We start from the raw sequence: 288,358 nt of genomic DNA, 5'->3' as shown, positions 1-288,358 counted from the left end.
TTTCCTTGTGCTTCTAGAAAGTGTTACTTTACAAATTGTGTTAGGAGAGACAAGAGTCTAGACAGGAGAGACAGACAATCTAGTAAGAGAGGTAGGAACCCAGAAGCCAGGACTTTAAAGGAATGTGCATTTACCAGCAGCACTTTGGAAGAGACAACATTTTTACAAGAGGCTAAAGAGGTAGAGAAGTCATGGGGGAGAAGTGGAACTAAGGCATGTGTCAGGAAGATTACCCCAGCCCTGATCAGAATTATTATAAAAACAGAAAAAAAAAAAAGCAGCTAGAAACATGGATGTGTTTCTGACAGAAGGGCTAAAGCTAAACCACAGTGGCACTGACACAGAGGACAGTTTCAGAGTGGTAGCCCTTCAGTTAATTTCTGCTTGAATGCATAGACATCCTTAACTGACTTGTCATTTGGATTTTTTAATCCTTAGTTCCCCTGCACCCCTTCATTGGAAAAGCTTAGGTGGGCTGCTGTGTTTCTTCAGCTCTGCTATTCCCTGAGAAGTGGCTGATGCCTAGACCCAGACAGTGGGAATTCCTAACAGAAATATCAGCTGGAAAAAGCACAAGTGGAAATGTGAGTGTGAAAGTGATACACATTTGTTGCTACAGAGCCCAGTCTGCGTGATTTCATTTGAATGACCAGATACAAATAATGAGGCAGCCTAATGGTGAGAGGACAAGAGGATGAAGAAAATATAAGGCAAAAAGAATGAAGAAACACAAAAATTTTGCCCAAGGCTTAAAAGGTCTGAAGCAAAATAAATGAACTGAAAGAAATCCAGATATCATCCACACCTATGGGGCATAAACATTCAAAATATTGTCCCAAACGAAACAAGAGAGATGAGGATGCAATAGTCAGCACTCCTTGTCCAGGCCAAGCCCCGTGGGTATGTCTTGGCAAAGCACGAAATCCAAGTGGAGCGAGACTGGTTTTGTTTAAAGCAGCTATCACATTCTCCTTCCATAGTGTCTCACGTTGAATTTTTTTGTGCCAACTCCCTACAATATTAATCACATCACTATTATACACCGTGGGACCTGCAGAGCAGGGGTCTCACCACAAGTTGTAATGATGCCAAACTGCTTTTTGCTTTTATATCTATTTGCAGCCCTGTAGACTATTATTGTACAGTTACATAGCTCTTAGATAGTCCAGTACTGATAGACAAAAAGAACACATTCCAAGGATCTCAATGCTATCTTGCTTCTTCCTCTGGGAACCCAGAATGAGCTACTCTCCCAAAACACGGTCTCATAAGCAAAGCACAGCTAGTAGCAAGAAAGGAGAGCTGCAGAAGAAGTGGAACCAAATGAGGGGAGAATTGCCTCATTACTTGTGCTTCTAATTGGGAATTCTTGCTAATGATGCTAATTTGTTAAACTTACAAAACTATATTCACCCTCTGTGGGCTGGGCATTTTTCCATACCTGTCTCTGGAGACATTTTCCATACCTTTCCAATTAAAGACCAGATTTTGTATTACTTCCTGTATTAACACTGTCTCCAAAGTGTGTTGTTTTACATCTAGCTCTTGAAGGCATCGGTGTCTGTAGCTCCTTGATGTCTGATGGGGAACTTGGCACCACATATTTAATGCAGAACTAGTTCCTGACAGCATCAGTAATTAGAGCAAAAGAATAGTTTTGCATCAGCTGCCCAATGACATATTTTCATTGTTTTGTTCCTCTCACCACCAATCAATAGTGATTTTGTTAAGAGTAATGGGCTCAGACACTGCTATGCCTTTGAAACTATGAGGAGCCATAAGAAGCAGAGCTATAAAAGCAAAGGCTTCACATTGTTGGAAAAGAGCACAATTAACTGTGAGTGTACAGTGTTTTATAGGACAGTAGAGCCCCCATCTCATGCCACTGCTGCAATTCCAGTTTTATCTACTTTCAGTGGTGATCCAAAAATAGTCTGTGCTATTTCTCAAGTAATAAAGGCAATTGGCAAAGAGTCACATATCTTAATTATCACCCAGGTGCTATTGTAAGGGGATTTTCAAACCTATGTAAATCCCATCACTCCTAACAATACACTAAAGGGAATTTTACAGGCCAGCCTGAAGCTGTGATAGGGAAAGAAATTAAAAGTGGGAAATAAAACCCCTGTGCACAGCAGAGTTATGGAACATTTTTATGCCAGCTGGTGTTCACAGAGAAATAATTGGCTGAAACTCTTGGCTGTAACAGGCCAAGCTCTTAAACTCTGCTTGCATGAGAGGTATTGCTGGTTACTCTTTTTGGTTATTTAAAGTGAAGCAATGCCCCATCTGCACTAAGCATGTGCAAGTACGTATTTCCAGTTTTTCAAAATATTTGAAAATAAAATCTAGATGTTATTTTATATGTTCCTAAGGGAGGTCAAAATAGAGCAAATGCTGCAGATCCAGGTGCCATTTCACATCATCAAGCTGTTTGTTTTCTTTTATGCAGATTCATCAAACTTTGTTCCTTGAAACAAATCCTACTTTATTTTTAAACACTCTTGCTAGAGTTTTGGAATTAAAAACGAAAAGTAATTGTTTTCTATATTTGTCTCAGCTGAACTTCTTTGTGTTAATTTTAATGTGCATGCTCTGTTTTAAAGCCTTTCAGAACACTGAGCAACAGGTCTTAACATAATTAATAATAGTACAACATAACACTGTTTTAGTTACATTTGCTCCTTGATACAAGATTATTGCATGGCAAAATCTGTATTCCTTCACTCTAATGTGTCACAATTGCAAAGTATGGTATCTCTCTAAGCTTGACATTAATTTCACTCAACAGTTTAATTTTTTTGTTATTTCGACCTAAATGGATAGCCCAATTTTGAGGGTCTTGGGTCCCTTAGGAGGAAAAACTGAACAAAGACTTTTTGATGCAATGCTTGTCATTTAAATTGCCATTTTTTTTCCTTACCATATCCAGGACAACAAAAAGCAACAGCAGTTTATTCACCTTTCTAGGCAGGAGCTGCCATAGAGAGGCTTTGAACTTCTTTCTGAGTCCTCCTGAGCTCAATTACTGACCACCCTGAGCTCTCCCCTCCTGTCTGGATATCTCATTAACACTGGTCAGCCTTCACTGGCCAGCAGTGACTTCACCTTTAACTCACTGCACCACTGCTTTGATCAGTTACATGTGCTCTAGACCAGGTTTCAGAAGGGAGAAGGTGACCTTTAAAAATTTGACATTGTGTTCAAGCGAGAAAAATAAAGGAGAATGAGCTCTGGCAGGTTCAAAACACAAGGCAGGCCAAAGAGTTTAAAGAACAAAGTTACAAAAGCTGAAAAGCTTTTGAAAAAGTAATAATAAAACCTTTTACAGAGCCATCAAAAGCCTTCTAGAAAGGCTATACAACAATAAATGGTAAAGGCACAAAAGAGGCATTCAGAAGATAAGACCGGAGCAGATAAATTAAATGAATTTTTATACACAGCGAATGTAGAGGAGTTCAGAAAATTCTCTGATCAGAAATGTGCTTTCTCTCCACCACACAAACACACATTTTTTTAAATAAATGGTATCTCAATGGTCCTTCATTCAACTGAAGTTCAGAAACAGTTTACAAACAGGTTCATCATGACCAGAGGATATTTATACAAGATTTAAGAAGGAACTGAAGCAGGAAATAACCTAAATAACAAGTGCACTGTATGATTTCTTTTTGTTTAAAAATGCATAGGATGGAAAATGGGACAGAATTAAAAATAAAAAAAAACAAACAAGAAACTCCCCTACATGCCCACTGGTTTTTGTACTGTGGTTTGAACTACAAGAACAGCATTTGTGGACATGTTTTTGTTTGTTTAAGAATTCATCCCTTTTGTGTTTTAAAATGTTTGCTATCTCACTATTACTACTTACCAGCAAATAACCCAAAAGCTTTATGCCTGTACTAAAAAATTTTACATTTTTTCCAGCATGTTGTCTCTATAAAGAGATCAACCTATAGTGGCCATAAAAATCTTCTAGAAGTTAGTGGGGGGTTTTTTTCCAACCCTAAAAAAATTTTATTTTAATTCCATTCTCATTTCCCTTTTACCTCACCATGGTCAAATCTCCCTTGCCTGCAGTTTGGCCTCAGATTTGCTTACCTCTGGCTTTATTTTTCCATACTATTTGTGAAACTCTAAAAAATCCTGACAGCACTGCCTCATAGGGGCTCCTAAGGAGGGACAGAATGTTACAGGAGCAGTAGAGGCAGATGCAGACACAGCACAGATGAATGACTTGGTGGTACCAGCAAGGAAAGGAAAAGAATTTCTAGCTTGAATCCACTAAGGTGCCACAAGGACTTCAGCATGACTTTGAGCCTCTGCTTCAGACAAGGTCAGTTTTTGCAGGAGTGATGTACTTAGGGAATTTGGGCATTTCTGGAGTTCAACAGCTGATGTTAGAGGATGCCAAAGTCATCTGAAGGGCAGGGTTTTCACTAGGACCACAAATAGTTTTGAAAATGTGGGACTCTTGGGCTTGGTTTCCTTTTTGGAGGAGCTTTTAGGTGAGATTCTAGCGCTTAGAGCCCAAAGCAGCCCAGCCTGTGCAGCGATTAGCTCTCTAACATGCCACCCTGCTTTGTGATGCAGCATGCATGCACTGTCAGAAAAGCAGCAATATTCCTCATAACAGAGACAGAAGACACTGCAAATCGGCAGCAGACCTTTATCTTGGAAGCTCAAATAAAGAAAAAGCACACAACCAGAGGAAATTTCTTCACAGGTCCAAATGATTCATAACCTCACTGCTTTACTGCGGTGATGTTATCACAGCTGTGCTTTTCTCTATAAAGCAATAGAGAAGAACTATAATTTAAGCAGGAGACCACAAGGTTTATGCTGTATGCACATCCAAGCAGGAGCTCTTAAGAGCATGCCCTTGTGCCTGCTGCAGGAGCCTCCACCTCAGCATCTCCCCTGGGATGCTCTCAGCAAGGGCAGGAGCACATCTGGACAGACACTGGCAGGGCTGTGCATGAGGATGGGCAATGCCCCACCAAGGACTAAAATTACTGCTGACATCTGGCTTAAGGAAAATATCTGAAGCTCATAAATCATTTCACATCACATGAAGGTTTACTTTCATTGGGCCGTAAGAACAACATTTCTAGAGAGGGGGATAACCAACCCAGTTGTATCCTCATATTCCAGAGGCTAAGACTATTTTACATTAAATTTGACAGTATCCAAGTTTTTACTGGCCTAATAACAGACTAAAGAATACTAGAAAGCATTGATTTCTCTTTTGCCCTTGTGCAACCCAAATGCTTCTTCTGGTGAACAGATTTAAATCTTTTATCAAGAAGAGTTACATAGATCAGATTTTAGTTACTGACATTAAATTATTAAAGTGAACTGAATACTGACATGCGACACAAACACGTACAGAGTAATACACAATAGAAATGAGCAGCAGCCTTAGAACTGGCAGTTTTAATGCCCAGTTTTAGAACACTATGGAAATCTTGCATAGTAAAAGGAAGACAGCATCCCTGGGATAGTACATAGAAATACTGCATTGATAAAATATTTTTACAACATGAAAATAATTGCCTAGACTATAAAAATTACCAGTAGAAATAAATTCAGAAGCAGAGCAAGTACCTCTACTGTTTTTTTTTTTTTTAATACTCAGTTATTTATTTGGAGGAATCAAATTAAGTACTTGAAGATAGTTTGACATCTGTTACATGATCACAAAAGTTGTAGAGTGGTTTAAATTACTTCAGTCTTGTAGATATATCATCAAATACAAATATGCAAGTTGACCCCTCAGCAGATCTAGTGAACAAAGTCAGTGTTTTAAATAGCTAATTAAAAACACAGATATAAAACTCAAAATGGGGGACATAATAGAAATCTGCTATGAAAGGCAATTTATTTCCACCTTTTGATAAAAGAAATTGTGAAGATTATAGAAGGGAAAGGAGTATCCTCAAGATTGACAAAACCCCATAACATTCATGAGGCTAAATGAAGACTGGCAAAAACGCACATGACTTTTAGAGAATGATAAATTCAGACTCAGAGAACAGGGGCTGGGAAGGGCATTGTGGTCACCAAACTCCTCTGCCTTCAAATTCCCAAAAACCCACAAGACATTTTTATGCAACATAACAAGATATCTATGAGAATTACCATGTAATCAAAAGTCAATTATCCTGAGATAACTCATCTAAATAGGATCATAGGCTCTAGAAATAGTAAATTCTGTAATAATTAATCATTGGGTTGCCTGGTGCTTTCCATTATAAATTCCAAGGAAATAACTACTTAAAACATGCATGTATCTATTATATGCTAGCTTCTGACTTTATTAAGTAGTGACTAAGGTAATTTTTGGTTGTTTGTAGCAATCAAATAGTGCTGAAGAAATATTTAATAGTTTTGCTATTTTTAAACTGTAACTTTCAAAAAAGGGAAGAGTGACATTGCAGAGGTGTTAAAAGCAGAGTGCCACTGGAAGTATAGCCCCAGGCATTGGGAACAACTGTAGTTCAAGGTTAAAGCATGTTTACAGAATGATAAAAGACCATCAGAACAAATCTTCTAAAAATAATTTGCATAATTAATCTCTGTGTTAATTGTGAGACAGAAAATCTTTAACTCACAGTAACCAAATTTATCAATATAACATTTAGTACTTTAATATTTAAAATCACTGTTTCAGTTTTATTTCTGTTTGCTCTAGGATGCTACCTAATATTTACAAATTTAGAGAGTCATGGATGCAGGATAGAGCTAAGATATTTGTACTGGACTACAACATCTGGAAAAAGTCATAGTATTGCCAACAGTTACAACAAACTTCTTAAAACTTCTCACAGATACAGCAATGTGCATGCACCTCCTGCTTTCAAGATGGATTTTTAAACTAGAATATTCTCCTTGGTGTAGTAGGGATGAGAAAACATTCACCCCAGAGTAAGACAGACTCATTCTTTGATCAGAGCATGCCAATGTGCTACCACAGACAGAATGAGCCCACAACACCTTTCTCTGGAAAATGATTTATGCAGAAATGTGATAACACCAGGAAGTAAACTAAAACGAGTAAACATCTACTCCCACTGAGTATAGCATAGGGAAAGAGTGAGAAGGCCATAACAGCTCATGAACCCCATGGAAAAATATTTTAAAGCCCCAAATAAACTCTTTCACTTTGGCAAAACTAGAAGTCCCAAGTCACAGCATTTCAGGTTATAGTTGTTTTCGAATTAGTTTGAATCTCTCTACCTCAGTAATTTCCATAACACTATTCATAATTCTGTTTGTGCTTCTATACCCTGTGCTACATCATTTATAACAGCACATTATGAACTGTGAACAGCTACAGTTAACTTTTAACTGACTTGGTACTTGCAGTCTACTTTGGATGCAGCAAAAATGACCATTTCCAGGGAAGCAAAACATATTCTGAGAGTAATTAAAACTATTTTATTCCTCATTCAGTGAGCAATCACTTTTCAGGGACAATTCTTGGAACCCCTTCCTTCAGGTGCCTGGATCTGTGCTGGTGCTGTGTTGTTGTACAGGATTACTCACTTTTTGCTGATGTCCAGTGGCTGATTTCAATAGTCTGGTCAGCAGGCAGTAATCCACCATTTCCAAGCACGGGACACACAAGTTACTCCTCAGCATTCCCAGCTTACTAGGTGGGTCCCTCCTATTTATAGCTTTATTCAAGGGAGGAGGAAAACAGCTGAGAGGCTGATAGTGAAGATGATGTCCTCCACCTGCTGTATTTGTGTTTGTCTCTAAAAAGAAGAGGAAACTAATGGAAAAACAGAAATGTGACTCGTGTGGTATATAGTGCCAATTTCACAGTAAGGACTTGAAGATCTTGCATGTTTGTTTCCGATAATTTTTAAGATGACCCTTAAAATGATTGTGAGAGACAAAGCAGCACTGCGGGGATGTTCTTATAAATAGTTCTTATAAAATTTGGCATATTTTTCTTATAAACTACCTAAAAGTCTATATGTCAAACCTTCATTCATCCCCTGTAAGACACAATCAATAGAGGGACCAGAAGAAATCCCAGGCTATCATTGAACCCCCCACCATCCTTAGGCTACAACAGAAACCCTGCTGCTCTTTGTCATTAAAGACAATGGCCAAACTCTCCCATTCCCTGGGCTTTTTGCCCTTCCCCTATCTCTCCACCAGCTGCCCTTCTGCATCCTACTGTAATAATTTTTCTCATACTTTGCAACACTGACTCATAAAAACACCTCCCTGCATCCTTCCAGGGGATTCCAGCACAGTTACTCTGCTGTTTATGCACTCACTGTGAGGGTCTCCCATAACATAGGAGTATGTGTTCATCATACCTAACATTAACTACGTGAAATAGTTAAAAGATGTATTTTCCCACCAGCACTGAGTGAATCCAATGTTTTACTGTGTCACAGCATTATAAGATTCCATGTCTATTCACTTTCCTTACTCCAGTGGGTAAGACACAGTGTTCATCTCATACTGTGCAAACACTTCCTATTTTATAGCAGTATGAGAAGGCAAGATTTATTTTTCTGTGTGTGTGTCTTAAAAGCAAACTACAGAAAAGCTGGGAAATATGCACATAACTTAGAGACATTGAAATAGTATTTGTTATACCAAGCTGAAGCTAAAATTTATGAATTGCCACATGGCAGAGCAGAGGCAGAACTGCAGTCAGTGATAGCTCTCCCCGGCCCACGCCATTCACATCATCTCACCCTTCCATGCAAAAGAAGCTTCCTTTATGCCATGGATCTTTGTTAAGATTTTAATTCTGAATATACTCTACAGCTGTACACACCAATAGCTGTGGAAGCGTGATAGAGACAGCAGCCTTTGGGACAAATGCACTCTATTCAAAATTATGGTTTGTGACTTAAACAAGCATCTCTTCACAAGACCTGTCAAACAATTGCAGGTTATTTGGTTACAGATGAAAGCTTCAATCTTTAGAAACTCTTACATAAAACCAATATTGAGCATTTTGTTCTGTCAGTTGTCTGAATTTATTTTTAGCATTTTTGACTTATATCTAGTCATTGAAACAAGAAAACACATAGGCAGGATAATTACTTTCTAGGAAGTAACAATATCCAAAATTAATGCAAAGGCAATGGTAAAAGGAAGCCAAAAACATTACTGAATCAAGCCAAGCTGGTTTTCATGGTGAAAGTAATCAACAGCTAATGCATCTTGGTTTTAATTCTCTGCTCTTTAATCTAATCCTTTTCTTGTCAACTGCAAACTGACGCAAGTGCTCACAGTGCAGAACTGGAGCTGTCAGCATCATTCAGACACAAAACCAAACCCCAGAGCTCGTGGGAGATTTTGTGGGAGATTTTTTGGGGGGAGGGGGGACTGTTGGTTGGTTTTTGGGGGATTTCTTACTGTTCTATGACTGTAACTTGCCATTCAGTTTGGATGAAAGAGTATAGAATCTTTATGTTTCCCATTAGCAGTGGGAAACTGACTTTCAAATAATGTGAAACTCATTTTGTTAAAATTGTGTTCCACAGTTATTTTCTGTATATTCCCCTCTGTGGCAATAAAACTGTAAAACCAAATGTGTGACTTCTGGGCACTTCTTACTTGCCATAGGCACAACAAAATTTGCAAGGCCCCAGACTTTTCTGAAGGCTTCCCATAGAGGCTTGCCAGGGAGGTCTCAGAGGAGCAGAGGATCTCCTCTGCCCACATCCCAAAGGAAAGGCCCATTTTAGGGTGCCAGCAGGACACTCCAAGTTCCTTAGCCCTGTCACAGCTGGGTGACACTGGGCAACATTCACAGCCATTTATGGATTTTGAATTTCTCTCAGTAGCAGGCAGATGATCAGCTGGAAGAGATGTTCCGTCCATTCTGGACCAGGCATATTATTCTGCTTCTGTCATGTTAAGCAAAATATTCCTTGAAATGAAAGTTTCCTAAATATTTTGTGCACCTCCGATTATTTAAACAGAAAGCTCAGAAGCATTTGTACTAGACAAAGTGATTCAATTCCTTTAGTTTAAATACATTTATTCTGCATAAAGCAATGGAAGGACCATCAGGGTATAAAATTACATGCTGATTGTAATATTAGGCCTGAAAAAAGCCTATGATTTGAACAAGAACAAATCTAAGTTTATGCTGCAATTACAGGAGATTGCTGCATGCTTCATTGTCTCTACAATCAAAATGATTAATTATTACACACTTTGGAGATCTATTTGAATAAGGAACCCAATGGTGTTATAAATTTATCTTCATGGTCAGCAAATAATTTTATACTCACTGTCACACTAAAATTAAATCCTCTATAAGATGCTAACTCTCAAGTGCAGGGGTGTTGCTGTTCCTCATATTCCATACTGACCAATTACCAGGATTGATAGCAGCTGTAAATTAATTTAACTGAAACTATAAACTGATTTTATAGTTCAGATGACAGATCATTGCATGCCTGAGTGCTCTGTGTAACAGCCATCAACTGCAATAGATATTCCCAGGCCATTGTACAATCCTTATTTTCTTGTTTATGCATTTCTGCTACAGGTTGTATTTTAGGGTTCTCAGTCACCTTTTAGCTCTGTTAGAAGCTGCGATGCTGTTTATATGGTGTGCTTTTCTCCCAAAGCACAAAAAATACAAGAAAGACTCCTCCACAGGACTTCAGTTGGCCTTGAATTTAATGAGAGTGGTCAGGAGGGATTACTGTGATGAGAAAGCTTTACTGAAATGGTTTAAATAAGCTTCTTTGGCCCATTAGTTGCAACATGACATTGAATTTGCAGTGTATCAACAGGGTATTATTAGCTGCTGTTTGTATCTCCCGTGCCTTGATGGAGGATATATGGACTTTGACACTTCTGAAAAAAATGTTTAATTTTTTTTTTCAACAAACCAACTCCACTTGTAACAGGAGAAGCTAAACCCAGAAATCTATATCAGATTACCAATCATAACACTCTATGATTTAAAATTCTAGTGGAGCCTAGAGGATTGAGAAATTGCTGAATATGTTGCATTGTTGCTTTACACATATTATAACAACAGTGTCAGCTTCACTCCAGGCTTAGACAGTTAGCAGAAACCTTTTTTTGAACTGAACAGTAAATACTCTTTATTGTGATTGAGTTTCTTTTGTTGTGCAGTTTTCTAGTTTTCTTTTCATGGTATTATTTGCATTGAGAAGCCACAGAGTTTCTGTCAAGGAATAGTGATACACCAAATAATTTATTTTTTTCCTTACAATTCTTGGTAGCTGATACAGGCTCCTAGAATTAATTGCTTGCTCTGAAGGCCCAGTACAAAACCATCTCAACTGGCACAAGCTCTCAAACATTTGCTAACCTTGAGGCATTTTTGCTTATGTATTGCTGTTTACATTCCAGATATTAAAATTAATTTACTAGACTGCCATAAAACATGGAAACACCCATCTGTTTTAATGGTATCTCTACTCAAAACTAAAACCAGAAAAATTGCTTGATAATTCCAGCTTCTGTAAAAAAATAAGCCATGAGGCAATTCCCTTGAGCCTTCTCTCTTTACTGCAATTGTTTAAAAAAAACTATTTGCTTTTCATTTTCAGTAAAAACATCTTGGAAAAGCTCCCTGTGAGCAAGAAGTATTTTCAGCAGGATGCAAAACTGGTCCATACGCTAAGAATAGGAGCTCGGGGTCCCAAGATGGAGGAATTTGGACATACCCTGTCCCTCTTCCTTCTTCCTCCTAGCCTCCATCTTCTGGGTGATGGTGGCACTTTTGGATTGGTTCAAGACAGAAATTCATTGTCTAACATAGGTGATAGGTATTGGGAAGTTGTTGTAAATAATGTACACGTAGTTTTTAGTATAAAAAGATAACATCACGCCAAGGCAGTCAGTGTGCCTCAACCCAACCTGCCGGACAGACCTGCAGTGGGTCAGAGAAAGAATTTTATAGATAAAAAACAATAAACAATCTTGAGAACAAGAAAAGAAGAATCCTGACTCCTTCTTCAACTGCCAGGCTGGGAAAAAGAGATTTGTACGTATCTCAGAGTCACTCTGACCAGCAGAGATTCTGAGATTTACCAAGAGTGATTTTTTAATTGGACTCTGCTGATGGTTGTTCGGACTGACTGGCCAACTGGGTCAAAGCTGTGTCGTGACTGTCTGGAAAGGGTCACGGGTTTTTCTTTAGTATCTCTTTAGTATAGTTATAATATATAGTATTAGTGTAATGTAATGTAATATATAGCAATGTAATGTAGTATTACATTATTATTATTACAAAATTATAGTAGTGTAATGTAATATATAGTATTAGTGTAATGTAATTAGCTTAAGAAAGCAATTGTTCAGCCTTCTGAAATCATGGAGTCAGAGCACATTATTGTCACCATTAGATCAGAGGTGACATACATAGAGATCAGGATCCAAGAAGAAAAAAGTTTTTTATTCTGCATGTTCTCCAGTTTCTATACCCTTAAAGTGTGATCTTAAGTCACTAACTACATCACAATAACTTATTATATTCATTGGTGCAAAGCAATTAGCATCAATATAATCGGTAAAAGTTTTACAGAAATTTAAAAAGGCACATATATGCATCTACATATGCATGTAGTCTAGCTTACAAAAATTTTCATGTATCTTTTCTAACTGGTTTCCATGATGACAGCCTTGTCTTCTTCCTTGCCATGGATACACTCGAAAATCATCAATTGTTATTTCTTATGTTAACTCAGCTTTGCTTGCAGGCCAGCTGTCAAGCCCCTCCATACATTATTCCCCACATTGGATTTGCCTTGCATTGATCCTTACCCACCTGAAGAAGAAACAGCATCTATTAGACACGCCATAAATTGTGTTATGTGTGCCGCAGGTGGTGTGAATAACTCCGTTTATGAGGTGCTGAACTTAGAATTTTAGGATGAAAGATTTGATTAAGAGTTTTTTGCTTATTTAAAATTTTATTAAGTAGGAAAAAAAGTAATTTTCCAGGGACTTTATTTGTCATGTTGTCATATTATTCTTTCATTTAATAATTTAAATGTTTAGTAAAATAATAGCCTGTGTCAAAAGTTTAAGCCTGACAACAATAGATGGCAACCTCAAGTCTGCCTTAGTAATGAATCAGAATGGCTTCTATGCATATAAATAAGAATAATGTCTGCATGTGTTGCAAACATTGATTAAACCCATAATTAAAGCTAGCTGGAAAAGCTGAGAAGGACTAATTTTAATCTTGAGATAGCATGAACACATCAAAATAATTTAACCGGACAAGGAAGAGAGCAGGACAAAGAAAATCACCTTATCCTTCCTCCTTTTGTTAACACAAAGGGAAAGAGAGAATCTCTTAGTCTTTAAAGGCTGCTTCCAAACTTCATAAAGATATATTTAGGAAAAATCCTCACTGTGAGAATGAAGACAGAACAGATTGAAAATACAGATGATTTTTTCTTAGGTGAACACTGCTAGACTTGAAAGCCACCCCTAAGGTGTACTCAGCCTGTCCGTCCTTCTGCAGGGCTTCTCAGCCATCACAGTTGTAGGCAGCAAGGACAAGCTGAGGAGCTGATCTCTGCAGGTCCTCCCAGGAAACAGCAAGGGAGAGTTTTGGCCTCCCCTCTTATAACAGAAGACATTTCAGCAGTCTGACTTCTAACTCATCTGCAAATTCTGGCAGGCATCACTGCCTGTCATGGAGTAAAGGGAATTTTTTCATCTTACCTTCTGCTTTTTCATCTTGACTCCCCTAAGGCCAGATGACCCATTTTTGATAAGTAAAGAGCTGAAAATCTGCAGTACAATGCAAAGGAAATAGAGGAAAAAGTACTAATGCAAAGAACTACAAGTCATTCAGTCAGAACATTCTCTGAATGTGAGCCAAGACCTGTCTTTGCGCCTAAAACCTGTGCCTCCCAACTTCAGGCCCACAAGATTCTAAGGCTGAGCAGAAGTCAGTGCCTACTCACAGCATTTCTTAGAAATCCAGTGACCTTCAAGGTAGTGGATTGAAAGAAACAACCCCACACTCAGCAACTGCTTCTATGAACTTTATATATGTGCTGAAAAAAGAGAAAACTTGCAACTTTCCCAGTGAGCTGGGTGAGACAAAAGCCTCTGTGGAGGAGGCAAGTTCAGCATTGCTCAGGGAGCACAGCAGCTCTGCTTTCAGTCTCTGGTTTCAGTGAGTGTCTGAGGAGAAGTGTCTGATCTGAGCCCAGCAGTGCCTTTCAGGGAGAGCGGAAGTGTGGCTTCTGGCTCTTGCTTAGATTAGATTTCTGTTGTTACAAGGAGGAAATTTGCTGCTAATGATTTGAAAGCAATCCGTGCTGTAATTGAGTCTTTGTGAAAGTAAGGAGCTAATGACGTGCCCAGCTCAGGCAGAGTGTGGCACCACTCCTCACACATCTGTATGCCAACCTGCACAGGGTGAGGGGCAGCTTCATGCCAAGGGCAGCCACTTCATCACTGCCACCCAGCCCCTGTGCCTGGCCAAACACATCTCATGGCAGAGCAGCTCCCACCAAAACCCACCCCACTGTATCCACCTGCCCAGGGAAAGCCAATAGCACTGTCTGTGCTGTGCCAAGGACATTCTCCTTCCAGAAGCTGGTAGAAGAACCCTCAGGGACTAGTTCTCATAGTTTTGATAGTCATTGGTAAAATATTTCCTGGAGATGACTTGGGAGGCCACGAATCTCAGTAAACACAGAGACACTTGAGTGATACCATTGATTTCTAAGCATCTTGGCACACATGGATATATTTTTTTTTCCCCAGAGATGAAAATTTTGCATCATTTGCCTTTGCACAGAACAAGATGAAGCCTGAAGTGACTTTCCACACTGTAGCATGCAGATATTTGTCGTCCCATTTTTACCTCTTCAGGGACACATCCACTTTTATAAGGAAAATAATGCAATCTGAAATATTTGGGCGCTATAATGAGTAGAGTAATAGTAGCTCTTTGCCAATCACAACTACTAGCTTGGAGAAAAAGGATGACTGAATAGGACTCTGAAGGACAATCCATGGTTTAAGCTCAGATGTTTTTTAACCCTATATAAAGCCTCTCATAAAGAATCCTTCCTAGTGTTTTTACTCCAACATTAAGCATATCAAACCAGTTTTTCCTTAATAGTGTTCACCTGTAAAGGCATACAAGAATTTGGTCTAATGACGAGTATCTGTTGCTACATTCTTCTGAATTTGAGCCTAGAGCTTGGAGCACACACCAAAGCTTTATACACTTATGCAAAAATCACAGAATATTCTTACATCTTTTAAAATTGTGAATATTTTGTTAATCCCACCTTCTCATATTTTGGACATCTAGGTCATTTTTTATTATTATTCTAACCTGGATCTAGGTTATTTTATTCACATCTCAGATTCTTTAATACATGATTTAGCTGAGAGTTTTAACCTAATAAGTAGATGGGTTACAAGGCTGGTAGTGGGAATCACTACAGTTGGCTGATCTCAAAAAAGGTGCTATGTTCAGTTGTGTATGTTTAGGGCATTTCATCTTAAAACATCCCTTATTTAAGAACTGCCATTTCTTGTATTCCTTAGTAACTGAGTATGAGATAAATATGTTAATCCCATAAAATGTGGGCCATGCCCTGACGATGGCTCCTGGTCAGTGGAACTGCTGTAAAGTGATGTTGAAGCCAACACTATGCTGGATGAAAGCAGCAGTCTTCACCAGGCTCCAGAGATCAGCTTTTATTACCCATGATTTAAGTAAGTGCTGGTTTTGTCATCATTCACCCCTGAAAACCAAGAGACAATGAAGTAACTTCTGCAACAGATTGGACATTAATGAAGAACAAAAATAGTAATAGAGTCTAATGACTGACAAAGACCCTTCTCCTAGAATGATTGCAGAACTACACTGGCCAATTCCCATGCTGATATCAAAATCAGAGCCAACAGGAATGTGTTAAGCATGCTTCTAAAAGCTATTTTAGGAAGAAATACTGTGTATGCAGAACAGTTACTACTAACTTGGTACTTTTTTTTTGCTTGTTTGCTACTTTTCAGGGGTTTTTGGGAGTTGGGGGTTTGAAGTTTTTTTAGTAGTAGAAATTTTCACACAGATTTTTTTCTTTTTGCCAAGATTCATTTTTTAAAAACAAAATTTGTTTTAAAGACAAACTAATAAAAGCTTCAGTATGAAGTCATCCTGCTCTTTCCTGGGTCAAAAATGTCTGTCTGACATCTTCAGATTATGAGTGTCCAGAGATGTATGGTGCTGCACAATGGTTTAACTATTTGACCTCAAGTTCATAAAAGATTTTCCAAACACATTTTAAACTCTCTTTATAAAGTGATGCTAGGATTAAATAATCCAATAACACTTTGCTAAGGTAGAGAAGAGAAATTACATGTCACATTACTGGTAGAACTTGAACTCCCCAAGGTTGCACAAATTTCTCTGAAATATGGCATAGCAAAATTCATGAGGACATGTCACTTTATCAACACCTACTTAGAATTATTTGCCCAACACAACAATGCCCTTGATATCTATGAATAATGTGAATATTCCTCACCCACAGCAATAAGATCTTTGTCTAATAATGTATAATGAGCTGTCATCAGCCTGTTAATATCGTAAAGCTGTTACGTGAAGTGCAGACTTAAAGACACAAAGGTGATAGCAAAAAAATGTCCAATTACATTTTTTTGGGGCCAAGCTCCAGGGAAACAGAACTTCAAAAGACTAGTATAGCATTAATATTTCTGGGAGACATCTGCCAGCTTCAGCAAAACCCAAGATTTACAAATCTCACAGAGGTCTTATGAAGACATTCAATTCACTTATGAGGAGACAGACGTCTCCTCATAAATGTGCACATGTTGTCCTGGCAAAGCCACATCTATCTGCCCCTTCCAGCCCCTGTACATCCAGCTCCCATATGCTCTGTCCTTTTTCCTATTTTCAGACTAGTTTCCTTGCTAGATTACTCTGTGAAGGTTTTGTTTCAATTGTCATCTAGCCCCTTTCATTTTCCCTGAATTACTTCTTATTTTCCCATATGAATTTTATTGCTCAAGGCTCAAAGGAAGTTCTTGTTGAGGTCTCCTGGATCTCAGCCCTCTTCTTCAAACTGTTCTCTCCTTTTCAATTTCTCTCCTATCCTTTCTCCTTGATTTTCTCCTCTCTTTTCCCTGTCATGCTCTGACCTTGGTTATCTTCACAGATTTCCTAATGGGAAAGAGTTTTAGTACATTACCACATTGGACTTTTGTTGATTTTCCAGGAGACACATTTAACTCCTATGCAGGAAAGGTTAGAAAAAGGAAATATTTTCGTTTCAGAAAGGCTGTTTCTCAAGCTTGTCCTACAGACCTGGGTACTTTTGAGAGGAGCATTGACTCATAAGAACAGGGGCAGAGGATCTGGTCAGCCTGATGGACAAACACACAAATTCCTGTACCATCGTGGCTGAAAGATCACAAATAATTCATTCGTAAGTTCTTTTTCATGTCTACCTGTCTCTATTCAGTTGAGCAGCTGGCATCTTTATCAGGAAGTACACCCAAAATGCCATGGAAAGTAGGTGGTTCTCACCCTTACTTTCCCTTTTCCCTGTGGTGGGACCTGCCAGATTGGTGGGTAACCCCAATGTGACACACAGACACACATCCTTTCCCTCTCTGAACAAGTCTAAGATTTTATAATCTCACTCTCTGTGATAACTCTGTCTTGCAGCTCAGCAAGATCCATCCCAATTATTCACTGCTGGATTTCCATTTACCAGGAGAAAGGTATAAATTAAACTATAGGAGTGTTTTATATGGTTTCCTCCAAAAACAGAAAAATTTAAACAGCCTCTACAGCCTCTTTATGGAGGTGGAGGTTGTCAGCAATTTCAAAATGATATCTGGTATAGATGTAAAGAAACTATAAAAATGCAAACAGAAGAAAAATAATATTTTATCTAGACAGATGTTACAATGACTTTGAATTATTAGATTCCTCTTGGAGGGTGGTTTTGGTATTCAATAAAATTTTCACTGAGTCTTGTTCCACCCACTCAAGTAGTAAACTGTCACCAGAGAAGTAACTTGTTTAATTTCTATGAAAAGAGGACTTTTAAAGATGTCCATCATGGACAATTGCCCCTTGTAGGAGGCCTTGTAACCCCTTGTAACCTCCTTGTAACCCCCTTGTAACCTCCAGTCTCTCATTTTGTCTCATGATTAGTCTATTCTATTAGGAGAACTTTTAGGTTATCCTGTGCTTTTCCATGGGATGGCCATGAAAGGGAGAAGCCCTTCCATGGAAGCATTTGGCATCAGTCATTGCTTTTGAGAACCAGATCTTTCTCCTGAGGAGACTTCCAGGTCTCCATAAAAACTATAACAAAAATATCTGCTTATATGTAGAAAGATTTTAAAACAGATATTGCACTTAAAGCAGCACGTATTCCCTTCAGCAGTTTAGCAGTTTTCCTCCTCTTATCTAAATAAAATACTTATCACTAAAGATTAAAGAATAAGAATCTGACTGTTTTACAAAATTGCCATTGTTCATGCTCACTGTCATGGAAGATGAAAATTCCTGCATAAAACAAATTTTTAAACACCTATAAGTTTTAAACCTCTTATTATATTCTTTACAGTGTTAACAGACTTTAGGAAATATTTGTACTTTCACTCTAGGCAAATAATAATTTAAAAACTATCCATTTCATGCTTTTATTCTACTAACATGGAATAGAATAGCAGGAGAGTTTTAGAAACAAGTTATAGAATTCAAGTGGAAATTCAAACCCAGCAAGAGGTGTCTATGGGTAATTAAATATTAAAAAAATATAACTCCATACTCTGCAGGAATAGGTCTATTTGAGCTTCAGGTAAGCTATTTACACTTCATGTTCACCCAAAAAATGTGTGCATTGGATAGTTTCTGTTCTGGTTTCAATCACCAACTTTCCCTTGCAGCAAAACATTGTTGAAACACTGTCCCTGTCACGCATTGCACAGCACCAAACCAAATGATTTATGAGTATCCAACAGTGATCTGATGCTTCTAATTTGTCAATCAAATATGCAAGCTGTGACAAAAATCAGACATCTCTTGGAAACTGGAAACACACCTGGAGAAGCTCAGTCATATTTAGTTACTTTGCATAACCATTAATGGACCTAAAAAATTGTAAGGAGAGTAGAAAGATCCTTTCCTGACAGCCTGTAAGTTTATCTGAAGTCCTTCTACATGACTTCTGGAAGTCCCTGCTCCAGGGAAACTTCACAGAACTGGGGCTCCTCATTCCCACCTCAGGCTGAGAAGTTTAACACTGGTACCTCTTTACCAAGCAGTCAGGAAATTTATGTGCTAGTTTTCTCTTACACACCCAGAAAATTCTTTTTCCTCTCCATCCTATTTTCAGAAAGAGCAAGGAAGATGGTAAAACTGATTCTTTGCCTTCACCGTCTCTTTTTCAGCTCTTTTCCTGTCCTCCGTGTGACTTTGTGCCAGTATAGTAGCAATATGGCACATGGCTTCAGCCAGACTTTATTGATTTTTGAATAATTTCTTTACCTTAATGAGAGAAATTTAGCCTTTGTTGACCATAAGTCTAGCCTTATTATTATGTGGTAATGTGTCGCAGTCGAGGCGGTCACGACACAAAGCAGAGACCACAAGCAGTCTCAGTTGGTAACACTTGGCAACAGTTTATTAATGAAAATGGCTGATCTTTTATACACTTTCCAGTTGTTTACCCTTCCTCTACCTTAGCTATTGGCCACAATAATTCAATACCATGCCATTGGTGAAAAGTTACTCTGACTCCACCTAACTTTCTAAAAATGCTTCATCCAGCTGCAGAATGCTCTTATCTTCCTTCTCTCGATCTCCTTGGTTACGGCCTTGGAGAAAGCTCCTTATCAGCTTCTTCTTCTTCTTACTTCTCGCTCCTTTAGCTAACAGGCCCGCTGCTAGCCCCTTCCACAGTAATGTTTGCTCAGTGTCCCCTAACAGCTACCAGCAGTAATAACACATATTCTTGGGGGAATCACGAGGCCTTGCCATTAAAGAAAATGCCATTTTTCCAAAATACTCTTATTTACAAGGTAATTTCCTCTCAACATGTTGTCTATACTACTGCAAAAGACCAAGGAAGGCTCAAAATCCACACAACTCCCCTTTCATCCACAACTCCAAAAATTAAGAGAAGAAAAACAGAAGAAAATCCACATAGAAAGCAATGTCTTTAAAGATTCCCCGTGGAGCAGTCATAGTTTAAACTAGAAAATACTTTCTGAAGGAGGACCAGGAATAGGAAAAGAATGACTAGCATGATGGCCTTCCCCACTATCTGAAAAGTGTGGCTCCTTGATAATTCTGACTAGGTCCTCTCCTCACAGCCATCTCTGCACTGGGCATGGAACTCTATTTGTGCCAGTGCAAACTTATTCTGTGGAGAGCTCCATGTATTCAAAATTCCTGTGTCCGAAGATTCCATCTCTGTATCATCAGAAGAGTTTATTTTCCAGAGGTGTTTCAATGGCAGAGGGTACTTTGTCTAAAAGTTAGAAGCTTGAATTTCATAAGCAAATTTGATTTTCTACTTCCAAATAAATGTGGAATTAAGACCTCTGCACTTGATGCCCAGTAGGAAATCATGAAGAACCCATTAGAAAAATGGGTTTCTAATATGCAATCCTAATGACCATTCACGTTTTTCATGGGATTTTTATTTCACACAGGGAGGTAATTTCACAAAACACTTAGTGATACCTCACCACACTGCTGAGATAAACTGTTGCAAGTGGTACTAAAATTATAGTTCTATAATTTGTAGTGGGAAAGGATAAGAGATACTAAAGCTGTTTTACAGTGTCTGAAAGCAAAATTATGGCTTATTTCTGGTATTCTGAGTAGCCAGACTCAGCATATTATAGTCTTGTTTAAACCCCAAAACTAAGTGGATTTTTCCTCGGCACTTCCCAAAGTGTGGGCTCACTAATATGCAGAAATATGTATAAAGCAGTACTCAATCCTTTCAGACCAGCATATTGTAGAGATACAAATACATACAAAGAATTTTCACCGTTCCAGGATCAAGTTGACTTTAAGCCTGTTTGACTAAGGTTTTGTAAGGAAAAATACTTAGGTTCCTAATTCTTTTATGTCATAGACTTTAACTTTTGTACCCTAAGCTTGCATTATTATCATGAGTCTTATGATAGTGCATTCTTTAAAGACCTAATGTATCTAAAATTATCAACTTTTATTTCAGAGAAACAGAAATCCTAGCACTTATATAAATACTATAATAGCTAAGAAAAGAGCCTTTTAAAGAAAAATTATCCCTTTTTTTTTTTTTTTTTTAGTTTTGTGATTTGGAAGGTGACAAGTCAGAATCATGATTTCTGAAGAGTAGCAACTCATCCATTGCAATGGGTTACAAGGAAGACCACTAAAACTTTCAGATAAGAAGTGTTCTTTCAGTACCTGGATTACAAGTCTAATAGCAGTAATTCCACATTTCTTTTGTTCCTTTTAAAAAAGCATGGTGTGTTTCTACCTAGCACTGGCTAGTGCAGGGATTTAAGTTTTTTGGGGAATAACTAGACCAGGAAAAGACAAAGTTGCAAGGACACATTGGTTCAAACACTAAGCAGAAGGCAGGCTCCTCTTGAAAGGTAAGTAGCAGAAGGTTTCTTGACACCTTCTGTGGGCACACACACACATGCTGCTGATAATATCTCAGTAAATCTGTCATCAGATCTTGCACTTTCTGCTCCAAGATCTTGCCTTAAGTTTATGTATGTTCAGAAGGCTGCCACCACCTCCACTATCCTTCCCACTGCTTGGGCCAGAATCCCTAGCCCTGGGGGCTCATCCTGTACTTGCTTCTTTCCCATGCCAAGGAACCTCACACCTGCCCTCTTCTGTTCCCTGGACCTTTTCTATGTTAGTTCAAGAGTCTTTACACATTCTCCTTTATAGCAGCACACCCACAGCAGCTTTCCACGTACTGCTTTTTTGCCCATTGCTGAGCCTCTTACCCTCACCCAGCTTCTTAGAGCTTTTCAACACTTTCTCCCCAAAAAATTTACTAGGGCATGTATATACTCTTTTGGGAGATATAAGCCTGATTTCAGCTTAAAATAACTGTACTATCACTAGCACCCTACTTGCAGCAATATAGAGTCCTCCACATAGAATAATTGCCTATATATTGACAGACTTCCCAGGCATCTGATCATCCTGGGCAGTGTTATCCCTGTGGTACAACATGTCCTGGAGGCAGCTCACTGTGAGCAGGGCCACCAAACCCACACTGGGGCTGGGGTGAGTAAGGGTGGCATAGCAGCAGCCACAGTGCAGGCAGAACTTCGGGACTTGATTATAATTTCACTGCCCAATAATCAGATAATTGTAAAACACTGCAGTCATCACATCCTACATTGGTTCTCATGGCTAATGAGCCAAGGAGTGCAGCTGAGGTCAGCCTGCAAGCCTGAGCCAAACCCAGCCATTGCTCAATCCTTGCCATATGGGAGCCAAAAACTGGAGTCTTTCACCAGTGCAAATTGCAGACACTCTTTTTTACTTTCTGCATATTCCCCCTCTCTCCACACATAACTCCAGACAGCACTGCATGGATTCTGAACTGCTTCTCCTATTTTTAACAGTGTGAAGCACTTGGCTGGGAATTCTCCATGCTCTAATATGTGTTTGATCAAAAATTTAACTACTTCCTATCATTTAATTGTAAAATGAACACTTCCTGCGCCCACAAATGATATTTCCATGGAAACTGCTCAGTACTGTTGCTACAAAATGAAAGGGGGCTTACTAATGGTATTTTTATTTTTTTCTGAATTAAAAAGAATATAACTCAGAAAAACACATTTGGAGAATGACGTGTACAAACCAATCCATAGGACTACAATTTAGCAGCTGAAATTCTTGGTTCCACAAAGATTAATTTGAGAAGAGGTAGCTGAGGTGGATTTTTTTTTTAATTGTTCATAAATTCTGATAAAAGATATCTATTATGGGATGATATATTTGTAATTTCAGAAGATAATTGCAGGTTGTGCCAATTTGGAACATTTTGAATACAGCTGAAGGCTCCTGAAAAATTAAGTACTTCATTTCAGTATCATGAATGTAATCCTTATTGTAGGAAAAGCTACTCTGGACCCACCTCAGAGGCTCTGTCAGCAAGAGGGAAGCATCCAAGATAGCATCTTAGCCTTCTGATTTAGATAGATAGATAGTAAACTGGTGTGCTTGACACTGCCAGTAGCTGGTGGAAATTAGGCAGCAGATAGACCCTTCTCAGCTTTCCCTGAGGCAAGAGAGATGGCATTTGTTCTCCAATTAGGAAAATCCTAAAGCAAAGTCTCTCTCTTCTATCTGGCAGCCTGTAAAGAATTGTTGTGGTGTTGCTCAGGGTAGTTCAGAGTCAAGAAGCCTGACATGTCTCCTCTGTCCACTGATTTCTAGTATGTAAGGGAGACTTTATTCACCACCTGAAAGCACCACTCTCTCTCTGATCCACGCAAGGTGGTTTCAGCTGTGGGTACTGCTTCACACCTGAAGGTCACCTGCAGTGGAAGGTGACAGGTAAGCATATGATTATCCTTAAACTAGTCTAAGGTTTATTTTCTACAGCAAAAGACATGTTTTCTTTAGTTGGAATGCCATGAAAGGCAGAAGTTTTACAATGGCCATGATCACCTTGAAATCTACATAGACATCTAGTCAGTAGGTCCTGGATGATGAGTAAAGAAAAACCAGTTTTGTTGATAGAATTTCATCTCCAAAGGAGAGAGAGCAAGGCCTCACCCAGAAGTTAAACAAGGATTTAAACCAGAACTTTATCTATGTCACTGAATGCAGACATGACAAGTTTACTTACTTTTCTCTCACTGAATACAAGTCTCCCACTTCCTTTGCATTTTTGCTGCTAATTAGCAAGCTTAGAGAAGAGAGAGCATATTCAAAGGAGTCAAAAGTGGGCAACTTTCTGATGATATAAAAAGATGCCATGGCAGTTGTTAAAGAAATCCCAACACAACTCAGCTAATTATATCTAGAGGTCTCAATTTGTTACTTTTGATCTAGGATTATATAGCTTGTTTTCCTCTTGTTAATTGACTAGTTCGGAATTTTCTGAACATTATATCATCTTTGATGTTCCTGCCCTTGTTCCCTTTCATCTATTGGCAGAACTCCACTTAACAATACTAGCAATAGTTGATGACATCTGAAGTTCCAATATTTCTGAGTGAGTGTCAAAGTCTTCTTTGACAATAGCTATCAGTCACAGCAGCTTCTGCTGAGACATAAGGCTTCCTTAGTTGGTCTTTATGTATTGCAGAAAATGCTGGAGATAAGATATGTCATGTTTTCTTGTTCCTGATATCTGAATTTTACCAGGTAGCAAATGGCTCACAGTGAAAAAACTACCCATAGTGTGCTGTCAGGATGAGTCTAAGGTGGTCAGTACAAATTACTGGTGTCACCCAAATTGGATGACATGGAAAGAGCACCTTTAGATGCCTTTGTTCTTCTCTTCCAGTATGTTGTCATGTTTTCCAAGGCCTTTCCTCTTAGTTTCTCTCCTGCATGATGACACGAGTATTTGCCACGCAACCCAGTTTAGGGTTAATTTGTATTCTGAGAATCTTGAGTTTTATAGCACCTGTATAGCTTGCTACATATGAGAAAGTGTTGCTTGGCTACTGGCAAACAGTGTCAAAAAGTATTGCAAAATTTCAGGCAAGAGTTCTTTTTACTTTCTTGCAATGATTTCATTTTATGGGACAGTTATTTCAGCTTACCCTGCTGATTTAGAAATGAGGAGAGTTAGCAGCACTTTGCCAATATCCCAGACTTTATTAATACACTTGCTAGATGAGGAGTTCAAATAGCTTTCCTTTGTGCTCTGACTTTTACAGCTTCCATGCCCGAAGAAAAACCCACACCTGTCTGAAAAAGCTATTTCTGTAAGCCGGTTCAACCCACATAGAAGAACTAGGATTTATAGCCCAGCAAGGAGAGAATGAAAGCTGGCCTCCCCTGCTGCTCAGATATTCACTTCTACTTCAATAAAGCTCTACTCCTCTGGCCATACAATCCCTCCCCTGGCAGGATGTAAAGACAGAACTTGTTTTCACCATCTCTAGGTATTGCCAGTCACTTGTTAAATTAAAAATTGTCAGGCAGTAAGTATGTCCTAAATGCACTCCCTTCGCATTGTCCATTCCCATGCTTCTCCCTCCACGGTGGCAGTGAAGAAAGGATTAAACACTCAGGTAGGTCTGGTGCTGAAAATGAACCTTTATCTCCACCAGACATGGTTTGATAGGCCACCTGCCAGCTATGGCACCGCAGGGGTTCCTTTCTGTGACCACTTATTACAAAGCAAAAAACTAAGTCCACTACTACCAGTGCATAGAAAATAATATTCAGAGACAGATACAAGGATTTGATGGATGTCCTGTTAATTTAAGACCTCCAATTATTTTATATAGGAGTCTTTTAGGGAATCAATCTGCAAGACCCATGCTTTTTTGTGTTGTTTCTCTTGTTATCTAAATGTAAAATGTAATAACTTAGAGACTGACTGAAAGGCATTTCATAATGAACAAAAGAAAGAAAGGTTTATAATTCTATTTTATCTTATCTGGACAACAAAACTCAATTAATTCTTAGTTTCAGAATTTGTGTATACTATTATCACCATCATATTTTCAGAAAAATCCTCTTTGCCCAGGACTCTTCTCCTGGGAAGCTGAGGGGCCTCAGAGAAAGAGGAAAACAATTGTTATCTCATTTGCTTCTCCTCTGTTTTGCTGTTTTGCAATGTGGTTTGGAGATTGTTTCTCCAAGAGAGAAACAATTTGATTGGTTTTGATTGGTTTCATGTGAATTGTTTTAACTTAATGACCAATCACGGTCAGGCTGTGTTGGACTCTGGAGAGAGAGGCACGAGATTCATAATCATTCTTTGTAGCCTTCTGTAAGTATACTTTCTCTATTCTTTAGTAGAATAGAATAGAATAGAATAGAATAGAATAGAATAGAATAGAATAGAATAGAATAGAATAGAATTAGCCTTCTAAAAACATGGAGTTCGATTCATTCCTTCCTGCCACGGGGGACCCCAGAAAATTCCACATACTATCATTGACCCATAACATCTCAGCTTGGTTCCTTTCAGAAATGAAGGACATTAAAAACTGCCCTCCTCACACTCCCTGCATCGATTCCATTACGGACAATAGCAAATACAGACTACAGCAAACATAATATTAAAATAGGCAAAGAATTAATGTTTTCAGAGCATATTAGGGCCTGGATGCTCTGGCTCATTACACAGATTTCAGTGGCAGTCTGTCTCCAAGGCATTGGCCGTGCCAAAGAGGTAATTGTGAGAAGCCAGGGAACAAAGGGTCAACTCCTCCTGAGCCAGCAGAAGCAGCTCCTGTGCTTTTCCTTTAAGATCAGAGCAAAAGCAAACAATTTTTTGTTTGAATCTCTGACTCTGTTAATCCTTTTTACTCCTGCAGAATGACAGTTTTGTTCAGTCTTTTATTGCCCTTCCCTTTAGTAACTATCCTGTTACTTGCCTTGCTCTTTTCAACTTAACATCCTTACCTTCTTTGTTTTGGACTTGGATAAGGCATTAGGCAGATGTCATCCAAACCTGGAGATAAAAATATATTTAGGTATTACCCAGCGTTGCTTACACTTTGTTCACTGTTAGGAATTTCCTTTTTTCTTATGACACACTAATCATAATTAGCAATTCCAGGAATGTTACCTACAGCATCTGACATCTCAAAAGATGGCAAGATTAAGAACAAGGCCTATAATACATGCACAAATATAGTTGTCACATATAGAATAGAACCTGAAAATGAGGATGGAGACACTGCACACACAGGCAGAGCCTCCTGGCTTTGGGAGTCCATTAGGAGGAGTGATTTTGGCAGCAGCAATTGCTATCAGTTGTCTTACCCCTAAGTATCATGTGATATACAGACCGTGTTTGGCTCTTAAAATGGCACCATGGATCTTCTTCAAAAAGCCAATCACTGAGGACATTCCAGTGAGACCTTTTTTACTTAAAGCCTTGCTGTAATGAATTTTAAAGCATACAAATGAGGAGTTACCCTGTTTTGTCGAATGCCAGAATGATGTGAATCAGCTCTGCTGGCAGCTACTTCCTTCTGAAGACTGAGTCAATTTACAGCTTCAAAAAGAGCCACTGATAATGACCAATGTGTATAAATTGTTTCTTATATTTTATTGATCAGTATGTCTGAATAGTGATTTCTCACTGTTTCCCAGGTCCAACAACTAATAGCTTGAGAGTGTTTAAATATTAAACATAGCTGGAAAATCTGTTTTCCACAAGCAGGGGAATCCCATTGTTTTAGCCTTGCATGGTTATTGTATTATGAATTATTGAAGAAGCTGAATTGCAAGGTTAAGGCTCCAACTCTCACATAGATCTGAGATCTGAGCTGGCTAAAAATTAACAGGAAAAAAACCCAAACAACCAAAATTTGACTGTTTGTTTCATTAGCATTCAAAAATTGTTATTATTCTCATAACCAAATTACAGCATATAATAAATCATGAAAGCAGACACCCCATGTACTGATGCCATCAAGATTTCCAATAGTCTGTTTAGTTTTCTTGGCACAAAACCTAGGAACAAAAGTGGTTCTGAATATAAAGGGCAGAGGCATGGGCATGGGTGGATTGCTAAAGCAAGGTTTCATAAGGACACCAAAAGCACTTCAGAGAAAGTCAGCTTTTCTAACACAAACACTGAAATCAACTTAGTTAGAAATAGAGACTTCCAAACATTTCCTGATTAATTTATAGCTGTTGACTAGATGCTTGAGTGTGTTTTCCCCAGTCTCAAATACATGTCTGTGTTCAGAATTGTTCCACTGTAAACAAGGATGTGTTTACAATACCTTTTAGGAAATGGATCCCATGTTTATCTGAAGATAAACATATTTATCTGAAGAAACTTACTTTTTCTTCAAGGAGATGTCTAACTATGAAATACCAAAACACAATGGTAAGGTGCCATCTCTGTTGCATCCTATGTAAATGTTAAGAAGAGGAGACCACTGGTGCTTTGAGCTTGGCAGTTGTTTATTTCCAGCACTAAAGTGGCCAAAAATCCTCTTCTTCCTACACCATAGACCAAGGAGTTTCAAACTTTGAATCAGTGCTAAGAAAGCAAACACTTTTTGTTTAACTACCATGAAGCAAAGCAGACCAGGCTTAATTTCACTGTAAACAAATTTTATTCACCAGAATAGTGTTTCCTTTCTTCCAGCCAAGCTTCATTACTCACTAGAACAAGAAAACAGCATTGGCATACCAGCCATTTCTTTAAAATAGAGACACATTAAAAACATATTAAAGAAACCTAACACTCACAGGGAACTCATCTTCTTTAAGGAACAAAAAGTCAAGTATCTAAGGTATCTTGTTTGTCCTGTTGGAGCTGAATTTTAATAGTAAGATGAGTTGTAAACTACAAAGTACCGTACACACCAAACCTGGTTCCAGGTATAAGACCCCATAGCAATCACAAGGAAATTTTGGAGTTCAGAGCTTGAAAGGTACAGAAAGCTCCTTCCTGGAAGAAACCATGGGGGCTCAGATTACACAAGTGTGCTTTTTCTTTTTGAATTTTTTGTTTTTGTCTTTTGGTGCACAAATGAAGAGTTCACATAAATAATAGTTGCCATTGTCACCTAATGCTAGGTCCTAAAGTCTCAACTTCCTTTTGGATTCAGCATAAGGGTCTCCCAGTTCTCTGAAGAGTGTTGAGACCAAAGATTCATCCACAAAAATTAACTTATATTGCTCTGATCATCTACAAACCAACTTTGCTTCTTTCTACAAATATAAACTTCTATGTAAAAATGCAAAGACTCTTCCCATGATGTTCTCTGCATTGGAAAATTCTTGTATTACTCACTGTAGGATATGGAGATTTCAAATGAATACAACTCTCGCTAAAATTCAGCAACCTATGGAGGAATTAGACTAGACTATGGCACACAAACTGCATGGAAAATTTAAACAGGCAAATAACTAAACTTTTTTTTAAACTAAATAAAGAATAATGTTTCTGTCCCTTTCTGTCCATGAAGGGTTTAAAAGCAGCATTGTGATTGCTGATGACTAAACCAGATTGCCCTTTCTGGTTTTGTGGAATAATCAGAAGGAATACATTGAGAAATTAATAAAATCTCAAACAGAATAATTCATCCACCAGTTCCGCCTGGTGGGCCAGTTTGTGCAGTTACTTTTCTGTTTTGGAACAGGGCCTGTTGGCTTTGCACAATGAGCCTGTATCTTATGGAACATCCCTGTTCTGCCTGGCTTTCCCACTCCCACGGAATCACAGGATGGGTCAGCCTGGAAGGGACCACAGTGGGCCATCTGGTCCAACCTTCCTGCTCAAGCAGGGTCATCCCAGAGCCCATGGCACAGGATTGCATCCAGATGGTGCTTGGGTATATCCAGTGAGGGAGACTCCACCACCTGTCTGGACAACCTGTTCCAGTGTCTTGTCATCTGCACAGTAAAGAAGTTTTTCCTCATGTTCAGGTGGAATTTCCTGTACATCAGTTTCTGCCTGTTGTCTCTTATCCTATTGCTTGTTATTACTCCCCATCTGCAGCACCCCTTCTGGTGACAGACATTGATGAGGGTCCCTCTCAGTCACCTCTTCTCGAGGCTGAACAGGCCCAGCCCCCTCAGCCTTTCCTGCTAAGGGAGATGCTCTAGCTGGACCTGCTCCATGTCTCCCTGTGCTGAGGAGCCCAGAACTGGACACAACTCCCCCATGTGCTCCCCAGGGCTGAGTTCCCTGAATTTGATTGCCCCTATCCATTTGGGGGTGAGGGAAGCAGATGGGCTCTGTGTGCAGAGCACCTCTGTATTAATCCCCAGACTACTTCAGAGACTGAATATACAACATCAGAGGAACAACCTGGGGCCATGAGCATTGGGAATGAGCATTACTGAATGTGAGTCTATCCATTTCAGTTAATATACTGGACTCATACAAATAATTTGCTGTGATGCTGTGAGAAATAGCAAGGAACAGTTCTGTTTGAATAACAAGTGTGTTCTTTTCATCTTAATCTCTGAAAAAAAAATTATGAAGTAGGCCCTGCAGGCAAACCATGGATGATAGGATGCCATTAAGCTAATTCTTTGCATTAATGTTTAAAATGCCAATGAATCTGTTGTTTTGTTTAGCTCTATGAACTGTTTTGCACATCACAGCTGCTGGATACTGAGATTAATTGATATATTATTATGTGTCCTCACAGTTTCAAACTATTAACCTTCAGTAGCATTTTATAGTTAATCTCATCTGAAAAGGAATAATTCTGAGGACTTTTTTTTCCTGTCTTCATTTATCAGATGCTGAATTAGAAAATATCTATGTTTAAAAGAAATTTTACTTTTCTTCATTTAAATGAAATGAAGAAAAGTAATGATGTGACAAACTTTTCTTCATTTAAATTCTTCATATGTTTATAGGTGACCATGTTCTGGCTAGCTTAATTTTTGTCAAGAGAAATATTTTAGGAAATACAGCAACTGTAAAACATAGACTAAGCATCCAGATATGCTGCCTAAATACTGGCGCACCCTGATTTTTTTCCACGTGTTGGTCCCCAGATTGAGAATACAGTAAGGTCATGGAGAGCCTCACATATAAACAGACACAGAAATTCAGCTTCTTTTGCTTTGTGGATCACCACAGCAGAGAAGTAACCTAAGTAGTGTCCCCAACCATCACAGGAAGAGGGAACACCAAAGAAAATAATTTAGTGCTTTGTGGCTTTACTGGTCTCCTCTTGTCCAATGTTTTTACCCAAATAGGTATTATGGGAAGGAAAGGCTTCAGGAACTCTAGCTTGGTGCAATTTACATTTGTTGTGATATATGGATTGAGCTATTTTAATATTTCTAGTGACCATTTTCCTATTGGTTCTGCTAACGGAGTCTTAGAATCTATAAAAATACCCTGGGTATTCTTGCTGTAGGTCTTGGGTGTTCTCCACCTGAGAGCCAGGAGCCAGAGTGCTGCTAGAAACAGGAGCAAATCCCACCAGATTCCCCAGCACTGCACTGTGGGGGCTTCCCTTGTTATATTCTACTGCCAGGCTGGCGTTTTCTTGTGTGTTTTCTTTCTGTGTCCTGCTGTGGATTTACCTTTGTATCAGGCCCTGTAAAATTATCCTTGTCAGGAAAAGTCTTGATTCCTCCCTTTCTGTCACTATGACCATAACTATACCCATTACATTACATGTAATGTGATTTGGACAGCAGAGCTGAAGAATGTTCTTTTAAAGAGCTTGAGGCAGATAGTCTGCTCAGAGCTTGCTCCTGGCCTAATTTCTCAAAGTTAAAAAGAACTGTTCCTTACTATAATCAGACAGAAATTTCACTTACATAGGAAAAAGGATTCTCCGAGACAGCCTGCCTTCCTTTTATAGCCTCCTTCCAGCTGTGCATGGGATGCTTCACAACCCTCCTTTTTCCCCATGTGCTCCCTGCAAGCATAGCCCCTTCCTTCAGTCAGGTATTTCTTTTCTGTATGTGAAAAGAAATACCTCTGAAGGCTTCCTCTGAACTCCACGAAACTCAAATATTTGTAGAGTCACCTCATGCTTTATTGTGTCTTTCTCAAACCAGTAGAATTAGAAGTTCTAAAAAACATTACAGATATCTTCTCCTTTTGAAATGCTGCATTGAAAATGCTAGCACATAATTTCTAAATGTGTGACTCCTGCAATAAATGTAGCATATTTTTGGGTTTTGTTTCCTTTTTGTTTGTTTTTGTAGAAAATACAAAACTTGCTTGACTTTCAGTGCCTTGGAAGGGCAATAGACATAGCTATCAGGACATAGCTATCAAATATGAGCTGGTACAGATCCATTTGTGGCTTTCTTGCTATTCAAGACTGTGCCCTTTTTTCCCTGGAATCTGTTTTCAGCTGAAAAAGCCTTGTGCAGAACAAATAACAGTTGAGGCAAACATTTTTATTGCCTGATAACCTTCCCTAGCACCCTTCAAGAGCTAAAAGAGAAGATCTTTATTAAACCTGGATGTAAGTTATGTGACAAGCAGGGAGGAGAGGGCATAGAGAGGTGATTTAGCTACAGCCTCTTCTCCCATGGGATTGTCAGCCCTTGATGAAGAGACACAAGTACTATCTCTGAGCTGCAGAGCAGAGAAGACAAAGTATGCTGTCCACAATCTCCTAAATCAGTGATGGAAACACAAACAGAGATAAACATTTAGGAATGCTTTCCTTGAGAGAGAGCCAGAGGACTGCATGCTGTTGCCTCTAGGGGCTCTCCTGTGTTTGCCTCCACACCTTAGAACTACATCTTTATCTTTTGCTTGAACCTCAGCGCTTCCTGCAAGTTTATTTTATTAAAATTATTTTCTATTGTTCAGTGTTCAGATGGTGTGAGGGATCTTCAGTGTCTGTCCTTCTTTACCTATGAATGCAATGGCAAATTTCTTGCATATGGACCACTGGGACAGTTTTGAAAAGTAGAAAAAATCATATCTCCTTATTAGGAGCTATATTTTCTTTGATCTATTAGCAAAGAGAAAAATATATCTCTAAACTGATTGTGATAGAGAGACAGCTCCCACACTGTATCCAAACTGGCTTAGAAACTAATTTATAAAAAGCTGGTGACACTTCACCTGAGCACTGACTACCCCATGTGTTAAAAGTCCCACTACATAATGCAAGAGAAATGCATGTAGTGTCAGCACAATTCTGAGGACTCTGTTAAAGATTTAAGAGTTTGTCTCTGCAGGAGCTGAGAGAGCACAAAAGTTACTGACCAAGAAATTACATCAGAATGCACTTAAAGAAAAAGATAGATTGGTCTGCAGTCCCCTTTTTACTGACTTGAGAAAGCTGATGGCACCTTTAACTGCTGTAGTATGAATAATATAAATACAGTAGAGAAATATATTTACCTTGTTTAGTAAGATCCAGAGAGAATTCCAGGGCCTCTTTCTTCACATAGCCAGTTACCATCTCAAAGTTGTCATAACACTTTTTAATGGAGTTCCTTTAATTTATGTGGATAAGGTGACAGAGCAGGATGTACTGAACTCAAGGATGTGGTAATTGGGCACAACTTCTCTTTTGTGATCACTTGGGCCATCAGTATGCTTTGTGCCCAGCCAGAATAGAGAGGAGGAAGCTGTCTGCTCACACAGGCTTTGGTACTTCCATCTGCCACTTAGAATCCCTGGAATAGTTCAGTTTTCACAGCACCATCTGCACTGAAACATTTCTAGGAATGGATGGCATTTTGGGACTACTTGGCATCCCTTTGTCCTCCCCCGTTCAAAAAGCGAGTGCTATTTTAGGAGGAGAAGCACAGTTACTGAAGGCTTTCCCATCCTACTACACAAAAACATCCCTCTCTTCCTGCTTTTGAGCTGTAAATAAGCTAAATCAAGTATTCCTGGGTGCTGGTCAACTGCATGGCTTGAACTCGTAGAAGAGGAGATTTCAGAGACCATGACAGCTCTTTCAGTCTTCCTGGAATGTGAAAGGCTGCTTGAATTCAGAAGGTCAGATGCAGAGGTTTCTGTCCTGCAGTTTTTATTGAAGTATTCTGCTTCTGTAAAGTGTGGAAAATACATCCTAAGGACATGGTCATCAGCAGCACATCAGCACTTTCTTTCTTTTCTGCTATAAAAGCATCCTCAGAAGGTGCATGGATCGTTTTCCAGTTACCAGAGAGCTGGAAGCAACTTGGAGAATCAAATGGAACCAATATGTCCCCATGCCTCTCCTTATTGTATCAGGCAACACCCAGATGGGGAATAACATCCATGACTCCATGACTGCAGAAGGCTGAACAAATGCTTTATTAAGCTATACTATACTATATTATTCACTACACTAAAACTAAACTAAAGAAAAACCCATGACCCTTTCAGGCAGTCACAATGCAGCTTTGACCCCATTGGTCAATCAATTCAAACACCATCACCACTGTCCAATTAAGTAATCCCCCTTTAGTAAACAATCCCCATAACACATTCCACATGTGCCAAACGACAGACACAACAAGTAGAGATAAGAATTGTTTTTCTCTTTCTCTGACTTCTCTCACAGCCTTCCCCAGGATTTTTCCTGGAAAAGTTGTGCCTGCTGCCCTCTGTGAAGAGAACTGCAGCCACAATTCCCAGGCTGGGAGCCCCCTGGGCACTGTCAGCAAGGTGGTGGGCAGCTCTTTGCCCTGGATGGAACCATCTTGGTGGTTTCCTAACCTGGTCTGAGGTGCTGCTGATCACAGCCTGGCCAGAATAACACATGAAATTCTGCTCCTTCTATTTGGCCAGGTGGTTAATTGTTTTCGGTTTTGGTGTACCTGTTCATGTGCCATTTTTAAAATGCAAAATACCTATAACAAGGCACCTGTGTGCCGTTGGTTTATAAACAATTTAAAGCTGTGTAAAGAGAGAAGAAATAAAAGCCTTTCTGCATGACTGTGGATTGTAATGCCCTTAAATTTTGCTTCAAATCAGGAAAACACATGCTGCAGAAGTATGCATTAATTATAGGTGAAATCTACACACCTTGGTTTAATCAGCATCTCTTGTGTTCCTTTGATAGATATCATAATGTTGACACTTCTATCTGCATAATATACTAAGGAGAATGTGAAATATTCCAACACAGGGAAATTAATAAGATTTCTAGATGGGAGTATGAAGTCTATTGAACAGGCTGCTAATGTATTTGGATTTATTTCAGAGATATTCATTATCACTGGGCAGACAATACTAAACTACATTTAAACTGATTTTTATTTCACAAGCAGTAAAATATTATGAAAAGATAATAAAATGCCATCATTTAGACTAATACTTCAGATAAGTCCCACAAAGGCTATGAGTATTTGCAAAACATTTTCTTTTGGAAAGATATTAATTTTAAGTTAAATTAATTTACTTGAGTGCCTGAAAGACAGACAAATGAGGCAGTTGGGAGGAGATCCAAGATGAGCAATTGCTATGCACACAAAGAGCCCACAAATCATGACTGCTAAGGTACAAGTTTGGATGAAGTGGAAGAGGGAAGGAACACCTGTGAAGCACACAGGGACTCACCACAGTCTTAAAGGATTGGACGAGATGAGTGGCAGCTTTTCCTATCTTCTCATCCATTCTTTTACTACATTCCTGTCTGCCACACAATCACAGTTCAGCAGTAACAAAAGGTGGTAACACATGAATTTGCCAAGCACCCACACCCACTGAGGCCTATGGTTTGAATTTCTTTTTTACATTCTGCTCACCCTCCATCATTCTAAATACCCGATGTGTGTTTTGGCATCTCCTGACATAAATATAATTGAAAGTGAACAAGAAGCTACTGTGGCTTAGAGAATTTCTGTATTTGATCTGAAGCTGAACCAATAGTATAACAGGTGGACCAGGGCTGTTTCTGACAGGAAAGAAGAAAACCAGCTGTCAAAGGCACAAGAAAATTTCTCAAAGCTTCAGAAAACAGTGACTGAAATCTATCCTGACTAGCACTAGAATACATTATTAAATGCAGCTTTGACTTTGATTGCACATCCCTTCTTAAAGATGTTTCTTTCAGAATATCAGCTTCAGAATTTAAATAGATCCCATTTTATCACTTCTCCACAGAAGTGGAAAAAACTCCAAACATTTTTTACAGTATCTGAAAAATCATTATGATCGCTATTTGAATAAGCTGGTTGCTTCTGTTTTATCTGTCTGAAATCAGGGAATTTACTTACATTGTCTTAGTGGGTTGTTGATTTCTGTAATGAGCAAACCATCTGGGTTTTGCTATATCTTTCTGAAAGCTCTGCCTTTTGAAGACAACTTGTTTCAAAATGTAATTTCTCTTCTAGGAGATAATCCTGCATTCGCCTTTATATTAACTTCAAGACAGTCTATTCAAAATGTTGAACCTGAAAGGACATAAATCTAACTTTTACTTTTTCAAAATTTGTTGTGACTTTTCTGACGGGCAACAGAGCAATCAAGGGCATGTTTCCTTAGCAAACTCGGTAATAAAGGCTACGGCTGACTTGAGAGCCGCAGGAAATGTAACACAGCAGGACACAGATGTCCTCAGATTTACTAATTTGTTTGTGTATTTGAAGTTCCAAGAATCAATTAGGTGGGCATTTTTTCATTCAGTGCTGACAAATAGGCAGGGAATGCCTGAGATCCTCAAGGCACAATGCTTCACTTTGGATGAAACACTTTGTGAGCAACAGGACTCCATGCCAGGGCAGGCAATCCTGGTGGGTGAGGATTTGGGGGGGTGGGACAGGAGAGCAGGAATGCTGCAGGGAGAGGAATCCCTTCAGCAGCCTGGGGACCTGCCACCCTGAGGGAGCAGGCAGTGAGCGCATTATGGGATGGCAAAGACAAGGCTGAATTGTCCCCAGTTTTGTGCATGCTAATGCAAAATTGCAGGCACTTAACACAATTAATATTAGCAGGTAGGTACAGAACAGGGCAGAACAGTTAAAGGGCACAGCAGAGAATGGATAATTTGACTCTATTAAAGCCAATGGGGCATGCTCAAATGTACCCTAAAGCCAAAGAAATCTCTGAATCATTACCCTTGAGAAGTCACAGAGAGCTGGTGGAAGGCAAGCACTGGGCTTTCCTTAGCATAGAAAGAGCCCAGGGAATCATATATCAGCTTGCTTCATACCCTGGAAGATGCCAGAGCAAATGTTAAATGATCAATTTGTAAGTACATAAAGGGTGGAAAGGTGGTTAGTAGTCACAGCAGTTCCCAAATTTGTTTAAAAGAGGTATAGAGGTTAACTATTCTCCAAGGTTGTAAAGAGTGAAACAAAGAATAGTCGTCTTGTTTCACAGCAGGAAAAGGTTAGAGGCTAGACTGGAGTTTAAGGCAACTTCCAAATTAGTCACAAGGACAGCAAAGTTCTACAGGAATGCCTATGAAGGTTATGAAAATTAAACTTGAGGTTTTCGATAATATGTCCCGTAAATATTTGCTAAACAACACTTCAATGTGACCTCAGAGCAAGAAGGCAAAAGTGCAAAAAAATATATTCCAGCTCTCTGTTTGTTAAACTCCATGTCTCATGTTTTGAGGGCTTTTTCCTCACAGTTTTCAATACATTTATATTTTTCTTATAGATTTTCACATATTGTGTTCAAAGGCAGTCCCAGATATTGATCATAATTCCTGCCAGCTCAGAACTTTATGAGGACCTTCAATGTAGTCCAGGACTTGAAGACCTAAGGTCATCATCCATACAACTTTATGAGAATTCTACTTTTCACTTAAAATAAATAAATAAGGGGTGGGTACAATTCATCTTTTTAACTTTATAATCCTAAAATAGAAAAAACCTTTGTAATGGGACCAAAGTGCAATCTGACCCAGAAAAAAAGAGAGTGAGAATTGCTTTTTTGTAACATTGATATTCAAAAGATTAATGAAGTATCTTTACATTCAGGACTGGTCATAAGACAAAGAATGATGGATATATTCTTCTAGTATAAAAAGCAACTTACATTAAAAATGCTGTTGAAATTTACTTCTCTTTGTTGGGTTTTAGAATATCCTGTTCTTAGTTTGCATTAAGGAATTTTGCATGATTTACATCAGAAAGAATACATGTAACAAACTAGCAGGAATTTCTCAACCATACAATTCAATAGATATTTTTGCTTTACTGAAAGACAAGAATGAATGCAAAAACTTTTAATTCCATGCCTTCCTGGACTACCCTTTGTCACTTTAAAGAGACCTACATAAGAGCATGTAGCTTAACTCCAGCCTATTCCTAAAACAAACAATTATTTCTGTAAAACCATTACACTCATTAATAAACCCAGAATAGCTGTAAATCATGCCAGAATGCATTGTGTTGATTTACAACAGCATGACTGGAAAAAGGCTGTGATCCATGATTATGACAGAGCTTGGGTAAGTTTTGGATGTTTCCTCTCACCTTGGCAGGCTTTGTTTCATATCTCACACATGACAGAAGAATGCTGTCATCACGCTCCTGCCACAGTTATGTTACTGAATGCTAGAATTTAGCAACATATATGTCTGATCTCCATTCAGTAAAGTGAAAAAGCTTTAAAAATCTAAAGCCATTACACTTTTTCTTTCTTTCTTTCTCTTATACTAATTTTTAATTATTTTTTCACCGTAATAAGCGCTCGTGATTTTTTCCCTTTTTTCCCATTTAAATTGTGAACACTTGAGTTACAGTCTGTCAGTACCTAAACCCAGATTTACAAAACAACCTCAGTCTCTCACTCCACTGACCTTGTTTTGCATCTACACCTACACATTAAATTTTTCTCATCTAAATCAAGATTCTCCTAAACATCATTTGGCTAATCTCTTATCTAGGCATGTATCCTTACCACAAATACAAATTATGAAGACTCTGACTGATGTAACAAAACATCTGGATTCACAACCTTCCTCAGCACTGCATACCTAAAATCCAGTGTTTTGCAGGACTATGACCCAGTGAGTTACACAAACTATAAGATTTGTATCTGCAATTACTGTTGCCACAGAGAAATAACCCATGCATGTATTAAAAACATCAAAAGTAGATGGGTACAAACATTTTGTAAGAATAAGGCTCATTTCTGCTTGTATTTGTAAAGTGTACCCTGTCAGAACCCATGGGACTTATAATGTATAAAACTGTTTTAGTCCTAAATCAACTCTTACTCTCCAGAATTTGAACTATGGAGCAGGTTCCAACTTAAAATCCATCTCACAGTGTGTGTTAGCTTCACAGAAGCACAGTAAATACAATTCTTTGTATGCATAGAATCTGTAATTCATGTGGTGCTTTTTACACAGCTTGATTATCACTTGCTGAGGTACTGCTATAAAAATGTTAATCTGAAAATAAACTTAACTGTGCACAGCAGAATGGGAATGGTCATGAACTGCATTTTTTCCCTTTTAATCTCAACAGGCTATGTGACAATGCTGTTTTAAGCCTGGTATTGTAGGAGAGATTGCTCTTATTCTACATGTGGGTGAATTGTAGGGCTGTTCTCTTATAGTTATGCAACATGGGAAAAGATTAATTAAGGCCTTTTATTAAGGTCTTAATTATTAAATTTTTTTTATTAATTAAGACCTATATAACACTACTTCAGAAATAATAACATTGTATTAATTCTGTGAGTATAGTTAAATTCTATTAATTCTTTTTAATTTCAAACATTAGGTTTTCCCTTCAGACAAGGAATACAGACAAGGTATCTTGGCTGCTTGTTCTGCACTCAATTCACTCCATGCTCTCTGCCTCCTAATCCTCTTTTTAAGAGTATTATCTTTGTCAGTTCTTCATCAAATGAAATAGAAAGAGTGTTTGATTTCAGTAAAGGAAGTGATGAAAACAGATCCTTTTAGCTCTTAAAATCAGTATTTTTAGGTGTTCTAACCATTTTGGAAAAGCAGGGCTCCTACAGCAAAATACTAGTACCTGAGAAGTGTCATGCAGAATGAGGGGAAGTGTGCTGCTGAAATCTCATTTAATTCTCCAGCTTTCATAACACCACAGTGCCGTAGCAGGACCGCTGAACTAATCAATTACTGCATGTAACTGTCTCACAGGAACAGCTGCACAAATAGATTGAACACTGCAGAGATCACAGGTGCTGGGGTTTAAAGTCAGTCATCTGTGCTAGCACAAATATTTGAGGCCAGCCTCTCACATAACACCCTCTCAGACAGCATGGAAACAGACTTAACACAGCCACCTTAGACTTTTCTTACACTCACAACCTACACTTTCCAAAAGTCTTATCTGCAAAGCCAAAGTGTAATGCTAACAAATCTCTCTAAAAATCAAATTAGGCTAGAGCCCAATACTGGAAGAATTATTTGTGTAGGAAAGCAACAACTGAAAAAACAGGAAGCAACCTTGTATTGAATACCTTCTCCTTGCTCTTCATTTTTTTAACCATCAAAGTACCCTGTATTTCTGTAATGAATCTGTAAAAAGCCAACATGGCTGGTAAATACTCCATAATATGATATTTCTCCTTCTAATGATATAATGATAAATAATAATAAATAAAATAAGTAATAATAAATAATAATATAATGATAAATCGATTATTTCTACTAAAATGCAAACAAGCTCTTTTACATTTATAATCAATGAACATCTTGTGTTAAATGATGGAACTAATTAAGGAATTATTACTTCTTTTTACTCTAAGTGGAAGAGCAGAAAAACCCCATCTCTCAGAAGAAGGAAGAGCTGCAAAGCTGTCAGAAGCTGTTTGCTCCTCAAACCCTCAGTTCAGAGGAAGAAGTCAGCCTGGGTCTCAAATTCTGCATATTTTATGCTATATTCTACAAAATGTGTAGTCTTTTGCATTGAAAAGCAGCATGATGGGATGTATAAAACAAGAGAGAATAACATTTGAGCAAGCCAGTGCTGATCCTGACAGGACACATCAATTCCTGCAAAGCAATTGCTACCCACCAAGGATCAGACATCATCCACCATCTGCCATAACACAGAGGAGAGGGGAAATTTCTCTGCAAGAAAAGAATAAAATAAAGAAAAGAGCAGCAAATGCCAGCATGCCTGCCTGACCTCACAGCAGACATACAGAGAGGGTGAAGGAACACAGACTAAGCCCTAAGCAACTCGCACTAATATCTAGTGAAATTGATGGGTTTTTTCCCTGTGCCTACAGAAGCAGGCAGTGAAATCTTGAGTGCCAATCCTTCTGAACACACCCCAGTGTATTCCCTGAGAACTTCACAAGTAAATCAAGTTCTACTAATGTTTTGGAATTTGATGAACTCTTCCCAAAGACCTGAACTGTATTTACTCACAATTTACAAAACACATTTGGGATACAGGAGATGTGTTATATAATTTCACAAGACTGCCTAATCTGGGACTAATCTGGAGCCAGGTTTTGACACTGCTGAAGTCCAAGACTGCAATCTTATACCCTTCAGAATAAGCTTCATTTTGTCTGGCTGAGCACAACAGGAGGTTGCTAGAAAAGCCACAGCACATCCTGGGAGGAGGAAACTAAACTGGGATCATTCCTGGTCCTGCTTCAAGGCCAAAGTGCAGCCAACCTCTCCAGAGGTGTGACAGGTATCTGAGGAAAATGTGCTGCAAGACAGTCACCAGGGTTTCTCTGATTGAATCTGAGTTCACATGGGACTGACCTTAGGTTTAGCTTTCTTATGATTAATTAGTTAATAGGTACCATAAATGAAGGCAGTAGGGCAAAGGTTGTAAAAGACAAGTCCTAAAAGCATTGCACTGAGAGAAAATGGAGAGTTTTAGGAAGAAAGTCAAATATTGTGTTCTCATGCAGTCTATTTTCATTAAACCTGTTGTAATTTGTCAGCATCACGATCCCTAATTTAAACTTCATTTTTATTAGGAATAAGGATGACTTGTTCTCTCCCCCACAACCACCAGTGTTTGTTGATTGTTAGAGGAGAAAACAAAACAATTTTGTCATCTTTGTCCTGAGGCTGCACCCAAATGTTCAGCAGCTGTGTCCTCCTCCTCCCTCTTATCTGCTGAGTTGGAGCAAGTGCTTCAGCAGCTACACTGCAAGAGAGATACGTGTGGAAAAAAGGATTCCTTGAGCACATCATGGGGTTTTTAATTACTCCATCTCTTGCCAGCACAAGGTAGGACCTATGACTGGGGACAGGAACAAAGTGGCAGCTGCCTAACCCACTTTGCAGCAAAAGTTATTTGTAATGCTGATGTGAATCACCAAAAGGCAATGAGGTAGAGACTGAGCTAGATTAGGTAAGTGGAATGACATTACTGAAGGCAGATTTAGCTGGTCCATCTGAGAGCACTCAGCTCATCACATATAACCCTGCAGGTTGCCCTAGATTTTATTGTCAATACGCTTGGACACCTTTTTAAATACCCATCAAATAGAGCTCAGGGAAGCTCTTCCTTCCAAAGTTCCCCAGCAACTCCCAACCCCCAAAGTAGAGGAGATGAGATGTTGGTGAAAGGGCTCCTCATATCCTATAGGAAACATTCTTGGGCAAAAATGATTGGGATAGGACAATAAAGCCAAATCTCTTGTAATTTTTCAATTTTACTGCAAGAACAAAATTGCCAAACCACATGAGAGGATGAGGGCTTACATGCTTTCAGGAAGACTGAAGTAAAACCACAGTAAATGCTTTTCTGACAGTAAATTGTTGAAAATATTGAGTCATCATACCAGATGAGGAGCTGTACTTTTCCTTTAGTGCTGCTTGAGTTCACATTCTCCCTGGATTGCTGTGGCAGTCCATTTGTACTGCAAAATGAAAAAACATCCAGTACCTGCAGGATTAGAAGTAACAAGATTAGAAGGGAGGAATTGCTATGCACCTAAATGCAAAGAGCTCTAGTTAATATGGCAGGTAAGCTTTGGCCAGTTTCTCTGTGACCTGCCTGCATAGTTAAAGATTTTAGGAAACTAGAAAACCCCTCCCCTTAAGCCTGAAAATACATAGATTAAGATTTTTCTTACTGATATTCACTAAAATCTGAATTTCTCTTTGCTATGAGCAGTGAAAGGTTACACCAGATGAGTTGGTGTATCTTCCTGCTCAAATTGATGATCCCACATCAACTGAGACGTGGTAGCTCTCCAAACATTGGTGTCACTTAACCTCAGAGAGTAACACCTGAGCTCATCGTGAAGATGCTGTTTAGCCTCAGTGCAGCAGGACTCACACAGAGTTTGGAACAGCTACCCCAAGAGAAATCCAAGAGCACTGCAGGTGCACCTGCTCCTTTCCACTGACTTTAGTGTGAACTTAGATAACCAGATCAGACACAGCTCTCTGACAGAAAGTTCTAAATTTAGAGCAGTGAAACCCTCCTGATGCACACTCCTAACCCACTGCACACTGGGAGTAATTTGATGTAATGAGTTAAATAACATTACTTGGTATTTCACATGGCAAGCACAAAAATGAACAATTGTCACAGCTCAGTTGACACATATTGAGTATTTTACTTGCTGAGTTAACTTAACTGTGAGACTGAGCTGTTAATTAAACAATATCCTCCAGCCAACTCCAGCCCCACAGGAAGACTAAGGGAGACAAAATCCTTGGACCTCAGTTTGTGTTTGTGGGGTTTTTTAGCACCCTAACATTGTCATAGATTTGGCAGGGAGAAAATATAATACATTGGTCCTAACGTAAGCAACATTTCACAACATCATGTTATCTCTTCTGGTTTTTTCCCCCCAAACACATCTGAGCAGCTCAAGCTGTCCAGAGTCTCAGGACTTCTTAATTTCTGTCCTATGGGTGCGTGGGAAGTCAAGACCAGATCAGACTGATGTTGATTATGGCTGAGCAGACAAGGTTTGGATTCCCAGCCAAGAGCAAGGTATCATATGTCTTGTCTGTTTCCATCTCTCTGTTTCTCTGTGGATTTTTCATATGGCATTTTGCAGCTGTCTTCTTGTATCAGCTTTTAAAGTATTCTGTTATTTGTATTGCACCCTTGTACGTACTGTTGTCAACGTATTTTCTTGACATCAAGTTTTTCTGAGCTATACAATGACAAATGGTATCCAGAGCCTTGCTTTACCTGGCATTTTAACAGCTGGACTCACTCAGTGCTGTCTACAACCATCCTTCAGGGCTCAGCAGAGAATGTTGAACTTAAGAGTAAAACTATCATGCAAAAAGCATGCACTTCCCAGTCTTAATACCCATTCCAAAATAATTTAATTGATTTTCCTTATGAATCCTCACTTCTCCTTTCAATCACTTTTTTCCCTTTTGTACTCATCTATTTAATCCAATCCAAAACTTGTGTAACTGAGCAATAAAGCTATAGCATCTTTACACTTAGACACATATATGTACATACACATATTGGTCCTCTATGTGCCCAAGGTGATTTTTAATATATCCTCAAATAAAAGCACATAAATGACCAGTTTGTGTTTATACACCAGTTGTTATAAATGAACAAGGGTACTGATAGAATATTCTTTATTAGTTTTTGCTGGATCAGATCTACAGGTGGTGAAGACTGAAGCAGGCCTGGCATAAAATGATAAAATTGCTCTTATGTCATAGGAGCCATGTGAGTTTTAAGTCTGAAGTCTCCATAACACTTTTTTCATCAGTACCTTAAGAGCCTTCAAGGGTTATTCACGCTGTGAGAGACAGTCATGACTTCTCAGGTGTTATAAACCCAAAATGGGCTTGATCATTCAAGATTCACAGCAAAGTACTATTCCTTTAACTGGAGCTTACCTGCTCCTTGCAGGATTTGCATGGAGATGATGAGTTCACAGACTGGCTAAATGGGCAGAGCCCTGCTGGGGTCATTGGAACTGGGTCTGGAATCACCACTGCTGGTGAATACTGGTGCCATATAAAGCACCTTGGGAAATGTTTGCAGTGAACAAAGACATGAGGTTTTTGCAGGAGCTCACTTTGCCTGTGCAGTCTGGTGGGAACAGCCTAAGCCATTCTCCTTGGAAGGAGGGCACATCCCAGGTATGAATGTGGGCTGGGATGCCAACACCTCTCAGCTGTGGCACTGTGCTCCTCAGCAGGGCCAAGGCAGCTGCAGTTCCCTTCCACAGCAAGGACACTGTGAGTGCCCCTAGCAGGATTGTGAGGGAGGTCATGACCCATTCCTCCTCAGGAAATCCATCCAAGAGATGAGCACAGTGTGTCAGGCATCTTCAGAAAAGCCTGATTTAGGGAAAACTTGCCTCACATGGCAAGGGGAAAAAAAAATCCCTCTCCATTTGCTGGAGTCAGCAGCTGTCTAAAGAGCCCCAGGGTGAATTTCCCAGAGTAGCCATTATGCAAAGTGCTCACTTCTGAGCATCAGAGGAAAACTTCAGCAACTTTCATCCAAAAATCTGCTTCCCTAGGGCACATCCCACCTCTTCTGACATGCAAGCAAAATGGGCTTCTTTTACCAGCTCTCTGTGTGTGTTCATCGCTTTGTGCAGCTCTGCTGTCCTCCCACCACCCCTCATGCTCCCTCTCAGGAAAGCTGTCTGTCACAGTGAAAGCACAAAAGGGATGTGGCAAAACCACAATTTCCCAGGTTCATGAACATCGTCTGCTGCAGGACACAAAAAAAGGAACAAAGTAGTATGACTGCCAAAGCTTTAAGTACTGTAAATGAACAAGAACATGGATATATTTACTTTGTCATTTTCATCAAGATGCCATCAAGATGTCATCTTGATTCAGACTGAAGTAGGAAATTTTAAGGACTGAAACTCCAAGAACAAATAAACCCCATCATTTTGAGATATCAGATCCCAATTTAACCAGTTTTTCTCAAAGCACATTTCTTTTATAACATCCTGGCAGTGAAACATTTAAAGAAATGTACTTTAAAGGTACTCAAGGGCACTACTAGATCATCCTCCTCTTGCTGAAACAGCCAGAAATAAATTTTCAAATGTCATGTATCAGAAAAAGTGTAGTTAATAGGGCAAAAGGCATAACTTGTTTTGAAGATGCTGCTGCTGAATTCAAAAATCCTCTGACCTGTGCTCAAAACCGTGTATGACATTTCAGCTTAGTACTGAGAAGCCCAATAAAAGAAGCAGTGTTTGCAATAATAGGAAGTTTTGAAAATGCTTCACCAGGGGCTTCAAGGAAATGAGCTTTTTTGTCCAGTATTTAGCTGTCAAGACAAATTACAGTGGAACAATCTCAGTACTAATGGTACTCCTACTGCACAAATCTTGGTTAGGAAGTCAGTGACCTGCAATTTGGGGCTATCAGGGACTGCATTTAAATTTCATTTTATTAAACTATTTTAAAGTTCTGTAAGAATGTAAAATTTTTTTGTAGTCATGCATCACATGATTTGAAGCAGTGGGCAGATAATGATTCCTGAATGATAATCTTAGCACTTGAGTTTTCCTGAAACTGGATGGTTAAATATTTTAGTGTTATAACTGAGTAATGCCAGGTAGGGCTTATGTCTCTATTTGAGTCACAAGCAAAACTATGAAGGCATATAGATATATATGTAATACCTTAATATATTGATTAGTGCTACTCACTTTTTGATGTTCTTGGTCCACACATGAACAGTGTTGTGCTGAAACCTCAGGTGAAATTTCTTTTCTCAGCCTTGATGCAGTTGCAGCAGAAGTGTGGCAAAAAAAGGTGCATTTGAGCATGATTGAAATCATAATAATTGGTGACACTTGGTGGAAGATGAGAGATCTTTGCAAGTATAATGGAAGCATTTAAATTCAAATATCGGGTAAATACTCACTGAGAACAAAACATAGCAATCAGCATGGATAATGTCCCACTTAATAGTTTCTAAGAGTTTGGGCAATAAAATTGCTTTCTAAATTGAAAACCCACTACCTGTATGCTGGAGCCAAAAAAGAGCATCTGAGGGCAAGGACCTCATTATTGAGGTCCCTAGACAAGAGAAATCAATAAATAGTGCTATCATATTAAAAATAAGGTAATTCAATATCCAGAAAAAATTGCAACGAATGAATGTGCTGCTTGCAGAAAAGGTAATAAATAAAATCATGATAAAGCAACTTAACAGCCATATCTCTACAATAATCAGCATGGAGAGCACTCCACATTTGGAGGTAGCAAGAAAGGGCAGTAGTAAATGTAGATGGGGCAAACTTTTTTTGAAATGACAAATAGTTTTAACACCAGAGAGCCATGCTGAAGCCATTTGAGGCTTTCAAGGTTTATGTTAAGACAGATTGTTTTTTAAAAAACCCCATGGTTTTACTGCATTTTTAGCTTTGTAAAAGGCTTACAGAGATTTCCAATCAGTTTCTGTAATTTACAAAACACTCCACAATAACACAGTCTTCCTGTCCACACTGTGCTGCAGCTGTGGAAAGGCAATTCTTCATGCCCAATTTCTGTTTGATAGCACTTGTAGAATCATAGGAATCATTCAGGTCAGAAAAGGGATTTAACATCAAGTCCAAGTGTTAACCCAGCACCACCAAGTTCACCACTAAACCATGTCCCTAAGTGCCACACTTACATATCTTTTAAATACCAATGTGGATGGTGAATTTGTCATACACTTGAAAACATTATTCTTGCATAATTTTTTCATATACAGTAATTGTCTTTTTCAGCAGGTTTGCAGAAGTTATATGGGTAAAGCTGTAAATATGCATTTCTACAGCATGAAAATTTACCATCTATTGACTGACCTCTAGTGGAAATAAGGCAAATTTTGGAAATTTTTTTTAATTGTTGTTAGATAGTATGATGATTATGGGATTTTGGGGTGCTAAAATTTTATTTTATTTGTATTATATGTCTGCCTGTATAAAATAATAAACAAGTCTGGATACACATAACTTTTCCTCTCAATGTCTACCCAAATACAGAATAACAGGAGGAAAGCTGCTGCAGATTCAGAAACCAGGTTTTATTTTGATTTAAAGCAGGTAATTCTAAAGTGGCAATGTATGAAATTCGCCAACAACAAAGACCCTGGCAAACAATACTCTGCAACTGGAGACAGACCCTGCTACTTTCTCTGCATTGATCAAAACCACTTGATCATTATAAACAACCACAAATTCTTACAACAGTCTCATACGTTTTCATCTTTATGCATCAGTTTTTTCCAGCCACAGATATCACCTGGTCCACTGCAATTCCATTCTTGGACAGATGATGGTTCCTCCCAAAATCAATGTTGAGGCATCACCCAACTGTAGTGATATGTGTTTTTTCAGATTTTATTTTCTTCCCTAATTTCACCTCTCCTGTAAGAATTCCTGGCTGGTACTTAAAGACATAAGGGCTGAATGCATACATGCACATTAGAAACCAATTTCATTCCCCTATTTGTAGGACCTGGAAGTATTGAAAACTTGATCAATAGAGAGAATGCTGAGCATATTTCTTCATTACTTATTCATCATGCCTGTGTTTCTTTGCCTGATTACTGATGAAATTCCCTTTCCTCTCCCCTGACTCAGTTGAATTCCAGCTTTGCAATTAAGCCTTTGGTTCTGTAGCATATGGTTGTTTATATTTTTGAATGAGAAGAACACAGTAGCATCTGGAGGGCTCTGATTAAAAAATATATTAAATATAAAGTAAGCCAAAACTCAGTCTTGTAAAGACACCTCGATCAATCAAAAATCCCTCTTGGAGAAGACATTAATGCATTATGTGTGGGGCAGCAGCGCCTGAAAATTTTGGGCTTGCTCTCTGCTCAGCTCAGCCAGACTTGTTCCTTTATTTGCCGTCTTTTGGAAACTTGGAGAAGCAGCCTTGCATTGCTGCGTGATGGGATTAGAGGAAATGTGAGCAGTCTGTGTACTGGAATCCTCTAGGAATAACGGGACAAGTCTGCAGCATGTAAGCATTTGACTTACAAATGAGGAGATATTTTGACTTCATGCACATGGACTGCTCCAGTACCATTAAAAATACATAACAGCTTTCAGTTCAGCTGTATTTCTTGGCCTGAGCTTACCTTTCTAGGGAGTACCCTGAACTATTCCCCATCCTTACACTCCCCATATGCCTCTCAAACATCCCCATCCTAAAGTGAGCCAGAGTCTCTTCTCCTCCTATGGCTTTTGTTCACTGGGGAGGCTCTCTCTGATTCCCATTAGTCCAAGTCAGCCTCACCATCCTGACATCATAACTTGTATTTCCACTTCTGTCCCCCAGCTCCCACTAATATATTTACACAAAAATTTCCTTGACTGATTGATTTTACCAGGCTTTAGGAATACTTCCATGAAGGGTGGAAAACAAAGATAACTTCTACATTGAAGCCAGATGGGACACACTCTATTACCTATTCTTCTTCACATATTTCTTTCTAACCTTTTTGATTACATTTATTTTGTAAGTGGAGTCTGCAAAGTTGTTTTGGTTGATATGTGGTAATATAAGGAGCATGAAATGGCTTTGTTTTGTTGAGTTTTTTAAGGAGCTTTTATACCATTTCTAGAGATACGATCATGTTTCTGATAATTTCTTCTTTTTTTTTTTTTTTTAATGTTGGCACTCTTCCTATTAGCAATAGGGTGAAACTGTAAAAACTAGAACACCTCCATTTTCAGTAAAGCTTTTAACAATTCAGAGAGAGGCAGGAAAGTACTGCTTTAATCCTAATTAGAGTACTGTTTTATACAATGAAGTTCCACACCAATTGTTATTCACAAAATAGAGGAAGACTATGCTAATGAATATTCATTTAATTACTTTAACTTTTTAGCTCTCATTTAGAACTTTACCAAAATTAGACTTGCCACAGGGTTTTATCTCAACTTCTTTTGGTCTTTCTGCCCTGTTCTCATGGTAGTTGTTCCACTCTCTATAAGAGGTTAGATTTCAAGCTGCTCGACCTAAGTGAGATATCCTCAGAATTTTCCACTGGGTCATAAATGTCCTAATCTGGGTTTGCTCAAGATTTAAAAGTACATTTTTATTCTCTTTCACTCCTGGATAACAAGGAGGAGAGGAGAGGAGAGGAGAGGAGAGGAGAGGAGAGGAGAGGAGAGGAGAGGAGAGGAGAGGAGAGGAGAGGAGAGGAGAGGAGAGGAGAGGAGAGGAGAGGAGAGGAGAGGAGAGGAGAGGAGAGGAGAGGAGAGGAGAGGAGAGGAGAGAGGATTCTTCCATTGAAATGAGTAGCACTGTTTTTAATGAAAGAGATTTGTGAGATTTTAGTTTTTCACTAAAGCCTTTTCACATACAGCTTTTTTTTAGTTCCTAATCTGAGTTTTATATAGACAGTTTAATCACTCTTGATAGAAAACCTGGTCTCCAATCCTATTTGGCTGGAAACCCAAAGCTTTACTTGCTGCAAGATTAGCTCTCCAGAGACCATCCTTTCTTATGCTTATATATCTGTCTTGAAAGCTGTTCAACAGATTGTAGGCAATTTTAAGCTTCAGATTAACTACATTTTTTTTAAAAAATGAAAATGTGTCATGGTCTTTATGGAACCATTCAGGTTTAGAAATGTGAACTCTTATTTTCTATAGACAGAAAATATTAGACTACTCTGGACCTAAATATAAAGAACGTTTTGGGAGAAAAAAATAGGGATTTTTTTTCTTTTAACCTTTCAAATGTAGTTTCCAAAATGTCTTTGATAAATAAACACCTCAGAAATGTTTTAAATGGTGATGTCACAAATAGAGTGTGTTCCTTCATTTGTTTACTCTGCATTTACTCTTTGCATTTGTAGCCATTAGATGAAGATTAAAGCAGGGATAATACCAGGCACAGTTTCAGATCTAATGGAAATTCTAAATTCTATAAAGAATGAGAATTTCTAAGTTTAAAAACCAGTAAAAGGAGTACTTCCCATCCTTCCCCAATAAAGCATGCACACAGTTACATTATAAACCTCATTGTGTCAGAATTTCTAAGTTCAAAGAGAATTGAACATTAAACTGATAAGAAAAGTACCAAATGTTAGAATGATAAAATGACATTATGAATTATATTAAATATCATGCATATTTCTTATAATATGAAGAATTAAATAAATGATAACGAAGGACTGAATAGAGGCTGTCTGATATGATGGGATCCACTACAACCACAAGGATTGCTGGATTCATTGCCCTCCTTCAATTTTCTGCAGTACATATTGCACCTTCCTCACGTGCTCAAAGCTAGCTCTGATGACAAGTGAGGTTTCAAACCAGACAAATTCCTGGCCTGAGCCAATCTGAGCATCCTCTCACAGGTTTCTCCCTGGGAACCATCACACTGCCTCCAACAGCTCAACTACTTTATCACCCGAGTGGGAGATATTTCATGACCTGAGGTGTTCTCAGGGGACAGGGAGATAAAAAAGACAGAAAGAGGGTCCCATGGAGTCTCTTGGATGGGATATAGCCCTGTTCAACCAAACCAGCCATTAAAATTGGGTTTACCTCCTGGACTGCTTGTTGCAAAACTTCTTTTGAACATCTTTTTTTCACCCACTTTTTTTTGCTCCTGTCCTGTCTGTACATTACCGTCACCACTCGGTCTCTGCTTGGTAGGTGGTGCCTCATCTTCCCTCTCATCTTATCCACAAGCTCATGAGGAACATGGGAGCCACCAAGGTGTCCCAGACAAGCTGGATAGAACTTTCTGCTGGTCACCATCTGCTGAGCTGGGTCATATTAAAGGTCCATTACGCCTCGGGATTTACATACATGATGCTACATGCACACACATAAAAAAGAAATTGTTTTTTTTTTTTAGCAGCCTTTTAAATAGAGGAGGAGATTCTTAAAAAAAAACCCCAATCTTTTTCTGAAGGTGTTTAAAGGATTCTGAACATAATTATGACAGAATAAAAAAAATTATATAAACATATATAGATATAGCTCATTGTATTTTACCTTTTAGAACGAATATTTTTACCCTTTATGGCAAAAGAGAAATTTTTGGCTCTTCCCATGTCACATGTATATGTCTGGAGTTGTTTCACTGTACCTGAGGGGCTCATTAATTTCAAGGTCTGTGATTGCACTTTGTGTCTGTCACGGGCTAAGCTGTGCAGGAATCCAATGGATTCAGACAGGCTCCTCCTCAAGAAGAATCAGACACTCCCAGAGAGTGGAAAAACATTGCCACCTGGCTCCTGCTCACACTGCTCATCCTCTGCATGTGCCCCAGCCATGGATATAGTGCAGGTTGTGTGATAGTCAAGGTCTAGAAAAGAAAAGGGAGAACAGAATTGGCTTTCTTTTCTCTCCAAGTACTAACATGAGAATGTGCATCAGCCAGCTGCTGCATGATCTGTCTCAGATCTCAGGAGGCACACCACCAGCACAGTTATCAACACAGCAACTGGGTAACTAAAGAGCAGCTCAAAACTGATTTATCAGCCACAAGGTCTCAATATTTCCAAATCTGCCTTGAATAAATACAAGATTTCTTTTTAGTCTGTGATAATCAAAATCTATATTTTCAAACAAAACAGATTTCCAGGCTCTGTTAAAAGCAAGAAGTGAAAAACACAGACCAGCTGAAAAACAGTTTGACTCAAAGCCTTATCCTGTGTCTGCTACATGCCAGGAGTATTTACAAGAGCAGTGTTAATTCATGAGTAAGGCCAGAAAAAAAAATGAACATGGTCCCTTTCAATTAAATCTATTTATATTAGCCTATAACAGGAGGGGAAATTCTGATACTAATCTATAAACTCCCAGTAATCTGCCATTACATTAAGTATGATTAATTCAGTTATCTCTTCTTTAATAATTCATCCAACTACATTAATCAACTTTTCATTAATAGAAAAGGTAATCAAGATTTTTTTATCAAGAAAAAAGTCATCTAGACTAGAAGCATAATTATCTTTACTAAGAAACTCTTTTGTTTGCCAAAATATTTGGCTAGTTCAATCAAAATGCAAATTATACCCCATGGAGAAAAAAAAAGACAGTACTTAACAGCTAAATGTTCCAGGATTGCACAGACCTTGCTGGTAACGATTTATTTTGGAAGATCTCACTCTCAAAGTTCAATCTCATGCGTCATGGATTAAATTGCTGTGTATTTTTCACAACAGCATCTTAAGTCTGGGAGGAAATCTTCCCAAAGATTCGGTGCTTGGCTTGCTGAAAGCACAATCATATTTTTGCTGTACCCACTATCCATTCCTATGTATCTTATACCTACCAAACACTAATTCTCTTGGAATTTCTCTGTCTGGTCATGGCCACAGCACAAAAACACAGTATAAATATTAAAATATTAGCAGCCTCCTCACCAGAAGCTGCCAGTTGTTTTCCACAAGGGGGTGAAGGCAGCGTGTACCCCTCACATTTCTTGGTGGTGCTAGAACCACCTTTCAGCTGCACCTCACCTCTCTGCTTGTGTTATTCACTGCATGAGGCCTTGATTTTGTCTTCCAGCTGGTGTTTAATGGGACAGCTCAATCTGTACATCTCACAGCCCATGTCATTTCTTGATTTTGTCTTCTTCCAGCTGGTGTTTAATCTTCCCAGTGAAATGACACAACTCAATCCTGTACATCTCACAGCCCATGTCATTTCTTGCCATGCACATCACAGCAGCAGGACCTGGACTTTTCTTGAGTTTCCCCAGCTATCTCATGGCCTCTCCTGCAGAAATCAGTTCCACATGATTAATTTCAACAAAGTTTTCCTTTTCTCTGTATACTTCTTACCAAAATAAATAAAGAGATCAGGGGAAAAATACATGTTTCCATGAAAGTTAGATACCCTCCTTCACTTTCTCTCCAAGGCCTTCAGGCTTTCAAATGCTTAGGAGGTGATGTTATATTTGACAGCACAGCAAGGTCTTTCTGCATTCTGGGCTTTTTAATTTAAAAACTGAACTTTGGCATCTTAGAGAAGTACAGATTTTTTCACAATCTCTATAGGTAGTTCAAAAGAGAGGGAACATATTAGAAAGAAAACTTGCCTGCCACATTTACAATAATAATTAGGCTAACTGCTGAGCCAAGAATCAAAGAGTAAAATTTCATTCCTCAAGCCCCATGTTCCCCTTCCTGTGGCACTCGAAGAGCAAAGCTCTGGAGAGGAAGGGAAAGGAAAGGATTTGCTTCTGGGTATCCACAGGCTGACAAGCCAGAGCAGCACAGCTTCCAGCTTGATCTCAAACCCTGCTGGGAACTATGAACTTGTTACTGAGAGCTCTGGCTCCTCTGTGAAGCCTGATCTGATGGGAATTCTCAAAGCACATCTGCTGGCTTGGGCCCTGCAAGGAAGAGGAGCAGAGTACTCTGTTTTTATGGGCTGGTTTCATTGCCAGCCTCTGCATCAGCTTGCCTCTCCATTTCTGTTCCTTCATCCTTGCCATCTCCCTTTTCTCCCTCCTGATTTACCACCTCAAGTATCAGCCCCAGCATGCCTGTGCTGAGCCACACCTGTAACAGCTTATTACATTTATTAGTGTCTTTGGAAACGGTTCAACTTCAACAGACTATTTAAATTTGCCTTTTGACAGAGCATGATCTTCGGCACCATTAAAAAGTGAGAGAATTTTCCTTCAGCAGGAACCTGTCTCCCTGCACCTGTTTAGGTGTTTTGTTAAGCATTCATTGGAAAAGGAGCTGAACTCCAGTCCTTCCTCCACAGGCCACAAGTTATCAATCTGCAATGACTCCTCCTAAGTCAGCCCATGCTACAGGAACTATGCAAGTGAAGTTTATGGAGCTCCATCTCAAAAATACAAACAATCTAGTCGTTATTTCAGTCTGGACTATGGGATATGAATCTACTGAGGCAGAATTCCAGTTAGAAAGTCAGTGGTGACCAATTTCTGTACAATGCAGTTGGGAAACACTATGCAATTAATTCAGCCTCCATTATAACCATTTGAAATTCATAAGTCTGAGAGAGAGGGAGACAGAGATGCTCTTTTATGGAAAATTTTAGTTTGTATAAGGACTCTAGATGATATAGGAACATTGGCTTTCTTGTTCATCATGTGCCTGGGGACATACATTTTCACTGATCACACACCAAATGTCACCATAATCAAGAAAAAAAATCTCCCCTAAAACAGCAGTGTGGAAGACAACATCACTGACACAAGGTGAGACTCAGCAACTGCAGCCATCAAAACCATGCCTGGATGTGAGCTGACACACTGGATGGTGGGAGAGGTCATGTGAACCAAATCCAGTGCGGTCTGCAAATATTTAAGCATACCTAGGGAATGAAAATGCAACCTATATTTGGATGCTCATGTAAAACATATTTTAGAAAAATGTACAGTTTGATGGTGTATAACATTCACTTTGGCAATTTAGCAAAACTGTTGGGGCTTTAGGGATAAAGACAGATCTTTGCAGTCAATACAGAATGCATTATCCTACCACACACCATTTTCTACTCCTGATTTGCTACTCTTTTATTACAGCAAACCACCCATCTTTGCATTAGTTATTGTTTATGGACCTGTAAGGGACAGGAAATGACCCCTTCTATAAATATCCTATTACTAATAATTCTGGATTTAGTTTTAAGATTTGCTTCCCTGGCAGATACAGCTCAATTCAGTTTAAAAAAGAGGGAAGTTGAAAATCAGTCCTAAATAAGTAGTGACAGAGCAGAGTTGGAGGAAATATGGACTGAACATGATCCTGGAAAAGACATTGGCAAATGAAACAAGTTTGCCAGGTCTCCTCACTGAAATATCACCTTTATTAAGGATTATTTATGACAAAATTGTGTTTGCTGAAACTCTCCTTTGCAACATAAATACAGGAAGGACAAGTTGGCCAGACAACAATTTGTAGTACATTCAATTCTGGAATATTTTCTGTATTCTGAATTTACTTTATTCTGCCATATGTAAATCTTGGCTCATGCAAATTAATAAATAGAAGATTTTTCATTTGATTTATATAATAAACAGGTGATATCTTATGCTAAGAAATATTAATATTCTTATGTTAAGAATATTTTCCCCCCTTTTTTTTGCCTTTTTTAAAGAAACAAACTGTACTCTAGTTTCAAGTCTTTCCACAACAGAAAGGAGATTTTTGAGAAACTTTGCTTGGAGATTAAAAGAATCTAGGAAGTATTTCTATCTGTGCTGGAAAGAAGGGCAACATGTATCAGTGCTTCTTCCTTCTGTGGTTGGACATAGGATAAAGTAATATTTATCTAGCCTTTTGGACACAACTTTTTATAACTTTTTATAACTTATTCCTGATGCTTTACATCACCACACCTTCTCCAGTGCTGCTCCATCTCACTGGCCCAAGAGGGGATTAAGCAGACTCCAGCAGGGATGAGTAGCAAAAGGAAAAAATCTGTCCCAGATGATGTTAATGGCAAAATTCCTGCTCTCTTCCAGAGGGAGCCAAGATCTCACTGGCATTGTTTTGCCAAGCTCCCCTGAGTCGTCCAGTGGAATTCATCTGGTTTGAGTTGGACTAAACCAACACACAGGTTGGTCTGAAGTCTCACAGTCCTGAGGAAAACAAAGAGCTACCACCTCAAGGCATAATATGTAACCATAAATCAAGCCCCAGTTTTCCCTGATTTCTGCAAATTTAATTCAGGTTTAAAGCCACAAGAGTGCTGCTTGATATTAACTGTGCTGGGAAAGCCAGCAACACAGGTCTGCTCTACATTTGAGCTGATTGAACTAATAATGCGTTCTGCTACCTAGAAAAGCAGAAGGACTCCAAAGAAAAGCATGTTGGCAGTTCAAAGCAAACATTTAAAAGGCACACCAGGATTTCCAGAGAGACACATTAATAATTCTTTTTCCACCATAAGAGGATAGTTATTGGTAAAACTTTTAAGTAAAGCCAAGATCTTTTAAAAGGGACACTTCTCCCATTTTGTTTAGAGTTTGGTAGCAGGGGAAGTGCTGTTATACCTCAGAGTTATGAACTATATAAAATGGTTAGCATGAAACAGGCTCTGTCTACCTTTGAAAAATTGCTGGTGATACTGTGGTCTTTCCTGATTGCAAGTCACAGGGCATTCAGGGTTATTTTTTATTTTAAGCTGACATGGTTAACTAAAATGTCCCACCAGGTATCTCAGGAACTACATACTGATGGTGGAAACAGGACAGATTATTTGTTGGCAGTAACGATCATTGAGTTCTATCTCCCTATAATCCAGGCTTTCAACAGCTTTGACTGGTGCATGTCTGATTGTTTAATGTAACACTTGGCAAACCTAATTTAAAACCACAGACTTCTCATAAACTCAGTATTGTTCAGATGTCACTGAACAAGCCGATGACCAAATCTGGTATTTAACACTGTGTTCTATATGAAAGAATATTATTGTAAAAATCAGAAGGAAAAATCTGTAATTTCATTTGCATTAAAAATTGAAACATTAATGCTGCAACGCTGCCACCATTTCTCATAATAGTTTCATCTATGAATTTATGAATTGCATTTGTGTTTTTTTGATGTGGCTCCCTTGGACAAACCACACCACAGATTCTTGCTTAGCCTATTTAAACATTGGTTTTACTATTGTAGATGCACTTTAGTATTTGCAATTTCTGGACCAAGTGAATGCTTGGAGATAGTAATGCCCACGTTCAGCTCTCAGTCTCATCATATTTTGGGCAAAACCATTTGGGTAATCCTCCTTTAACACATCTGTGATGGAAAAAGAAAAACAAAGAAGAGATCCTTCCAGTAATCCAAGTTCAGAGGGTAAAAAATCATTCCAAATTCCTAAATCAAAGTTGTTTGCAGTGCTGCATTTCCTGTGCACTCTGTAGCATCCCAAGCTTCAGAATGGATGCACGTCAGGCCTCCCGAGGGCAGCCAAAGGGCCACTGCCTGGGTTGTTAGAAATCAAGCTCAGGCTTTCATTCCAGCTTCCTTTAGCAGGCTTTTGATCACTCAGATTACTCTTTTCTCCTCATTTTTACTAAGAAACTTATATGTAAGTGTAGATTCTATATTTTTATGCTAATTGTGAAATAGATGCAGAAAGTATGAAAACTTCATTCATGGCACTTTTCTGAGGACAAAGGTAGGCACTCTACAGTCTTAGAACATGTATGTTTATGTAGATTATAATCTAGTCCTTTTTCCCTTCAAATTTTGCAAAGATGTAGCCTCTTAAAAGCAATTTTCTATTGCTAGACTGTTCTGAATTTAAGTTCCCCCCAAAACTTAACAACTTATTTTCATACTGCTTTCACACTTTCTGATTCATTAAAATACAAATTCAATCCTCAAAATAGAAACCCGAGCTTTCCAAAGAAAATGTGTGAAGAGCCTCAAATTATGAATGTAAAAAACATACATTCATAGTGCCACTGACATGATTCATTTTCTGTTCCCAAATGCTTTCTTTAATCCAGAACTTTTGAGTTCAGAAAGTTCTGTTGGTATGAAACAAAATCTCTCCAAAACAGTGTATTCCATGACTAAAACTATGAAACATCAGATTTATGGAAAGCATGGGTCAAAATACCCACCTTTGTTAATTCAGTGTAACATCTTCAATATTTATATGAACATGGGAATGGACATGACCCATTCCTGTGGTGTGACCTGCTGGGAGGTTTCAGACCATGACAGTGTCAGTGCCTCAGGCTCACCCACAGCTTCCTGAGAGGGTTCCTGCAGGCTGGTTTGTGGCACAGACATCCCTCCTCCCCACAGCACAGCTGCAAACTGCTCCAGCTCACAGAGAACAGGTCGTGGTCTGCTCCAGGCAAAGCCTAAGGCTTGTGTCCTTGCCCTTGTTTACTTTCCTAAAAGCAAGAAACATAATAATAAAGCACCATTTATCCTGAACATTCCAAAACCGTGGGGTCATCAGTTATGAAGAATGAAATATTTTCTTTAAAATAAAGGTATCTCTTTGTGTTTTAGGCAGCCTTGCAGAACCCAGCACAAAAAGAAAACACACACAGAATGCATCTACTCTGAGGACACAGTTAAGTGCAAATAAATTATCTTTGTGTTTGTGTGTGTGTATTTACAAACACTGAGAGTCAACTTTTCAGTATGAACTTTCAGTCCTGTCTGTTGTAAATTAAAAGATCAACAAAACCTTGCAGCCGTATTTTATAATCTGTATTACTAATATCAATAACAAATAGTTAAGAACAAGCTCAACTAACTGACTCCATCTCAACATGAAACTCAGTTTTACAATTCAGTGAAAATAAAAGAACCAGACTGCCACAATAATAAATTCTTCTCATAGCCCCTACCATCTTCCCGTGGATCCATAACATTTTCCTACAGATACTTTATGGCAGTAGCTAGTAGTCTCTTTTACCATGTAAATCTAGACTCGTAGCAGGCATTAAGGTTTCTTTCCAGGGAGCTGATGCATTGTTTCCTTCCAGGGCCAGCAGTGCCTCAGAGCTGATGCTGAATTAGCTTGTCCCCAGGACATGTGTTGAAGATTGCAACGCAAGTTGTTTTCCATTGCCATCTGTACGGCAGTTGTCTTTTGTCAAGTGGGCAGTTTGCCTTATCTCTCTCTCTGAGTGACCACAATCACTCCTCCCTCGGGAGAGAACATCTGCTGATAACAGGCTATTGAATGTCACTGCATGACTGATAAGAACTAGAACATCCCATTGTGAGATGCTCCACCCAGAGGGAGGGGCCAAGCATTGCTACCCAGATATAATCCAGAGGTTTTTGAGATACCAGTATGGCTTTCTCCACAGGATTCCCCAGAGGAACAGCAGCTGCCTCTTCTTCCATGGGATCTTCAGAGGAAGAATACATCCTTCTCTACAGATTCCCCTTGCTCCAACAGAACCACACCTGACACTTCAGGAGGGCTGCAGCCACATTTCCAGTTGGACTGCTACCAACACCCTGACCCACAGGGTGTCAGGTTGGGTTCTGACTCTGTCGGTGTTGTTCTAGTGCACTGCATTGTTTATTTTATTTTTTTTTCTTTTCCCTATTAAAGAGCTGTTATTTCCTGCTCCCATATTTTTGCCTGAGAGCCCCTTAATTTAAAATTTATAGCACTTCAGAGGGGTGGGGAGGGTTTACATTCTCCATTTCAGGGAAGGGTCCTGCCTTCCTTAGCAGACTCCTGTCTTTTCAAACCAAGACAAGATGCTGCTTCGTGCTCTGAACTGAACCACAGATCCTCGAGTGCTGGTGTTACCAAATCTGAGACAAGAATTCTGTGGAAGAGAGAGAAAGGCACCATGCATTAGCAAAGAGCTTTGCAGACAGATTCTGAGCCCAGCCTCACAAGTGACATCAAGTGTGCTGCACCTCACAATCAGAACAAGCCATGGAGCAGTTTCCTACAGCATCACTGATGCTGGAGTAGCAGCTCCCAGACAGTCCCTGGGAAGGGGCACTGTATGTAGATTATGCAGATTATAATCTAGTCCTTTTTCTCTTGAAATTTTGCAAAGATGTAGCCTCTTGAAAGCAATTTTCTTTGGGAGATGGGTATCACCACCCCACACCACCCTTGCTCTGGCACATCCACCACAGGCTAGGGAGGGAGGGACCTCAGGGAGTTCAGTGCAAGGTTGAAGGCAGCTCCCACAGGCTGACATGATGATTAATGCCTGTGCTGGCCACAATGGATTCACACTTAATTTACACCTGTGTAAACAAATGGAGATACAGCCCCAAGGATGTGATCCTACTGGAGAGGAACTTTGGCAGGTTTGCACTGGTGGCAGTGGGAGCGTGCAGCAGTCAGGTCCTGCCTGTTCTAATAAGTGTCTCTAAGCCCCTGGAAAGCTTGTTTTAAAAATAATAATAAAAAAAAAGCAAGCTGTCTATCATTTATTGACACTGTGAGATTCTCTTAGCCACTCACACACAGGCTAAAGCTATATTTCAGCTTGGAGAGAGAGAATGTTTTTCCAAAATCCTTGCCATTTTATTCAGCATGATATAAATAGATAATCTACAGGAGTCTGTTCTAATCTCATTGCTTTTAAAACAAATCCAAGGATCCAAACTTCAACAGCATGTGTTGGGATTTACACCCCCTCCAAGGTATAACCTGTGCTTCAGACCCCTCTCCTTGGTCTCTCTGGGCAACAGGACCTGAGGTCTCAGCCCTGCCCCATGCCCTGGCTGAATTCTCACCTATCATCCACATTCAGCCTCCTAGCCCTGGCAATGGCAAAGCAACTGGAAAACTTTGTGCCTCTGACTTTCAAATATTCACCTCTGTGTTTTCCCTTGAAGCTGTGGCGCTGCTTTTGTGCTGCTTCTTCCTTGGCCCTGGTCTGTCAGATCAATGCATTCATTAAGAAAAGCCTCACTGCCCAGATGATGAACAGACATCATAAAATTGTTATATTTGACAATTCTTATTACAGGTTTTATATGGTGGCTACATTTCTGCCACAAAAAAGACTCAGAAGACTTTCCCTGATGTATAACCTTTCCAACAAGAGGAGGAATGTAACTAAAGTCTATTTTCTAGAAGTCTGCTTTGTTCAAAGACGAATCCAGACCTCATTCCTCACATTCCCTTAGTTTTATGGTAATTGTGAATAAAGTGAAGGGAGCTGCAAATATCTTTACAATTGTTTTATATTACTTGGATAGATAATTATTTGGTTGTGCCAACAAATGCATACTCAGCCTTCAACCAGTGAAAGAAATTATATGCATTTTTCTAGACATAATTGTGTGCAGATGAAAGAGCAATAATAAATTCTGAGAGCCAAACTGAGATCCCTTTGAAAAATAAAGAACTTAACTCTTCTCACACCCCAAAAATTAAGATTTAATTTTAGGATAAAAAAGTTTTAGATTTTCATTTTCAATGTGATTAAAGGAAATTTTGAGGCTGAGAGTTGGTGGGGAGGGAAAAATTTCCCCTTTCTAGTGAACGACACTTAGGACATATCTTAGCCCCTTGGAAACATCATGTATTGCCCTTGGCACAGTACAAAGAATATTGCTCTTCTCCCCAAGAGCAGGTGGAATACTTTCTGTCTATCTCCCAGTAATCATTGAGGTATTTTGGAATGGGAACTCAACACACAGTTAAACACAAGTATTCTCATCTTAGTTTTCTGTACTTTCCAATGCTCATCTCTCAGGAATTCAGGGGAGGATGAAAGAGGTAAAAAAATCACAGTCTCTGATGCATGAAATACCACTACATAGTTAAAGTATTTCCCCAGGTGCTCCTAGTTTACAGATTTGGAAATATCCCCTATGGACACCACAGTGGCAGCACAACAGGACAATCCTCAGTGCTGTTCATCTCTGAGCCAGGGTGTCACTGAACGACATCTCCCTGCTTTATCTGGGAAAAACTGCTCCTACAAGTATAAGGGACTTAAAACAATTCAGTCACTAAAAAATATGTGACCCAGATGTCTCTATCACTGCAGCAAAATGCACCAAACGTCTTGAAGTGTCAGTGGAAAAGGGTATATGCTCCTTTTTCTGTTTGAATTATCATCATATCATACATGCTCATCTATGGTATTAACCATCAATAAAAGGCAGTTTTTAGGGAGTTCCTTACAAATTTTTTTCATATCTTGTTTCTAATGAGAGAAAAATCATGTCCTTCATTGTTTTGACACATCCTTGTTCTGGAAAGACAATTAAATGAAGCAACAGAAAATAAAACTTGGCTTAAAATATTTTCGGTGACCAAATCAAACCTTAGGCAAAAAACTCTTCTGTGTAATGACCTATGGATTTCCCTCAGGTGATATTGATATTTCAATGTGCTAGGTGCTAGATGGACACACAAATTCATACTAAAATCTTATTTTTTGACCTGTTACCCTAAGAAAAAACATGTAAACTTTCATTATACTCAAAATGCAGTCTCCTAGGTGGAGAGAAGGATGAAAAACCTCCAGCCCATGGTTTGTTTGTGACAGTCCCTGAGCAGTGCTGGGTAATGAGTTATTCTGTGTGACTCAGCAGGGTGGGAAAAGCCAGGGCTCGCTGCAAGGCAGGGCTGCTGAATTATCTCCTCTCACCTGTCACAGTCACCACCTGGAGATTTGACATCCCCAAACCCATTAGCACACAATCCTCCCCCATGGCCCTTCCAGCAGCCATGGAGCACCTGTTTCCCTGCCAGCTCAGGTAAAGTGCAGATTTTCTGTGTCATTTAGTCATTTCTTGTCCCCCAAGGCCAGTGGTACATGTGTTTTGGAGAGGAGCATTCCTGCTAGATACAGGGAAGATTTATGACAAAAATTGGGCTGCTGTGCTCCCAAGTGGGGGAAACAAGCCTAAGCTTGTTTTCTAGCTCACCTAAGCTACAGAGCAGCAAGACAGCTTCTAGGCAGCAGGAGAGAGATAAGAATTACATGTAGGAGCACCTTTTCCAATTTATTAAGGTCTTGCAGGATGTCTTCCCATCTTTATGTTTATCACATAAGTTACCATATACCTGTTGCTAATCTGAAATAAAATTACTGAACGCATAATTTAAGAATATCTAATTCAGCCTAATATTTATGGGGTGGGTTTGGTTTTTTTTTTCAATGAACATCCAAAAAAGCATGATCATCCAAACAGGAGGTTTCTTGCCCATCACTGTCTGCCTTCAGTTTAAACAGGATGAGATTGCAGAAAACCACCAGAGATTGCTCAGTCCAGACAGTTCTGCTCCCTACCAGGAATTTCACAATGTGCTACAGCTGCAGACTGGCACATGTGTGCATCCCCCACTCTGCTCCAGTCACTTCACTGAATTTATGGCAAGGATGAATTTAGGCTAATGTGTCTAATGCAAGAGAAATCCCAAAGCAGTGGAAAAAATGAAGAATGCCCATTTAGGGACAGTATTGTTTTACTTATTAAATTATCTCTGTTAAAGCAATATCACTGACATAGTAAAATGTTGGAGTTCAGGAGTCTTTCAAGATCTTCTAATTCCTAATCATTACCCTCAGCAACTGTGTATAATATATCAATTTTAGCCCATGTGGAGAATCATTACCCTTTGACTCTGAATTTGCAGAAGAGAATTTAAGAACTGCATTCTGTTTCCCACATGATAGAAGACTAAATATTTCCATTAAGATTGCCTAGTCTGAGTGATATTTTTTGTCACTGCATTATATAAACATTAAAATATTGGGAACTTTAAATGTTCCACAGTGCTGAAACCATTCCTTCTGGATTTACTGAGGCATCCCAGAACCTTTCATAGCCTTCCAGTCACACAACACAGGATAGCTGGTCTTCCTGTGCATATCTTAAAACATTATTCACAGCTGTGTTTGGACACACATTTTGAGAATGCTATAGACAGGGCTGGCTGTAGCTGCCTGTGGCTGCAATGTGGGTGGAAGGCTGTGCAGAGACATTTATCTCAAGAGGAAATTCTCCCCCTTTTTTTTTCATTCCACTATTTTTCCTTACATGTATATAGGATACATGAGAAGTGCTGTAGTCGAAGCACCTTTATTGCTCAAAATCCCAGCAGTACCAAGCACATCCCCACCTGAGAGGCTCAGAAACTGCCCCAGCTCCCCTCTCAGGCTGTACTGTGGAGCACAACCTATAGCAGTTTCCTTGTTTCCATATCCTTGGGTTATGGGGCCTAGACATCCTCTTAAATACTTGGGACAAATAAAAATAACAAGAGTAACAAACTGTAAAAGGTCTAACAGTAAACTAGTTTACTGCTAGACCTCTGTATTGCTAATTTTTGAAGACTTCATATGGTCAGTACCAAAGCTTTGGAAGGTGGCCTATACACCCTCTGGGAGACCCCTGTGACAAGATCTGTGTAGCATCATGTACCTCTTTATAAATCAAGTAATCCATAACCTAAGCTAGAATCCACCTCAAGAGGACAATTTCAAGATATCAGTCAAGGCACCTTATCAAGTCCTATCCAGTTCTACTGAGTTTCACACAATAGAGAATTAACACAAGAATTATTTAGCATTTGTTCACCTACCTGTTGTAACAGTTACAACTACCAGTAGTTGCAACTACCAGTTACAACTGGTAGTTGTAACTTAGTCACTGGAAGCAGACAGCTCTAGTTTTTGGACATTTTTTAGAAGCACACTAAAATCACCCTTCCTCAAGAGAGATCCAGGCCATAGGTACACTCTTGATGGCTAAATGGGAAATTCCATCTCTAACATCCCAAGATGTAACTATCACACCACTTGTAACAACAGCTAAAAAAACCTCCATAAATTATGCACCTGCAAAGAGCAGCTTTTTGTCATATACACATCATTAGGAAATAAAATATGGAGGCTGTTTGGTATCAGCTATGGCTGGCCAACCAGCTGGATTTCTACCACATCAAATTTCTTGCCTGTTTTGCTTCTATGGAGACAACTGGGAAAAAACACACAGGTCCTGGGGAACAGCTGGGTACTCTCCAGACAGGTCTGTTTATACATTTCAACCTTGATCTACAGAGAAAAAGAGCACCTGAAAATTGAAATGTTAACCAGACATTCACTGTGAGGACCTTTTCTCTACTTTTTTGTTAAACAGCTCTGCAAATCTCAAACAAAGGCAGGGGAAGCAGCTCTTTCTCTCTCTGCCTGCCCAGCAGCAAGTCCTTGGGGACAAAGGTGTCCCCAGATGCAGCCTGGTTGCTCCTGGGTCCTCCTGACACCCTCCTCCATCTCCCACAGCCTCCTTGCTCTTAAATACCAAGTGAGGTGCTTCATATGAGTGGTAAACCTCCCTTTTCCATTTAGAAAAGCTGTGAGAGGTAAAATGACCTGGAAAACAAAACAAAACAAAAAAACCCCACATCAATGGCTAATTGTGTTTGCACTGTAAAGGAAGCAATTAATCAATTCCAGCATGGACATTTATTTACAGTAGTACATTATGAAGGCAAAGCAATCTGTCAGGCTGTGCCTTCTGACTGTCTGTGGGTATTTGCATTCAGACTTACCTGTGTGTATTCCAAAACCTTGAAGCTGGGATAATGAAAATAACAAGTAAGCAACGAGAGAAAATGGTGTCACAGAAGCATTCCTTATGAAGGAAGCACATGGATGAAGTTATAGTTTATCCAGCACCCAGCACGTGAGCTTTTTGTGCAAGAATTCTTCCTCTCACATTACTTTCAGCCTCCCTTGAGCTCAGCACATGCTGAGCAGCAGGACCTGAGCCAAAGCAAAGGCTCAGCTCCCTGCAGACACCTGGGGTCCCCTCACCCATCAGGGTGCATGAGATAATCACCATGAAGGGCTTTAAAGCCCAGGGCAGATGTGATTTTCCACTGTAAGGCATAACTGTGCTCAGAAAGTATTTTAGGTTTTGCATAAATGTGGGCTGGTGACAAGGTTCCAAAGAAATGAAAGGTTATGAAATTCACATCGTTTTTGTGAGTGACTTTTGTGAGTCATTACTACTAAGTAAGCAAAAAGTATTCAGTGTGTGTCCAACTGACTTTCAATAGCTATGGAAAATTGTTTATCACAATTAAGGTTATCTGTGAACTTCTTCCTTCTGACAGAAGTAAACCATGCAGAATTCAGACTTCCCAGAATTCAGATCAGCACAGAAGCTCCTTGTGCCAAATCCACATCTGAGACAATGAAAGCTGATCTGTTCCAAAGCATCCAGCTGTGTGAAAATGCAAGGTAAAATACAATATGAAGGCAGTTTTTGATTTAAAGACAAAAAATGTGGGCTATGTACAATTCTAACTGCCCTTTACATTGATTTTATGCTCTCGTAACCTCTCTCTTTCAAAAGGTAAATGTCTTTAAAACACAAAAAATGCACTTGTAAGAGCAATGATTTTTTAAAGGGTAACATGACATTAACCTAATCTTTCCTGTTTAATCAGCAGACAGCAAATGGGATATAGCATGACTGTCCACATCCTCTGTGGCGTGAGCTCAGAGAGAAAGCTGATATGGAACACATTGATGGAGGGGAAAAAAGGGAAACAGGACTTTCTATGCACAAAGCACAGCTCTGTTATCAGGGTGATTAAAGCCATTTACTGTAAAACAACAGCCTTCCAGATCCTCCCAACATCCTGAACTCATTCTCCTGTTCTGGAGTAATTAGATGGGCTTCAAATGCAAAATATAAGCCTGTCTGTGGAAAAATGTTCTGCTAATCAAGATGTCTCACTATATCTGGTACAAGTTTTCATTTCTGATCTCTCTAACATCTGTAACATAAGGGAGCCAAAGGAGTTTTGCAAAAACATAACTAAAAACCTCTGCAACTCCAACTTGCCACAGGTTAAACCAAAACATCTGAGAAGAGAAAATTCTGTAAGAAACACAAAGATAGGATGGCTGTCAGGGGTGTAAGGAAAATAAGAGATTTTTTGTTTGAATTCTCACTTTAGGGAGTGGGAACACACCTCTGTGTGTGTGTGTGCATGTGTGCAAACATATCTGGGGTCAAGTCTTCTAGAACAGGTTTGAGGAGGGAGTACAAATAACCTGTAGGCCTGAAAAGATATCTGACATTAAAAAAAAAAACTTTGGAAAAGAGGAGATAGCTTCCAGAGCTCCCAGCAGCACTGTTTTAGATCTCTCTATTTATTTTATTTTTTTTACAAGTCAAAGTTTCCAAGTAAAATTTTCTGGTGGACAATCAGTCTCTCTTACCAATTTTCCTTTTCCAGGTTTTCCTTGTCCTTTGAGGCACCAAATTGCTGGCCAGTGGCTATTGATTGCAGTCTCATTTTGCCTATTCCATCCCTCATTTCACTGTCCCAGACCTCTTTGGAAACACAGTCTGTGTCTCCCTGTGGCACAGGGAGGAGAGGAGACCTCCCTGGTGAGCTGTGCTCTCCCTCCCCAAGGCAGGGCCATACATCATGGAAACTGCTCACCAGGGGAGAAGATTTAGGAACTAGAATGCATCTTTTGAAGTAGGCAAGACTTGATTAGCAGGGCTTACAGGCAGAAACTTTGCCAGAGGGATTTTAACAACACAATACAGATGAACCTACATCTGTGTACACAAGTTTCAAGGAAGCGTGGATTTCTCTAAACCCAGCTGAGGGATCAATCTTTTCCCTGGTAATTACAGAGGATTTTCTCCAAGCCAGTAGCATGATATAACCTGCCAGGATTAAGTGGCAGCCACCTGCTCCCCAACCAAGCCTGGGTGTAGTGAGCTTCCAGGCAAGATTGAATTACCTGAACCACTGGAGCCCAAAGGAACTCCAGCTCAGGGCAGCAGCTCAGGCCAGACCAGCTCATCAGCTCTCTCCCCACAGCCAGCCACTGACTGATAAGGGAAACTTCCCATCACAGCAGTCCAGGTGCCCCTGGAAGCTTTGAGCCCAGTTAAAATGGATATTTTATGAGTGGACATGACAGTTCAAATAGCCACACTTCATCCCAGAGCCTGAAAAGGAGAATCATCCACTGTGGCCATTTCTCTCCAGACTGAGCAAATATCAGCTGTGGTAACTCCTTCCTCTTCAGAAAGCTTCTAAAAAATAAAATGACACAAGGGAAAAAGTGGATGCAGAGACAGCAAGAGACTAATCAAACATTTTTCACACTCTAAATCATACATACCAATAGAAGATATTTAGTAAATTTGGATCACAGTCTCAGGTTTCTGATTTACATACAATTTGGTTTCAAGGTAGATTCAGTCCATATTAATAATAATTGGAAATAATCTTATAGGGGCTCCAGTGCCTTTTCCTACCATTATAAAGGCAAATCCTGACTGCATCTGAACATCAGAATTGCTTGGAATAGATATGCCAGACCTTTGCTGTTTTCTTTTGGTAATACTGAAAATGCTGTTTCTCATTTTAAAAAAACTGAGCCAAGTTCTGTAAACTTTCAGTTTTGGTGCATCTACTGGGCACTAACATGAAATCCTTGTTTGCTATAATTTCAGGAAGTTACCAGCGAGATTTTCAAGGCTGAAGGCTTGGTATGCTTATCTCTCTCTGCCTCCCTTGTCCTTATACCTTTCCTGAAGTATTACTTGCCATTTGCATCAAAGACTGCTGGATTAGATGGACCTTTGCAGGACACATCTACTCCAGGGTTTGAGTAACTGAAGGAAACCTGAAACAGATTCATTATTCATTCAGAAGCACAGAATTTTAAATGTAAATTCTGTTCAAGTGGAAAACTCCCATTTCCCCCCCTGTCTTTCATTCAGAAGATTACTTACTTTCATGCTTTCACTAGAACAAGTATTTTGAACATTTCTGCATCAATTCTTGTAAATCTTTGACTTGAGACTACTTACTTTAGACTAAGTTTGAATATATTTATCAGCATATTAAAAGCAGCTATCTTAGTCATATATCTGAGATGGAATGAAGTGGACCAGAAAATAACATTATAGAGGAATGTAACAAATATTTTCCAAAAGAAAAGAAAGCGGAGTGGGGGCACTGAGCTACATCTCCCTATAGCAGGGTCAAAATACTGATATTGGCAACAATTTCCCTGTATATTGCATTGTGGGGGGAAATGTCATAGGCTGAACTAATGAACGGTTCCTGCTGATTTAGACAGAGAGGTTTGTTAGACTCTTGGCAAAAGCAAGAATATTTACAGCAATATTTGGTCATTAGCATAAGTTCAGTGGATGCCCAGTTTGGAGTGTCAGCAGGTACACACAGGTGGTATTTCACTGAGACGGAACTCAAGCACAAGGAACAGTCAGAGGGAAAGTGACATAATGAAACAGCTCACAGCAATGCTTGCTGAATTTTTGATACCAATACACTCTCTCTGCAACTTTACTATGGCTCATCTGGATAATTTCCCCCTTGCAATCAAAACCAGTTCAAAGCCAAGAGAGGCAGCCAGATCCAGGAAGCACACAGTGGATCTGCGCCAAGAGCATCAATAGGTCCATGCCATTTTTAAGTGAAACAAATGACCCCGTCTTGTTTATACAAGAAAAACCTGCCAGTTAAAAAAGTCTATTTATATTTGAATGAAATTACTTCTTCTTTATCTACAATGTTTACCAGAGATGAGCAGTGATCAGAACACTTTCTGTCTGCATGAGATTTGTGAAAATTCTATTCTGTAGATGCTCTTGTAACTTCAAATGGTTAATGGAAAAGACATGATGTTACTTTGACCTTTTGTCAGACTGATTTGGAACATCCATAAGTCTTTTTATTTGATTAAAAAGATGCCTTCTTTTTTTTTCTTTTTCTCTTTTACCTGGCACATTGGGGTTCTGGAACGAGGAGCATAACAGCCTTTTATTTGTTCTATCACATATCTCAGCTCTCTGTTCTTATATTACTTTAATTCACGCATCAGCACAAAATGTTTGATTAAAATAGACATGGGTGGGTGTGTGGTATAAATTGCACTTGAAACAGCAATCTGAAATGGGGTTAAGGAAAATTATGTCCTTATGATTAATTGCAGTACTTTTTTATTTGATGTGAGGTACATGCTAATGACTGCTTTTAAAATATTCCTGTTGCTTCTTCTTTATTTATCTGTCCACAAAGGCATTTGATTAACTGCTGTGAGTGGGGTTTTATATAAGCATGCTTTACAAAATAGAGGAATAGGATTACAATAAATTTCTTGAAGTGGCAGATTCTGGCATTGTCAATCCAGAAAAAGAATGAAATTGAGTATATCAACCTTAATTTTTCTGCCCTTTCATTCAGAAGCTCCATTCTGCAGATATAGGAGTTTAAATTATGGGAGGAGAGGGTTGAGTCCATATTGTGCATGAAAATGTTCAAGCAAGCCATTAACAAGATCTTCCAACACTTCTTTCCAACCCCTGACACTTTAAACTATTCTGACTGATTTGGTCACTCCCATCCATTCTAAGGCTGCCACCACCTACCAGGGATGCCAAGAGTGTCTGCCCCTGGAAGCAAAGATCACCTACCCTTCATTGCTCCCACATGCACAAAGACAAAACACAATAAACACAATATATTTTGACCCTTAAGAAGAACAAAAGTCATATGAATAATATGTAGACAAATGAAGTTGACCCAAGTGGTTCATACAAGTCTGAAGCCTGTTTGAGCTCAGTTCAATATCATATGGCTGTATTATAAATTTTCTGTCATCATCTGCCCTTCTGAGCAACACCACTGTCTTTCAGGGAGTCCTTTGTTCAGCATCTCCTGATACACAGAAATCACACACTTCACAAACCCTCTTGTAAACATCTCATGGAGAGAAGTACAAGGACCTATATCCACAGTTCTAAAATAAATTCAAGCACTTGACCATAATCAAACACATCATGGTGTGTATCTCCTCTTCTTCACTGATTGTTTACATTTGGAGCCAGAAATACATTTACCACTCATTAGTTCTCAGTAAAATTTCTTTAGTAAAAATTTGCCATTACTATCCTCAGCTCTTGTGATCTCCATGTTGCAGCCATTTGCTAAAATCTGCCCTTTGCCAGCATTTTAAGCCACAACCTTCTGTTCATTATTAAATCACTCTAAAAAATATTACCAGCAAAAATTAATCTTTAGGAAACAGGAGAAATAGCTGCAAGACTCCATATGCTATCAGTCTTCATTTTATTCCCTCCAAGTCTCATAATCCTCCTTCCATTTGTTCCAATAGTTCACCTAACACCTCCCTGAGGGTACCTCAGACAAGTCACTCCTTATCTCTTGACCACAAATGTGACATTACTCAAAGCACAGGTTGAACAATGGTATCAGCCTCTGTTTTCCTCTCCCTTACTCTCTTGGAGCCTGGGACTAATGCCACCCACTCTCTTGCACTTGATATTCAGAGAATTAAACACTTAACAAATACAAGCTGGTTTTTGGTTTCTTAAATAACCATAAGTGTCTCTCAATAGATCACAATGAATTTTAAGTGATTTGACTGTGTGAGATAAGTTAATTTAAATATTTTTTTAGCATGTTTCATGGTGAAACAGCATTTTACCAACAAGTTTGAGAGTAAAGGATGACAGCTGGGCTGATGGCAGAGTAACCTCTTATCCTATGGGATTATTGCCAGGGCTGTTGACAAAAAAGTTAGAAAACATTCCCACACTGAATATTTGCCCCAGGATTCTAAATCAGAATACTTACTCCTGAAAATAATGCTTTCTGCTCAGATTATACAAGATTAATTCAACCTGCAGGGTCAACTTTGTAAGGCACAACCCGCAAAGGGCTTCAGCAGCATGACTTCAAGGACCAGATGGCAAACCAGAGAAAAATATGGAATACCAGGATTATTCAACAGCAAAGTATGCATAAGCATTTATATAATACATGCCTTTTGAGTAAAAAAACATTTATTCTACAGCTGGCAAGTAAAAGGAGAGGGCGGTTCACTAAGAGCAGCTGTGTATGAAGAGCAAATTGAGCCAGAGCCACACATCAGAGAAGGCACAAGAAAAGGTGAGCTTGCCCAAGAGAGGAGAAGATCTAGCAGCACCAGTGTATGATGGCTAAAAGAAAAAGTGGTGAGGAACAGGAGGGAAGTTAGGAAAACTTGGATCTTTGTGGAGGCAGGAGAAGAGGAACAGGAAAATACTGTATGGTCATGCTGCAGGGTTGGAAATGGGTTTTACCAGCAGAGCAAACTCCAGTTACCAATGTAATGCACTCAAATGGAACAGCACAGTGGGGTGGTTTGTTGGTGGTTTTCCCCTCTCCCCACCATAAAATGTCTTTCAGAAAATCCACAATAATAAAAATTTAAACTTCTTTCTCATCCTTTGCCAGCAGCTGTCTTTACAAGTCTCATGTGATTTGGTGGCCAGGCACTAGCAAAATTAATTTCTATTTGCTACCAGTTCAACACTCAGCTGCTTTATCTGCAGATCCCTAGAAAATTTGATTTGTCCAGACAAAGTACTTTGAGTCATATGCTGAGAAGGCGAGTAGAAACGGCTAATTCTTCATAAATTAGGTCTTTGTGTCTTCACCAGTGTTTGCAGAGCACCTGCAGAAAAATAATTACATTCCTTCAGAGCTCCTGGTGAAACAAATCCCATATCTCTGGGAGCCAGGCCTTGGTTTAAGTGCACTCCTGGAGCAAAGATGGGAAAACACATGGAAATCAAGATTTTGCAGTTCTGTTTGCACAAGAGCGCATCGCAGTGTTTATTGAGAATAGCAAATTTTATGTTGACACTTTGGATCCTCAGCTCCACACGTCAGGGACAGCACCTCCTCTCTCTGTGGGTGTAGCAATCAACAAACAAGGTAGCTGCCATCCAAATTGGCTTTGAGAGCACTAACGTAAGTAAATATTCCCTTTTATTGAGAAGCCAGCCACAAAATAATAAAACGCAATTACTGGGAGAACAAGGGGGAAATTGCCTGCCTGCAATCACTTATAATACACTTCAGAAATAGTCTAATTTTTATTCCATTTCTGAGTGCCACTTGAAAATAGGAGTTTTCGGCTCAGACAAAGGGTTCAGCATGTCCTGGCGGTCCTTGTCCAAGGCTGGTGGCCCCAGGGGTGCTGGCTGCACCCTGCTCTTACAAAACACAGAGACAAATGACCCCAGTGGTGAAAATGAAGGCCAATGACAAACCTGGGGAGGTTCTAAAATTTAGAACTCCGTGAGCTGCCTAAATTGGTCTAGGAACTCTTCCAGCTTTGAATACAACCAGAAATTAGGATATGAAACACATGGGCTGTGTTTTGCAGCACAGACCTGCAGGAGGCTGAGTGCAGAATTTGACCCTGGATATAATATCTGAATCCCCTTTTCCACATTTTCCTGAGTGCCACCAGAGATTTGTGTTCCCTGTCAGGGCCACACACCTCCTTGCAGCACACACTGTTTCTGACAGCTTGGTTCATGACCTGGAATGGTTTCATTCCCACTGTGGAAAGCAAGAGAAAGTCTTCTCTGGCTCAGCGTGTCCTGCGTGCCCCTCTCTCAAATCATGATTGGCTGTTTCAGCTCTTAGTGGGACACTTTCTGCCAAACATGTACTTTAGATAGCCTTAGTTTATGCCACAAAATCTCTCCAGCCAAATGAATTCTGTATTTCAGTCTAACACTTAGGGTATATTATGTAGGCCATTAAAAAAAAAAATTAGGTCTGTTTTGTGAATGTATGGAGTAGTATCTTTTGTTTTCTTTTAATACCAATGCTAATATTTTTTAAATACCACTTTATTGTAGAGTTTAATTTTAAAGCTATACACAAAATATAAAATGGAAATATTTCAAAGTATTATTTTTAAATCTAAGGGAGTTTAGAATTATCCAAATTACTGGCAGCTTACTGATACAGAACAAGTGACTACCGGAGTTTGCTGTTTAAATTTAGTCACCAGGATTATAACTGGCTAGGCTAAGCCCCAGCTGCAATTCTCATGTGATCAGTGAGGCAAGCGTGTCACTGCAGCTCAGCGGGCTGCCTGCACTTAAACCTGATTGAAGCTTAAGTAGATCAGAAAGATGGTCAGGCTGTGACGTGATCTCTAAGGCCAAATCTCCACAGGAGGAAGAGAATCCCCCACATTTTAATAATTTCTTTTCAAATTACTCGGTTAGTTGGTCAAAACCAAAGAAAGAATATGTTCTAGTTAAACAATCAAAAAATGCTCTCAGTTCTATCATCTGCTAGCTTGGATAAAATTACATCCTTATGTTTCTTTAGGATGGTTTAATGCCTTTAATCCTTGATTATATAACAGTGCTTTAATCTAAGATAAATTGCAAAAGAGCAACAAGGGCCTCAAGAGTTTCGATTTTCAGATTCAGTTTGGCCTAAAGGCACCTTATGCTCTCAGAATGCCCCAGCAGAGAGCTTTAGATCCCAGCAGAAGCCATGGCTGGTTTGGGGTTGTGTCAGGTCCAGGAGAGATGCTGGGGTTTAACTTTTATTCTCTGCACAGTTATGAAGTTTAATCAGCATTTGGTGAGCATGCATGAGTGCTGCAGCACCGGAGCACCACTCAGTGTCTTTGTGCTCATCCATGGGACGATTTTTAATCCTTTCCTCTATCTGTGGTGTCTGCTGCCCCTTCAAAATAGAGTCCTTCCACTTATTTACACAGCCAAACAGAACAGCTTTTGTCAGTCCAGTGTTAATTATTCATACTTCAAATACCAAATATCCCAGCTGTAGTTACTCTAACTCCTACAGCTGACATAAATAATACTTTAAAACCCCAAATCTGTATCTCTAGAGAAAGACAGAAAATATAGCTGCAGAATATACTCTTGAAAATTTTTTAGATAAGGATATTGCTGTCATGTTACAGGTATAAAGACAATGACTTCAGATATATTTTATTTCCTTGATAAATTTTATGGCAGAGTGGAGCAATGACTTGCTCAAAATCACAAAAATAACAATATTTGCTAAGGTTAGTGCTCTACCTAGCATTTAGGTTTAGGCCCAAGAAAATAAAAAATTTAAAAGCCAAAGAGCACAGGTACCTAGCAGACACCAGAAATGCAAGTTTTGGTTGGGAGTGTCCCAGATTTGATACACTTCCCTCAAACTGGACAAGACAACCTCAAAAGACAACCTCAGAAATAGAGAAAACTACTCCTTGCAATTCAGTTTCCTTCAGCTGAGAGAGCAGAAAAAAATGACAAGAAAGTGTCACACACAGTAGTGTTTTTTGTTATTGTTCCTATTCAAAATAAAATGGGGACCATCACTCCACAGCTTTGTAATGAGACCTCCAATCAATCATTATTATGAGGACAAATGCAAGGTGCTATTCACCTGAGCTGAACATAAATTAGAGACTTCACTATAATAAATCCCAGCTAAAATATTAAACTCTATGAAATTACATTCATTAATTCAAAAAATAAATTATCCCCTGACATGTGAAAAGCTCTATACTGTTATGTGAGAGCAAAGTCTTTGGGGATGTTTAATGAAGAAGAATAAAATTTCTTTGTGGAAAGAAGTGAGGAAAGTCTGCCAAATATTTTAGAGAACATTTTTCTCTTGATACACTTAAAAATATTAATAAAAACTTTAATATTCATAATTTTACTGGAAGGTCTTAAATAAAAATAGATTTTGTGAAGTTCTATCTCCTCATAAAGAGGGGGGAGGCATTTATTGAAAAAGTTGAAATGTTGACTCCCAGGGATATTAATGCTGTTCCCAATAAGGACCACAGCCCATTGGGAGGTCACCGTTAGCATGGGTTCTTCTACACAATCTCCTCCCATCTGAGGAGGGGAAAAGAGATTTCCTCCTGCTTCCCATAAACTTCTGGCCTTGCAACCACTCAAGAAACATCACACTCGATGGAAAGCTGGTAAACAATTTCCCTCTCCTTTACTTAGTCTCCAGTTCCTCCCTGCAGCCCCAGGATTTGTGTCAGGTGGGAGTGCCAGAGATTATTCCAATAAAATTCTGGAGGCTATGGCCCTGCTTGCCAGTTGCTGAGGTTACACATGGCAGCATGTCCAGCCTTGATTTCCACTCCTGAAACTCACCTGTGTTTCCATAAGGAGGCACAGACACAGGGTTACACGGATGGGAATCCATGGTTTGCTGCTCTGTCAGGTCCAAGCTTACTGTTACACTCTTGAATTCTTCACCAGCCACTGCTGAGCTTGAGAAGGAGACAGAGGATGTGTCTGCCACCTACCTTGCTCTGGCCATTTTCTACCACCTGAAGAAAAAAATGGAAAAAAATAGGTGTGTGGATTCATTCCAGCCTTAACACTTAGTGTCTGAGTGTCCCCACGTGACTGTTACTTGACAAATTTCTTTGGGCAGGATTTTCCTACTGACCTGATCACCTGACCTGAGTGCAGAGAGCAAGGAAGAATTGTGGTAAAATATGAGAAATGAGAAGAGCAGCATGACCAGCTGATAGAAGTCAAGACGGAGGCAATAATGACATTTGTCATTAGTTGCCATTTAGAAGGTTGTTATTAAAAGAGGTGTAAGTGCTTTGCTCTCTGTAAGAACAAGAACTAGTCAGAGAGGTAGCAAATTGAATATTAGGAGATAATTCTAATAATAGAGGTGGAGAAACACAGGCACAGGTTACCAAAAGGACATTTACACTGGGACATGAAGCACAGCACAGATGAGCACAGAGCAGAAAAAGAGAGTGGCTATTACAATCACATGCTACCACTTCTTGTTTTTTCATAAAAAGGCACAGTCAAGCAGCTAAATATAACACATGTATTAAAAACACTCAAAGTTAAAGTCACCGCACCCAGTTTGGCAGGTTTTAAGTACTGCATGCCCAATATTTGTGATGGTGTTCGCAGGGGTCTTGGGATGAGGGAAGAGATGAGAATGTTGACTCCATGTTTCAGAAGGCTTGATTTATTATTTTATGATATATATTATATTAAAACTGTACTAAAATAATAGAAGAAAGGATTTCATCAGAAGGCTAGCTAAGAATAGAAAAGGAATGATAACAAAATCTTGTGACTGACTGAGACAGTCTGGACAGCTGGGCCGTGATTGGCCATTAATTAGAAACAACCACATGAGACCAATCACAGATCCACTTTTTGCATTCCACAGCAGCAGAGAATCATTGTTTACATTTTGTTCTTAAGGCTTCTCAGCTTCTCAGGAGAAAAAATCCTAAGGAAAGGATTTTTCAGAAAACATATCTGTGACAAATATTTACTGCAGAGAGTGGAGCCTCTAAACAACATCGTGCTGGTCCCTTAAACTCCACCACAAAACCTTCTCTTCCCTGGGGCCCTGCACATCTCCAGGGCTCAGGAAGGTCTGTCCACCAGCAGCTCCCAGGTGCCCCACCACAGCCATCTGTAGCACACACCCCATGGAACAGATGATTTACCAGAAACCCAGAGCTGTGGGTTTCTGTGGATTTTCATTTCCTATTTCATAACACTGCTAGTTATCCACACTGGAATGCATGATGAATACATCTATACAAGCCTAGTGGAAAAAAACACACTGGGCATTATCCATTTTGTATTTTTCAAAGGCTCAGAAAGTTGGCCAAATCAGAACCAATTTCCACTGAAACTCTCTAAAGTCCTTCCCAATGAAAGCTGTAATCATGGCCAAATGTCAGTTCTCAAATGAGCTATTCAAATATTAATTTTCAAATGTTTTCACGAAGAGAAAAAATATTGGTGTTTTTTCTTATTTTTACATTTCCAAACAGAACACAGGCATCTCATAGACATTTATTAAACTATGAAAAAGGACTGCCTTTCTCAAGCAACATTTTAGCCTCAGAAGAGGAAGGTTGTGCCAGATTGAAAAGAGGTAGTTTTGACATCTACCTCCATCATGCAGTGTCTGTTTTTTGCAAGATCATTGCAGTAAGATCACAATCAATTATATTAATATGGATTCCTTGCCAAAATGGGGACACTGCCTCATCATACCCTGACCAGGGCACCTCCCTGGGTGGGGGAAGCAGCAGCACTGGCATCCCACGTGCTCAGCCCACTCCTGCCCTCACACCTACTGAGCTCAAAGGGGTTTATCTCTCAAAGCAATAAACTGCCAAGTCACATAAAAAATCAGTGTTAAATCATTCAGAAAAGAAAGCAAGCCAGCAAGTACATCATGACTCATTCTCATCTATATGTTTGTTTTTGCAGACTCCCAAAAGCCTACCAATGCTTTGCTGCTTATAGAGTGTAATAAACTACCCTCAAAAGGTATGCTCACACCAAAATATAAATAATATTTTTCACTGGTATGTTGAGCAAAACTTTTATTAAGGCAGCAAAATGAACTTTTCACTTCATCATTTCATTTTTAAAAAATTACAAGTATTTGGTATGTTTATGTGGACTTTTTTGCAGTGAGGTACAAGTGTCATGTTATGCATTTTAACTAAGCTCAGGCCTTAGATCAAAAGAGAAAACACAGCTGACTCAATTTTACTTAGTAAAAGTTTATGACTATCTCAGAGTACATTTTCTTTAATATTCTAGTTCACCTCTAGCTTTCACCTGTTGTTTGCAGCATCTGGTATCATTAGCCTGTGGGAGGAACAAGATTAACATCTGATATTCTGAGGGAGGAAAGAGAAAATGATCATATTTTTGTGCCTTCTTTAAAAATGTCCTGTTATTATTTGCTATTTTTACATCCTTCATTAGAACATACAATGAGGGAACTTCCAATCCAGCTTGTTTCATGGTCTAGTGTTTTGTGCCCAAGAGCAAATCCAACAGAGGGAGGGATTCAGGAGTGCCAGCAGAGGACTTGGGAGCCACAGGCACACCATGAGCCTGGCTTTGCCAGCCCTCTGCTCAGACTGGAATGCCATGGCCTGGAGGGTCACTCTCCAGCCTCAGAAAGAGCACCATGCCAGCAAATACTGCTAATTCTATTCTCAGCCCCTTCAGCCTCTCCTAATGTTTCTCACATTATAAAAAGACAATATATTAGTGGTCAGACTCCATTGTCATCTTGTGACTGAGTTTGAAGTGTCCCTGACAAAAGCCCTTATACCTGTATTTTACTTGGTTTCCACCCTGATGTGACATTTCCAACTTTGTCATTCCTAAAAGCCAGGGGAAGCTTATGTTCTATCTCAAATACAGCTGTAGTCAGGAAAGTCCAACACATCTAGCTATTTAATAATGGGATTACAGCCAATCCCTAAAACATATTTGTGTAGCTTGGGCTGGAAAGGACTGGAGCTGGCATCTGGCATAGCTCACAGGAGATGCTCTCCAAACCTGCCACTGCAAACCTGCAAACTTCCAAACCTGCACTGGCATCTCAGCTGGTCCATGGTCTCTGAAAGAGCTGACAAACTTGCTGTGGATGGAAGCAGCAGCTGCTGAAAGGCACCTTATAGAAGAGAGATTTTTATTTTTTTAATTAATTCACTCCTTGCAACAAAGGAAAGCAAAGGGTAGGGAAGCTAGGAAATAATGTCTGCACCTAACTAAACTTCCTACCAGGGAAAGTGCCCCTTAAAGAAAGCACATCCTCCTCAAGAAGCTTTAATTCCATCCCCTTCCCTCATTCTGCTCAGCAATCTGACACCCTGGATGTGAAATCCTTTAAGCTTGGCAGACAATTCTCCTTACCTGAGCCCTCCAACACCTGCAATACATATTTCCAGCATACTAGAATTACCTCTAGCCTAGGAATTGCTGGACTAACTAGTGCTCAGTGCAGAAATTTAAAGTAGTCTGTGCTATAAAACAACATTTGATCTGCATTGCTCTTCTCCCAAAACCTCAGTAGATTTAGCTGACTGTCATCCTGTTTCAAGATATTGCTCTCCTCCAACATTTTCACAAAGTCCAGGGTTCACACTGGTCACAAAAAGCAGAGCTCTAGGACTGAATTACCATTTCCTAATAAAGATTCCTCTTTTCAACAGAAGTCTCTGCTGTTTACTGAGGCATCTGACAAAATTCAGTCCTGCATAAAGATTATTTTTGGATGCTGCAGAAAGTGTCAAAATAAATCCAGAATCCATTTTAATGCTAATTTATTTAAATTAATTGGATAGACATGCATATTAATTGTATTTTCAAATTCCTTTCAGATATTTTTGGGGAACAGTTAAAGCGAGAGGGAAAACATCTGTTCCAGGTGAATGGCATACATTAAAGCCATCAACTGGAATATAATACCAAGGGTGGATGGGTCACTAACATCTCTCCACAATCAGTGCCTTAAGCATCTTACCAGCCTGAGCCTAAAAATCATAAGAGAGCCTTTGTTTCTGAGCAGTTATGCTAATCAGGTGTAAATATACATAATTAGATATGGAAGATACACTGAACTAACTGAAAACCAAATGGATTAAAGATCTGAAATTCTAATATTGTACGTAAAAAAACAAAGGCCAAGTTCAACTTCCAGCTCTGCTGGTGCAATTGTTCCAGTGGTATTACTCCAGATTTACATAGCAAAGACCTGAATCTCAGTATAGGCTGAGAATTAAATGAAATCCCAGCAAAGAATGCATGTTGTATCTATATTTTTATAAATGCTACCATTTTTTCCTCATGAGGTATAGAATTATTACAGTCCTGTCAAAAACTTGATGTAATTTGTAAGATAAATACAGAGTCAATTAATATTTTTCAGAAGCATTTGTGATAGAAAACAAAAGGAAGAAAAACAAGTATATTACTTAAAAAAGCAGTTACTTTTGAAAACTGTGCTAGTTAGCCAGGATGACAAGATAGTTAAATGACTTATTAAATTAAAAAATTTTGTTACCCCCATAAAGATTAATTCAACCCACTGACAGGTGACGTGTTCACATCATGCTTAAAAAATTAAAGGATGCCTGAGCATCTCTTGCACACTGAAAGTCACATCATCCTTTCAAAGGGCTGCTTTATATTTCAGTGCTTTCCTAGGAGTGAAATCTTGTTAAAAGGAGAGCATGCACAGTGAACACTTCGTCTTATCAGCAAGCAAAGCACCTTCTTTGATTTTTTCCATAAAGCTTTGCTTTCTATTCCAGCTTTCACTGTTTCTATTAGGTCAGACCTAAAGTCCTGTGATAGATACAGGAATATATGTGGAGTTAATTACAGGCCTTGGAGAGCAGCCAAGGGGATACACAGCTATGAAACATTTACTCACATTCTGTAGGTCATATGAACAATGCTAATGGGATTCCCAGTTTCAACATTGCATGGAAATGAAAGTGGGGAGCCTCTTCCTGCAGGAATAGAAAAAATGTAAGCTGAAAATGGAAATTCAGACAATAGGGAAGGCAGTTTTAGGACTTACTAACACGGAGAACCATGCTGTGATGAAGTGAACACACAGGTTTTTTTTAATGATATGAAAAAAGCAGATTTTTAAGATCCTGCATGGGAGTTTTCAGCATTAAAATATAGGGATTAACATGCTGCCAGCAGGTGAGCCCTCCCTCTCCAGCCTCCAGGCTTTGAGGTAAATGCTTGAGCAGTAAATAGCAAACATCGAGCAGATTTGATCTGATCTTCCTTTCTGATTCCCTTTATGCTGATTTGATACTTAAAACTGAGCAGCCAGGACCCAGAAGGTCCTGCTTTGGATTGCCTGGGATGGAAACCTACTTGGAGAAATCCCTCATTCTGCACAATCGAGCTGCAGACAGCAGAGGTGTTTGGCCATGCTTCCCAAAGCCTCCTGCAGGACAGACGGACACACGAGCAGACATGAGGGGGCATAGTTCTCCCAGCAGAGGGAGAGAGGATAAATTGTGTGATCTGCAGTGACCCTGGGCTCACTGGAGAAATTTCTGGGATGCAAACCAAAAATGAAGCGAGTGGGATCAACCAAGAGATTTTCGTCAGGGTTGTGCTCCTGACCCCGAGGGCACAATTAATTCCTAATGAGTTAAATTCAGCAGGGTGATGTGCTCCACGAGTGCACACACTGTGCTAGTGGGCAGCAAGTCAACAGGATCAGATTAGAGCTATTCAAAAATAAATTTCCCCTCGGCATTTGCTGCAGACCTCGGACTCCCCAGCACTGTTTTGCCACACAGATCTCTCTGTGCAGAGCATTTTTTGTTAACAGCAGCATCAGAGGAGTAATTAGCTCATCCAAATCAATCTGAAAAGGAATCAGGTGAGAGGTGAAAAGATGTATTCTACTCATTGTTGTCTGCTCACAGGCATCTTTTTATTCCTAATTCACCTTCTTTTGACTTTTACATGTGCAATCTCCCAGCTACAAATACACCTCTCTCAAAGTAAACCTCCTTTCCATATCTGCTGCTGTGCCAGCCAGTCCCACCAATGCTGCTGGGAGAGGTGGGGCTGTCAGCCTCTCTAGGGGTACAACTTCACCCCAGGAAATCCTTTCTAACTCATCAAGGTGCTGTCAAAGGCAGGGGCGTGCTGCAGAATTCCCTACCAAGGCTCCTCAGGATGAAGTCACCTACCCACAAGTTCACCTCCTTACGCTCAACCATTGTTTTGCCAAAAAACAATCAGCCTATAACCAACACAGACAACTCCAAGGCTTGTCAGCAGTCTGAAAACACTCAGGTTTGCTGAGACAACCCCAACTCACATTCCTCACAGCAACTGATAGAGAAATATCAAAAAGAGAAGTCCCATCCACAGCACCGACCAGCATATGATTCCTTAATTCTTTATGGAGGTGTTGGAAATATATTAAAGTGCCACAAAATATTAAGTTGCTATGAATTTCCCATTTGCAGAGTATGATTGGGTCCACATCACCTAGCTCAAGCAGACCGATGCTTTCTCTAATCCTTCAGAGAAAAAGAAGCATAATGAAGAGATGCACTACTTTCCCACCAGGTAGAATGTGCTCTCCTCTGCTCAGCAAAATTCTGATGCACAGGATCACAGTTTACACATTCCCTTTTCCAGGTGTTTTTGCTCTATCACCGTTTTCCAGAAAATTGGTTTTTCTGCTCAAATTGACATAATTGACTTTCTGCTCATTTTGCTCATGCTTTAGCTTCTACACAATAATTTTCTTAAAATATAAAAATGAGGAGAGCCTTTATTTTTATCTCTTCCTGAAGTCCTATCAATAGCCTCTGAATATCGGTGTTGTCTTTGTTGGTACTTTCCTCAAGCCTCTTTAGGAATCAGCAGCTTTTGGAAATAAGTTCTCTTTCAACTCTAAGTTACATTTTGCTTGTCTTTTAAAGGTTTTGAGTCCTAGGAGCCATTATTGTGCAATCCAAGAGCATAATTTCATTTTGTGAGCCAGAAAAAATTTAAAGAATAAGAAAAAGCCAAAGTATTTAATATAAAAATAAATCCTTCTCACTGTAGTTTAACTGGGGAAGGGAGGCAGGGAGAGAAGAGAATAATGTTTAAGCTGTGAATACTTGTGGCTGACAACCCTTTCATCCATCCCACATGCCAACACAGCCCCATTACAGTATTTGCAAACATCTGAGGCTTTGTACATGCAAACCAGAGAGTTCTTTCTAACTGCAAATAACTCTGAAGGTGACCAGGTATCTTTTCAATCACCCCAAAAGCCTGACTGGAGGTGTATGGAAGCCTCTCCCTTTTCCAGCACCACAGGCTGCAGAGCAGCAGTGCATTTGTCATCAGCTGCTGCAAGAACTCTGGATAAGATGAATTCTCCTGCATAAAAACTAACAGCAGCTGGCAAGTGCCTCCTGAGGAGGTTCACAGCTCCATATACCAACTATCAAAGTGACATAAAAGCACGGATGTGCTTTGGTTCAGATAATGAATAATGCACAATCTCCTCACATGCATTAGAGAACAGCAACACCCCTGCCTTCAGCAAAGTCACTGCTGCTTTCATATGTGAAAAATATGGGTCTGGCCTCTGATCTTGAAAGGTCTGCACACTTCTTCTGTCATTCCTCCAGCAGTACTTTAAATCTGTCTTGCTGACATCCCCTAGCCACAATGCACATCCATGCCGTATCCCACTTTCCAACAAGACTCGTGCACGCGTGGGAGGCAACTACACCCCCAATGCAGGCCTCCAGGAGAAATGCAGACTGTTAAAAGCATTCCTTCCAGTGTTGAACAGGATTCTGCCAAAATCCTTGCGCATGGCTGGTCAGCAGCCTGCACAGGGGTTTCTGGGATGGAGCGAGGCACCGGCTCCAGCCCTGCCTGCACCAGCAGGGAGCCAGGCTGGCAGCTGCCCAGGGGACAGGCTGTAGGGCTCATCTCTTGTACAAGGCAAACCCAGTCACATCTGCTGCCACCCACAGACTGTCCAAAGTGTCTGTGGCTCTGGGAAGGCGCTCAGTGGGTGTGCACTGCTCAGATTCAGAAGCGAAGGAGAAGAAATTGTCTAGGCTTGTTTCTCCTCTCATTTAGGGCTCACAAAGTTTTAAAGGTGAAAAATTGCAAAGCTGCGTCCCAGCACAACTTTGCAAACTGAGACAAGGTGAGTTTTCCTTCAAAGAGCTGGATGGATTACTTTCCTATCCCTGGTTACTACCCTCCTCTCCTTTTCCATACAAAGCTGACACAAAAATATCACTAAAACAACACAAGGGCCAAAGAATAATTAAAATTTTCCATCACATTGCACTGACATTAACAAGCTGTGGGTGGATTCACTGACACAGTAGTGGAAGTAAGAATTCAGCACTGGATCCATTCTTTAGAGATGCAGTGCTGCTGGCACCCATACAGAAACGCCTACAAGTCTTGAGAGAATATGATAGTTGACCTAAAATATTTGTATACACTAGGTTATTCAAACAGTTTTCAAAATATTTCTCAGAGTGAGCCTTATTTCAGTTTGATCTCTGGCTCCGTGCTCAAGAAACATCTTGCACTTAATTGAGAATTTGCTGGGAATCTCGATTTTATCCCAGCACTGAATGCTTGGCCAAGGAGATCTAGGGTCTCTGCCAGCAGAAATATACACTGGAAGACAGGCTGTGTGTTTTACCAGTGCTCCACCACATGTTGGACTGATTTGAAACCACCAACTGTAGTTGTATTCCTCCACAAAAACAGTTCAACAGGGCACGTTTCATCATGAAGCACCTCAGAAAGATTGGAATTTATATGGAAAATTCTGTCATGTAATCTTTATTGGGAGGGAAGCAATAGCTCCCAAAAAGACTAGAGAAAAACTCTCAGCCAGTACACAAGGTAGTATTGGGATTCATGTTCCAATATGTATGGATAGCCATTTTCTCTCATTTGGCTTTATCTTTCTTTGCACACATGCCTCCAGATAGAAACACAGAAGTCTCGATCTTTCTTATCCCTCAGAAAAGAAGAAAATTGCAAAATTTGTTCCTTTTTGCCATTTAAACAACCAAAGATGTGCTGTGGAACAAAAACATAAGCTAATTATTTGCAAATATTTGAAGGGGAACAAATAATAAAGGCTTTCCAAAATATCAGAGCTGCCTTACAGGACAAAACAAGGGCTGGGCTAAAATTCGGGGAAAAGACAACAATCCAGTAAATTGACAGTTTACTGGATTGTTTTTCTTTGACAGAAGAAAATTGTTAAACGGATGATATGCCCAGATAGCCAAGGAAAATGGCACCAGTCACTTGGGGTGATAACAACAGGTCTACTCAGAGAACAAGAAAAGGTATTTCAGGAGGGAGCCTTTAATGCTGGGGACAGAACCCAAAGCACAAAGGTCACAGAGTAGCATTAAAAAGTCAGTGTTTGCCAGCAAGAAACACACAGACACACACAGAGAGGCACACACATTTCACATGAAACACATCTGGTATTTTGACAAAGCCTGGCATTTGGAGGCACCTGAAGCCCACTCCTCTCTCCCAAATAAATGCCCAAATACAGAGCTGGGCCAGGCTCTCTCCCTTTTCCTGCTGTCCTGAGCTCCTGCAGGAGGGGGAAGCCCTGCAGGTGCCCTGGAGCTCTCTCCTGGCAAACAGCAAATCCCCACATGCCAAGGAAGAAGGACAGCCCAGGGTCCCCAGGATACCAGATAAAGCTATCTAATACCTAAATTAGATCAGAAAAACCTGTGCCCTTCTCCTCCCCTGCCAGCCTCATTTTCTAGGGTAGCAGTGAGGTCAGGTCAGCTTTCCCAGCTGCCTCCCTGCTGGCACAGCCTCAGCCTCTGGCTCCCAAGGGACAGGGCCTGCAGGGGCCTCAGAATGCTTCAAGCTCTGCTGAGCACACAGGATCCCCCCACACCTCAGCTTTACCAACAGCTCTCTCCTTGGCCAGCAGCAGAGAGGCTGAATTCTCATCCTGCACCAGCTGCACAGGCTCTGCCAGCTGAATTCTCATCCTGCACCAGCTGCACAGGCTCTGCCAGCTGGAGGGTGAAGGAGGCTGTGGCAGATGAGCATTTGACTGAATCCATCCTTTGCATTCACGGTCCCATAGGAAATCTGGATTGCCAGAGCAGCAATCCCAGGGCTGGGTTTGTGTCCCAAGCCATGGGTCACCCTTCCTCAGAGAGCCCAGAAACAGCACTCACAGATCAGGGGCTGACTGTCATTTTCCAAGTCAAAGATTTTTCTTAACAGCATTGACAACCTGAGTTTTTCTAGGACTACCAATTTCTTGTGGAGGAGGAGAAATCATCATATAAATATTCATATGTATACAAATTCATACCATATACAAATTCAATACTCACACATACAAATATGCATATTCATCCAGAATACAGCTTGGATGAACTGCAGTGCAACTCCAAGGTTTCTGGGTTATTCTTTACTGCTAGAAACTGGGTTCCTGCCCTGCACTCCAGCCCTACACCCCTCAATTCCGTTTCCTCCCCTAGGGATTCACTCTGCAAACATGCCCCCATCATGACCCAGCTCCAGAGCCCTATCCTCCCCTTGGATAAAGAGCTGGTCCTACACCCATTCAGGCAATATTTGACCCAGAAACCACCTGTCTATGGAATCTTCAGACACCCCATGCATTCAGTCCATTAAAACAAATTTAAAATACTTTACCAGTGCAAACCAATGAAGAGTGCAGCTTTCACTCTCCTGCCCTCCATGATACAAAATGCACCAAGAACAAGTGGGGCAGAAGAGCTGGTCCTTTGGGAGGTGTTCCACAATCCCCACTCCATTCTCTACTGGCAATGCTGTGAATTATGCACCTCCATTCCATTTCCTCAGAGGGCACCATATTATTAACCCCACCAAGCACCACACTGGTTTCTCAACAGCAAGGGCAGTGACTGGCACTGTTAGGAGAAGGGCATGAAGCTCATTTCCACCCTGCCCTCTCATCCAGTGGACATTAGAGAGGCTTTACAATCTAGTTAAATTTCCCCTCCTTTCACAACATGGGTGCCCATCCTGGCAACTTGCTGGTGAATTTAATCTCTTTTTGTTGTTGTGATTGCTGAAATGTTTACCAAACTCCAAAACTAAAGCAAACTAATTTAGATTATAGCAGAGTGCCACCTAGTGCTAAGCAGGCTTGATTTCAAAAGGCCTGCTCTTATCTATAAGAAAATATTGACTGGAAATTAATTCTTCAGTTGTACTGGCAGTGTAAGAAACCCTCTATTAGATCATAATGAATAATGAAAGAGTCTGTACTAATTATGTGCTTTGCAAAGTTGACAAGGCTCTGCCACTAGCAGCTCTCTGCAGTTGTAGGTGAGTGCATTTTCTCAGTCACATGTGCCCTCCATTGATTGACTTTTTGTCCCACCAAGAGACAATCTGAACCCCCTGGCTGAAGTGAGCACATCACACAAGCCAGGAATAGTTTCTGTATTACAGATGAAAGGCATTTACTGACCACAGGAAACACCAACCAAAATATTTCTATGTCCCACAACTCCCTGAGGAGACATGAGGTGAAAACTCTGCCTGTGGGCTCTCAAAATGGTAAAGGACATGAACAGAAATGAGGGAGACAAAGCTTTTCACTTCTTAAATGCATTTACTGGTGGTCCAAAGGGATGTATTAGGCTGGCAGAGTGTGGGAGCAGGAAGAAATTCCCTGATAGCTCCAAGAGAGATTAAGCATTTCCTACTGTTAAGCTAGAGAAAGCATTTCCCTGGCTAGGATGATGTTCCCATGCTGTAGATTTTCTTCTCTGAGACCAACAAAGCAAAAATTACGTGGGCTTTTTTTTTTTTATTTTAGATTTCCTAACACACCCAACAACAGGTGTTTTGTAAAATGAGATTTCCCAGAAAACGATAGCCAGAGTACAGAAATTTCAGTCCCTTCTCTGGTGAGTGCTACATGTGGTAATGAACAACTGGCTCAGACAGACTTGGGGTGGAGCACGGATATTCCCAGGAAAACACAGTCTGAGGTAAAGTCTATTTGCTGCTCAGTTCTGTCTTCTTCCTTGGGCGTGTTTGAGAAAAAGTTGAGATTAACAGACATTTATTACCAAAACCACAGCCTATATTTAGGCTAATAGAAATGGGCAGAATGGAGCAAGAAATAATGAAATATTCTGAATTACCATTCCAGTTCTTGTCTCCCCCTGTTCAGCGCTTTCTGACTCCAGCAAAGTCACAAAACTCACTGTCACTGTTGGCCTTTGGAGCCCATCATAATTTACAAGTATGGACCGTGGCATAAAAGTTATCAAATCTTTCTGTTTTACAGGACAAACAAGACTTCATGGCTGCTTGGCAAATACTTCTAAATATGAAAAATACACCCTTGCAGAACACAATTTCATGAGGGGTTTGGTTGGTTTTTTTGTTAAAAGCAGTTGAGTTTGAGAGGAATGAAACACAACAGTGTAGCAATTTGAACCCTGCAGTCTGTGTGACAGAGCTCCTACCCCATGAATAATGGGAGTTCTCTACCTTCACATCTTAAAAATCAAAAGTCCTTGCCACTGTCATGTTTTCGGAAAAATCCCTTCACCAGGATTTCTTCTCCTGGGAAGCTGAGAAGCCTCAGAAAAGAATGAAAACAACAATTATCTGATTGCTTCTCCTGTGCTTTGCTGCTTTGGAACGTGGTCTGGAGATTGTCTACCAACATGTGGTTGTTTGATTGATTTCCTGTGAATTGTTTTTACTTAGTGACCAATCACCATCAGCCTTGTCAGACTCTGAGGAGTCAGTCACGAGTTTTTCATTATCATTCTTGTTAAGCCTTCTGTCCATATCCTTTCTCTTTCTTTAGTATAGCTTTAGTATAGCAATATAATATAATACAATACAATACAGTAATAAATCAGCCTTCTGAGAACATACCTCATCTCTCACCTCGTCCTGGAGACCCTCACAAACACCACAAGTCCCCTCACTCAAAACCTAAAACAATAATTAAGACAAAAAATGAACTGTAGCCAATTCTAATTATTAAATATTTATATAAAAGGCAAGGCTGCAGTCCCCCAGCATTTCAGGATTACCCCAGCCTGTATCTGTCACTAACCTCAGCAGTCCATGATCTCCAGCACGCTGCAAGAAATGAAACCTCCACAGCCGGTTCAGCTCTCTGGTCCTGCAAACCTTGCTTGAGGCAGAGAGAGGATTAACTCCATCCTCGTTAGAGCAATACTCAAAAGGCTCCCTTTCCTCTTACAGGGTGCCCAAACAGAGGCAAAGTGAAGTGCTGCTGTTCCCACATTTCCTGGTTTTTTTCTGGGAATGAGCACACATCAGCCCAAGTGCAACAGGTGCCACGAGCTCTTTCACCATGTGAAATTCTGTCCCATGTGCTGGTGTGCCACAGAGAAACATGTGCATCTCTCCAAGTGTGCAAAGATCACCACAAAGCCTATTTTTATATGTTTCAAAACACATCAGATAACATTTACCTATTATATATATAGTCTGGCAAGGCAGCACACCTATAGAATTTTTCTTCTTTCTTGGGGTCACCAAATGTGGTAGTGTTCGCAGGGGTCTTAGGATGAGGGAAGAGATGAGAATCTTGACTGTGTGTTTCAGAAGGCTGATTTATTATTTTATGATATATATTTTATTAAAATGATATATTAAAACTATACTAAAAATAGAAGAAAAAATTTCCTCAAAAAGCTAGCTAGAAAAGAATGATAACAAAAGTGCTTGACTCTCAGAGAGTCTGAACCAGCTAATTGTGATTAGCCATTAACTAAAAACAACCAACATAAATCAATCAAAAATGCACCTGTTGCATTCCACAGCAAGAGATAATTATTGTTTTTCTTTTCCTCTGAAGCTTCTCAGCTTCTCAAGAGAAAAATCCTAGCAAAGGGATTTTTCAGAGAATATCATGGTGACACATACCTGCTGTACAGAAGTGAGATGCCTCCATGCTACACACAGGGCAACACACACGGGTGAAGCCTTTTTCCCCACTGAGGGAAGCTGCCCATGGGGAGCAGCACTCTGGCATCTCCAGCCTCCATCCTAGCTGCCTCCCCCAGCACAGCTCTGCCATGGGCTCTCCTGAGGTGCCATTTCACATGGACAGATTCCTTGTTTGAGCTGTGACTCGGGTTTAACACAGGCTCAGCTGCCTGCCCAGGGCTCTGGTTTAAGAAACCACTCTCCATTAGGAAGCTTCTGTTCTAACCAAGGACCTTTAAAACCAATCCAGCAAACATCAAGGAGTCCCATATTGCAAAACTGCCCAGACAAAACAAAGGGACTGGGCCAAAATTCCCTGCCTGCCGATGGAACCCTCCTCCTTGGGATATTGCATTTGAGCTGCTCCCAGTGAAACACAGCACTCAGCTGTAAAATATTTTCTTTTTGGCAGCTCCCAATCTTGTTCCAAAGGCACATGTGAAATACATTCCTGGGTAATCTTGGAGTGAAGTGGGCCAGATGGTAGCAGTCAGATGTGACCCAATTCTTCTTAAGCTCTCATATTTTCATAAATGTGTGTTTAAACCCCTCTCCCACAACATATATGTATTTCAGACCTTTTTTTGAGGCAGCTGCAGGCACACACAGAGCTGTCACCTTCTGGCAGCCTTGGGGGTGAAGGAGCTGTGCACATCTGTAATGGAAAAAACCATCCCATTTCAGTTTTCATCCCACTTCCCATGGATCAAGGGGATATCAGGCAGCCTCCTGCTTGAAGGAGGGTGAGGGAGCGGAAATACTTTCTTCAGACTTTACTGAAAGGAAACAGATAAAAGAGGGATGGGGTGGAAACTGGTTCCATTTGTTATATCAGCTGGAGGGGAGAGAATGGCTGTCCAAATGGCTGAGGGAATGGCTGTAGAGCATTTTAGCTGAAGGCTTAGGCTTGTTTTTCTCAGCAAGACTTTAAAATGCCTGATTTTTGTCCAATTTAACTTGCGTGTAGGCCCTCCCCTCTTTCCGGAGGGTTTCCTTTTGCTTCTTATTTTATTTTTGCTTATCCAGCACAGGCATCTGAGTCATATCCCTGGTGTCTAAATGTTTCAACACTGACTGCAGTGTGGCAGAGCTCAGGGTGAGCCACGTGGCTCTCACTAAAACCCATTGTCACAGGAGGATCACCTCCGAGGGCAGGGCAAGGAAAAGCCCTGCCAGCACAGAGGGCAGCTGCCAAACAGGGCTAGGCTGGTCCTGGCTCTGCTCCCTGCAGGACTCCTCACTCATCCTAACAGCAGTTTTAGGATGGCAGGCCTGATTTCACATGTCCATGCAGATAGACCCCTTCATAAACCTTTTTTCCATAAAATTACAGTTTTTCAGGGCTGTTCTCTCTGAGAAGAAACATATTAGTACTCAGTCATTACTACCTCACATAGCCACGGTCCCTACAGAAAATAAACCAGTTAATTCACTAACAAGTCTGCCTTTCCCAGTGGAGGAGAAGCAGAGTGAGAGCTGTCTGTTAAAATGGCTTTTCTGCCCAACCGAAAAGTTCAGCAAAGGAATGAATATAAGCCTCCCTCCTTTAGCCTTGGCTAAAAATTTTATAGGCGTAGTGCATTAAGAAGAAAAATCTATGTTCAGCAGGCATCTACAGCTTGCCCTGGCAATGAGGCCAGTGGAAGGTCTGTGTCTGGATTTTGCATTTGATAGGAGAGGGGATGTCAGCCAAGAGAGGCCATGCACTCCTCTCCTGTGCCCTGCAGCCTGGCACCAGCATGGTCCTCCCTGCTGGGACACCCCTGCACAGCCAGCAGCACCTGCCTGGTTGGACAGCCACAGACACATCTCACTGAATTCATAAGTGTAGCCTTCCTCCTTCAGTGGAAAAGCTGAATGGAGGCAACTTGTTGAGCAGAAGCATATTGCATAAAGGAAAATCCCAAAGCGACACAAACATCTCGTCCCACACGGTGGAGGATCAGTCTGAGCAGCTGAATTTGGGTTCCAAGACAGAGCTCAGCTCCCTGGAGGTGGCTGGGAGCAGCTGCTCACCGTGGCAGGGCTCACAGTGCACACACACAGAAACCAGCTCTGGCAGTGAGAGGCACAACCTGGGGATCCCTCACCTGCATCTCACCAGTGCAGTGGGGCTGCATGGCCTGCAAGGAACTGCAATTGGGGCTGTTTGGTCTGGAGAAAAGAAAGCTCAGTGAGGACCTTATCACTCTCTGTTATCACTCTCTATTGCCCTAAAGGAGGTTGCAGTGAGGTGAGGTTTGGACTCTTCTCCCAGGCAACCAGTGACAGGACAAGAGGAGAAGGCCTTGAGTTGTGCCAGGGAAGGTTTAGATTGGATATGAGGAAAAATTCCTTCACTGTAAGAACTGCCAGGCATTGGAACAGGCTGCCCAGAGAGGTGGTGGAGTCACCATCCCTAGAGGTATTTAAAAGACACTCAGAGACATGGTTTAGTGGTGAGCTTGCAGTGCCGCGTTAATGGCTGGGCTCAATGATCTTAGAGATCTCCAAACTCAATGATTTCATAGGTCTAGGATTTAATACATTGCTGAAGGTATTTTTTTGAAATTTCTCTTGTCCTTTGCAGTTTCTTGGCAAAGCTTGTTGCAATGCAGAGATTGAGCTGGAGAGAGGTGCTTGCTCAGAAGACAATGTGGCAACAAGACACTGCCAGTGCTAGCAGGATACCCATGGCATTCCTTCCCAGAAAGTGAGCAGCTCAAACCTGAGAGACCAGCTACATCAAAATACAGCTTGTTAATTTAGAAAAAATCCAATTAAAAAAAAAACTCAAGCCACCACCATCACCACCAAAAAACAGCATTGCCAAAACCCCATTCCTAAATGTTCTTGAAAGGCAAAATCCTATTTTCACACAGTCACTGTTTACTCTGGTGAAAAAAAAAAAGAAACACTTTTTTGGCCACTGCCCAAAGCAGAGATCCTGATAACTGATACCATTCACCATGGAGTCAAAGTTTTGGCAGAGATTATATAATCAGTTTCTACCTGCAGCAAGTTAAAATACAAGATGTTCTGCAAGTGAATGAGAAATAAAAAATACAAAATTACATGCAGAACACGATATATTTTTGGAAAATGTTTTCCAAGTTGAAATGTAACTGTGCAGCACTGCTTGGTTTCAGTGTCAGTACAAGCCTACAGAGCCAACTTAGGTAATCACAGGTGTGACAAAGGCAATGTAAATGAATCCAAGTATTTCACCAAGAATGGGGAAACTCTGATTTAAAACATTTCTGAAATGTCTTTGTATAAATTTCTGCAAAGCTGTAACATTTTCCAAGCTATCCATTATCTCCAACAAGAGGTACAAAATTGTCTTATTGCATTTCCTCCTGTTATCAGTGGGTACAGGTAATTCCCAGGTCTAAGTTGGGAGGTGTGAGCATCTTTCCACCCAGGGAGATTTTCACCTTCTGGTAAGACAGCAGCACAGGCAGCCATCAGCCCAGCTCCAATTGTACCAAGCTGGTGCTCAGAGATGAGTGAGGGACACTGGAACACAGCTGGAAAACCAGGACTGGCCACTGCTACAGCACAGAATGTCCAGGATCTCATGGGTGAAGGCAACCTGCATAGCCTGTATCACAGATGGGGTGTTCAGGGGAACACTGGATAAACAAGTTGAAAAACAGGAATATGTGTTTCCTTTAAGGGCAGTGGTCAAATTAACCACTCTTAGTTTCTGTATGTTAAGGAAAGTGCTATTGCAGAGCCACAGAATATGTGAGGGAGGGGAGATATTTGAAACCTTGGATAGAAAAGGCAAATAATGAAATCCAAGCCTCCCACAGGGTGCGGGGAAGGGTGAGGGCATAATTTTTGAGAAACAGAGGACTTGTATCCACAGATTGACCCCACAAGCTTTTTTTTAATATACTATATTCCTGGATAGATATAAGGAAAATCCTTTAGGATAGTCAGCCTTGTAACAGGTTTTGACAAAGCATTGCCCTGCATTCTTCCTATTGTCTCTTCAAGAAAAGACCCTTTTGAAAGGTAATATTCTTGTAGTTTAGAGAATGAGAATCACAAACCCACCATGTAGCCTGCAATGCACTATAGTGCTGAGCCCACTCCTTTGCCAAGAGGAGTAGGATGGCCCATCCATGCAAATCCCTCCCCTTTTATAGCTTTCTCCCTCTTTCAGTTTACAAATTATTATGTTTCTAAAGAACCATAAAACTATTTCCTAGAACATATTCACTAGAACCAACCCCACTCCCTATGCCAGTGTTTGGAAACCACTGGTCTGTTAGGATTAAGAAAACCAGTGGTGCATTCCCCTCCTCCTTTGTATCATCCTATTTCCTTCCCATAATCAACACTCAGAGTCACCTTTCCACTTCAAACTTAGGTTTGTGCCCGTGACTGTATTTTAATGCTTAATTAGAATTTGCCTGGTGTGAAATTTCCATATTCATGATAAGAAGGGGAGGCACTTTTTCCAAAGGAATGTCAACAAAAAGCTGCAAGTTCCTGTGCAGCACTACAGGTCAGGGGCCAAGAACTGTAATTATATTAATTTATATATATGTATATGTATATGTGTGTATATATATATGTGTGTGTGTGTGTGTGTACAAATGTATATATATGTATATATATATGCAAATATATATATATATATACAAATATATATATACACACACATATATATACACATATATACACACACATACATGGGCAGTGGTTGGTGCACGTGAATCAAAGAGAAGGTAGCATCAGCATTACTCAACCAAAGGAAGTACTTAAGGGGAACAAGTTTAATCATCTCACCTAAATACCTGCAGCAGAAAGGGTGTGCCTGTACTGCACTGGGCTTTTAGTTGGCATCACTGTTTTGATGGGCTTTTTCTCACAACCACATCCAGTAACTGTGGAGCCTCACTCCTGCAATGTTCCACCTCCTGCTCCATCACCTGTAGCTGACTGATTCTGGATCACAGGACAGAACAATGGTGTGCTTTACTGCTGAGAAATGGGGCTCTGCCCTGAAAATCACTCTGAGCAGAAACTCCTCGAGAACTACTGGGAAGAAACCTCCTGAAGGGCCTTTGAAAATGTGGAGGAAGAAGGCAAAACAAACAAATCAGGATAAGGGTGACAAAAGGGTCGCATGTTGGGCTGATCAAAACCTTGCTTATTACTCTGCACACATGATACTCATTCCCTCTGTTCCACGGACATTCCATTCAATTTTCCATATTTTACAGCAACGTGCCACATCAGACGTGCAGCAGGACCATGTGCACAGAGCACAGCACCCCCAGGCCAAGCTCTTTGCACACACAGCCCCATGCAGATGCATCCAGCCTGAAACTCATAAGCCGATTCCCATGATTTCCAGAGAGACAAGTTTTCAATTCAGTAAAAATCTGGACTGTCAGCTAAGCCATTTATGGCAGCTCTCCCCATCTGCAGCCCTTCCCCCTGCGCACAAACCTTCCTTCTGCTCGTTGCTGCAGAGTTATGATCAGTTCCCACAGGCTGATTCTGGGGAGACAGTGCTTACAGCAGGAGATATTATAATTGGCAATAATTCAGGACCCAAAAATGGGACACAGGCCATAGTTCCCCTTGATCTTTCCTTGCAGCACAGCTAAGCCAGAATTTCTATCACGCTATCTGTGACATTAAAATCTCTGATGTTGGTCAGGCTCCAAAGTGATGGGGGGAACTTAAGAATAAACTTTCCAGTCAAACGTGCGTCAGTCTTTGTGTCAAAGTGTTCCTTCACTCATTTCCAGTCAAACAGATTTAAATCCGTGGAGGAATGAAGGAAAAAAAATAAAATCAAAGCAGTAAATGAAAAGGCTGCATACCAAATCCTCTCCTTTCCCTTTCTGAGAAATTTATGGATTGCAATAGCCTGCATGCTGTGGCTAAACTGCAAATACTCCAGGAGAAAGCCATCCAAGGAAGTGAAACTGCTGCAGGAACCACCTGGGTTGGCAATGAAGATGGCAAGGCTCACCAAGACACATGACCTTGTCAGCATTCCATGGAATGGTGGGTGGAAGAGTCTGCACAGCCATCTCATGCCACTCCCAAAGGGGTACAGAGGAGCCCACGGACACTGTCTTGGAGCCTCCATAAGAATACACAGCAGCCCATGGACACAGCCTTGGAGCCTCCATCAGGATACACAGCAGCCGATGGACACAGCCAGCCCTTGGAGACTCCATAAGGATACACAGCAGCCCTTGGACACAGGCAGTCCTTGGAGACTCCAAGTGCAGCATCAGCACAGGGAAGCATCGCCTGGACAGCTGAAGCCTTAGTCAAAAGCTTCTGAAGACACGAGTCCTAGGCATGCTGAAACTGCTCCCCTCTTTGCTGATAGGGAGAATGACTGATTTAATTGCTGGAAATAGCCTTAAGGTTGTCCTATTCTTAAGAGAGAAAAAAACATTCTGAAATGTTATGTGTAATTGAAAGAAAATCTATCAGAGCAAGAGGTCTACTCGGAGAGAGGTGTTTCAGAGGTACAACCCTAGGAAGGCCACTGAGAGAGCAATTTGGAAGATGGCTATTCAAGCAGTTTGTGTGTTTCTGGTTTTGTCTTTTTCCCTAGAGAATTATTGAGTCTAATACAAAATACTCCAACATAAGCAGAATTTCTTTGAACACCCCCACAAAATATAATGTAAGCATATCCATATGGTCCTGGCAAAGGGTGGAATGGACATCTGTCTTGAAAAATCCCTCATAGGTATGCTTTTTTGAAAGTTTAAAATGCTCCACATCTGTTTCCTTCCCAGATGGCAGCAAACCCATGGAACTGCAGATCTCTTGATTTGTGAATCAATCTAAAAATGCATTACAACTTTTGACATAAGAAACCCGGCTTTGCACGCTCAATTGACATTTCATTTTCCCTTTGCCAGACTTGGGGTAAATGGGATCCTTTCAGAAGCCCTGTCTATACAACAGCCATTTCACATTAAACAGGCACGAAAAACCTCTGTTTAGCATTAGCACTGGAGGACACCTGTGTCTGGACAAGATGTTGCCTCTCCCTCTGCTCTCAATTCTGTGTTGCCTGGCTCTTAGAGTAAAAATTCCAATCAACACAATGCTGAAAACAAGGTTTTCCACAGAAATTCTGCCCAGAGTAGGGTCTGTAGCAGCAGAGAAAAGAGAGTGCCCACCCATAGAGGGGTGCTGCTCATACCCACTCTGGAGCAGAGGAAATGCAGCAAGAGCAGCTTTGGCATACAGGGAGAGGGCTGCTCTGTGCACACACATCACAGCTCTGTTTGCTGTCAGATGGAAAATGTTTGGCCTGCTCTGCTAAAGCCAAAAGCTTTGGTTATAATTTTGTCTGTTTCTGGGGGTTTTTGCCTTGTTTTCCTGAGCTATGAGGTGAGCCCCCAGGCCTCCCTGAGGTAGCAACAACACCAAGGTTAGCTCCGAGTTCCTTTCACTTAGGAAATACATAGTTTTATAAGTTCTCAGCTCCATTGTCAGTGTCCCCCCAACAACAGAGACACTCATTGTCCGAGTACAGAATTCCAGGAATTTTTATACGTACATCCAAATAGCATTTGAAGCTGTATCCATTGTCTGATGCACACAGCCTATGACTTTCCTCTTCTGTGATTTTCCTGCATGCAGCTGTAGGTGCACAGCAGGGTGTGAACAGACTTAAAAAGGAAAAATACTATTGCCAGTGCAAGGACTGAACTGTGAGGGGGGAGAACTGTGGAGGGGGATAAAAAGGGGACACACACACAGACACAGATGATAAGTGGATTGACAAGAGAGCATTTAAAGGAAGCTGAGAGGCTCTAAAGCAGCCATAAAGACAAATGTCTCCTCTTGCTTGCAGCCTGGGAGGGCAGTGATGTAGGCAGGGTGAGGAGCCTCGTGCTGTGTGACAGAGGATTCAGAGCAAGGTCAGCTGGCAACACAAGCAATGCCCAACAGAAACATGGCACCGCTGGAACATCCACAGGGGGAACAGAGCAGACCAGGAGCTCTCCGGAGCGCTGTGCTCACCAGACAAAAGCATGTTCTAGAGATAGGAACCTAAAGACACTTATCAAAAGATAAAGCTGGGATAAGGTAAATGACTATGATTCAGACAGCCTCCAGGAACTTACAGAAAGTTGTTTGTTTTTTTTTACAAGGAACCAACAAGTGTGGTGGTTACCTGAGAGCAAAAATAATGTGACCCACACAGAGCTACACAGCAGAGGCTGCTGACAAGGGACAGCCCTGCTAGAGAATTAGTGAGAGCTGGGAAGTGTCCAGAGGCCCCCTACTGAAAAGGATACTGAGCTGTAAAAATCACAAGGACATCCATTAAAGATGTAGGCTGTTTGTAGATTTTGGTTCCCTAGAAGAACTTTTTGAAAGAAAGCTGTTTTCTAGAATAATTTGTTAAAAGTAAAACTCAGCAAAAATCTTCATAAACTTCCTTCCTCAAACCCACCTTTTAACCAGCCAGTACATCCAACAGAAGTGAAAAGTTTTTATAGACTTTAGCACACAGACAAAAACTAGAAGAGGGAAATTTGGGGTGTGTGGTGGGGAACCAGCATAGGAAACAGCTCTGGTAAAACCAGTTCCACCAGTGCCCCTCCTCTCCCAATCCTCTTGCCTTACCGTTCTGTTGGGAAGGCTTCTGTGCTCCTAAACCTTCTCAATTAACTGTGAAGTCACCCACATCTCCCTTTCAAGCCAGAAAAAAAAAGGCCTAGAGCACCCATATCCATTATCCATTTGATGACTGCATACATGTATCTGCACATAAAGCTACCCCATGCGTGTTAAATACATTAAAATGTGTACACTGGCCAGGGTTCTAAAGGGTATAATCCTATTGTAAGCAGTTTTTCATTCTCAGTTGATTAAAGTATTAGTACATAAAACATCTGTCAGAAATAAAGATTAGGCAATGGGCTTGGACTTGTTCAGGAGGAAAGCAAACATGCAGCACAAATATCACTCAAGTAAAATCCACCTCATGTAACAGTAACCCTTCCACTGCCAGGAGCCCACATTTTATTAGCATGAGGCTGTGGAAATGAGAATTTTTTGGTTGTCTGGTTTGGCCGAGACTAAATTTCAGAAGGACATTCTACTTACTTCTTCCTGATTGAACTGAAACACTGCACTGAATTGAAGGAAATATTCACATCTTCTGCAGTGAAGCACAAAGTAGAAAATACAGCATATTGTTCAGTGCACACTAATCAATATAACAATCAAAATAAAATTTTTGTTAATTTTCATAGACAAAATTAGAACTATTCCTTTCTAGGGATGACTAAAAAAGTAAGCAGCTAGACCGTGAGATGCATCATATACAAAAAACAAGTACTTGTTATTTATATAACAAATAATATATAAATGAGAATTCCAGCCAGATCAAACCACAGAAACTCATCATTCATCACTACCCAGCCTGTTCCTCACCTATCCTGAAGCTTCCATGGAGAAAATAAAACCCCATATGGATATGTGGTTATATTCACAAAACCCAGTATCACTTTATCTGATTCACCCATATGGATGCAGAAATCCATAAGCATGGCACTCTTTAACTTTCCAGTGTTTTACTATGAAACCATACAAACATTTTATTATGGACATTAAGTTTTCCATCCTGCAGCTATAGTTTTATGCTTCAGGAGTGCTTCCACCCTGAACTTCATCTCCACAGCACAAACACCATCACTGCAGCTCTGAAGTGACAGCAGCTGCTGTTGCCCCAGGTGAGCAGAGTGGGCACTTGGAAGCCGTGTCCCAGCTGCATCACTAAGGAGGACTCAAACACCAGCTTACCTGCTCTTCAGGAAGACTCCTTACTGAGAATCCCAGGAGAGGAGGCAGCAAAAGCCTTGAGCTGGAGAAAAAGGGAGCAGAGAGTAGAAAAGCACAGCATTCCACAGTTGCAGGTGTGCTGGGAACAGCACAGCATGGCCTCGGGACATCTGCTTGTTGTTCATGGCAGAACATTCTCCTGGTGTCAGCATTCTCCAGACAATTTGGTGGAAAAGAAGAGTCAAGGTTTCCAGTCCCACTCAGGGTGGCAATGGTGTTTGTTTGCTTTTCCTTTAAGTGAAGATAAACATGAGGTATTTGTCTTTCTTGCTGGTTTCTTCCTTCTGGTACCCTCACCTTTTGCGAAGGGCAGAAACCAGATGCAAGAAATGGAATGATTCAAAGCCTTTGAAAAGATGGAATCTCACACACAAGAATATTGTGACCTTCTGCACCTGCAGCTGGACAGAGACTATGAGGAATGGGGAAACATTGGGGTATTTAATACATTATAGCCAAAGTAAGTTTGTGCTTCTCTCCTGACTTCCAGAAGAAAGCTTCTGGGCAGAACCCTGGAAGGAAGACTGCACTTTGCAGCAGGACAAAAATCTGTCTATAACACTCTGCCATTCATCAATTACCTACAGAAGGATAATGCCAGCTGTTCATGAAAAAGGGAAATGTCACAGAACTCATGAGACATAAACAAGAGCAATATTCAGATCTTACAATAGTATACATGATGCTGAGTTCATTTATTTTTAGACAGCCTGGGAGGTTATCAAAAAAGCACACATTGAGAAAGCTCTTTCAAAATCACAAACCCAGACACTGCAACTGTGATGGCAGCATCCACTTTATGTACAGAAGGAACCAGAACAGATATGGAGAAAGACACTGCAATATTTTATTTTGATTATTTTATTTTTTTAATCTTCAAAGTTTTCTGCCTCAAGACAGGAATGCATGATAGATAGAAATGGCTCAAACATCTTCACATGAAACACTCTTAATCATAATTCATTCACAATTATTTTTCTAAAACATCTACAGTTACATAATCCCATTTCCATCCATTATCACAGATTTAATTATTTCTTAAACAGTAGTTGCCAGCAATTGAAAGCTGTAAGGCTTTTTGCATATTAGTAGAGTCTTCTGAACTACACAAGAATATCACAACTCTAACTCTCACTTACATGGCAACCCCAGGTGACAGATGTTCCAAAGAGAAATGTGTTGCTTATGTGGAGTTCATAAAAATGACAGAGAGCTCTCCGTGCCTCGTTAGCTCTACTATCCCTTCTCCTTTACTAAAGATTATTTTGTAAACCTACAGCATATTCCTCATTTGTAACCAAGAACTTTGATGAGCTGATGAACTTTACCTTCCACTGCTGCTATTTGGCAGATTTGCAAGTCAGGCATACTAGAGCTCTCCAGTAAAACTCTATGTACAGAGCACAGTTTAAACAGATGTGTTGCTTGGAATCCATATCTCCCTCCATCTGAAGGGAACTACTTTGAGGTTCTCTGGAACTGTTGTAAACAAGAGGATATTTTTTTATATATATATATGTGTGTGTGTATATATATATTTATATATTTTATATATAAATGTTCTAAATGTCCTTTGGGAGTCCATTTGTTTTTATCTTTCCAAATGATGACTAAATACCTGATCTGTAGCATTTCTCCTGAGAAGATACTAGAAAGGGAATGACAGTTTTGATGCACTTTGGAATGGCACAATCACGTAAACGTTTGCACAATTAAGACTTATGAACTCATCCAAAGTTTCTAAACATGATATTCTAACTAAGAACTAAAATACCAGCACAATGCAGCAAGTTAAAAAAAAGAAAATTCTATGTAATCAAAATATAAACAAGTACATAGGAAATGGATATCTGCCAGTAAATCTATATAATTTTTAAAGTAGGAAATGTATGCACTTAAGAAAAAAATGTAGCTATCTGACAAACTTTGTAAAAAAAAGTACTTTCCAAATGCATAACAAATGCCAAGATATCCCGTAACTGGCCAGGTATAGCCACAGGAGAGCTGCATGGCTTACAGCAACCTGGGGAGGGGTGGGGTGGAAATAAAATCACAAAAACAATAGATCAGCAAGTCTAGGGAAAACAAAAAAAATCACATCATCATCATCATCATCTAAATTATTGTATGCTTATATCACAACTGCTAAAGGAGCCAGGGGAAAAAAAGAAAGTAGAGATTGCAGTTTAATGATTTTTAAGAATTACCTCTAAAAATACAGAAGAAAAATGTATCAACTCACTAATTCTAAGCACCAATTTAATAATTTAAGTTAACTGTATTTATATTTTTCATACTAGGGATGGAGCAAGTTCTGATTGAAGGCTTAAAGTTTAACTCTGGAGCCCATCTGACTTCTGTGTTCTTGTCATGCTTCTTCTGATGTTCACATCAAAGTCACTGTAAAAGATTCTCTCAAGTTTCCGACTCTCAAGGCAAGCAATTCTTTGAAGAGACAATTATGTCCTATAGTTTAAGTCAACTTTCAGGTCATGAAAAGTGAAACATGCCAGTATTTGGTTAGTCTGCTAGTTAAGAGTCTGTGAAAATGGAACAGTCGACACCGTTCCTCGACAGGGTTTACCTTAGAACTAGCAGCACCCAGGGCAGACCAACTTTGAACACATCCAGACTCCACGAGGAATTAGTAGTGTTAGAAAATTGCATATGTGTTAGATCAAGAAGGCATTGCCATACATGTGGCATTGTTACATTATTTTTCCTCTATTTTTCTCAAGGAAAAACAAAGGAAAACAGCCCTACAAAGAGCTTTTTGGTTGGTTTTTTCATTCTGTTTGTCTTTGCACCTGGAAAAAGCAGCACAGTGCTTCCCAGCTGGAACAGCTCAGCGCTTCCCATCAGCTCAGTTCTTCTGGAAAGCACTTCCACGTAGTTAAGGTGGTCTACTTCAGCTAATTCTCAGAGCTAACCTTTTTTCCAGTATGTATTTCATGCCACTTCCTGACAGCAATTTCAGAACTGAAATGGATCTATAGTAATGTCCACTACTAACTGCGACCAGATCTTGCTACAGACCATCAAGCCAGGCCCTTGGGATGGTTCCACACATTGAACTGAAGCTCAGACTAAAAATCTCACTGAAACTCAAAATCTGGAGTGGTCATGAATCTCAGCTACTCTTCCCTATTTGAACCCTCACCCTTGCAATGAAAGCACGCACACCACGGGGAAACAAGAACCACCTGAGCTGGGAGCACTAGGACAGCGGCGAGTTATCCTGCTGCTCCTCCGTGACCGTGGACTCGCTGTGCTCCTCGCTCAGCTCGTTGGAGGGCTCCTCGTAGCTGGGCTCAGCAGGGTCCAGGCTGCTGCCCTCGCTCTGCTCCTCGCTGTGCTCCTCGCTCTGCTCTGCACACTGCTCCAAGTTGCTCTCCAAGGAAGCTGGAGAGCTGCCAGTTACGCTTTCATTCTGGTTCATTTCGTTAAAAGGCTGGGGCAGATGCGCAGGAGGCTGCACGGCATTCTCACTGGCAGGGATGGGCACTTTGGTGGCACCGATATCCAGGACAATGTCATTTGGTTGCAGAGTCACCTTCTCCACCAGTTTCCACTGAATTATGCTCATGTCTTTCCCTCCAGTTGAAATCAAGTGACCGTCGCTATGGGTGAAGCTGACGTTTGTCACATGACTGCTGTGAGCGCTGTATTTGTGACTTGGGGCCTATTGAAAACAAGCAGAAAGATAAATCACATGTTGGCTGGAAGAGCACATGATACAGAAATTTAAAACCACTAATATTTTTGCTTAGCCCTTCAAGAGAGATCTTAGTTCACAAAAGAGTAAGGAATTATATTTATATTAGATTTCCCACAATACTTCCTCTCTTCTTTGCAACTTGGAAGAGACTTAGATCTTTATAGAAAAAGTAATGGACCTCACACTAAGGCCAGGAAACACAAAGCATCATGCCCTATCTCCAGAATTCAAGGATAACTATTGACACTTCTCTTTTAGGTATATTTTTTTATATCTATACTGTTTTACACTTTCTATTTTATATGTAAAATTAATGGGGGTACTACTATAAAAGTAGTGTTTTCCTGCCCGGCTCCAAAACAACTATGCTGGAAGCAAGGAAAGCTTCAGGCAAGGTAAACAAGCACATGGACTAGACTGGTCTAGACTTACCTTTGGCTTGGAACAGGGATACTGAAAGAGATGGACCTTACAAAAATCATCAGCCACTGCTATCACTTTTCGGTTATGGGATCTGACAAGGGCATTTATGTCTGTCCCATCTGATCCTTCGGGCCAAACTCCTAGGAAAGAGCACAGCAGATATTCAGCAATGGTGGTTTTGGAAACAAATCAACAGACAATTCATAAACAAAAATAAAATCTATAAAGCTGTGAGAAAAGGCAAAACAGGTAAAAAAAAAAAAAGAACAAAAGGTAAGAGAGAAATTCAACTGGAAAATGGAAAGTGCATTGCATTAAATGTCATTAATATTTTGCTAGTGTAATGCTTCTCCCCCACTGTTGTCCCAAACCCTCAGTTTCAGCCAGGATAATATCTTGGGCTTATCATTTGTTTCCTGTTCAAAACCTCAGTCTAGTTTAAATCTTATCTTTAAATTAAGTTTGCTGCTAAACTGGTAGCTCTTAATACTGTCATTCATGCATAGACATTTTAAAGGCAACAGTGATGCTGAATCACAAGACAAACCCAAGTACTGCACATTGTGGTCCTACTGGTTTCTTCTCTGGTTTCATTTGTTTGACTTCCTGTTCTTTAAATCTTAGTATTTGTGTAATTCAAAGAAGACAACTGATTGATGATACTCTGCACAGAAACCCAGCCTGGGCAAGTTTAATAGATGTAAGTGCTGTTAAGTGCTTAAGTACAATTCAATATGGTTTTAAGTCAAAAGAATGACACAGATATGTCTAGACAAAAGAATAACAACATTTCCTAGATGAAAAACACTGATTAAATTTGGGATAGGAGAGACTCTAAACAAAATTATTTTAACAAAACATAAAGACATTACAGATTCCCATAATAAAACAGACAATTCACATCAGCATGAAAAGCTGAACAAAAGGTAAGCAAGGAATTATAAAATATGCCAAAGGTACCATGTTTTTAAAATCAGATTTGAGTTTCTCATAAAGTCTAGGAGTTAGTTGTAATTTTCCCCCCTCAAATTTCACCCCCATCCCAAAAATCTCTGTGCCCAATTGACCAGGAGGGCTGTTGATCATCAGATATGAAAATATCTTCTTCCTCCCTTACAGCTGCTGATTTCAATTAAAAAAAGAAAAAAAGGATGTGTTGTCCACTGTGGTATACAGAACAAGAAGCCAACTCAGAATTGCCTTATCTTCTTGTTTTTAAGCAAAATGGCAAAGACTGTTTAACTTTAAAGCTGTTTTTTCCCATTCTTCAGTGGGTGGAGTAAGAACTTTATTTTCTCTGAAGAATAACAAAGGAACCGTGTTAAACGTTACAATGCCAATAAGCTACATTGTAGGTAATTTACTAAATAATGACATGAAGTGCTAAGGAAAGTATTAAGAAGCATTTTAGTTATCTCACATCAATGAAATGAAAGTGAAAAAATCTATACTATTTAAGAATTTTTAAGTAGTTCAACATGAATGAATTTTACCTTTGCTCATTCATTCTATATATGAAATACTGTTATCATGTGGGAGTAATAAATGCCTGAAGTTTCAGCTACCACCTTAGGCAGGCTTTGACAAAGAACTATGCAATTTCCTCTTCTTTTTAATTTCCTCTTCTTTTTCATTTAAGATTAAAAGGACTAATATTCAAGATTGAAGCTTTTATTAAACATCTTTTATGCTTGCCAAGCCCTTTAGCAGCTCCAAAGGTAAGGCTGCTTTGTCATAAGACAGCAGGATTTGCTTTCAATGCATCAGGCAAGCAGGTAAAAATCCAAGACATTAATATGACTTAGTCTTGAATTCTTAAGATAACTGCAAAAATTCTTAATAACTGTAAAAATAACAAAAGCCCAAAAGTAATAGGACTTTATATAAGACACAACAGCAGTATTTCATTTTTAACAAATTCTGCTTGACAGCAGTAAGCCTCTCAAAAGAATCTGTTCAGGCAAAACTGTGGGAAATGTGCAGCAAAGCCCAGAGTGACTTCAAGAGTTTGGGGTGCAGAGTGATGACACTGCTGAGCCAACAGTAACAGCACTGCCAAAAGGAGTGATGCTGCTCTCATCCACACCACACATTTTTATCATCCTCCTCCTCCTGCTGACAACTGTGTGATGCCTGACCCTATGGCACACTACCCACAGAGCTGAACTGTAAAACACATACCCCCAAAATCCAAATCCCACAAACTCAACCCTCCCTCCTGAGCATCAGCAAGCAGTCCCTGGCTTGCTTGGATCCCTGAGCCAGCTGACCCTTGGGTCAAAGCCAGATTAGCAAATATCTGATAGGTTGGCTTAGCTGCACTGTCTGATTTAATGGGAAAGTACTTGCTTTTGTTTGAGGTCAAACCATAGCTTTAAGATTCTGCAAAGGGTGTCAGACTAGCAGACAGTATAAAATTAGGGCATGATGAGTCTTGGCTAGGAAGTATAAATATATTCTGTTGTGCTCTGGAATACCATCACATTATCTACTTTATCTATTTCATGCCCAGGTCCTCTGGCACACTGAAGATTTTGAGAGTAGTTGAAACTAATTAAACTTAATTCGAGTGGTTGAAGTTTGTATTAATCCAAAAGAACATGCAGACAGGATCAGGAGACCTATCCACTTATAAAAGCAGTAAGTAAAATGGTTTCTTAAAGCAGTGGTTATGGGAACTGCTCCTGCCCTGCCTGGCCCCAGCCACTAATAACAGCTTCTATCTAATAGCTGTCAAAAAGACAAAGCCAGTGGTCTGGATGTGAGATCAAACTCTCTCTGCACTCCCACATCCCACCTCCTTAGGTCAGGAGTAAAGGACGCTTCTGGGAGAGTGCTGGGATTCAGAGAGCTGCTGCCCGTATTCTGACTGCTCTAATACCAAATGTAGTGGTAAAAACTCAGTAGTAACAGTCTGCTACCTCCATGTTACTGGTAGATTTAAGTACTCTGCACAAAAATGTAAAATGTTTCAGCTCCAAGCCTATTCCATAAGGAAAATGCAGTCCTTGCAAGGTGTTTTCCTTGTTCCTGGTGAAAGGCATCATATTAGCATCAGAGTTTTGCTTTTCACTTTCTGTGGCCTCTCCTGGATCTTCTGATACTGTTTTAAAAAAGGCTTTTGTGCTGCACTGTTACTGCAGTCACAGTAGCAATCAGGAGATGCTTCTGCTTCACAGATCAGCATCAGAGCATCAGGAGATGCTTCTACTTCACTGAGACAGACTGAATAAAAACACCTGCAAACACACAGTCTGGTTCACAGTTCTCAGCCTAATGGAAGCCAATATTTTCATCCAACTAGCAATAAGCAACAATATTTAGCTCCAGAAAGAGCATGCTCCTTTTTATTTCTGCTATACACCAAGCTCCAAAGAAATCAGAGATATTTATGCAGTCTACCAATTAGTCAGCTTCCTTCTCTGACCCCTTTATTTTTCCTATTCTGTCTCAGATCTTTGGTATCCAAAAAGGAAATCATGCCTGGTTATTAAGCACCAAATGCCCCCCACCCAACCAATATGCCACACAAGTGTGTCAGTGTTAGCCCTCACACCAACCTCAATCCTTTGAGGCTACCTGCTTGTTAAGCACATGACAGCCCTTAAATACACATGAGATGTGTCAAAAGCTACAGAAAGGACTCACACTTCACTGATTTTCTTCTGTCCTGCATGTAAACTGGTATTCAAAGTTGACTTCCTAGTAGCTGTGAAGAGAAGATTTGTAGATCTAATCCTCACCTCTAAAGAATTTGCTGATCTATTTTCTTTTGGTATTTCAATCAGAACAGAAACAGGTGCCTGATCTCAGTGGTGGAAGAGAGATGTTCCCAACCCTGGTCACACAACTTCACTGGGAGGCTGAACCTTACTTTTATACCACTCATAGAGGGGCTCCTCATTTATGGCCAATATGGATGCCTACAGAAAAGGCAACATGAACTGTTTTGCCACAGTCTAAAATGGTACTATTAAAAGCAGATCTGTCAGCTTTTTAAAATTGTTTTTGTATATTTTAAAAATAAACTAGTAGGTAGAAATCTCTTCATGCTTTAAAGCATTTTTATTCTTTACAAACAGAGTATATTACTCACCTTTGACTACAGGTATCAAAGCACTGTCATAATTTTCATTTATAAACCATAACCTACACTTGTAACACTCTTGTTTCTGTCCCAAAACAAGGTAACCAAAGGAGAATGCACATGTGCCATATGAGCGCTTTAAAATATAAGCCTGTTGCTTCAGTGCCTCCATAATTGGTAGCCTAAAATGACAGTGGGAGAGTCAACCCCCTAACTTCAAGAACTAAATAGAAATCAATTGTACATTGTCTAGAGACCACTTGGTGCACTTTAGCACAGACAAATACTGTGGTCAGTCACTTTGGGGTGTGATCTCAGCACCATCCCTTAATAATCATTAACAGTGTACTTTCAATGAGAAATTGAAGCAAACAAAACCACAAAAGTACAGTGTTAGTAGCTTAAAAGCAAGTTAAAGAGTGCTTACCAAACACTTGGAAGCCTAGCACACAAGTGTACGTTGTCCAATCTATATCCTTACAGTCAGAACGATTCCTGATTAGCTTACAGCCACTTGGAATGTCCCCTGTAAAAAAAAGTGAATGATGAGTTATGCAATGCAAAATTTATTTCCATAGGTGCTCTTTGAAGAGATGCTAATGCAGTAAAAAAATGGAATTAAATTGCAGAGGCAAAGACAGACCAGCACCTTTATAAAATTCCAGATACTTGAAGCTTTACTTGGTTTTTATGAGTCACATTTACTTCTCATTTCCCTCTTCTGATAGCATAATGTCAAAACCACTTCCCTGCAACTTGAGTACCCTGCTACTAACTCTACAAAATGCTTTAATGTAGTCTGTAATATAATAATTTCTTCTTCCTACTAGCTCCACTGATGTGCTAGAATTCAGTAAATGATTCAGGAAGCTGTGTTCTTAAAACAGAGAGCAACTACTGCCAGAGAGGCCTCAGACTGCATGACAACTTTTAACTAGAAAAGGAAAGATTGCCTTGCAATACACCAAGCCAGTAATAATGGGTCATTATTCCCTGTACATGAAATTGTAAGCACCAACACTTCCTTTTGACAGACTGCACTACCTAGATTTGAAACCTAAGTTGTGACAGGCAGAAAAAATATGTTAAGGTGACAGACATTTAAACTGTTGGTAATCCTTGCCTGTAAAGGGAAAAAAACCAACAATCCTCTTGGACCAAGTTAAAGCCATAGGAAGACAGGAATAAAAACCCCCAATTAAAAAAAAAAATTAATATGCACTACAGAAGTTGAACTTCTGCCATAACCACTATGTGTTACATTCATGTTTTCACATATTAAAAAAAGACAAACACAAAAACATTATCACCACTAACTCATTAAAGTAGCATTACTGCTTTTCTTAGTTTTCACCACCAGCAGCCAAGATAATGTTACAAACAAGAAACCCCAGCAGAGAGCTGTGGCACCAGCCCACTGATTTTATTCCCCCAAAATAACTGGTATTGTTGACACTAATTAGACAACTGTATATATTATTTTCAATCTACAGAACTTTTGGCCAACATCAAGTCGTAGAGCCACTTGTTCTGTAAATTCTACACTGTTAAACTGATTTATGACCTTGTAAAGAAGTAAGCTATATTTGGCATTGCCATTAGGTAACACACAGCTCTGAATAACATCAAGATATCAGGTTACACAAGTTCAAATCAGTCCCTTTGTCAGTAAGCATTTTGTACAGTCCTGATCAAACACACTTTTCTAAATACTCTGACAGCTAATACATATTTCTGTTTCCAGTGTATTTAATTTCATACTTACAGTATAGTATTTCATAGTCTCCTGAGTTTGACATTATATACTTGTTGTCCGGGGACCAATCAAGGTGTGTAATATAGCTGGAATGTCCCTGAAGAAGAATGCAGTAACAGCAGTGTGAAACAACTGATTTTAATTGAAAATGAAGCAGAAGTTGCACCCACAGATGGGAGAGCTAACAGCAGAAGTAAAAATAAAATCACCTTCCCACATGCCCCAGGTCAGCTGCAATTCACTTGTGTGCCTTTAAAGGCTCCTTAGTCCCATTGCCACACTCCCTAACAGCTAAACAAACACAGGCTGGGCATCGTGCCTCTCCAGCTCTCCCTTGTAAAGCCTGGCCCTCTTGGACTCCAGAATGATTTACTCCTAGAAGGCATGATGCTGAAATATGGATGAGCCCAAATTTATACTGGAATTAGGAACATATGAATTGCTACTAATTGCAAAAAGCAAGTAACGTGCACAGGATCAGTTTTAGATCCCAACAAAAAAGTGACAGATAGGATTTCTTTATTTCTCTATTTAAAATAATTTCCATTAAATGCACACTCAAGCAAATAACCCTTGCTCATCCTAAAAATTTAGGATATCTTGGTTAACAAACACCATGCAGAAGTATAAGAATATGGACCAGAGTTACAAGAATACATTTCTAAGCTTCTTGAAAGGCTCTGTTGTGCTTTTTGCACTGCAGCATGTTAGCACCAGCTTTGAAAGGGGTCTGTCCTACAGGCACTGGTCATCTTTATTAAAAATCAAAACCCTTTGGTCTACTTGCTGAGTTTTCATTGAGCACACTGAGGGTTAAGCACCTGGCTTTGGTTTTGGGGAAGAAGACAGATGCAACTGGACAGAGTAGTTTTTCTGCGCACAAACTTCTTTTGAGGGAACTAAGAGTAATCATAACAGTAATAATAAAGCTATGAAAGGCTCCAGAGAAGCCACAGATTTATATAAGGTAGGAATCATGGGCAGGAAATTAATAAAAGTGACATCCATGTCACTCTTCCTCTGGCACCCTTTCATTTCTTCTTACTGCTCCTTTTCCCCTTGTAAGACCATCTATTTTCTCTCTCTCATAGTCATTCTGCCAGGAAACAAACTACCACATTCTTGACTGACAGACATCAATCCATGTCCCTCACTCAGTGGGCATTATGAACAGGATGTCCCTAAGCCCCCAGAGGGTCTCTTGGCACAGCCTGCAGCAGCCACACCAGGGCCATGCAGAAGCTCTGCACTGGCTGCTGAACCACCCACCACGCAGGCTTCTTCCACAGAGAACTCTAAGAGATCCTGATTACTTCCAGAATTACATGAAGAAATAGACCCGTGTCCCATCTCCCTGTTCCCAGGTCCTCTGTGAGAGAAAATGCAAAAACATTTGGGAGAAAAGTTGGCCTTCATGATTTGTTTACTTATGCAGGAGTCTCTGCCTCAAGCAGAGGAACTGTGTATTGACATAACTGCTTTGCAGTCATGGGTGAGACATATGATACTGAAATGCAAACCTGGTACTAAAAAAAAAGTGCACAATTGGCTAGGACTTTTTTCTCCCTCCCACCTTTTCCAAGTCTTCCAGTTTGCAATCGAACTCCAACATAGAAAAGAATCGGTCAGTCATTAACAAAATCCTGACAGACATTTGGCAGCTGTTAAAATTCCTGGGGCTGGTGGGGGGAGGGAACAAAGCAATTGGCCAGGGGGCTCCAGGCCGCAAAATCCCTTCAGGCAAGTGATCACCAAATGACGACCTGGAGCACAACATTGTTATCATATTTGCAATAGGAGCATGCCGTTTTCTATTAAAATCCTTCTTTTGTAGCTGGCCACCAATAAGGCAACATTTCACTCTCTCCTTCTCTGTACCTTTATATACAATGAATGATTCATACTACTACCAACTACGAAAACTATCTGACTAAATGGAAACTCCTTCCTCCATTGGCAGTATTTATCCATTTCAGACTTCAGTGGTGCAAGGTTCAAAATGCCCACAGCCTCTAGGACAGGCACACTAATCACTTCAGGTTAAGCCTAGTGTACCAAATATTTCAGAGTGGCTGTCTGTGTGGCTTTCACCCCACAGCCCTGTGACTAAATGCCCAGCACTGAGTCCTGTTTTGCTGAGGTGTCTCTGATGTAAGGCAAACAGAGACAGCAGCAGCTACCCGGGCACTGCTGACACGCTGGAAGTTCTGCCCCAGACCACACCTTCACGCTGCTGACTGCATAGCTGGAGCCCTCAAAAAACAGCTGCACTAGTCAAAATGGTTGTTTTGGCTCATCTGAAGTTCTGATCACAGCCAACACTATCCCTTGCTGTGGAAACAGGCCCACAGGTCTAGAGACTTGCCTCTCTAGCAGCAGCAGAATGCCTGGCTGTGACTGAGAGGGGATTTAAACCTAATAGCAGGCATACAGCCCTTATGAACCAGCTAATTCTGGTTCAGTAGATAAAATTCTTCTGAAAGAATTCAAATAATGCATTCAAGCTGGAAGAAACAAGCAGAAGTTAACTACCAGGAGGACTGACTCATACTATTTGGAGGTCACCCGTGAGGCTACCGAATGACAGAACGCCAGAAGGATGCAGTGCCAGGAGAGTGCTCCGGGTCCTGAGCATGCCTGGGTGTCTCCCTGCTTAGCATCAAACTGGTATGGGCCTGGCAGGGAGCACAGGGGAGGCGCAGGGCAAGTGAAATTGGATCTGCAGCCTCGCAGTGAGCTCTGGCCGGCAGCTCCACATCGCTGCCTTCTGCACCGGCCGGGAGCGGCAGGGAGCTCAGCCCCGACACAAACTGTGCTGCTGACTTTGTATTCTACATGCAGTCACTCACACTGAAAGGAAAAGCAGAACAGAAATCTGCTTTGAAGCTTTGACACTTCTGCCTGGGTGTAATAATGCTCAATTCCCCCACACCAATTTTTACGAATCTCTTTCCTGCCAAGGCAGCTGGGACATCCAGATGTTGGATTAAATTGCAATATGCTCTCTCCACATACATAATGCATAGAAATAAATGATCTTAAATATCTTTAAAGGCCTTGAAATACATAGAAAGCTCAATATTATGTATGTTAGGATTAGCCATCTCTGAGTGATTTTATACTCTATAGTTAAAAAAATAAGGGTTGAGATGAGATGCTGTACCAAGATGCAGACATCCCACTGCCACCCCCACCAGCCCCACTGGGACCCTGCTCTGAGCTCCCTGTGGGCTCTGCAGGGATGGGGCAAACCCAGTGCTGCTGCCTGCCCTGTACCCCCACAGCAGCTGCACACAGGCTGCTCTGACCCCAGTGCTCTAGTGTGTGTCACATTTCAAAGGTGAAACTATTCCTATGACATAATTTGCATATCTCAATAAGTTTCACTTGTTCTTAATGTAAATATTTTCACTAACCTTGAAAAACAGCTGAACTTAAGGCCAGAATGTTAAATAACTAAACACTTGCAGAAAAATAGTCTGTCTTTTTAGCACTGGGACAACCTCATCCAATGTAACAAAAACAACAGACTCCACTACCCATGCCACATTTAGATCTATTTACCCTGGGCCAGATCCCTCAAGTTCAAATTTTGTAGTAACAATTGCAACTGAAAACAGTGTATATTTTCAGCCCCCGAGACTACACATTCTAATGGAATGACACCACCCTAATACTATGTTGGTTCAAGAAGTACTTTACCAATGGGAGGAAAAAAATCCCCAAACAAATGTAGTATTTTCCTTGAACCAGTTTCAGCATATACGTACAAGGCGTTTCTCCATTTTACTGTTAATTTCCCATTTCAGAGAAAGAAGGCAATAATCTGATTAATTAGTCATATCTGATGCAAAAGTGATCACTGCACACGGTAAGATGCAGTAGCCATGAGAGACTGAAGTTTAAAAATCAACCAAATACTGAAAAAACCCTATAAAACATATAACCAAAAGGGAAAAACATGAATCTGGAAAGAGTTTCACTGCTTAACATCTAAATGCATGTATAACATCAAAATGCATTTACAAGATGTAATAATCATGTAATTGATTATTCATGCTCCAAAACTTACAGTGCATTTTCCATATCTGCTATACTTTCTTCCATTTTCTGTTACTACATAGAGGTAAATAAAGTTGTCGTGGGATCCAACTGCAAGTAAGGTGCCATCTGCAACACAGAATATTTGATGTAAATAAATAGAATGTTTGTTTTGTGAATTTTAATTATTTCAGGTTTATTGCTAAGACAATAATCTCAGTTAAACTACTCCTTATGAATTGTACTGAAGGACTCATAACAGTTTACACTATGTTTCTTTTCAGCTGTATCTGTTTACTTTGTGGCTATGTTTTTTGGACAAGTTCTTTCACTTCTGCTTTTTTTTTAGAATAAGTGTTCAATGGACAGGATATAAACCCTCAGACTGCACCAGATTTGTGAAAGCTGTTGACAGCAGGCAGACTTGAGTTTTATGCACCATAAAAATGCAGAAGAGTATTTAGTCTACAGATAGCTTAACTTTGGAGGTGAGGGCTGCAAATAAATCAACACTAAACATACAAAGATCTGGAATTTTCAAACATTATAAGCATTTTTATATTCTATCTTGTCTCCCTTTAAAGAATATATGTGGACAAGATCTGCCACAAATCACAATCAAACACCTCTAAGCGTCAATGAATATCAGTGATTTAAAATAAATTGCTGTGCTTGGCACATGTGGCAGCATCAAAAGAACATTTTGCTCTGACATTGCATGTGAGCCAAAAGCAAACAAAAAAAAGATTTACAAGCATGTTCTTCCATCCTGTTTTAACAGAGAGGAGTCAGCCTCTGACTATTTGTCATATCATGTCTGAAGAGGAGACTCAACAGTGGTTTGGATTCCTTGTAATCCCAGAGCAAACACTTCACAAACAGCTCTGACTTCCAGATAGACACAAACTTAGTTTTATGGGTTTGCATTAATGAACTTGAAAACTGACTAAAAAGGATATTAGAATATCACTGAAATATTAAGCTTTTTACAGACTTTTCTGTTAACCTGTCAACCATTTGAGAACTTTTTTTGGGGCACCAAAGCTAGCATTTATTATGACAGCACAGTTGAACATGAAGGAAAGGCTGAGAAAGGTGATGGTCATGTTTGCAGTTACAAAATTCCAGTATTTAGTATGCACAAACAAATCTGTAAGCAAATCCTCAGTTACACATTAAGCATTTGAAACAATTTTTTCAAAGCTGTGCCTTTTCTAATGCCTGGGGACTAGTTTAACACCATTGAACAGAACCTCCATCTGGCTTATCAGAATTATTCTGACTGTCCAAGTCTGCCTACCTACTGAGTAGCGCATCACTGAAAGCTGCTCGTTGCCATCAGTGTGTATTGAGACCAGATCCCTCGTTTCTGCATCCAAAACAAACCACCTAGAGAGAGGAGAATGCCAGTAAGTATCACTTCCACTAAACAAAAAGAATGAGTAAAAGAGCCATAACTGCTGCCTGCCTTCATCATCTATTGCTAGCCCCTCTAGGGCAGCATAGAGAACATCTGTTTTTAATGGAACACTTTTCTGGTTCACAAAGCAAGATAAGTTTCAGTGAACAATATATGAAAGATTCTAAATACCATTCATTTTTTCCCCCTTTCCTGAACACTGTAATAATCACCAAAATGTCTACTGGACATTAAACATGCTACTAAACAGAAAATAAGACTGCATCTTATCATCATTAAGCCTTAATCTGAGTTTCATTCTGCTTCCTTATTTTGAAGATAAGTTTTGAGATAAAACCTGGCATTTCAATTTTTATAAAGCAAAGTTAATAAAAAAAAATAGAAGTAGTAGATGTAAGTGGAAAACATTTTTGTACTCATTGTAAACACAAATTCTATTCTATCTTGGTATTTTTCTCTCAATCATTTTCATTTCTATGAATAATTTTATTAAAGAAAGGAATAACCGACCATTCACTAGAATTTGATGGTTCATAAACTAGCACTTTATTTTATATTTCTTGTTTGGATGATTTATAGCTAAGGTAATTAATTGCATTTTTTATTCTTTAACAATAACTTTTAACCTTCAGTTTATTATTTATGAGACACATAAATGAGATGCTTACAAAAACTCACTGGCACACAGACCAAAATGGCCACTGACAGCAAGATGCAAGATGTGCAGAAACTGAGCATTTTGCAATGGCTCTGATGCCCACCCAACTCCTAAATACACTGAACAATGCAACACAGAGACAATGACCATTTAAAAAAATATGTATTCATACCCACAGATCGTGAAACAGAAGGTGTCAATATGGCTTAACACATTGTAGCTGTACTCAGAATTTAATTTCTTTGCTCCAAACTTCTGCTGTCACAGCCATGAACATATGCCACAGGCAGGTTTCTATCCCTAATGGCAAGTTCAAACACTGGAAATGAACAAGGGAAGGCCACCCTCTGTCTCAAAGTGAACTCAGTGGAACATTACTAAACCTGGCACCATTTATTCCACAGCAAAGCTACAAAATGAACCCCAGGAACATCATCACACATTGCTTTCTATGGGTAGGGATGAGATTCCAGCTCATGCTCATCCAGGGTCCAACAGCTAGGCATCTGAAAAGCAGCCTGGTCCCAATGGCTTTAGCCAGCTTGTGGTTAGAAAGCCACATGAAAGAAATTAAAGAAAATACACACAGAAAACCCCCAACCCTACGTGGCATGGACTGCTGAATAACCTGTGTGCAAGACAGACAGAACCAGTGGAAAACAGATAATGTTTACCACATTTGCCTCTATTGCCTGATTTATTTCCTTGTGGCTCTGCCTTACACTAACCTTGCCCTTCAGCCTTCAGTTTTCTTACCAATATTAACATTTTTGTTAGAATCTTGTTAGTATTTTTTTCCACAGTGCCTTTGATTACTCATATGCTTAGTACTTAGTACAAGATATTCTACATTATTAGTCACAGAAAGATCTAATTCCCTGCAAATAGTACCACTGGAAGCATGGCAAAAGGATCTGAAAAGTGCCTCAAAAAAACTTTTTTAGTTTTCCAGCTGTGCCTTTTCAGCAAGCAGCAGGATCCACAGAAAGAATTAGTACTGCCAAACAGCTGATGATCAGGTCCACAGCAGGTATGTAAGGAAGTGGCAACAAAACCTGCAGTAGACCCTTTGCAGACAGCCCAAAAGGGGAAATGATAGTGGGATATTTATCATGGAAAGTGATATGTGAAAAAGCCAGCAAAAGCATGATGTTTGACCTGATAAAAACCACACCACTGTAAAACAACAGACAAGAATAGAGAAAAAGGGACAAAAGTCAGTTTTCTTTTGATATCTCAACTTTAACCAACAAACCCAACTTTCTTAGTGCTCCATTCCTTGCCCTTGTCTTACTCACTTCTGTGCTGAAAGCTGAGCAGCACTAGAACAGACACATGCAAGGTTTGGGTTTACTGAGTTCTAAACAGATTAGTCTCATTTAATATTTGCTTTAAGATTTTTAGGCTATTAATCAAATTATTAAAATATTTGTTATGGGTTTGAGATTATTTTTTCTTATGTTAATCGAGATATATGATACAGCCTTCATTCCTTGGGAAATAATTCCCTTGGACCAGATTTTCTGGCACAAAAAGCACTGCATGATGCTGCTGCATGGGCAGTAATTTTAAAACTGTTTTGTTTATCTTGACTCAACTCCATTTATTTCTCATCCACTTATACACTTACCAGGTCTCATTTCAACTCGGTTTCATTTGTATATCTCTAACCCATCATTGAACTATACAATTTCAGAACACACTAAAATATAATGGTGAAAATATAACTGCTTAAAAACTCTTTTTACTGAAGGTAAAAAAAACCCCAAAAAACTCCAAGGCCATCATCATAAACTTCTTGAACGCAGTATAAACTCATTGCCTCAAGTAAATTAAAAATAAGAATTAAAACTGAATGTGCCAAACTTAAAACATAACACTAAAAGCTCCAGGAAAAGGGGGAAAAAAGCAAGTAACAGACTGGATGCTTTGGCCATGCAACGTGCCTTGACTGTGCTTTAATTTAAGTTCAAAAACATCTGAAGAAACATAGCCTGACACTGTTTCCCTTTTACCTGTTTAAAGTACTCTTAGGCCTGTATATTCTGCTGTGGTCAATGAAGACAAAAATATTAGTACAATTTAATGTTTATAATTTTAAGATGGAAAGGTTCAACGTGGTAATCAAGTATACAAGAGCTCCGCAAGGTTTTTACTAGAAGGTAAACTTGGTTGTGTAGCCTGATATTATACATCATGAATTTAGTGCAGACTGCATCTTCATCTTGAAGGAAACTCCCGAAAAATATTTAGCATTTCATTTTTCCAGGAAATTTTAAGGGTGTTGCACATGCTCAGTAGTTTCTAAAAACCAAACTTAGGATGGTTTTTAGGCATAAGGTTAGGCAAAAATTCTAGCTGGTAAATTAAACACACAAAAATATTTGCAATTTTCTTACATGCACCAGGCATGATTTTATCATCAAGTTATCAACCATGAGGTATAACTGAAACACAGAACAAAAATGCTAGTAGATTTAATATATGCTCCTCTCACCTTTCTAATGCCATGAACAACCAGCTTTTTCTTTTAATTGGTACATTGGTACTCCCTTCCTGGGAGATGATGCCAAGACAGAGTCTGACTTTGAAATAATGTAACTTTTTTCTCCCACTGTAAGAAGCCCAAGTTAAAAAGACTCAGTTTGTGCTTTGACACCTTGCAAAGGCATGATGCCTTCAGGAAGAATAGGAACAGTTCAGTATCACTTCAGTGCAGCAGTGTGCCATGCTGAACTCTGTCTTACACAAAAATTAAAATACCAGTCTGTTCACTTCCCTATCCATTTCAGTTTAAAAGGTTGCAAGTATGTTTGATTTGGGAAGGACAAAGATCTCTACTGTACCTGTCTTAAAAAGCAATGTAATGTGCGCATAACATTGAAATATATAATACTTGGAACAGACAATAACGAGTGCTCATAGAAATGTCTGCAAAAAACAGTTTAGTTAAAAAAAAAAAAAAGTAAATCAAGATTTGGACTTTGATTTAACATTTCATGTTAAAAAGACCAAACCAGCCTAACAACAACCAAACAATTCGTCTTTGTCTAAGATACATAAGATGCTCTGCCCCCTTCTGCCATGCTTTCTAGGCTCCATAACCTCAAGCAAAAAGAATAAAAAGCAAATGAACTCCAATTACAAGGTGCACTGTATAAAGTGTCTGTTTTGCACTTTCTGTCACCACAGCTCGGCTGGAAGGCATTTACCTGCCCGAGTGGGTTCCTATGGCGACCACTGCTCCGCTGGGATGGAAATCCGCACAGTGCCCGGGTTCCTGCACGAGAGCACAGACACGTTACTGCCCTGCTGCATCCCCAGGGCACAACACCTCTCCTTAGAACAAAGCTGTCCTAAAGGTCTGAGCTGATACAGGGAAAACCAATCACTTAGCAGCATGCTAACCCTCAGACAGCTCTTCTCTCAGAGTATCAGTGACATGCACTGCAAGAACGCCTTGTGACTACAAGGCTGACATTTCTATGTAAAAACTAATTTAGCTTGGATATCAGCAGAGAACTAGCCAAACTACAAAATGAATGACAGTAAGGAAATGACATCTAAAGCCAAACCTTCACAACTGTATAATACCCTCTTCAGATTGTTCGAATAACAGCGAAAAAAAAATAAAATGTAACAAGAATAAAGGACTAGGACTTATTCAAGTTGGCTTGTCAAAATGACATCAAGCAATGATAACCAGATTACATCTTACACAATGGCTGATGAACCTTGCCAAGTTTATCAAAGCTTCAGATAGCTGTTTTTTAAAGCATAACTGCAGGATTTTTGCTTGCAATCAGGTGGGACAAGAGTGCTTCAGAGATTAAATGCTTTTTCCTATTTTCTAGCTTTATATTTAAATTAAAGGGTTGACATACATCTAGCAGCCTGGTCCATTCCAGCGTGTGGTCCACAGAGTTCCACATACAAACTTGCCTATCTTGGGCACATGTTAAAAATAAGTCTTTGAAAGGATGAGATGCCAGTCCCCAGAGTTCATCTGTATGTCCCTAGAAAGAAACCACAAGTGATTTAACAATTAATAAAATTAAGATTCTTAAAATTACACACCAGCAGAGAAAACCTTTACATTTTTTGATTATACTTCAAAAATAACAAGTTATGCTCACCTGTACTTCTACTACGAAACCATCATTAAATGTTCCCCTCAAAACAAAGTTTCGTGAAGTACCCACTAAAAACTGATCAGCTTTTCCTTCTGCTACTGCTCTGATTGTTCCATACTGGTCAGGAACCTGGGAAAAGAAACATCTGTCAAACCACATCAGGCATCCTGACAGGTCACAAATAGAGCACAGTGACAGTATCAGAACTGGAGTTCTCCCAGAAAAAAGGAACAATCCAATTATTATAACCTCGACCAGGGCTTGACCTGAAACCTCTCTCATCTATTTGTTCAGTACAGGCATACAAGATCTTAGTCCAAGACAATCACAGTAATATCATTTTAATAACTTCAGTAGAAAAAAATTACAAATTAAATTAAATAGCTTTCAAGTGTCAAATTCACTAAACAAATGCACTCCACAGCCTTACAACTCATCTTATAAGGAAAGGGATAATACACAGTTACTATTTACTTTCCATAACAGGTTTTGAAAACCAAGAAAAATCTTGTAGCACACAGTAACTGCTTCCTGATTATCTTAATGTTTCCTGATGAGCCTAAAGTAAATGTTCATATGCCTTATGTTAGCAATGATTCTGAATTTTAATGACTGTTTATTGCAGGCTTGAATTCTAAGACACTGCCTTTTTTTACAGTGTGCAATTGTTTGTTTTCTAAATTATTTCATTTGAGAAAATACACTAATTTTAAGTGATAACATAAGACAGAAAAATCAATCTGTCAGGACTCTGGTAATGTAAAAATTAGCTTTAACATAATATTATTAACAAAAGGAAAATAGACACTGTTGAATAGGAATAGAATAGAGTGAATAGGAATAGGAACAGAGTGTGTTACTTAAGGCTAAGAATTGTATATGATAGTCAGGTTACCTTCACTGCCATGTTTTCTAAATGTCAGTATTAGATTCAAGGCAGTAACAAATCCTAGACTGAACTCACATAAATATTAAGGAAAAAATGCTACTACAAATGTACAATAGGTAAGTGGAGTAAACCAGGGTTTAAAGAACTGTTTAAGGAGAACACATTATTTCAAGGTAAGGGAAACCCCAAGTTTTTAAAATCCAAAATACATGACCTTTTCCAATTCAACTGACCTAGCACTGCCATATTGCCAAAACACAAAGAACAGACATATTCGCTGAGCACCTGGTTTAGGATAAATTTAAAAGAAGTTCCTCATCATAGCTTATTAATCATCAACTATTACAGAATTCCAATATGTATTCTACCCCTTGTTTACCTTATGTCAAACATTATACCAAAACCCTCAGATGCTGGTGACATTGTCTTTCTACAGAGAGGCAAACTTTTAAAAATATAGGCAATACTAAAGAATATCCTCAAACATCCTCTCAAACAGGATGAATTAAAAAAACTCCAAACAACTAAAGAAGGGTTTTGAAGAAAGAAAACCCTTAACATTTCTGTTCAATTTAAACACAGGAGAACTGATTCCCATATAGGCTCATTTATAGGCTAAAATTTAAACACTTTTATAATAAAACATTGTAATCCACTTAATAAACAGCAACCAGAAGGTATTCTTTCATCCTAGCTTCCCCTACTAAGAGTGAGGAAGGCTCTGTCTTGCTAGCCAATACCTTCTTCAAGGCAATTTCCCTGTCACTCTTGCTTTCTTACCTCAATTTCCCTTTCAGGATTCAAATCATGATCCCACAGGATGATCTTTCGGTCTTTCCCACCTCCAGTTAGCAGCATTCCATTCCTCATTTGACAGAGTGTGAACACACTGCCATCATGAGCTTTGATTTGTTTGCTTATCTGATATACTCCTACAAGCAGAAAAAAGAAAATAGGAAAGAACACTTCTCATTTTTTTACCTGTGGTTTACAAGAAGCTCTGCCTTTAGGCAGAAGAATAAAGGAAGTGTAAAATAATAATTACATTTGGACTCAGGCTCTTAGTATTGCAAACACAAGGTGGTAGTGTTTTCTTACAGGATAAAAAGATAAAAGAAAGGGCTCTCCTATCTCAAGAAAAACTTTTTTAGATTGACTGTCCTACAAAATGAGAAGGCAAAACCAAAACCAACAACTGGTAGAATGCTTTCATTTCTCTGCTTTCCAAAGGAACACAGTTTTTCCAGATGCAAGAGAAATTGTCTTTTAGAGTCAAAAAATATTTAGCAAGTCATTATTAGAAAACAAGTAAAGCTACTTTATTAAAAGAAACTAGAAGACTTGTTGTCTATAGTCTTTTGGGAATAAAAGGCCAATTATTTATAGCAAAGTTTCCAGGATGCATGAGCCTAATATCTAAAGCTGGATATGTGCTGCCACACATAAAAATAGTACAACCAGCATTTGGCATCTATCAAGACAGCAGTCTACCCAAAGGAAAATAGTTGGAAGCATGAAAGAGATGAGAAAATTAAACAACAAGGGTAGCAAAAGAAGCCTTTTCCACCCTCATTGGGTCTTCACATCAAAAGAACTACTGTTGGAAAATTAAAAAAAAACCTAAACAAAAGATTCTGGTGCTGCATATTTTCAAATAGCAATCACAGAAAAAGTGGAGCAGCACCCAGCTATGAGCTGAACTTTTCTGACTCTGCCTCAAGTCAGTTCAAATGAGTGTGCTCTCACACTGTGAAAGAGAGTATGAGATCAGGTTCTTTGACCAATCTAATGTGATAAACCAACTAAAAACCCCACTGTTAGTTAGGCCAACGTAAATAAATATTCTATCTGATAACACTTAGGGTTATACTGAAAAAAGGTTATTTTTGAACAAGAAATTGAAAATTAAATATCAGATAATATGTTAAATTACTTTTCCATTGCAGTTAACTTGAAAGATGAAAAAAAGATTTACCTACAAAATCAGACTTACTGTTAAAAATGTACTTTTTACATGAATGTTTTCCTGGCATACCAATTTAAACCAGAGCATTTGAAATAGCTGCCAAGTAAAATGAATTATCATTGAATTTATGAGGGCTCAACTGTGCCAGGTCTGCATATGTTGGGTAACAAATAATTTTCCTTTCTTTTTCACAAAATCTTTGCTCTAAAGAGTTAGTTCAATTTCAAATTTCAAAGTTTTTTTTTTTTTAAGTATATCAAGACTTGAGGGTCTGCTAAACCAGAAACTGTTATTCATGTAACTGCTACAACTAAGCATTGTAATTGTACTTCACATGCTAGTCCTATTAATGTCAGCTCCACCACTTAATGGAATTCCTCTGAGACTAAGCATGGTGCAACATAAGCCTTAAGAGGCAAAGGGAGCCTGCAGAATCCCTAAACTGATCCTACAGCCTTTTTCAAATCACCAGATCAAAGGAGAGCTGATTAATCACATTTTTTAAAAATGCAAAACATTTAGATAAAGTAGTTTCCATTCATTTCATGCACAGTCTCTTTAATTAGAGAGAAATTCCAGACTGCTCTTAAGTCAGCAAATTCATAGGACTTGCAGACTTTGGTACCACCTGTTACTGACAGGAAGTGTATGCTTTGAGTCAGACCTCTTTCTCTATTCCTTCCCTAATGCCAACCTTTATGTTTGTCTTCTACAGACTATGCAAAATCTGTGATTAACCCCAAACATGTCCTACCTTTAGCTCCTTTTCCTGGAGTAGCTTCTACAGTAGTTTTGCCCCATATAAGTATTATCCCACCTGAGTCTCCAGTGAGCACATCACCATTTCCCAAGAAAGCCAAACACTGAACAAATTTGGGTTTCTCATATTTCTGAAACAAAATAAGAAAGAGAAAGGGATAATTGCTCCTACTTGTTACATAATTAGGATAATGCACCCACACTCTTAAACCCTGCAGAAATATATGCAGAATTTAGCCCTTTTTTGTATATTTACCTCTCTGATCAGACAGTACACAGTAACAACAAAGCAAATGCACAGAAAATGTGATTTCCATTGATTTAAAACTGTCCTGGTATCAAGACATTATTACCCCAAATATCCCCTGCTTCCTTGATAATGAATTGCCACTCCAGGTCCAGAAAAATATATGAGATTTGCCACATGTTATTATGGTATTTGCATCAGTGGGATGGAATTCCACAGCAAGAACAACTTCATTTGTAGTCTGAAATAATAACAGAAATAATATTTAATCAGACAGGACATTAACTACTAGAAATACATGTAAACCCCCAGTTTCAGAACAGAGATATGTAAGACTAGATAGCTCATTGTATGCTTGAAAGTTTTTTAAAGTTTTCTGTGCTAAGTCAGCTGTCTGAATGACTGCACATATAATTTTATATATATTGATTTTTCACATACATAAAAGATCTTTATTAAACTTTGGTACACAAGTTAGGGTTTTACATTCCCTTTTAAATCACAAAAAACTTCTGCTCTCTCAAATAGCTAAGACTTCTGCCAAGGAAAGTTAATAATGTAGAAAAGACACTTTTTTGGATTGAAAATCCTGCTTAGTTTTTACACAGACTGCTTGCTATTCTGGATAAAAAAGCTGTGACAGAGGCAAGTAAAACAACGATAATATTGTAGGATTATATTCATCATTCTCTTTCTGAAATTCTGTAAAGATTCTTTTGGATTCTTTGCTTTCCTTTCCTCCTCACAAAGAAGAAAATGTCTGCATAGCTCAAAACTTTGAAACATAGAGTCCCACCTTTGTATTTTTACTGGCTTCATCTACTTTTACTGAATTACCAACATCTTGAAGTATTTCATATTTTACCAATAGATTTTATAAACATAACAAACTGACTGGTCATTTACTTAACTTCTAATATATACTCAACCAAACTGTCTTTGAAGACAGTTCCAATCCCCTGCAGGCAGTGGCTACAAAACAAGAAAGTAAATGCATTTATTTCTACAGGATTTCAAAAGAGGCTGCCCAGATGGGTTGTGGAGTCTCCTTCTCTGGAGGTACTGAACACCTGCCTGGGCAGGATCCTGTGCAACCTGCTCTAGGGGAACCTGCTGTAGCTTGGAGCTTGGGCACATCATCTCCACCAGTGCCCTCCAACCCCAGCTGTTCTGTCATCTGTACAGGAGAGTGCTGTTAAACCACATCTTTGAGAACAACTTCACAATTTTTGGCTTACTTTAAAAAAGAATATTTTTGTTGTTGTTGTTGTTTGTAGCCATATTTATTGAATTATGTTTCTCACAGAGTTTTCACAGGAGCAAATCTGCTATGTCAAAAAAATCGTTTGGAATTTAAGGACTGAAAACCTTAATGGAGTTCAGCTAAGAAACACCTTTTGTTTTGCATCCCAGCTCAAGAGATGCAACTCTGCTCACACCATCTTCCATGGAAGGTGCTTAAGATACTGTAAGACCAAGTCCTAGGTTTGAATAAGTTCTGAAGGGCAAGTTGTCCCTGCCAAATAATTTTTAGCCAATTCTGAAACACCAAGGAACTCCCCTGAGTGAAAAAACAGTCAAAACATAACGTCAATGAACGGGAAACACAAGGCATATGCCAAATAGTTTCACATAAATATCAAAAAGGAAATGAAAATACTGTTATAGAATTAAACTTGTAGAAAAAAGCTTGTATTCGTCAATGTAATCTAGAGAAAACAGGTCAAACCAATATGATTTACCCGAAATGGCAAGTTTGGAATGATATAGACATATATGCTTGTGGAGTATGACTTCTAAAAATAGACAAATACTCAGTTCCACATGCATGAAATATTTGCTTGCTTGATACTGGAAGCACAAGGGATTGGGTATTCCCAGGAAAATCAAGTTTACGTGAGCAGTGAGTGCAGCATCTCTGAAAACATCTCAGTGCTCTGAAATTTGGAAAGTTTCAAAAAGAAACAGAAAAGCAGACATGACTGAAATCCAAAAAAGTACTCAGGACTTCAAATGACAAGAGACACATACTGAGAATCATTAATTGGAATTTGATTCAGACAAAATTGAAATGTGGAATGTTGAGAAGTAGCTTTCAGTAGTACAGACTGAATCATCAGTTTAGTTTCTTTAAGTTCCCAGGATTTATTTTTCTTTTAAATTAAGAAACTATTAGACAATTGCTTTATTTGCATTGGCTTTTAAGGATGGGTAAAATGCAATTCCAAACCCTTCAATATTCCAACCGCTTCCAATAAACAAGTTAAGAACACATTTCTGTGGAACCCTTAAACAACCCATCAGAATTACACAGCTGCGGTTTCCAAGTAAGATCAAAAGCATGTCTCACAAACTTGTATTTATGGGAATAAAACCAGTTGTATTTCAGAATGTTCATGTGCAAAAATTACCTTTATCTCTGCTATTTTTGATTTTCTCTGCCAATCCCACACAGTAAGCATATGCTCGTTAGAGTCATCAATTACACACAAATGAGTACCAGAATCCTAAGGGAAAAAGAAAAAAAAAAAAATTACTGACAAACAGGGCAGGGAAGAGGTATTTTAAAAAATCCACAAAGGTAGAAATATAAATTAACAAAGTCCTTTTAAAGTATATACAACCTCAGTAAATATAGGGAATTTTCCTTTTTTTCTTTCTTAAAAACATAAATTTTTGTCTTTCTTAAAAGACATAAATTTTTGTATAATCTTATAAAAAACGATCATACTTCAAATAACACTCTAGGAAAGCTTTAAAAGTATTTTACCAAGTCTTTACTCTGGTTTTGTTTGTTTTTATGCTGCGTTTTTTGTTTGTGTTTTTTTTTCCTTGTTTGCAATTTCACGCTGACAGCAAAGAGATTTCTTTTGCTATTCTTATAAATATTTTGTTTTTCCTCAGGTCTCAGAGGACAGACACACAGCTCCACTTGTGTTTTTTTTTCCTAAATACCACCGTCATATACACACAACTACATTATCAGATTCTGTAAGCATAGTTTTGTCCTTATGGGTCATAAAGCACCAGCAGTTTCATCATGTAGTTGGTAAAACTGCAGCCAAAGTAACACCTTCTGAACTAAACAGTGCTTACAGAGGAGGTAGAGCAGCATCTTCAGTATTAAATAACTGAAACCACTTATTTTGAACAACTTCACAACAAAATGGTAAATACTTGGCTACATGTAATTAAAGGAACAGAGAAAAAAATCTTAAAACCACACTTATTCCCAGCAATGCACACTTGCACAGACCAGCTGTTTCAAGGACATTTGTAGAAAGATTTGGAGGAGACTTAAATTATCATAAAGTTGATTCTTGCACTTCATTCTCTAACAAATTATGAAAACAGAAGTGGCTAAAGCCATTGTTCCCAAGCACTATTCTGAGCAGTAATATGCAAATATACATGTGAATTATTGGGTGGGAAGGAATCCTGAAGACAGCATTGGCACTGTACGCAGCTCTTGGGGGGGGTTAATAAATCCTGTGGTAAAACACAGCTCTAGATATTGCACACAAACTGTTTCAGTCTAGTGAGCAATCATGTGAGACTGTAGTAAGAAATCTAATTCAGTTTTAGCTGCAAAACAGAATCAATAAAAGCTAAAATCCAGTCCCCAAAAAAATTCCCTGCTTTTAAAATGATGGAATGCACTCTTATTCACACTGAAAAAGACCTCTATCCAAGTATGTAAATGTCATTGGTTTGTTGGAGTGACAGGAATGCCAGCACTCCTTTCACATTATTTACTGAAACACAAAATGTACTATAGCTAACATAGCAACATTTCAATGCTATGAAATTTCTTTCAATTGCTTTCTTTATTCCAATTGCTAAACGAAACTGCAGCAAGAGAGTGCAGGAATTTCTTTTCACCAGGTCACCCAGAGACACTGCTGAGTTTCCATTCTGGGAGGTTCCCAGAAGCCAGCTGGAGCACAGCCTGAGCAGCCTGCTCTGACAGAACCTGCTGCAAGCGGGACAGTGCATGAGGTGATCTCCAGACATCCCTTCCCACCTCAGCTGTCCTATAAATCTCTTCCTCTATTAGCAAAATACTGCAGACATTGTTTTTCTGGTTTTTACTTCTATTAATTCCTCTTGATGGAATGCAAGAATCCAGCCTGGGTTTCCAGGAGGTCTGATATGTCTGTCTTTTTGCAAAATGCAGGGGCAGCTTAGAGACTAAAATATGCCCATATTTTACCAAAAAAAACCCCAAAACAAACCCAACTAATTTCTAAATTTGAAATGAGAACTTTCTGAATGGCAAACAATGCATCTCCATATGCTACCATTTTTTCCTGATAAATTCTATGGGTCCAGTAACAAAGACCTCTATTTATTTTCTGTGTAAAAGAAGTGGCAAAAAAGTGAACAAGCTATTCCTCAGGAAAAAATAGTACAAGACAATGTGAAGTTTTGTTTTTTTTTAAATTTCCTGTTGGTGGACAAAAAACTACTCCAGCTGTGAAAGCAAAAAAGTTAACCCTCCTATCAGAACTCACTAAATTTTGTCATCACAAACCTCACAAACAAATTTGTTTTTAACATCAAAATAAAAAGAACCAATCTCTTCACAAACAAAACCAAACCACCAAACCCAGTGTGGACTTCGATTTCTGCTTAAGGGTTTGTTTTGCCTGCTATTTATTTATCGTGCTGTTTGGTTTTACATGTGCCATTTCCTGTTTTCCCAGCTGTCAGCTGCTTTTATAAAGTATACAGAAACTTCAGTGACACGCTTCTAATACTGAAAGACATATAGATAACCACAGGGAGAATTTTCAGAGGTTTTCTCCCTATTTCCATAGGATGTGCTGTGGAACGGCATGGTGCCCATCTTACCGCTTTGGAGAAATCCAAGCAGCCCACTCCGCGCTCAAAGGTGCCGAGGCCGATCACCTGCAGCGTGGCCAGGCTCACCGAGTCCCACACTCTGACATGGGGCTGCAGGGGCTGCGTGGGGAGCAACAGCACAGACAGGTCACAGCAGGGAAACACAGGCTGCTGCCTGCACTACAAACTGCAGGGGAAATGCAGGGTGGCCTGTGCTGGTCGTGCTGCTGGGCACTACCCTCAAACTCTAAAGGGGACAGTCAGGCAATGCTGTTCCTTATGTCTGGGCTACCAGCGTGGCAGCAGTGCCATTGAGGCAGCAAAGTGGCATTTGGTAGTTGTGGAAATGCTTTAACCAATTTAAGGAAGTGAACAAATAATGGAAGACTCATCTTGCATTTGAGAACCCAGATTAGTGGTATTATGCAACAACTGAAAATAATAATCAAATCTGGGCTTATATATATGAATTAGGAAATAAAGAAAAGAAACAAAGCCTGGCGCACTGAGCCTTTCAACCATCACCAACCAACTCAATGAAAATGTCCATGGTTATATTTCATACAACCAGTATCCCACACTAGCTTAGAAACAATCACTAACTAACAGCATTCACCACTGAAAGTGACAAATCTTTGTACTGATAGAAAAACAAACCAACCAGCTCTAACAAGATTCAGAAAATGCTTAGTGGAAATCATGTATACAAAACCCCCCACATAAACTTCTTACAAAATATAAAAAATTAAGCTGAACATCTGAAAAAGAGTTATATTTAACAGGCTTCTACACTTCATAACATCTGCCTTTTTTCCCCCCCCTCTTCCTATAATTTCATGAAAATAATCCAATTATTCAAATTCTGACAGAATTATGCTAGGAGGTGGAGAGCAGCATTTAAATATACTTGCTCTTAAATAAGCAAGTTTATAGGAAAGTTTGGCATACTTTCCATGAATTCTCAAAGTTGGTTTCCTCTTCCATGAAGCCTTAAGACTATACTGACCCACAGAACTGGGGATTTGCTCTCCCTTGGGAGAACACATATTGAAAGTAATACAACAGAAATGATGTGGCCTTATAAATCAATTACAAGCTTCATGTTTGCTTGCAGATATGGGACTTCATGAGCTTCTGCTCTTTTTAATGTATGGTTGAGTGTTTCTGTCACTGTCTTTTGCTAGAGATACAGGCTGTTACCTGAGAAACTCAAAATACCTCAGTAAATGCAGTGCTTAATATAAACTGCAGACAGAAGGTGATGATTAAAAAACCCCAAACCACTTTTTCCTGATTTTGAAAACAAGATACTACTGCTCAACAGCTCTATTACTTACCCTTCCATCTTTATCCACTCCAGCTAACTGTCCTGTTGCAATTCTAATTTTGTCTGGATGAACTGCAAGACTAAGACAGACAGAAATATGACTTGCTTTTGCTGTCATACGTCTCCAAAACTGAGAGGTGTTTTGTAAATTTTTTATTTGTTTCTCAACAAAAGCCCATGAAGACACTTACGATCCTAAATCCCACTTCTAAGGAGACAACTTGAATGTTTCTCATCAGATATTTCATTCCACACTGAACTGACTGCTTGCTGACACACGACCAGGAGTGCCAGAAGAGCCACCTCCACATGTGCCCTGACACATCTCAGGTTTGCACTACACTGGGAGACCACAATCTACATGGTCTGTAGTGAACCTCCTACACATGGTTATGTGCCATAGTTATTAACACTACGGTGTATTTTATGCCTGAACCTAGAGATGTCATGAACCTGGGGGGAAAAAGGCAGAAAAGTTGTCTGAGGGCTTGCCTGTGCAGCCAGGAGTCAAGGATTATCACCACTTGAAATGAGTTACTGATGTAATTGTACTAATGCAGTGCGGTGCAACACTAGTGGTAGTAAAAATGTGTCCTTGCTTGTCACATTTTGCTTTGAAGCTCATGTGGCAAAAGAGATTTTAGAGAATACATCCTCTCAGTTCTTGGGATTTTTGATCTATATTCTTAATTGCTTTCTCTGTAAAACTGCAATGGTGAAGAAAGCCATTGAAAGATTAAATGGGCCCAGGGCAAACCTGAAGATGCCTTAATGGCAGACACCAAAAAATTCACAATTCAGTTAAATTTTCTGAATGAAAGTGAAGAACACAAACTGGCAGCATTCCTCCCTCAGGAATCAATTACACAGACAAGAGAAGAGAGCTTTAGATGTCAAATTTTCTCCAGTCAGGTATGCACAGTAGAGAGTTTATGTTCATCATTACATTATGTGCACTACTCTTCAGACTGACCTAGCAAATTCTGTAACTGCCTGACACAATGACAATGGCTTCAATTTTCATTCTCTAGGGTTTTTTTTTGCAAACTTCTTTCTGATTTTCCTGACTCTCTTTATACTTGGGTCATGTATCTCTTACAACATGAGAGTATGACTGCTCATTTTTCAACACGGTTTTCTAGTTCTCCTTTAAGATTGCACTTTTGCCATAGTGTCTGTAAACAACTGATTTAGACTCAGGCTAACAGTAATTTTTAATTTCTGGGACAACTATTTGGAATAATTTATGCAAAGATGCTTTTTTCAAACAGGCACTCTTAGATTGTATACATATCCCCTGCTTTACATGTAAACCAGACATCCTAAGCTAGCACGGACTGCTCTAACACCATTTGTTTGTGCTATGTTTCCTACAGTGAAATCTACTGGGACTGATTAAACAGGAAATAACTACAACTACGGTGACATTAATTAGCTTGTACATATAGCAGGAGAGGAAAAGAAATACTTCTGCATTATTACCCACACACTTAGATGCAAATGTTGTGTACTAACCATTTAACACAGTCAGTGTGACCCAAGTAGTGCCGCTGGGTTCTCTCCTCGTAGTTAAACAGTACCACCACCGAGGCTATGAAATACACAATTTCTCCGGTAGGAAGGAGGTAAACATTGGCTCGACAGTCTCTTCCACGATACCCATATCTATATTTCTTTTAGTTAAGGATTTCATAATCACTGAATACCAGAAAAAACCCAACCAACTTATTTTAATTTTTTTTTCCCCTTAAAGGATTCTTGGGGAGCTCTCACATCAGCAAACACTCTTTAAGGTTTTCCCTCTGGAACTACAGGACAATTTCACTAATATGGTATAAAAAGAAAACAAAAAACTCCCATACAACTGTACTTCAAGAACCCAAATCCCTCAAGAAATTATGATCACTGATATTAAAAATAAAATATGGTAGCAGTAAAGCAAAAGCAATATTGTAAAAATTTTCACGTGAAATTTCATTAGGTAACAGCAGGACTTGCTATTCTAATGTAACATTTTTTTACAGCAGCAGAGCTGTGTATCAGCAGGTTGGGCAGCAGATTGTTGCTTTCGTTTGGCCTGTTAAAACAATTCCTGATGCCCTACAGAAAAAGGCAAGCTTCTGCACAGCAGCTGACAAGTTCAGAAAAGATTTCTTTACACTGTTTTAAGAGTATTTTTTAAACAAACCAAACTTAAAAGGAATTTACACAGTAAAAAATATTCTATCCAAATCTACCCAAAATATATAAAATGTATGTTTTCTGTAGGAACATGCACAGGTCCTAATGACATTCAGAAGTTTTACACACTGTGAACGAGCCTTGGTTGGCACTGATCAAACGTTATTACAACTCGTTATTTCTTTGGAACAGGTGCAGTTCTCCTCCTCTAGACTATTAATGTGGCTGCCTGCCTATATTTCAGTTCCCTGGGTCACGAGGAACAATTAACATCATAACTCAGACTTTAACATTTAACTGTGTAGCCCCAAAAATATTATTTTCTTGTTATGTCGCGCACTTTAGAGAGCTTTCCACTTCAGTGCCAATTAATACACCTGCAACAGCAAGAAAAAGATGGGAAACACATTAAGCAACTTCAGCTAAAGGATTCCAGCTTCAGGTCCTGGTTAGTAAGGTAAATAAAAGGAAGTGAAAGGCCCACATGGAGAAAGCTGGATGGATGAAGATAGCCCTTCCTCTTAAATGAAGGCTGGTGCAGTAGTTCAGATTTGGGAATATCTAAACTGGTATCTCCTAATCTCTGTTCTCCACAAAAAGGGCCACCTCTCTATCAAAAATAGTGCTGCACCCCCAAAAATGCCCCACTACACTACCCCACTATCCTTCCTCTTCTGCAGCGCCACCAGACCGGAGGAACACTTGCAAAACAAAACCCATGCTGTAGCTAAACAATAGTTCAAAGAGGGACACTGCATTCAGTTGTCAATTAAGCCCTTTGGAGTGTGGAAAACAAAACAGATCCATATCTTGCTGCCTTCCCTTAGCAGGGCAGAACACAAAGGCTCCTCTGAAGCAGAGATTACTCACTGGCTTGCTAAGCAAACAATATCCAGAGCAATGCTGGTACAACACAATGCTGAGGGCAGAAAGAAAGGATGCCTCTGCTTCTCCTCCATTACTATTTACTTCTCTACTCAATTCCTCTTTCTTCTTTTAAATGCTGATGGAACTAAAAGAGACCTCCAGAATGCCCTTTTACAAAAAAATAACAAACTAAACTTTCAAAAGCAGTGGGCTACAAACCAATGAAAATATTTTTTCTATCCTGAAGCATTAAGAATGCTATTTTAAGTACCTTCTCAGAGGAGAAAGGCAGATTTTGCTCATCTGCGGTACACAATGGGGAATGTATTGATAAGGATTTAGTAAGACTGACGTCTTTGAACATTCATCCTAGAAAAGTACTAATGATTTACACAAACATGTCTTTCCAAAGCATAAGTCTTCCCTGCCTAGCCAAGCTAGAGCTAAATACTTTGGCACCCACCACTGAGTTCTGACATTCATGAAACTGTCAGAAAAAAAAATTACATTTTTCTCAGTACCTTTCTTTTTTTACCCCTCCTACCAAATTAAGTACCAAAGAGTGGCTGCATTTTCTAGAAGCACATTTTTTACAAACATCTAAAGAAACCATCTGTTTTGTAGGACAATTTTTTTTGCTTTCTTTATTCTCCATTCCAGACTATCTTGAGTGAAAAAAGAGGTGTTGTTGCTCCACAGCATTTCTTTCCTGCTCCACACATACAGAACAAAGCAGCATATACAACTAATGCAACAAAATTAATGCAATAATTGACTGTATCTCTTCAGAAAAAGGGGTGACACAACTTTGATGCTTGATTTCCACTGAATTTCAATGTTAATATTTCAGTGAAACTGATGATTAAATCATGGAAATTACGAGATAGTTGCCTTGATATTGTGATTATTTCTCACGAATTACAAGGACTGTTTTGTCACAACATTTGATAGGTTTAAAAACTTTAAGTTTTGGGGCTTTTTTGTTTGCTTGTTGGTTTGAAATGGCTAAAAATAGCTACCGCTCTCAATGAAAAGTGATCTACCGTACACCAGATTTCAGCAGTATATTTCCAACTGTCTTCAATTATTCTTAGAAAGAAGTGCACTACTGCTAAAAATAATCTCATAAAACAGAGTCTGAAATACCCTCCTGAAATTGAGCTCCTATACACTGGGAGAAAGAATCTACAAAGTCACTTTCAAAAGCTGCACTGACTGTGACCTCTGAAGCTACTAAATAAGCCAATTTTGCTATTCCTAGGAATGTCAGATATGCTTTAACCAGTTCTGAAGTGCATGAGCAAAGATTGCAGTACAAGCAAGCATACTCAAACTAAATTATTCAACTTAAATGATATCACTCAGGAACCAGACACAGCCAAAAGCTCAGACTCCCCCATGAGCTGCTTTACCTTGCCAAGCAGCTTAGGCATTTCTTCAAATGACAATAATCTTCAAGGCAGACAAAAGCTCTATTTCCCTAGTTGAATCTACAGTACAGGGACATCAGGAGTTGAATAAACTTAATGGAAACATCTAAAAAGTAGACCCCCTCCACCTCCCAAACCAACCAATAAACCAAAATAAACCCACCCCAATAATCTGCCTGTTGTTTCCTCGCAGTTGGTCATAGTTGACCAGCATTTTCCAAAGGAGTAATAACAAAGGAAAACCTAAATATAAAAATCATGCAGAAGGCGGGAGAATTATAAGAATTCAAAACAAATCCTATGAATGGAACTATTATTCAACACTCAGTTGGGCTTTCAGGTGACATCAGTAAAATACTGACATTAGTAAAATACTCAGTAAATCATTGTCCCCATGCCTTTTTAATAAGGTGTACAGGGTTTACTTTGCCACCATATTTGCAGGATACAGCTACCTTGCAGATTTGTTTCCCTTGCTAAACCTAAGCATAAATGAGAAGGTGTGCTGCTGCTGTATTTTCCAAATGAAGAGCAATTTTTCAAGTTCAAATTCATAGAGACCAGCATTTAGTCCTCATAAGTTTTACTGCCTTTTCCTCATTTTCTTCACCTTTCCATCTAAAAGATACCCTGCGCTCATAAATATACTGATATGATTTGGGATGACATTTCCCTTAACAGATTCCAAAACATATGGACAGTCTCTTTCAACTAGATTTATTTCACTTTCATTAGACCTCAGCAGCCAACTGGTTTAACCTGAACTTAAGGTTCTTGGACATTAAATGTGTCCACACTGGGATTTGCACCTACTTAACTGAGGGTGTGATTTCATGATCAGTTTTCATCAGTCCAAGCTGCTCACTGATGCTGGAAAAGTCAAGCTGATGTTCTTCCAGTATGCCAGTTCCAGTCCTTGCATATTTGTGAGGCAAATCAAACTAATGCACTGGTCCTGCTTGAAAATTAGCTTCACAAAAAGAGATTACATTTCAGCCAGATCACTGACTGACCCAATTCACTCCACATGTGTACCAGCATCAGCAACCAAGAGCTGTGATGGTTGGAAAATTGGGTACCACAGTCTGACAAAGCATAAATAAAAGCTCTGTTTTCCTTCCACTCAGACTTTAATCTGAAACCTTCTTCCTGACATGTGACAGTGTATCATCAACATCTCTAAAAAAATCTCCCTGCTTTCAGCAACCTCAGAGCATCAAACTTCAGATTATTACAACAACTCAAGTGCTGCCTAGACATGTTATTTTACTAAAGTACTAAGAAACTTACTTACACAATAACAGCTTACTGGAAAAATCTGCAGAGATGGGGGAGAGACAGGAAGACCCAAACATGTGCAAAAGCACATCTCTTAAAATGAACTTAATGTCTGATCTAGTAAACTTGGAGAATTTTCATCAGCCACACACCTAGTCAGTTCCTCAAATGACAAATTTAGTGCAATTAATACAAAAATAGGTTCCAAGAAATTAACCATTTCACTTTGGAGCTGAAATACAGAAGCAGTGCAAATTTCTCCAATTCTCCAATCCTCACTCCATACGAAAGGACACAAAGTCAACATCTTCCATAGCTGAAAACAAACTATTCCTGAAGCAAAGCCTACATTAACATAGTGGGAGGTAGAGGAGGACATTTTTCAAATTGTGTAACTTTCCAAAGATGCTTTCTTTTGCACGAAATATAAGTCAGTTAATAAATTAGAATTATGCCAACAGCAAAACAAACAAAGAAAAAGTACAGCATTTCCATACCTATGTAGCCTGCCATTTAAAGTTGCACTATACAGGAGTTACAAACCATTTACATTGTTATGCTAATTTGAACACTTTCCATCACCTTTTAGTTTTTACTTCTTAAGAGAGAAGAGACAAGACTGGATTGTAAAAGGGACAAATGCAAGACAAGACAAAAAGGGAACAGTGAGGAGTTATTGATATTAAGGATACACCCACTCCAGTTTTAACTTTTCAGGAGGCAGCTCTGTCCTAATATCATCATAGTTTTCTACATCAGAAGGAATGAACATTGTGATTGGTCGGCCTCGCATGAACATCTTGATATATTCTCCCTCTGTTGAAACAAAAAGGCACATTAATCATGTGGCAAGTTTACAAAAAAGAATAAGCAGTAATAAGCACAGTAATAAGCACAGAGATGTAAATCACACTGGTTATATAACAATTATTTTTGAAATGTGAGCTTGGTAAAGGCCCAGATTTTATTTTTTTTTTTAATAGAACATTAAATGCACACAGAACAAGCGTTAGTTGAATTTTTGATAGAACAGACTGAGCATGTAGCATTTTAGACATGCAAGTTAAGTTATAAAGGCAAAATTCAAAATTCAAATTTGAAACTGAATAAATAACTAGTCACAGCATTACAGGATGAGGTACTTCAGGTTGAAAAGGACCTGAGGAGCTGTCTAAGTCCAACCTCTGTCTGGACATGAGGCCAAACTAGGTTCCTCAGGCTTTTGCCTAACGCAGTTTTAAAAACTCCTAGAATAGAGATGGCACAGCCTCTCCTGGCACCTGACAGCACCTCAGGGGCCTTTCCCATAGAGCTTGTTTCTTCCAGCCCCTCTGTCCCCACACCGTGTTCCTGCCAGAAACTCTTCTTTTCCATAGGTGCAGGACTTGGAATTTGTCTCTGCTTCATTAATGAGGCTCTCACAAGCCCGTCCCCCCAGCACAGCCACTGGGCCCCCGTCTGCTGTCACTGCCAACCTCAGAGCGCCCTGTGTCACCCACCCACTCAGGCCATTGCTGGAGATGATGAGCAGGGCAGGGCCAGACCAGAATCCTGCAGACTCCCTGTGTCACCTACTGGCCACCAGGTACAGCATGACCCAGTAACCACAACCCTCCCAGGCCAACTCTCCAACTGGTTCTTTGCCCCACACACTTTTCCAAATCCTAGTGGCCAAGCTAAGGCACGAGGACACCACAGGAAAAAGTGTCAAGAGCTTTGCAGATGAATATAATCAAGAATTATACACCATCACAAACTAATACAGCAACATGTTATTAAGCTTTGTATCCTGAAGAATAAAAGGAAAAAAGCAACAGCTCAGAATGACTCCAGCTAATACTGCTCACAGCTGTGACAAGACACATGTATTTCATCTCTGTGGGAATCTGAGCACTTTGGAAGCCTTCAGGAGTTCCTTTTCAAGGAATGTGAGCTTCTCTACCAATGGGGAAAATTACAGTTCCATTTCAAAAAGCACTGATGACAAAGAGCCAAATATTCCACTAACTTTGCATCAATGAAGTAGTAACTTTTATTGCTCTTCAACTTCATTAGTAATTAATATCCATTTATGGCATAAATATTAACCAAAGTAATATAATATTCTGCTGTGAATTTGGAACACTGACACTTTTTTATGAGTGAGGGTTTGAAAATCGTAGCAGACACAGGGAACTCAGAGTTCAAACAAAATTTGAATAGTTGAGTAGAAGTGGACTAGAAGAGGAGTTGAGTAGAAAAATAACTGTAAATTAGCAATATGGTATTAAGAAAACTCAAATCACCTTTGACGCAAAAAATGTTAAGATCTAAAATTAAGATTTTTTTTTTCAACAATTACTTTAGTACTTCTTTAAGAAACAAACATGAAACAGACTTCCCTACAATCCTCAAGGAATGCTTGGAAATATTTCCCAAATTAAGCATAAGATTAATACTCAGACTGCATAATTGTGCAATCTATGTCTGGCATTCCCTAAAACATCTGCAATTGAAATTATGAGAAACTCAGACTTATTTCCACAGAATCATAGCTTAACAGATCAAGTCAAACTCGGAGATCTAAAAAGGCAAAAGAAACCAGGTCAATAATTATAACAATTGAAAAATTTAAAACTAACACATACATAAAGGTTTTTTTCTTATTTAGCATATTAATACAATGAAAGTTGAGCCATAGAAATCCAGTACAAAAGGAGCAAATATGAAAAAGATGAAAAACAGTTGTCTCACTTCTTTCCGAGAAAAAACATGGGTGCTTTGAACAAGAACCCCATGAGTCTCTCCACTGAGAACAGTAGAAAACATGTCTCAGATAAAGGAAAAAGGAACAAAGAAACTCACTCTCTGGTTGCTAAATTAGACACAACAGTTATTTTACCACATGTGCATTGCTTAATTGCATCACTAAGTAAAGCTAAAGATTGGAGCTGTCACTAGTTTGACATAAATGTTTAGATAATTACTCCAAACTAGCACCAGGTCTCATTTTTTATAGTATGTATATTCAGAGATAAAATAACACTGGCCAAACCCAAGAGTAATGTATTAACAATGACCTTTCTATTAAAATCTGGCACCAACAGTCTTAGAAATTAAAGCCTGAGGGTATTTACAAAAGACCGCTCATTGTTAATCCATAAATTCTTGATTTAACACTGAGCTTGACACTTCTGGTTCCACAAGATCAGTGCAAAATGACACCACAAATTTAGGATCAAATTTCTCATTGTTGCTTAGAACAGTGGAGATAACCTGCAATTGAAATTCTTATGGATGGAGGCAGTTGCACCTGTTGGACTCTGCAGATGAGAGGCACGAAGAACCCAAGAGGAATTCAGTCAAGCCTCTGGCAGAAGAGGCTGTCCTGGAGATTAGGGAAAAGAATATCCACAGGGCATTCAGATACAAATTAGCTCTCTGAAGTTTCCCATTAAAGAAAGAACATTTTTTTACCTTTTTAACTAGCTGTGTTTACTCAAGATTACCTTTGAAGATACATATTTAAAACGCTTGTTAGAAGGACACAGGCTAGGTAAAACTTGATTAAGCCTCTCCCTAAAGAAGCAGAAGGATTAGAAAAAGAGACAGCCCATTGAAAGATCTTTTTTGTCTAAGACTGTAAATTTCCTTTTGTTAGAATAACCTGTAGGGTAGATATAATATTAATGTAAAAATCTTTTGAAATACTAGAGAGGATGACAGCTACCAACACCATCCTCAAACAGCAGTGAATTGCCTGAGGCCACATTCTTGTATTTGCAAGTTAAGAAAATCACTGATTTAACTCTTTCATACTATACTTGCTCAAGTGAATGATCAAGACCATTAGACTACAATCCTTTCCTGCAGCCTCACAATTTTCCAATACTAAACAGCATGTCTAGACTTTTATTTCCTTCTTTCGGGAAAAAAAAGCCTGTCATGTTATGATAGATATGTACGTAAGGGATGACAAGGGAGAAAAAGTCAAAACTTCTGAACAGAGTGGGTAAAAAACTCACTAAACCCCAACCAACAAAAAATCCTTGACAATTCTGGTATCTACCAGCCTGAAAACACTAGGTATGAAAGTAAAAATATTTTGTTCCATATAAAGAGATGTTCAGATCCCACTATTCACTGAGCAGAAGCATCTGGGGAAGGGGGTGCTCGGGGATGTGTGTGGAAAGGGCGAGGAGGGCACATCATGAAGAACCCTTGGCACTTGCCAAGTTAATTAATCTCCAACTGCAGACATCCTATAAATGCTTTCAAATATGGATCAAACCCACTGAAAAGCAGAGCTGAGGCTCTGCAGGTAGCACACCCAGGTGTCATGGATTACCCACAGCACACAGAAAGGAACAGCTCAAGCCCAGAATTGCTACAAAAGGCAGCACCAAGCGGCTGCAGCGGCCTGGCTCCAGGGGCCAGCTCTTCCCTGGGAACAGCTGTAGCTGCTTTTTGTGCAGCTTTGAGCTCAAATTCACAGCCCTTGCCAAACTCTGCTTGGCTCCACGGTATTTCACCTCTGGAGCCTCAACAATCTCTTTACACAAGTGCCAGGGAACACAGACAGGATCAGCACTCCCAATTTATGCTCCCAGGATTGGCTCAGGCATAGCAGCCCTCTGGGTGTGCTGGACCTAAGCAGGACTTGGCTCTCCGTGGGTTCCCCAGAGGTTTGGGGAAATCATTAACTCGGTCCCAAAGATGCAGAAACACTTAATTTGACTAAAATGTAGCCCCAGTCAGGTGAAGTGACACAAAACACTGCTCAGAAGGAGAGACACCAAAAGAGAAGCCATGACATGGTGAGGGCACATCTAAAGGTAATCTTAAAAACTGCTCAAGCATGTGGCTTTGAAAATTAATGCAAATTAATGTAATGAGTCAGCCTAGTCCAGCCGGACAAATACCCAACATGCTCTCCCAGTGCCCTGTCTCTGCTTGCATTGATGATTTTACTCTGCAGAGTACTGCAGCACCTGCTTTGGGAGCAGAGCTTTGGCTGTCACTGAGAGACACAAACATACTGCTGATTTCAGATCAGCATCCTAAAACCTCCTCCTACTATTTTGGAACTTCTCAATTTCCAGGTGACAATAACACAAGGCCAGGTTGTTTTCTTTCTCTGTGTGTGTGACAGCATGACTGCTCATTTCAGCCCATCTGCTGCCAGAAAGTGAATTGGGTGAGCATGAAAACAGCAATCCTCCAAGCATGCATATTCTGAAAAAATAAAAACAGCCAGCTATTTAACTCTCTTTTTGTATCATAAGGGTTTAGTCTGTCTCCACAGCACAACAATATTTACCCTTTGTGGTTATGGGTGCATGCAGTACTACAGAGGAGAACCTACCAGGGTTTTGATGCATTAACACTTTCCACAAGGCCTCTGTCTCCATTAGAATTACTTCTGATTATATCCTGGGACTGCATTTGTGTTATCAAAGTAAGTGTGTGGTTCAATCTTTGTGCAATTAAGTGGCATGTTATAGCCCTTTCCTCTACCATTTAATTCTGGCAAGCAGCTGTTTATAGCTAGAACATTACTAGCAACTCCTGCATGAATAAATTAATTTTTTTTAATACTACTTCAGCCTCAGGAACATCTAGGTCTTACTGTACTAAAATCTCACCTTCCAACTCTATCAGTCTGGCCTCCCAGCTTTGGGCCATCAGTGAAATGTCAGTGCTTCTACTTTCCTGTGTAAAGTTCATTAGTGTAAACACTAAATCAAATAGGTCCCAGCAGGCTGGAGGTAGATGTTAGCAACCAAAGTATCTACAGCAAGTTCTTTGGAACTTTACAGCCTGACAGAGAAGAAAGGAATAAATATATTGGTGAAACAAGGTGCTGCTAGAGAGAGGAAGCTCCAGAAGCCTGGCTGACCTGCAAGGAAATGAGAGCATCTTCTCTGACTGTAAGCCAGCACAGATACCTTGCATGCAAGCAACTTGTCGGCAAGGCATGGCAATCCAGAACTGACTAAAACTATGGGCAAATAAAGCTTGTAGAATAATAGTGAACTGACTGAAAGTTTTCTGCAAAGCCTCCTTGTACCAAGGGCAGATTTCCATTAGCATGAATAAACTTTTAATCAGGCCTTATTAAAAAAAAAAAAGTTGAAGAAATAAGAAAAAGCAGCTCAGTAACATTAAAATTCAACTCCCAACAATTTCTATTAATTCAGCTTTGGAAGAAAGTTAAAAACCCAGCAAATCAGGGAAAGCAAGCTGGAAGGTAAGGCCAATGAAAAACCCTTAAAGTGATAACAGAGAGCAAAGATATTGTGATTCAAACCATCTGAAAGGCTGAAATTAGTGCTTCCATGAAGCCAGCACAGAAAGACTCATGCAATGGCACTTAAGAAATTTATTACTTTCCCTGAATCATATTCTTAGGGGAATATGAAAGGCTTGCAAAGGAAAATAATAAAAATAATAGGAAAAGAGGAGAAAAAAAGATCAAAGAAGTCTTTGTAGATTAACTCAGAAGTATCTAGGGCAAAAAGCAATTCAGAAGACATGAAAGCTACTACTCAGGTACTTCAGAAATTTGAAGACAGTGAGACTACAAAATCCTCCCATGTTTTCCAAAAAACATGCCACAAAAAAATCCCATCAAGTAGTTTTGTAGAGGCATGTGAGAAACCTTCACCCTCAATTAATGATTTCTTCAACAAGACTGGACATAATATTAGAGAATGTATTTTATACTACACTATTCCTCATTAGACAAGACACTGAGGTTGCCCCACAAGTCTGTGCTGTAATTAACTGCTCTTCAGCCAGCAAGTGTGTACATAATGGCATGTCTAATGAGCATATGGTAGATTATATACATACACAGAGAAGTTTAGTTCTAAAGGAATTATTACAGTAATTTTGTAAATTCTTACTGACTATTTTTCAGTAGGTCCCATCCCCTCTAGTTTGAAAGTTCAACATAGGCTGGTGCATTAAAACTCCAGCTCAGTTCTATTTATGTGTAGCAGCACCCTGAAGTGATTTACAGGCAAATGAAAAACCCCAAAAGACTCCAGCTAGCTCAGCCATGCAGAACACTCTAATAATATACAATAAACTACCACATCCAGGGTACATTTATTAATCTGTCTTCACCTTCTAGTTGCTTGACCAGTGAAGCTATGCTTTTTAAAACTACAAATAGCTTCTTTCCCCACAAGCCTTCTGCTTTCAGGCCTGTGTCCAAGAACTCTGCAGGACCACTAACCTGAGGGACAAGAGCTCAAAAGCCTGTTTCTAATTTAAACCAGTGCTAACAGCATAGAGATGAATACCCAAATTCAGCCACCAAGCCCAGACTGTTACACTCAACCTCACAGTGGAATTCCCATGTGCCTGCAGCTCTGCCATCTCTCACCCCAAGCTATCATGTGCCAATGCCTGCTGAACCTGACAGACAGACATGCACTGTTGTTACAGAGCCCTGGTGCACTGCCAGCCAAACAGCCAAATACAATAGATGAGACAAGAGAGTTGCCCTGATTTGGAATGATTTTACAGCTTTGCCTTGAAATTTCTCAACAGATCTTTGGTTATTAATTTCACATAATCTGATAAGTGAACTTTGCTTTTTCATTTATTGGGTGACATTATGAATCTAGGTATTATCAACAGCTACCATTAGCACTGAAACAATTGAAGTTTAATATTAAACTCTAGCTTTTTATAAAGGAAAAACAAAGACTAAAAAAGGAACACTGGACCCAAACAAGTTCAATAAGAATCTATCTAAATGCTTCCTGCTTAAATCATAGAATCCTGACTTCACCAAAAATTAGTGATAAAAACTCCCAAGTACCCAATTTGGTTTTGTGATAGTACTGATTGTTTTTAATAATATGCACTGTGCCTGAACAGCAGCAAGAAGCCCAATAATGACAGATGGGGTCTCCACTTGCTCTCAGGTACAGCAGCACCTTCAACAGCCTGATACAAAATCACTGGCTGATGAAAAAGCAGTCTGAGGTAGCCACTGAATTCTGCACTCTCTGCAGACAGCACACATTGTCAGCAGAGCACATTTTTCCATTGTGTGCTCCACACTTGCTCTGTCCGTGAAGCTAAAACTATAACACAGTTAAACTAACAGAAGAAAAAGTACTGGAAACTAAAAAAGCACAATTAAAAAAAAAAAAAGAAAAGGCAACCAAAAAACTTAGGAATGCAGTACATGTTTTTCATTAATTCTTTCACATATGGTTTTTATTGCCATCCAAAAAGTTTGTCTCTTATTATTTTATAATAAGTGAACAAGTGATTCATATATGGAGCTGCTATCACTGAAAACCAAACTCAAACACACAATCTCAGGGAAATAAATTACCTTTTATCTCAAAATAAGCCAGGTCTTTAACTTCTGGGTATAAAAATATGAATGCCTTATGATTAATACTTTAAAAAATGTTTCTGCTGAAGTGAGAAGCAAGATGGCTTTAATAGGGAATTATAAACACCTGCTGGTAAAGAATTTAAAAGAGTAACTTTAGCTAGGGTCTTTTGAGGGCTGTAGTAAGCACCTGTTCATTTCACCCATAGCTTTATTGGATTTTCACAGAATTTTAGAACTGGATTTTACTGTAAACAGGCTGGTTTACAAGGACAAACAAACAAACTGACCCTATGACCTGCTGCAGCACATAACCAGAAGCATAAAGCTCAGGACTAACCTTACTTGATGTATATGCAATTCAACCCAAGTGGGAGAGATAAAGTCATGAGGGAACAAAACTGGTACCGAGAAGGTACGAGGTGACACTGCAACACTCGTGGCTTTGGCATGGAGATAAACAAAAAAAAACCCAAGTGGCTGCCCACAAGGCAGCTGCAGGCTGTGGCTGCCCATGCTGCTGCTGCTCCTGGCAGGAGAAGAGAATTTCCTAGGTCCTGCTGACATTTACATGCAGCACTCTCTGGGGCACTCCACACCAAACCACAGCCAATTCTGACACCACAGCTAATGCCTTTCACTGCTCAAGCTCAGCTATGAATCTCACTTGCTCCCCAAGTCTATCACTTTAATGGCTAATACCAACACCAAGAGAAACCACAATGCATCTACAGAGTATCAGAAGACAGATATAACTGCAGTATCTTCTGCTGCTAGAAAAATTATATTCCGAGAGCTAAGCATGCAAAAATGTGCTCAGCTGTATTTTGTGGTACTATACCATACCAACATTTTTAAAGCTGGTTTTTATTAGCTGAATCAAAAAAGGAAACAAAGTGATCCCAGGATGTTCAAAGCGACACAAAATTGTCATCTTCCATCCCATTATCCTATGCAAACACCTTCTGCTATGAAAATCTGCAATTTCACAGTGATTCCAAACTTTTTTTATGTGTGTATAAAGACACTGATGTATTTTATTGTAGATTTGCTTTGAAGCTTGGCAGTTTGCACACCAGCAGTTTTCCCAAGCGCCTCGTTCACAGAATTTCTAGGTCTAGGAAGAACATGGACGCAATCCTTATGGGAGATGAGTGCTGGGAGCATACACAGCGTTTTACACACTGCTCAGTGAAATGAGCAGCTCAGGGGAGCTGCTGTAACTTAATTAACACCATGCTAGAGACTGCTCACTCCTAGAGGCAAAGGCTGGCAAGCCACAAAGGAGCATTAAAGCAGCTGTAAATTTTTCTGTTCTTGCCTTCCAGATCAGGAAGTTTCTGTACAAACACCATGAATAAGGGCAACTCTTCATCCCAAGCTATCCAAGACAAAACTGTCCAAGTCCACAGGATTACCTCAGAAACATGATTCTAACTGTGCAACTCTTCAGTTTCCTGACCAGTTGGGTCAAGGTGCCAACTGGACATTGTTTTACTCATGTGGCAATTCCCAAGTACAAACCAGGCTAAAGCCATCTGCCCTGATGGAGAAGTGACCAAGCACTGCTAAGCTGATACTGGGAAGGATGGGTGAACCTGCTGCAACAGCAACCTACACAGGCTTTTTTCTGTGGCAGCAAACACAACATAAAAGCTAACAGTCTCACACACACTCTAAAACATTCAAAAATACATTCAATTGTCCATATTAAAAAAAAAACAACAAAACCCAACAAAAAAAAAAAACCAACAAAAAAACCCCAAACAACTTTGAATCTTCTAACTGTATCTGCATCCATGATAGAGACAGAAGTATGTTTTGCCACTCCATGTATTTAAAATGGAGCAAATGCATTTTCTATGACAAGACTTTCCCTCCACCTGCCATATGTGTGGGGCCCTGCTATCTGCATCGTGTTTCTCTTTGATTCCAGTAAGGCTCAGGACAGACTATAGCATGACACACTTGGAAGGGGCCATGCATCACACCCTCTGCACAGTGACACAGAAGATAGGGAGCACATTGAGGCCACTGAAGTTACAGCTACTAGAATAAGAGAACTTTAGGATGGTCCATTTTGGGCAGAACAAGCAGAGTCGTAGAAGCATGTTGTAAGAAAATACTTAGTACTGAAGGTATTTTAGCTATATATAACTTCTTTTTGTGAAAAGCCCTTTTTTGCTAGGAAAGGCATTTTTAATATAATAATTTTAGTCAAAAACTTGCAAAGCTAAATTGCAGCTGGTCTGGCCACCACTGATTAGCTTTCCTTGTACAGTAGCCAGTGCTGCACATATGCACTGTTCTACAGCTGGTGTTAAGCACCATGGCATAATGAAACATTTCTTCTTTGTTCTTGATAGTTATTCATTCTCTTTCACACATCCTGTCTCTGAAGATGCTTTTGGTAAGAATCAGTTCCGAATATTTTTAAACCTGTAATTTCTCTGTGAACTAGAACAAGGTAAAGCAATTGCATCCAAGTTGCTTTTTGCTTTTATTCCAGCAATTTGTATATTAACTTTCAAAAAATCAGAGGGCTTTTTTTTCTTTTTTGAAGGAGACTCAAAGCAATCAAAATGTGACTAATGTAAACTTGCTGACAGCACAGAATCTGAAGACTACAGATTTTTTAATTAGCAGCAAAAAAGCACAAGACAAAACCCCTGTACATAGATCTGTTGTGTGCAGCAGGCACTCAGTTACATGCTTTAGTTTTGAAACTGCATGCTTCAGTACAGTTTGCAGGACATTCAAAGCAGAGCAGTTTTGCAACACCAGAAGTGGACTTCTTTTGTTGCCATATCCCACGATGTTCCCTTTCCTGACTGAACAAGCCAGCAGCAGCAGGTAGCCACAGAATGCAAGATTCATTGGTGCAAAGACATACACTTCAGAAGAGACCCATTTTTCATTTCAGGAGACTATTAAAACCTTCAGTCTCTGTTCTTGTCTAATCAGCATTTATATGTTGTAATTTTGGCAAGACAGAAAGCTAAGATAAAACAAATCTTTTAGTTGGCAGTTCTTAATACTCTGATATCTTAGGCAACAATGCAAGACTTCTATTTGAACACATATTCCCCTCCAATGAAATTATGTGTGCCATAATTTATTTTAACTATTCCCAAATAGTCCCCATACAGATTGTAATGTGCATATGCATATAGATTTCCATGAGAAGAGAGTTGAAATATTAAGAGAATGATTAAGAGACTGATGCTCTCTGATGGTGAAAAGCCAAATAAAAGATTTGTGAGAGTGCTAAATTAGAAGAAAGCGACCAAAGGGCATAGCTTAATTCTTACCTTGGCTGTTTTTTTCACGAGTTGACATTTTTGCTAGTTATGGGACAGAAATAAAATATCTTAAAACTATTTCTAAAGTCTCACTCACATCTGCTTGGATGAAGACTGGCACATAGGTCAAGTTTTAGATTTTTATTTTTATAATCTCTCTCTATGCACATATACATAGAGAAAATAATTTTTAGAAAATGGCGTGTTTCACAAAAATAAATCAAATCCTCCCACCACCCACCTACCAAAAACATCTGTACTTACTAAAGATCCAATCTGATGAAGTATTTCTCCGTAATTTTAAAGATTCATATATGTGTCTGGAGTAACTTTTTTGCCAAATGAATTCTTGGAGTTGATTAATGCCATTTTACCTCTAAACCCCTGCTTCAAAAGCATATGTCCCAATGCATTCATTTACAGGAAATACTATTCAGTCAAAAGCAAATATTTTCAGCTTCATCCAGTATTTAAAAATAAATGTTTTTATTTACCTTGGCTGACAACGACATCTTTGTGCCTGTGGAAAAATTCAAAATATTATCATTAATAATATGCAAAATGCTTATCAAGGCAATACCATCCATTTTTACCCATTACTGCATTTGGCAATGTCATCAGATTCTGTGTACAATGTAACTGTAGCATATGATGCTCAGCAGCTAATCTTGATCATTGTAGTGCATTTTTATTCATGGATTATTCTATGCAGCTCACTGTACCTTTCAAGTAATTTAGTCTTTGGCCCTGTGGGAAGGGCTTCTAAGAATTACTCTGAAAATTACAAAGTAAAAAAGCTTTTAAAAATAAATTACAGAGGGCATGTTCCTTTTGCACAGAAAATTCCATTTTGAGAATGAGAACTTGTAATAACCAAATGTTTTAAGCTGCCAAATATCCTCAGGCCTGCATGCAAAGCATTTAACACCTGTCAAAATAAGCTGTCAGCACACAACAGCACAATTTTTTCTAGGAATTAACTCTGTTGGACACATGGATTAAATGTAAGCAAGTTGCACAAGTTGCAGTTTCACTTAAACCAGATCTCTGCAGCATTACTGGATGTGCAACATTAAGTCTTCAACAGAGCGTAGTTGAGCTATCTCTCCTTACCAGAGCCAGAAATGAGTTACTCATAAAAAATTCAGTAATTTTTTATATTGTGAAGAGGGAAGAAATACTAATTTCCAGCATCAGAGCTACTTTTTAAAAGAGTAACACTCCTTGATAGGAGAAGGCACAACATAAAACACCCTCTTGAATTCATTTGAAATTCAGCAGAAAGGTATGAGTGGCATCCAGTATTTTTAGCTGGATGGAGGTCAAATTTTTGTAACAGCGACAAAGGGTCAAGCATATGCATGAGGAAAGTAATCTCTGGCTGTTGGTGGAATCACCCTTTGCCACACTGCCAAGTGAAAAATTTAAAGTGGATTCCCAGTCTTGCCTGAAAACAACTGAATGATGAGCTGCATGGGAACCCTCTTCCTTCTTAGGGCCTTATCAGACTGATTTACAGCCCTGTGCTGCCTTACAGACCGAGCTACATAAACAAAGTTCATATCCTGGGCTGATAGTGCAAAGCATATGTAAAACATTTCTGTCCTGGGGCCCACATCAGGGGCTGAGCTCTGCTCCCTTGCACAAGACCTCCGCAGCTTCAAGCAGATGAGGCCAATGTTTCTCATTGGGAACAACAAATTAAATATAACAATACATCTTTGCTCAATACCAACCAGCTCTTATGGAGATGTGGCACACAATGTGAGTAAGAAACGATTATTAATGTATGTCCTTGCATGCAAACAGTGCCTCTGTTACAGATCTCAGCTTAAGAACAAGGGACACAACAATACAACACCCACACTTCAAGCATCACTTCAAGGTGATGGTCTACAATTCATGTTTGAGGCTTTGTTTTTTTGCCAAATATAGTTAAGATACAACAGCCTCAAGTTATGAACAGACAGCTTTCTCTATCAATAATTAAAACTAATCCTTTCTTCTCCATGCTTTTGTTCGATAACTGACTTTTATTCTCCATTAGAGACTGCAGAAGGGCAACATTTGAGATCTCTCAGAAATAAGCAGAATCACAGAAAAATGAAATAAAATACCTCTATTTTGACCATGTCCGAACCAATACATAAAGTATCAACAAAAGTAAAATTTATTTTTTACTTTTAGCAAATTTGAAATATGTATTACACTGCAAAAGGTATTTCAGCAGCATAGCAAAAAGCCCAGCAAAAAAAACAAGGCAGAGGGTTTTGTCATTCCAAAATATTATCCAGCAGTGCCATGCTATAATCTAAATTGCCAAAGGGCTTTTAAATTCCAGCAGTGAAAACCAATTATAAAAGGAAAGGAAATACTTGTAAAATATGTAACACATAATCCCCTCACACATAGCACTCCACTGCTCTGCAAAACTCTTCAGGCTAAGCATAAAGCTTTTAATAAATGCACCACTATCCACACCCAAGATTAGTTTGTTTTGTTCTTCCCATTCCCAGGGAAGAAAGAATGCACTTGCACCACTCTTGACTAGGTATTTGACAGTCTTAGATCCAAGTTAAGGAGAGCACTACAGACATAATCATAAAAACCTGGCAATAAAGCACTTCAGACTTCTGAAAGTTCTGAAGTGCTATATTTCAGAATGGGACGGGTTTTCAGGTAGTTCTGCCTTGGACCAGCTAAGGGCTATTAGTATGAAGATTAATGAGCAGATCTAGGAATCTGCAGACAACACCCAGGTGGTAGAATCTGCCAGCACACTGGGGGGATATTGCCAAACACAAGAAGAATCAGTCAAAAAATCAACACAATTATTTCAGCAAAATTTCAACAAAGTCAAGAAGAGAAATTGTGTGAATACAAAGTGGGAAACCCAAATGGCAGAGAGTACTGAGGACAAGAGTGGGTCACAACAGGAGGCAACAGTGTGGGGCTACAGTAAAAAGCAAAATGTCACCCCTGTGCTGACAGGAGCAGGAGTGACTACTCTGTGCTATTCACCCCCAGAGGCACTGGCTGGAGACCGCAAACCAAGAAAACCTGCTGCTGAGGAAGGCGTGAGAGGAATAGCTGGCTACAGCACATCACCTGCTGAAGGTGACACTGAAAAAAGATCCCTGCCTGTCATCAGAATGTGCAACCAGTAACCTGCTAAACAGTGAAATTGAAAAACCTATTGAAATCATAAAAGTATATTCCTACAACGACAGTCTACTGTGGAAACATATCCTGTGTGAAATCCAGAAACTGACTCCAAGGAAATGCACTTGCATTTTCAAATCAGCTTTAATTACGAAAAGAAGAAAAAGCCAGCTGGAAGTTTCACATCACTGGCATTAAGCCATAAAATGCCATAATTCTGCTAATCCAAATAGGCAATATTAAAACATATTTACACAAGAATTACTTTATAATAATCTTAAAATTCCATGAGCACCCAGAGCAACAAACTGTTATGTAAGTACTCAGTAAAAACTCGTAGGCACGTTATGTAAGTACTCATAGTAAAAACAAAGATGCAAAAGGTCCTACAATATACACCAGTAAGTTCACTAGAATTGTGTGATTTCATAATATTTTGACTCTCAAGTTCTCTTGCTTTTATGTACCAAACCAATACATACTTGTCTGCATTCTTTGCCACTTTTGATATTAACTTAGACGTTGATGCTACTCTCATCAGCTTGTTACGACTGTCATCTGAACTCTCCCAAGGACCGTGAGCTTTTTCAACAGTCAAGGATTTCTTTATGCTAGAAGAAAAAAAAAAAAGTTTTACAATTACAAGATAATAGTGTAACAATAACTGGAACTCGTATGCAAATGGACAGATCAAGCAGCAGGAGACAAAAGCAGAGCTAGATCTTCCTTCAAGCTGCAGCATGAAACAGGGAAAAAAGATTAGTCAAAAAGTTCTAACTGGATGAATGAACACAATTGAGCAAGACAATTGCCACATGTTTTATCTATTCTTTTCCATTTCCAAATGCTCTTACACAAAGACTTGAACAAAATAATTCTATACTTCATTACTACATCACTAACAAATTACAGTAGTGGAAAAAATGAGGCTAAGTATATAAGCCTTAAAGAATAAACTATATTTAAAAAATTAATTAGGCAGATAACAATGTATTTTTTTTCCCTGATTAATTGTGCACCAGCTTAAGCACATTGATTTTGAGGCAGAACAGTTCTATCAGATTAGAGTTTCATATAGAAGCTTTGCAGTTAGCACATACTAAATCACATTAATGGCTTTAATCTTTTTGAAACAAATGTCTGCAAACCTCTTGCATGAGTAAGACAAGCTAAGTTTGGCCTGAGACTACAGACAATTAAATCCATGAATGCGGATGTAATTTTTCAGCAATCTCATTGCAGCCAATTTACACTAATGGGAACTTGCAAATTTTGCAGTCACTAGTTCAATAACTTCACATGTGACTTAATCACAGAATACATGCTCAAAAAGTTACCTAGCCCAGCTGATTGAGAGTTTGCACATGTCTTGCTAATAGTATCACACTTCATCCTGTCAGAAATGCTTTTTGCAGGATTTAAGTCCTGAAATGCAACCCTAGAAATGGCAAGCTCCTTCTACAGCACCTCAAGAGGCTCAAAGGTCCTGTGACAAACAAGTTAATCAAATCAAGTTAAACCCTTAGGAGACTGAAAAAGGCATTTATTTTTCCCCACACTGCAAAAGATTAGTAAGCAAGACTTGAGACATCTTTACAGGGAGATACCAGGCAAGAGAATAACAGGCTGCAAGTTCAGCTTCAGACAACTCACAGGTTTGTGCAAGACATGGAGACAGAGCCTTTATGGAGTGTTATAACATGCACCAGTCAAGTGGAAGTTTAAATATTTATAAGAGCTGTGAATTCAAGCGATGCAAGACAACAATCTTGTGAACCAAACGGGTAAATTTCAGAGTAATAAATTTAATTTACATTTTGTTTCAGTCTCTAAGTGCCAGAGAGTAAAAAAAAAAAAAAAATGCACTCCTTCCAAAACAGTAAGGTGACAATGAATAAAAAAACCAAACCAAAACAAAAATAAACTATGCCAGGTGATCAGCATAGTTTTAAAACTCAGAAGCTATGATCCAAAATTTAAAAGCCATTTCTTGACTTCAAAATGCAATCTATTATCTCTAAAATGTACCTTTTTTTCTCTTGTGCCTAATTACCACAAAAATTAGTGGGAACTTAAGAGGCAATCCTAAATAAAATTCAGCATTTACTCAAATCAAGTAGTTCTGTGATCTGGGTATAAAACCAGAACTTCACTCATGTAAAGAACGAAAGTAAAGCCATCCTGCAACCTAGCAGGAGTTAAAAAGGGAAGGGCCATGCATTAAAAAAATATACCAACAAAAACAGAACTGCAGTCACTTTATCGAGTAATTTGAGAGTAAAAATTTCTGAATCAAGGGTTGCAATGATACTAGTATTTAAAAAATACTGATATGAGACATAAGAATGGCTGTGTGGAAAATACACTCCATAATTCAGCTATGTCAGACAAAATATATGAAGTGTATTTGAGAAGAATCAAGTCAGAGTGATCATTATATACTTTACAATCATGGCTGATTACAGGTAATCTACTGTTAAAATTAGGATTTTAATCTGAGAATAAAAAAACTTTGTAATCTCAAAAATAGATTCAAAGAAAAACATGCATTTTTACGTATTTGTTCTGCTGCAATGCATATTGAATGCATCTCCTCTAGCAAAAAAAAGTATCAAACCTCAGCTTGATCATGAGATTAGAACTACTTCACATGACTTGTTGTCAAATATGAACTCAGTATCATTACAGTAATTTCTAGTTCTGTACTGTGGTACTGTGAAAACCTTTTAGCTGGAGCAGAACTCTTGCTTTCTGGAGTTTGCCTGTGTGTTTGGAGAGTCTGTGAGGAGGGCTGGGGAGAAGGTGATGCTTGAGTTTGTGCACTTTGATCATTAGAATGAGAGTCCTCTTTTTTTTCTTTTTGTCCTGGAGGTTTTTCCTTCTTTTTTTCTGTACTGCTGTAAAAGAAAGTGTAACATAGGGAGGGAAAAAAGAGAACAAGCAAATAAATTAGCAAAGTGGGAGAAAATGTCCTCTGTGAAAAGATGGGAGAGGCATTTAACAACTTCCTATAAACAACCACCAAAAGAACACCTTGATTATTTACTCTATCTTTTCATGTTAGCATTTTGCTGAAATAAGGTTTATCCACTAGTTCCAACAATAAAAAACAGTCAGGGAGACATGGAAGATAACTTACATATTTCTGCTGTACTATGTTAGCTATGATTTTAAAATTAATACAACTTTGATTTGAGTGTGTCCTTCATTCACAGGTTCCCCTACAGCATTCAAAGCTGACACAAACTGATGCTTCACAAATCTGCTGTCCCTCAGGACAAAACCATCCTCTGCTTCAGAGCTCGCTGACCACATTGTTGTGCTGCCAGCCAAGGTTCAGTGCAAGTCAAGGCAGGACTGTGGCTTGTGCTGTCTCTCATCAGTGTAAGCCTACCATGAAACTGTATTTGTGGGCATCCATGCTGCTATCTTTGAGCTGCCACCAAAACCCTGGAATGCTGCTGCTGGTCCCTGGGCTCTCCTTGGCTGCACCAGAGTTCAAAGGAAACCATCCCTGAAAACTCCTGGCTGATTTGATCTGTAGTTGACCAATATCATATTGTCTTGCCACTTCTTTAATGCCCTCAGCCACAACAGCCAAGAACATATCTTTATTTACATAGTGCTGTATTTATTCGTTTAATACTTGAAACAGATTTAAATACATATCATTAGCAAACTTAAATCTATTAAGACCCAAACCAAATGTTTGCTGGGTAAACAGAAAGATTAATTAAAAGGCTCTTCTCTGAAGTCACATAATTTGTAATATACTGAATCACACAAACAATATCGAGACCTGGAAGAGAAGAGTACTCTCAAGTGCATGGCCTATTTCTTTTTTAAGGTAAATAAAATTATATCTTCCAAGATAGATTTTTCAGTGAATAAATAAAGCAAGATACAAACAACAGCTAAAAAGGTAATAGAAAGACTTTTATCTTGAGGTCAAAGTAACCTGCAAAGTAAAAAAGAAAGAGTATCTTTCTGAATATGAGAATCCAATTTTTTTCCATCACAACAATTTCCCCCAACCTTGAATTCTTGCATTACCATAGTTACTTGTATTTCCATTTACCCTTTCCCAAAACACAAAGAAAACAGTAAAGCATCATTCAAAAGAAATTAATAAAATATAGGCACCCAATTGTAACATATCCTTCTTAGGAACTTTTTTTTTTTCCTTCTTTTGTTACTTCAGTTAAATTGTATCATCTACCACTGAGACGAAGCCCCCAAGGCTTACAGGAGTTCAACTTTTCCAACTGCTTTCAGAAAAGAGATGCATTGAAAAACAGGTCAAAATGTGAATATGAAACCCAGACAAATCTGTAAGGATCACTCAGGATTTCTACTGTAAAACATACTATCTAGTTTAAAATGTCAATATAATCCATCAGAGTGACATTTTCTTTCAAAAAACAAAAAAAAAAAGAAAACAAAACAAAGAGCTTGAGGGCGTATATGTGATCACAGAGAACAAAGCCTGGAGAACTGTGGAGTTTTGATTAATAATTTATTGCCAAAAATCCTTAATTCACTGATATTTTAGAAATTTGTTATTATTTTTTAATCAGAATACTTAGCTTGTATTGCTGGATGCAAAGCACACTACATTTAATCTTTCTGCATTCTGTTGCTAGAAATTCAGTATAGCGAATAAATTCTCGGAATCTCTTTTCACTGAAGCAAACAGAAGTCCTCTCTATTCCTACTATGACAGATACACATCATTTTTTGTAATGTCCTATTGAACAGGGACACATCAGCAATTCTGCAATTCACCTCTGCACTCCCCCAGCAGGCTCAGGTGAATGCCACCTGCTGACAGCAGCATATAATCTAATTTGTCAACTCAGTCTCATATTTTCTGTGTTCCTACCCAAACTCATCAGATCTGTCTCCTAGAAACCACAGATTTGGCATGGGAATGTCTTCACTGAGCTTGTCACTGTGTATTATCCATTTCTTTGCCATGAGATTCACTCCTTAACTTTTTTGTTGGGCCATGAGAATCACTGGACCACTCTGGTTTCACTCTAGACTGTAGCACAAGGTACATTTGTATTCCAACAAAGTGCTTTCATCTACCACCAGGCTGCAAGAAGGCTTCTTTTGTGACTGGCATTTTCATTTGGAAGGAAATAATGCAGAAATGTGGCAGTCTGAGTACTGAATATCTTTGCTCTGAATTCATTTGGTTTGCTCACTTCTGCTAAGATCTTCAGCTTAATTGTATTATGACTGGCTAGTACAGAGTGGCTCTCCCACTAATACCTCTTCTAGTAGGTCTTGTGTAACTGCTGAAATCAAATCAAAACCAGTGTCTTTTCCTGTGGGTTTATAAAGACTGGTTCTTCTGGGAAGCAGTCATTTAATGCATCCAAAAATTCTTTCCAAAACCCAATTTGATGAGGCGTTTCTTCAGTCTACAAGTGAGTAGTTGACAGCTATTACTATCTGTCCTGATTTTCAGCTTCTCTAATTTCACTTAGTACAGTGTTTCATCCTCTGGACCACAACGCACTGGCATCTACTGTGGATGGTGGTCACTCTGAAACATCAAGACTATTGTTATCAGATGCTGTTTAGTCTTAAGGAAAATGATCAAACAGGTCTCTGACAGTCCTTGGTTGGTTTTTGCTTCCAGTCCAAACTACAAGGTTGAAATTTTCTCAACACATCCATGACTTCATCTCTGTTAATGGGTCATCATGTACCTGCTGTTCAGGGAACTTTCCTGGGGTCTGATTTTAGTGATTGCAGGTATATTTTTTAGCATGCCATTGCTGAAATGAGACATCCTATTGCTGTGGAGCTACTGAGGCAGGTGATTATATCCACGGTCTCAATGTTCAGGTTCATAGGACAAGATTAAACAGTCCAGGAAATGAAACTGCTCATTCATAGAAGAAATTCACACACTGAACTTCAACACCAGTTACAGTTTGGACACAAGTAGGCCTTTGGGTATTTAGGCTAGATGTAAGGCTGCAGACACTTAGAACATGAAAAGTCCTAGGCAGGCTATGGGGTCTGTATAGAACCTAAAGGTCAATTCTCTATCAACAGATGACCTTGTCCACCTGCTGCACCAGTTCAAGCTTCAGCCTGAAGAAAGGCCTGGATAAGGTGGGGTGAAACATTCCAGTCTCCTTCGGCCTCCCTCCTTTTCAGCACAACAAATGCCTTTGCAAGCAGATGGGACTACTACTGACATTTACTTGCCTTTCCTTTCCCCTTTTTTGAGCTGGTAATTTTACAAAAGGGCAAATTTGTTTCTTGCAAACAGCAAACAAACAAGTAAAAAAGGCATGACAAAGGAACTCCTGTAAACAGAAACTTCCTAAGCCTTTCTAAAACATGTCTTGATGAAGGGAGTTGTGTGTCTTCAGCTGCACTGGAACCACCAACACCTCCCCTGGATAGTTACTCAGGGGCCCAGGGAGAGCTGCCCTCTGCAAATGAAGGTTTTCTCTTTTGGCCTACCCAGGTCTCCTTTTAAAGACCTTAACTCAGATGAAAGGGATGCCGGCCACTCCACTCTGCTCCTCCTATGTAGTCAAGGGTTGAGCAGCCAATGAATCAAGCAGGTGATTCAGCACAAATGCGAGCTGAACACCACGGGAACCGGACTGGCTCTCATCAAAGAGCCAAGAGCCACAGGGCTAAGATTAATGGAAAAGTGCTAACTAAGAAATACCTTCCTGCAGGAATGTCTCTTGTCCCTGTGCCTGTTGCACCAGCAGATAGAGACATACACTGATCCTTGTCTGATTTATTGTTGAAAAGTAAATGTAAGAATTTGATATAAATAAAGTTATGCAATGCTACACCGTGGAGAAGAGCAAAGAGTGGGGCACTACCCACACTTTCCAAATTCCTAAGGGCACTAGAGCTTCTTCTGGTTTGTTCTCATACAGTTTATATTTGCTTGCAGCATTTTTATTCTCTGAAGTATGTAATTTCCCTGTCTTGCTGCACAGCGCAATATTTACATCCACACAAGAAGATAAACCAGCTACTGGAGCTACCAGAGTACTCTACAGAGGCCAAGAATTTGTTCACATAACTTACCAGAGTTACACATTAGAGTATTCTCTGCCCCGTGGCTATATCTGGCAGCTTGTTCTTCACAACAAACAAGAATAGGTACAAAATATACTGCTGAAAAAGCCATGCAATCACTGTCTAACAGACTCACAGAAAAAAGCAGCTAAGCAAACATTTCATTTACTGAAGCTGAAAGTATTACATGGAGGAAAACCACTACTGTTTAGTTCCTAGCTCATTTAACTTAAATTACTCAAGCAATGTAATTTCTTCACATTTGACATCTGATACAGATATTTTTCATAAGGACTAAGTAGCTGTATTTTGGGTTAGATTTTCTACCCAAAAATGTAAACCCTTATCTTACACAATTTACTATTCCCTCATAGTTATTTCGCTATTGCCTACTATTTACACTCCAGACAATGAAGTCAGTTTTGCCCTTTAATTTCCTTGAGGGAAGGAAGGAGGGGGGACAAAAAAAAACCCAACAAAAAGAGCACATATGAATACCAGAAGGAAAAATTTTCCATTTGTACTGGAAATACATTTTCATATTCCCTGAGTGAGAATTCATTTTGGACACTACACACCACAGAAATACTCTCCATTTTTGAATTCTTTTTAGAACTCTTCTGTACACAGCCCAACAACATGTTAAATCTCCAAAGTTTATTTGTGCCTTACTGGACTTCAGGCAGCTCTGCTACGTATTGTGCAGAGACAAAAATCAAACTCTTGCCCTGTTTGGTTTTTTGAATATATAAAAGTCTGAATTTTAATAACAATTTGGATACCTTTTAGCAGCAGATGAAAGTGTTTCTTTTCTGGCAACAGAAACAGATGAACTGTGGCTTGTTTTCCTGTTTCCTGTACTCCCGTTAGTTATACATGACATCGAGATAGCTTCTCGGAGGCTTGGCTGACCTAGAAAAAAGCAATATTAAAGAATGTAAGGTTTTATAGCTACATCCAAAGGTCCACATGATCAACAAAAAGCTCTCAGTTGTGGACCTGGTATCCCACAGCAGCAGCCTGAGCATTGAGGACAAACATTCGGCGACATATATCCACGAAACCTTAACCTAAGCAGCTGCAACTGGGAAACCTGGGACACTAAGGCAGGCAAGAATATGCTGTGAGAGAGGTCAGTTCCTCTACTGCTATGATGTCATGAAAGAATTATTAACTTACTTAAGGACTGTGATTCTAAAGATTCAAAAAAAAAAAAAAAACTCAAGATTTGCAGTTTCATTTCAGCTGCCCCTTCCATCTTAAAATACCTTTCAGTATATGCCCTATGGTATAGCTATTAACTTTCTGATACTGCTCACTCTGCAGAACATCTGCCACATCCAGTGAGCATTACAGACTCTCACCAGGGACAAATCAAGAGTGTATATGAGAAGAAGGCTGTTGTCTGTCAGATGCCCACTTCACTCATTGCAGAAGTTTAAAACTATGCAGTGAATGTGGGAGGGGATTGCAAGGAAGACAAGGGGGATCAAAGGCTCTTCTATTTTCAGAGCTCAACACTAGCCTGGCAATTAGCTCCCAGACCTGACTCTTCCACAGAATGCCAGTGAAATACAAGTCATTTTACTTAAACCTGATGTTTCATCCTTTCCCACTGTCTCTCTCTTTTTCTGAACCTGTTTTACTTCCAAGGTATTACTTGGAGCAGAATTTTGCTCTTTCTCCTTTAAAGTGCTAGACTTGTACTTTTTCCCTTCTGAAGGGAGAAAGATTCCCAGGGTAATTTCACATTAAGCATCCAAAAATCAGTGGTCACTTTTGAGCCCCTCTGTGCCACATGCCCATTTCACAGACAGCAAATTTCTATTGCATCTCATAAGGTTGTCACTCTGACTTCAGCAATAAACACAGAGGACACAACTGACAGGAAAATAACAGGTCTGTGATCGTGGCAGGCTAACAGTAGTATGAGATAGATAAGGTATGAGGCCACACATTGAAGATAAAAGCGAGGAGTAAAACAGCAGCTCAGAAGAATTGACAGTTCTGGGCACAGAGGACAAACTCACACAGATGCCTCATTTGAACACTACCAGCCATGTGTCACAGCACAGCTCTTTCAAGCAGGTTGAGAGGCAAATTGATTCTTATTTTAAGCTACCACATTATATACAAGAGATACCCATCAAGGGAATATTAGATTTCAGAACTATTTGGATGAATGCAGAAATGGGCTGGCCTACACAAACCAAACAGTGCTTCAAATGCACCAAGCAGCATGTGATCACATCTGAAATTCAGATCAGGAAAGCCAAAAGGGGCATGTGGAATATCTCAGACAGAAATGAGAATAAAAGAAGGCTGAAGAAAGTAAAGACACACTTAAAATTCAAAACCAGATCAAAGATCATTGTTCTTCCTAAATTCTGTATAAATCAATTTGGTATGATTCTTTCCAAGTGTTACTTTTTACAGACTGCTTTATTTGCAAGATAAACATTTGGAATACAAACTTTGTTTTAGAATTTGTTTTAATATACTGCATAAAGCCTCTGAAGCTCAAGAGATTTTTTTATCCCATGCAATTCAGACTCAAGAACAAAAGCACATGAGCTTAGAAAGCACATTCACTGTAGAAGCCTATAAATTAGGTTCTTTTATTTTCAGTGACAAAGTAAGTCATCTTCTTTGTGGAGATGCATAATATCAAGGCCTGTGATTCACTCTTGAACTTTATATGACCTTAACATCTCTGTCTGCCCATTGTAATAGATTAATGTCTCTCCAACCAGCTCTAGCATGGCTTTCCAGAAACGTGAATCAGGATAATCAGCAGTAATTCCCAGCATGGTGGGTAAGGCACTCAGTGGGATGTGTAAAGCACAACAGAGCTACAGAGAGCATACAGGAACTTGCTAAAATGAGGAACATACAGAGTGCAAGGAGCACACTGCTATTTTTTTGAACTGACTGCATCTAGAATAATTCCCCCTACTAGGTATGGAAAGCATTAGTTCCTGCTTATGTCCAGGGATAAAACTGATTACAAATAAAACTCTACATCAGTATGTACTCATGACAGGAATATGCCCTGCTCCATGCAATGATGAATACAATAACAATAAAAAAGGGATCCAGACTGCAGCTTTGGGACTGTTTTCCAGCAAGGTGGGTATTGATGGTAGATCAGCAAAGTACTTCTAAATGTCAACATGTGACACGCAAAATCACATTTGAGATTAAGATTTTTGAATTGAAGTAAAAAACGTTTTTGCAAAATGACTAAAAATTAAACATAACCCAGATTAAAAACTGCAGTGACAATTTTTTTTCAAGTGTCAGAAATATATCAGTCTTTCTTATACTCCAGAACAAAATCTTGGTCAGTGTGCCACACTCAATGTGCAATAAAATGCAAAAAAGCAAAAAAAGCAGCAAAAATCCCCCCAACAAACAAAAATCCCCAAATCCCACTTTGAACACCCCTAAGAAACAAGACCCTTTCCAAATTCTCTATATACTGCATGTTAATTAGATAATCAAAAACTTTAGAGTGCCTACTTTTAAAGGGAAGAAAACAATTCAATTAATCATCAGCATTTATAAGTAAAGAAAATGCATTTATATTTTAAGTCATGAAAAGGAAAAGTGAATTTTAAGTCCTGTGCACATCCCAGGCAGTGAAACCTGGCTACTGACAGAAATACACAAGGGGGATCTTCCCAGCTGGGTCAGAAGTCCAAGGAAGCTGACCCACCAGTCCAAACCACACACCTCCTTTAATGACTTTTAACCAGGGCATCTCTGCAGTCAAAAGATGTCAAAAATTAACAACACTATAACCTTCTCCACAGCAGAGATAATCCTTCATAGAACCAAGTGCTTTTGCTTCAGAGACCTGGAAATAATGAAGTGGCCCAGAAGAACAGAAATTCCAGATCAATACACAAACAACTGAGCTCTCCCAGCACTGGGCTGCACACCTCTGCCAATATCACATCATTCACCACCTGCTAGCATAGGCAGTCTGAAATATTCAGACTGAATAGCACTTAGCTTTATCTGCTAGTTTGGAACAAAAGCCAGATGTAAACTGAAAGCAGAATGAAAGGCAGTGTATAGTGACCAGGATTAAAGCCAAATTGTCAGAGATCAAAGTGGTAAAAATGTCTTTTATGGGACAGATTCATCTCTGTTCTGATAATTTTCATAGAATAGTATCTGTAGAGTTCAAAAGAAACATTTTATTAACATCTGTCAAGTATACAAATATGTGAATGAAAGATAAGTAAGATTAGAAAAAATAGACCACAATAAACCAAAAATCTATTTCCAATTCTTTATCAGCCTTGATTAGCTAACTGGGGAAAAAATGAAGCGAGGCTGAGCGTGGTAAGTTTGAAAATGTGTGTCCTGTGATAACATGACAGCTTTTTCCTCCAAACATACTTACAAGGCGCTGGAGCTGAGAATCAATTAGTAATTCACTTTTCTTCCCAAACCCAAAACTCAGAATATTTTACATTAAAACGTAGGTGATTCTGTTATCAAATATATTTGCTGAAACAATTTTCTCAATATCTTTGTATTTGCTAATATTCTGACAGAGAAACTGCCTTTCTTACAAGGAAAAACCAAACACTTGTTTCTCTTCTCCAGGTAATTCCAATTTAAAATAAGTAGCTGCAGCTACATTTAAGTTACTTCTCTGGGTACTTAATTCAAGTGGATTTAAAAGAAAAAGCTCAGGAAATGACACCTTACTAAAAAAATTTTTTTTGATGTTTTGAAGGAAGATTTTTCTTTTTTTTCTCCATTAAGGCATACACTATCAAATCCTTCAACAATCTTAAACTATTTGACTTTCAGCAAAATGTGACAAAGACTTCTAGATTATAAATATAGTACATGCCATGGGTACATGCCATGGGGTTTTCTACCTGGAAGGGCAGAAAATCAATTTAGTACTCTTACTAAACAAGCGTCCAGCGTGTGTAAATCTCCCCACAGAGTGAGCTGTGGAAAACAGACAGAAATAGTTATAAGTATAGCAGAAAGTAAGATTTTATCTGCACTTCCTTCCTAATAGAACAACATCAAAATCAATAGAAATTATGACAAATCCTAGACTTGGTTCAAGGAGTTACAATGAATTGTATAAAATCAGCTAATTCTAGTCATGGCTCTGCTTTCAAAGGATGTCAAGTCCCTCAGCCCATGGAAGATGCTGGCAAAGAAACAGCCTGGAAGCCCCAAACTCTTTTCAAAGAGAGTTACTGCATTCTGAAGGGGAGGGAAACATTTTCTTCAGCATTCTGTTTTATTCAACTACTTCGCTTACATACTAAGAGTCAAATTTTGATTAAAACTTCTTAGGTTGAAAAAGTGTCCTCTTCTTCTCTCACATGAAGAGAAGTCAGAGTGAGACATTAGGTCTCAAATAATGAACAGAACAAGTCAGGATAAATAGCTCCATTCTCTAACTATGGGTTTGCTTCTTCTTGCTTAATAATCAAATTTTAAGATAGTTAAGTTTCAAGAAACTTTATTGCAGTAATTACAACTAGCTAAAAAAATAAACACTCTTTTTATATTTTTTTAATGGAAGCCAAATTTTGCAGATTTCAACAGACAGCTATTAAACATACATTATTTGTCATCTCCTGTTAAAAGGAAAAGAACTATCCAAATAGAGGCACGTTAATAAGCAACAGTTTGAGAGTGCATAGCTAATGCATAAACAACTTGAGCTCCAAGGGCATCTCTCCTAGTAGGTAGGTAAACTAACTTAGATATTAAGGGTAATTAAATATTTATTTTTAGATTTTTATAAATAGTGACTTAACCCATACATTTCCAACTTCAAATGATCCTCATAGGGATATAAAACTAATTTTTCAGGTGTTAGGGGAGGCCTGTCTCTGTTCTTTGGGCAGGCATTTTAAAACATGCTACAGGAAACTGAAAGACTCGTTTGGCCAATTGCTTATTCAAATCACACAGCCCCTATTCTTCTCCCTTCTATCTTATTTTGCTATACTTGCCCAGAGGCACCATCTATATCCTCAACCACTTGCCAAATGGGCTAATTCTAAGCCGAGGAAATAAATTTTTAACTATGGTAATTTGAAACAATTTGATAGACTCTGGAAAACAAGTGATGAAAAAGCCCCTCAAGTATTATAAATAAGGAGTTTTCATTTGAAAAAGTTAGTGACAACACTGAACTCTTCCAACATTACAATTCTTAGTTTGAGAAGCATCATGGAGAACAGTAGAGTACCACTCAAGGAAATTTGCTCACACTGTTCTAAAAGACATACACAGATGTACAAAACATACCCCAAACTGTAAGAAGCATATGGAAAAAGAATAAGGATACTTATCACCACAACTGAAAATATTCCTCTACAATGAACAAGATTATTAGGTTACAGAACTCTAAAAAAAACCTCTGAACTTGATTCTTCACTTCTCCATCCTAACCTTGGTTTAGCTGATTAGTGACCCTTAGTTCATTATTCCCTCTAGATCCAATTTTTTTAAATAAAGAAAAATATATGAAGAACATCAGGAAGGTAAGTGTAACAAAAGAAAATAAAATATTCAGTAAGTCAGAGCAGAAGATAAAAAATTGTAAGAAATGCAGAAAGAACAGATGGCACCAAAACCAAACCCTGGGAAATGCATTAAGACCTCAAGAGTATCATTATTTGTTATGTGAGCATGCAGCCTGCAGACTTCAATAGGACTATCCCCATGAGTAAAATGACCCACATACAAGCTTGCCAGGCTAGTTTTAATATTCTGGATAAGAACCTATATCCCACCACTACCATAAAGCATTTTCCTACGTATACTTTATTTTCTGTTTCTTCAACATTTACTGATTAGACAACATAAATATGTCATGAGTTATTAGAACAACTCTGCTTACTGAATAGTGTAAGGACTAAAAAATCTCAAATCTGTCCTATGCTTTCATTTAATGAAGCTTGCTCAACACCTGAAAAGCCAATTTTAGTTAACATAAAACCAAATAAATTAATGTTAGTGAAATGAAGCCATTATTGAGATAAGGCGAAAATTACATCTGAAGTACTCTGCTTACATGAGTGCAATGAGATATATATACTATTTCATACAAGAGAAGGAAGCAGGAAAAGAAGGAAAACTCAATGGGCTCCTCTTATAAAAGCCCATTGCACAAAGCAAAGAAAAAAAAAGTAAAAATACCCCTATCAACTGCATTTCCAGTACATACCTGATTTTCCAGGTCCCCAAGACCACTGCTTTAAGTAAAATAAAATGCTTCTCAGTTTGTCACTCTTCACTGTCAGGGGAAACTCTCTCTGCAAAACTGCCATTCACTATTCCAATTTCAGTTTGTGAGCTGAATTTGCATATGAGTTATTTAATATCAATTCCTGCCCAAGCAATAGGAAATATTCCTCCAAAGGTTTAACCTTTGTCAAGTCTCCTCATTACTTCTGAGTCCAGAAAATGGACATGAACTCTTTGTTTCTCTACAGGCAGACATGAGATGTACTTTTTCAGGCTCATATTCCAGTGAAATGATTAGTCTGAGATATTTCACTAGTGCCATAGTGTGCCACAAACTTGTCTGCACACCCAGAGCCTGAGGGATGAATTCTCCTGTTACACACATTTTGACACCCTGGAAGATTTTAATACTTTTACCAGGCACCAGCTGGGAGCCAATCTATCTTGCTGGCAGCCACAAGTACCAGACTGCTTTCTGCTTTCCTTTTCTTCAGTGTCCAGGTAATCTTTGTTTTTGGAACTTTTTGTGAAAGCTAACAGCATCAATCATGCATCAACAGCAGAGGCATGTGGCAACAGAGTGCAGAGCTGCCAAATGCAAATAATTTCCCACCAAAGAAATTCTTCTTACCAAGCCATCTATTTAAAAAGAAAAGAAAGAGAGAAAGAAAATAAATGAAACCTATAAACTCACCCCCACACTATGATCCTCAGAAGCCCAATAGCTGCTGGGGACAGGATCCCTTACCAAGCCTTTTCTCATTTCTAACCCTCAACACTATCTTTGGACCTGGTAATTTCTCCTTTGTGTAGTTATTCTTAGCTCCATGCAGAGATGGAGAAGCACTATCACAATCTTTTTATATTGAAAAGATTTGTTCAATTTAGAATAACTTTGCATTAGGAAGTTACATGCAAACACTCCTAGCCTGCTTTTCACTGTGAAATACAGACAAGTGCTAATCCTGCTGCAATCCCTACCAGAGGTATTTTCCTTACACAGTCTCTCCACTGCATGCTTTACTAGGAGACACTAAGGTGCCTAAAAAATTTTGCCCTTTATCTTATCTTCTACAGTTCACAAACCCCTGAATGAAGAGCCTTTTGTTTCTGAGACAGAGCTTTACACACAAGATCCTAGGTAGCAGCCTCCTGACTGAGAGCCCATGAGTTAGAAATAAAAATCTATGAAAAAAACACACAAATTTTTTCACTGGAGACTGGACTAAGCTCAAAATATGCATGTGACAAAAATGTAGGGGGAAAAAAGATAAACAAAGATTTAAAGGATAATGCAAAAAACTTTATCTTCAGCTACTGTTTCAATCTGTCAATCTAAAATAAAGGAAATTAGGAACAGAATTAGATCGCCAGATGTGCCATGCAGACAAATTAGACAAAGGATGAAGAGACCACTTTTTTCACCAAGTATAGCCATCAACTTCAGAATAAGAAAAATCAGTGAAAAATTATCAGGATGGATTTGTCCCTTTCAGTGTGATTCACTGTCTGCTCATAACACTTATTTTTAGCCTATGAAAAATGTATTTTCAAAGACATTGCCGAGGTGGCAACAAGTAAAAAAATGGAGAGGTTTTAAAAAACTCATTTCAGCAATAAGTAGAAGAGCCATCCTTCAAACTAGGTTAGTAATCACCTTGTATTGAAACTCCTTTGTTTGATGGAAAGACTCAGGATGGTGTTTTCTGGTACTATTATTCTTGTTGAGTTCAGTTTGTTTTAAAAATATTTACCTCACTGTGTTGCCATACTTCAGATTAAACACATCTCTCCCCATGTATTCAGAAGGACATACACACATTTATTCTCTTTACTCACTATTTATGTCAGTATGTATTTAAGGGTTGCTGCAGAAAAAAATATTTCTGTGATTGAAAGCCTCATCATTTATTTTGAAAGACAATTTACCTATAATATTTTACATGAAAGTGCAATTATTGTAATGCAGAAATCCAGATTCTTGACAGGATCACAAACACCAAAATTAGTTTTGGAGGAATACAGTTACATTTGCAGCAATCATGACTTGACTAGTCTGTTATATGCATGCATAAAACTTTAAAGAAAACCTAACAATAACTTCTTTGAGTATTATTTTTAATGGCAATTCAGATCATCATCTAATCCTACTTATTCAAAGAAATTACAACATTTATCTCTGTTAAAACATTTCAAGAGTTTTTTGGCCCTTGAAAAAATTTAAAATACAGACATCAAGAGTAGAACCTAGGGTGTTGCAAAATGCAATGCATGAACTTGTTTTAATCCCAAGTTTATGCTTCAAGTCTAATTTTAGTCTCTTAAAATTCCAGTCTCTGTATGTAAGCATTTTCTTCTGTGAATTCTATATACAGCTGATTTCAAGATTAACAGTGAAGTTAATGTGTTGTCTGGTGATATTGTGTAACTGAACACAACGGGGACACATCCATCACCAATTAAATACAGTGACAATTAGTCCTAATTCATTTAAGTCCAGTGAATTAGATCATACATGGACGTATCTGTCCCTGTTCCCATCTCTTTCTTCACAGTTCCATGCTGCTGCCATTCATTTGTAGAGATATAATATGACCAAACTGAAGACATCCCACCCTTCCTCTGCTCTGCCTCCCCCAAATAATGAGTTTATTTCTCACCAAACAAATGGACCTAGAGAATTGAGTATGGTCCCAAGACTCCCAGAAAGGAGATAGCCCCAAGGCATTTTGCAGAACACAGGAAGATTGCCCTGTCAGTACACAAAGTTTGCTGGGTGTTAGACAGCTCCAAGCCAAAGGTTTTTAGCCATGTATGTGCACATCCCACTCCTCTGCATTTAAACAGGAAGAACAAAGCACTATGGTGCACACAGTTTTACACTTGCACATTTTCTCTTTCTCATAATGGACAACAGACAGCAGAGTAATTAAGTAAAAATATCTACTGAAGCTATATTTAAAAAGAGTTGCAAAAAGAAGCTTCAATCTTGATGAGACCAGACATGAACATTGGGTAGATAAAAGCTGCATTTATAAGCAGAGATGACAGCAGTCCACCATTTAGCAGGCAAGAGAGAATGGCAGGATTCAGAGCCCAAGCCAATTAAGCATCATGACTTCCTTCCATCTGGCAGAGAGACTGCCAAAACACTTAATTAAGGAATTTGATCCTTCTGTCACATCTCAAATAATTCAAACTTTCAGCATTTTCAGCCTATATGAAGCGGTCACCCAAACAAGCACAGGCCACATCATATCATTTCAGTGCTATACTGGCACAGCTGCAATTAGTGCACTGCAAGACTCACACAGGGATTGATCCCAGAGATCTCTATGCTGCATGGTATGATGTGGTTACATGCAATTATGGTGAATTAAAACTGTGATTTATTCGAAACGTGATCTAATCTTTTATATAATCTGATATATGCCAGAAACATACACAGACATAATTCTCTTCAAATACAAAACTTTAAGTTGGAGTAAGTTCAAAACTCAATTCAAATACTTCTCCAGAACACAAAATGAAATGTCCATGGGGGATGGGGGTGAAGGATATAAAAATTAGTGCAAAAAGTATCTAGTTTCTTTACTTTTAAACAATCCTACATATATCAGTGCTACAATATAAAAGTTACTAGTGACTAACCAAAAGAAATATTGCTGCTACATGGTCATTTCTTACATGAGATCTACTGGTGGTAAGTTATCTCTGTACTGGAACAAAAAATAACTACATTCAGAAAGCCTTCTTATTTGGTGGCAATGTATTTTGGCTTTTGTTGTGGTAATCATTTAGGAGCAAGAGAAAATGTAACCTCTAATATGCCCTTTCAGGTGAGTAATTTTCAGGCAAAGTCAAAGCTGAGACTCAAAACTGTCCATAAATAAGCCCCAGAACCTCCAGTGGCAGGTTGATGTTCCACAATTGAAATTAAAACAGGAACCTTTTACAAGAAGTAAGGAAAATTTTTAGGGGTATCAAGAACATAAAAATATTACTAAGCATATTTCAGATATCTCTTGATTGTATATATTTAAGCCACTATTCTAAACCTAACCCCTCCAGCTCAAAATAGATTGCCCTTCCCAAATGAGACAGAAAGGGTAAAAACAAGAGCATCCTGATTTGATAACGCAGCCTGACCCTAGGAAGAGTTTACCAAATTTGGGCTTACCTTTGCTTGGTGCCGATTTTCTCACAGAAGCTACATGGTCTTCAGAGATAGCAAGACGCCTCAGCACATCAGCCAAGGCTGCTTTCAGCACGGTGATTTCATCCTCTTGTTGCTGCACTCTCAGCTCCAGGGCTGAGAGACGGTCCTGGACATCGGAGGTGCTGGCAGCCGAGATGCTGTCATCTGTGCAGGGCAAAAGCAGAGCAGAAAGAGGCACTGAAATGCTTTGTTCTGATCTAAAAGCCACAGAAAGAGGCATGTACAGAACCAATATGTCTGTCCCATCCTTCTGAAATACTGAAGACATTCTACCAAACAAGTTCAGGCAAATAAGGAACGGATATTACGGCAAACATCGAATTAGTGCTTCAAGACAGAAATCATTACAAATCATTAGCTAAGACAGAAGGCTTAAAGAGTGTGGACCTATTAAAACCACAAGAGAGAATGTGCTTCCTGTGAAAAACATCCTTACAAGTAGAAGGAAGACTGAAATTAACCTTATTTAAACAACCAACTAAATCAACCAAAAACGTATAAAATTCTGCAACATATTCTTGTGGAACTGTTGAAGAATTTTAACTATGACTCTTAATATTAAAGCAAGTTTCAAAGTTTAAAAAAAAATCCACAGTTGAACATACAAGTACTGTTAACAATGACCTAATTGCATCAAGTGGCAATCTCAATTTAAATGGTCTAGGATCAGACTTCTTAATTTTGATTCCTTCTCTTTATTTTTTTCACATCACCACCATGAATGTGCCAAAAAACACACAACCTTGTAACACTTGGCCTGAAGTGAAGAGAAAATAAATGCACTACAAAAAGGTTCCAAAAATCTGTTTGGCCACACAAAGATAGATTAGCATTGAAGGCCTAACCCAGCCAAATCTATTCTTCAGTGGTAAAAAGGAAATTACAGCTTCTGCTTACTCTTTGCCTTTGACAGTTCTTTGCATTATTTCTGCCAAGCCAAAATAACACATAACAGATTTCTGTATTTGGCTGTTCTAATAAATCATAGGCCAATCACTTAAAAAAAAAAAATCTGTAAAAGAATATGCTGCTCAGTCATAAGGTACTGAATTCCTTACCCATTCTGTTTAAGGCTTCCTAAAAACTCAGTAAGGAACTTCTAATATAGCTTAACAAAAATTCACTTATACAGCTCACTTGAGTTCATAGTCTACAAAATAAATACAGCAAATTTAAATGTAAAGGTAAATAGCTGGTATTATTACTTTGATTCTATTAAATCTAAACTTTAGCTTTCATTAATCTTAGGAAGACACATGTAGGAGAAAAAATTTAATATAAGCCACAATCCTAATAGTTTGATTTTCCCTAAAGAAGTCTTGATCTTTGAAATACTTGAGTAGGGGCACTTCCAAAATACATGTAAACAAAAGAAGTACTGAGCCAAATTCCTCCAGTTTACTATGGAAAAGATTAAGGAGTTTAATGCCAACTTCCACTCCATTAAAACACGATACTCACTACTGAACGACCAAGAATTGAGCCAACCAAAATAAAGCACCATAATTAATACTTTCACAATACAAACACAATTCCTACAATTAATTAGTAAAAAAACCCTAAAAACCCTTTAGTAATTAAATGTATCCAAAATTATTATTGAACTGAAAGGAACACTTCAGGTTACAATAATAATCCAGCCCCTAAATCATAGTTTTGCATATATTTTTAGTTCACTATTTGGTTAATGCAAAAGCAGAAGTGTACACTTCATGGTTAGTACTATATTCATTCTGGCTGATGAAAAGAACTACAGGAGAATTAGTTAATTAAAAAGGTATATAATCAAATCAAGACCCAGAGACAACAGATTAGGACTCAACAAAAAGACCTTTAATCCCACCATGCATAACTGTACCTTCCTATACACAGAAAATTGATTTTAATAACCCCACAGCCCAGCATACCCAATGCTTTCTCAGCAGGACTTTACAAACCCAGACCTGTGACACCTACCCCAGGTTGGGAAGGGCTGTGTAAGATTCTTTTAATAAAACCCTCATGTTCAAAACATCAACTCCCATCAGTTTTAAGGAGCTGGGAAAAGTTTCTACGTGCACCCACACTGATGTGGCACACAAAAGGTAAATGTACATTAATCCATGAAGAAAAGCTTTTAATTCAGGAAAGCAAACGGACTTAAAATACCATATAATTCGTATTTCTACTGTCCTGCAAGTATTAGCTGCAGTGGACCAGACAGAAAGAACACTCCAGAGAACAATTATTTTCAAAATATTATAAACATTTTAACTTCTCTTACACTGAGTAGCAGTCCAAACAGAAAAAAGCAGTTTGACATTTCCTTAAAAAAAGAGGAGGGAAAAAAAAGGGGGGAAACTCCTCCCAGTTTAATTTTTTTTGCTTCTTTTGTTGGCCAATGTCTTCAATTAATAGATATTATCCATTATAATGGATAAATTATGGATATGTTCCCAGGCTGCATAAATATACAGCAGATCACTATAAAACACTTGTAAAAGGAATAAGTAGCTATGTCAAATCATCATTTTAGAAGCCAAATATTACTCTGCTCCCTGTGTAGAGTCCAAACAAGTGTAATTACCAAACCAGGAAAGGCTCCACTGCTGATCAGTCTCTCTGATGAGCACAGAAGCAAATGTTCTGCACATCCCTGGACATCTTTATTTCCCATGAACTACTAAGATTGCCCAGACTGTTGCTGCTGAACCCCAGCACCCCAAAATCAGGGTGCTGCAGCCACATTAGCTGGCTGCTGCAAGCTCCCAAAGGCACAGTCATGTCACTAACTAGAACTCTGAAGAACAAGTGCCCTGTGAGGGTGAGCTGCAATGCTCTGACCTCCTCAACACCTCCGGTGAGACGCAGAGGAGCTGACCAATGTTCTCCTTGGGGAGCTCAAGCCTTGGCACAGCACACACAGGCAGAAGGACCCTCAGACTCAACTGCAACCCAACAGCTTGTCAGAAATGGAAATGGGACATGAGGAGAAAGACAAGAAGGTTAAGCCACCCAGCTGATTCCAAACCAGGCAAAGCAATGTGTCCTGTTGTACAACGGGAGGCTCCAACCACCAGTGGCTGCTCTGCATTGCAGAGAGGGCACAGGTGACACAGGTGACACTGAAAGAAGCTGGAGGGCGAGGATATCACTGGGAAATCAAGACTAATCTGGTTGATCAAAGAATACAGTGGCACACTTGGAAGACATTTCATTGTTCTTTATCATTCTACAGAAGCAGCATCTGTTTCAAGTGATGACAACCATATATTACCCTAGCAACTATTAGAGACTTAAAAGTAATAATTCCCAATCCAAATATCTCACCCATTACAGCAAACATTCAACTGAATTCCAACATGCCCTTCTTGGCAGTGTCTTGAAAAGTAATTCAGCAGGGATTATCTTAAAAGAAGATGCCCTATAAGTAAACAAAGCTGGAATCCATGAGATCATTCTGACAAATCTACACAATTACACCTTTTCTTCACAGAAGTTTTCAAAATATCTTTCAGATTACTCTTTCATTTAAAAGATATTTTATAATCTAGAGAACTACTTCAAAAGAAGTTCAAGCAAGAAAAAAAAAACCTTCCTTCAAGGACATGCCCTCCTCCTTCAGAGAGGAAACAGCTCTTATGCAAGAACAAAGTCAGTCAATGGGAAGCAAAATTCCATCTCCTCCCTTCCTCTTCTCCCACTACTGAACATCTGTCCTTTCCCTTGTGCTGACATAGACATGCATCTATCCAGGCCTTCCATAAGCTGCTCTTCTTTTATTAAACCAGGAAGAAATTTATTTTAAAAGGGAAACCAGTTAGGCAAATAGAGCAAGTAATCTGTAAGTGCAGTCAACTATTGATTAATTAATTTGATTAATTTCAAAAATACCTTTTTAGTTATCTGGTTATTCTTATTATAACCAAGCATCACCATTTTTGATTGCTGGTCATGTTTTCTAAGCTGCTGATGACTTATGCCTTCAAGGGACATGCTGGGAACAAGATCCAGTGTGGACAAAAAGCACCATCTACAGTGCTCACTGGTAGTAGTGAGGAGACGCCCACATAGATGTGAATCCAAGGTTTTTCAGTCTTAAAAGCTGGTTTAAGGTAAGAGTACTGGCACTCAATGACAGTAAAAACATTCTAGGTCTAACCACACAGTGCTACAACTTTCCAAACAAGATGTTCTGTTATTTTTCATAGTTCATCAGTCTGATTTTTTTATTTTTAGCTATTTATCAATTCTCCCCTTGCTTTTGGAATAAGGAGGGATATCCATGGGATGCTTGTATTTGGTACTCATGAGACTCAGGGATGACTCTAGAAATGAGGGTTCATTTCTCACAGCAGTGAACAGCAGGTGACTCTGTGTGGGACTCCTCACAGCCACAGGCACCAAACCCCTCCTAGCAGATCCATCAAGGCAGCAATTCAAACTGCCCCTCAGCTGGGCCAGGAGCTCCAAAAGGAGTATCCAGGACACAGTCATGGTGCTTAACAAACCTTCCAAACCACACATCACTCATCACACTTCATCTAGCAGGCATGTGAGGGTACCAGCATTTGAATGGCATCACCCTTCATCATTTGCTGCCTAGGAGACTGTTGAACTGGCTACATTTGAAAAAAAAAAAAATCCTACTACTGAACCATCTATTCTTGGCACCCTCAACAAATCCAGAGCATCCATTATCACCTCTCTGAGTCAATTCCTCCAAGCTTTGACTAAATCTAAGTAAGGAATTAATTTTAGACGTAAGCAGCATTTCAGAAAAACAAATTCTACAAACTCCAGCACATGGAAATTTAAATCACAGGGTGGAAAATCCTGTGTTTTATCCAATAAAGCCACATAAACCACAGGTAATTTTAAACCCCTGGCTGTTAAGGCACCCACAGCATTTTCTGTATTTTGCTCAGAGTGGTAAGAGTCTTTTATTAGGGAAAAGGAACAGAAATTACTGGGACTGGTATAAAGATCTGGCTGACAATTTCAGGAGATAAGTGTCCCAAAGAAACCTTTTCTCATGAGGACCATGATCCACTCACGTGTGAGGGAAAGTATGTATTTGTATAACTTCCAATTTTTGTTCTAAAGAGCACTGAAAAATTTGACTCTGGATGAGGCTTATATTTCCAGAGAGATACCAGACAAATTTATTTTTCCTACACATTATGAGAAAGAAAACTCTCTGCAGTTTTCTGCAGATCACCTGTCTTAAGAGTACCTTATACAAGGTGCAAAGATCAAGCATCATGTTCCGTATCTGTAATTCAGAATTTTTAGCAGCAACAAAAAAAGGAGAATTAAGGCTCCATACTTTTGCTCACAGTATCTCCTCCAAATGCCAGCACATGCACAAATTATCTCAGTTTTGTAAAGGATGTGAGTCATGGGAAGAATCCAAGAATAGTAATTAAAGCACACAACATGAACATAGAGGATCCAAAGAGCTCCCCCACAACCCAAACGATACTGCATTATCCTAGAACCTAGAGCTTATGGCATGGAAGTGGAGTGGGAAGTTCTCCCCAGCTCTCCCCTCCTGCAAGTGCAAGACTCCGGCCTTTAACTCTCTCAATCACCTCACACATCTTTGCCTTCCTTTGCTAGTTTTTCATTCTTTTCCCGAACCTTCCAGTTTTCCTACAACAAATTAAAACCAATGCACTGCTTGATCTCACCTTTGTTACTGGTGACAAAAGCATAAATTCTTTATTTTCTTTTTAGAATAACAATGCAGACATTCTGAGATAGGTACAGGTAAGTCACTGACTGTAGACAGCGCAGTATATTAACATTTCCAACACTAGCTAAACCTTAAATTTGTCTCCTTCAAAGACATTTCTTCAGGTTTTCAGGAAGAACACGTTGTCTTGAATGAACACATGTCAAGAACACACTCCACTCATTTGCTCAGGATTGATGCTGCATGAGGACCATCACATCAAGACTGTCTTCCTTGCACAGCTCATGAGATTTTTTTTTAATGTCTCATACATCCAGTTAATTTTATCCCCAACAAGTAATTAATAATAATAAAAAAAATCACTCTACACTAGCCATTCCACAAAGCATTTTGATCACAAGTCCACAGCAAGCAGTATTTTACTTGTCTGTAGATGATCCATGAGATTATTTTGCTGAAGCCCATGAATATTCTGCAGTGCAACAGTTGCTACTGGCCTTTGGTATTGTGGACTGTTTTATGGCCAGTCTGAAGCATGCTCATGTCTGTGAGCCTGCATCATTACATTATAAAGAACAAAATCCATGTTTTCAAGCAACTTTATTTGAAAAAGTTATTCTGACATGTAAGATGATTTACCACTTCACATCTAACAATTAGTAGCTCTACTTGTATAAGCTACACGGATTTGTGCACATAGGCTTTCGTATATTTTTATTTTTCTGACCTGAAAAAGTAAAGGAAGGAAAAAGATAAAAAGATGACACAAAAACATCCTGACAAAAAATAACCCAATAGTAACAACAAATTACAGAAAATACAAATATTTTTGTAATAAGCTTGTGTATCTCTTGTGTATCTACTGCTGCAAACACTCAGTTTTAATACAGATAATCTAGAAATACATCAGCATGAGATTCACAGGGCAACAGCCCCACCCATACCATATTTGATCAGCATGAGTGTTCTGCTTGCCCAAGTTTCCAGTAACTGTATAATTTACTGGGCGCAAAAATGTTATATTTCATCCTTGCTGATACTAGCTTTGATAGGCAGACTGCAAAACCAGAACAAACACAGACATTTCTCATATTTGACACAGGTATCCATTTGATTACTTGAAGAGGCAGATAATTATGCAGGCACTGCCTCATATCTTTCCCCAGCTTCCTATCAGCTCCACCTCCATTGAGATGCATCTCAAGAATAAGACCATTCATGGGGTTTTCCCCACCCACTGCTTAAAAAACCTTGTGGTTTTAAGTACTTTTCTTCCCCTAACATTGCTTGCCTCCTCATGCTCCTGATATTGCTCTCCAATGCTTGGCCCTGAACCTGCAAGACAAACCCTTCCCCTTCCAAAATACTGCATCTGCTACAAATCAGCGACCTCCACACCCCACAGAATCCACAGTGGCTATGGGCACCCACTTGGGATCCCCCATATAAATAGCCCAGCAGCTATCCCAGCCACCCCAAGCTCTTATCAATATTTGGTGTTGCTCCATTTTCATGTCACAGTAAGGAGAGGGGCAGGGGGCATCTTTTCTAACACAGAGGTTGGAAATTCACACAGAAACCAGAGACAGCTGCAATAAACTGCTCTACTGCAAGTTACATATGCATTAACACTTTAGCACACATGGATCAGTATTCCTTCACTGGAAATATTTCATATTGTGCAAGAAGTGTTAGAACACTTCCATTCTAAAATGCTGATGTAAAAGTGACAAATTAAGTGAGCAGGAAACTCTGTAGGTTAATCCCCATCCTCCCTAATGCCCAAAGTGATCTAGCTAATATTTTCTAAGAAAACAACTTTTCATATCCTGAAGAGGGACCACATTACAAAAGTCTTCCTCTTCTCCACTGAGCTCCCTGCACCAAAAGCAGATGGCACCCAAGCCACCCTATGGAGAAAGTCAACAGGCTTTAGCTCTGCAGGACAGAGACAAAGCCAGCCACTGCCTGGGGCTCCAGGGTGGCCATAGCAGGACAGACACCAAGAACAGGAAAGCATCTCTCCTGCATTCCCAAAGCCTCATTGCAGAGGAGCCTCCAGGCTGTGCCTAACCCAAAACACCAGACCTCAGTGAGGAAAAGTGCTCGGCTCTCACAGGTAAACCCACCAGGAGCAATCAGGCTTTGACATGTACAGGGCAGTCCTTCCTATGCACTTTGACAAACAAGCTTTTCTAATTTCAAATTAGGCGACTACTTAATTAGAAAATGAGGTAATTAGCAGATGCTTTTGACCTTAATCTCTTTTTAACGACACTCTTCATCTGTTAAATGAAATGAAATTCATCATCCTACACTGCCTAAAGGTTAATTAACACTAGTGGGCTGTACCCTAAGTGCTGTAGCAAGGTCAGCACTTAAATGCATGCAATTTCTCAAGAAGCAAGATTAAGAGCCTTCCCATAAAAATAAGAGAGAGACACACAAAGAAAAGAAAGTTAACTCAAAATACCAACCAACTGCTTTTATAGGAAGAATCAGCTTTTCAGAGTTCTAACTTGGAAGAGACTATGACTTCCTCCATGCATCTTACTACCTACATGGTTTCAATATAGTTTTGAAGGACAACCCTAACTCTGACTTGTAAGTTCAGCCTGACTTCCTACTTGGAACAATCTTCTTTAACCTTATGTCCTTAATGCCCAAATCTACAAAAAGATGACAGCATTAATGATCTGCTCAACACAATGAATGATGATAACCACAGACAGGCTCAGACAAAAGTATTACTATCCAAAACATCACAAAGCCCAGTGAATGCACAGAGAAACATGGGACCATCTGAAACACTGGTTTTCCTGGAGTACTGTGCAAACTCATTTGCACAGACGGGTACCACCAGTTATGTGGCAGGCAAGCAAGTTGGTGTGGAGGCTTGTAAATGGAAAGGGGGAGAGAGGAAGGAGGGAACAAGAGAGAAAAAAGAGCACTCACAGCAATCTCAGATTCTCCATCACTTTCTGCACCCCTCTCTCCATGCAGTACCACTTATTTTTTAACTGCTCTTGTCAGAGTGATGGTGCTAATTCATGCTCAAAGAAATGTCTATGTATTTAGAAATATTTTTTTCAGAATTTAGGCCCCAATTCATACAGCTTACCTCTGATTATCTAAGTTCTATTTCCAAAACATAAACTTTTCTAGTAACACGTGAATAAATCCAAGTTTGCGAAATATTCAATCTTTGGATTGTAACAACACAGGCGAAGTCCAACATTCCCCATTACTGGCAGCACATCTCCTCTGCTGCAAAGAATCTGAATTCAGTAGTACCAACATACTTTCAATCTGACACTTATGGCAATCTTCCAATATCTTAAATATTTATTGTTTATTTGGCCAGCTAACTTAGCCGGGTCTTTGTTTGTGGTATGCTTTTAACAAGTACATTTTTGCCCTAGAGGAAAGAAGTTTCTACTCTAAGATTGCTATAATCTCATCAATTCTAGAGTACCATTTCAGCAGCAAAACAGAAAAGCACTGAAATCATTAAGTGAGATAACATCAGGCAAAGCAAAAGAGCCTCTTCTTTTATGGATACATTTTATCTTGTACCATGCAATGTTTACTTACAAAATTCTACTAATCTCAAATCCTGGCACACAAATTAATAATCTCTAGTTTCTGTTATCTAGAAATCAAGTTAGACATTATCACTGTAAATAAGCGTCGAAACGTTTCTTAAATTTTGTACTGGCTGCTTCATTGTGCATTTCCTTCCCCCAGGACTCATAAATATCTAATTTGTAACATCAAAAATACCACTCTACAAACCGTTTCTTTGATCTCATTCTGTGCTATTCTAAGCCAATCTATCCTAAGTGCCACTATGCAAAACTCCATCAAGAAAAATAGAAACCTGGCCTGTAGTATTAATTTCCCTTCCCAAAGAAATACAGATCTCCTTCTCCCAAAACACTCATCTACCCTGCAGGGAAAGCCTTCCCTTTCAGCACTGCTGGAAAAAGCAGGATCTGAGCATTTCTGTGCTCAGCAGAAACGTGCTTACCCCCGAGCAGGGGGAGGCACCAGCGCTGGCGTACACAGCGCTATTTCACAGCTCTTATCGCGCCAAGTCACAGGACTCAGATAAAGGGAAAACCTGTTCTGAAACAGACTCACCAACTCCCTGCCTTATCTTAGTTCTCTGGTATTTCAGGTATAGGAATTCCTTCCACTTACTCACAGCCCTATGTGGCCGCTGCTTTATTACCCCTCCATACCAGAGCCCATTCAGTAAAACACCAACTGTGAACTTCACTCCAAGCTGAAGTGACCTTGAAGAGCTACTGTCCCTCTTTGTATCTTCTTATCCAAAACCTAAGGATGACAATCTGCTCCCTCCCTTGAAAAAAAAAAAAAATAGCCTCTAAGAGACAAGTCTTCTGGTGGGAGTATTCATTCCAGTACTCCAGGTGGGAGTGTTCATTCTGCTGCAGCAGGGCAGGAGCAGCCCGTTGTGCTTGCAAAGCCATCATGCTTCATCCATCCATCCCTCTGGGCAGCATCTCCTGCAGAAAGCACGCTTATCCCAGCTCTGCAACACAAATGTTACCCTCCCTGCTGCAGGGGATACCATCCTCGCAGCCATTCTACCTCTCCTCTGTCACGTAAGCAAGAACAGACACAAGGCTTGATTTTGATATTTTTAAAAATCCACTCTCTCTTAGGCATGTGAGACTAAAGCTCTCTAATCACAAACCTGCTCCAACACAGCACTTGCAACAGCAGCAATCAAAATTCTGCTTTTGTTTACCTCCACCAAGAAGCTTCCACAGCTTCTGCAGCTGCTTGCAGCTTTGTTATTAGAGGAACATCTCTACACCAGCTCATATTTACTCCAGGTGGAACCAAATCCACAGCAGTTTGGTTTGGTTGGGGTTTTTTTTTTGCATAGAAAAGAACTAACCCATCTCCATAAAGACCAGCCATACTACAGACACAGTTAAGCTATCTGCTTGATTTCAAGGATGGAGCACATGGCTCCCACACAGCCAACCTGGAAGGTGGTATCTACCTACAACTCCTCATCACACATTAGTCACAGTCTCCAACTGGGTTACTACACAGGAGGAACTAGTGAGAAATAAATGGAATATCTGCCCACTGTGTGTCCGAGAAAACACAAGCCAGAGAGCAGTAAGAAGTATCTATGCTGGTGAAAGTCAACAGCCACCCTAAAAAAGGGGGACTGAGCATAAATACAATTAAACTGACTGGTTCTTTAGCTAAGGTCTTTTGTGTTGTTGTGTTGGCAGTCAAACAGCCCTGGTGAAGTAACAGCTGTAAACAAGGTGTGGGTGGAAAGCATTGCTCACACCTTTCCTGCTGCTGTGGCTGCTGCTGCCTGACAGGAGACTGTCCTGCAACACAGCGCTTCTCAAGAGCTGTAGAAACATCAATATTAACATTTTTTATTTTGCAAAGATACTCTTTTAGACAATTCAGACTGCAGACCTGTCACCAAGTGTTGCTGCACTCTCCTTAGCAAGGACACTATCAACAAGTCCCCACAAATGCCCCATAAACAAATGAGGTAATTGTGAAATGAAAGAGATTTAATTCATGACAGGGAAGAACTCTTGAACATCATGGCAGACATCTCTGTCAGACATCACTGCACACATATTTTATAAAGCTGCAATTAGGCCATTTCTGCAGAAATGAATACATAAAACTGAAGCCAGTTTCAAACATAATTTCAGTTGCTAATCCTGGCACTATTACACCTACAATGGAAAACTCCCCAGAAAAGGGAGGAATTAGGTCTCACCTTTATTTAGGCCAAACCACAAAGCAGATTTCAGAACTGATGCAAAGCAAGCACGAACACTGGCTAACAGTGTTACATGATGCTACAACTTCCCAGAGAAAAATCAATCACTGAGCAGAACACTTTGGTTGGCTTAGGTGGACTAAGACCTTCTAAAATTTCACCTTGAAGGTATTCTATGTAGAAGTCCTACACAAAATTGAACTATCACAGTCACTGTTGATAAATCACATGCATGTGTGCATGGAATTTGTTTAGCAGGAAAAATGCCTTTCCATAAGGATGCTTTTTCCTTTCTTCTCAAAGGACCCTGTAGGGAAGCACACTTCTGTGTGGAATGTTTGCCAAATTTTGAACACTCAAAAGGGATGTATCTATCAAAGTTGCTTAAATACATCACATTCTGTATCATAAACAGATTACTTATCTGATCTTCCTACAGATGGGGGTCTCTGAAGCATAAAAAAACTTCAGGTTTCTTTTCCTACTATTTGCTACAAAATAACAGGTTTTAGGTAAAGAAACATAGCCCTGAAAATAGCAACAGTGACTGATCATGGACATGCCCAGTACTACAAATATTGCAAGTGCTACAAATACTTGACAGGAAAACAAGACTTGAATATGGTTGAGACTAAGTAACAGCAGTGTCACAAATTACAAGTTGCATTTTTCCCCGCTTACTTTCTCCTTCCTCAAAATAAAGGCATTAATCAATCAAGAACTGATAACAATCAAAGCCACCTCAGAAAGAGGAATTTTTATTTGCTAAAGGACTCAACTTAAGAAAAAAAAAATCAGGTTTTTCTGCAAAAGTACATGAGCACCAACACAACCAGAGAGCCTCTGCCACATCAGCTGTCAGCCCCTTGCAGATCCATGCCAAAGCTCTTCTCTGGTAATCACTGGGTAACACTTCCAGCTTTTTGTAACACATCAGGAACAGCAATGCTAGGTTAGGCCTGCCTGAACCCACAGAAATAAAGTTTACAGATTTTTTACTAATACACTCCAACTCATCGTGAAAAGTACTCTGGAAAGAGCTACATATTGTAGGTCTCCAGTGTTTGCAATTCAGTTTCATTCTCCTTTTTAAACCCTGGAGATTTGTATTTGTTTGATAACTGTGTGGGGAACAATCTAAAGCCAAAAAGATAATAGTTACTCTGAAAGCAGCTATTATCTTAAACCACTGAATTATCTAGTTCATTCCACTAATGCTTATGTTTTAGGACTGATTAATTCCACATACACTTACTAAGCATTAGCTATGCTAATTCAGCTATTTATACATAAAAAAGAACCATCCAGGAGGATACTATTTCCACATAATACTGCCAACCAAAATAACAGGATCTTTCATGCATGAAAAATATTCCTCCCACCACAACAGAATACACAAACAGAAACAAAATTATTTAATTACTTTTCAGCATCTTGTAACTTTTGCCATAATCTCATTTGACAACTTTTATTTTAATTTTAACAAAATATGTTTTTTTGGGTTGCAACATGGGGTATGGCCAAATAAATCAGCAGGGAGTGAGCCCAAGAGAGAGTTAACAGCATCTCAGCTTCCATGCTGTAACTACTCAAGCACACTGCTCTTACTCAAGACTAAATGCCAGCTTGTTTAACCTACTAATCCACATTTACTAACCCACTGTGTCAACATGCTCCAAGTCTCTGCCTTCACGGAGCCCTCTGCAATTCCTGTGCAAGCCCACACTAAGTAGGTGTGACCATTCTTGCAGCCCGCAAGTTGCACAGGACAAAGTTCTCATGCCAGAACTCTGACATGCAACATCTACCTCTGGGGGAGCTGGGGAACACTTCCAGAAGGGTGGAGAGGACAAGTGACCCTGCCACAGCAGGACCAGGAGCACAGCTCTGCCCCCACTGAACAAAATTCTAACTAAACAGTTAGAATTATTTATAGTATAGAGTGATATTTTTTAAAGTTTGAACTGCATCTTTTAAAGAAAAGAAGCTTGTCAATTTTTTTTTTCTTCTCAGCAGTTTTTAATTTCATCACAGGCCTAAAGGTTTCCTTGATTGCAAAAATGCATAGAATATTGTAAAGATGGGCAAACAGATTTCTTCAGTGAAAGCCATTAGATGTTTTCTTCAGTTCAATGTTGTTCATAAATAATCATTCAAGACTCTGAAGCTGAAAGCAAGCAGAAACACTGGAAGACACTGAGTTTGTTTCCATGCATTAAGATCAAATCAAAAGTCATAACAACAAATTGTCCTAATTTTAATATTGATTCAGTCTGTAGTACTACTGTCTTGGGCATGGCTTCACTTGCTCTTAAGCCAGTCAAACCATGGGCTGCTGTTAAAAGGAGTGATCTTCCTTGAAGGACCAGGCTGTTTTTTCTGCCCCAGTATCTGCTTCAGGACATAGTTTTTGGTGGCTACCTGATAGAAAACTTTTTGCACCCCTAGCTAGTTTCCAGCTGGATCAGCTCACTGGCCAGCTCCTGCCAAACCCCTGCCACCACACACACAACAAAATCCCAGCACAGAAACTGCACACCATTAGTGCAAACCACTCAGGGTGACAACTGCAGCTCTGATTTTTTCACTTCTATCACTCAAGAAAAGCAATCTCAAAAGATACCTTACTGATCAAGACATTGTGGCATTTATTTACCAAATAAGCCAAATCATGCAAAAAGCTGAAGAGTCAAACCAGGTTCTCATGGAAGTGAACACTCCCTTTGATGCACTTCATAGGTATCAGAAATTAGACTGTGGATATTCCCATGGTTTTAAATGCTTCTTAAGAGCTTCACAGGCAAACAAGGGCAAACCCCAACAAATTCATGCATTTTTAGAACATACAAAGAACAAAACAGGTTCTGGAAGAGTAGAGCAAAGCAAGAAGACATGTCTAAATCCTGGTTTTAGACGCACAAGGGTATCTTCTCATCACACAATAAAGATCTGTGGCTAATGGCTGTCGTGTCTGGTTATTCCTTCTTCCCTGCTCACAGGGCAGGAGCTGCATGTCCAGCACTTTCCCCCTGTGTCTTTGCAAGTTCAGCTCTCAAAGCTGCTCTGGCTAGAAGGAGCAGGTTGAAGAAGGAGCAGGTTGAAGAAGCCTGCTGCAAGAGGGAAGTTTCCAGTGCCACCTCTTTCCTGCTGATCTCACTTCTCTGTGCCAAGCAGGGGTGTGATGTAGGGTTCATAAAGATACTTCTTTGATCGGGGCATTACTCAAAATTTGAGAGCAAAGACTTGCTGCTGAGAAAGTGCTTGCAGTCAGAACCTTTCTAGCTGACCTTTAATGACAAGTTTGCTGCGTCAACTCCACCTCTGACATTTCACCAATTCCGATACTTCAGCAACTTCCAAGTGTGGCTTGCAGTTACTTCAACTTGCAATTACTTTCTGCAACTGCTAAAAACCACTTACCATTACCCTGCACAAGTCACTACTATCCCCTCAACCCCCTTCTGATGACTAATACATGTTCCTAGAACTGCTGGGAGCCAGCTAGAGATCTTAACTGGCAAAACAGAAAAAAAGTTACCCCAAAATGATACTCCAGTTTTAAAAGGTAACTATGACGTTAAAGAAACAAGACCTTTATTGAGGCAAGGTACTGGGCTTCTAAATAGTGTGAGATGAAAACCCCTCATGACCTCGACAGTATTTGAAACTTTATGTTGTGTACACATAGCCCTGCATGCACCAGAAAGAAAAAGGCTCCTGCAACACCCCAATGCTTACAGCACAGTCCCTTATGTCAGACACTAATTCAAATTAAATACTTTTGCACCAGCACCTGTGCAGGGAAGCAAGGCAGCAGGAACAGCAGTATGTGCCAGCCACTGTCACTGCCTGCCAGCGAGGCAGGTGGCAAAGCCACTGCCAGCCGAGGTGCCCTCCACAGCACAGTGACAGCCAAAGCCCAAGGCAGACTCACTGTCCCCCTGGAGAAACCCTGCAGAGCCACAGACAGAGCCCCACCTTTGCCATCAATGCCTCCAGCAACTGGCCAACCCCACTGGGAAAAAACCCTAAGCACACTCTCCACTAGTCTTAACATTAAAGACAAATGCATACACATCAAGAGTCTGAAAGCAATCAAGCTTAAAAATACTAGGATGTTGGAGTTTGTTTGGTTTTTTCCCCCATATATAAACACCAATTTCAATGTCAAGTGCCACTGGAGGCAAATATTTAATCTAGAAGCATGCCAACTGGACATTTGTTTGTAGGTAAATATTCCCCTTGGTCAAACTGAAAATTTCTATCCCGATCTGTACTGTCTGAGATAAATTCCAGCCCATACCCAATCTGATAGCTATCCTCTTCCTAAGGGACATGTCTTTGCCTTAGCTTTAATTATAAAAGGCTAATTAGAAAAAAAAAAAAATCATTCCTACTGACACTAGACAAGCTTTTAAAAAAAATTGATTAAGCTGCCTATCAGCACTTGTACCCTATATATTAAAAGGAAATGCTAGTTCCTTACTGCTGAATTAGGAATTAATTTATAGCTTTGGCAAGAAATGGGCAATGAGAGGTATGTACGATGTCACCAGTGCACAAAAAAAAAAAATCACAACTAAAGGTAGCAAAGCTCCTATGGAAAAGCATGTCACTATAGGATACTTATTAAAAAAATTTTTATGCAAAACCCTGACCCCACTCTCCTGTTAGCATAAAACCTTAAGCTCCATTAAATAAAGCAAGAACGAGCATGTCCAGCCCAACAAAACGAAGAAAAAAAAAGATACTTTTTATAACTTAATCTCAGGCATTTCCATACTTGTTACCAGTGCAAATTTGCTAAAAGCCCTCAAGGCTGAAGTTAGAAATTTCACAGGAACAAAGCACTTGTTGATTCTCCATCATACCAGTTTCTTAGCACTCTATACACAACCCAAAATACAGTCATTGGAAAACCTGGCATACAGGTCATTGGATGTAAAGGCATAATAGGTTTAACTGTACAAGTAGGAATCAAGTTTTAAATCAACAAAACACACTACCCTGCTAAGAATATCCAAAGCCACATTTTCTTTTAATTACAAATGCCAGCTGTTATCCAGCAAAATGCTCAGTCTTTTATCAAAATTTTAGAAAAAATAATTTCTTAAGGCACAGAAAAAAATTAAAATAGAACATGTGCATTCAGAAAAGAATGTATTTCTTGCATCTTATTTTGTTGGATTTCTATACAAAACTCAAAGGTAAGTAAATCTATAATGTCCCACTCACTTTGGAACTTCAAGATACGCCTCAAGCTGAAGTTTGAGACACTATTACATCTTGTACAGACAATCACAAAAACCCCAGTTAAAAGCCATTAAAGTCAGTAGAAATGTTGGTCACATAAACCTCTACATATTGGTAACAAAGCCCCAAGCTATAGCCATAAAATATGCTGTTCTTTTGAATTTTGTTCTGAAGACAAACAGCTAAACATTAGCTTTTCTTCTCTACAGTAAAAATTCCTGCAAGACTGCAAAAAAAAAAAAAAATCACACGAAGCACTTAAAATGTTAACATTTCCAATTTACCCTCCCCTCTTTCTTGAGGGTTGCAACATCTTGAATTCTAAACCAAATGCTTTGAATTCTGAAGCCGATGAAGTACTGTGCACATCGCTCACTTTAACAAAGTACGCTATAGCAAGGTCATTCCTTTCTTACACTAAATGCCCATAGAAATCTATGCATTAAGCACTCGCTTGTTTTTATTTATAAGAAAACTTTTCTGTGGACCACCGTGTTTTCGGCCGTAAGTTTCACAGGCAAGATGCTGCGTTTGTATCCGGACCGCACGGCATGAATCAGCAAACAAAGAACGGGCGCTCGCTGATGTCTGTTTCACTCGCAGGGAAACAGACAAGAGGTGTACAAGGGGAACATGCTTTATCTCTGATAGGATTTCTTGGTTACGGTTATTTGGTTGGTTGGTCTTTTCAAAACCATAGTTTTGGTAGCCACAGTCAGAGTGCTACAATTAGTTACCTAATTCGCACTCAAGAGAGTTGAGTTGTTGAGAGCAGCTGTCTAAAGAAAGGAGATTTGCACCGAAATAATTCATTTTCACTATGACACCGGTAAAAACAAAGGGAGAAGAGGAAGCAGCCCTTAGTTCTGAAGGGCAAGCACAGGTTCCCCAGGCAGAGAAAGCTGCAGCAGGCTGAGCGAGCCTGCACTGCCGCCTGCCTGCCCGAGGCCCCGCCAGTCCCGCTCCGGCTCTTCCCTCGGAGCGGGCAAAGCGAGCGCTCCAAAGGGAAGGCAGGACTCGCCAGAGCCGCCCGCCCTTCCACGGGGGCTGCCGAGGGTCCCTCGATCCACACCCTTCCCTGTCCCATCCCGGCCCGAAGGGATCCGCGCTGCTCCGCGCCTCCTGTCCAGCCAGCATTAGCTTCATCTTTATCGCCTCCTCCGCTACCCTCACACTTCCCGATTTTATTTACTTGTCCTTTTTCTGTCGTTTTTCTGGCGGTGCAGATGCCGCACGGCAGCGTTCCCCTCAGCGCCGGGGCAGGCACACCTTGCGGGCCGCCGAGGGGAGCGGAGCCGCTCTCGCACCTCGCAGGGCAGAGCCTGCCCGGGGCTGCCAGGCTGCCCTTCCTCCCCCGCAGGGATGGGGACGGCGGAGCGGAGAGCGCCGGGGTTCCCCCCGAGCGAGCCCTCCGGCGCAGCGCGGTACTTTACCCGTGCAGAAGGCGGCGAGCGCCGAGGGGTCGCAGGCTGCGGCCAGGCAGGACAAGCCTTCCTCCATCCCCCCGGCCGCCAGCGCCGCCGAGCCGGCCCCGCCGCGCCTCAGCGAGAGCTCCCGCGCCCCGGCCCGGCCGGAGGGCTCCCAGCACACGGTCCCGGGCCACCGAGCCCTGCCGGTCCCGCCGCCCGTGCCCCTGGCCCGGAGCGAGCGCGGGAGGCGGGGGCGGGCCGGCCGGGCCCGGGGAGGGGCCGCCCGCAGGCGCGCTCGCTGCGGCACCGGCCGGGGGCCGCGGCCCCCCGGGGCCTGCTCGGCCGGGAAGCGGAGCCCGCAGAGCTGCGAACGGGAAAGCGGCAGCTGCCCGCACACGGGCACGGTCCTGCGCCCTCCCCACTGGGAACCGCAGCGATCGGAACCCACAGCCCGGCCCCGGTGCCACCGCGCCGCACGGGGCTCACGGCCGGGGCACAGCGCCGCACGGACCATCAGCAGCCCACAGCATCCGTCTGTCCGTCCGTGCTCGGGCATAAAGAACCAGCAGCCCTGACTAACGACAGTACCCTCCCTCGGCAGACGCAGATAAACCATTATTGTCTCAAAGCGTGTCTGTCTGTCTGTCAGAAACGGCACGCATCCATCTATCATCAGCCACGGAGCGACGCGAGGAGTGACAGGAGCAGTGACACGCGGAGTTCACACGGGGGGGAAGACGGGGGCAGCAGTTCGCTCAGTATTATATTGGAATATTTTTCACATGACATGGTTTCGAGACGAAAAAGCAATGACATCACTGGCAATATACTCATATCCATTATATGAAAACTAAGCAAAATATCATGGCTTAAAAGCAGCAGCTTTGCAAAGCTATCATTCTGTTCAGCAGAAGGGAACTCGTATTACAAATGCATTACAATCTATTTAATGTGATCATGATTTTGTCTGTCTTGCAAGACGAAGCACAGCCAGATGAGAACTAATGAATGCAACATGTGTTCATTCTTTTGGTAGCTGTGCCTGAAGCCAATTGGCAGAACGACTACAGCAAGATAAATGTCAAAACAAAACTATTTGTGAATATTGTACTGCATGTATTTTGACTCTTCTATCATACTTGAAATAGTTTATTATTTTCGAGATTTGCAAGCATATTAAATAACTGGATTAAAGTTTAGATTTCCAGACAACAGTGGGATAGTTAAGAAAAAGGGGGGGGGGGGGGGGGGGGGGGGGAAGGGGAGGTCTGTGTCTCCATTCAAAAAACAAGGAGGAGCAGCACTTTTTTTCCACCATCAGAAACGGTTGATGATAAGGTTAATAGGTTCATAAGAACACATATAATTAGGACAGCACACAATTGGTTTTCTGTGTTTTCCCCAGGATTAACAATGTACATAACTACAGTAGTGTATTTCTTTTCCAGTAGCTCCCGATCAACTGGAGGAATCGACCTCTGCAGTGATCTAAAAAAAGAGATGGCAGTCAGCTGAACACAGCTCTGCAGCATGAAGTCAGCCAGGCAACTCCTGTGATTAATACAAGGGGAAAGGACTAGGAAACTGCCTGGTGGAAGATGATAAAGCCTAAAAGGCAAGGGCACACAACTAAGGACCCTAATGAAGCCATGGGACTCAACACACAGCTGTGGCACTGGGATTGACCAAGAACCCACGTTCCCAACTTGTCCCAACCCCTATGTTGCATCAAGTCATTAAACAATCTTAACTGCAAGATGAAACACTGAGTCTTGTCTTGGGCGGGTTGGGCAGATGGAATAATTTAACACACACACTTTGGTATCCTTTCAAACTCAACATGCTTCCCAATACAACTATGAAGCTTTGGAAGAAATGACAGGCAGAGTGCCCCATGAGGCCAAACAGACACTGTAGTACTGGTTAGATCAGTGCCAAGAGCAGAAAGAGGCTTGATTGCAATCTTAAGTGGCCATTAGTGCCCTGAACAGTGACAGGTTACATGCCACTGGCAAAAAGCATCCACTGTAGTTCACACCAACACATTTCTTTTAGAATATATCAATTTTGAAGTAAAGCACACAAAATTAAAAGAGTTAGGCTCTCTTTCTGTAAAGTGAGTACAAGACACTGCTATTTCTGGGTATCTTAAATAGAGCTTAGTGTCTGCTCCATCAAAAGGATGAGGCAGAAGGAACCAAACGAAATGTCAGAACGCTGTTGGAATGATCCTCGGAACTCTAACTTGTGAAACAAGATTTCAGAAGGCCCAGTGTATACAGCTCCCCCTGAAAATGGCAGAAGGACTCTCAACCCACCCATCTTCTCTTCCCTGCTCAGCTGAAGACTTGATCAAAACTGCTCAAATTGCCTTTAAACCTGTCATGATAACCTTACCTCCTTGTTAGGACTTTTCACTCTTCTATCTCTGGCCCTTCTACCACACCTGTCCTTCTAAGCCACCTATCTTCAACAGCTGTCTGTCTCTACACTTCTCAAGCCTAAGCACCATCTCAGGTCCCTCTTCCCCGCTGTTACTTAACATGAATAGTGGGTGATGAGGAAGTGCTCTTTGAAGTATTTTAGACAGGCATAAATAATGAAAAAAAAACCCCTTAAAATATGTCACATACCAAAATAAAACTCATACACAATGTAAGTCTTTGCTCAGGAAAAACTCTCAAGATTATTAGCAGTGCAGAGTGCATTGCTACACCATGAAAAAACTAACGAACACTCTTCAATATAACAAAAATTAAAAAGCCTGTTAAAGAGCACAAATGGAGCTCTGCACACTGTACAAGTACAGATTAGTTCATTGCTTGTTTATCCCCAACATACACATATTTAGGAACACCACACATCTGGTGTTGTTCAGAACAGTGAATGTCTCAAAGACTGCAGCAGCACCAGTTTATGACTGTACAAATTTTTTCAGACATACTTCAGATTTTCAGGAATCAAAAAACACTCGAATGTGCCTTCTCTTCAAAGGAGGGAGGAAATGGCTTCTCCAGCTTTTGAAGACAGCCATAGGAAGGCATGAAATCTTCGAAATAACCACTTCCATGTGAAGAGGAGGACAAAGCAGGTCCCTGTGGGTCCATACCCAAAAAATTACCTTCCAGTCACCCAGAGCTAACTGAAGAAACCAGAGGTGCCCCCACCAAAGTCACCATGTCCTCAGGTGCAGAACAGACACTTGTACCCGGGACATTTTTAGTACTTAAAGAAAAAAGAGAGGAAGATTACCTATTGAGCTTCCTCGGCAAGTCATACATCTCCTAAGAAAGTACCTGCCATATGAATTTTGGAAATTGGCTTTCAGAGAAATAGGGTTTCTTAATTTCCCTCAGATTTAGGAGATTTCAAATCCAAGAGCTGCTGCATGAGGCAATCACAGTGTTATATTCCATCCAGAAGATTACTGGAAACTCTCCCTATCTACCTTTTATTCACAAAACCTGCAATTGCACATAAACATCACAAAGTCGAACTGCAGTGACACTAGTTTAATGCCTGTCTTGCTGTTGAACTGCAAGAGGGCAGCACTAGTTAATTTTGTTTCCTCATATATATGAAATCAATCATGTTTCCACTAGCAAATGATCCTTCAACTATTTTGCTTTCTTCTTTCTGAAAAGAAACTGCAGCAATGTTTCAGCTAGCAATTAACCTCACTGTCAAACAGTATCACCCTTCAGCAGCTGCCTTCATTAGCTTTACCCTACAGAAAAGAGAATAAAAGTAATTTCTTTAATAACCACCCAATTCTCAATTTGATTGCTTTATCTTTAAGAGGAAAAAGTTTCTTTCAGTTTGTTTTTAAACCCATGTTATATCTGCTATCACTCAGCAAGCACAACAGACCAAAACCATCTCATCAGGTGAGACAAAGTAATTAAACAGTTTTACAAGACACACTTTGGTTAAGGATGCTCATTGAAGCAAGCCTGTTTCCAGCTGTACTTGTGAGGTGTTCAGAGGCTGGTTAGTGAGCTAAGAAGAACACGGATGATCTAGCAGGATCCAGTGCTCCCACTAACACCTGTGGGATGTGGCAGCTGCTGCTCGCTCCTCTTCACTCCAGGCACTGTAATAAACCCTAATAAGGTTCCATTCTCTGAAGCATTAATTCCCAGAGTGATGAAAAGCAGGACCTTTGACTAGGATTAAGGTCACTTAGAGCTGGCATACAGCAGCATTACTGCTAAAATAAGCATCCCTGCCCTTCTCCTGCATCCTTCCCCTTCTCATCCTGTTCCTGCCAACACGGCTCATGGGGCTGCACAAGGAAGCACACCAGGAGACTGAACAGCATGAAACTGAACTCATCAACATCAAAACAGGGAAACTCACCAGGCCAGTCACATGGTGTATGGCACAATGAGCCATGCTGCAGCAGCAGGGAGGTGGCAGCACCCTCTGGAAAGAGTGGTGGGAATAGTGTCTGTCAACAGCAGCTCTGCCCGTGGATGACTTAAGGAGATTGTGAAACAGCTACATTTGTAAATCACATTTCATTGCCAGAAACCCGAGCAAAATAAGAACTGATAGAGAAGAGAGTAAAGTCCCCAGGCAAGCAGTGCAAGGGCAGGATGCAGCAGAGAACACACAGCAGTGCCTGAGCCCTTCCCTTATCACCCCCTCCTAGACAAAACTGAGCTCCTTCATCCTATGTCATTTTTCTCAAATGAGCAGGCAGAAAACACAAGAAACAAGAGGTGTACATTGGATCTGAAAAATTGTCTTGAGGTGTCCTCCACAACTAAACCATACCCAGCTTTAAACTAAACCATACTAAACCTAGGTCAACCAGCCTAGGAAAGTGATCTAAATGAGAAATTTTTTTTTATATTTGTTGTCCAAAACCACCTTGCTTAATTTGAAAAAGAAAAACTTGCAAACAACACAGAGCCCTCCAAATGCAAATGCTTATTTTAAGAACAACCACAGGAATGCCTATTTTTGTCAGGGGGTTGGCTGCTGCAGCAGCTGTACCAACAGCACGGAGGTGGCAGCAGGCTGATGCGGAGGGTGGGAAGGGTGGCAATGTGCAAGGCTGGTATTTCCCTGAGCACACAACACCAAACCACAGCTGCAGCATGCCTTCCGCTGCCTGCCTGGGGCACTTGCACAGCAGACTGCTTGCAGCTGCCTTCCTGCCCATCCAGCAGACAAGGTGAAAAAGTGTTAAATCTAAAACACAGGCACAAAAAGGTTTTACTCCTGAAAATTCGTGCTAGGCATAAGTTTCAGACCACGTAACCTAGGTAGTGGCCCATGAAAATGTGCAACCCTGTCCATGAGGAAACAAAGAGTCTGAAGAGTGGCGTCCTTGTTAGATACAGTCTGTACCTTTGTGGAGATAATCACAGTTTCATCTCTGGTCAAGAGTGGAGCTTCAAACGCACAAGATTTGCATAAGTGGTATTTTTAAAAGTACAGGTAAATTGTACAAGGTTGTTCAGTATAACTCATTTCCATTCTCTGAAAGTGATCACCAGAAGTTTCATTAATAATGACAACTTACTGGTGGCCTTAGTTATATCAAAGCTATGGTTATGGATGACCTATAGTGAAATGACTGCTGTTTAATTATTTAGCTTATGCCAACAGAAAGATAAATATTACTTCTGCCATCCAGAACTGGGGAAACAGCAGTGCATAAACCATCTACAAAGTGTTTTCCAATAAAGCACTTACAAAATAAAATATCTACTTCTAGAAATATGACACTGCTTAAGAGTTGTGTATCCTTTCAGAAAATGATTAAATGTCATTCTTGCATGTCAAAACATCTCCAGATGCTGGCTGTTTCCATTAACATGTTGCTGCAATGGTGACTAATTTTACTGCTTTTAAAAGTCATAAAAAATAAACTAGGAGTTTAAAAACCAAGAGAATTTGAAAGAGCACACTATTTAAGACAGAGACCAATGAGTTTCTTGTTTACTATCCACTCTGGAGTGCTGAGGAGGTAGAAAAGCCTTTATGAAAAACCTCCCACCAAAAAGCACAATCCTTCCCACAAAACTAGTTCTGATTGAGCATGTCCAGCACAGGAGCTGTGGATGCCCAGAGGGCTTGCACCACGGGTGACCAGCTCAGCTGTGCACTGGGCGACAAGTGACTGCCCTGCCACCACCCCAGCCCATCCCAAAGGGTGGCTCAGACACAGGGCAAGCCATGGAGATGAGGGACAAACCTCACAGGTGCCAGTCTGGCTTCATCTGCACTGACAGGAACAGCTTTTGGCTCCAGACTTCTGCACAGCCAGCACAACCCAAATCTTCCACCCCAGGGGTGGGGTGATTGTCCCCATTTGTGATCACGCAGCAGAAACACAGCATCTCTCATTTAAATGTTACCTAGCACATGCAATTGTGATGTAGGTGTCAGACCTTAAGCTATTACTCCACTTCAGAGTCTGACCTTATCAAAAGATCATTTACAGCCACACAGTTTTGACATAGTATATATACCAGCTGTACAGTCCATAAATTAATTACCCTTCTGATGGCACAGACTACCAAACAAAGTGGTTTAAAGGGAATCTGTAGAAACAGCTTTATATCCATATCATTCCTTTAAATTTAGTTGACAAAAAGATTTTTGTACTCTTAAGGAAAATGGGTCACACTAATACACATCATGTTTTATTTATAAATGTAGGATTGAACTATTGTGAAATCCCCAGGCAGGGTTTATGACCTATGCTGTTGAAAAAACACACAAGATGCACATTTGTGTTTTTTTCAAAAAGGCAAGTGTGGAAATTCCTGTTTACTTCTCTTGCTTTTCAGTAGTGTTCTCAGTATCCTAAAACTTGGTGAACAAAAAATGTTAAGAACAAGCCATACTAATTCCACAAATTGCTTAATAAAAAATTGTCTTTAGAAGGAATCACATTGATCCACACACAGAAGTCAAAAGAGACCTTTCAACTAAGTTAAAAATAAAATCTGCCGGACTAGAAGTCATGCTTACTTGAAAGCCTGAGTAATACCACGGACATGAACATATGGACATTCTTCCTTCCTGTAGGAATAGCAGTATTACAAAAACCTGGCACAACTGACACCTCTGCCAGCCCCTCTCTCTGGAGAGTAACCAAAGGACAGAAAGAGACAAGAGTAATGGCACCCCACCATTTTAACAGGTAGTTCTTTCACAGGAGTTGAGACCAAGGTCAACTCTTGACTACAGAAGTGTGTTGGTATTGCCAGAAAATAAACATTCAGTAGGTCAGAAATAATAATTTCTTCCTCTGGATCACCAATCTTGCTATGACAGCTAAAGGTCAAAGCAAGGAGCAAACAGGCTAATTTCAAAGAGGGAGAAAGAGGAGGAGAGAGCTGTGATGTGTAGTAGAGGTCTAAGGGAAGTGACAGACTAAACAGCTGTGTCAAGACAAGGACACACCATTCTACAGGGGAAAAACATAACACAACAAAAAATGGAGAAGGTCCTTGATGGCTTTAAGAAACACAGTTGTATTTTTCAAGAATCCAGCTTACCAAAGATTCAGAGACTGACTAAAGGTCAGAAGCAGCAGGAGTTTGACAGTATCCTATTACCAAAGAGGCATTTCCACACACTGTGGAACCACCAGCCCCAAGAGCTAGGGATGATTATGGCAACATATGATCAAGATCACCATGTACTTACTTCACCACAAGAAACTCCTGTACTCCAGATCTGCCTAGCTACCATCAAGGAATAAGAGCTGGAAAACAAGAGAACACTCTAGAACACACTGAAATCACAAGTTTAAAAGGCATTTAATTGAGCCTGAAATGCAGATTTTACCTATCTGTTCCTTGAGAAGGATAAAGTTCATGAACTAAGGGAATAAAATACATGGGGTGATAAGGCTACAACTAAAAGCAACTCCTTTGCTAACAAAAGACACAATGGTATTGAGTGCTCTAAGCTCCCACCATCTTAGGATAAAGAATAAACTCTATTTTCTTGCATACAAAGTAAACTAAAATAATTTTTAAAATCTATTTTCATGTCCTGACCTTTTTTTTTTTAATACAGACTCCAGAAGCATCTGTATTTTTTAATATGGAACAGCATGAAGGTCACAGTATTCATCTAACTAGCTCTAGCATGCAGAGCTAGGTATCACAGACTGGTCTGGGTTGGAAGGGACTTTAAAGTTCATTTAGTTCCAGCCCCCTGCCATGAGCAGGGACACCTTCCACTAGACCAGGTTCCTCAGAGCTCCATCCAACCCGGCCTAGGACACTTCCAAGGATGGGACATCCACAGCTTCTCTGGGCAACCTGTGCAAGTGCCTCACCACCCTCACAGTAATAAATTTCTTCCTAATACTGAATCTATCTCTACTCTCAATTTGAATCCATTTCCCCTTGTTCTGTCACTACAGGCTCTTATAAAAAGTCCCTCCCCATTGTTCCTGTAGGCTCCCTTTGGTTCCTGGAAGATTACAATCATGTCACCCTAAAAATTTCTCATTTCCATGTTGAACAATCCCAAATCACCTCGCCATTCCTCATAGGGGAGTAACGAGCACAAGAGTTTTAGGCAGAAACCTGACAAAAACCTTTACACATAGCTTCTTTTAATCCAAGTGGGGATTGTGTGTGTTGCTTTTTTAACACCAAGTTATGAACATACAACTTCCATTTGAAATATAAGCAATGAAATGGACTACAAATACTTTCTCTCATATCAGCTTGCACCATGTTTAAAGGACTCCACAAAACCAAATGGAGAATCACAGAACTCTTAAATGCACGTGGTTACACAGATTTTAAATTATAGACATAATAAAGTATCATTACATGGATGTAATCAGTGTAATGATGTAATCAATGCAATGATGCATCTATGTAATGAGCATCTATGATGCTCTCTAGTATTCCAAATTTTTAAAGTGACACCTGACTTCAAGACAGTCTTGAGATATAAAAGATGTCCAAACCTTAGTAAAATGATCCAAATTAGTTAACAGAAATATTTTTTTCAAATCATACACACCAGAGGTTACATTTGAGCATTGAATTATTCAGTCCAATATACAAATTCCCAAAAAACCACACATTCATCTTTTTTCCTATCCTCAGGCCAAAAGAATTTATAGAATGTTCAAGAAGTTTTAGCCAAAACAAGATAAGAAGATAAACAGTAACAGTGATTTATTTATCTATAAGTCTGTAACCACCACAGAAGCTTATAGGACACTGAGCACCAGACAATGTTACAATTTCAGGGTTTGATTTAGTAGCAATGTTTTCGCCTGCTACCTCTATAAACAGGAAGACCCAGCTATTTCCTTCAACTGCTAGTGACTTAGTATCTCAACACAGGAAAATCTGCTTGAAAGTAACAAACCTGCAATGACATTTTATTCTATTTCTCCATGGCCTGTATCTGCAGCATGAACACGCGTTGGTTTGTTGAGTTGTTTGGTTTTGAGAGTTTCTTCCACACAAATGAAGGCTTTTACAGTAAAGCATGCACTACCAAATGATATTGGAGGACATCAGAACAGAAGGATGGTATTAGATAGCAAGGAGAAGATTGGCTTAAATACCAAGACAACTCCAGTCCCCGATTCTCAAGTCTTCACTAAATGTTGCATGTTTCTTTAGGCATCATTTGAGGATGCATCCCACTGGCAATGTAACAGATTTGAAGCACATTCTTCCCCATCAAATACACAGTTTTTCACTATTCTGTCAAATGGGTCAATATTCTGCCACCCCCTATGAAAATAAAGTGTAAAATTTTACTACAGCAACCAGGAATTAATGAATTGTAGCAGGTTACTTGTGCAGCTTTCCTACACTTGCATAGCCCAGACATGTAACAAATTTACATAGACACATTTGTATTGCAGAACTAACCCTCAAAACCACCTTGTATGAATGTCTGTCACCCTGCAAGGCGGCTCACAAGGAGGAAGCTCCTCCCAGCTCCTCTAAAACAAAGTGAAGAAAGAGCAGCGGAGGATTGCAAATGACTATACTTCATATCTTTCAAGATTTTTCTTCACAGAAGATTTATACCTCAGTGCTTTTCTTTGCTAAGCTCTTGACAGAATTCAAATCACTCATTTTGTCTCACCACAGGATAATTACTTGATTTAATGAGTAACTCATTTGATGGGTAATCAGGCAGCTGATTTTATCTGCTTCATTGCTATCAAGAGGTCAGCACTACCTTCCATTAAGGCAAATTACAGGTTTTCAAGCATACCTGCAATCAGATGAAATCAAGTTTGTTCTTGCAGCATCCTAAAAGCCCATAGAGGATATGTGCATTGGAGGGATATGGGGAGAAGTGGAAAGAGGAGAATTAAATTAACCAATAATTTGGAGGAAGCATCTTACTGTTTTCACTGATGAAATCAGATCTATGGCATTAAAAAGGACATGAGAGAACATGGCTTATTCGCATTGTCTCCTTCCTGTTCTCATTTATAAACCAATTGTTATTCTTAGGCAGGATAGAAAGGAACATTGGAAGGAATGTACCAGCAAATAGTAAGCTGAGTTTGTAATCCAACCTTAATCACCCACCTGAACAGCCACACAAAGTGATCTGCAATTATGCTAAATCTGAGAACACCGAGCAAGGGCATCACATCTAAACATCAACATATGATGAGCATTTAGTCTACTTAAAGAAATTACTTTTTCAGAAATAAAAATAGCATTAATCTGTAGCCACAATAATGTTTAAATGTTAAAGAGCTGTTTATTTCCATGAAGCCCTCCAGCCTACAAGAACACAACTCAAAGCAATGCCTTGTGCTCTCTCTGTTCCTGATGCACACACATCTGTGGTGTGGAGCACCTTGGTGCAAGTGGGGACAGCAGGGTGGCTTTCCAGCACAGGTCCACTCTCCTGCAGACAGGATGGAGTCAGGCAGTGGCTGTGGGAATGGAGCCAGCCATTCCTGAAAGCAGGCCAGAGAACACTTGCAGATAACTGCTTGCAAGGTACCACTCTCCACTGAAAGGATTAAGCGTGGAAATAGCACGTACTTGGCACAAACCTCTGAGTCAGGAGTTTGGTCTGGATCATTAGCAAATTAGCAGTTTAAACTGGATTCACTGTTGCAAGATTTGATTTGGTAAGAAAGTTGTAGATTCTACTGCACAATTTAGCAGGGAGGAGCCTGGCTGGTGGCTGTGCTCTGAATACAGACCACCTCATAAGCAAGGTGAGGGACAGGCTAAAAACCTGGGAGAGGCTCCAGCTGGCTGAAAAGGGAACCAGGACTCACCCCCAGACTATTGCACTCCATGTATTATGCTCTAATACCATCTAATATGACATGGCAAATTTCAACAAGTTATTACAGTAGGTATCCTCATAGAGACAAAAGTCTTTAGAAAAAGAACATTTTATCAAAAACATACCCTAATAGCATTTGGACAACTTGGGCTATATTAAATGATGCTTTCAGTGCTTCATATAAGGCATCATGTTCCCAGTGACTGAGTATCAGAGCCACTTTTGTAAAAAGAACGGCTATTAATATTGTTACTCCATCAGCTAAAAACATTGCTTTTGCAAATTCAAGTACTTTGATTTCCCATACTGTTTTTCTAGGGGAAAAAAAGCTTAATAAATTCATTGAGATGACAAAACCAGTAGTATGCTGACTTAATTGAATTACAGACAAAAAATCTGCTTTACAGTACAGTATGGGATTTGCTTTGGAAATGATCTGTTGTTAAAAGAGGAGGAGTAGGGGAGGAATCTCAGCCTCCTATTGAGAGGTGGTGGTGGGAGTTTATTCCAGAACTGCAAAAGTGTATTTCAATATCTGGTGTAGCTGGAGGAGAGTGCAGCCTCCCAGAGGCGAGTGAGGTTGTTTGCTGGGCAGAGCCATTGGGCAGCAGGATCTGTTCACAGAGATGCAGCTTGGACAGGACAGCCAGGCAGTGTCAGGTTAAATTAACTATCTTTGTTCTGTGTGCTGAAGCCAACTTCAGAACCCAACTTACTGTGAAAAGGGCAATTTTTTTGACCTTGTGTCAGTTAATGCAGGATCACTTCCCCTACACGTCTGATTTTCATGCTTTTTCCTTTTGCAGCTTTGAGGGCTGCTGAATTTCCAGTTTTGCTAAACAAACACACAAATTCTCTACCTTATACTTCACAGCTTCATCAAACATGGCTTAAAGAAAACCAAACTGTGAAAACATTCCCATGAAATCGTATCCATTAGCAGTAGAGCCGATGATGTTAAAAAAAAAAAAAAAAAAAACACCCCAAAGCAAAAAAAAAACACCAACACATCTGGAGCTGTACAAAGCCTCCTCTACCAGGAGGTTAAACTCCTGGGTATGCATCTGTTGGTAATGTTCACTTCACTTTTGGCTTACTTGAGAATTCATGACAAAAATGAACAAAAGCCTCTGATTTTTATGGGCCATAACAATTGTTCCAATGCATGCTGATCCTATCTTCTACAAACAAAGCCAGGATTTAATTGCACTGGAGCATTAAGTAGAAAGCCTTTAAAACTCTTTTCTGTTTAACCTGTCTGAATTGCAAGTGGCTGTATCAGAAAGGACTGAAGCATGTGCCATTCTGAAAAATAACCTGCAGTGATACACACGGGCTTCTGGGGTACCAAAGTCACTTCAAAACATATAAGTGATAAAAAAGAATTATGAATTTGCCTTTCTAACCTTCACAAAGATTAACACAATTTTAGGTTCATAAAAAAATAACCACATAACTTGCTCTAGGCATTGCTGACATTGCTGGATTATTCCCAGCACATTTAGGAGGGGCTGCACAATGGCAGCAAATCCACACATCTGAATTATCAATGCAGAATTCCTAAAGTTCCAGTTTAAGCCAGACAAGACTGTGTATTTTTTGCTTCTTTTCATTCTTCTAGATGTAAGCTGAAATTTTGTGCCCATTACACTTTTGTAACTCCTTTGTAGATTATGAAAACAAAGAAGTAAAGCATATCAATGAAAACAAACTCAGGGGGGTTTTTTTCCCAAAGTAAGAGTCCATTTTCCAATCCACTGAAAAATCCAGCAAGGCAGCAATTTATTTGCCATGCTGAACAAATGAGAGGTCCACAACAGGATTCCAGACACACAAAGTGAAAACCAACACACAAGCCACAAGAACACAGACCGCTCTGCCAACCCTCCTAGTGATGGGATGGATTTCCTTACCTCAGCCACTGTTTCATCTCCCAAAGCCCACACTGACCACGGCCCCTCCAGGGCACCCTTGGCTGCACTGATTTTCCTGCCAAGACAAGACAGGAGCTGCTTCCAGCTCAGTGCCAGACAGCAATGACACACCAGCCCCACGGTGTCCCCAAAGCAAGGACAACCTCCTGGGGAACCATGGAAGGGAAAGCCACAAATTCCTTGCACAAAGGGTCTATTTCCAAATTCCTCCAGGAACTGCACTTAAATAATGACATTAGAACTGGTTACTCCCCTTTGACAACATGTACAAAGGTGCCAATTCCACAGGTTTGGGAAGAGAAGAGGTGTCATATTGGCATGTTTGACACTAAGGATCAGGCAGGAAATAAAATTTAGGGGATGTTAGCAAACAGGGGAGAAGAGATGGTAAAAAATACCTTTATTTCCTTTAAATATTTCCTTTTATCCTGTTTTTTGCTTTTCTTGCCTATATAAACCATTAATTGTTGATGACAAGAACTGTTTTGAGGCTCTTACAGTGCCAAAAGAGGTGCTTACATGAAAGAACATTTTTTATCTTTTTAATTTAGTAAATTTCTCCTAGTAAATTTCTGCCTAGAAACAAATAATCTTAGTCCAGGATTTTTCACAACATAGACAGTTCCAGTCCCACCTGCACATCAAAAAGACTGAAAAAAAGATTTAAAATTTACACTTCATTTCACTCTCCAAAAGGACCTTGACAAAAGTGAAAACTAGCCCTGGAACAGCAAAGATTAAAAACATTTATTTCAAATCCTTATTTCTTATTTTTCTCTCTCTTCCTTAGTCTAAAAACAGAGTTGAAAGATCTGGCAAGTAATCCTTCTTTTGTCAAATGCTAACTAATAGAACTCAACAAGATCTGCACTTCTCCAAACACAGGCTAAAGGCTCCCTTTCTTGACAAAACCTGATTACAAAACTCCCTAGATCTCAGCATGTACTCATCTTAAAAACCACCTGCTTGTGCAGTTAAGCAGGCTCCTTGGTGAGAAACAAGATGCCACTTGCAGAGAGGACCAAGAAGTGGCCTTGAAGATTGGTTTGTCTGTAGGCAAAGCTGCACCCACGACCCACAGAGCCAGGCACTGACCTGGCCCTCAGAGCACCTCACTGAGGGTCATGAAGGACAAAGCAGCACCAAGGTAGGAGCTGATTTCTGTAAAATTAACTGAATTACAACATGGGCCACACCTGTTCAGTGACATAAAGAAAAGGAACTACTGTGTCAAGTGAGACGAAAAAATTATATTTATTAATGAGTTGGTTTGGGGTTCAAAACTTTTGAGCTTCTTTCTCTGCCATGAGGACACCACATTAACATTAAAAACATGCCCACCTGTTAAGGAAGCAGCAGCAACAATATACCTGGGGCTACTTGAATACCAAAGTCTACAGCCAACATTAGGCAGAAGTCTCAACAGTTGACAGTACTGAACATTTTTCACATAGAAAATAATCTGAACAGTCTTACTGCACATGCTGCAAAGATAAATTGTGGAGCATTAAAAGAAGTTGTCAGACAGGATGTGTCCCACTTCCTCTTCCTTCTCACTGAAAATTAAACAACATAAATCACAACTAGTTATTTCAAATGTAATCAACCCTGCCAGGCATCACTACTCGCTAATGCTTTCCCTCTGCCCATTTCTCCTCACCATTAATTCATCAGAAACAAACAAACAAACAACAAAACAAAAAAACAACCAACCAACAAAACCAAAAACCCCCCATCCTCTGCACACCCTTGCCTACAGCCCCATAACCAGACCTGATGACATCTTCCCCTTCTGGAGCTTCAGTAAAGCTAAACAAACAAACAAACAAAACCCAACCAAAGAAACAAAAATTAGAGGGGGTAAGAAAAAAGGAAAAAAAGAGGGGAAAAAGCAAGAGAAAAGGGGTAAAAGAAAGCAAACACAGAGAACAAAGCCACAACACCTAGCAAACACAGAAGAGGGTCTGGGCAATGCAATGAAAAGAGCAAGCTCAACAGTACAACAATATACACAGCAGATCCAGGCATACAATTAACATTTAACCATTCAAAGCTTGCACAGTTTCACATCACCATTAACATCTATCACCACTCTTTTAGAGGGAGGAACCATGCACAGCTTGCACAGTTTCACATCACCATTAACATCTCCATACCACTTCCACAGGGAGGAACCAGGAACACTTGCCTATACAGCACAAGCATCTTCAAGCAGATGCATTACGTGCACGTGGAATTAGAAAACAACCTGAGCCAACAATTGGTGTCATCAGACACTTTATATCAGTCTTGCCATTCCTAAACCTTCTCATATGCTAAAATTGCAATTAAAGGTAAAGGGATCACATCTGGAAAAAGAATCACATAACTTTCTTGTTTTCAGACAGCCACATGCCTCGTATGGCAGTTAAAAACCTGCCAGAATTTCCCCTATAAACATGTTTCCAGCAATTTCAGCTCTCCCACGCAGCCTTCAGTTCTGAAGTAACAGTCTCCTGCAGAAAAGGTTGTTTTTCATAAACACACACATACAAATAATTTGGCCACACATTTCTCTTGCATGATGCATTATTTCCCACATGCTAGCACCAGAGTGTCCTACCACAGCTGACAATTCAGAGACTCACAAGGAAAAGCATTAGCCTCACAAGAAAACAAGTCTTTGCCACATTATGAAACACAAGTAGTAGGGGAAGAGAAACATAACCTTTGAGAGGTGGCCAGTACTCACACACAAAGGCCAGAATTGCTACGTAGAGTAATGGATGAGGGAAAAGAAAGAAAGGAAGAGAAATACTGAAACAGACTTCTGGCAATTCTCACTTTGGAGAGCAGCTGGGATCCTACAGAGATTTACATCTGTGGTCCATAGATTTCTCTCTCATAAAATGTAAAGGGAAGGGTGAACTCCTGAGAAAATGACATATTTTATTTTCTGAAAAACCCAAACAAACATGAATGAGAGCAGTGGCATGGACATAAGAGCTGAAGGACTCCTTGGGTCAGTGGCCATGATCAGTCCCAGGTCAGTAGGGATGCTGTCCCAGGCATCTCCTGCTGTTGGACAGGAGAGATGACCAGCAGCTCAAGCAATCACAACCCATCCCTGACCACTTCCCAGAGACACAGTGAACAGCCTGACAGAGGGTATTCAGTTTCTTTTCCAAGCTAAGGAACAAATCTGTTGAGGAACCCAGACTACCTGGATGAATAAAAGCCTGACCCATGATCTAAAAATAAGCAGGAAACCTTTTTCTTTCCATAATTAAACAAAAGCTTGAGAAAGAAAAGCACATTTTAGAGGTTACAGGGTGCCAACAGAAGAGTAAAACCAACTGGGAGCCTGCTCCAGCTGAACTATGCAGAAGAAATCCTGGGGCATTGCTGCTCCCATGCACTGCAGCTTCAAAGGAGGAGAGAAAGACACCCACTACACACTGAGGGGTAAGAGATCATTTAGGGAAAAAACAACCTGGAACAAACACCAAAGAAAATGCTTTGCCTTCCATTTCTATAAGCACAACAAATTGACACACTGAAAATGAGGAGAGGGTAATGGTTATTGCCACGTACAGTGTGGAGACAAAAAATAAAGAAACAAGGGGATCTGGATAATCTCTGTTCCACAATACTGAAATAACTGGCACTCACAACAGCGACAGATATGCCAAAAACCACCACAAGAGGGAGGGGGAAAGGAAATCGTTTGGGAGAGCAGGAAGATCAACCTTGGTGCTCCAAGTGCAAAAGCATGACCTTGATAAGACAAGATCTGAACAAAAGAAATGAGAGAAATGTAATTGAGCAGTAAAATGAAGAAAAGGCAAATTTCCTTTCACCTGAGCAATTTATTCCTCGAAAAAGGAACCAAACAGCTTGCAGCAGTGAACTTAATCCAGAATTAAAGCAAGAACTGATGTGATAACAGTAGTATTTAAGGTATAGACATAATATTTTAGAGATGAATGAAGCACTGGTTTAAAGACAGGCAACAGAGACATAAGACACTCAAACAAAGAGAAGATGTGTGTTCCTTAGGTTTTGTAACATCAGGGCTATGTGCAAGTTACAGATGTGACCATATCAAAAAAGCAGGTATACAATAATGACTTCTAAGAGACCAAAGTTTGGAAAATTAGCTGTTCCCAAAGGCATCTCTCAGGAACTGGACAGTCCTTTGAGCTAGCTGGAGCAACACTAGTGCAAGGAAATTTCAACATACGGAGTGAAAGGCAAATCTGAATAATAACTTCTGCTATGATCCAGTAACAGGAGATGAGGGGGAAAAGGAGCCATCAGAGCATCAACTGCTGTTTGAGACTGATGCTTTGCAGTGCCTCTTTACACACATAATAAATGCCTATTTTCAACCGAAAATCAGAATGATCAATTTAAGGTGTTGGCAAACCTCTCCTTGTAGTTTTATACATATAGTTGTAGCTACCAAATCAAAAGCAAAGCAAAACCAAACCACCTGCCTTTCCCAAAACCAATTTACCTGAAACAGATGCAGACAAGACAACTCAGAAAACAGAGCACAGAAAAAAACCCCTCTGTTTTACAAGGGAAGCCAAAGCACTTGGGATTCTGTAGCTCTGCAATTAGGAGCTGAAAGCAACAGAGCTCTGTAGGGGTGTTTGTGCAAGGCAGGATGGATCTCAGGAAAAGGAAGGGGGTGAGGGGGAAGCACAGGCTGGTGCAAGGACTCCCACTGCCCCTGAGCTTGAGGGATTAGTCCATCTGGACTGGCAAGCTGAACTGCAACAAACTTGACAACAAACTTCAGCACTGTCTGCACAGCACCTCATTTATGTATTCACTGCTGCTTGAGTGAATTTTTCCTAGGTGGGACCTGTGCAGCTCAGGTATGGTGTGTTCCTCCACTCGGCCAGGCATTTACATTTGGTACATTTCCTGCTATTTCCTACATTTCCTAACAGAGAGGTAGAAAGAATGTCTCTGAACCTTTCTGCTGCCTCCCTAGGGCACACTATGCTTTATTCACACTTGGTCATTTTATAAAGGCTTTAGATGTGTGGGGAATGGGAGCAGCAGACCCATCTACATTTAAACTTTTCTTTTTTACACGACTGTTTGGGGAAATAGTCCCCTTCAGCCCTCCATTCCCAAGTCAGCTGTACTTTAATAGTCCATTACAAGAGAAGAAACAAATCTCAATATTTACTTTGTGTTGAACTATCAGATAAACGCTGGGTCTATTTCTGTTCTATTCACATTCTCCCACAATTTCCATTACAAGGTATGCACTAAGCATTTTGACAAGAAGTTCACCACTGCTAAAAATCTCAGTGCTAAAAGAAAAAAAAAACTGAAATGTTTATTTAAGTCTGTCTTTCAAACTCAAACAAATTTTCAAAATTAAACTGAAATTCTCTTCAGCTTACTCCACTGAAAAACAGGCTCACACAAACTAAGAGCTCACAGACACAAACTCTAATGTTGGAAAGTAACTTCAATTCCATTTTACAGACAACATTATTTGGTTTGTATAACTCTCCTGGAATACCAACAAAATACACACATCTTTTGTATTTCTTTGATTAGAAATGCCTCATGATGCCTTCTGTTCTCTTCCCAAGTTTGCAAGGCATCCAGCACACAGGACTACCTGCACTGGGTCTAATACAGAATGCAGTACCATTTAAAATTTATTTTTAATCATTAAATTGGTAGGATATGAATATATGCTGTTACTTGCTTTAATATTCTGGGTAAAGCAGGCATTAAAACCTAAATAGGATATTTCTATGATGATTCAACAGCAATCATATGCATGCCCAAAATAATTTGTTTTCAGCAAATTTAGATATGACTTGGCATGTGTCATACCTCAAGTCTCCCCCTTTACTTGAAAGCAGGACACTATTCTGGCAAACCTGTCATCTTTGCCAAACCACCCCCCTTCCTGCAGCCTTTCTTGCCTTTTTTTTAAACACAAGTTCAGCCTGCCTTATGCTATAACATTTTGGAGTAATTACCTTTGAAAAAAGTTGCCTTCTCCAAAGTGGCAAACACACCCCATTGAAAAAGCAGCAGCTACTTCCAAATCTATAGCAGCAAGATGAGCTATGAAAGGAGGAAAGGGCTCTTGATTTGAACAACTGATTATGACTTTTATCCCTGCAACATGGCAAGTCCACAGCCAAATAAAAAAAAGAAACACACCACAAAAAACCAACCAACCAACCAAAAAAAACCCAAAAACCAAACTGAAAGGGCAAAAGTTATATTACGTTTTCTTCAGCTGTTTGGTTTTTTTTTTTTTTAATTTTCTTATTCTTTCCTATATATGAATGATGTTGCCTAAACCTCACAGGAAAGCTCTGGCAAGACTGGTATATAAAAGATAGCATGTGCATGTAAGAACCTGAAAGAACACTGCTAGAGTTAATATCCTCTTCTATTTCACTTTATGCTCAAGTGTTACAGGTCATTTGCCTCTATGTCACATTTCTACTCTTCAAAACCTCATAAAGTAAGCAATCACACAAAGAAAAGTAGCTGTGTAGGACACACAGCTTAAAAAACCTCAAGTCTTTCTGACTGCAGGAATTAGTTTTTATTTTTTCCTTGCCTCTTAATAGAAGCACAAGAAATGTTTCACAGAACTTTACTTGCAGAGCAGTGGTGCTACTTTGCTGGTTTATTAGGAAAAGCATAAACAAGGACAATATACAACCTAATCAAAACTCTTCAGAGTAGTATTTTTCTCTAACCAGCTTTCTCTGCCTTATAAGAAAGCAGTTAGATCTGCTAACAAGAACTTTGTCCTTCCCTTTCTCTTCTTTGTTCAAAAGAACATGTGGTTATTTTGGACAGCATGTCAGTATGTTCTATCTGCTATAAACCAGCTTTGAAAACACACTACAATAAGTTAATTTGGCATGTAGGGAAAAGCAAATGTGATAATTACATAAACTCCAGCCCCCCAAAATAAACTTGTCCTGAACAAAGTTGTTAGTTTCACATAGTAGTAGGAAGAGAAATTCACATGATACTCTGAAAGCTTTCACAGAAAACCAATACATAAATTGTTTTCTTTAGATGCTAAATATGGGGTTTATCACCACCACTGTTCAAGTATGGTGACATCTAAAACTGAATCTAAACCAGCATTCCCACCATTTCTTCCACCAACAGAAAGAAGCATCCTTCGACTGGCGGATTTGGCAGACAGAATTAAGGAAACTGAGTTTCAAAAAGCACCAGCTCAAATCCAGAAACCTCAGTGAGGACCCCGTGCCTTCCAGCCTGTACCCTGGGGAACGCACAGGCCCTGGCTCTGGGCAAACACAGCCAGCCCAGACAAGAAGAGAGCACAGGCAGAGCTCCCATGTGCCACCAAGGAAAGCCCAGGAACACCAGGAATCCCCACTCTGTGGAGTTGGGACAGACAGTACTGACAAGAGTCAACACCCTGCTAGTGAGGCTGCTGAGCATCTCCCTCTCTGCCTCACTTGTGTCATCCTTTTAACTAAATTATTCTCTCCAAGGTTTCCTGGAGCCAGGCCCACAAACCAATGACCCAAGAGCCCATTAGGATTATTTCCTTTTCACAAATTACTTATTAAACAGATATTCAATCAATCAGGACTGGGGGAAAAAAACAAAGATTTTTTTTCTTTCCTTTTATTCACCTTCCCCCTTCTTAAATACACAAGCTCTCAATAACTGAGAACAGTTTTCTTGCTTTCCTGTATTTGGCACACACTAGTCTTTGCCCATGTTAAACAGAGTGCTTCCTCATGCACAAAGCATCAATTGTCTCCTCCTCAAGCTTGTGCAAGTGCTATCCCACACAACCTGGAGAGACAGGATAAATTCAAAAATCATTCCCTGGAAGGCACAGAAAAAGGAGCTTTTTCAGGAGCACCATCAGTGTCTGAACAGCAATCCAAAGCATTATGCTAGCTTTGCCTATCTTTCATGACCTTGCATGGCATTTCAGTTTAACACTCATTCTAAGTAACTTCCATTTAGGGTTGTGGTGATAATACAGCAATTCCTCAGAAAAATCCTTCCAGAAAAAAATTCTGACAGCAAAATATATTAAGACATGACAATTATTCTAGGAGTTCCCCCATTCTCCTCCCTAGAAATCAAGGGCAGAACTTCAAAAGGAGCAGGACCTCTCATTTTTTAGCCTCAACTCAAACACTATTACTAAAATTGAAGCAGATTTGACTGCTGGCACTACAACAACCTGGTGAAACAAATGGCACCTTGTGTTTGATGGTGGTGTTTCCTTGTTCCCTGTGCACTGCTCAGACACAGCACCTCTGCTCCCTACCATGGCTTCCTCCAAGCTAGAGGCAACTCTAATGCTGCTTCTCTTCAAATTTTACAGAAATGGTTAACACCAACACAAAAGCATTCTTAACTGTTATTGACGTAAGCTGGCAAAAAAAGTAATGCATATAAATATTTATCCTTTTAAATAAATAAATACATTTATATGTATCTATATATATTATAAACATGCACATTTTATATGTGTCTTATATATATTTTATAAGTACTATTATAAAGAACAAAGTAAGGTCCCACTTTAAAACACTCTCTTCCTATTCCTGCCTCCAACCTCTTGTGGGGTTTTGGATGTGGAAGATTTTCAAGTGAAAAGTTACATCACGGGATGCAACAGTCAGGAGCATAAAAGCATTTGTAAAAGGGAGGCATATTGTTCTTATTAAAGCACAGAACCTATAGCTAAGTAATATTTTTTTTTTTAATTTGGGAAGAGTTATTATGCAAGTAAAGGAGAAATTACATTTTCCAGAAACCCTATAGCAAAGAGATAGGCATCTACTACATGATTTCATAAAAACTGGGCATTAGTTTCCTTCAGCCTTCAAAAGCATGAGATCACAGATATATTAAATAAAAGATTTTAAAAAGTGGGGACGAAATGGTGCTTGCTACTCCTTGACTCATCAGACAGGTCAGCTGAGCATGGCCAAGGCTATCCTCCCTCTGTCCCATCTCACTTTCCAGCTGGAAAATATGGTAAAAAGATGCTGTTCCTACAAATACTGAATTCAACCCACAGTCTGTTTCTTTTTAATTTTACTAAAGAACATTTTGCATTTTGACACATGAAATGCCTGCAGACAAAGATCCCTGGACACATACATTGATCAGAAGAGATCCTCCTGTTGAGCACTTGTGGATGTGACAAACTCCAGCCACTTCAGAACTGTCCACCAAGTCTTTAATAAAAGCCCAGGTTTGTACTGACACAGCCACAAACTGTGAGCACCTCTAAAGTGATTTTCAAGCCCCATAAGCACACACTTACATGCTATTAACAAAAATGTCAAGAATTCCCAATATAGACTATATACAAAGCATTTCCTTAGCATTGTCCTTTGTGTGCCTGAGCACCAAGCCCCAATGCATCACAACAAGTAGCAGAACAATGTGTCACAGTCTCAATGCCACAGAATAATTTTTTTCCTTGTACAAATATTGTAAAATTACCCATTTCTTTTGACCACAGTGAAAATGAGGTGACTACTTAAATTACTAGACGGCTAGCATTGCCCTATCAGCCCAAACACACACCAGCATCATTTTAATCTAGACACTGGTAACAATTTATGGAAATGCTCACCCTGTAGCAGGAGCTGACATATGTTCACACAGATTCTCCAAATGTACACACACACACACACACACATATGCTCTCAAGAAACCTGCCCTCCCCACCAGAGGAGCTGACAAGATGCTCCTAGAAACCCTGTCTCTTCGTCATTTTACACATCGAAAGGTACGTGCTGAAGTACACGCTTCCTTCTCTGGGAAAACAGAGGAGAGTTGTTCTAATTAACTCAGTACCTTAGAAATCCACTCACTACCAGCAAAACAGAATAAAATTAGCTCTTCACCCACGATCAGGCAGTGAAAAAAAAGCTTTATTTAAGAGCCAGGTATATTGTTCCAGCTAAGTGCAAGCCAATGACTTCAAGTGACATTTACTTTGGCAACGTCACACAAATCAAGATCACCCATTTTGCCTTCAAAAAGGGATTTTGGATCGACCACATTAATGGGACATTGTTCATTCCAAGTATGCCAGTTCACACAAATCTGGTTTTCAATAGAAAAAGTCACAGACTAGAACTATTTCAATGCTCCTTGGAAGAAAATAAGCTTTCTGTGAGAGTTGGCAGCATCCCTTGCCTTTTCTTCAGTGAAGAGAACAAAGTCGATGTAGGAGAGGTGGAACTCACCATGCAAGGAATACCCTGAGAGCACAGAACAAGCTGTGTTTTGCAGGGATCTGTAACTGCATGGACACAAGCACCTTTTTTTAACCAAGGCACAATGAAGCGGGCAAATTGCAAACAAAAGGCAAGGGCGTCTGAGGGCTGTTCAGAGAAGACACAATAAAACAGAACTAAGAAGCTCTCAATTGCCTCAGCCCAGAGATGAAACAGGGCAAGGCTGTACACAGAGTTTACAGAAAATTGCTGCTGAAGAGGAAAAACAACAAATAGCACAATTGCCCAGGAGAGCAGAGCAACTTGGGCGAGCGAGGCAGCATCCTGCCTTTCCATCACCCCCTGATCCAGAGCACGACCAGCTCCAGCCACACCACACTGGCTCTCAAACCCTCCTGCCTTCCAGCCCAGCGTGCTTTGGGCTGCATTTCTCCATTTCTGAGGAGCTGTTCCACAGCCCATCACAACTCTGAACCTCAGGATTAGAGACATTTCAAAGGCAGTGGGCTTAAATCTTCCTGTCCTCCCCTATTTAAAAATCAGCCCTAATCATTGCTTACACACACTAAGCTTTGGTAATCTTCATGCAAACGCATTTGAGGGTTAATTCCTGGAGCAGGTAATAGGGATGGATGTTCTTTCTGTAACTAGAGAATTTTCCTTGAGCTAATTGAAAACAGGCATATTTTGAGAAATGCCTTCTACTGCCAATAGTCTAGCAGGGAGGCAATGCAAGAATGATTTATGAGCTGTGAATATCACGTAAATCTGTCTTCAAGTAAAAGGTTCATCTCTGCATAGAATAACTTTAAGTACTCAATCATCAACACTTTTAATTTTACGTATTTCCTAACAAAGCACAAAAATCTCACTGCACATCCCAGTCCTTTCTCAGACGTTATCACATACCAAATGAATGGGTATCATTTATATCTAAATGCAGCCAGAAGACCAAGCCTCAATTAAAACATTCCTAAATTAGATTATTTCATGTTTTTTCCAAGTCTTTTACCATCCCATTTTCACATTACTTTAGCATTCACCACTTGCTTTGTAGCCCAAGGGGAAGGCAACAGTTAGTCAATCCTGGAAGCTGAAACACTTTTTTCATCTATAACCACTGTTGTATACCTCTTACCTTCTCCAGCAAGCTTTTTAAAATTCATTTTAATTTGAAGCCTGCATAATACAGCAACAAGAAAAAATTTGCTCTAGGAAATTTTCAATACATGTCAAACACTTGAACAACTATCCCAATTCTAGATGGAATTACATTGCCCAACTTCTTCCAAGGCATGCACAGTTTTCTTTTATCTACCATTGTAGTGGTTTTGGTTTAATTTTAGATTTTTTAATTTTGTGATTTTTTTAAACTAATGTGACTAATGTGTTATGAGTATTAACTAATGAGTATAGTGGGTTTTAGTGTTGGTTAATTACCAATATGGTTATTTTTTTTTTTTAATATCACTTCCCTAAATTTCCTCCCATTCCAAACCAAAACAATCATTAAGGAGAAACTGCTCTTGAGCATCTGTATCTCTCAGGTAACTTGTGTCTATCATAACTTTACTTCAAGTATGCTGAAGCTATTCTCTCTGCAGATACTTAGTCTGCTAGTCAGACCACATTGAACACAGATGATATTTATTTGTACTGCAGCAGGCAAGTCTGCCTATATCAATGGCTGAAAATACATTCAATGAGGAAATGTATTTTTTTCCCCTAATTACAAACAACACTAAATACAGTTTAGTCTCTCGAGGTACAGAATATGCCTGAATCCTTCACCAGCACCTCCAAGAGACTTAGGAAAGGAGTGGTGCTGATTAGCTCTGGAAGTCCCGTCAGAAAGCAGGCACAGAAGAGCAAGAAACAGAACAGTATTAATTAGCAAGTTAGAAGGGAGGAAAATAAGTCTAGTTTTGTAAATGATGAGTTTTGCATGCCCATTTTAACTCATGAACAGTGGGCTGTGATGATGAATGTGGTATTGTACTCAACATGGTAGAAGATCACAAACTGCTTTCAGTGAGGGTCTTTGGGAGGTGTCCCATAATCTGGCAGTAAATCAGGCAGGACAAAGCTGAGGCATGGCTAAATGCAGCCACAAACGGACTGGAGAGGCTCCACACGCCACCACTATCATTTCTTCACAAGTCATTTGTAAAATGACTGCTTCATTTACTTCTGCTGTAAACAAAGATTTGACCCCTGGCATCGCATCTGACTGGAGAGCAGAATGAACAAAGCTCTGAACGCTCTCCAAGACCATGACTCTTGATTTCAGCCCTCCACACTCAGAAAACATTCAAACATGATCCTTAAAGCACTTTGGAGCTTGACAAAAATTAGAATTTGCATCCAAGGGTCAAATTTCAGAAAATTTCAGAAATCTCAGTACGAAACTTTGGTGTTTGATAATTAAAAGCCACATGTGTAGCACACGCATAAATATGGACGGCTGCAGGCAGGAATAGACGGATCTGCTTCTGAAATACTGATCCTTCAGGATTTAATTTCAAAACACTATGGGGTTTTGTTTCCCCCAAAGCAGTTAAAACAGCTAATTTGCAATTAAATGCTTGCTTGCAGTTTGATAATGGTGAGAAGTTGCACTCGCCAGAGACTCGGTCCTGAGCAGAGGTCAGGATACGCAGCGGGTACAGCACAGGGAGCAGCTCGGCTCTTTAACAGCGATACACACTTCAAAACTCTAATTGCTGTCCAAAACCTATTCATTTTGGAGTGGTTCTTACAAATCCATAATTACACAAAGGCAAATCCTCATCATAAAGCAGTGAAAACTACATTCACACAGTCCTAGAGGGAGCACTTCCAGCAGCTCGGCTCATTAGAAATGTATTCTTGCATTAAGCACCAATATCAAAGACAAATGTTCATGCAATACCTCAGAGCCATGCTGAAAACTGCATTACAGCAGTGAAGAAGTACCTATTTAACTGGATCCACTATCCCTTCTCAATGGAAGGCAACTGGAGCTCAGTGATGGCGTTCTATATTGCTTTTCAGATATCAAGCATATCTAGCTCATTAAAAAATCCTATTCTCCAAACCCCACACAATCTACACCATCCAACACTCGAGAATATTGTGCATCAACCTTACCACAGTGATCAGCAAGAGAATCCATTTATTCTGCTACCATCCAGTTGCCTTAGCACAGAAGGGCTGGAAGCCTCAACAGTACTTGCTGCTGCTCTTCCTTCTAACTTGGCATTTCTTTAGCACAGCTCCAGTGCAAAAGCAAGAAAGCAAACCACCTCAGATGTTTTGCTGGAAAAGGAAGATGGCTATGAACAAAGGTTAAAACTAAAAACTTGAAACTGCTCAGCAGAGGTGTGGCTGCTGAAGCCTTACACAGTTGCGTCACCAAGATTTTACTTTGGCAAACACAGCTTCCTGAATTCAAACAAATCAAAGACAGAACTATCTTTTGTTCCAGCAATAAGCAATTATTGCACAGACATGCTTTCAAGGTCGCTAGCGGGAAGAGCAAACTACACCAGGATGTGTCAGTCATAAGTAATGCTTTAAAAAAGTTAGCACCAAGCACTATATATTTAAAGCCTTCCACACTTAGCAGGAAACAAAGTGCTTACTTCCTTCCAACTGACCAAATAAACATGAACAAAAATACCCTTTAAAAAAGCAATTATTATTTCATAGGTTCATATTCTTCTCTATTACACTTAATTTTTAACATTCATTACAACCAAAATTGGTTTTTATTACTTTGGCAAAAGAAAATTAAATGTCTTGTTTTAACGATTTCAGTAGAAGAAAATTTTGCCTTCAAAATCATTTTAAGAAGAGAAAAATATTAAACAGGGACTTAGTTTTCTTCAGAACTCTACTGCAAAAGAAGCATTTTTGTATTTGTTAACATATAAGCTATACAAACTACATCAATATATTCTTAAAAACACAACAGCATTTTAATTACAAGTATTTATGTTAATAAAAACATTTACTTTTAAAAAATGTAATGCCAAAGGTTTCAACCATTCCTAAAAATGTCCCTTATTCTTTTCAGAAGGGTGATAAATGCATTCACATTACCACTGACAAAAATAGACATAATGAAAAAAAAAACCACAAAGAAAAGCTGTTTTTAAAACCAGACATGGCACATAAAGTATAAAGAAAATAAATACAAGCTTTATAAGAGATACAAAACACCCTTCTTTAGGATGATGACTTTGTTGAGAATGAGGAGGAAGATGATCCCGCATTTGTCTGGCAGAGAGGTTTTTACACCCTTTTTGAAAGAGGCTGCTGATGCCTGAAGTTAGATAAAAGACACTGCACTAGACAGACAACAGCATGTTCTCACACTGAAGGTCACCAGGTGTGTGGAAACCATTACTATGGGCTTCACCACATAATGGTTAAAAACAGCACCTCCTTTTAACTCACCTGCCTTTGCATCCCTCACTTACAAAAAACTGAACACTGTCAACCAAAGACTAAGTGAAAATGAAGAAAATGATATGACTCTTGAGCGTATTTTGTCTTTGACCAATATGGGAGTTGTTATATCTAATGCTTTTATAGATATAATTGTATTTCAGAATGAACAACCATACATCAGCTTTATTGTGCTGATGTATGGTTGTACATTCTGAAATACAATTACATCTGTATTAACTAGAACAACATCTATATTAACTATATTGCATCTATATTAACTATATTATAATTAACTATAAACCTATAAACCAATTACCCAGACATTGCAAGAGCATGTTTTGTAAAACACTGCTCACCTGTGATTATTGTATTTTAAAATGTTTTCAAAGCACATACCATGGGAAAATCATTATTGAATACTGCACTGAGTGCACCAAGCAGAAGAAAACTTGAACTGTTGGATTTACTGCCTTTGGTGAACACATTCTCTCTCAATGCAAACACACATGAACAATGATTAACTCCCATAATTCAGCACAAACAGTAATAAAAGACAGCTTTCTTCCCCCAAGCAGGAAAGTCCAAGCTAAAGCACCTTCCTTTTGCAAGCCTCAGAACCATCTATTGAGATAACGCTTTGACACGGGGCCTCCTCTTGCCCCAGGTACTTTACATCCATAACATTCAGACTTTGAAGCGTGGGGCTTCTACTTGAACACATCTGCAGAAGCAATTCACCCATCAAGGATTTACACATACCCCTCTAGGTAAAAAAAAATCACTAATCCACTATAAATGCAATAGGCATGTAAAGTGCTTTGCAGATGTGCTTGGTAACACACACTGAAGGAAAGGAGAATACTTGTTAAGTGCATTATAAAGTTTAAAGCCCCTCTGAAAAAGCATTCCATTGCATTTGATGCTTACCAATAGGATTTAACCTGACCATCAAAAACTTTAAAGAAAGGTTTCTTTCATAAGCATGAGTTATGGAGCTCCCTGTGCCACAGGAGGGAGACATGACCAGCAGCCACCATCCACACTGGATCAGATGGAAATCTCAGGGAGTGACAAGAAGATCCAACATGCCAACCTGATTTCAACTGACTTGCATCTCTCTTTAACAAAAAAAGAAGCAAATCAACAGTTGTATTTGACAGCTTCAGGGCTGACTCTCGTACACCAGACTGTGCTCAGCCCCCAGATTTTTATTTGCATACTTGAGATGGAAATTCTCGTGCTACAGGGCAGATCTCAGCTCCTCAAAAGCCTCCTTGCTGAAGACAGCAGTGGGTGCAAAGCAGGTGGAATTGGGCAGATGAAGGCATTGTGGCTCCAACAGCCACCAGTGCTTGGAAGCACTTGAACTGCAAAGGGAGTTCAGCTTCCAGCCAGAGCAATTCCTTTTTAATTCTGTTTATATTCACAGAGATAACAGCTCACATCATCTCCAATGATGCTGCAGCCTCACAGCAGCTTCTTAAACACTGGAGAGAAATACTCATATGTTCATAAGACAAACAGTTCCTAAAGGCTTTCCCAAGCACAAGTCAAACAAGATAAAACACATTTGATTTGGGGGTTTTGTGTTTGTTGCAGAGGGGAAGGTTGGTTGTTTTTGTTTCTTTCTTTAAAAAGAAGGAAATGAATGTTCATTCCATCACCCCTGACAGACACTGAAGTCAGAAGCTGTCCATGTGGTAGGGCTGTACTTCAGAAAAAATCCAATCTGGCAAGAGTACTGGTGAGTCTATCCTACAGCTAGTATCAGAAAAAGGGAAAGCATTTGCTTCTCCATTTATGCTGATAACACATTCAGATATACTTTATACATGAAGGGGGTGAGGGGGAAGAACCACAAAAACTAAAAATCACACCTCTGAAATTGGCCAATGTCCAAAACCACGATAATTCTACACTTTTGCTAAAAACTAAAGTTATTTACTGTAACATCCCATACTTGCTACTCATACAAATGTCAAAATCATATGAATTCTCAGAAGAGTTCTCAGCTTCAGTGGCCTCTGAAAGAGATGTGTTATTCAATGTAAACACTGATTCTGTGAGAACAAGGATAAGGAAAAAAGAGTGGGTGGGAGTATTTCCTTTTCCTTGGATTTAGCTTTGCTAAGTGTTCATTGTTCACAGGAGATGTTCTACCTTTCCATTGTCTCATATGTTTCCCCCACCCCTTTTTTTTTTTTTTTTGATACCTTGGAGACAACCACAAAGATAAAGCATTCTAATTTCTTCCATGCACTTAAAGTTTGGCTGTTCAATTCCAGATTTAGAATCTACATGGAGGTCCTCTTCTCTGTAAACTCGTGTTTATCCTGCCCCCTTGCTAAATAAGCTAAGACACTAATTAAGCCTCTAGTAAAGTAAATCCTCCTAGCCCAACATGCTGTCCTCTTTGTCTCCTCCTTGCTCAGTCATACTGCCTCATCAGGTTAGTCTGTATTGTCTCAAACTTGTCTAGTTTTAGCCAATTAAATAACTTTTCTTATCCTTTTTGTCCTTTCACCATGCTCACACTGACAGCAAAATGCACATTTGGAACAGAACAACCCCATCATCCCTGACTTCTCCAGAATTCTTTGGCATATCCAGCTGGTCACAACAGTTCGCTGTGTTTCAATGCACCAGCTGGAATATCACTTTGTTCAACATCCTAAAGTGTGACAGTGATTCCCTCTCACTGACAGAAAAACCACCACACCACCAAACAAACAAAACAAGACACCTCCACAGAATTAGAGTACTTATCTCCACAGCCCCACATATTTTTTTCCTTTAACTATCTATTGGAGAAGGAACTATTTCACTTCCTCTTTTTGTAAAGTGACATTACAAAGCAGACCATCTGCTTCATAGACTTCTCACCCTTCTGATTTCCTTCCCATACATTTGTCTGATGTATTTTATGGCTTTCTGTATTGGTTTCCTTTGGGTTGAATTCCCCTTTTCTGAAGGGCCTCTGTTGACTCAACCTTGGTGTACTTCTCTCTCTTCCTGCTTCCCTTTTGTCTTTTTTTTTTTTTTTTTGTACCCCCTCCAGACATATGTATCCTTTCTGAGACCGGATGTTACTTAAACTTTTATGACCCAAATTTAATTATTCAAGGTTCTTTGCTTCCCCAAGCAGTCAAACTGCTGATGGCACGCTCCTGTCTGAAGGGGCAGGCAGGTAGGAATTAGGCTCCTTCCTCCACAAACTCACTGGGCTTGTTTGGGCAGGGCAGAGTTATCACCCCAGGATGATCACTTCACCACAGTACTCTTTCAGCTTATATTTGGGAAAATATCTCAGAAAACCTGTCACATGTAAAAAACACAAACATCATGGCTTAGCTTCCTCTCACAAAGACTTTAAAAACATTTTCGACTCGGAGGTAATCTGCTTTTACTTTAAATAAGAGACAGAAGATAGAGGAGGAAGACCTACTTAATTTTTTTTTCACATCCCAGCTGGCATGTCTAAGTTTAGGTAATTACAATTGATGTAGCAGAACTTGGCCAACCCCGATCAGCTGCCTCTGTATTACTGCATATGAGAGGCAGGCATCCACAACTGCAGGAACCTGTTAAAGCAGGTTGTGCAGTTTAGCTCATCTTTCCAGGTAAGTACATTCTGCTGAAATTCCCTGAACACCTTTTAACGCAGGATTGTGTAAAACAGTTCTTATACTGGCAAAAAATACTGCTCCTTCACACTCAGTATAGTTAGAAACAGAGTAGCAGAACACAAAAAGGGAAAATGTCATACCAAATTAAGACTCTAAAATTCTATGGCTAGCCAGAATTAAGTATGAGAAAATGGCATATCCATAAACAAAAACAAGCAAAACAAACTCCAACAAAACCAGAAAGAACCCCAAAGATTCACAGCCCCAACTGTACCTCTGATAGTCTATGTTTCAGTAACTAGCTAAGGCTGGGAACATTTATTTTGTAGATTAAGGTCATTTATTTATGTTTAAAAGACCCGGCACTATACAGCAAAAAATTGAGGTAAAGAGCAAAAGGCTTGTGATTAAGCCCCTTGTAATATAATTTGATATAAAAATCAAACCACAAAAAAAATTTAATCAAATGTTGATTCATATTTATTTAACTATAGACTAGTAAAGTTTATGAGAATATCAAAAGCAATTAGATGTGGTATCATTTCTACTCTGGACATTCATGTATGGATTTGGTCTTAATACAGTTTAACAGAGTAGTAATGGTAATCTCAGGCTCCTGTTCACATGGACACCTTTAATTATTTAGAGACAAAAACCAATTTTGCAATTTTGAATCCATTCTGTGGACTACACTCAAGTTGAAATTTTGATTCAAGTAAGGAAAACAACTGCCATCAAATACCCTCAACTCCTTGTCTCAATTCCCTTTGGTAGATGTGCCAGACTTTTACAAATGCTCAGACAGGAATGTCAGCTCTCTATGCAAGTTTTGAAACTGTACACACATCAAACAAAAACCCCAAAAACAAACAAATGGAAAAACACCACACACCAAAAAAAAAAATCAACTTTATTCAGAACTAGTTTCTTTCTAACATTTTAGAGGGTGAAGACTACGTGTTTCATAGCTACCTATTCCCTGATTCCAAGGCAGAATAAATCACCTGGGTAAAACTGCAACTGTTCCTCTTCTGTAGTATTAGAATCATAATATAAAACATTTCATTCTGCTGCTTCCTTTATTTTTCCAAGTTCAATGTAATCCTGTTTATTCAAGCACACATATTCCACAGTCCACTACCTACCACTGCTATCAACTGATGCTTTTAGAAGCAATCCTACTCCGCAACTTGTGTTTGCAGCGTATTTCCAACAGCTGGGTCACTCAAGTCAGAGTTCAGATACTTGTACACACTTCTAAATCCACTTCTGTCATCCCAAGAAACGCCAGATGAAGATCACAGCAGTAAGTACAGGACAGACAAAAGGACACTGGGACTGCACAGATATGGTTTAGAGCCATATCTGTTTTAGAAGAAATGAGAGAAGCACTGGAATGAGCAGTGATGCTCCACACCAACCTTGGTGATGAATGCCTCAAAGCAAACACATGCACAGAAACAGCCCAAGCAAACTTGTGACTACCTCAACAGATATCAATGACATTTTCATTGCTTTCTCTTCTTACTGATGCCATTTCTTTTAATTTACACCTTAAAAAAAAAAACAACCCCAGAGTGAGAAACAGAGCAGAAAATAAAGAGAAGTCTCAAACACCGAAGCTGAGAGTTCATTTATGGAAGTCACACTTTCATCTCACACCTCCAAAACAAGCTTTAAACATTTAGGTCAATAGCTACTTAGCCTACTGGAACCACCATTCATGCTCTCTCTTTAAGTATTAACTGTAAGGAGGCAACACTATGCTCACTATATGGAGCAACACACAAAACTCACCAAAGCAGAGAAAAAAAATATTATTCTACAGCCAAAGAGAAAAGAAGAACACATAATTATTTCTAAGCACCTCTGTGCCAGAAATACACCTCTGTTGTACAAGATATTACAAACATTAGTACAGTTGTTTAGTCAACTTATGAGCAAGTACAAGCAGTAATGCATAATTGGTATTTGGGATGCATTTACTGCTGATTCTCCAAGAGCTGCAATCAAGAGATTGTCTCTAGTATACAGAATTAAAGAGAATTATGATTTCAGATTAGTCCTGTTACAGTTAGTTAAAATGAAAAATATCTCAGTAAGTCTTTCCATGAAATGGGCTCATTCTGCTCCACTGCCAATATAAAAAATATTACAAGCTGTAGGTCAGCATTGAGTCAAACATCAGCAAATGAAATCACCCACCCATTCAATTTGGGAAAGTTATGATTTACAAAGTCTCTCTTCCCTAAACAGCAAACTGCAGTGTCACAGTGATCTCTTCCCCACTGTGCACCAATTCCTTTTTTTTTTTGTCCTTCCCTGGAAACATGTAATAAGACTGCATAATTTCCAAAGTAACCAATAAAATAAGCTTTCACTTTCCAAAATGCCTATAAATGATTTCACTTGTAAAAAAAAAAAAAAAAAAACCCAAATAAAAAAAAAAAGAGGCATCAACGCACATCCATTAAAAAAAAAAAATGTTTCACATGACACATTCATTCTCCAATTTCCTTCCCTGGGAAACAAAGAAATCCAAGAATGTAGATGGACACATAAACAACCTCTCCAGAAAGCACTTAATTAGACCAGCACTCATGATAAATCAATCAAATTCAGAGTACTATATTTTAGCTAAAGCTAATGCTACCTCTTCTCTTCCACACAAACAATCCAAATTCCTCCTGCATTTAGACCAATGCATAAAAATTGATGAGTTATTTTATAAGCTGAATGATGTTATTTCTGGGTCCATACAAGGCAGAAGGTGTGTGTGGCTCACAGAAGTTAAACTTTCAATAGTCTTTAGGGAATCAGCTGAAGGATGTGTTCTTGCCCGATGCATTATTTTAAGCTTGCTGAAAGCTGATGCAATACACAAAATGCACATCTTCCTTTCTTATTTTTAGCATGAGGATCCAACTGCTGCCCCATGCTACACCAAGGGAATAATAAAACAATCTTCCAAGCAAGGAAGAATTCTGCATGCTTGCTAGACAGGATAATTACACTGCCTGTACAGTACATGCTAATTGTACTTGGCTACAGACAATTAAACAAATACACTCAGAGGCTCTCATCTGACTTTCGAGCCACATACAGTGAAATTCACATTTTATAAACATTTAACTGGAAGTAAAAATGGTGAGGCTTATCACAGCTGTCACAGCTTCATGAAACTGAACCAATTAACAACAGAAACCCTTAAGACAATAGAGATAAGGGAAGCCTGCAATTACTCACAAAAACCTGACTGGAACAGACTGCAACGCAATTTCCCAGCTCCTGGAGCAAGTGCTCGCATGACCTCACCAAATCCCGCCAACACAGAGGAAAAGCTGCTGGTCCCTGCCAGCTGCTTGTTTAAAGTACCTGCCTGTACCTGGGAAATAAAAAAAATGCAGCAGCCAAGCCAGAGAAGCAGAGGGATGGAGTAGAGCAAGAGATGATGGTGGAGAAAATGCCAGTGAATCACAGAGTGAGATTTCCAGCTCTACATTTCTGATGCTACAAAATATTACTTGCAGTCTGAACTTTATTTACAGGTAGTCACACTTAGAGCTGCTCAAACTTCAGTCAGCACTTTAAATCTGCAAGGGGAAAAACACCAAAGAAAGGAGTGGGAACTTGTGCATTTCTCTTTTGCTTTGTGGTGAAAGTGGCTGCAATGTCACTTGGATGAATCTTTGAGACTGCAACTGAAATGCTTTGTCTCTACTCAACTCCACTAACTTCACCTAACAAACTCACAGACCAGGACCAGATCTTTATCACAAGCTTTTTGTGCTTATTTCCAACAGCACAAAAGGCAAATTAACGAAAAGCTCAATAAAAGCATTCCTCAAAGTGATGCAGCTGCACAGCAATGACTACATCACTAGGAATTATTAGAAAAGAAATTGTATTCTCCAAAATTAATTTGATGGCTGAATTTCAATCAGACACTGACAGACCAAGAAACACTTTTATAACTGCAAATCTAAGATTGCACCCAGGGGCAGAGATGAACATCAGAACTGCCTAAAAGTTAATGTTTTTCTCCGAACTGAAGTTACTGACTAGTATCAGAAATTTTAAGATTGCACATGATCTTGATTAGGTCACCACAAAGACCCAGACCTCCAGTGACTGTATACAGTGAAAACCGAACACATGATTCTTCCCTGCAGCACCAGAAGGGGAAATTCCCAGCTGCAGATGAGCTTTTCCCTCTCAAAACCATGCCCAAATTTTCCCCAACGCCAGTCTCTCACTGAAGCAGCAGTTTAAGGGGAACTTGCAGCCCCTTCCAGCAGATACAGCTTGCTGCTCAATTCCATATTCAACCACTGCAAGCTGAGTTTCAGGCAACATGTAGAGAGAGGGGAAAAAAAGCCCTCCCAAAAAGCACCAAAAGCCAAAAATAAACAAAACAAAGAATAAAAAAAAAACAAAAAAAAAGCAAAGCAAACACCCCAAAAATCCCCACCCACTCGTCACTGTCAACAATGAAAAAAAAAATTAAAGATGATAAACATCTTCCTTTAGGTTAAACTAAATTGCAAGTTTTTCTCTGTATTTGACAGCAGATTATTTTCAGAAGAGTGGCTACCCCTCAAGGTATGGTGAACATAGGTACGAATTCTACTCAAAACTGAAGGTATTCTCTTTATTGTAAGCACTCCTGCTGGCTTCAATATATACATCCAGCACCTTGAGCAACTGATCATTATTTTCTGTGCTTCCAGCAAACTCAGGGATAAAAGGGCAATGTTTAAGGATAAAAGGGCAATGCACCTCCATTTGTATTTACTCCTTTATGTATTCTTTTACATTTGGCAAGTCAATGTCTCTAGTACCATGCACAGCTGTATAAATTTTTCCACATTCATTCCAATAATTCTTAGGTTTTTATTTTGCACAATTTTGTAAAAAGGCTATTTTTTATATAACTTTCCAAAACATTGTATAAACACTTAGGACAAAAACAAGCATATGCAAATTTTCAAGAACAATTTTTTGCTTATTTCCAGCATACACAGTTCTGATCTCTGCCACCACCACATTCTTTGCAGGTGATGTTCTGACCACTGCATTTGCTAATACAAGTCACTTATGGCATACTGAAAATGTATGTTCATTCATTAAGGTGCATCTCAGAAGATACTTTCCTTTCCATAGATTTTGTGGAATTTAAGTCATCTACCAAACACCTGTCCACTAGCAAAGTCAATATACTTGTGGATTTTTTGACAATGAAAGCTGCTTGGCTTAATTAAAAGGCAAGCAAATGCACCTTTGGTTGTGCAAACCTTCTCAAGTTCAAAACCAACAAGAAATGGAAAGAACACGTAAATAATAATGGAGTGAGATAAGCAAAATTAATGCATTAATGCAGAGCTGTGGACATATATATACCTGTTAGAATAGGTCTCTCAATGCAGCAGACTGTGGTGGGTGCTGGGTGAGCTTGACAAGGGGAAGGGGACAGAGAGGGAGGTGTCAGGGAGGAAGAGCAAGAAAAGTGGAATAAAATCTGTGCAATCACCATAACATAGGACTATCATACTAATCCCCCCTTATGACAGGAGTGTTGGACTGAATTATTCCTGCCTTAATTTGCTGCGCAAAGCTGGAAGGCCTGCCTCTGCCCACACAGCCATCTCCCCTATTTGCAACTCCACTCCTCACAATGACACAGTGGGAAAATTCTCCACAAAGCTCTCGGGCATCCCTTGTTCCCGTTCCCATTTTCTTCCTAGAGAGTTCACAGCTCCATGGTGTTCAGCTGTGACTTCCAACACTCACTCAAGTTGTCTCACTGCCCGATAAAACAGGACCTCTGCCCCTGTCTCCACCAAACCCTGCCCAGAGCTGCACCTCAAGGCTCAGATGAGCCCAAGTCCTTCAGGATGGTTGTGCTTACAGATATTGGGCTGATCCAAGCCAAACACAAGGTCCTTTTCAAAAGAGGAACAGTTTACAAAATTAATTCTAAATAACAAACAATTCTTTGCCGTCACGTCCAGAAGAGAGTCTCACAAAGTGTAAAGAAAAAATTAAAAAAAACCCCGTACATTTAACAGTTTTAAAATTTCAGTGACTTTAAAGCATAAATGATCTAAAAATAATTCCAATATGCTGAACCCTCATGATGCTTTGCATTTTTACTGCCATACATTCTCCTTAAAGCCTCTCTAACTCAGCTGCTTTTCCTATAAAACAGCCTCCACACACAGCCAGTGCAATAAAGCCTAAACAACGTAAAATAGTGCCAAAAAAATTAACTCAAACCAATTGCAATTTTCCCTTAAGCTTCTTTTCAGCTCAAATCACTTTGAATGTCACACTTTCACAAATCTATATTGGTTAAAAAACTAGATAACAAGATCCCTCTGCTTGACTGTTGTCTTTCCACAAACAATTCCCAATTCCTTTTTAAATGCAATGATGCACTTTAGAAGTCTACAGTATTAACAATTTCCATTCCATTAACCTGTTTATTAAATTTGCATTGCTCAAATGTAAGGATTGGGTGAGAGAAGAAGATATCCCATGCCTAAAAGTAATCTTATGAAAAACTGGCTGGGTTATCGGGCTTCAAATGCAGGGGTTGTGGTCTAATGCTCCTGCTGGTGGCTGATCTCAATTTTGCCTCCTCATGGGTCAGCGCCCAGGACAACACTGCTTCATCTGGCCAGTGGGATGGAAACACCCTCATCCTATTTAAGAGTAATCAATACCCCACTCCTAATGCAGTTTAAGGAAAAAGTTCAGATCACATTATATAAATTACTTCTGGGTTGAGTCACCACCCCTGGGGATATTTAAATGCCATGCAGATGTGGCACTAAGGGACATGGTCTAGGGGTGGACCTGGCTGTGCTGGATCAATGACTGGATTTGACCTTGGAGGTCTTTTCCAACCTGAACAACTCTCTGAATCCATGACATCAACCCTGGGGAGGACTGAAGTGGTGGGGTGTAGGGCTGCTGCTCCCCAGCTTCAGGACAAACTAGAAAACTGGTTTGACACAAGTTTCACAATATTCCACAAAAACAAACACAGTCTTGCAGCAGTGCAGGACAATCCCACACAGCCATTCAGGCTGGGATGACCAGCACAAAGAAGCTGAAGATCCAGGTGAAGGAACTGGGAGGGGTCAGCAAGGGGCCCTTGCAGCAGCCAAGGCTGCCCACACACTGGGCTGTCTGAGCAGAACTGCAAGCACCACACTGGCAGAAATTATTATTCCCGTCTGGGGGGCAGCCGGACACACGTCCAGTTTGGTATCTTCCAGTACAGAGGGGATGGGCCAGCTGGAGAGTCAGTGGTAAGGATGCACATCATGTATGACCAGAGGCTGTGAGAAAAGTCAAAGCAGGAGCCAACTCAATTCTTCACTACCTTGAGAAGTGCCAACTACAAGAAAAACGTGAATCAAACTCTCTTCAGAGGTGCAAAAGGAAGGGGCAATAAAGGAAACTCCAACTCAGACACTTGCTTTAGCTTTTGAACACCCTCAACCCATTTTTTTTTTCTTTGTACCCAGAGTTGTAACTTTTTCTTCTAGATACTCAAAACTCAACTGGAGCAAGACCCTGAGTAACACTATCTGGTTCTGAAGCCATCACTGCTGGGGCTGGAGGGTGTTGGACCAGATGACCTCCAGTGGTTCCAACCTACATTTTTCAGTGATTCTATGATCTATTCTAGGACAGCATGCATGGTATAGGATTACAAATGTAATACACCAGCAAGCCAAAACATACTGCCAGCCAAAATGCAAGAATAGAAGATACTACTCTATGCTCTTCTGACATACTCTTGTCAGCAGATGCTCCAAAATGCTGTGTCAAAACTCATGGGAAAGGGGGGAAAAAAAATAAAAAATTCCGGAAATGCAAACACTCAGTTGCTTTGACATATCTGTACATAAGGACTTTGACCTTAAATATGGCAGATCACATCTTTCTGTGGCTCACCTGTGAGCAACAACACAGGTAGTACACATGCAGTGGCACTCATCTGGCATGAAGGGGAAAAAACATCTGGGACAAAAGGTAAGGGTCTTGGAAACTTTTAGAGATTCTAGTTGCTGTTTTACTGCCACTAGGGCCTATTCTGGAGTCACAATTCACAAACTGCTTTATTGACGTGTTTGAACAAATCCTGATGTCACTTTTTGCATATATGTATCACTCATTTTGTCTCAGTCAGAGGTACTTCACTGCAGGACATCTTGAGGAAAACTAGGAGAAGAAATTTGTTTGTTTAAATAGAAGCATCTGATAGCCAGCCAAAGTCACAATGAACAGTCTGTAACAAACAGCCTGGGGAAAATAGATTTTCTGTAACACAGCTGATACAACAAACCTCCCTCCAATATAAATGTGGCACTGGCGTCTGGCAGAGCCAGGAGGGCTGTGTTTGGGAATGGAGACCACTGCACATGTTGGGTCAGAAATTCAGCTGATGTTGACTAACAGAACCCCATCAAGGAGAGGGGACCTGGCCTGCTGTGCTTTAGTTGTGTATGTTGAAAAAACTTCAGTAGAGTCTGATGTGATAACTCTGATTTATGCTGATGGACAGTCCTCCCAGCAGAGAGTCTGTCAAGAACATGGCAAGGGATTCCTTGTTTTAATATCTGATCATTTAAACCAAGTTGACAGAACTTGCCCCCTCTCTGAAGAATGTGAAACCAGTCTACTCTACACACATAGCACACAGAAGAAAAAATTACTTTTTTGCTAAAGAATATAATGAAGATACTGTGTGTCTAAAGTTCAAGTTAGCTTTAGAAGTCTAATTGAAATTTACTGTGAAGGCTGGAACCTGGCCATAATTTAGGTGGAACGGATGAAAAGTGTAGCTGCCAGTAGAACCCAACAATAAGACAAAAGCCAGCAATAAGCTGTCTCTTATACAAACACAGATCTTCCTTCTTCCTGTAGTCACAAAAACATTTCTAATCTACTCACTGAAAGGTCTATTTTCATTTGGAAAAGTAATATCTTGAAGAATTTAATTTTCACTGATGGCCTGTGGGGAAGAATGAAGGGAGACAAAAAGAAAACAGGCCCATCCAGCACTACACCTCCAAATAAAATTCACTCACTCCATATTTGTTCAAGTTGTGGGCCTTTTCAAACAAGCCCACAAGCAAATCATGAAGACTGAGGTGAATGGACTTGGGTGAAAATAACTTCAGAAGTTAAAATACTGGAGAATTCATACACTAATGTATAATAAAAAACAGAGGTTGAGACATTCTGCAGACACTCAACCATTACCAAGAATGCATCTCTGACATTTGGAAAACAGCCTGTATTGTAGGAGTTCTGCATGTGCTGTGCAAGCAGTTATTGAACTGAGTGCCATTTTTACAACCACATACGTGAAAAGAAGGAAAAGAAAAAAAATCCTAAACATGTTTGAATCCACTAAAAACACCGCAAAGAAGCTAAATGCTGAACTCCTCACCATTCTTGCCAGATTGCAAATGAACATTTTGAGCATGCATTAAATTGTTGCAAAGCTACCTACACCGATAGGTTAATCTACATGCAAATACACATTCACTGAAACAGTTTTTGTAGGCTCCCTGATTGAAAAGAAATACAACACAAAAATAACTCAACTAACATGTGTCTGCAAATCAGCCAACAAGCAAAGAATAAGCCCTGCAGGAACAGACGCAAGGGGAGGAACCAAAAACCTAAAAACCATTGTGAGGGCATGTGTGGCAGAATGTGATCGGTAACTAAAGATGCCAACACTTCTCAGTTTCTAAATTCCTGTCTGCTGGCTTGTCAAGTGTCACTTACAAAAATGCAGCCCAAGCAAATGAGACTCCATGTCTCAAGATAGTGTAGCATGAGAAATATAGGATTTAAATAGATATATCTGGATAATTCATTTATAAAATAGAGAAAAACTGAATAACCACTCAGACATTTGAACAAAGTATGCAGTTGCATCTAATATCAGTACTAGAGTTCATTAAATTAATTAGGAAGGTTATACAAATAAGAAGTTTAGACATGTCTACTAAAATAACAAGAAAACAATTGTACAGTTGCACTTTCTCGACCCACAGCCATCTCCAGGTCACTTGAGAGTTGCTTATTTAGACAATTAAAGTAAGTAGATAAGGCCACCAAAAAGACCTGGAGAAACCATTATCTATCCAGACACAGAAACATAAATCTGAAACATTTATATTTAAGCATTTTAACCAGAGAACACCTGTACAGGGGATTTTTAAACAATTACATCCCTTAGTTAGTAGTTTTATTAGGGAGCATCAATGTTTTTCAGAACCAAGAACATACCTACCATTTTCTTCTTCACTCACACTAAAAACTTCAAACATACCCATACAGAAAGGGCAAAGTGATCACAAGTGACTTTCAGACCAAAAAGTATCCATTTATCAAGATATACATGCCAAAAGCCATAACATGCTTTTTTGAGCAATGCTGAGGAATTTCTTTCTCTATGAAGAAATCAACTGTATCACTGAGCTTTAACACTCAACAATCCTCTAGATTTTTGTGCAATGCATCACCTGCTCTTTCAACACATTTTGGTTATTTGTGCAATCACCTGTGCTCCTAAGGCATCCTCTCCCCAACACATCTGCTTTTAATTAAATATTTCAGTGTTTCTTTCAAGATCTAATGGTGCCTCCTGTCCTGTGCCAGCCCACATTTCACCTGAGGAAATACCATTAGCTTGTGTGAAAGGACAGGCTGGGGGAGGCAGGCATGCCTCACATTTACAGCATCCCTCTCCTCCTTTCAAATCTTGCAACCTCATACCTGCAGCAAATCACTTCCATGTGGGCCTGTGCCACTCATTCCTGATTTCTACTCAAAGGCAATTCCTGCTGGAAGACTGAATGACCAACTCAGCCATGTTTTAAACTGATTATGCACCCACCCCACACCATCTCCCTCGAGCTCCACACAGAAAATTGGCGCTGATGTAACTGACTGAGCTACACACTTCTACTCCAAAATACAGTTTCTGTCATAACTAACTCCAAGACATCACACACACCCCCTCTACCCCAGCCTTCCATCCCTTGCAAAGGCACAGGTGGGCAGGTTTTGCCAAATTCCGCCAAATTCCGAATGGCTGAATCTCACAGGCACCATAGGAAATACCAGGGAAAGGAGTCCCCAGAGAAGAGAGAGCTGCTGGAGGGTGCGGTGACAGTGTCTTCCTGAAACCCTAATGCAGAGGAATCACCACAAATTTTAAGAAATGCCAGATGGTTCCTTACTGCTGCTACAGCGGCAATTTAAAAAATGCAAAAACGCTTGCGAAGAACACCACACCATGCAAGCTAATTGGGCTTACATGTCTAGGCAAGTCTTCCAGGTTAAATACTCACCAAACTGAACTAATTTTAGAATTAAAAATAATTAACAGTAGGTAGGGCCTCATTTACAAAGCAGCAATTCTGAGGGGATTGGTATAACAGCAACTGAGCAAACAAGGCTGATATTGCAAAAGCTCCTTCACTCCCTTGTTTTCTGAAAGCAACTGCAAGGAAACAACCTCCTCTTTATACACTAGGGCTTGTGAATACATTTAAACTTACTCTGTGTGAGAAACAAGCCAGTTAATGGGAATTTATAGCTGCAGAGGACAGCTTTCATCTAAAATGCTAAAGGACCAGGGCAAAGGTTTCATAGAAAAGTGATAAAATCCTTTACAAGTATAGAATTTGAACCAAAAGAAGTCTAAACCACAGATAAAGATGACCACAGAAATAATTGAGCCTATGAGAAATACCACAATATCCCTCTCTAAAAGACCATAAAAATGGTACAGTCAGAAGCATGAGAAAAAGCTTACCATTAGCAATCCCAGTCCTCCATACTGCTAAATTCTGCTCCCCTTCTAATCCTGGCCTCTTTCCTAGCAGCATTTCAGAAATAGCACTGCACAGGAGGTTCTGTACTCCAGAAACTATATTACTCAAACTGTACTTTGCAACAAAGATGATGCTTTTTGAGAAATCAAGATGATTTCTCTTAAGCAGCAGATATTTGTTACATCATTGAAACTGATCTGATTTTTTTTAAAAAATACACACATTTGCACTTATTGTAAAAAGCACACACCACAGAACTCACTTGGCCTGCATGACAAAAAGAAAATCCCCATTTTGCAGACACAAGCAGTTAATACCTCAGCAAAGCACATGAAGAACATCTCTTTAATTATATGGCCCAGCCAAAGGCATTGGGGGAAGCTTCTAAAGGCTTAAAACCACAAGGCTCTGAAGCATTTTGTATTTCACATGACTCCTGAACAATCAGTAATTTAATCAATATTTAGCCCCAAGAAGTAATAAAAGAAGGATAAAGTTTCCAGACATGGAAATCAGTTTTCCAAATATTCTGATTGTTCTGATTATTCAGATGTTCCAGATATTCATTGTGATTGCCATGGCCAAAACTAAACCCCATACTTTCCTCTGCCATCAAGTAAATACAGTACATAGGGTTTCTTAAAGCCCTGAAATTTGATTTTGGGGAAATAAATAAAAACAAGGAGGATATAGATGAAAAAGCAACTTGGAACAGGCACTTTTTATGCCAAGCTCATCATCTGTGTTATTAATACATTGCATATGGAGCCTATGTGATGTTTTGAGTGAAATTAAACATAAAGAATCTATTGACATGGGTATCCCTCTTATTTCCTACAATAGAGACTTATGAAATACTGTTAAAATACTGTGTGAGAAATTAGTAAATAAAAAGATTCAAGGAAAATGCTGTAGGATAGACACAAATAGTAAGAACTGAAATTATCATCCTGAATGAACTTGATGGTGCTCTATCATAAAGAGTACCTATCATAAAGAGTACCTATCATAAAGAGCAAGCCAGCAAGGACTAATGAGGACCAGAACTGCAATTCAGGCATTCCACATGGGGATCAAGACTGATCAAGGTGCCCAGGGCAGGTGGGTAAGAGGATTACTACAACCCACCCCCAAGGGAGCCCCAGGTGACCTCCCACACAGCAACAATTACAGCTTCATTAACGAAAACCTAAAATTACATTTTTCTCACCTTGCCATGAAAGTGCAGCTGCAATTACTGAGACAAAATATTCAACCACTGCCTTTGACAAAATGAACCAAGCTTGCGCCTATTTCCAAGGTTCCTTTTGTAACACAAGGCTATTAAAAGAGGTCTCATGGAGCAGAGTAAGCTGACAAGCTTCAAGAGTATGCTTCTTTCAAAAGGAATTCCATGCTGCACTACTGTCAGCAAACAGAGCCAAGGTTGCAAAACCACTTTTGTTATAATATTTTTTGCACGTTTTCAGAAGTTTGCAACTTTCTCAAGTTTTTCCCTTTTTATTTGAAAGATTTCACATTCACTTTGGGAACTCTCTCAATAGGCATCTGAATATGATTCTTAAAATACATATTTAAAAAGAATTGTACTCTAAAATGGGATCACTCAGGACTAAATAATAATGTATGAAAAAGTCTGGATGACCAATCCAAACCTGACACCCCTGCTAGTTCAAGTATGCAACCAAGACTTTGGGAATGGGATTTACAAGTGAAACAGAATCCTTAGGGTTGGAAATGACCTCTAAGCTCATCAAGTCTGACCATCAACCCATGCTCACCACCAAACCAAGTCCTCCAGTGCCATACTGATTTTTGAACACTTCCAGGGAAGGTGACCACCACTCCCCTGGGCAGCCCATTCCAATGCTTTACAACCCCTCCTGTGAAGAAATTTTTCATAATGTCCAACCTAAAAGTCTGCTGGCATAAACTATTATTTTGCACTCTTTACTTTTTTTCTGCTTGTAATATATCTTTGGATTTGCAACAATAATGAAAGAAAAAAAAAAGAACCAAAGAATTCTGAAGAAATGGAATATAAAGCAAATTATAAACCAGCAGCCTTCCATCTGGAATTATTCAGAGGCACATATGGTCATATTTTTAATGTAGAAAAGTTTTGTAATCTGATACTTATTTGCCTTTCCTATGATTACCTGCTCTACAACACACTAGCTTTAGAATATGAAACTCAAAGTCAAGTCTTATAAATGAAGTATTAGGTTTAAATTATTGACTCCTTAATTTCAGATATTTCCATAAATCTACAATCTAAGGGAATATATGTTTTCCATAAAATATATATTCTAAGGGAATTAGGTTGGCTTATTTTTTCATTTAGCATACAGCAACAGTAAAATGAAATTAAAACACATTTTCTCATCTGGAAGATATGCATAACTGCCTTTATAAGGACACCAAGACAATGATAATTAAATGGGATAATTAGATCAAGTTTGGGGTTGGTTTGGTCAAGAAAACAATACAATGTTCGTTTATATTTGATTTTTGAGAAGACACAATGACATAGGTGGATGTGTAAGATCAGGCTTTCCCAGAAGGTTTTGAGAAAGGATTTTCTTTCTGTCTTTTCACACACCCTTTTTGAGAGAGGCAGGAGGAGGACAGGGAGAAGTGGAGGGAAAGCAGCAGAGGGAGAAGAAAGTGGCTGGGATTTGGGGAGTACTGGGATGTTCAACAGCATCCGACTGCCTCCCCCAGTGCTCTACCAGCACACCAAGCTGCTCTTCCTCCCCCACAGCATCTGTCCTGCAGTCTTCACACCTCAAGGAGATATCTTCACCTCTGGGCTGTGCCTCCACCCACCACGCAGGCACCAGGAGCTCCACAACGGGGACAGCCGGGTCTGCGCAAGGGGAACCAGACCACAGGCTGGCCATACTGGGCAGCACACACCCCAGGCACCTTCGTTAATTTCTTTACACAGTGTTATCTTCACAGTTTCCAAACCAGGTTTTCAGACCACTACCTGCCCACTCACTTCCCCACATCCTCCAGAGACTCAGTGACAAATGGGTCCTGCCAGTAACCTGCCACACAGCCACCAACAGTGACCACCAAAGCCACAGGCAGTGGCACTGTGCAGCCCCTGCCCCTGGGCTCCAAGAGTGACCACCAAAGCCACAGGCAGTGGCACTGTGCAGCCCCTGCCCCTGGGCTCCAAGAGTGACCACCAAAGCCACAGGCAGCGGCACTGTGCAGCCCCTGCCCCTCAACTCCTTGGGGACAGCAAAGCCCAGCCTGCAACACTCAGCATCCTAAAGTTCCTCAGCAGGACACAGGGGTTTCTCCAACATGACTACAAGAAGAGAGCTCCTGCTGTCACCCTGGATGTAAGAAAGCCATTACCAAGAGATAAACCATCTAGCCTGGAAACTCAGACCAGGAATTAGCTGATTTTCTTGCAGAAACACACGCATTATCATGTTGATGGGCACACAGCTAATCAATCCTAAGTATTTTATACAAGGAATCATTTGGCCTTCAAGTGCTCACCTTTTGTTTTCCTCACCCTACTGCCCTCAAACACAGCCAGTACTCAGTATTCACCTGAAGGGGTGTTATAAAAGCAGGCTGAAAAAAACCAAAAACAGCAAGACTCTTCTGTCTTGCTTCCCAAGAAGCCATGGGATGGGTGCAGCTCTCCCCCAGCACAGCAAGGTACCATGGTGATGATCTCACACACACAGAGCAAGGCACACTCCCATATCAGCGGTGCATTGCCCACCCTCCAAGCAGGGAATGCACTGAGAACACCACCAGAGCTCGACTCCACCTGGTTTGCTCTTGCTGACACCTTCAGAAATGTTTTTGTACAAACAGGAACACTGACCTACTAAAGGACTACAAATTACTGCCTCAAAACTAAAACTGAGGGTTTTTATGGTAGGTAGAAAGTAGATAAACTGCTCAATATGCAGCTTACTCAAAATGGAGTAGAAAAGTGAAATGCAAAATGAGAGCAGAACCACACATGGCAAAAAAAAAAAAATCACAATATGTAACAGAAGAGCTGCACTACCTCTTGGTAGTTATAACTACTCTCTATAACTGCTACAAGTCACTTGCTAGAGCAATAAAAGAGGCAGCACTAGAAAGCACCTAAATACAACTCTGTGTGTTCAATTACAAAACTTATCTCACAAAAGATAAGTTTCCTATGAATTACATTGACACATGTGGGTTCAAAAAACCACTCTCAGTAATAAAGCAGATACAACATACACTATGCATGTGAAACAGTGTGCACAGCAAGAAATCATTAACTTTAACAGCACAAAACACAAAAATTAGCTGTAAAAGCAGCAGAGAATCTCCAGTGATCTGATGCGGCACTTCCTTCTAAGTTTCACCTTGTACATGTGTAATTGCTGCAATAAAAGTCCTTGGAAAAATGGGTTACGTCAAACAAAACAGTCAAACCAATAATGATTAACAAATAAGTGGAATGTACCTCAGAGTATAAAAAACTAATATAAATGCATTTATGATTATGTGTGATATGTTGAAAAAGTGTAGCTCTAACAAGTTTCTAAACACAGAAAGTTACCTACTCTGTGTTCTACCAGCATGGAAGATGGTCCCTCAAAGTTTTTAGAACATAAGCACACATGAAAAATTAGAAGAAGAGAAGAGGGTAATGAAGAAAACCATATGGCAGCCATTATATTACTAAATAAGAGGGATGGTTCTTGTTAGAAGAGAACCAAAGAGCAGAATCTTGTTGGACTGAACAGTATAGTGCAACAAGCAGTAGCCCCCTCCTGCTCCAGGATCCCTGGAAGTGGCCCAGAAAGACATCAGGCTATCAGACATCAAGGTGATTGAGTTTTCCATTTCGAGAATACAAATGGATCACATAGCACAAGAGCTAAGTGACCAAAACCTACTCTAACACCTGTTTCCAAGAGACAGAAAATTGCTTCTGTAACGCTGAAACCACTGGAAGTCAGCATCTGAGGAGAGCACAGGTTAGAAAAAGGGTAACATGACAAAGCAGCCCATGGAAGCATGGTGAGCATGGCAAGCATGTTATACACAACCTCAAGAGCTGTCCAGCAAAAACTTGAAGTTAAATGGCATTCAGTAAAAACAAAACAATATTCCACATGGAATAAAAGATTGAAAAATCACAACAAGGCATCCACAGAGGTACTGGAGAGGGGATGGGCGGTTCCACAGAGTGTTGGACAATCTGGGTGCTCACAGTGAGGAGCACATGTCACAGCAGTCTAATACAACAGGAAGAAACACAAGTTATTCCGCAGAGCATCCCTCCAGCAGGTGCAGCTTGTCAGCATCCCCATGAAATCCCCATGAAGGGAGTTCACCAGGGTGGCTCCTGCAGTCTCCCACTAGAGGCCTTCCTTCCAGGGGCAAACATTTTCCTTTCCCTCCCTGCTACCAAACTGCTTGTTTACAAAGTCAAAACCATATGTGAGATGTAATTATTAGCATTTCCTCTATTTTGCTGAACCCCATGGGAGTCTGTGCTGTCACACCACCCAGCTTCCCTACGCATCCCTCAGGACCACATCCACAGGGGAACCAGCAGAGAGAAGCAGAGATGGTTTCCATCTCAAGGGTCCTGCCCCGAATCCCAGTGGGATCTGGCCCTGCTCCCCAGTGTGACAGTGCCCATGGGCAGCACAGGGCTGGCTCAAGGCCACCAAGGAGCCTGGAGGAGAATGTAGGACACAATAGGAACTGCTCGTGACAGAGAAGGGGGGTGTTAGCACACACATGAAAGCTGATGAGGCAGATGGAAATCACTATGAAATGGCTCTTTCTGCACCACTATTTCTCAACAAAGAAAGATGCAGATCAAAGGCAGGAACCAGTACCCAAGGCTGTTAAGCCAGTACTGCAACACAAGGGTTGGTAACATCCCAGAATAGTTAAGCTGATGAAGAAAACTTGGGGTTCAGAGCCAACAGGGAAGTCTTAGATGACATCAAGCCTACCCGTTTTTCTGCTAAAAATACATACCCAAAGATTGTATGATAGTACAGAAGAGCTGTTTGCCAAAATGCAGCTTCTTAGCTGCATTCATCTGAGGCAAATCACTTTTTATAGAAATTCCCCGGCTAATGAGTTTAACTTTGAAGGTATTTTGAGTTTTAACCCATATGCTGCATGTAAAAGACTCCATAAAAAGCAACATGGCAAAGAGCGAAAAAAAAAAATAAAGCTACTTCAAAGTTAGCCTAAAGTTTTTCAAAACCAAAATACATTCTGCAATGCTTAAGATAATCAAGATCCAGTAATACTGACAGGAAACCAAAAGGTGCATTAATCACACACACAAAAAGTAAGTCCAGATAGGGCTACATTACATAAGAGATAAGTTATATATAAGGTGAGGGTCAGGCTCCCAGCAAACAAGTGATACGACACACAAAACTGCATCAGGACAGGTTTGAATTTGATATTGGGAACAGCTCCTTTACTAGAAGGGTGGCCAGACTTTGAATCCTTTAAATAAAACTGGGGGAGAGGGTAGGGGATGTCAGTGGGTGTGTTACTGTGTATATACACAGAGAGGCACCAGAGTCTGGAAATTCCCCAATTAGTTCTGGAAACTAAAATAAGGACTATTAAAATTTTATCTGTTTAAATTAACTTCAATTAAAGGCTGAAAGGCAGACATAAGTGTTCTTATCAAACACAAATCTGCATGAATTGACAAATACAATTTAGGCGGCAAACACTCTACACAAGCTTTCTTGTCAATTCCCTTTCACTTTCCTGCAATCCCCTGTCATTTCATCTACAGCTTTGGAAAAAAACACCCCCTTTGTGATCTACAGGAAACAAACAGTAACACTGCCTTTCTTTCACAAAAACCAGCAGCCAAGTTAGAGCCCTTCTGCAGGTAAAGCTGCTGTACCTATAGGAGCAGGAAATTGAAATTTCTACTGCAAATAATAATTAAGTAAATGCTGATAATTAAAAGCATGTTAGCAAGAATCTCTACACAAAAACCTGTATCATTTAGCTAGGCAATAACTGAATTGATAGGCAGAGATAAAATCTCCATTCTAACAATGCTACAAATACCTTAATCCAGTAGTAAACAGCTTACAGTCTTTGTTTCTAAGGTGGAGGATGACTTCAACATTTGACTACTAAAAGTCAAATAAAATGCCCTCCCAAACTCATACAAGCAGAATACTATACACACATCCAAACATTCTTGTAGCAGAGCCACAAGCCTGGCACACACACACACAAAATCAATGATCAAATAGCTGTTCAAAACTCATATGACTTGATATAAAGAAAAACTGGTCTCCTATCTCCAGTTCAGTAAGTAGGATGCCAGATTAGAGTCCCACACAACACCACACCAGCTCACTGAGAGAATACCCAATGAAAAAGCAATATAAGATTTCTCCAAACAAATATTTCCTAATGCACACCATGACATTTAACCCATAATAAACCATTCTGCAGTACACTAAGATCAAAGATTGGTAACATCCACCAACCTGATGCCCACAGCTTGAATCCCTCCAGAGTTTAATTAACTAACAACTATTAACACCCAAAGGTTTGGCATCTGAAAATGAAAAATGGAAGTCTACTTCAGAGTTAAATTTGTCTTTAGATGAAGCTTGGAGCAACCTGGTTGAATGGAAGGTGTCCCTGCCCACAGGGACACCTGGAATTAGATGATCTTCAGGGTCCCTTCCAAGCCAAACCATTCTGTGATTTAACAATAACTTTGAGTCCATATCTGTCCACATCATGAATAAAGTGGGATTGTTTTTCAGTTCTTGGCTGGAGTGGTTCTAAACTTCAGAGTTTACAAATTTGAAGATTGCCAGCTTCTGTTTTCTGTTTTCTTTGCACCTAAACCAGCTGGCAGACAAAAGCCTGAGGCACGATGTTAACCTCACACAGAAATTATCTCCACGCTGCAACAACTGTCCGAATGAATCCTAAAAATGTGCATCAGTTTGTAACACCATTACTGCTTAATATGCTGGAGAGACTCTGGAAATGCATCACCCAAAGCTCTACAGCACTTAGGGGCCAGCATTTGTTTATTCCTGTTTAGAGTTTGTACCAACAATTCCGATTAGTTATTCTAGCAAACAGCACAGGAATAGTACCATGCTGGAAGACTATTTCTAATGAACCACTAATAAGCCAAATAAAGTGTTCAGGGGCAAAAAAAAACTTGTTTTACAAGAATCTGAACTGGTTTTTGCAACCATACCTAAGACCCACTTTTCTCTATGCTTAAGAGGAAGAGAGGCAATTTGTATTTTTATAGTTCCTTGGAAAATATCTCAAATCACCCAACTCTTTGTTTAGAACCAACACTTAATCCCTCCAAGCATCTCTCAGAAAATACTACAGTCACAGATTATAGAAAAGACAGAAAAAAGTCCAGATTTGGAGAACAGTGCTGCCAACATGTCATCTTTCTTCAATCTGTCATATAATTTTCATGGAAAAATGCCATCATTAAATGCTTAGAAAACAGACATGCAGATGGATTCAGTGCTGCTTCCTGCTTAACCTGTGAAAGAATATTAAAAAAAAAATTCAAATTATAAAATAAAAAACAAAACCAGAGTTTGTACTGCCTGTTACTGTCCCTCTTGCCTCATGGACATGTTTAGAATTCAGAAAGCAAGCACCACAGCCACACAAACCACTGATTGCCTGCCAGGTCTCTCTGATGGCATTTGCACAACACACTCTGGGAGAGTAGGGGAGAGCAGCTCAATGCAGAATTTCACAGTTAAACAAAGTTGTAATTACCTCCTTGTTAGAGCTCTTGTTTAAAGAAGCTAAGTGATACTACACAGGCATGAGTATTGCAGCTGAAAGAGTTTAATTTATGGTTCTGACCTCTGGAGGTCCCTCCTTTCCACACCTCTCTTTGGAAATACTGAAAAGCACATTTTTAGAAATGCTCTTCTGAAATTCCATTCAATCAAATTGTATACAAACAACTCCCAAACTGTACCAGTGGCAATGCAAATCTTGGGTTCTAACGAAGGAAATATCCATACAATGCACACAGAGCAGGAAATGGCATGGTCTGCTTGTGACTGAAAAAACGGGGGATGGAAACAAACTCAAGCCCATTCTACTGCTGTTCTTTCCTACAGAGATGTGCACAAAGCTCATCAGAACATTGATGAAAAAGCAACATTTTTCTTCTGTTCTCAATAGAGAAGAAAATTAACACATAGTAAACTGTAAGGAAACTAATAGTCCTACCATTCATCTTATGTATATTTGGCATTGTTTAATTAGTTATGAATGTGCAGGCTTGCTTACCTCAGCCAATGAGTAATTTAAGCATTTTAAAACAATTTCTAGTACCCTTACGTCATGATCTCATTAAAAACCATAAAAAGTGGTGAAATCATTACCTCTTTGTTTGGACAGCAAATATAAATTTCTTGTCAACAGCCATTTTCTCGCTTTTGTGTCTCAACTCAGAATAAAGAAACCCAACTCTTTTGTCTTTAAAATTACAAGGTTCTCATGAAAACACTTTTTCATTTACTTTAACTAAACCACATTTTTAGATCTAACTAATTTACAGCATCCCTTTAGGGAGCCAAATCTGGGGCTTAGAATCATTTTTTTCATTTATCCACTGGGTTCCAAACTCCCAGTTTTCCCAGAGGATTATGGAGGCTTGCCAATTTAGCTTGATGCCTTAAGACTGTTTACACAAATCCAAAATACAATCAAACATAAGCCAGTCTGGTTTCAGCCTCCCCCTGCCACACTTTTTAAGCTCAAAACTGGCCAGAGAAATGCGAACCAGCTCCAGGCTGGAACACTGTCTTTAGAGCTATGAGTGGAGCTTCAGCAAAACAAGAGAACCAGGTGACAGACAACAGTGAGTATTTTTCTCCAATTTAATTCATAGAAAATCCCATGTAATTCTACAAAATATTTCACATCCATTTGCAGTGCACAGCTGTTGTTCCTGCTCTTGCCCCTCACATTGCATTTCCATTATGCACAAGAGTCACTCACAAAGCACAAGCAGCTCCAGAAGGAAGAGATAGTAAATACAAAAAGTAAGCCTGCTTCTACAATAAGACAGATTTGCACTCAAAAATATCCTGCTAAAGAAGCTACAGGAGCGTGCATTCCACATCACTCGATGGGGCAGGAAGGCAGGGAACACCACCAACCAAGGAAAGAAGGTGGATTCTCCAAACACTTGGTGAAAGCTGGCTGTCCTTCCCTATGGACAGCACGGTCATGCAAAGCAGAGCAGTGCAGCCCATAAAGTCAGGAAAGGGATCAAGAAACCAGCAGTTAAAGAACAACAAGACACAGCTATATTTAGTAAACAAGTTACGCTGAAACTATCCAGGATAAGCAAAAGAGGCAAACCACAGAGAGGCAAAACAATCAAAAAACTGATTAAAAAACCCTAGCTCATTCAACCCAGTAAGGAGACTCAGGGCAGAAAGCTTAATATTGTAGCACTCACTGATGGTTTGTAACACGAATACTTGCACCACGGAGCAAAAAAAGCCACACAAAAATAACAAAGGAAGCAGGAAGGAGGAAGAAAAGAAAAAGGCAAAATGAGAAAAAACTTTCTGTATGTTCCAAGATTAAGCAATAAACTCAGTTTTTTTAATGGTGATGGTGGTGCTCTCCACATCCCATCCTTTCATCAGCACCACCCATATCCACTTGCACTGACTGAATGATCTGTTCAGACTCCCAGCTGCTCCATGGACACAAGCTTTTGCAAGCCGAATGCCATGTGTGCACTTCCTAAAGAGCACTCAGGCTTTCAGAAAAAAATTGCTCATCACCATGTGGCGTCCAGTTATCCATCCTTCAGCATTCAATTAAAGAAAAGTCCAGGAAACTAGAATTCTGCATCAATTTAAAGAAGCAGATGAAGAAAAAGAGGCAAGTAATTCCTCTTTTAACTCCAGGTGCTCACTGGAGGAAGAAAAGTGAGGTGAGCAGTGGTTCCGCCTGAGCTCCTAAGTTACTGTACAAAGGTTTCTTAAAAAGGAATGTAATGAAGCTTATGAAATAAGTTCTTTATCAGGTGATTTTCACCTCCTAAACAGAAGAATGTCCCTACTAGAAATGCTCAACACCAGGAAGAGCAATGAGCAATGAGACTTGCACTGTCATCATACATGCCACGTACTATAAAATTAATTATCCTCTACCAGCCTTCCCATTACATTATGTGTGGGTAAAACAGGAACAACATTCTTGGCCTTACAATCGCATTCATTAAGGATTAGGTTTAGCAAGGACCTAAAGAGAGACAGGAAAAATAAACCTCAGTAATTGATATAAAACAACCCCAAGAAGGGAAGCAGCTCAGAGGAGCAAGGAGTGACATGCAGATCACCCTGTACTTACTAACAACACAATCCATCATAATAATAATGATGTTTACAAAACAAAAGAACTTCAAAGAACACTGTTCTTGCCCAATTTTCCCCTCTTACGTACTTCATGATATAAAGCATAAAAAATCCTCAGAGTAGGTTCTTTAGGCAAGAGACAACCCTGTCAGATAACTCTACTGCCATATCAAAAGTGTTCAGTTACAGAATATGAAAAACACACTGTAAGGACAGAAATTATTCTAAGCATCCCAAGCATTAAAAGCCCTTCTAAAAGAGAAAGAAATTCTAAGAGAAAGAGTTCTAACAGGCTCCTGTGTTTGAGACACTACTCACAACGAGAGCACATATTGCCAATTACTCTGTGCAAAACAGAATTGTTTTTTAAACACACAATCCTTTGAGTTTTAGCTGGCTAGAGAGCAAAGGGTTCCTCCTCACTGCACATGGACTAAGGAACTCTAGCAAAAGGTGAGCCGCAGCCACCAAGTTTCTAAAGCAAACAGCCTGTTCCCTCCTTGCTGCTGGAGTTTAATCTCCCCTGGCACCAGCCAAGGCCATCCCTCTCACGCAGGGGGGAATGATGTCCTGCCAAAGTTTTTATTTTTCTGAAGAGCAGCACAGTGACAATAGCGCAGAGCAGTCCCACGAGCAGAGCCCTGTGAATTAGGCTGAGCTCGCTGTTGCTATGAGCAATCGCATTGCAGCACCACGGCCACTTCTGCAGTCTAGACGGGCAACGATAAAACTTAATATTCTAGCCCAAATACATGACAAATACCCCACACACTCATTTTTCTCGGTAGTGAGCCCAGCCAGGGATGAATCATCATGCACACACGCTTTCCAGGCTCACGGCACCAGCGACCACAAGATCCTCTCTGCCTGAGCCCTGCAGCCGCTCTGCCCCCACAGACTGGGGGCTTTGGAGAAGCCTTACTGGGTTTCAGCAAGGCCACAGGTTCAACAGGCACCGCTGGTTCCTGCAGGGCTGGGGAGCAGAACATACTCCTAACACTGCCTCAGAACCTGCCTGACACAGACAGCTTCTGCACCATACCCAGGAGAAGAAATGGGGCAAAATGATATGAACTTACCTCCATGTCACCCCCCAGTAAGTGGTTAGCATATAAACTGTAGTTAGTAGCACTACATACACAGTGACAGTTTCTTTTTTTATCATTTTGTGCAATATCTACATTTTGTTCTCTTTTATTATGTCTCCAGTTCTTCCTCCCGTAACAACAGCAGAGCAAAGCATTGGTCTCTGCTTCATAATTTCAGCTCTCCTTTACTTTCTAGTTCTCTGAAAACAAAATGCACAGGCTCAAAGAATCTTTTAAAAAATTCCTAAATTATTCCGCTTGCCTGAGACTTCAAGATAAGAGTGATTTTAATTTCTCTGTGAAAATATTTTCAACCATAGAGAATCCTTCAGAAAGACTCCTTCTAACCTTCAGGGCATCCTGCACAGCTGCACAAAAGCCATGGCTTGAAATCAGAACTTGAAACTTCTCCATTTTTTTATGAGTTACTATTCTGCCACAGACGTCAATAATAGAGAGAGTCCTCTTGAAATGCTCTCTTCCACATTGTCATCACACACTGGTGACAAACTTGGAAAAGGGTGTTGTGATTTATTTACTACCATCCGGTTAATGTTTCCATATCTTTGTTTACCACGAGTTATTGTCACAGAGTCCCACGAGCAGAAGCGGTCTCAGAAGGGAGAACAATGCAGCTGCTAAAAGCAATGGAAAACTGTCTAGCAAGAGCACTCCCTGCTCAGCAGCCCCAGGCAGCCTGTCACGGCTGGCTCTTCCCGAGCCTAAATCGAGCACATCCCACACCTTAGGCACCTCAGAGTGACCCAGCAAAGTCACCCTCGGAGCTGACAGCGCCACCTGGTCCCACCTGCCCCCAGCTGAAGGCTCCCTCTGCTCCCCTCCCACACCTGCCACGCTTCTCCCACTCCCCAACACGCCAACTCAGGCAGAAACACACCGACACAGCAGGGGCAAGCAGCAAGGCAGTAAAGTAATATAATCTCTGATGATACCTAAAAACCAAAATTATTATTGGCAAAACTGTCAGTCTTCTGCAGCCCTCTGATGGGCAGGTCTGAACCAGCTCGCCCAGGGGCTCGCAGGCACCAGTGGGAGAGTGGAAGAGACTCAGGGCAGCAGGGCAGAACGAACAGGAGCCAGGCATGAAGCAGAACAACACTCATTGACAGCCTTAGCTGCACTATTTCCCACAAGGGCTTTTCTATTTGCCTTTTTTTTTTTTTCCTAGTGCTAGAACTCTCTGCTTGACTCCTCTGGCAGAACGAGCAGTGCTTCCTGTGCTCTGATGCAGGTCTGTTTCGATGAGGACCCTGAGAGGCAGGGGAACTGGCAGCACCAGAGCCAGACGCCCATGCTGTGCTCCTGCCTCAGCCAGGGCACCAGGCAGAGCCCAGGCGCCCAGCCCAGGCCCACAGACTCCTTGTTCCCATTCAGGAGCACATTCTCTGACTTGGAGGGATGCATCTGAAAAGCAGATGGCCAGAATCCACTGAGACCTCTGACAACCATCACATTGGTAATGCCAAATGTGAGATACAACTGTCCTACTTGAGATAATGCATGGGATTCAATAAGCACTGTGATATTCTAAATGTACTCAAGTCACAGCAAACGGGAAATAACTCAGTGCTTTATCAAAATAATCAATACTTATTTCAACTGTGCAAGTTAACTCAACTCGTAACATATAGATTTATTTTTTTATTGTATACAGTAATTGTATACTCCTAAGTAGAGTGCTAGATAAGCACTTACTAAGCCAATAACCAAAACAATTTTCTAAATTACATATGAAATGGTTTCTTTCATCTGTTTATTCTCGTAAAAATTTCAATGAGGAAGCCAAAAGAAAACAGCTGCGTAAAGTATTTTCAACTGCAGGAGACATGCAAGAAGGTATTTCTGCCTCTGCTAGAGGGCACAATCTGTAATAACATTTTGCCTTCCAGATAATGACAAGAGGCATTAAAAGGACAACTCGCTCTCTAATAAGCTTGCTTGACTGGTTGAGCATGCACATACATAGACAGCACAGTTTTGCCAACAATAATTTTAATTAATTTTTACATTTCGTTCTAAATTACATTAATTTATGGCCTTCCTAAAAGACATTTAGCGGACAGCTAATTAAATCCAAGCCATTAGATTTTAATTAGAGACGTTTAAAAAAAAAGGTCTCAGAACAATTCACACATCTTTGTGAACTCTATGTGCTCATTAGCAGCTAGAACAGCCAACAAGTGATTATAAATACAGAAGAGGACTAAGCAGCATGATTCAAACCTGGAAACAAAAAAGTCACGAAAAGTTTCATACTTCAAAGCAAAAGATTCTGGGAATGCCCTCCCCTTAGCCCAAGTCCAGAAAACCTCTGCGCATCAGTGCTTGCCACAAAAGCAAAATCAAAGGCCAACTAGCAGTGAATATCATAATACCCATTTTAAAAGGCTGAGCTGAGCTTAATCCTCATTAAATTCACATAAAATCACAGCGCCTTCCTGAACAAACAGTGAAACAAATTAAAGGTCCAGATGGAGCCCCTCCTTAATAAGGCACATGGGATGCCCCAATGAGCGCATCACGGCTCCAGCACAAGGTGCTGGGCCACCCGACGGTCCCACGGCACTGCTCACTGAGAACCTCACTGCGCAAGAAAGCAACGCTTTATTATTTCACAGTAATTGAGTTTTTCCTACTTCCAACAAAAGCCAGTTATTTCTAAATATCGACCTCTCTCGGGACCAATAGCGCACGAGTTAAAAGCAATATCGGTGCGCTTTGATATGGTGATCAGTTCTTCTGCTGGGTTAAGAGGTTCATAAATATTAACCATGGCACATTTGCATATGTCACCCACGGGCACAATCTTCCGTCGGAAAACTGGGAACAGAACCCGCACAATTCCTCCATGTGTCGCTTCCTGATCCCCAGATCTGAAATGGCCATGGCAGTCACTTGAGCAAGGACAGTATACCTGGCCAAGAGCCAAACTACCAAAGCATACTGTTAATTATGGTGCACCAGTTTGGGTTGGAGAGATGCCCAAAATGCTGGAGTTGACATTTCAAAAACCTGAAAGGTTAGGATCACACTCAGAAGTATTTAAATGAGTCAATTTTTCCAGAAAATTGAGAACTATTCACTGTTACTACAGATTTTACGGGAGTGACGTAAAAATAAATTAATCTTATTTTTAAGAGGTACAGATTTATTATTCTACAAGAGATGGAGTGAGTTTGATTACGAAACGCCTGCAATAGATGCAGCGGGAGTGAATACGGTGAGAGCAGCAGGTAGGCAGCATGGCAAAGCCGATGGTCTTGTAATTTGCAGAAATGGAAAGTTACATGGTTTACAACTCTAACATTTGAATGTATATGCAGTTCACACGTGTAATCAGCAACACCTGGTAGCACATGCAATCTGTCCCCCGAAAAAGTAAAAAACCAGGCTGATTTTTGTTTCAAGAAGCTGATGGGAATTTGCCGCAGCCTTCATAGTACTGAAGGCAGCGCAGCCTATCAGTTTTCTGGCAGCATTTACACGAGCAAGCAGTAAATGTTTTCGCTCACGCCACGGCTCCGGCAGAGGAACCTGCCGCCCCGGCAGCCAGGAGCTCGGCTTCCTCGGGCGCACGGACGATGCTCGCACACCGGGAACTGCCCCGCTAACATTCCCGCGGATGCCGCCAGCGCCCCCAAGTTTCCAGGGGTGCGGGGCTCCCTCGGAGCCGCTCCGAGCCGGGACAGGGCAGAGCTGCCCGCGGCTCCCAGCGCGACACCGGGCCCGCCGCGCCCGGACCGACGGCGTCCCTCCCACCCCGGAGCAAAAGGGAGAGCCAGAACTCAAAACAACATTTCTAAAAACCCCAAACAACCTAAGCCAAACCATCAGCCCAAAGGCAAGCAACTATTTCTGGGGAAGCGCAGACCCACGGCGAGGGAAGAACAAAGAAGGCAAGTGCAGCCGGAGCTCTCGCAACAGATGGTTTGAAGCTGACCAGATTTCGCGCTGGCATCCCCTCCCCTCCCGCCGCGGGCGGTGTTCGCACGCACCGGCCCGGCCGGCCCCGGGCAGCCCCAGCCCGCGGCTCCGGCATCCCCGCCGGCCGCAGGTGCGCGCCCCGGGCCCCGCCGCGCTCGGGCTGCCCGCGCCTCGTCCCGTCCCGTCCCGCCGCAACTCACCCAAACTCCCGGCAAAACCGTCCATCTTGCGCGGAGGGAGGCTGCTGCCGGACCCCGAGGCGAAGCCGCCGTCGTGCTCGGCCGGGACAGGTTCATTCACCCGCGGAGCGGCGGCAGGCAGCGGCGGCGCCGCAGCCCGGCGCTCGCAAGCCGCCCGGGGCAGCGGCTCCGGCGGCTCCCCGCGCTCGGCGGCGGGAGACGGTTCCGGCGGCTCCTCCTGCCGCTACTGCTCCTGCTGCTGCTGCGGGGCCGGCGCTGCCCGGCTCCGTCCCTGCGCCGCGACCCCAGCACGGCGGCGAGTGCCGAGCTGCTCCCGCCCCCGCCAGCAGCGCCGCCCCAGCGCCCCGTGCTGTCGTGCTTCCGACTCCGCCCGCCCTGGCAGCCGCCGCTTCCCCTGCGGGCGGGCCGGCCCCGCAGCCGCCGGCGGGCGGGCGGGCAGCGCCCCGCGCCTCGGGCCGGCTCCCGCGAGAGCTGCGGGCGCGGGGCTGCGCGGGTCGGGTCGGACCGGGCCGGACCGGACCGGACGGGCTGGGATGATACGGGCTGGGACCGGACGGGACGGGCTGGGATGATACGGGCTGGGACCGGACGGGACGGGCTATGGCCGGGCAGCGCCAGCGGCAGCGCCGGGGCCAGCGCAGCTTCCCCGGCGTGGGTCAGCCGGGAGCAGCACTCGCTTTACCTTCAGAAGCTCGTGCTGTCGGACGGGCTGTGGGTGGGTTAATCGGGCGACTTAATGTAACCACGCCAGCAGTCACAACAGATCTTGTTAGGTGAATCTCAAAACCTTCGTTTAACTAGCTGAGAGAAGTTTTGCTCACTGATGTTAAGCCAAAGGAACTGTCATTTCTTTACCCTCGCATTTCTTATAGCTGGGACTGCATAAGTAGTCACTCCTGCCGCTCCCAGTCAGCCGGGTTCCTGACCGTCCCCTGTAGCTTCCAGCCATGTGCTTGATGTCCGGGGAAAAGAGAAAGTAGGACCAGAAATTCGAGTCAGCCATGCTACGTACTATCTAATCGCACAACCAGGGCGATTTCATATGTTAAGCAACATCATCGAGTTGCATGACGCACTTTCTCCTTGGTCAGGAAAAGCTCCGTGCCCCTCGCAACATCCTGTTTTGCTATAAGTATTTCCCTGTAATGCACTCCGGGCGAGTGCCGCAGTTCCACAGAGGCGTGGGTAATTGCCTCCCGAGCACGGCCCTGGCATTTGCAGCTGGGCCCGCTAATGACAGCCTGTGGATGCTGTTCAACAGGACTGGGGAGAACTCGGAGCTGGAGAGCAGCACAGACCGGCTGGAGCAGCCCACATTTCCCAGCACTTTCCATCCACTTAGGCAAAAGCATCGCTGTCTTGCTGATCTGCAGTGTTCAATAAACCCAGGAGCTCTGTGCTTGCTCACATTAGAGAAAAGCGCCTTGAAATTTTTCATCAAAACCTAATCTCCACTGGATTTTCCAGCAAATTTTGCTGAGCAGCTGCCACAGCAATGAATTTGAGTGCAGCTGCCAGCCGACTACATTAATAATCCATCATCACACATCCTGTAGTCTTGTCAGAAAAGATGCCCTGTGTTCGATCTGCTTTAAATGAGCCACCATTAGCTTCCAAGGTCTGGTCTTAATTACTACCAGGTGTTAGAGTTCCTTACCTGCACTTGGAGTGTGTTGTAGGATGGCTCTGTATAGGCTATTTTCATGGGCTTCTAGCTATGAGAAATGGGCCCTGCAGTCAGTATAGTCCAGTGAAAATTCCCTTTACAATGCTTCATTTTACAAACAAAGGCAAGAAGAGCCAGGCACTACAGCTCCAGTCCTATTCCCCACCCCCCATTTATTGCTTGCCTCCGGGCAGGTTTCCAAGATGCTCAGAGCATTGGGAGAACACAGAGAGAAATCTCCTCAAGCTAGGAAAGGAAAAGTGCCCTGGGAATTCAGAACCTGTGCACAATTTTCTTCAGGAAAAAAAAGTCCCTTTCCCAGAGACAGAGCCTTATGCAAATTCTTCAGGTGGGACTTGTGTGCATCTGATGTGCTGCTTTGTTAAACAAAAAACCCCAACCAAACAAAAAAGCAAGCCCAGCTGCCTTCTTCAGCTTTGGGTATGGCCCTCTGCTGTTGTCATCCATCTTTGCTTGGACAATAGCTAAGCCTATTGGTAGAGGCTCTGTAATCTGTAAGCATTTGGCTGCAAATTCATGATCTGTCACTCTTAGACAAAATGAGGATGCTCCTTCTTCATCCTTCAGATACATCCGTGAGTGAGGTATTGCAAATATCCTTACGTTTGTGAGCATTGTCTCTATTTTGTAGACTGGAAACTGAGGTTCAAAGTGAAGATGGTGTCATAGATCCTTGTCTACTGTTTAATCCCTGCTGAAATTGGTTAGGAGCATGAAGGAATAGCTTTGATTAGCTGGCTTGTGCAGAGCTTGCATGGAAGTATACAAAAAGCTTAAGGAGCTGCAAAGGAAACCAGTTCTCCTTAATCTTATACTGAACATGAGTATGGTACTGGACTACTGTTGAAAGCCCAAGATTTGGTTCCAGTATTTTAAAGGTAAAGCTGCAGAGTTAAGGAACTGAACAAAACTGAGACTTTTGGAAAGGAAGTTTACTCCTATGTGACTTGATATAGGAATTTCTGAAGAGCAAACACTATGCAGAACTTAACAAAATATGGCAAACTCCAGCTTTTAAATTCTTATGTTAAATTCTTCAGTCTAAGCCAAGTTCTGTATGCTATGTAAATTTAGGTGGAGTTTTGACTGAAGCATTTATTTATTGATTGTCTTTGTGGTGTACACAACAGATGTAATTGCAGTATATACACAAGCAGAATTTCAGAAAAATAATCTGTAGTAAACACTTATATGGCCCATGTGTATGTAATCTTTAACGATTTTAATTGGCGGATGGGTGCAAGAACTTACAATTACAGGAAAAAAATTATCTTATTTGTGTCTATTTCAGACAGGTACTGGCAAATTATTTAACATAGCTGTAAACTGATTAACACTATGACTGTTCCAGGTGCAAACCCTAAGGAGAAGGTGATTTCTTACCTCTAGTTTATACTAGAGGTAAGAATACTATTAATGTTTGACTTGGAGGAGGGAGGAATTGTGTAGTGCTTTAAGGGGTTTAACTTCTGTTTCTTTGTTGATAGTGATTCAAAAACATGGCCCAGAGAGTTGTTACAAAATTTTAACAAGCTTAGTTATTGTCTCCCTCTAGTTTATGTTTTGATGCAAAGAAAGATAATGCTATTCAAGATTGGAGTAAACTTGGAATATCCCATCTTAACTTTCAAATGAGCTAAACATCCAGCGCTTTATTGCACATATAGATAGCAAATTGAGAAAGATAAATGTGATACCACAGGGCAGGACTTTTCCATCAGTTTGACAGGTTCACAGTTTGGGAGATCTAAATTATTTTCTGCCGCTCTGCCTCCCCCTGCACTGCAGCCCAACCCCTCTGACTCCTGCTGGTTCAGGAGGCAGCTGGACCAGTGCTGGGACCGGCAGGGCCTGAGCTCTGCTTCTCAGAATAGCTGGTGAGCAATGAGGCAGTGCCCCAGCTGCACTAAATCAGCTGGGTGTTGCTGGCTGCAGCAGGCAGGGCTGACAGACCCTAGCTGGGGACCTGGACGTGCGCAGCGAGTCTCCCTCTTACCACAGGGAAGTTATGGAAAATGCAAACCCCAGAAGGAGGTCACCCTGAAATACACACATTCCAGAGGTATTTACACAGCCCTTGAAGGAAATAGGCTGCTTTTTCCCCATTGTTTCATTTCTGTGCCACGTTTTCCTTGGACTGCAGGTTTGTGAACAGCACTTCTTGCAAGAATACCTATGTCTGTCTTGCTGGTTTTTTGAATTGACATAGTTTGGCAGCCTTCAGCCTGGGAATTGTTTATAACCTTCTGGTGGCTTGAATGTAAATTACATTTAAACATTTTTCCACTGAGGAAACATAAAAATTATTAACAACTGAAAATTAAATTACTGAGATTCTTGTACGTGAAGTTGGGAGTCTGAACCTGAGCCATTTCATCTTAGTGTTTAGAAAGAGAAATGTACTTCCCACAGGACTCATCTTCTCCCTCCTGCAGTCTTTCTGGTGCACCTCTCCAGGGTGAGTAGCAAAAGCCCAGATGGAAGTCAGAAAGCCTGGTTTTATCCAGCTCTCAGAGTCTGATCCTGCCTCTCTCCTGTTCTACCTGCAGACCTAGGAAAAGGAGAAGAGGTGATGCTGTTTGTAACCAGCTGTGCCCCACAGCTGGTGGTGTAATCAGTGTAGAGTTTTTCCCCATGCTTTTTTGAGACGGTGTCCTTGGCAGATAGGTGGGTTCTTTAGGATGCCTTGTTTTGGAGATCAATTTTGTTGGCTTGCCATAAAGCATGGGATATTGTTAATTCTCCCAAGTGAGTCTCAGGTACCCAGGGGTCACTGATGTAAGGGAAAAGATTTGATGCCTGACCTAGAGGAAAATTAAATTACTTCTTCCTGATTTATAGAGGTTACTTTTCTTACCTTCATCACAGAATCTCTGGAGGTTTCTTTCTGGGCTGGGATTTTGCCTCCCCCAAGAAGCAGCCCAAGGTTCAGTGCCTCTAAATTACCCGGGGGCATGAATCAGCACCTGTAACGCTGAATGGGCTGGAGGAGCCTTGTCAGGAACTTGAGGAGAACTGAGAGAACTGCCATTAAGGCTTCTAATTATGTTTAACAAAAATATGACCTAGGATTTTAAAATGAGGATGAATTAACTGCTGTGTCTATCCTCATTCATTTTGTTAAAGACACCAAGCTGCTCCTGTGGAATGCATTTAAGAAACCAAGTCTTTTTGATATTGCTGTGTGTGTGCTTCCTGCAATTTTTATAAAGTAGTCCTCGAGGTCTGATGTTAACACATGCCTAAGCATCTCCTGGTCTTCCCCCATTGCCCTTATAAAGGACAGAAATTCTCCTCCAAAACAAAACTATTAGAGTTTGTCAAAGGCTTTCCAGTGGCTAAGTTCTGTTTAGGTAGATTTTGTTTTTGTAGTAGTAGAATGGATCATAGTCTTATTTCTATAGTGCTACTACTTCTTTGCTGATAACATAAAATCTCACAGAGGTTGACTTTTGCAGCTATGTAGAGCTGATCTTTGTTTCACTTCTGCACATTTAGTTTTTCTTTTTATTGCAAATAGATTTTCATCACAATGTGCAAAGTTGTTTCCAAATGTTCAGAGATGTCTTCGTTTAATAGCACAAATACAATTTACTGTCAGTCAAAAAAGCCAAACATTTTTAAAAGATAGTAATGATTTGTGAGAGTCTCCGTAATGGAGACTCAATAGAGATGGCTTTATTTTGAGGATGTGCTAAGCATCCATATCCTGAAAAATCCATCTTACAAGTTGCTTCTTTATGTTGATTATCCCAACATTTCAGTTCCAAGCCATTAATTACACTTTCACGAGGACAGCATCATTTCCTGGGGTGCTCATTAAAAGTGCATTTTGGTTCAGGTGTAGAACCTACAAATCTCTGTTAGCTTATGCTAAATTTCCCATAATTACATTAATGTGTTTCAAGAAATAATAGTCTCCTACAAATGTGACTACTGAGTATGAGAAAAATAGCAGAGCTCTAGTGCTAATTCATTTACCAGCCCTGGTGGGGAATGAGCAGATTCAGTGTAATTCCTAAGCATTTAAAATTTGGCAGAATTTGAGCAGAGATAGTTAAAACCCTGCATGCACAATACTTGTTTTTACTCATGAGGGGAAAGGCTTAGCATTTTAACTAGAGAGCAGCTTAAAAATGTTATTCTGCAGCTTTATATCAAGCTTGTATTAAATGAGGAAATCTGAAAAACATTTCAGAAAGCTGGCAAAATAGAATTTATCTTCCTTCATCTCTCCCTAATTGGATAAGTGGTCTGGTTTGTCGTACAGAATAGCACACTCAAGTTGTTTTCTCAAATTAGTGAGCTCCTCATGAATTCCTACCTTGGTCCAAGTGCTATAAAAGTCTAATGTCTTACATAAGTGCTAAGTTAAGGATTTAGCTGAGGCATAAATTGGTGTATTGGCTTTGTATCAGCCATTTACATTAGGGTGCAGTTTATTCTTTGCCTCAGGAAAAAATGTGCTTCAGCTTGCACTCAGGAGCCCTATGATGAGCTCTCAAACAATCCCTTTTCTGTTCTCCTTGCTTAGAAAAATTAGGAAAATGTAAGGCTAGTAGGTTAGTGATGTTAACAAAGAGTGTTAACTAGTAAGTCTTAAAACTGCTGGAAGAGGAGCTGATTTTTTTGACTGAGAAGTTTATGGAGATCCCCCTTGGGGACAGAATAAATTAGTGTAACATGTGGAATTTATTTTTTTCCCCCGAGTGTTAAAACATCTCCTGTAGCTTTGCATTTTATGCAGCTCATTTTCCACAATAAGAAGCTGCTCTGCACAATAAGCTGTGTGCCTGGGTATGTGTCTGTAAATAAATACAGATTTATTTCCTACAGATCCTCCTCCCTCGGTGCAGTTCTGGTTAAGCTCTTACTGTGCCTGAACCATTTGTCAGGGGAAGGAAGTGCCTGCAGAGAAGTGATACATTGCTCTGCAGTTTCTTGCTGTGAAGTGTTGATTTTAAAACAGGCTGGCAGGCTGCAGCCCACCCCATAATAAAATGAACAGACATGGTTTAGGAGGTTTTGTTTGTCTTTTGTCCTGTTGTTCTGCCCAGTTTAAGGAATCTTGTATTGTCTTTCAGCTATGCCATACTCAGCAGTAGGTTTAGCTCTTCAGTTTGGCCTTGTCCCCTCAGGATTCTTTCCCATTTCCATTTCTACCTTTTTAGGGTGTGACAACCATCTTCTCTCCTGGTTATTAGGCAGCAGGGCAGGTGTGTGATGCTTTCCTTTAGGAAGGATGATGGTAGCACCCTAATTCAGTGAGCAGCACAGTGATCATGCTCTGTTCTACAGGCTGGGAGCACCAACAAGGGTGTCAGTGCTGACATAGGCTGGAGAGTGGAGACCAAAAACAGGTCAGCATGGGCTAAACTGAAATAAAGGGGAAAGAAACTCTACTGCCATGCAAAAAATATTAATTTTGCAATAATAGCTACTTGGATTGAGGGCAAGGCTTCTCTCTGCATACCAACAATGTGCAACTGAGCTTTTAGTCGTTGGTATTTTCCTATCTGTAGTATCAGACATTTACTTTACTGCCCCAGGAGAAGATGTAGCTCTAGGAGGAAACTTCTGCCAGGCTCAGGGACACACAGCATTCAGATGGGTCATACAGAAATCATGTATCATTTGTAAAGTCTAATGAGGCAACTGATTGTGTCTTTGTGAATTGATAATATTATTATCAGCACAATTAATCAAGAAAATATAATTCTAATCTTGGCTTCCTAGTGGTCATCAAAACCATTCATCTTAATATCTCCTGCTTTGAGAAGACCTCCAAGGTCATTCAGGCTCATAGTGGAATAGGGACCGTGATAATTGATCTTTCTATGGGTCACAATTGTAAAGGCTCAAAGAGGAAGCTTCAAACCTGCCTTGCACAGTGGTTCCTAGTCATGGATCCCTAACAAATGTAAGCAGGGGAGTGAGCCATTCTGTAGTCCAAGGTTATTACTTTATTCCCAATAAGGCTGTCTCAGGCATGCAGTGCACAGTTGCAGTGAATGAGCTCATATTTACCTGTGCCTGAAGAACAGTTAATGAAGCACATTTGTTTTCATTTCCTTTACCTACCCTACATTTACTAATTATAGTTCCTAATTAATGAAATCAGCGGTTGAACTTTGGCTTTTAAAGCACCAAATCCATGCTGTGCTGTAGACAAATTTACATTCCATTTATGCAAGTCATCCAATTAAAATTTAGTCATAGAAAGTATATAATACACCCAAATGAATACATTATTTCCCTATTAATCTGCTTTCTTTGGTTTTCTGTAGAAGTGAAGAAGCTTTTCCTTTATCCCAAATGAGAATTCATGTTAAAAAAAAAAAGGACAAAAACCCCCAAACCCAGCCCCCAAATAGGCAGCAAAACTAAAAGAAAAATTTATCTGGTCCAATAAGAAAATGATAATTTTTAAATCAAGAATTGTTAAAAAGAAAGCTCTCCCTCTAATCTTCCTTTTATGCCTGCATTTAAAAATTGAAAAAATGTGGTAGGGGAAAAAGTAAATTGAAATTTTCCATTCCACATGAAAACAGCAGATGGCAGCAACACTGACTGTGCATCCAAATCTGGGGTTTGCCCTCTTCACTTGGGTGGGTAGGCTTTGAATCATTTCTTGGCTAAGATCTCATCAAATTGGTCCTGAAAACATAAGAAAGTAAAAAAATCTACCTTCTTTCAGGCATGTGATCTCAATGTCTGTGATCTTCCTCCTGGAAAGGCATTTCTTGGCTCAGGTCTCTCTGGACTGGCACTGAAGTATCCTTTGTCCTTTTATGTGGTTTGTAATGCTTGGGAAATGGTGCTGGAGGCAAAGGTGAGTTCCCAGAAAAACTTGGGGTTTTGTTTTGTTTAAAATATAATATTGGTGAATTAGGACATTTGTCCTTCAAAACCATGCTGCTTTGACAAAATCCTTAATGGGCCACAACTCCCAGGGTTTACTCTGTGTACAGAGAATGTTTTAGGCTGGAGACACGATATGAGAGAATTGCTTCCTGAGCATCATGTGGGGCATAAACGGTGTCACAGGCAAAGGCAATGCTTCTTGTAAGAGGAAGAAAAATGCCATTCAAAAATGAATATTGTTGAAGTTGTGAGACAGGCATTGAAGACAAAAGTTTCATTCATTCATCAATTCATCCTTTGAACAGCAACCAGTGGACGTAGGATTTCCACAGGTAGCTCAAGCATGGGCATTGGGTTGTGCTCCATATTTTCAGAGGTATAACATGTTTTAAGGAAATAAACCTTGAACTATGAAGGGCAAGTTTCCTTTAGGACTTCGTAGGTGAGGAAAACGGGAACAGTACAGGGTCAAATTTGGCAAAAAATGTCTCAACCATTCCTGCAACATTATGAGTGGCGTTTCAGGCTCTGTACACTTCTTTACCACATTTCAGAACAGGCAACTCAGTCCCCTTCAGGGGACATTTCTAAATGTTTTAAATGTTTTTTTTTTTTTCTCTATACTCTGCCAATCCTTCCACATTCTTCCCTTCTACCATGAGATAGAAGAGGTTGTTTGGCTCAGACTGCCCTGCCAGGTTGACTGCCTGTTCCAGTCCCACTTCACATCTGTGATACTCTGAAGGCTCTTTGCTTCAAATTAAAACAGTAAAAATTCTAATGGCTTCACAGTGACCTCAAAGTTCCAGTGCTCTCTGTTTCTGTATAAGCCTTTTAAAGGTTTCCTGTCTCATTCTGTATCTCTGCATGCCTTGGTTGAAGTATGCATGACACGGAATGACATTTTCATTTTGAATAAAAGATGCACCAAACAGATTATATTGGCTATACATACTATTTTCCTCTGCCAAATCTAAGGCTTTAGAGATGTCACCAGCATTTTCTTCACGTGGAAAGCCATTGTGAGCAGCTCCAGCTGTTACAGTTTTTGAAGATCAAAATCTACTTTAACTGTTCTTTCTACAAAGTCTGTCAAACCAGAATCTTGCTGGAAGTGGACAGGTGGCAGCATAGGAATGGTGGAATTGACAAATCTCTCATATTTTTCTAATTTCAGTTTGATTGCTGGTGTATTTTGTACTTCAGGCTATGTTCTGAAGCCCAGGAGATCAGAACTGAATGTTCTTTTTGTCACATCCCCCCTACCTATGTCAGCCTTCAGAGCAGGGAGTACCAGTTACCTGCACTGACCATAAAACTGGGAAAAACCATTTCCATGGCACACCACACCAGGAGAGTAGGTAAAACGATGGAGTCTGCCCAAATCTTTTACCAGCATGGAAGAGGGGGATGAACATCCAGTTCTCTGCTTTAAGAGGAGACTGTAAAGGTACCAGATAAGTGGGAAAGGCAAAAAGCATTAAGCAGTAGTACACCTTAGTTACTAGTTCAAATAGAAATAGCACTACATGGACTATAAGGGTTTCAGGTAAATGAAGCAGCAGGAGTCTGATTGTGATGGCAGGTGTTTGGAAGAGCTATTAAATTACTCTAACTGGTTCCACATCAGTAAAAAAAGTGATTGATTTTGAGGACTGCAAAAACTGTATTGTAAAGCTAATAAGGTGTCAAGAAAAATACAGGACTGCAGGAACAGGGAGGAAAAAATGTGGAGGAAAGCGTGTTAATTATGCCTGACAACTAGAGGATAGACCAACCTGTCCTTAGCAGACATGGGATCAAGTTAGTAATCTTTTTCTTGACTTGTGTCCCTTACAGGTTTATGTACATAGGAGAAATTCTGCTGAAAATATGCTGTTTTCAGCAGAAAGTGAAGAGCTGCATTTAAATCGTCTTTGTAGGTAGCCAAAAGAATTTACTTGAGAGCATTTTGAGTGTTACTGTCTTTCCTCGAGGTCCAAAGAGGAGTTGGAGGGCAGACACCAGTTTCATACTCTGTTCATCCCTCCCTTGCTTGCACGATTGCACCAAGGAAAATCAAAATACTGCCCTACTCCAGCAGCAGTGCTTTATGCTCTTTCCTACTCCACTATGTCTCTCTTATTTAAATGTGGGGAAGTGAAAATCCTGCTCAATAATATGTGTCTCACAAATGGAAGAAAACTACGTGATGCATAAAGGGACTTTCACAAAAAGAATGTAATTTCTCCTGCAAATTCATTGTCTTTTAATAAAACAACCCTAGGCTTTTTAAACACAAACTGTTATCTGTAAATGTCACTGGAACCACATTATAGCTGGAGTGTGAGAGTATGGAATAAACACATGAATGTGCTTATTGAATGTAATGTGAATATGCAATGTGAATAAAATTCTTTCAGTGTACTTGGAATTGGCTGTGTTTTATTTTTTCTCAGCATTCTTCCTGCATTTAGTTCCTGTATTGTCTTTACTGGTTATTTAAACAAATTGGTCTGGATTTCATCTGAAATAAGCCAAGGAGGGCCATATATATATTTTAAAAGAAAATTACCTTTTTAGGATTCCTACTGCTTGCTATATGATTGCAAGTACAGTTTATCCTCTCATTTCAGCAGAAAAATTTGAATCACAACTGGAATGCATGTCTCAAGGAGAGAAACTCCAGCAGTAGTGAAGGCCCTCATCAAAAATTGTTCCTAGTAGTTTTAAGAGCGTATTAAGGCTTGGATTGGTTTTGTAGTGACTTTGGTTTGGTTTCTTGCCCTTATTCCAGAAAACACAAAGATCAAAGAAAGAAAGACTTATTGATTGGCTCAGATCTGGTCAAAAACTAGATTAGTGTCTTCTAATGTAACTAACATTTTACAGATGGCTTGGTTCATGTTAAAGCTAGGGATGCATGTAGATTGAATTATCAGAGGATTAGAACCAGCTGCATTTAGTTTGAAAATATTTTTGCGTGTATTCTGTCCAGCAAAGCACACAGAGCAGAATCTTCTTGTAAGAATTCCAGCAAATGCCTAAAAAACCTCCCATGGAGAATAATTGAGAGTCTGCCCCTGTTTACCACTGGTTGCATTTTGTTCAAAGAAACCATGCTGCACCTGGCTGAACTCCTGAGTTCAGGTCCATATATCTCATCCTTGACTGTGAATTAACAATAAAAAGGATCAGTTCTGAAGAATTTAGTTGAATAAAATTAGAATCTAGCCCAGTAGCCAAAGGAGATCCACAAGACACTGGAAGTTCCTTTCCAGTTTCCTGCCTTACATTTTGAGCACCTTCATAAAGGGATTTGGAAAAATGTGATTCTAATTTTGTAATGTTTTGCACTGACTATGCACATCTCTAAATGACTACACCAGATGCAAAACAATGAAGTATCAACACAAGCGAACAGTGAATTCATCTGCTAGAAAAATTATACTTAATGATTTACTTCTTCATATTCTGAATATTAAAATCTTTTAATAATATCTCAGGACACAAAAAAATGTTAAACAGAACAGCACAAAAACTGTTGAGATTTTCAGCTGAACTAGATTTATCCCATTTTATTCAAATTATTTAAAGCTCTTTGAAGATACTGTTAAAATAAATCTTATAATATAAAATTTATAATGTAAATATATTTTATTGATATATATCAAAGATATGTATTGTTAAAATACTGGCATCCATATTTGGAGCAACATTACTACCATTAACTAAACAAAACAAAACTAGATTTTCTAGTGTTAGTACTAGGTAATTTATCCTATTCCAGGTTCTTAAGATCATTACTTTTGAAATAATATGAAAAACAAGGATAAATTCTTGCTTAGTATGCTTGAAGTCTTTTTTATTGATGCTCATTTACACTGAAATTATTCTGGATGCTCATCTGCAAGGAAAATAATTTGCTGCAAAATTCAGAATTTGTTTGCTAAGTTCTCTTTGCATATATGTGTCTGATTTTAAAATAAATCATTAGTGATGCTTAGTAAGACCAGTTAGTTATTAAGCGTGATTCTTTCCATATTTATTGTATGGGGTAATCCCAACTAAAAAAGTTCAGGCTTACTAGGAAGAAATGCTTCATATTTTTTTTGAGTTCAGGGGATATTTCTTTGCAGAACTTTCTTCCTGGAGCAGATCACTTATGGTAAAATCGGTATCCTTCTTCAATGCATGTTTTTCCCATAAACTGCAAGTCCCTTTACAGCTTATGCTGATGCTTCTGAGAAATCAGGCTTTGTCTTCAATAGAGAGCCAAATCAATTACTAACTTCTCATCCATAAAGTTTATGATGTGGGCCAGGCTCCTAAAGTTGAGTGCAATTTTGCATCATGTACTATAGCTATAGGGCTTTATTAAAAATCTAGCTTTAATCTTGTGTGCCTGTATTTGTATATCCAAGGAAAATACAAAGCAAAGTCTTAAGTCTCTCTTCATCTTGTCTTGGCAGTCTTTTTGCATCGCATATGAGTGTACAAATGAAATCCAGTTTATCCAGTTAAGCATCTCTGCCTGGTTTTTGCTAATTACCATTTTAATTCTCAGCAGTAGCAAGTACAGTCTGACTTGCTGCAGCAAACTCCAATGAAAAGCATTATTCAGCTTCCAGGAGATTCCATTCTGAAGTCCTACTGTACTTTTATTTTTGAGTATTAGTTTAAAAGGAAAATATGGCTCTTAACATTTCTCAGCCATACCAGAAAAAGTTAAAAGGCATTTGAGCCCAGGGTTCAGTAAAAGCTTCCATACATATGCAAAGATTTGTTTCAGTTTTTGCTTGCGAGCAGTTATTAGTTTTAATAATGTGTCTCATCGACTATTACCAGGCTTCTACTCACAGAAAGAAATCAGCTTGCAGAAGTCATTCACAAATATGTGTGGTTTTACTCCCTTTTGGTCTGTTCAGTTTGCATTCAGCTTAGGTTTTTGAGCTTTCTTTACACCTGGGGATATGGAAATTGTTTTAACTGTTACATGAGATTCTCCTGTAATTAGATATCTTATTTTCAGGACTTTGAAAAGTACTTATAACTTAGTAATCAATTTTACAGAATTAATAGTTTATAGCAGGAATAATTATATTATGCATGTACAATGCATTGAGCCTTGTGTTTTAATATTTAATAATCTATTACATACATGATCTTTTAATAAAATATATTACAATAAAAATCTCTAACTAGGGTATACAGTGTTTTCTAAAATGCTGATGTCTCAAAAATAAATGAGTAAATAAATAGACATACACAGAACTGCAGCAACTTTCAGAAGCTAAAACTGCTGCACAGTGTTTCTATGCTGAAATTGCCACACTTTCTAATTTAAAAAAATACCTTTGTCAAGAGAACAGATCTGAACTAAGATTTGGTGGCAGAGCACTTAGAAAGAGAGAGCGGGGATCAGTTAAGTGAACATCAACCTGGACCAAGAGCTGATCTCTCCTCAGCCTCTCCTGGGGCACCCTCAGCAAGCAGCCCTACCCCACATCCAGATCCAGATCCAGTGGGGGGATTCCATCTCTTCTTCTTCAAACAGTCATGACTGTGTGCATGAAAAGTGGTCAGCAGCAAGGAAATACATCTTGGCTCACCAGTGTATTTTTAAGAGCAGATATTTCAAATTTTGTGTTCCAGCCTTTAAAAAGCAAATCAATTAGTGGAAACAATCTTCCTGATTGGTTTGAAGGTTTGGTTTGGTTTGTTTTTTTCATTCTCAAACCATTGACTGACTGATGGGTCACATAAGTAGGTCTACTTAACAGCTGATGTAAATTGAAATATTGAAGAAAGGAAAATGACACATGATATTTTAGCCTAGTCTGCTAATGTAAGTATAAAGTAGTAATGAAGAAATTCAAATAACAACTAAAGATGTATTAAAGAACAAAGTCTAGGCCAGCTCTTCCTCTATTAACTTGCCAAGACTGGAAGACTGATTTTGTTTTGTTTTGTGTGCACTAGGCTCTTGGGACAGTGTCACTTCATCATGTCCATGAACCTCCCAAAACCTGGCTGGCAAACATCTCCATCCCAAGTGACTCACAGCAGAACCTAATTGTGCAGAGAGGTGTCAGGGAACATGCAAACCACATTTCTACTGCCTCAGTTTCAGGACTAGCCAATATCTTCAGTGTAATAAACAGTCATAAAAATAGATTTGCCTGATGTTGATTAACTAGAGGTTTTATTATAAAGTAAAGCATAATGATTCAGAATATCCATGCTCAATAAATTGCTTCACTGATTGTTTCACTAAGAAGGAAAATGGAGAATAGAGAAAGCCAGGTTGCACAATATAAAGGCTTACATAATTACATGTATTGTTAAATAATAGTGTATTATGTGATGAAATTCTAGATTTATAAAATGGATCCCAAAACTAACTGGGAACTGGTAATGCTTGATAGCTTGTACATCTGATTATCTATAGATCTGATCAGTTTTGCCTATAGAATTCTCTAGGTACTCCTTTGCTGTTGCTGTTTTCTGATTTGGGGTTGGTTTTGTTTGTTAAATTATGATGCAACATTTTCTGGAGTATTCACAGATTACAGGTATTTTCCTGGTAAGGTTATATTTCTGAGTTGTGAAATACAAACCTATGGATTTCCTGATGAACTATGCCTGCAGGATACCCTATGGCCTTCCCTGGGAACCAAGGCAATAGAGACAAAATTCTCAGACACAAACTGGTAAGATCATAGCGAAAGAGAACAGGTAGGAAGCAGGAAGCATCAGGAGTGTTACTGGGGAGCAGAAAGGTGATCTGGAGAAGGAAGTGTGCTCACTTCTGTGGCAGCAGCACTTCATCTGCTTTATGGGCAATGTTGTGCTGCAGCTGAATCAGCTCTGGAGAGAGCCTAAAAGTTGGCCTGGGGAGGTCTGGAGGCTGAATTGAGCTGGGAGCCATCGGCAGAGCCACATCCATCTCTGCTCACTGGTGCCACAGCTCTGAACCCTCCACTGACTTTGGGCTCCTGCAGCAATATCTGTTGGAATAATTTAACAGGAGCGCAGGTTTGTTTTCAAAACTACCTGGAAATAAGAACAGCACAGATTTTTTAAGTCTTTTGCAGAATCACCAAATATAAGATCAAAACTGAGAATCTGTAATGTAAATATGGTAGTGAAAATGTTCCACATGGCTTGGTCCCTGCCCCCCGAGATCACTGACAACTTCTTTTGTGCTTACTGAAATGGACTTTGGATGGGACCTGGTAATAATTACAGTTCAAAATGTCTGGCACTCTTAGGAAAACAGGTGGATGAATCCATAACTAAGCAAAAAATGAACTTATGCATATTTATTGTGGACAGCTGCAGGCAAAATCCCAATGTTTTAACCCTATACAGCCTTTGTTATGTGCCTACATTCCTTTGCTCTGACCACCTGTTATTTATCAGTTGCACCCCACCAACATTGCCTTATGAGGAAGAATTGTCTGTGATTGATATGGACACCATCCATGGCCTTGCCTGAGGGATTCCAGAGAAGTCAGGGACATCTGGTGTGAGAAGGGACTACTGGGTGCCTGCAGGAGTGCAGCCCTTGAGTCTGGATAAATACATATGGAATAAATACATGTGGAATAAATACATGTGGCTCTTCATCACCTTTTGAAAAGGACAAATTTGCATAGTAAGAGGAAGAAAAGCAAAGACACCAAATCTGGTACCACACCCTCCACCCATGAATGTGTTTTTCCATCCTTTCTTGAACCAATTAAAACTACCAGGTGAGCATTTAATGAAATGTGGCTTAATATTGTTAATCAGCAATTGTTTGAGGTAAGCATATTCTGCAATAAACTGAAAAAAAAAAAGAAGCAAGGACTGTGTCTAGCACATACGATCAATTTTCATGAAAAATCTTGTCTTAGCATTAGACTTTTACCAAATACTTCATTATTTTTTCTGCTTTGCTGATTTATAAAGGACTAGGACTGATTCCAATAAAAGTGGGAGGCAAAACTTCACTTACTCCATAAGCGGAAGGCTCAAACTTTAAAACATTCCTTTCACTCACAATTACTGATATATGTCTCATTAACCAATATACCATACAGAATTTGAAATAGACATTCTAGAAGATTTGGAAAATATCCTTGCATATTTTCCATAGCTCCTTTATGCATTGTTAAATTACCACCTACTCCCACTAAATCCACTGACATCCATCACAGTCTTTTGTTGTTACCTTCAGAAGGTTGTGCATTAGGCCCTAAAATTGCCCTTGAAAAATATAATTAAGGATGAAATCCTTATTTCTTTGATGTAAATAACAAAACTTCAGTTTTATGTAAGTGTTAATGCCAATGATTGCAAAGAAATGAAATTTAATTAAATTTATATAATTATATAATTTTGTATGAAATGACTAATATTTCCCTATTATTTTCTAAAAGAGATTTTTGTTTGTTTGTTTGTTTTTCTCAGTCTACCAAGACAATGCTGGGACGGCCATCAATTGTCAAGATAATCTGAATCTCAGTAAATACAGTTGGAGTTTCGCATTTCAGGCAGAGTGCTGTGAATATGAGAAGAAAATAACAGCGGAAGATTTTAACACACACCTCCTAATCTGTGTCAGTTGAATTTATTTTTCTAGGTGTTTACCTCCACTGAAAACCCACTGTGACTCAGCCTATGCCCTTTCATTTTTTGAATAAATGTCTTGGTAGAACACATTTATTCACTCTCTTCAAACTTCCAAGCTTCTATTTATCATTACAGTTCCACCTGTAGTTGATAGGGTAAGTAGTATAGGATTAAAATCATACCATGGAAGTTTTAAGTTTCTTATCCTTTCTTCCTCCCTCCTTTCCTTCCTTCCTTCCTGAACTCACAAATAGATACCAGCTATAAATTTACAGTATCTGTTTGTTTATATTAATATTCACAGAAATCCCTGCAGTCCTGTGGGTGTTATTATCTTGGGAGGAAGAATGCTCTTCTTTCTGTGTTGGCTGTCAAGTCAGGTTTTTAATCTTCTTTCAAAAGAGGAATTTATTCCTCACCAAGAACTATGTAATGTATTTCTAAACCACATAGAGTTTGGTTTTAGTGGGACAATTTTTTATTTGGAATAGGGTTGGATTAGAGCAGGATTTGCATGAAGAAGATGTATGATCCTTGAAAACTATTGCTGGGAGAATTCTGCATTGAATTAAGGAATTTCGAAGTTCTACTACTCTCTGGAAAAATTACCCCCTTTCATATCCTAGATCTCTGTGTTCCCACCAGTTCACTTTACCTACATTCACACTCACCTTAGTCCTTTCTCTTCACTGCATCATGCTGAACCCTCCTCAGGACCTGCAGGGACCACATGCTTTCATCTGGGACAAGGGTGTCATAGCAGTTTAGAAACAGGCATTTCTCTGCAAATTGCCTCTTCCCTCCTCCCCCCATCACTCTGTTATGGAGGGCAAAGTCTTGGATTTATGTATTCATAGGAAAGCTACCACTTTTACTTTAAAAAGTGGAATAAGGTATGTCATATCCATTATGCATTAGGGGTGTCTGGGCAGAGAGTTAGTGCTGGATAATTGGTGCTCTATAAATTCACATTCTCCATTACTGTTCATATCCTCCCTTTGTAGCCAGACTACAAGTATGAAATCTCCATAAACATTTTTCACAGTCTTCTGCCTAGATGTAATAACAACTATTTGCTTGCCATATCTTAACTATTTAACATTTTCCTAAAGCTCCCATTCCCAAAGTTTTCTTTTTAAATATAATTACTTCTAAATCCTCCTATAGATGTTATCCTTATTCTCACATTAAGACAGGTCTATCTGTGATTAAGAAGTTATAAAGAGAGAAACAGATAATGTTATCTGACACACACAAAATGTTAGCAGGCAGAAAAAAATGTTACCTGGCAGAAAAAGCTGGGGAGATAATGGGTAGATAAAAATCTCTTTTCCTCTTTTGCCATTGTAATGCCTTAATCATGTCAATGGATTCCCTGCAACAGCAACCTGAGCTTTATTCCTAAACCACTGCAGGAAGTGTGGCTGAACAATAGATCCCTTGTGCTTACTCCAAACTGGCAAATAGACGGCAACAACACCATCAGATCTGCCTTGCCAGCTAGCTTCAAGTAGCATTAAAAATTACCAGAATCTGGATCCACCTCTGGTGCACACAAACCTGAGTGTATTTCAGCAGCACATAGTGCCAAACCAAAGCTATGTGTTTATTTGCACTTCCAAAGTAATTCTCATTTCCCTTATAGACTGTGAATGTATGGATTGTTCTATTTATGAAGAAAATACTTTGCAAGAACTATTGCTATGCAAGCAGAGTAACCACAGTTTTTATTTAAACAATGGGATCTGGAGTTTAGATCTGGATGAACCAGTCACAGCATTAATTTGTGTTTTCTGACTAAATGGATAAAATTCTTGGAATTATTCCTTTCTTTTAGTGGTCTTTTAATTGTCCCTTCATTATTTCATAAAGTCTAATGTTTGAGTTTGAGGAACTTCCTAAAAAATAAACTTCAGCCCTGCTCACTTCATGCTGGCACCCTTTGGAGTTTTCAGTGCTCTCTCCTGCAAGCCCTTGGAGAGCTGTGTAATGTGTTTAGCACAACAGAGTGTTTTCTTTTTCCTGTGCTTTGCTTGTCAACTGCACATTACCTTTGACTTTCCATGTCTCCAAGCAGATTGCAGAGGCAATTTAGTGCATTCTCCTTCTTACTGCTTTCCATTTGTTACACAGAGGAGGCCACAAATCCTTCCTTCACCATGAGATTCTTCCCTTGTCAGTCGTGTTCTTTAACAGAGTTATTTGCAGCCTAAAAGGGCTCCTGGTCTCCCTGAGAGGCAGCAGAGTTTATTTCTGGCTCAGCCACTCTTCCACACAGTCATGCTGTCAGTTCACTGCAGGTGCAGGAGGTGGATTTCTGCACAGGCAGACCCCGAGTGAGAGAGAGACACCCGAGCACCGGCTCTTGGTGTCACTTCAGCAATGCCAGCCTGGCACCTGGCTCCTGGCCCAGCAATCCCTGCCTGGGACACTTTTGTCTCAGCCTGCTCCTTACTCTCTGCAATTCTTCACTTACAAACCCCCACATTGTCCCTTTTATGAATTTCTGCAACATTCTTCTTTCAAGACGAGCGGTTTCGAAATGAATTTTTTTAGATGGATTTTTTCAGAAAGAAGATCCAAAAAGCATGTGAATATAAACGAGGCACATTTGATTACTGTTTGGAAAGTACATCTTGGTACAGCGTGTGGCTGTTCTTATCCAGCAGTGTCATGCACAGACAGAGGGAAATCATATGTATTTACAGAGGGAGAAAAGTATTTGGCTGCCTCCTATGCTTTCAGCAGACTTTTAGGTACATTAGCTAAAGAGTGTGCTATATTCCTTTCCAATTTTCTGTGGGCCATAACAGCCACTTCCTTGTTGTTTCATGGGTGAGCTGTACTGCAGGCAGGACATCCACATTCCTGTACTGCCTATGGAAGTGCTGCTGCATCAGGGGTGCCCAGGGGAGTTGGGAGGTTGGTGAGGAGCCCATGGTGCCGTGACTCCGCTCTGCCCGAGTCCCTGCAGAGGTTGGTGAGGAGCCCAGTGCCATGACTCCCCTCTGCCCGAGTCCCTGCAGAGGTTGGTGAGGAGCCCAGTGCCATGACTCCCCTCTGCCCGAGTCCCTGCAGAGGTTGGTGAGGAGCCCAGTGCCATGACTCCGCTCTGCCCGAGTTCCTTCAGTGCCAGGGCTCTCCTGAACGTCTCTGGCAGCCCACTCACTGCTCAGCTGTGTGGAGGCTGCCCCAGCTCTCTGCCAGCACTGCCTCCATCATGCCCATTGCCTCTGCAGTACTTGGCTCAAATGCCAAATGTGCTCCTGAGGATCATGGCACACATATATATGTGAGATGAGAGAGACACTTCCTACTTCTCCAACCCAGAGCTTTTAGGATCTGATTTTGCTCATCCAAAAGTGAGTGTTTTTTCCCCTCTTTTTTTCTTCCCCTCATCCCTATTGTCCTATTGTCCATCAGAATTGAAGCATGAGCAGAGACCCTGCACAGTGCCAGGCTTGCAGGGCTGAATCTCAGGACATGGGCCCTGCAGGCTCCCAACCCCATCATTTTGCAGAGACATCATTTCACTCACAAGAGACACATAAACAGAGGAAATGGACCTTATTGCTCCTCTCTGCAGTGCACACACACTCCAGAGCAGCCAGACTATGGCCTTCTGGTTTTCATTAGGACTAAATGTTGGAAGTGTGGTGTGCACTTTCCAAAAGGGGCATATTGTGTATTTAATTTATGAAAGTAAAGAAGAGAGAAAGAAAGACTCTTTTTGTTCTAAATACAAGAACTGGGGTAGTGTTGTGCCATGTCTTCCAATGATTATTAGCAAATGTCTGTGTAAATGCTCTTAACAATATATTATAAAAAGAAGTGTGATACTGTGTAGTTTGTAATGTGGGTGTGTACAGAGTCTTATTAACATTTCTTGATAAGAAGGATATATACCTCGTGGGAAAAAAAGCTGTAGTATGTGGTTGCTATTTCAGTTCTGAAGTCTTGATATTTTTAGCACCTTCATTTTTGGAATAACTTCTACCAGAGCTGCATGAAACAGAGATACGTGCAGAGAATGCATGAAAAGACTTATTTTATTTCAACTGTGCACATGTACTGGGCTGCACAGTACAGTGTGTGTATTGGGAACTGGCTTAAAGCTGAGACTTGGCAGTGCAGGGGGGTCCACAGGACAGATAAACCAGCAGTTTGTGCTGACAGACCCCGGGCTCTGCCTACAGAGCTGTAATGACACCTTACATGTCAAACATAAAAAAAAAATCAGTAGAAACATAGGCTGATATAAACCCAATTTTTTCCTACTTTGTAAGGATTTAAATAAAGAGTAAGTTCTTTTTTGATCCAGTGAGGTTAAAATCCAAATTGCAGAAATGGACTATTCCTATGTAATAATGCCTGCTCTGTGTAAGCCTCTTGCAGTGCAAAGGCAGGGAGGTAATGATTGAGAGAGCAAAAAACCACAGGCAGAAAATTGATGAACAAAATCCAACCACAGTTACTGGGGGGAAAGAGAACATCTCTCTTCTTTCAGCTGGATCTTCTGTTGCCCAGCATTTGTTCCTTTCTTTACATGGGCAGCATCCTGAACTGCAGGCAGAGCTACCTCTGGAGAAAAGGTTTCTTCCCTAGGAAGTGCCAGAATTTCAGCATGTGAACAGCATGTCCCCTCAGCTCAACGGGGATTGAAGCTCTGGCACCAGCTCTATGCATTCAAACATGCAAAGGTCCAAAAATCATTAGGCAGGTCTAAAAATCACAAGATAGAAAAATACCAGCTGTGCAAGTCTTTCCACTTGCTTTGGATTGTTGGAAGTTTTCAGTTTTGCTTCCACTTTTCTCTGTAATCCTGAGGGCAAATTAATTTTCAAGTGAAACCTACAGGACTCTAGAAACCAGAATTTAAAAAAAAACAAAAAACAAAAAAAAAAAAAAAAACCACACACACACACACAAAAAAACCCAACCAAAAAAACAAAAAAAAAACCCCACCAAAAAAACTCCAAAACACAAAGCAACAAAACACAAAACTTTCAAATGGTAAGAGTTAGAAATAATACTCACAAAACATTACAAAAATAGCTGAGAAGGATTGGTTTATTACAAGAAGAATGGAGAAGGAGGACATCAAATTAATTCCAGAAGTTGATATAACTGATGTGATGAGGGAAGGTAAAGGACAATATAAGTTCCTAATACGACACGTATGTGTGCAGTCAATGTATTGTAGGGATGGGAGGTTGCCAAAGACCTAAAAAAGCATACACAAAGACACAAAAGCATTTCTGTGAGAGCAGAGCTAAGCATCTCTTTGCAAATTCTGGAACCAATCATGCAGATTGCATTTCTTTCTTCCTTAATCTCATGGTAAAGCAGATTGGGTGTCAGCTTGGGAAAGAAAGCCTTGCTGCCACCATGAAATAGTTTTAGGCTTCCTTTAATACTTTACCTCCCTCTTCCCCTTTCATTGCAGGAGCTATAGATACAGGCAATATTTTTTCTTTCTCATTCTTTTGTTCTTAAGATTTTATGTGCACATTCAGGGACATTGGAGGTATGTTTTGTAACTAGGGGTGAAAGTTCTTGGATGTTGAGAAGATGATGTGAGTCTGTAATCTCTGTTCTGTTTTGGAGGGAGGATCAGTTGTTGTGCCCAGGTGGGCTTTCCTCTAGTCTGTGCTCCCATGGATTTCATCCGCTTGTCATTTTAGTGACAAAAGCAATCAAATAAATTCAAGTCAGGGCACTGAGGCCCTTTGAAATGAAGGGACCATGCACATGCAGAGCCAGGGGGTTCCTCTGTGCCAGCTGAGCACAGCACAGACAGAGCTGCCCCAGTGATGCCAAAGCCTGAGCCACGGCACAGTGAGCTTCACAAGGATACCCTGGAGCAGGAGGTGCTGGTTTTGAGGAGTAGAAGCCATATATCCACTCCTGCAGGAATAACCAGCCATGCTTCTCAGCTGGCAGGGCTTTGCTGGGGTAACTCAGGAGGGAACTGCCCCAGGCAGGCAGCAGAACCTGCAGGTGCTGCTTTCCCCTTTATGAGCAGCCTGTGGATGGTTCTGCAGGACCCCAGATCTTCTCAGGCAAGAGCAGCTTTAGAGAGAGCAGAAAAGAAACATACTTTCACAGCAGGGAGGAAAAGAGAAAGATGAGCAGCGTGGCACTAAACAAGGAAGAAAATCTGTTGGGGAAAAAGAAAAGTTGGCAGAGGGGAAAGCCAAGTCCAAGTACTAGCATGTGGGTTGCACAAATTATCTGTGCAATTAGGATAATAACTTCCATGGCAGTTACTGTGGAAGAAATACGATAAGACTCCAAGAGACCCAGCAAAGACTCAGCCACAGAACAGAAAAAACAAAATTATAGACAGATGAGAGATCTCATCCTCTATTCTTCAACAGACCATATACCAGATTGTGTGGTGATTTCTTATGTATCCCTTATTTTTCTTTGCCTTTCTAATCAAGAGTTTTGTCTCAACTTTTTCTTTTCTCTTTTTGTTCTGTGTGCGTAAATCATTACAGCTGGCACTGCTTTGTTGACTTCATCTGCACTCAGAAATCTTGTGCAAAGTAGTACATGATATAGTGGCAACATCTGAACCATATTTCACACGAATGCTCATGTATCATTGTTTCTAACACTGCAAGTGCACGATTGCTGAGGACAATTACAAATTACCCTGCTGGAAGGATAGTGAGACTTATATTGTGTTGCTGCCTGTTGTTCTAACTGGAAGTTTTCTTCACTGGTGCAACTGCGACTCCTTCCCTGAGCACTATACTGCATGGCCAGACATATGGATTCTATCCTTTCTGCCTTTATGGTGCAATACCAAAATATGCTACAATACCTGACATAACTCCAACTGAACCAGCTCCAGAACTGGGAACAGTTCAGCTGCATCAGCACAGTGGTATGCCCAGGCTAATTAAAATAGGGCAGAGGCTGCACTGATACAGCTACATTGTTCCTGAAACTAAGATATTATCTCAGCCAAGAGCTGCACTGTGCAATACAGATACACTCTCCTAAGCCTGGTGAGAGATATATGGATATGTTCTCTTTAAGATTCAGAGACAAGCGCCCATGTAATAACTTTCACCTTACCTACCTGTTTTAAATATTGGCACAATCCCAAAAGATTTTTATCTTTCTTCCCAGGTTTTCCCCTACATTTCAACAGCTGCTGAAGAAAAACAAAAACCCAGAACCAAAAGTGACTCAAGGAGGGAGTTCAGAAAAATTCTCAGCCAGTTCTTGTAAAATTCTTGAACAGATTTTTTTGCTCCTCTTTTCAAGGTTTTACAATGTGTTGTGAGATGAATTTCTCATGCATAGTTTTATAATAAACTTCATTTTTTCTTGCACTTGTTGTTTTTAGAATGTCAAGGCTTCTTTCTACATAGTCTGTGCTGCTGATGCTACTGGAGGCTTCTTTTCCCTTTCATGATCATGGTTTGATGGCTGTTTTCTGCCTTCCACCCTATGAAAAATTGGCTTATCCTCTTCCATGTACTTAGATGCAAATTGTTGAGACACCCAGCTCTTTTCACATTGAACTGAAGCAAGTGATGCTCTCTAAATATGTTTGTTCAAGACCCCTTCAGTTTCTCTGTTAGTCTGAGATCGCTGGAGCTTCCAGTGGACCCAGAAGTGGCTCAGCAGACTCAGAAGAACCAAGAGAACTGGAGGCAGGAAAGAAAAGTCCAAAAGCACTGTTACTGGCCACTGTGTGACTGCCTCTAGAAGCAACGTGGGAAATTTAAAGCGAATTAAAATACCTGCAGAAACTCTTCAATTGGTGAATGGTTTGGTTCAACCATTAAATGAGACACCAGAGTGCCTATCCAAAAAGCTGGTATTTCTAACAAACCCAATTAGGATCAATAGCTTTAGTCTCACAGGAGACTTCAATTAGGAGTGCCAGGAGATGGTACACAGGAAAAATCAAAGTAAACACAACCATTTCCTGTCCATTCCAAATTTGTTTCTCTGTACCAAAAATCCTTTCCTTTTGTTTGCACTCAGAAAAGAAAAATCCCAAGAAATTCTCTTTTTAGGTTTGCTCTTTGCAACACATTAACAGTGAAGATGTGCACTTTTCAAAGGACTGAGCTTGTTCCTAGAACCTGACCTGATAATGCTCATCTTCTTTAGAAGCTTAATCATCTCCTAGAGCCAGCAAACAGCAACTCTGCACTGCTCCACACAACTCCATCTGGGCAGCTCCACAGGCACGGCACCAAGTATGAAATAAGAGATGTTCTGAGCCAATTTATCAATAAAACACAGTTGGAAAAACTGGCATCTGGAAATGGATAGTATACAGGCAAAACAAACAGGAAGTGTATTCAATAAGGTAGGGTTTAATTTATTCATCTTCATCTGCAATACTTTCATAGGCAAAAATTTTGCAAGTGTGGTCTACCAACACAACAACGTGGAGAGAAGGAAGGGAAATACATTTCTGACTCAGGTGGAGAATGTATCTTATAATCATTAGGCTGTTTCAGGGGAGCAGTTATGTAATTGACTGATCAAGGAACACCCCCAAATATGTAGCGTTACCCTGGCGGCAGCCAAGGTCTCCTGGGCCATGCCTTACTTGCATGCTTCCATATTTAAAAGTAGCATAGTTAATTGTATCTTTAACTTTCCTGAGAAAGGTTAGATAGTCACACCACGTGCATGAGAAGGTAGGGGCAGAAAGGAATCCTTTTCCATGTCAGTCACAATATCAGATTCTCCTGGCACATGCTGGATGTGGAGCAGGAAGAGCCAGAGCAGGGCTGAGGGTTTGCTTGCCAGCTGAGATGCCATGCAGCACCTCCCCTCAGATGATCCCACCAGTACGACTCTCTGGGGATAAGCCCTCAGGAAGCAACGTGAACCAGTATTCCCAGGGGGAAATATGCATATGTGTAACTTCACAAGAAGGAATTTCCTGTTGCTTGACTAGCCTCAATCCAACCAACCCAGGCAGAAAACCATCTTTCTACCTGCATTATAGCTGAAACAGTAATTGTTGCCTTGCTTCTTCCTGAATGGTCCTTTACAGAATTACTTGTGTCCTCACTTATTTCATTGCAAATTCAATAAAGTCAGGCATTTTCATTTCTTCTTATAAGGTAGGCCCACAGATCTGTAAAAAATTTCATTGTCCTAGTGAGAACATTTCCCTTTTGTGTTCTTTGATTTCATTAAATATACTTCATTAAGAACAATAACATACCATGGCACAAGAGAGATATCTCCCATCATGCGTAATAAATTTTGTGCTCATTTCCAAGAAGTAGTTTTTCCTTCTCTTCTTTAGTTTTTTTATTGTTTGTTTTGTTTTCAAGTCTGGGTGAAGCTTTTTTGGTGGTTTTTTTTTTTGGGGTTTTTTTTGGCTTCATTTCTTAATTTATTCTTTTTAACTTAATTGGGTTTTTGGAGGGAGGGGAGGACATTTTTTGGTGACATTTTTTCAATACGGGTCTTCATTAAGAGAAAGAAAAAATAAAAAAAGGTTGCCTAAAACCTGCTTTGCAGCTATCTTTGATCTGGTTTGTGTAGCCACTGCCAAAAGTAACTTCTGCTGTGCAGCTCAGTAATCACCCAAGTGCTGCAGCATGTTTAAATTGATCTGCAGATGATGGGTAGGAATAAGTGAACTAGACATAAACACAGAGGGTGAGTGAAAGAGCAGGCAAAAGAGAGATGTCCTCAAATAGATTTTACAGGTCAAGTCATGCAAATGCTTTTATTACTGCTGATTAATTCTGTCAGCTGTTATGTTAATGTGCTGCATGGCATGAGCAGGCACCAAGCAAAAGTACAAAGAAGCTGAGACTATTTTCTAAATAAGGATGTGGCCCAGACTGCTTGAAATTGCGTGTGTCTGTGCCTGGCAGAGTGATGATGGATGATAACAGGATGAGAATGAAATCTCTATTGCTGTGCTTTGGCAGTGCAGATACATCTCTCTCCAGACTCAAGGAATGAGAGGCAGGTTGTTTGTTTTGTTTTTTTTATTGCCAACCCCAAGCCTTTAGAAATCTTGAGACCATCTGACACTCTGTATTTTTTATAATAACAACTATGGATTCTGGTTTTCGTTGTCCTTTATTTTGTGGACTGACAGCACTTCATCTTCAGTAATCCTACTTCTATATGGGCTAGAACTACACTTGATAAAACAGAAAGCCAAAACTTTGTGCTGAGAACTGGGATCTTGGGAAAATTACAAGCTGCACGAGTTTCTGATAACTGCATTATGTAACTTATCTGTAAGGTCAGACCTCAGGATGGGAAGCACAGGGATGCATGCAAGCTGGGACAGGCTTCACTTCACAGATTCAGCACACAGGAAAAGAGCACTTGAAAGGCTTTGGGAGGTACTTGCAACACAAGCCTGGCATTTCAGCCAAGGAGGTATTTAAGAGAAGGTGAGAACTGTCAAAGGCATAGGCAGAGCAGTGCATGGGCTGCTGGAAGCAGCTGCCAGCTCCCCAGTTAGAAAATCTCCTACAGACAGTGGTGTGAAACTCGCCAGAACAGCCTCCTCCCCAGCACGCTGGGAAAGCACAGCGTTGTTCCCTGGGAGCTGTGCCCCTCCCTGGGAGCCAGGCTGGGAATGAGGCTTCATCTTCTGGCACTGTGGCACCTGCCCTGGGCTGTCACCCACAGCCATCCTCAAACATATCCTCCACTCCGCTCCTCTCCTGGAAAACAAGATGTGTGCATTGCTGCAGTGACAGGAGCTCTTCCACTGCTGTAAAGGAAGGGAGATTTATTCTTCAGGAAGCACTTTTCTTCACCACGGTTCTGGCACTCTGGCACAGCTCAAGCCAGCACAGCCCACCTGGCTTTCCTGCCATGTGGGATTCCCCTGCAGCTGTACAGAAAAATTCCCCACTTCACACATGTGACGGGGACTTGAAGTGCTGCCGGCAGGGCCCTGAAGGAGCTGAACCTGGTGAAAGTGATGGTGTGCTGAAGAGGGGACAGCCCCTTAGGGCTAGGACAGTGGCAGGTGTGGGTTTCCCTAGGGCCAGGAAGAGGTGGAGTTCTCTCTGCCTCTGCTTTGAAGGAGGTGCACAGGAATCTCCCCGCTGTGCTGGACCACTGTGCACCGCTGTCCCCCAGGAGCCCTAGAGAAAGTCCTGAAGGTAACAGCAGGAGAACCACAAGGTGTGGTTTTGCTGTGGGCTCCTGAGCCAAGGAACCCCCTTGTCATTCCAGCATTGCCCCTCTCTTGTGTCCATTGGTTGTCCCCTCATGCTACAGCAAGGCCACAGCTCCAGCAGCCCAAGGCTGGGAACACAGGTGTGGCAATAGCCCAGCTGGGAGCCTGAGGAGTGGCTGAGATAAGAAAGGCTGAAAGTGGTTTCAGACTGTGCCTTGAAGAAGGGGTTGTGTTCCTCAAAGCTTGTTCACTTCTTCCAAGGACACCAAGTAGTCTAGCAAAACTTTTTGTTTTCCCTTAGAAGCTTTGCTGTCCTCATAGCCACAGTGACACCCATCTGCTACTCTGAGACACTCTTGCAATGACTATTGTGGCATTATTTGGGTGTCTGTTACCAAGACCACCTTGTTGCCACAGCAGACCTCTCTCTTGCTTTTAGTAGTAGTTGACATGGGCTCATGGGTTTGTGAGGGGAAACTCAACACTGACTAATGCCTCGCTACCTCTTCCATTGCCATTTGTTGCATTCATATTTCTGTATTCATATTTCTAGAGTCCCATACCTTACCTCAGTGTTTTCTTATGGCTGCAGTCTTCACAGCTCTGTTGCTCCTACTTCTTCATCAAGGCTTCTCCAAGGCACTCCCTGACTGGCCAACCCACCCCCTTTTATCCCAGTTATCTTCACTAGCCACAGCTGCCAGCCAATGAAGGACATCACAGTTGCAGCCCATTTAGAACAACTAGGATCGGGGCAAGGCCACTTATACAACACATAGATTTTACTTGGACTCCTACTATAGCCATTTGCTCTGTAAAAGCTGCCCCATGCCGATCAAGCTGCACTTCAGCCCCAAGCAAATATGTTTGGTCAAGTGGTGCAGCCAGGTGAACATCAGGTCACTGGTTTTCATCAATGCTGGTGCTGTTTAATAGGCAATCCTTTTTTTCATTCCCCTGTGACTGTTAGGAAATTTTATCCTTTTTTTGTCTGCTTAAGTATGGATGTGGTTGTAGATCAAAGAAGAATCACATTATTTGATATAGGTAAACCTAGAGATGTTTATATCTTTTTTTAATAAAAATACATAAAAATAATTATATATACTAATTTCCATGCAGGGATAAAAAAGGAAAGAATGAGTACACAGCTGGAAATGCAGATTTTGCAAAAAAACTCCCTTGTTTCTGAATTTTTCTGAGATATCATACATTGCTGCTAAGTGTGCCAGTAAAAGCATATCTTAGATGCGGGTAGTTTTGGTGCCTGACATTGGTAGATAAGTTTACTCTTTGTAAATTTGTGAAAGGATATTCTGATAGTTTTATTTTCTCTTTTTCCTTCTCAGAAAGGGGGCTGGAGAGACTGGATTTGAGTGGCAGGAAATGAAAAGCAGGCTTGAGGGGAGAAGGATGAAGAGTGACAAAAATGGGAAGTAACCCCATGCTCTGGCAGATGTTTGAAAAAGTAATTTAGCAGCTTTCAGTGCAGCTAGAAGGGATGTTAGTTTTTCTAAGTTGTTCAGCTGGCTGGAGCTGTTCAATAGGCTGTGGGGGAAGGCAACTCCAAATTGCTGGAGCAGGAGCACGTAGCACTGATGGGACACAGCTCAAAAGGAGTGAAGAATTACAGGGTGAGAGATTGCATTGCATAATGGAGTTGCTGGGTGTTATCAGGAGACTGAGTCAATGAATTACACAGAGGGTGGTCTCCTCCACCTCATCTCCTCTGTATGTGTGATGTATCCCCAAACTCAGCTTCTCAAACTTTCAGCCTTTTGATGCCCAATGAAGGCTCAGTGAGTAGGATGAGAATGGAGCACATCCCCTCAGAAGCTGGGGAAGGACAAGCTGCAATATTTTCCCCATGCTGTCCTGTTGTTTGGTTCTCTCATCTCTCTCATAAGAGGGGTAGCCATCAAAGTTGCTGTGAATACCAAGGATTTTGGCACTGCCAAGCCCTACATCAGCAGCAAGTGATCTTTCTGACCACTTGACTTCTCTTAGGTTTGGCAGAATACAGTCAGAAATACCTCAGTGTAACAGGAAGGTGAAAGACATTTTGCTTCTGACAACAAAACCCATCTCCCATTGCCAATCATTTTTGTAACTGAAAATAGGCTCTGAATATGTGATAGCATGAAAACCCTTTTCAATAAATTCCATGCCCTCTCTGGGTACTTGACCCCTTTCTTCTGGAAGACTGTTTCTGTTTTTCTTATGCCCCCTTTGTAGCCCCATTTTTGAGAGAATGAGACTTATCTGACCTCAGATCTCACATGTTTAGGAGAAAAGCTTTGAAATCTCATCTGCCAAAAGAAAACATACCCTAACTCTTAGAATTCATTTCAGAATATGGACTCCTCAGCCTGCCAGTGAAAGAGTAACAGAAGCAGAAGGGTAAATGCATGCTTTAAACTGACAAGCTGTATATTTTACTCCTAATGTAAAAAGACAAATTGCTACATGAGTGAGCATGCACCAGAATGTGATTAAATCTAAATCCAGAGCACTCACCTTCTTCACAGCAGGGGCTTGCACAGAGTTCTACTCTGAGTGTTTCTGTCTGTTTGTGGAAAAAATAATCAGTACCTTGTCAAAAAGCCAGGCCAGACAAAACATGCAAAACCTTTTACCCAGATATCTATTTGTGTCAATCCTCTGCAATATAAAATTTGAATTTGTTATTAAACAACCTCAAAGCATCCAGAAAATACTTGGGGCCACACTCAGCTCTTTCAGTCAGCTTCAGAAGCATCAACCATAGTGTTGCAGGGCAGTTTTGTTGGCTTGCAAACTTGTACAAGGGCTCTGACACTTTATCTTCTCAAGGAAAGGCTCTTTCAAGCTGATCAAAATGAGATTTGTTGTCTCATGCAAAGGGAAATAAGACTTTGGAATTACTACTGAAAATTCTGAAAGAGAATCTGCAAAACTCAATGAATTAGTGCAAGTGTTTGTTTTTGGTGCATAGTCATGTAAGAAAGTACAATTTGGCTCACCAGCTGTCAAAAAAGGCTTCCAATTTCTGCTGTGAGCAAAAAAATACTAATACAGATAAACAAAGTAAATAAAGCTGTTAAAAAATTAACACTGATGTAAACAAGAGCAGAATCAGGCACCAAAAAAGAGATCTAGTAACTTGCCTCTGCAGATGAAGATGTAAAAGAACAACATCATTAATAAAAAAGTTTTTAGAACACTTCCAGTACTTATCACTAATGGCTATTTAGTGATGCAAAGATTTCACATTACATATGGAAGGAAGGTGACCCCATGCAATTACAAATCTGGGGAAGAAGCCTACTGAGGCGAAAGGATATGTATCACAGAGGCTCTATTTGTGGAATTGGCCATTAGCAGGATGACTCCATAACCCGCTAAAACTGAGATTATTTCAGTGAAAAATTGCAGTTTGGTTTGCAAAGTACTTCAGAGCAGCACCAGATGATTCACAGGCAAAATTTTCTTTGACATCTACAGTAGCTTGACTGAGTAAAAACTGAAGTGTAAATCGAAGAGAGAAAACCCAGTAAGCAGATCTCGTTTCTCATTCTGTGTGATGACATTGTCTTTCTTGACTCCTCACCCATTAATTGGTGGAGCTCCACGTGAATTTTTGAGCAGGAGTTTTCAGGGAAAATCCCGGGTGCTGCAAGAATAAGTAGGCGCATGTTTCCCCCTGAGTCAGCCCTCAATCTTATCTCCAGAAAGTCTGGAGGCAGTTCTCATGGCCCCATCTTTCATTCAGCGGTGTCCCAAAGCCTGGCCACCTGTGAGCAGAGGGACCAGGATCTGGGTCATCAGCCATGCTGGTGGGCACCTTTTCCATGTCAGTGTCCCCAGTGCCAGCGAGGGGTGAGGCTCTGGCCCCCTGCCAGCTTCAGACATTTCCCTGCCTGAACAGGGTGGCAATGCTGGTACCCTGGCGGAAACTCTGATTCACCCGCTGCGGTTTTGCTTGTGGAAAGTTTCAGATCAAGCTGTAAATTACAGTTCAGTGATCACTGTATTTGAATTTAGTGCCTTACTCTTGAAAGGGCAGCTCTTGTGCTTCTTCACCTACCACAGGTTGTGGCTGAACTGGGTTTTAAACAAACAACTGCAAGGCAAGAATTTCCTTGCCATTGTTTTCCTGCATCCTACAAATTTCCTTAGTGTTAGCAGAAGCAAAGGTTTGGCCAAAGTTGAAAGAAATAATGTGAGATTCCATCACCAGTGAGTTTTGATATCTTGAAATAGTTTCTTTCTTTTTACATCTCCACTTGCATGTATTTCAGAAATCATTCTTGCCCCAAATCAAGAATCTAAATATTTCAATTTTGTGATTGCAATTCTAATTTTCTACAGTTACAATGCTTTGAAGCATAGATCTTTACCAAGATTTAAAGAGTAGCATAAGATGTGTTAGGGGAAAACAGAGCTAGCAGAAAAGGATGTTATTTCTCCATGCCTGGCACAAATAGAAGGGCTGGCAAGCAGCTTTTGGGATACTTGCTTTCAGAAGAATCAAAATGATAAGTCAAAAATATGGACTGGGCCATATTTCAAATTTTAAAACCTAAGGTGGAGTAAACAGACCATGCTTGAATCCCAGTTGTTACTTAGCATCTTCACACTTGAAAAAATCTATATCTACAATCCATATCTGTATCTATATATCTATAACTATACATATTTGTATGTTTTATTTTTGATGGAACCGACTTCTTCCTCTCATTTTTGCTATTGCTTGTTTAACCTACCTCTATTTCATAAGATATAAGAAGGGCATAGTTTGTAGAGAAGGAAGTGTAAACAAAAGATGTTTAGAAGATGTTCAGTGCACACAAGGCCAGAGTTTGTTTCTTCCTGTAGCAGCAGCAAGACTAATAAAATTTATTTCTTCTGCTTACAGGCCTCAACTGCTGCAAAATTCTGCTCTCTAGATGCTTCTGTGCTCTGTTAACATCATGGCCTTTTGATGCTGTAATCATTAAAAATAAGAGATAAGCATTGAGATAAACTATCTCAAAAGGAGGAAAAATACATGTATTCTTCAGATCCCACACAGTTTTTCTCAGGCTGGTCTTGGCATACGTATGTGTTTTTGAAGTACTTAATGCCAGACAGAATCTGGATAAATCTGATTTTTGTCAAGGTGCCATGGCAGAATCAGTTGGGTGAGATGCTGAAATCAATACCACCCAGAAAGAGGCAGTTTCCCATCTCACAGATTCCTACAGAGGCAGGTCAAGTTATCTCCTGCACATCTCTGCACTGGCACACAAGTCACCTCCTTCTGAGGACAACCAACCCAATTAATAGTCCTGGAGGATAACAATGGTTTCTCTTTAGGCTACAAGTGCTACAGCATTGTCTGAGATGATGGGGTTTGGTGGTCTGATGCTTAAAAGTAAATTGGGCTCTGATCTACCCATTTATGTTTTGTTATTAGCCTGGATCAGGTGTCTGGTAAAGTTTGGCTTCGTTCAGTCTTAGTTCATGCTTGGGTGTTGAATGTGACACAGTTACTGTGCTGCTAGGTTGGTAAACCAGCTGGAAAACTGGCTGGATGGTGTTAGGGGTGAACCAAAGCTGGGATAACTGTGGAAGGTGATGGCTGCTGATGCCCACCTTCCCTCCTCCTGACTCGAAAGAAAAGGCTGACCAAGACCTTTGGAGGACACTGTCTGCTGCTATCCTTCTTTCCTTGCAGAGAGGAAATTCACTTGATACTTGCCATAACTGCAGCTACAAATCTACTTCATAAATGTGTTGTCACTAGACAGGGCTTTTTAAAAAAGTAGCAGTAATCAATTCACTGTGTTTAAGTTTGACAGACTTTTGTGGTCAATGTGTTCTTATGGGAGCTGATGTTTCCAGGATGTTGTTACTGGAATGCTGCAGCTGTGCTTTTAACTCTTAGAGGACTGGAATGTCTCTGCTTTGCTCTTAGAGGACTGGAATCTCTTTGTTCTTCACCCAGCAGCTTTCACATCGGATATCATAACCAAGGTGCTGGAGAGCCCTCTGGCTTAAAGGTGCAGCAGAGCTCTTAAGCTTGGTGCTGAAGTGCTGCATTGGGTCAAGATAATGTCCAATAACTCCTTGTGGAATCATATTTTAGCTGCCCAAAGTTGTTCAGACAATAAATAGCAATTCAAGAAAGTGAAGATTTCAATTCAACATCTGCCTTTTAACAAGTTTGGAAGGTTGCTATGCACAAATATGTTTGTGCATCCTGGAAATACCACAGGTTGGAGGTTCAAACCATAAGCATAAGTACCATACTGTACCATAAATGAACTAGTCATTAGTCACTCCGTTTATTTTTCTTTTTCCTAGAAGTTGTAGTCCTCCAGTTGTCCAACAGACCTTGGATCTCACTGAATTTTCAGCTCACTGAACTAAAAGTGCTGGTGTTTCTTTGTGCAAAAATGAATGTAATACTTTCTGCCCATCCTTGGTACCTGGGATGGAACCCTGGGAAGAGCAGGCTCCAGTTGAAACACATTTCTCCAAGGGAATGTGCTTGATCTTGTTTTTGATAAGTTTCAAGTCATTACAGATATACCAAAACAGAATGATTCCTCACCAAACTGAGACATTCTTATCATTTAATTACATCTTGAATTCTTCCTTAGAAACCTGAGGCAGGAATTGAAAAATTAAAGGAAAAGTCATAGAAAGGTTTGTAATTTAAAGCAAAGCCAAGCACTCTCTTGTACTAGTGCCTCGTAATGTTCCTTCCCCTTAAGCAACACCAGTGTTCTAGAATTATTTTTCCCATTCTCAAGTTAGCAAGAAAAAAATCTTGTTAGGAGGGATATTCATTTAGGGCTTGTCAACAGATCATATATTTTAAAAGTGAGCTTGAATTTAATTAAAGAGTGAATTCTGAAATTGATTAATTAAATTAAACTGTGAACAGTTCTGTGAATAGTGTTAAACACACCTTTGTGGCTGCCACTACTTAATCGCTTTGGAAGAGAAAAAGCATCTGTGTGAGATTTTAATTTAGTTTTAATCCATTTTAAAGAAAAATAAGAATTAACTTTCCTGGGTGTCCTCATTTGTACATTTTTCCTTCCTTATTGTATAATGTCTTTACTTGAAGCATACTCTCCTGTTGTGGGACAGCTCTTATGCTGTTCAGATCCAGCCCCTTCCAACAGGGAGAAAGTCTGTTCTGCACTTACATATAAACATTGCAAAATGTGAACATTGCTGGAATTTTTGTTGCTTTTTTTTTTTTCTTTTTTTTGGCATGTGCAAAGCTTAACATTGAAAGCCATTCTATCTGCTGATTGCTGCATTCAGGATGGGGAAGAGTGGCAAATTCTCTGAGCAGCCCATGAAAAATGGAGGTTAAGCTCTCAAGCCCACTTCAGACTTCCCAAAATGAGTTTCAATAATCTGTGAGACATCACAGAAGAATGAAAGGGAGTTTCAAAATAGCCTTACTTTAAGTAAAAACATACTTTGGCAATGCTACATGAAATGAAAGCTGACATGTGTGACCGTCATATTGACATGTTCATCACACCCTCAACAGACTGCAAATATCCATGCAGACTCTGTGCCAAAAGCTGGAGCAGACAACCAGATGTGGGAACAGACAGTGGCTGAGTCTGCTTACCCAGCAGGGATGGAGAGAAGCTTCTTTGTTGGGGCTACAATCCATCAGTTCCTCTCTGGACCAGCAACAGAGCAACCCCAGCAACAGAGACAGCAGCATCCCTTCTCCTTGTGGGATGTTTTGGGGGAAAGGTTTTCTTCTGTAGGCTGATGGAAAGCCCACTAGGGAGAGTGTTGTAGCAGGAGCACAAGGAATTTTAGGCTGGGGAGTGGTGCTACAAAATATCAATTCTCTGCAATTATTCAACATCACACAAACATGTGAAGCTGAGTTTGTGTTTACGAGATGCAAGTGTTCCAGCACATTCTGTGATCAGTCGGCTGTATGTCAGGGAACTGAGTTTCTACTGAGATTTTGCATTACACCAATTTAATATAGACTTCTATTAGAGCCACTTATGACTTGTTTTAATTAATGACTATTTGTGCCAATAAATTTGTTAATGCCAGGAAGCAACAGTTAGTCCAGTCCCGAGCAGCTTTAAATGTGATCTGTACATACATATATATATATGTGTATATATATTTTATGTATGTATATTCAATGTCTGCATGCAGATGCCAAGACACAGCTCCAGACAAGCACAGGAATAATAGCCATGATTACTTGCAAACACACTGCAAGCAAGCACACTTAAAACCTCAAAGAGGTTTTTTTAATCTGTATTACAAAGGTCCCATTCTGCACAATGTTTTGTGAATGTAGTGGGAAATGTAAAGGTTGGGAAATCAGTGCAGCCATGCAGATCACCAGGTATCCATGACCCACAACGAATGTGCCATTAGTCATTGGCCACACTTGTTCAGCTCTGAGTAATGATGAAACGATACAAGAAATATTTCAATCACCCTGTTACAGTAAAATAGAGGCTAATGTCAAAACAAAGAGATTGACAAGAATGTAGTGGTACAGACAGCTTAATTTTTGGGCAGCTAATGGTGGGTAAGGATGTAATTTAGCTCTGCAAACAATGTATGGCCCAAACTGAAGTTCTGGGGAAGCTGCACCCTCAGCCAAGGAGCCAGACTCCTCCACCTACCCCCTTCCTTAGGGCCCACAATTCTGTCAAGACAGTTTATACAATAGTTGAACAGAGGAAGGTCACTGACTTTCTTTGTAAATCACCTGAGAGGAAATAGGATGGGTTTGGAAAGTAAAGGGAATGCAAACAAGCCAGGGAGAAAGAAACAAAAGAACACAGAATGATGACTGAGGGAAAAGGGAACATTCTGAGTAACAACAATTTTGTGATTGTCAAGAGACTTGTAAATAGTGTTCTGTAAATATTAGTAAACACTGAAATAAGGCTTCAGTCCTGAAGCACACAGTGCACATATGAACATACTGTGTTTAATTAATCAGAAATACCTATCTTAACACACACTTGAGGAGGAAGTTTGACCCAAACAATAAAAACTAAGTTGAAAAATGGCAAACTGAAATGTGAATTGAAGACTCACTCCTGAGCCAGTGAAGAGTGGCATAGGGGACTGTGACACATAGGTTTAAGGAAATGAGTGACATTCCAGTTCTGCTTCAGAAAGCTGTACCACTCCCCCTAGCTCCCTGCTGAATGAGGTATGTGCTCTCCTTCATCTCACTGTCTCTCTGCTTACACTGAAAACTCTTTCAAGAATGTATCTCTCCATGTCGTTTATATTAACCTCTTCCTCAACTTCATTTAGCTGCTGCTTGGAATCATTTGGTTTTGATTACCCTGAAAATTGCATGAGAACAGAAAATATCCCAGTAGAAACAGGAGAGAGCTTTTTGGGACAGAGCTGCTGCTATGCTTTGACCTTTTTCCAAGCACAGAAGCGCTTTGCTTAGTCTCAGACCAAAAGCCACCTTGCCCACATTAATGCATGCTGCCAATGTAAAATGGGATTTATTTGCCCCATAGGCAGCAAGCTGAATCAAGAGTCACCACAGGGACAGTGATGCTAAAACATTTAATTGTAAACAGAACATTGTTCTGTAGTGGATCGCCACACTGACAGCCTGGGTTGGAGCTGACCTGGAGTGCAGGGAGCTGCCACAGATCCTGTGCCTCCCTCCCCACTCGGTGACACATCACTGCTTATCTGGGACCAAAGAGCAAGTGCTGGCTCCTTGGAGGAATTGGGTTTTGCAACTCAGCCACTTCCAGAGCCACCTCATCACCCCCAGGAAATGCTGTCATGGGTAAATGAACCCCACCAGAAGCTGAAGTTTGATTCTTGGTAATTCATGGGTGAATATGAGGTTGCCCCAGCCCTGCAGACAGCGTGGGACAGAGGTCCAGACACAGGGAGCAAAAGTCACTCTTTTAGAAAACTGCAGGCTTTCTTCTTGCTGTGAAATCACAGGCTCAGCCCTGCTATGCAGGAACCCAACATAATGGAGGCAGTTTATTGCACTGTATAATAAAGGGAACAGCTGAGGGTGCAGATTTAACAGTGGTGTCCTGCTGTACTGTGGTGGCCTTACTGCACTCTGCTCTCTGCCTAATGGGTTTTGGACACAAGAATGGCTTGAAGGATTATGGAAGAGCATGTTAATGAGGAAATGCTACTCTCTCATATTATTCTGCCCATGGAGGTGAGGGTTGATTTTTAAAGTTAAAATGGGTCGCTCACTTCATGATTCTCAAAGGGAGTTGGATGACAGAAACACACTTCTCCTCTCTGCACCCAAATTGTCTTATCTACATCATTTGTGTTTTAAAAAATCTGACCCCAGGCTCTACTGTGCTATTTAAACTTACTTTGCAAAAGACAAAAATAGACACAAGAGCTATTTCTGCCTTTCACAAAGCAATTCTAGTATTTCTTAGCTTGAATCCTGAGACACATTCCCTTCTCTCCCTCCCTGCTCCCTCTCTCTGCACAGGATCCATACCATTAGCTCTGTGGTTTGAAACTGCATTTTTCTTCCTCTGAGATTATTCTTATCCTTTGTACAAAAAAATCCCTTTAACTGCTCCCCAGTCTTTCAGGCTCATCTCAGAGGGCATATTTGCATAAATACCACTGTGGTGGTGAAGGAATCCTTTCAAAGGAATTGGATTGCAGAAGTCAGGTGCTTAGTTCCAAAATTAAAAAAAGATTTTGCATTTCCATGCAAATATGATACCTATATAATTCACAAAGCATCATTTTCAATATAGCACACAGTTAAGAAAATGTGCCTTTATAATTCTTTTCCACCCTTTGTATTACAGCATGCTATATTAAATTGATTTAAAATGAAAATACAAAGGCATGGGCCTTTGCATATGTATGGTTGTATAGTCTGCTCTAATATTCTTTCAAGTGAGTATAATACCATCTTTCAAAAAATTTCAACTAGGATGTCAAATGTCAAGCATTAAACATAAAAACTTTGTTAAACATTATGACAAATGTATCAGGAAAAATTAGAAAAATAAAATCAACTCAGACCTATACATTTGTAAGAAATACACATTTTTGCTTTGCAAAATAAAAAATGTATCCTCCCCTTCTTCAGATTTATATCCTACTTTGTACTATAGCCTATAGTTTCTCCATAATTTAGAAGTAATATAAGGTACTGTCTGCATTGCCCATAATACATTATATCATCATCTACTTTCCAAGAGGGAATATTCTAACACCTTCTTTGGTCATCTTTTTCTGAGCAGAGCATAATAGAGATTGTGAGATGAGCTGTTTTCATTGCAGATTAAAGTCAGGTTGGGAAATAGAGGAGATCAGAACGCCCTTTTTTTCCTGCTAAGACCTCCCTTGGAACACCCCCTTCAAAAAAACTCCAGAAAAAGGAAAATTAAGCTATTTATAGCCCTTTTAAAACAGAAATTCTTGTTATGACGTGACAATATCCAAACTTATGTCCATTTCAAAAATGCAAAACTGAAATAAAACATCTGCTTTGACTTAATGCCACTGAATTTTGGCATTTATAATATAAAGGTTTTGACTTTTGAATTCACATGTTTTTTTAGAAAAACAGACCCTCTTTCTCCCTCCACCTTGAAACCTCAAATCTGGAAAATATTTAAAGCAGTGTGCAAACATTCTGGTTTTCCCCTGCTTCCCTCCCAACCCCACTTTCCTGCTGTTTTCTAACAATTTCCAGTTGTAGGGAAGATGTGCTGGTTAAACAGAATGGAAAAAGAAGCCATAATATACAATAAAGCTCAAAGAACATACAGGTGTTTGTACTTGTGTGTCTGTGAGAAAGTCTTCTCTTCAGGTGTCCTCGAGAGATACAGACTTTGAAATAAAATGCCTCAAGCCATTGAGGCATTTCATTGAGGTATTCATCTCTCCTGTGTGTCTTGGTCCAAATGCATCACTGGGATGATTCTCTTTAGGCTTAGAGCTGCACTGAGGAGGCATTTCTGCTGTCTAAGGAGAACCTGTGGTGTGGTAACTACATCTGTGAAATAGGAACCATCCACTTTAAATAGGAATAGCAGTACTTCCCTTCCTTTCCTACAGTGCTTTGAGATTCATGGAGGAAACAGAGCTGCAGAATAAGATTGCATGGCATATTTGCTTTGCAATTACTGATGCCACAGTACAGAAGTTTTTAGCACACACAGTAAAGTGAAAAGAAAGAATGAGTGAAACAATATCTATTTTTTTTTTTTAAGGCTGTTTAACCTTACTTAGAATAGGTTAACAAGGTTAATGCCTTGTTAACCTGTTGCCCTGTATCTGAAAATGAGATGACTCCATTTGAAACTCTGTTGGTTTGGGATGACCCAAAGTCCCCAGGAACAAGCAATGGTCAATTGGAAAATAACTGAGGCTTGACATGTTTCACTTTCTCTCTCCTGGCTTGAGCATCTTCACCTGAGTATTTTTTGCTTTCCTTAAAAGAAAACACACCTGCCTGTTGTGTGTGCGTGGGTACAAAGACATCAGCAACCTCTGGATCATTCTAGCACCACTGAATTACACAGGCAGAGGTCATGGGGGATGGTAAGAGC

The 288,358-nt window shown here is 40.0% G+C and overlaps 1 protein-coding gene across 3 annotated transcripts; it reads right to left on the bottom strand.

The window, feature by feature from the left end:
* Positions 1–100,641: 100,641 nt before the first annotated feature.
* Positions 100,642–247,591, bottom strand: EML4 (EMAP like 4). 3 transcript variants are annotated; one of them, XM_054279392.1, is made up of 24 exons: positions 247,480–247,591; positions 169,270–169,452; positions 158,627–158,756; positions 153,500–153,673; positions 151,259–151,387; positions 148,109–148,134; positions 147,624–147,656; positions 136,664–136,787; positions 131,731–131,880; positions 130,226–130,295; positions 128,898–129,008; positions 126,455–126,550; positions 124,150–124,284; positions 123,792–123,927; positions 121,852–122,003; positions 120,186–120,311; positions 119,934–120,065; positions 119,262–119,329; positions 115,272–115,360; positions 114,003–114,100; positions 109,940–110,027; positions 108,602–108,700; positions 104,097–104,227; positions 100,642–103,628 (listed from the first exon to the last, which is right to left on the bottom strand). In XM_054279392.1, the coding sequence occupies exons 1-24, from the start codon at positions 247,502–247,504 to the stop codon at positions 103,164–103,166; spliced, it is 2,970 nt and encodes a 989-aa protein (XP_054135367.1). In that variant the 5' UTR covers positions 247,505–247,591; the 3' UTR covers positions 100,642–103,163. The 3 variants fall into 3 exon arrangements, with proteins under 3 accessions (XP_054135367.1, XP_054135366.1, XP_054135368.1); XM_054279391.1 differs by lacking the exon at positions 247,480–247,591 and having other exon boundaries at positions 169,270–170,483; XM_054279393.1 differs by lacking the exons at positions 153,500–153,673; positions 247,480–247,591 and having other exon boundaries at positions 169,270–170,480.
* Between the last annotated feature and the right edge of the window lie 40,767 nt (positions 247,592–288,358).

This window comes from Melozone crissalis, unplaced genomic scaffold (assembly GCF_028551555.1).
Source record: "Melozone crissalis strain CALT ecotype California unplaced genomic scaffold, PUWL_Pcris_2 ptg000027l_1, whole genome shotgun sequence".
In the NCBI taxonomy this organism is placed as follows: Eukaryota; Metazoa; Chordata; class Aves; order Passeriformes; family Passerellidae; genus Melozone; species Melozone crissalis.
This window is presented reverse-complemented; position numbering and strand designations above follow the sequence as displayed.

Bases quoted from the DNA above. Each gene is read 5' to 3' on its own strand.
- EML4 (XM_054279391.1), bottom strand. From the start codon at position 169,576: ATGTCTTCAGTATTTCAGAAGGATGGGACAGACATATTGGTTCTGTAC. The intron at 151,388-153,499 runs GTTTTCACAGTA...TTTTTCTTCTAG, and splicing joins AGTTCTGCTCCAGCTAAAAG to CATAAAGAAATCCTTGACTG. The intron at 123,928-124,149 runs GTAATAATGTCT...ATTTTGTTTCAG, and splicing joins GGAAGCAGGGGATATTTGGG to AAATATGAGAAACCCAAATT.